The 274,472-nt window shown below is 58.0% G+C and overlaps 32 protein-coding genes and 1 non-coding gene across 33 annotated transcripts in view; 20 read left to right on the forward strand and 13 right to left on the reverse strand.

The window, feature by feature from the left end:
• Positions 1–2,078: 2,078 nt before the first annotated feature.
• On the forward strand, positions 2,079–14,134 carry BESB_045590 (6-phosphofructokinase; the record flags this gene model as incomplete). Its single annotated transcript, XM_029363010.1, has 19 exons — positions 2,079–2,112; positions 2,797–3,260; positions 3,867–4,101; positions 4,477–4,646; positions 5,065–5,175; positions 5,651–5,896; positions 6,426–6,710; positions 7,096–7,203; positions 7,534–7,711; positions 7,948–8,147; positions 8,455–8,607; positions 9,107–9,749; positions 10,135–10,295; positions 10,655–10,915; positions 11,418–11,555; positions 12,018–12,199; positions 12,581–12,853; positions 13,331–13,404; positions 13,764–14,134. The coding sequence occupies 19 exons, from the start codon at positions 2,079–2,081 to the stop codon at positions 14,132–14,134; spliced, it is 4,287 nt and encodes a 1,428-aa protein (XP_029220376.1).
• A 3,223-nt stretch (positions 14,135–17,357) lies between these two features.
• On the reverse strand, positions 17,358–22,910 carry BESB_045600 (uncharacterized protein; the record flags this gene model as incomplete). Its single annotated transcript, XM_029363011.1, has 2 exons — positions 17,358–17,578; positions 17,948–22,910. 2 exons carry the CDS (start codon positions 22,908–22,910, stop codon positions 17,358–17,360), a joined length of 5,184 nt encoding a protein of 1,727 aa, XP_029220377.1.
• A 6,186-nt stretch (positions 22,911–29,096) lies between these two features.
• Positions 29,097–45,526, reverse strand: BESB_045610 (uncharacterized protein; the record flags this gene model as incomplete). Its single annotated transcript, XM_029363012.1, has 25 exons — positions 29,097–29,143; positions 29,754–29,993; positions 30,649–31,710; positions 32,064–32,254; positions 32,892–33,246; positions 33,617–33,683; positions 33,843–34,071; positions 34,460–34,576; positions 35,128–35,339; positions 35,806–35,953; positions 36,467–36,525; positions 36,762–36,813; positions 37,070–37,220; positions 37,807–38,007; positions 38,377–38,509; positions 39,070–39,145; positions 39,512–39,658; positions 40,084–40,454; positions 40,758–41,003; positions 41,346–41,871; positions 42,508–42,772; positions 43,488–43,605; positions 43,845–44,012; positions 44,562–44,776; positions 45,310–45,526. 25 exons carry the CDS (start codon positions 45,524–45,526, stop codon positions 29,097–29,099), a joined length of 5,613 nt encoding a protein of 1,870 aa, XP_029220378.1.
• Positions 45,527–47,884: 2,358 nt separating this feature from the next.
• On the reverse strand, positions 47,885–49,027 carry BESB_045620 (MoaC family protein; the record flags this gene model as incomplete). The annotated part of the gene is made up of 1 exon (XM_029363013.1): positions 47,885–49,027. The coding sequence occupies one exon, from the start codon at positions 49,025–49,027 to the stop codon at positions 47,885–47,887; it is 1,143 nt and encodes a 380-aa protein (XP_029220379.1).
• A 1,905-nt stretch (positions 49,028–50,932) lies between these two features.
• Positions 50,933–52,872, forward strand: BESB_045630 (uncharacterized protein; the record flags this gene model as incomplete). The annotated part of the gene is made up of 2 exons (XM_029363014.1): positions 50,933–52,111; positions 52,258–52,872. The coding sequence occupies 2 exons, from the start codon at positions 50,933–50,935 to the stop codon at positions 52,870–52,872; spliced, it is 1,794 nt and encodes a 597-aa protein (XP_029220380.1).
• Positions 52,873–56,231: 3,359 nt separating this feature from the next.
• On the forward strand, positions 56,232–57,649 carry BESB_045640 (AIG2 family protein; the record flags this gene model as incomplete). The annotated part of the gene is made up of 2 exons (XM_029363015.1): positions 56,232–57,065; positions 57,314–57,649. 2 exons carry the CDS (start codon positions 56,232–56,234, stop codon positions 57,647–57,649), a joined length of 1,170 nt encoding a protein of 389 aa, XP_029220381.1.
• Positions 57,650–61,254: 3,605 nt separating this feature from the next.
• Positions 61,255–67,517, forward strand: BESB_045650 (uncharacterized protein; the record flags this gene model as incomplete). Its single annotated transcript, XM_029363016.1, has 10 exons — positions 61,255–61,537; positions 61,985–62,065; positions 62,533–62,842; positions 63,353–63,720; positions 64,209–64,297; positions 64,858–64,925; positions 65,167–65,392; positions 65,658–65,953; positions 66,780–67,043; positions 67,364–67,517. 10 exons carry the CDS (start codon positions 61,255–61,257, stop codon positions 67,515–67,517), a joined length of 2,139 nt encoding a protein of 712 aa, XP_029220382.1.
• A 3,765-nt stretch (positions 67,518–71,282) lies between these two features.
• Positions 71,283–78,923, forward strand: BESB_045660 (uncharacterized protein; the record flags this gene model as incomplete). Its single annotated transcript, XM_029363017.1, has 11 exons — positions 71,283–71,696; positions 72,285–72,543; positions 72,828–73,465; positions 73,701–74,894; positions 74,966–75,682; positions 75,902–76,394; positions 76,772–76,844; positions 77,294–77,393; positions 77,932–78,025; positions 78,458–78,533; positions 78,764–78,923. The coding sequence occupies 11 exons, from the start codon at positions 71,283–71,285 to the stop codon at positions 78,921–78,923; spliced, it is 4,218 nt and encodes a 1,405-aa protein (XP_029220383.1).
• Positions 78,924–80,960: 2,037 nt separating this feature from the next.
• Positions 80,961–83,627, forward strand: BESB_045670 (uncharacterized protein; the record flags this gene model as incomplete). The annotated part of the gene is made up of 1 exon (XM_029363018.1): positions 80,961–83,627. The coding sequence occupies one exon, from the start codon at positions 80,961–80,963 to the stop codon at positions 83,625–83,627; it is 2,667 nt and encodes an 888-aa protein (XP_029220384.1).
• Positions 83,628–85,389: 1,762 nt separating this feature from the next.
• On the reverse strand, positions 85,390–86,100 carry BESB_045680 (uncharacterized protein; the record flags this gene model as incomplete). The annotated part of the gene is made up of 1 exon (XM_029363019.1): positions 85,390–86,100. One exon carries the CDS (start codon positions 86,098–86,100, stop codon positions 85,390–85,392), a length of 711 nt encoding a protein of 236 aa, XP_029220385.1.
• A 2,555-nt stretch (positions 86,101–88,655) lies between these two features.
• BESB_045690 (K+ channel tetramerization domain-containing protein) lies at positions 88,656–89,885 on the forward strand (the record flags this gene model as incomplete). Its single annotated transcript, XM_029363020.1, has 2 exons — positions 88,656–89,185; positions 89,570–89,885. 2 exons carry the CDS (start codon positions 88,656–88,658, stop codon positions 89,883–89,885), a joined length of 846 nt encoding a protein of 281 aa, XP_029220386.1.
• A 382-nt stretch (positions 89,886–90,267) lies between these two features.
• On the forward strand, positions 90,268–90,546 carry BESB_045700 (K+ channel tetramerization domain-containing protein; the record flags this gene model as incomplete). The annotated part of the gene is made up of 1 exon (XM_029363021.1): positions 90,268–90,546. One exon carries the CDS (start codon positions 90,268–90,270, stop codon positions 90,544–90,546), a length of 279 nt encoding a protein of 92 aa, XP_029220387.1.
• A 2,558-nt stretch (positions 90,547–93,104) lies between these two features.
• On the forward strand, positions 93,105–103,476 carry BESB_045710 (uncharacterized protein; the record flags this gene model as incomplete). Its single annotated transcript, XM_029363022.1, has 8 exons — positions 93,105–94,737; positions 95,006–97,219; positions 97,509–97,638; positions 97,998–98,935; positions 99,131–101,477; positions 101,798–102,126; positions 102,670–102,824; positions 103,285–103,476. The coding sequence occupies 8 exons, from the start codon at positions 93,105–93,107 to the stop codon at positions 103,474–103,476; spliced, it is 7,938 nt and encodes a 2,645-aa protein (XP_029220388.1).
• A 2,134-nt stretch (positions 103,477–105,610) lies between these two features.
• On the forward strand, positions 105,611–113,352 carry BESB_045720 (DEAD/DEAH box helicase domain-containing protein; the record flags this gene model as incomplete). Its single annotated transcript, XM_029363023.1, has 10 exons — positions 105,611–107,550; positions 107,796–107,853; positions 107,973–108,069; positions 108,830–109,466; positions 109,837–109,949; positions 110,407–110,531; positions 110,888–111,304; positions 111,647–111,707; positions 111,984–112,047; positions 112,761–113,352. 10 exons carry the CDS (start codon positions 105,611–105,613, stop codon positions 113,350–113,352), a joined length of 4,104 nt encoding a protein of 1,367 aa, XP_029220389.1.
• On the forward strand, positions 112,224–112,295 carry BESB_050700. The gene has a single exon. It is a non-coding gene; the product is annotated as a tRNA-Ala (tRNA).
• A 1,311-nt stretch (positions 113,353–114,663) lies between the features above and the next one.
• Positions 114,664–119,768, reverse strand: BESB_045730 (uncharacterized protein; the record flags this gene model as incomplete). The annotated part of the gene is made up of 8 exons (XM_029363024.1): positions 114,664–114,747; positions 115,062–115,141; positions 115,870–116,107; positions 116,354–116,462; positions 117,081–117,159; positions 117,587–117,687; positions 118,016–118,149; positions 118,755–119,768. 8 exons carry the CDS (start codon positions 119,766–119,768, stop codon positions 114,664–114,666), a joined length of 1,839 nt encoding a protein of 612 aa, XP_029220390.1.
• Positions 119,769–121,334: 1,566 nt separating this feature from the next.
• On the forward strand, positions 121,335–121,625 carry BESB_045740 (uncharacterized protein; the record flags this gene model as incomplete). The annotated part of the gene is made up of 1 exon (XM_029363025.1): positions 121,335–121,625. The coding sequence occupies one exon, from the start codon at positions 121,335–121,337 to the stop codon at positions 121,623–121,625; it is 291 nt and encodes a 96-aa protein (XP_029220391.1).
• Positions 121,626–122,380: 755 nt separating this feature from the next.
• Positions 122,381–125,618, forward strand: BESB_045750 (hemolysin-III related subfamily protein; the record flags this gene model as incomplete). The annotated part of the gene is made up of 4 exons (XM_029363026.1): positions 122,381–122,721; positions 123,433–123,932; positions 124,391–124,498; positions 125,224–125,618. 4 exons carry the CDS (start codon positions 122,381–122,383, stop codon positions 125,616–125,618), a joined length of 1,344 nt encoding a protein of 447 aa, XP_029220392.1.
• Positions 125,619–126,805: 1,187 nt separating this feature from the next.
• On the reverse strand, positions 126,806–128,676 carry BESB_045760 (uncharacterized protein; the record flags this gene model as incomplete). Its single annotated transcript, XM_029363027.1, has 3 exons — positions 126,806–127,087; positions 127,372–127,611; positions 128,329–128,676. The coding sequence occupies 3 exons, from the start codon at positions 128,674–128,676 to the stop codon at positions 126,806–126,808; spliced, it is 870 nt and encodes a 289-aa protein (XP_029220393.1).
• A 3,426-nt stretch (positions 128,677–132,102) lies between these two features.
• Positions 132,103–137,400, forward strand: BESB_045770 (uncharacterized protein; the record flags this gene model as incomplete). Its single annotated transcript, XM_029363028.1, has 2 exons — positions 132,103–135,636; positions 136,885–137,400. The coding sequence occupies 2 exons, from the start codon at positions 132,103–132,105 to the stop codon at positions 137,398–137,400; spliced, it is 4,050 nt and encodes a 1,349-aa protein (XP_029220394.1).
• A 5,594-nt stretch (positions 137,401–142,994) lies between these two features.
• BESB_045780 (uncharacterized protein) lies at positions 142,995–146,206 on the reverse strand (the record flags this gene model as incomplete). The annotated part of the gene is made up of 4 exons (XM_029363029.1): positions 142,995–143,401; positions 143,649–144,667; positions 145,073–145,271; positions 146,044–146,206. The coding sequence occupies 4 exons, from the start codon at positions 146,204–146,206 to the stop codon at positions 142,995–142,997; spliced, it is 1,788 nt and encodes a 595-aa protein (XP_029220395.1).
• Positions 146,207–152,122: 5,916 nt separating this feature from the next.
• On the forward strand, positions 152,123–157,122 carry BESB_045790 (uncharacterized protein; the record flags this gene model as incomplete). The annotated part of the gene is made up of 5 exons (XM_029363030.1): positions 152,123–152,783; positions 154,017–154,121; positions 154,605–154,757; positions 155,160–155,532; positions 157,059–157,122. The coding sequence occupies 5 exons, from the start codon at positions 152,123–152,125 to the stop codon at positions 157,120–157,122; spliced, it is 1,356 nt and encodes a 451-aa protein (XP_029220396.1).
• Positions 157,123–179,086: 21,964 nt separating this feature from the next.
• Positions 179,087–179,938, forward strand: BESB_045800 (putative membrane protein; the record flags this gene model as incomplete). The annotated part of the gene is made up of 1 exon (XM_029363031.1): positions 179,087–179,938. The coding sequence occupies one exon, from the start codon at positions 179,087–179,089 to the stop codon at positions 179,936–179,938; it is 852 nt and encodes a 283-aa protein (XP_029220397.1).
• Positions 179,939–181,907: 1,969 nt separating this feature from the next.
• BESB_045810 (peptidyl-prolyl cis-trans isomerase) lies at positions 181,908–184,253 on the reverse strand (the record flags this gene model as incomplete). Its single annotated transcript, XM_029363032.1, has 2 exons — positions 181,908–182,321; positions 182,835–184,253. The coding sequence occupies 2 exons, from the start codon at positions 184,251–184,253 to the stop codon at positions 181,908–181,910; spliced, it is 1,833 nt and encodes a 610-aa protein (XP_029220398.1).
• Positions 184,254–188,611: 4,358 nt separating this feature from the next.
• On the forward strand, positions 188,612–192,477 carry BESB_045820 (uncharacterized protein; the record flags this gene model as incomplete). Its single annotated transcript, XM_029363033.1, has 6 exons — positions 188,612–189,665; positions 190,108–190,229; positions 190,607–190,671; positions 191,060–191,196; positions 191,665–191,742; positions 192,413–192,477. The coding sequence occupies 6 exons, from the start codon at positions 188,612–188,614 to the stop codon at positions 192,475–192,477; spliced, it is 1,521 nt and encodes a 506-aa protein (XP_029220399.1).
• A 2,805-nt stretch (positions 192,478–195,282) lies between these two features.
• BESB_045830 (uncharacterized protein) lies at positions 195,283–212,728 on the reverse strand (the record flags this gene model as incomplete). Its single annotated transcript, XM_029363034.1, has 7 exons — positions 195,283–195,480; positions 196,083–196,154; positions 196,722–197,867; positions 198,294–198,890; positions 199,353–200,271; positions 200,701–206,192; positions 206,255–212,728. The coding sequence occupies 7 exons, from the start codon at positions 212,726–212,728 to the stop codon at positions 195,283–195,285; spliced, it is 14,898 nt and encodes a 4,965-aa protein (XP_029220400.1).
• Positions 212,729–216,224: 3,496 nt separating this feature from the next.
• On the reverse strand, positions 216,225–223,155 carry BESB_045840 (N-acetylglucosaminyl-phosphatidylinositol biosynthetic protein PigA, family GT4 protein; the record flags this gene model as incomplete). The annotated part of the gene is made up of 13 exons (XM_029363035.1): positions 216,225–216,351; positions 216,838–217,174; positions 217,895–218,012; positions 218,338–218,379; positions 218,763–218,879; positions 219,391–219,446; positions 219,767–219,862; positions 220,358–220,435; positions 220,906–221,065; positions 221,416–221,601; positions 221,854–221,956; positions 222,422–222,572; positions 223,005–223,155. 13 exons carry the CDS (start codon positions 223,153–223,155, stop codon positions 216,225–216,227), a joined length of 1,722 nt encoding a protein of 573 aa, XP_029220401.1.
• A 1,422-nt stretch (positions 223,156–224,577) lies between these two features.
• Positions 224,578–231,919, forward strand: BESB_045850 (uncharacterized protein; the record flags this gene model as incomplete). Its single annotated transcript, XM_029363036.1, has 9 exons — positions 224,578–225,749; positions 226,119–226,205; positions 226,774–226,858; positions 227,184–227,305; positions 227,754–228,050; positions 228,454–228,970; positions 229,074–229,319; positions 229,637–230,851; positions 231,263–231,919. 9 exons carry the CDS (start codon positions 224,578–224,580, stop codon positions 231,917–231,919), a joined length of 4,398 nt encoding a protein of 1,465 aa, XP_029220402.1.
• A 1,961-nt stretch (positions 231,920–233,880) lies between these two features.
• On the reverse strand, positions 233,881–244,895 carry BESB_045860 (3'5'-cyclic nucleotide phosphodiesterase domain-containing protein; the record flags this gene model as incomplete). Its single annotated transcript, XM_029363037.1, has 20 exons — positions 233,881–234,610; positions 234,944–235,076; positions 235,540–235,670; positions 235,834–235,970; positions 236,291–236,327; positions 236,727–236,797; positions 237,132–237,237; positions 237,452–237,562; positions 238,027–238,133; positions 238,609–238,662; positions 239,107–239,294; positions 239,614–239,791; positions 240,161–240,215; positions 240,743–240,828; positions 241,103–241,195; positions 241,706–241,808; positions 242,179–242,271; positions 242,647–242,858; positions 243,229–243,647; positions 244,037–244,895. 20 exons carry the CDS (start codon positions 244,893–244,895, stop codon positions 233,881–233,883), a joined length of 3,903 nt encoding a protein of 1,300 aa, XP_029220403.1.
• A 5,707-nt stretch (positions 244,896–250,602) lies between these two features.
• BESB_045870 (uncharacterized protein) lies at positions 250,603–253,614 on the forward strand (the record flags this gene model as incomplete). Its single annotated transcript, XM_029363038.1, has 7 exons — positions 250,603–250,639; positions 251,102–251,239; positions 251,694–251,727; positions 252,082–252,111; positions 252,466–252,532; positions 253,045–253,125; positions 253,465–253,614. 7 exons carry the CDS (start codon positions 250,603–250,605, stop codon positions 253,612–253,614), a joined length of 537 nt encoding a protein of 178 aa, XP_029220404.1.
• A 2,143-nt stretch (positions 253,615–255,757) lies between these two features.
• Positions 255,758–259,783, reverse strand: BESB_045880 (DUF51 family protein; the record flags this gene model as incomplete). The annotated part of the gene is made up of 7 exons (XM_029363039.1): positions 255,758–255,922; positions 256,381–256,453; positions 257,092–257,168; positions 257,869–257,975; positions 258,402–258,579; positions 259,043–259,182; positions 259,414–259,783. The coding sequence occupies 7 exons, from the start codon at positions 259,781–259,783 to the stop codon at positions 255,758–255,760; spliced, it is 1,110 nt and encodes a 369-aa protein (XP_029220405.1).
• Positions 259,784–264,254: 4,471 nt separating this feature from the next.
• BESB_045890 (glucose inhibited division protein A subfamily protein) lies at positions 264,255–269,821 on the reverse strand (the record flags this gene model as incomplete). Its single annotated transcript, XM_029363040.1, has 4 exons — positions 264,255–264,417; positions 264,758–265,918; positions 266,296–267,302; positions 267,623–269,821. 4 exons carry the CDS (start codon positions 269,819–269,821, stop codon positions 264,255–264,257), a joined length of 4,530 nt encoding a protein of 1,509 aa, XP_029220406.1.
• A 1,244-nt stretch (positions 269,822–271,065) lies between these two features.
• The window catches only part of BESB_045900 (mannosyl-oligosaccharide glucosidase), a gene marked incomplete at both ends in the record, with an annotated part of 5,034 nt that continues 1,627 nt past the window's right edge, over positions 271,066–274,472 (forward strand). Inside the window, 2 exons of the mRNA XM_029363041.1 lie at positions 271,066–273,049; positions 273,232–274,044. Of these exons, the coding sequence (XP_029220407.1) occupies positions 271,066–273,049; positions 273,232–274,044 (2,797 nt within the window). The remainder of the gene's footprint in view (positions 273,050–273,231; positions 274,045–274,472) is intronic.

Consider the following 274,472-nt stretch of genomic DNA (forward strand, 5'->3'; position numbering starts at 1 on the left):
GCTTTGTTAACTTTGCTGTATCAGTTCGGGCTAGCACTCATGCGTTACACGGCCACGAGCGAGGCCACCCTGTCCTCAGTCGGATGCAACTGCTCTGCCTCAAATCGCCATTTACGACTCCACCGCAAGTCAACCACTGTTGCACACCTCTGCGCAACTGAAAGACGCTCTCGCAAACTTGAGTTACCGTATTGTGTAGGCAGCCAAATCTGTGGCACATCACAACTCTGACAGCCTTCCCTAACCGAACTTCGGCACAATTTGCAAGATGTCAGGTACGCTCCACCCACTTCACAATCAGTTCGTGGGGTGCCGTGGAGGAGCTGTATTACGGGACGTGTGCCGGTCCGAACCTTCCAGAACGAATGTAGTAGAATCGGCAGCGTTGTCACATGTCTTGGAGGACAAGAGGTACTACAGATTCTTCCGGGATGGCTCCCGTTACAGTCACCCCTGCCTCGCCGGTGTGCCGGGAGAGGCTCGGGGATATGGCCTGGTCTGTTGCGAACCTCAAGTCAGAGTTCTGCTTACAGTATGCCTTCTGCGGGTTGCTCGCTTGGGGATGAGATGTCACGCTTCTCTCATCTTCGCGGACGAAGAGCCCCCTGCAGTTACCTAGCTGCCGCCTCCGCCCAGCTGCCGTCGCAGGCGTGCGCGCTGCCTTCCCACATTTTCCACGTACCAGATTTTCGACAACCGATGAGTAGAGTCCCTGTATTCGAGACTTCGTCTGCCTTCAAGTAGGGGACACACTGTGTTTTCCAGTGCGACCTGGCTACGGAGGCGAAGATAGACTTGCACAGCGGCGGGGTTTCATTAATGAACAGAAGTGGAAACTGCGCAAACTCGCCTGCCGTCGAAGAGTTCACCGGCCGGGGCCGGGAGCGGAAGCTTCCGCGCGTCGCCGCGTACGAAACGGTTTCCGACTCAACACACGCTGCTTGAATGGCCTCGACCCCCGGGCCTTTTCTCACAGATTGCTTTTCGCTCAGGTAGTCGCCGAAAACCGTGATTCCACTCGCCGGTGAATGTCCTGTGGGAGCTTGCGAGTGTGTGTCAGCCTCTCGACCTCAATTTCAGTCGTGTGCGTCGTCAATTTTCTTCCAAACTGTGCGCATGCATGCCCATGCCCCCCCCGTGTCGGTTTTCGGTCTTCCAGGGGAAGAGGGAACTCTGCCAGCTTGGACTTTTGCACCTTCGACGTTTCCATTCACGGGAGTCTGTGGAAGTAGTCAATTTGTCAAACACCCTTTAGCAAGCATTTACACTTTTGGCGCCGCCCTCGTGAGTCTTATCAAGCCACGTCTGTCGCGCGCTTCCCGGCGGCGTTTGTTGGCCTGCGTCCGCGGGTGCGTTTTCGAAACCCGTTGACATCGGGAGAGCATTTTCGCTCTCTATCTTGGTATTCTTCGTCCTCCAGATATTTCTCTCTAACTTTCGGCCCAGTGTCTTGACGGATTATCAATGTGCAGGGCACGCGACGAGTCATTGTTTCGTGGCTCGCTCAGGGTGCGACACCAGCTCCCCTTATCCGCTCGTCTGGCTCCTTAGCTCCGTGCCCACTTTCCGTTCTTCGCAGTCCGTCCTCATCCGCATTTCTCCACCTCTCCTCCCACGCTGCTTATTTTTCCCGTTTATCGTGTTGTGAAGCTCTTCGCCAGCGTTTCTTCGTTCCCTGGCACTAGGGGGCTGCTGCATGTGTGCATCAATGCAGGGCTCTAGCTTGACGGAAGAGTCTATCCATCATGGATGAATGCGTGTGGTTTTAACTTCAGTTGAGTGCAGAGCTGTCTTCTTGGTGTCCGATTTTGGCTGCGTGGCACGGCTGCGTGAATCCTGGTCTGGAGTGCTGCGTGGCATATCAGCTATAGGTTCGAACTCGTTTCCGCGCATAAACCAGTTTCTTTTGGTAACTTGTTCCTACCCTCTCTTCGACATCTTCACTGAACCATTGCTGGCGACATTGGACCCTTCTACCGGCTTCTTCGCCGCTGCTGTTCCCACCGATCACCGAAGTCCTCAAAGGACGACCCCGGTGTGATCTGTACTTCGTTCCAGCTCCATCGAGGGATAAAACCATGGCAGACTCTTCTCAGGGTGACGTAGGCAAAGGTGAGCATTTCAAATCACCTTGCCGCGCTCGCGATATCTTCGTTTCCTACCCGGGATGCGCTCGCGCGACTTCCTGGGACGCGATGGCCGCCGCAGGCCTGGTAGCCGCCGAACAATCCGCACTTGCACGTTAGACTGGTTCTACCTCGCTACCGTCACTCGTGGTTGTCTGGATGGCTGCACACTCTTGATACAGGCGGATTGCCAGGCGCGACCTGACATCAGCGTGCGTCTTCCCGCATCTTTCTCGAGTGTGCCGATGCATGTATCGATACGCGGAGCCCTTTACTCCGCCGTTGTACGTGCAGAAAATTGCGCCAGTGCTGAGGTAGCCGTACGCCTTGCTGCGGGCCCCGCGTGGTGAGGAGGTTCAAAGTTCTGCGTCTCGCTCGACACGAGACGCAGAACTTTGAACCTCCTTGCCAACCGGCGCAGCAGCCGTGTGACACCTTGAAGGATCACGCCTCGAGCAGAACTGACGAAGGTTTGTGGTAGCTTACACTGTCCAAAGCCGTACTGTCTGGTTTGGTCTTGCAGTCCCTGGAAACTGAGTACAGTAGACAAGATTCATTATCGGCCCTTTTTCGGTGTGTGTCTCGCGGCGCACACGCGCCTGGGGTCCGCGCCTTCTCTCTGCGTGTGGAGAGTCACATGCGACTCTGGCTTCCTTCTCTCGCGCCTCAGGAAGGAGCTCCCTGCCTCGACGCGGGCGCTCGCTGCTGGTAGTCACGAACGACAACCAGTATACGCTGGCGGGCCCGGGGGCAGACGGACCCGATCGCCAGGTGTCTCCGCCGGTCTCAGAGGCGGGCGGACGCAGCTGGGGGAACGTCCTCGTGACGGCGCCGAGAGAAGGGGCGGGCGCTGCGACCGCCGGCCCGCGGGCGCTGCGGCGGCTGTCGTTTCACACGCCGGCGGCGGGACAGCTCACCAGCTCCTACGGCATCGGGTCGAGTGGCGGTCAGGCGACGCTCCTCCGCGCGGGCTCGTCGATCTTTGGCAACGCTCAAGGCATCGCCCTGACCCCCGCGGCGTCATATGCGCCTGGACACCCGGGGCTTTCCAGAGAAGCGCCCGGCGGCGTGCCGATGCACCAGCGCGAACAGAGAGGCCGCACGCATCTTCACTCCGCAGATCTTTTCGACCGCGTGAGTGAACACCGGAAGAAAACGCGAGGTCAAGTTGGCTGCCGCAGGGATCCTGCAGACAGACTCCTTCCACAACCGTTGCTCATCCATGTCTCGACCTATATATATACATACTATGTATCTATATGTTTCTATCTAGCTCTGCATTTGTATCTATATTTGTGTTCTTTATCTATAGCTGTCTATCTATATACTTATCGATCCACATTTACTTATATGTGGGCGCGTGATGAACAGGTCGCGCGCGGAGGGAAAGCGACAGAGGGAGACTCCACCACGGCTTCACCCATACGTGTTGTTGTGGTTTTTGATCACCCTCGTGGACACTGCGTCTTTGAAAACATTGTTTGGACGCTTCTCAGAGGGAAGGGCGTGCGCGCCCCTCCCTCTGAGCCGCAATCTTCCACAGAGCCCCCCCAGTGAGTCAGAGACAGGGAGACTCGCGGCGGCGAAGAAAGGTTCTCCAGCAGGACCGCAGCGTGCGCAGTCGAGGGCGGCGGAGAGCTGTGCGACTCCTCTCTTCGCGGCTCGCTTCCTTTGTTCGCTTTTGCGCATCTCCTGCACTGTCTCGGGGGGTGCCCGTTTCCTTGCATCGCGTGTTTTTAGACGAGTCCAGTGCAAAAGGCCCGCCAGTCCTGGACGTGCACTCTGCCCGCGGCGCTGGACGCGGACTCGCACACGCTGCTGACCGGTCCCCAACTCGACGCGAGTGTGGGCGATGCCTTCACCGCTGGCCCCCTGGCGCAGACGCCGGACGTGCAGCAGAAACTCAAGGCGCATTTTCCTGCCACCTGGGGCTTGGAGTACACCGAGATCGCCCCAGGCCCCGTGGACGCCGGCGGTACGGCTGCCTGCACGTGGAAGCAGGCGCGCGCCGCTCTGCACCACGCCGAGCTTCCAGGGATATGTATTATGCCTTGCACACGCAGTCAGGCTTGCACGGACCCACACAAATATGCATTTGCATATCTGCATCTATGCGTTCATCTGTATGTGTATGTGCGTCTATGCGAATAGATCTACGTGTAGTAGTATATGTCTGTGAATGTGTGTATGTATATAGGTGTGTGTGAGGGCGTGGGTATGCGTAGCACTCCCGCGTAGGCGGCGTGAGTGCGGACTCGTTCGTGGCTCAGCAGCCGCGCACGCGCGCTGGATTTCGCTCCACGGCTTGCTCTCTCTGATCTCTCGGTTTCTTCAGCGAGCGAAGTTCCAGCTCGCAGCCGCGTTGTGACGCGCCTCGGCATCGTGCTGAGTGGCGGACCGGCGCCTGGAGGCCACAACGTCATCGCGGGTCTCCACGACTTTGTCAAGACGAAGCACCCCGACTCGGTGGTTTTCGGCTTCATGGGCGGCCTCGATGGAGTCACGAACAAGAAATACAAAGTGAGTAGAAACGCTTGCCGGGATTGGGGCCGGGGGGGGGGGGGGGGTGGGGGGGGGGCAGGGGGGGGCGCGCAGGGCAGACGTTCGGTCCTCGTTGCGCTTGGCTGAATGTGGAGGCGATGCGCTTGCCCACAGGCATGACTCGATCGGTCTCTGCACACACCCGAGTGGGTGTGTATCTCTCTGGTTGGGAGGCTCAATGCGAAGCTACGCGCATGCATACACACCGTTAAATGTATGCGCATGCATTTGTGTATATATGTCTATTTACGTATGGGTGTATTCACATGTATATGTACGTATGCATGTGTGTATGGGTACGCGTTTTCGCGTGACTGCCGTTGGACAGCGCGCCCACGAGGGCGTTGTAGCGCACACACGTGCATTGAGCTGTGGTATTTTCGTTTCTGCTTTTTAGGTGACGACAGACGAGCTCATGGCGCAGTACCGCAACCAGGGAGGGTTCGACATGCTCTGGTCAGGGCGCGGGAAAGTGAACGGCGAAGAAGATCTGCAGAAGGCGAAGGAGGTGAGAAATGGGGCTTTCCAAGCGGGCGGCGCCGCGAGGCGGATGTCGATGCGTCAAGCTTGGTGGTCGCGGCCGCGGACAGTCACAGAGATACGCGTTCGCGCGACGAATCACGCGTCTATCGTCCGATGCCGCTCCTGCCCTCCAAAATGTGCAGTGCTCCACTGTGCGACGAGCCGCGGGCAGCGAGGCGGTGTGTGTCTCTGTCTGCTGTTGGGCACTCGTCGTCGCTCGTCTTACCGTGTCGCGTGGTTGCTCGCGATCGTCTTTGGATGGCGTTTCTCGGTGTTTCTTCTCGTCTTCTCTCGCTGGCCTTCAACGGCGCCTGTCCCTCGGAGCGTCTCTTGGCCTCGCCTATCTCGCACCCACGATGTGGTTCTGCACTCTGCGACTACCCCTCCTAGCACTTTTTTTGATTCATGTCTGGTTTTTCGGCTGACGGAGGCGCCTGCATTACGTTCTTTGCTCTGCGCAGGTCTGCGAGAGCCTGGAGCTGCACGGGTTGATCCTCGTGGGCGGCGACGGCTCCAACAGCAACGCGGCGCTGCTGGCTGAGTATTTCCAAGTCCACTTGCCTTCCTGCGCGGTGGTCGGGGTCCCCAAGACCATCGACGGCGACTTGAAGAGTCCGCTCATCGAGGCCTCCTTCGGCTTCGACACGGCGGCGAAAACATACTCGGAGCTCATCGGAAACCTCTGCACTGATGTCAACAGCTCGCAGGTAATCGCAGGCAGCTGAGGAAGCGCGCGGCAGGACTTCGAATGCAGCGTGACCATGTACCCCGCTCTGTGCTTCCTCAGCAGAACTTGCTGAGCTCTGCGCGCCCTTCGGCTGCATCGTCGGCGGCACATGCACGAACAGACAGTCACGCAGGCGCCCTGCGTGCAAATGTAGGCCGGGCACAACCTAAACCCGCATTCACTGATCCATCTATCTATACCTATCTATATCTTTCTATATATCTATATGCATCGTGTATCTTTTTCCTACTTATACGTACATGTCTATATCTGTGTATGTGCATTTATGTGTCAATATCTGTGTATATCTATTTTCGTCTGTCTGTCTTTACCTCTAGCTGTCTATTCTCTATCTGTCTATCTGTATCTATGTATCTATGGATGTATATCTACTCGTATCTATGTGTATCCATCTGTCCATCTATCTATCTATATCCATTTATATGTGTCTGTGTCTGTCTATCTACGCCCGTATCTATCTACTCATATGTATGCGTGCGTCTCTGCAGACAACGTATCACTTTGTTCGCGTCATGGGGCGGAGCGCTTCGCACTTGGTGTTGGAGTGTGCGATGCAAACACGCCCCAACTTGGTTTTCATCGGCGAAGAAGTCGATGAATCCAACATGTGCCTGGCGGACATCGTGAAGCAAACTGCAGACCTCGTCATCAGCCGTCTGGATGCGGGGAAGCGCTACGGTATCATTCTCCTTCCGGAGGGCTTGATTGAGTTCATTCCCGAAATGAAGCTCCTGATAAAGGAACTCAACGAAGTTCTCAGCTCCAACAACGGCGTAAGCACGCTGCGCGGCGGGTAAAAGATTCACCGCATACGCGCCCGCGACACACCTGCACGTTTGTGGTGCCCTGGCCAAACGTCTACAGTCTCAAAAGGGTGACAAGTCAAGTTTTTTCCACGGGAATGGATTCACTGACTCAGAGGCCGCGCGCTACACCCTGACGCAAATGTGCAGCTATGTGTGTATATGTCGGTATCCGACTGTATATATCGAAATATTTATATGTATGGATGAAGATACACGGGCAACTCTAGTAGTCTGCTTCCTGTCTCAGAGACACATATGCCGCTACATATACACACTCGCATGCATGTGCATCTCTTTAATCGCGTACTAGATGGTAGTCAGTCATGTGGAGGCGTTTTGGCTGGTTATTCAGGAATTCTCGCCGGACAAACTGAAGCAGTCTCGCCATGTGTGGGACTACCTCCCTGAGATGATCCAAGACCAGCTGATGATGGATCGAGAAGCCACTGGATACATCCAAGTAAGTCAGCTGCCTACAAATATACATATATACATTCATAAATATGCATATATACGTGTATGTATCTACATACCTTCACGTACAAATATAAGCAACCAAACATGCGTAGGGGTTTGCGTATGTACGAGCGGATACGGGATTCATGAACTCAGATGTAACTGTCAGGTATTTGCTCCCAATGATGAGGGAAGTCGTTGGTGCGCGCAGGGACTTCCGTGGGTGCCTGTATGCAAACATTATATATATGCTCATGTGTGCTTTCCTGTCGAGGCTGTTTTCATTTCTTTCCACTGCTTGCGGGGGCGGCGGCACGCGTTTTTCTGTTTGTAGGTGGCGAAGATTGCGACAGAGCGTCTGTTGATTCTTCTTCTCGAGGCCGAGCTGCAGAAGCGCGGCTACGACCCCGACAGTTGGAGCTTCATGCCGCACTACTTTGGCTACGAAGGCCGCTGCGCCATGCCCTCCAACTTTGACGCAAACTACTGCTACTCTCTAGGATACACCGCTGGTAGGGGCTCGACGCGTTTCTGTGCTTCGGCATGCGTGCATGTGCACCCGCGCCTAACCAGATGCGCGCATGCATCTGTGCAGATTTACGCGCTCAGATATTCAGGCGTCCGTGTGCGTAGAGAGAGGTGGTGTCAAAACGCCGCCTGCTGTCGCGGGCGCAGAGGTTCGGCTCCTAACACACACATGCACGTATAGACATATATATATGTATATATGTATGCATGTATGACGCAGGTGTGCTGGCGGAGAAGGGGAGGAACGGCTACATGTCGATTGTGAGGAACCTGGATCAACATCCTTCGCTGTGGACGCCGGCGGGCGTGCCGTTCACGAAGATGATGTATATGAAGCAGGACGCACAGGGCAAGGACTTCCCCGCGATTGTGCGCTCGCTGGTCGACTTGAACGGCCCTCTCTTCAAGGTGTTTTGCGAGGTAAGTCTTTCTGCCGCCGCCCGCGACAGCCCTTTGCTCCCAACTCGTCTTCCTTGTCGCCTCGCGCATCTTTTCGCTGCACTCGCTCGGCCGTCGCTCTGGAATCTCTGAGCCAGCCTCCGTTTCTGCGCCTCTCGAGGCCGTTCCTCTCTCTCTCGAGTCTAGCGGAGGGGGGGGTGGTGGGGGGGAAGACGCGGACCTCGTCGCGTCATGCGCGCGGTCGGCTCGGTTCAGGGCTTGCTCCGTGGGAGATTCTTTCGCTGCTGCGGCTCGAGTGATCGCGTGGCGAGGCATTTTCTGTTTTCAGGTGCGCGACGAGTGGAAGCTGAGTGACGTCTACAGAGTGCCAGGGCCGATTCAGTTCGCAGGCGTGACAGCCGATGAGCCCTGCTACGCGGTCATGATTCCGTCCGCAGAAGATCTGCTTTCGGGCGCCGACCCGCGAGCCAACATCGTCTCCGTAGGTGTTTTGAACTGCGAGAGGTCGAGGCCCTCGCGAAAACGCTCTCACCAAGCCGCTCCTGTCTAACTCAACTCGGGGATTCAGTGCGGGGGTTCCGTGTTTCCAGCTTGTGCCGCTACTTTCAGGAGCATATACCGCTGAAGTCGATGACCTTGTGTGTTCACTCAAGTTGAGTAAACTCTCTTCTCTGCATGTACTCATGCAACCAACCGCCGCCGCTTCCCCGGTTTTCGTTTTCGTTTTCTGTCGCGGCGTGGCTTTCGGGCTGCGTGGACTCTGCGAGCTTCTTCGCCTTCGCACGTGGTCTGGTGGCGTTCAGCCGTTGCATGCAGTCTCATGTGCGTGGCTGAGACTTCCCGTTTCCCGTCCTCAAATCACCCTGTTTCTTTGGCACTCCATTTAGTCTTGGTTTCGCGGTGTTTTGCGTGGTTTTTGTTTTCCCGCAAATTTTTTCTGTTTGTTCACTGCGCACCTCGCGAGCTTCCTTTTTTTGCAGAACCGGGGCGTGGTGCAGAAGGAGCTGGGGACGTACTCGTCGCTACAGCAGCAGCGTCTGTTGTTTCTGCCCTCGCTGCCGCCGATTTGCCAGGACAAGAAGGCGCGCGCGCGGCCTTCGAAGCAGATGTTCTGCAAGGACCCGTACACGCAGCGGCAGGTCCTGATGCACTATCCGTATCTCTCCAACAGCTCGTTGTTTTTCCTCCACGACGTAGGGCACGACAAATACATTCCGCCGATTGGCTTCGGTCTGCGCATCGGCCTCGTCTTCATCTCGCGACAGTCGCCCGGCGTGGCGAACGTGCTGTGGGGTCTCCACGAGCGCCTCAAGTTGGTCCAGGGGAAGTGCATTGCCTTCTTCGGCTTGAACGGCCTCGCCGATCGCAAGTACCTCGAAATCGAAGACGAGGATCTCGAGCTCTTCAAAAACCAGGGAGGCTGCGAACTCATTGGGCGCTCGACGAGCCACTCGCTCGGCAGCCGCGAGATGCAAGAAAAAGTCAGACAGACCTGCGAGGCCATGAACCTCGACGGCCTCGTCATCCCCGGCAGCGCCTTCGCCATGTCTGAAGCCGCCCTCCTCGCCGAGTACTTCCTCGCCAAACAGTGCAGAACTTCCGTCATCGGCATCCCCGCCACCGGTAAAAAAATGCCCAGAGGGGAGGGGAGGGGAGGGGGGGGGGGGGGGGGGAGAATTAAAATAACCAAGCACGCGTGCCTCTGCACGTCTCATGTCACTTTTGACACGCACACGTGTGCGAAGTCAGTTCCTCATATATGTATATATATATATGTTTGTATACGTGTGGATATATGCATACATATATAGGCATAAATCTCCGCATGTATTTATATGTCCACATATACACACGTGTATGTGTACGCCAGCATCTGTGTTTGTATATATTATACATATTTGCACATGTGCTTGTGTAGGTAAATGCATGTGTAAATAGATGTTTTTGTAAAATTAGGCATGACAGATTTGAAGAGGCATGTCCCGGTTTTTGCCTGATACGGTTTCAGGCAGTAACAACTTGAGCGGCGAGTTGATTGAGACTTGCATCGGGTTCGACAGCAGCACGAAAGTCTACGCGTCGCTCATCGGGAACGTTCTCACAGATGCCGCTTCGATGCCCAAGTACTGGCACTTCGTCCGCCTCATGGGACGCCAGCCTTCACACGAGGTAAGACCCCGAAAACCAGATTTTTTCATTTTCATCAGCTCCACACACAGTTTCATATATATATGTGAATAGATGTTTTCTTCATGGATATGCATGGTGGTATCTTTATATATGCAGATACATACATGCATACATACATCAACAAACATATATATATGTATATGTATTATGTCACTGAAGAGTATGCCTCACACACACACATAAGTATAAGCTCTTTTTTTGTGGATGTGGACATCCAGGTGCACTGAAGCCGCGCACCTGCGCCTACGTGTCGCGCGCTTTCCTATGTGGGTGTACCGTGCCCTCGCAACTTGGAAAAACTTGGTTTTTGCGAGATTTTTGTGCTTTTTCGTTCGCAGGTCCTCGAGTGTGCGCTGCAGACGCATCCTAACTTTGTCATCATCGCAGAGGAATACGGCGCTGCGGACAAGACGCTGCTGCACGTGGTGCAGGACATCGCCGACGTAGTCTGTCAACGCGCAGAGATGGGGCGGAACTTCGGAACTGTTTTGATACCAGACGCGCTGCTCATGCACCTGCCCAACATGAAAATCCTCCTTGCGGAACTCCGCAGCATCTTGAAGGAGGCGAGTGCCAAAGGCGAAATGAAGAAGGCGCAGGTAAGCCGCACACGACAAACACCAACTTGCCAGACGCTCCCGGCATGCAAGCACATATATATGTATATATGTATCTATATATATATGTATATATATTTATAAGTGGTTATCTATTCGCGAAACCGTCTCTGTGTTGTGATGCGGGCTTTCATAAATGCCTACGCGAGTGCACCGTGCCCCCCCCAAATAGATCTGCCTCAAAAAAGCTGGAAATATTGCTCTGCATGTGTTGGCTGCTATATATATTCATATATGATATAATACAGTTGTATTTGTACAGTGTGTGCACAGCGGATTCTGGCTATACGCTGAGGACTGACACGTGTGTCACGAATATTTAAATGCAGTTGCATGCTGTTGATAGGCTTTGTAGTCGGATTCGCTTCTGTAGTTTGGCGCAGGCGCCGCCAAGGCGAGCCCGTTGTGCGAGGCTGCATGCCCCCACGCACTCGATATATGCGCGGACGCTTTTTATTTTACATTTACATTTATTTTTTTTCAGCAAGACTTGAACGACATCTCAGATGAGAATTGCCCCGCGAACTCGTGGCGGAAGCGCCTGACGCCGTGGAGCGCCGCGCTGTTTCGCACTTTCCCCAAGTTCATTCGGCGCGAGCTGCTTCAAGTCGACATGGGCGAGGTAAAAGCGGCTATCGCTTCCGCGCGAGAATCATTTGCGCGGCATGCATGCACAGAACCTCTAGTAGATGGAAGTACTTGTATGTATCCACGTATACATAAATATTATATGTATATATAGGCGTATGCATGGGAGTTTGTGAGTGTGAGGTTGTCGCGGCAGCTGGAGCGCCGCGCGTTGTAAATGAACTTTTCTTCGTCTCTCAGGTTCGCTGAGACTTCTGAAGACAGGGACGTGCTGTCGTAAACAGTGAAGGGCACATATCTCGCTCTCTCTCTCTCTCTATATATATATATATATATATATATATATATATGCGCGTGTGTATGTTTTTTTATCTGTTTGTACACAAGCGCGCACTCGCCGGGTTCGAATAGGTATATGTACATATGTATGCATATTACGTCTGGGTCGTTTTCGTCAGTTGTCTGTGCATGCGTGCTGCATACATGACGCCTTCAGATTCGATTCGAGCGCTTGGAGACAGAAGAGCTTCTAGCGCAGATGGTTAAGGAGGAACTCGAGTACCGAAAATCCGTGGGACGGTACAGCGGCAAATTCCAGGCGGTCACCCATTTCTTCGGCTACCAAGGTCGTTCCTCCATGCCTTCCCAGTTCGATGCAAACCTCGCGTTCGCGTACGGGTGAGCCAGTCAGCCCAGCGGGGCTTTACCAAGAGGCGCACACGCTCGCCTTTCAGGCCGCACGTCCCTGTCCTGTATGCATCTATATCTATCTAAATCTATCTCTTTCTCTAGTTATCAATCGATCTGTCTATGTCTGGCTGTATCCATCTCTCTGTCAATCTGTCTATCTACCTGCAGCGTGCGTCTGCATCTTCTTCTGTCGCTGGGCGGCAACTTGGAAGCGAAGGGGACCAGCCGTGCTTGCGCCTCCGCGTCCGTGTTTCTCAGAGGCCTACGAGGCTGTGCGTCGCGGTGTTCTCTCTTTCCTCTCTCGCTCTCTCTCGCCCTGGGACCGATGACCTCGCGCACGCCCGATTCCTGGACTGTTTTTCTTTTCAGGCACTTGGCATCGATTCTTGTCGAGTCGGGCGTGACAGGCCACTGCTGCAGCATTCGCGGGCTCTGCGGTCCGGTTTCTGATTGGCATTTGGGCAGCATTCCGTTTGTGACGCTGATGAAGCTCGTGCCGACGCCGCAGGACAACCCGACGTTCGCTGCGAGCGACTCCGCGCTGCGCAACACCGCGACAGACATCCGCCAGCAGCGCTCAGTGATGACAGACTTGCCCGTGATTCCCAGCGCCGAAGTGAACCTAGAGGGCAAGGCCTACAGGTGCGCGCTGCGCGGCGAGCCTCAAGCGTGCTCAGAGAGAGGGAGGGGGCGAATGACACAGGCAATGAGCGAGACAGGCACGGACAAAGAGACTGACGGAAACAGACAGAGAGAGACTGACAAACACAGACAAAGAGAGACTGACAAACACAGACAAAGAGAGAAAGACAGACACACAGAGAAAGATACAGAGAGAGATGGAAAGCGCCAGGCAGAGACAGACACAGAGAGAGGCAAAGAGAGAGAGACATATCGACAGAGAGAGACAGAGAGAGGGGGAGAGAGCTTCGTCTGGGTGCAGCCGCAGCCGGCTTGGGGTGTTGAGCCGTGACGACGCAGACGACGACGGAGGGGCGCGCACTCCGCCGCGGGGTCACGTGAACCGACCTGGCGGTAGGCACAGCAGCTGCCGCGTGGATAGGCGTAGAAACGGAGTCAAACACGACGAGGAAAGCTGCGATTCGTTGCCCTTTTCAGGTGGATGAAGACGGCGGCCGAACAGTGGACGCTGGAGGACCGTTTCTGCAATCCAGGCCCCATCCAGTTCACAGGTACCAGTCTCGAGAATGACTTGTGTCTCTGCGCTAGCGTCTGACTCGGTTTCTCTCCTTTTCTCTCGTTACGTTTGCCTGCTCTCGCCGCCCGGGTCCTTCCGGCGCTCTTCAGTCGCGCATCGAATGATTATCTGCGCCTCATTTCTCGTTTGGCTCCGCGGCGTTATCGACTGCGTTTTTTCCTCCCAGACTGGGCTTCCTTCGAGGCTTCGCCTCGCAGGTTGCTTCGCGCGGGTCGTGTCTTTTTTGTGTTTCGCAGTCACACTCCGACGTCCTGCCCTAAAACCTAAACCTTAACACTCCCCCTCCCGCTTGTGCGTGACCGTCCATTTGATTTTCTTTTTTTTTCCTCGCAGGCCCTGCGGCGAATTTCTTCAACCGCGAGCTGTTTGAGGAGCAGGCAGAGTACTTTGACATGGTGTGCCGCGTGGAGTGCTACACGAACATCCTGAAGCAGACTTGCACGTTTGGCGTCTCCGACAGCTTCCTGAAGAACGCCTACGTGTCGCTCACGGGGCTCCTGATGCTGGCGTTCCATCCCGACGAGCTGACCAGCCGCCTGCCGGCGCTCTCCGTAGGGGACGAAGACGCGCAGGCGCGCGAGAACGCAGGCACCGCCCCGTCCTTTGCGCCGCTGAGAAGTGGAGATATGCTCTCCTCGGGCTCCTCGAGATTCTTCAAGCGAGAGCTCACGATGCAGCACGGCGGCGCGAACGACTTCAGCTGAATCACCGGTCTCGGGGGCGTGGCCTTCGTGACCCTCCCTGCGTCCACGTCCACGAAATCCAGGAATCTTTTGGAGCACATGGATGTAATTGGATACATGCACACGCAAAGAAGGACCCGCAGAAAAGGGGAAATGGACGGAGCCACTTTTGGCGCCTGCGGACAGTGCCGTTTTCGCTCCAGATCCGTGCGTGTGTTTCTTGTCTGCGTGAATTTTTCCTGCGAAGGGGCGATTCACTTTGCAAATGACCTTCCTCTTTTAGATTTGCAATGGCGCGGGTGTCTTCGCTCCACGGGCTTCAGCCGGTTGCGGCGACACAAGTCGGAAGTGATTCCTCCGTCCGAGCAGGCTACTCATCTTTTTCAGATTATGAGCGTTTCTTTTTGTGCGCGGGTTTTTCCTCGTTTTTGCGTTTTTTTTTTAAAACGGCCGTGCGTGTGCGTTTTTTTCGTCCTTGCGTTTTCTTCACGCCGTTGCGCTTTTTATTCTCCGTTGCGCCTCTTTTTTTTCGTGCCGTGCGGGGGGTGGCACACGCACATCTTACGCGTCGTCTCGCGTCAGGAGTATCGCCGCCCGCGTGTCTTGAGACTGGCAGGCGCGGCTGTTACGACAATCAATCGAGAAAGGGAGCTTGACTATGGCGCTCTCGCCTGCTAGCGCGAGTCGTGTTTCGGAGTGTGTGACCCCCCTGAAGTGAAGATTTAGCGTAGAAAAACGGCTACTCAGAGAAACACACGCTTCCGCGGCGCCAGAGAGAGAGAGATCGCCCGTAGCAGGGTATCGTACCAGCGCAGCAGGCGGAGGAAAAACGGATTCCGCCGAGTTTCACACGACTCGAGGCAGACACCCCAGCACACAGCCGCTCACGACGAATCGCCGCGTTGTTATGTGTGGGAATGGTCGCGAAGAGAGCGAACATGGGAGGAAATAAGGGGCTACGGGGTAGAAAGCCATACGGGGTAGCATGCGAGAGCGCGTCAGCTGACAGCGGATTTATGTGCGCTGTGTACTGACTGTGTGTGTAGGTGGCGTTTAGCAGTTTGAAATACTGAAACACACACCGGGTTAGGCGCTCGGTAGAAGCTCAATCGGGCTGGGAGGGGGCAGGGAGGGTGGGGGGGGGGGGGGCGGAGGGCGAGTTGGGAGGGCTACCAGGCCCCTCGACAGCCTGTCGCGGGGGCGGAGCTGCTCATGAAGAAGGCTCAGAAGCGGAGACAGACCCACACAACCAGCTGCGTGCTTCCTAACTCCAGACGAACGTTCAATCTCGGGAGAGACGCAAATCCGCGAGGCAGGATCTCTTTATCGAGTTTGTATCTTAACAAGGGCACGGGTGCACCCCGACAACGAGCTGCAAACCAGGGCGCCACAGAAGGAAGGAAGAAACAGCCGCTCTCGCGAGAACACCCGAACGGGCTCTCGCCGAAGAAGTTTCTAGGAATGGCCAACGCACAAAAAGCGCCCTAAGGGGCCTGGATTGACGCACGCCGACCGGCAGTCCGCCGGGTGGAGCAGGTCGCCTACACATGCTGTGCACGTTGCTTCCTACCACCGCGGGATTCACAGTCTTGCCGGGTCTGAACGCAGGCGGAGCTCCCAGATGCGGCTCATCTCAGAGTTCGCCTGCAGCTTCACAAGAAATCGATGTCAGCGACAGGTCTTCTGCTTGCCGCCCGCTACCCTGAAGGCCTCTGCCTGGCCCCTCCAGCGCCCCCCCCCTTCCCTTTCCCCCCCAGCGCGGCAGCCGCCAGTAGGCACGCCGCTTGGAAGCTCCGGGCGCTCCCTCGTGTCCTCCACAGACATTCCAGCTGCTTTATCCAGCCACGCGACTTCGTCGCGAGCTCTGTAAACACGCTCTCCATGTGCATTTCCGCTTTGCACGCCACATAAAAACCCACAGATTGAGGCCTGGAGGCTCCATGCCGCTGCACTGTACAAGTGGGCAATGCGCAGAGTCTGCCACTGGCGCGTTTGCTGTCTCCACGGGCGCCCCACCAGCCGCGCGGATCCAGTTTCCTTCCCGCAAGACCTTCTCCTCTGCATGAAGCCAGCCACGTCTGCTTCGCCCGCGCTGCATTTGTGGCTGTTCGGTGACAAAGCTTGTACCCTGGAATCACCGAGATCTGCGGCACTAGCGTTCGGCGTAGTTGCCTGCCGTGGTACAGAGCCGCCATGGCTCTGTCTCAGTTTTCCAGTCACATCCGCCCACTCCGCGCTCACCCATGAATCCCTCACTAAATTACGACTGCATAATGTACGCAGAAAGACAAAATGCAACACGAGATATCCAATGACTGAGACTTCCCTGCGTTCCGTACTCCGGCGCTGTTTCACACAAGACGAAGACTGTTTGTTCTCGTCGCTTCAAACCCTCTGCATTCATTTTTCTTCCTAAACTCCCTTGTAAGCGGGCTCGTGTGCAGACAAACACACGGCAATAAAAAAAAGAATCAATGTCCCGTGTCTCCTTCAGTACACGCATGTGTTCACGAGGCATCTTTAGACGCAACTATGCAGGCCCTCCTGTGCACACACTCCGATTCTAAACACCACCGAGCTCAATACGCGCTGCGGCTCAGTTTGTGCGGCGCGCACACTCTCATTTCCTTCCTCGCGAACTCCGGGGCGAAAGAGATGACGCACGAGCATGCGTCTGTAACGACATCTGATCTGTACATTGGGATAATCTGCAACAAGGCAAAGTCCCGCGCTCACTTCAGACGGCGCAAACCGAAACCGACACGCACGTTGGTTGCTCTAGAAGCTTTTTTCCGCAGCACACGTCTCTCTGAAGAACTCTGCGCGAGGAGGCACGATCAGGATATAATGGAGAAACATAGAAACAGTTCCAATCATACAAGTCTGTCCACATATGAACCGACGCACAGCTGTGCAGGCCTATATAGTCGGACGCAGCAATATGAGCTCTTGTGAGCATGTAGATTCATCGGGTCCTGGGCATCGCCAAGCCTATGCGCCACACGCAGTCTTCCCGCAGGGACCTCCGCTACGGAACAGCGGCCGAGAGAAAGTCAGTGGACGCAGCACGAGCGAGAGGGAAAACACGGAAACAAAACGGCTCAAGGCAGGAAGCAAAACAGCACAGCATGCGTCCGTCGAGAGCGGTGGAGGCAGACCAGCAAAGAATAACTGCAAGAAAAAGGAAACGCAGCCCGCGAACGAGGCCAGCGGAGGCCGGGAGTGCGTAGAGAGCGACGGCACGTTAGCCTGACCACGAGGAGGCTGAGGACCCAGGGGACGCCGGCAGCCACGGCGAGTCCGACGACGCGTTGGCTTGACCTTTTAGCGCAGCGTGTCGCCCCCAGAGAGAAACCAGATGCTGGAGCGAGTCGCTCTTCCGAAGATCCTCAAGGTTCTTCGCGCTCTGCAGAGCGTGCAGCAAAGCCCCGCGCCAAGTTGGGAAGCTGCGCGAAGTCGTATTCGCTGAACAAGAAAAGGACAACCATGCACATGCAGAGGCAATTCCTCGCCGGATGGGGATAATGAAATGAAAACCGGCACATCCCACCGAAGGGAGGGCCTTGCAAAAGAACAAAGCTACTCCATATATACGCATGCACATGAAGCAAACACGCTTACAAACATGCGCGCTAGACAAATATAAACATATATATACACATGTACATATAAATATATAGATACATATATATATGTATAGCTGCACCGCAGAGTGTTCACCATACGCTTCCCTCAGCACGTTTGGAAGGCAAAACAACGATGTGCGTATCAGAGAGTGAGGACGCATGCGTTGCCTTTGGGCTCGGGACTACGGTCTGCGCTCTCCGTGAGTACCTGCAGTGTCGAGGCGCCGGTCTTCCTGCTCGGCGATCAGGTCCTCGCTCGCGGAGGCCGGGCGCTCTCCGTCGGCGTCCGCGCGCCTTTCCCCGTCTCCCCGTATGGGCGGCCGGGGCCACGTCGCGAGTTTGACCTTCCCGGCGAGAGCTGCGAGGCGTCTCTCGAGGCTCTCGCTGTGCGCCTCGTCTCTGTCGCTCGAGTCCAGGCGCGCGGGGACGCGGGTGGGGTCGGCGCTCTCGAGGTCGTCCTCCCGTGAGCTTGTCGTGTCCCTCTTCGCGGCCGGAAGCGCGTCAGTCTCTGCATCGCCCCCTTCCGCGCGCTCCGCGTCCTGAACGTCTTGCACGCGCTGGAGGAGCTGCGGCGCGGTGGTCGCGAGGAAGCCCTGGAGCGCGCGGCGCAGCGCCATCGCGGTCAGGGGCCTTTCAGGGTCTCCTTCACCCTCGCCGAGGACGACACTCCCCTCTTGGGTCTGGCGCAGCGCAGCGAGGAGCGAGGCGATACCCGCCGTTCGCGCCGCGGCGCCGGTCCTGCTCGCGGAGGGCCTGGCGCCGTCGGTGCCAGCGACCTTCTTGCTCAGCAGCTGCCTCAGCAGGGACTCCACGTCTTTGCGCGCGCGCTTCCGCGTCGAGCAAGGTGGCGCCGCCGATGAGGCGCCGGAGGCGGCCGAGATTGCCGGGAGCCCTGGCGCGCAGCAGCCGACTAGAGCGCGCTCAAGGCTTGTCTCAACCTCACGCTCTTCTGGCTCGCCGCTCTCATCGCGGCGCCTCTCTCCTAGATCGGAGCGTGCGCCTTCTTCCGAGGCGCTGGCGGGCGGCGGCGGGGATTCTCCTCCCACGGCCCGCTTCGCTCTCCGCAGACTGTCTGCCTGCATCGCCGATGCTGTCTCATCCGTCGCTCGGCTGCGCAGCCACGTGCGTTCGTCCACCACTCTCTCTCGGAAGGCGGCCGCGCGAGCCTGCGAGTCGCACACGGCGCTTCGCCAGAGCCTCAGGCGCCTGACCAGCTGCGTGAGATGCGCAAAGACCTCGCGCGGCGCCGAGGCTGAGCGCGGCAGCAGAAGGAGAACCTCGCGAAAGAGCGACGCGAAGGTGAGGAGCGCGGGACCCTTTGTAGACCGAATGCGACAGAGGTAGTTGAGAGCGTCGCGCAGCACGGGTAGGCTATCCTGGCAAAACTGGATCTCGGCCTCGCTCAGCCCCAGCGCCGCCATGCGATCCCGCGACGAACAGATGCGCATGAAATCCGAGAGCACCGCGGCTATCACCTGAAGCGTTGAGACACTCAAACAGGGTATCTGCGCCTCAGCGGGTCCGGCGCGGGTGTCCGCGGCCACGGCGACCAGCAGCCCGTCCCCGCTTTCCTCGCCTTGGCGGCGTTCCGTCTCTCGACTGGCGCTGCCTCTCGAGTTCCCGTCGCCCGTTTCTTCGCAGCTCACGCTTCTTTCCTCTGGGTCCGCGCACACTCTGTTTTGGGCTTCTGCGAGACACGCCGTGCGGCGCAGCGCCCCGTCCTCCGGCGCAGACTCGTGGATCCCCCTCGCGCGGGACGCACGCGGAGAAAGCGGAAATGCGCGCGACGCGCAGGCGTCTCTGTACCGCGCGAGGAGGTCTTTGCTGCCTTGGAGCAGGTAGGCAGAGAGAGGGATCTCGTTTTCGCGCTTCCGCTTTTGGAGGTATCGCAGGCCTTGTTCGAGGCGGAAGAGCTGGTGCTGCTTGCGCAGCTCTTCAAGGCACACACGCAGCCGCTCAATGCGCTCCTGTGTGCTCTCGAACGCATGCGCCTGCAGCAGGTCATCTTCCAAGTCCTCCTCCTCCTCGCGTTTCTCCCGTCGCTTCAGCACCGTCTCTCCGATCGAGCCTGCGTCAGACCCAGAGCCGCGACATCCTCCGCGGCAGACTGACTGCCTCTTCAGTGTGGCGCCTGCAGCAAAAGACGGCGGCGAGCACAGCGGCGACAGCGACGACACGAAGGCACCGGGGCCTGGAGAGGGCGCCGCGGAGGCAGGCGTCGACGCCAGAAGCGACGGGCAGGGCAGCTGCTGGAACGGTGAAGACGCAACTGAGGCTGTCAAGTGCGGTAAGTCACCTGCGAGCGACAGATCCGAGGCGGGCAGCAGCTGCGGAGACGAAGCCGCCGAAAAGGAGCGCGAGGACGACGCCAGCGCCTCGCTCTTCAGGACGCACGAAGGCGGAAGCGACAGAGACGGCGGAGGCGGCGGAATTGAAGCCGACGCCTGGGGCGAGGCCGCCAGCGAACCTCGGTTCTCGGAATCTGCTCGAGCGACCACTTCCTGGCGTTCAGTTTGCTCTCCGCTGTTCATCGCAGGGGCAGGTTGCATGACCTCCGCGTTAGCCGGAGACGATTTAGCCGCACCCGCAGCCCGCCTGGCGCGCCGAGAGCTTCCTGCCCCTTTCGCGAAGCCCTGCTGCCCTCGCCCTTGCTCAGCGTCTCCGTCGACGCACCTTGCGCGTCGCTTTTGGCGCGTCTCGTACACGCTGCCAGCCTCTGCGCGACTCTCGACTTCGTCCTCCCCTTCGCAGCTCTCGCGTTCGCGCTTTCGGCTCTCGCCGTCCTCGCCTCCCGCCGCGCTTCCTTCCGCATTCGTCTCCTCACCATTCTCCTCGTCCCTCGAGTCTTCTTCCTCTTCATGTCGCTTCTCTCTCGCGGCCTTGCCCCGCCTGTCGCGCGGCGCGTCGCCATCCTCCTGCCTCTCGGCGAGAAGGGCAGCGGCCGCACGGCTCTCGACGCGCAGGCTGCGGCGGAGACCCGCGCCTGAACCCTCGGCCGCTTTCCCGCGCGCCGCTGCCTGCTGCGCACAGGCAGTCAGAGAGGGACTGGCGACCTCGCCCGCTACCGCTCGCGCTCCCACCCCGCGCGCCACCCGCGAGGCCATCGGTTTCTTCTTCTTCGGCGGGCGGCCTCGACCGCGCTTCACTGAAACTTGCGCAACGAGGGCCGGACTATGAAGTTCTTCACCGAGGCCGCGCGTCGCCGCCTCGTCTTCGGGCCCCTGGCCGTCCCGCCCTTCCTCGTCTCCGACCGCTAGTTGGGCTCCAGAGACACGCTTGGCAGCGGCGGAGGCCGCGCCCCCCACGCCCGCCGCCGCGTCCGATTCGCGCGCGGGAGAGCCGGAGGCAGGAGACGAGAAGCTTGACGCGGACGACGCAGACGGCTCCTCCGCAGTGCGTCGTGTGGCGGCGCTGTGAGTTGTTTTTTGTGAAGGACAGAGATCCGTGTTCCCGGCAGGGGAAGATGACGCGCGGGCACCAGACGGAGAGAGGGGCGCGGCGGGCGACGAGCAAGGCGACTCTCGTGCAGTCTTTGGCGAAACGCGGTCTTTCGTGTGCATGTGTTTGGCCATGATGGCGAGGCGTCGCGCAGTTGAGAAGCCGTACTTCTCAACGGCGAAGGACTTCTTCGCCGGCTCGCCATCGCGAAGAAAACGAAAAATCCACCTGCGCTGCTCGCCGTCCCACTCAATCCCCTCCTCCGCCGCGCTCGGCAGGCCGGGCGGAGCGGGACTGGCTGCGGCCTCCTCGTTCGGCCGGCGCGGACACGACGCCAGCGACGACGTGGTAGACGGAGGCGACGACGAGGAAGCGGAGGCGGCAGACGCAGGGAAGGAAGACGATGATGCCGCTGAGTCCGGGGGCGTGGCCGCAGAGGGCGAGGGATCCACGTGGCTTTCTGCGGCGGGTTTTCGCTCGCTACGGTTCATTTGCTTCGCCATGATCGCGAGGCGCCGCGCAGTCGAGAATCCGTACTTCTCTGCGGCGAACGACTTTTTCGCGGGCTGGCCGCCGCGGAAAAAATGAAAAACCCATCGCTTCTGCTCGGCGTCCCACTCCACGCCTTCGTCTTCGCCAGCTGCGGCGCCTGGAGACAACTCCGCGCACCCGCGCGCGCCGAGGGCCTCTTCGTCTCTGCGGCTTCCCGACTCGACCGACGCCGGCGAAGAGCCTGCCGAGGAGGGGGAGCAAAACGAAGACGACCGTCTGGCGGTAGACACTGACGACGGGTGCGCAGAAGGGGGAATGGGCGTCGCGGCTGAGGCTTTTCGCCGCGCCGCTCGCAACGGCAAGAGACTTGCCGCTGCCTCGCCGCTCGCGTCCCTTACTTCCTTGCTCTGTTCAGCGGAAACGGGTCCGCGACTCGACTCTCGCGCGGCTCTCGCCTCGTGCTTTGCGGAAGGCGAGCAGCCGCGGGGCAAGGCCAGGCGCGCGTCCCGGCTACCTCCGCGCGGCGGTTGTTTGCTGTTCGCGTCGCCCTCCTCGTCTTCAGGTTTCAGCTCGCTGCGCCTTGATCCTGGGGTCGCCGCCGCGGCTCGCTCTTCACTGTGCTGGTCCTCCGCGGTCGCGCGCGGCACCAAGGAGCCCGGTGAGGCACCGCAGACGCCCTCAGAGGCAGACCACTCCAGGGACTGGGGCAGAGTTTCAGCGTGACCGGCGTCGCCTCTCCGCTTCCCCACAAGCCGCGCCGCCGAGAGAGGTCCCGCCCCTGGAGCTGGCTGAGGGTCGGCGGTTTGCTTCGGTGCACCCCGTGTCTCGGGACTTTTCGCGCTCTCGCCCGCTCGCGAGTCGCCCGCGGGGTCGAGTCCACGCATCGGGGTTCGCTGGTTCTTCCGCAGGTGTGCACAAGACGGCGCGGAGGCCTCCGGCAGCTCGGCGGCGGCGTAGGCCTGGGTGTCTGCCGCTTTGCCGAGTTCTGTGGCGGCCGCTGCGACTGCGAAACTGCGTGCTCGGGTGGTTAGCAAGCACGGGAGTTGACCAGGCAGAGGCGAGGGCGGAGCGAATCCGGCGAGGCTGTCCCTCCGCTCAGCTTCCAACACGCATCGAGTCTCACGCCGCTTCGGCACCAAATCGACGGGGACGAACGCCTCCGCGTCGCACGGCCGCGAGCCTCCTGCTGAGGCCACGCGCGCGCGCACGGTTGGGCCTGCCGGCAGACTTCCCTGCTGCATTTTTGCGTCTCAGGTCTGCGCGAAGGCGCTCCACCACCGAAACAGGATCGCCTCGCGAGTTCTCCCGCGCCCGCAAAACGAAACACACAAGACAGAACGCCCTCAGGAGCCGCCGCGGCGCCCTCGCGCATATAGACTTGCGCGTGGATGTCTGGGGCGACACAGGCGTCCCTGCCCCCCCAAAAGGCCGAGCTGCGTGCGACTCAGTGCCACACGAATGAATACACGTGTGCAGTTAATGCCTAGTGGCGAGCGCCAGGGTAGCAGCCGCGAACTGCAAAAACGAAAAACAAACTCTTCCGGCACACTGGCAGTGTGTGTGCGCAGCTCGACCTGTCGAGCGAACCCTCGTTGGGCTTCCAACCGGCTATTATTGATGTTGGGAAAAACACGGATGAAGGCCGGATAAAAGACGCGGAAGGAAGACTCGGCGTCAGAAGGAGACGCGAAAAAGGTGGAAAACGTGAATTCTTTGTGCTGGGCTCGCGCGACTTGCTCTGAAAACCAAAGGGGCCGTGCCCACGCCGGAGCAGCTGGTGTTCGCAAGGAAGGAAGCCTGTTGCCTCACGGCGGCGGGGGTTTTTCTGCAGCGCGAAAACGACACCCGCACGCGCGAGTCCCTAGGAAGGAGGGACTGGGGACTGCAGGCGCCTCGAAGGCGAAAACGGAAGAACCACTCCTCGCCTCGAAACCAACCCGAGAAAGGGAAAAACAGTTGGAGGGAGACGTCGCGCGGCGCCTGGGGGAGAGAGGCGGGGGCGGTAGACAGTCGAGAGAAAAGAATCAAAACGGGGAGACACAGCGACTGCGCTTGCTCCGAGAAGGGACTCGCTAGGGAGGAGGTGGGGCCGCCTCTGTCCTACGCGCACACGCGGGAGTCCAGCACGAGCGGCTCTTCGCCCCGCCGTTTTTTTCTTCCCGTATTGGGTCTTCAACGTGCCCAACCAAAGACACGTCTGAGCAAATGGAAAAACTCCGGAAAATCTCCTTCCGGACTTGTCCCTAGAAAGAAATCCGCCCCGCCGCCCCGATAGACGCTGCCTCGCGGTCGGGGTCGCACGGAGCAGGGCCGGACACCCGCGAGCTTCACTGCGTGTGCGCCGAGGGAAGAGGCTCTCCCCGTTCTGCCCTGAAGCGTGAACTTGTCGACAGCAGATGCTCGCCAGGGCTTTGCCGCGCTAAAGAAAAGGCCCAACTAAACGCCCACTAGTTTTCGAGCCCAAGTCTCACGAAGCTCCACACGGAAAGGGTCGCCGCGAGCCCCCCAACGCGATACACTGGCAGGCATGTATAGACGTGCTTAGTTATTCTTCTAGAGAAACCAAACTTGTTTGCAGAATACACAGACGAATCGGTAATGTGGCAGCGGCCGCGCAGATTTCGACACAAAAAGGCAAGCACGCAGGGGACGTGAAGGGCGCCTCCCCCGAGGAGGAGCGATGAAAACGCGAGATGTCTTTAAGACGCAGTGAGCGTATCGCTCCTTCTGTAGCGCTCTCTGCCGCCTAATGTGGCACAGCCGGGAAAAAGAAGGGTCGAGAGCGAGAAAATACTCCCCGAAAACTGGAACGGCCGGTCTTCTCGCACTGAGCACCGCCGCCACACTTCCACCCTCGTGGCAATGGTCGTTGGATCGAGGAAAGGCGAACACGGAGAGACGGAGTAGCCGAAAGAGTCGAGCCGGCGCGCAGGAAGGCTGAGACCACGCCTGAAAAATGCAGTGATCAAGAGGAGGGCAATTCGTAAGGCAGTCGCACAGAAAAAGATAAAAAGAACGGGGTCTGTGGCGCACGCCGGAGTGTCTATCCGCGCGATCGAGTACGGACTAGCAGCCTTCATATCCCTCCCTCACCATAGAGGCCCTGAGAAACTCGGCGGGTGTAGCAAGTCTTGCATACTCTCCGCAGCGCGCACAGTTCGACGTGGGGAGCGCGCTTTCGCCTGGGAAGCGCGAGAAGAAAGGGAAAATGCGGCAACCGGCAAACTATTTGGAAGTTTTTTCTTGTCCGCCAGGGGAGAGCCCCGCTCGAACACGCTGAGAACCAAAAGGTGGAAAAGATTGGCGAGCAGCTCTCCGCAGTGCCCGGTACATTCACGCGCTCGCAGCCGCTCTGCCGCTTGGCCTTCCTCGCCCGTTCCTCTTCGGTTTTTTGCATTTGCGTGCGATTTCTGGCCTCCTCCAGCCGCAGGAGAGAGCGAGATCCGCCGAAAGGTTTCGTTCAGAGACGCCCGTTGCTCCAGCTGTGCATCCTCTCTGGGGGATACGCGGCAGTCCCGCCGGCGCCGCAACCGTGAGCAGACAGAAGAGAGACCAAGCCACGCGCGAGAGCGGCGAACGCCCGTGCAGAAGACCAGGCAAGACAGAGCGAGTCGACGACGACTCCCGCGGCGTCGGGAAGCGCCAACTGTAGGAAAAAACACGGCACACCGCCTCTCGGAAGACCTGCCTGCATTCGTTTTCTCTGCGTCCACGCCTCGAGCCCGTTGAAAAAACAAACTGTGCCCTGGCGCGGGAGGCCGAACGTGCAGGCGGAGGAGGCAGGGGGTTGGGGGATTTGCTGGGAATGCGAGGGCAAACCCACAGGGATGGGCGGGACGGAGACAAGAGGTGGAGACGGGTGGAAAACTTTGGGAAAACCAGAAAAAGGAAAAGGCCATCCAGCAGCAAACAGGCTTATGTCCGTGGGGTGTGCCACGCACTGGTGGTGAGAGACAGGCAGGGCGTCTCGCACGCGTCCATCGCCGGGTCGCACGCGTCAAAAGCCCCTGAAGAGCCAATGTGCGCAGGAAAAGAGCCAAAAGACGCGCACTCGCGCGACAGACTCTGTCGACGCTCCGCATAAGAGAACCCTTTCCGCGAATACGCGCACTCGCGTCCCCAGAAAGAATCGAAGAAGCCGTGGCGCCTCACGACAGGAGACGAGGGACCGGCGACCTCGACCGGCGGAGAAGCGGCAATAAGGAACGCGGGGGTAGGGGAGCCCTCGCGCGAAGGAACCCGCGCTCGGAGGTGAGCGACGGGATAGACTCAGTCCCCAGTTGCTCCATGGCAAAACGGCGACAAGGAATAACCGAACTATTTTTCAAACTTGCTTCCCGTGAACCCTGCTGCCAAATCCCACGTGGCGAGGCAGAAAAGAAAACAAGGGCTGAACGCACGCTCGTGCTTCCAGAGAGAGGGACCCGAAACAGAAGAAGACATCTCCAGCCCCAGTGCAGGCGGATCGGCTTAGACACCCGTGGCGCCGAACCATGACTTTCGAGCACTATCCCGGCCGCCGAGACAGAGTCTGAATGGTAACCTGGAAACTAGGGGACCCATCCGTCATTTGAGCAATTCCGAGCCTCGTGCCAGTTCGCAGCGAGCGAGGCAAGCTAGCGACGCGTCGACGTACTGGGTCTTTTAGGTAGGTAAGGAAATGCAGCTGCGACGAAACAGGAGGACAGTGTCTGTCTGAGCCGCTTGCGCCGCGAGTGTAGCTCACGGCTCCCGAAGAGGGGATCGTGTGAATCTGCCTCGAGCGCTTCTGCGTGCGTAGGGACTGGATAGAAAACAGACGCACCGGTCGCCTGTAGGAAGAAGAGCGCCTGCATGTCCCAACCGGCTTCCGTATACAGGTCCGGATAGCCGATGTGAATGCACACGCGAGCGCAGCCTCTCGTAGGAGACGCCTGTGAAGCCACAGTTCAACCGTCTCCTCCGCGATACCTGCCATATATCTTCTTTCACGCAAACACCCAGAGGTATTATCCATGTACACCAGGCGTACAAAGCGGTCATCCAGTTGCTTGACAGGTGTCACGCTAACCGACGTGTCAGGTGTGGTATCTCGTGAGCGAACCGTTCACACCGAGGGTTCCAGCGTGAAACCACAGCGATTTCGTTCTAGGCGGTGAGGTCTTGATCCATGGATGTGCACAAATTGTCGACGTTCAATCGCGGTCTGCCGCGACCCTGCGCCTCTAGAAGGAGTGCGGGTGAGGGCTTGGCACGGACATGCCATTAAAACTCACAGTGGTATTGCTTTGGTCTTCTCTCGTGTGGAAAAGTGATAAACAAACCCCTATTTAACGCACTCGAGCCAGATGAATTTCAGTAGTCATATCGTGCCGCACGTCCCTGTGTTTGCTAGTCTCAGGGATTCGAATAATTACGCTCAGGTCAATCCTTTGTAGATTCGCTAAGGCACCACGATCGACGTACAACAGTTCGCCCCGTCGTCTCCATGCGGTGGGATCCTGGGATCGGAGATCCATAAATCGGCAGCGCCGTGGTGGAAAGATTCCTCAGCCGGTGCAACTGGTCAACAGCCACTGCGACCGATGGCGGTTGATGTTTACTGAACCTCCACCAAACACCGCCCCAAGGGTTGACGAACCTGCGAAATTCCTCGTGGCATGCTCGCTCAAATCGGAGTCGCGATCCCGCATCAATACGAAAAAAATTCGGCAAGAGATTCCACTGGCTTGTCCAAAGACACCAATCTCAGCAGCCACAGACGTCTTTCAATGTCAGCTGGTTGATCTGTGCCTCGAGATCCGTTCCGGCCTACAGAGTAGGGTAGAGTACTCCAAGCAGGCGGCTAAACTGCGGCCCCGATTGCTGAGAATCGTGTTCTCAATGGCACATCCACGCAGGCGGGGCTCCCCGACCCCTCGGCGGAATGAAGCTAAAGCGAGAGGCCTGCTTCCGCCCGCAGCGTCTCTTTTGACGGCGATACCGTCTGGAAAGGCCAGGACGATGGCGAGTCTGTGTGAAGTCCACTGCGGCTTTCGAGTGCTTTGTTTTTCGCGCGGTCGAGTGACAACATAACATCTGTCCGAGCAAGTCTACAAGGGCGATGCAGCAGCCGCAGGCACCCCGAGTCACATTCCAGTAGAAAGCGGTGTTCACGGCTTCACCTACATTAAACAGCTACCCTTTGAATCCAATTAGATGTCATACACTTACACCCGATGCAAGCACCGGTGCAGGTGAACGAATTGGCTCTCATCGAGCGACACGCTTACACACCGGTACGTTCCCGGAAAACGAGTTGCATCTTCGCCGACGTAAAAAAAACACGAAACGCAAGACGGCCCGAAACGGACGCCCGCGTCTTCGATGTCGGGGTATGCATGCTTCTGGCGCTGCAGCCCGGCGAACGGCTTGACAGCGGGAAGCTGAGCTGCACGCGTTTCTGTTTTCAATCGTCTCACGATCGAGTCAAAACTACGCAGCGACCCACAAGGCGGAATACCGCACTCAAAGCCTAGTGGTACGCAGGACGACAGCAACGCGCGCACCAGGGACCCGATGGCAGGCCTGAAAAACCAAATCGCTTAAAAATTCTTGACAACCAAGAGCACCCGCGAAACTCGCGGTTGAAAAGAGAAGGTGCCAAAAGAAACGAAACCTGTGACATTCAAATGCAGGAAAACGATACCGACACGCCGCCTACCGCCCTCACCCGGGAAGGAAACGACGGCAGTGCGGACTGCGGCGAAGCTGTCAAGTTGAACTTTACGCGAAACTGACACTGAAAAACAATTTCCAATCCGGTCAGCGGAGGGCGCCTGACTCTGCGAGCCTCAATCCGAAGTGCAATGTGACAGGTAAGAAAATCTTCCGCAGCTGTTACGAGACCACTCTTATACTTTGGCCTTTCGCGAAGCAACAGAATTCCTGCGCAGGAACCTCGAGACGTCGTCTCTGCCTCTCGTACCCGCGCTGCGTCTCTTGCGATTTCCGGCAGGGACTCGAAGCAAGCGAACCCTGCCTCCCCTAACTGAACTGACAGACGAGGAACCTCGCACTGAGTCGTACTGCGGCCTCCTGGTCTTGTGTGTGCGTGGCATTTCCGCGAAGCTACGTTGCACGGTTCCTCGCCACTCTCACTCCTCAAATGCGACACTCGCCGAATTGCGCTCGAGACTGGCCTCTCCTCTCTTCTCTCACTGTATCACCGTCTCTCCCTCCCCTTCCTAGCGTTCTTCGCTTCGCCCTCCCGTCGCGTTTCCCCGTCTTTCACGTGACAAGTTTTTCTGCCCACTCTCGAATATGTCTCCTGCGAGCTCTTTGGGCCGCCTCCGTCACCCACTCTGCCTCGGCTTCGCCATTTGCCGCTTCGCTGTCGCTTTTCTGCTCAGGCGCTGCTTTCGGGTCGCTGCACAGGACGAGCTGCGACGACTCGGGCAGCGTTTCTCTCAGGGCCGCCCACCCATTTCGAGCTGCTGTTGCCGAAGGTGCGCTCCTGAGCAGGGCACAGCGAAGCAAACAGGCACGTTGAACTGAGAGAAAGAGTCCCCCGAAAGGCAGATTCATTCTCGCGGCTCGCGCTTCCAGAATCGACAGACACCCTGCGGACGGCGCAGCTCTCACACACTCAGAGCGCCGCTGTTTGTGGCGCCCACATACGTCTTTCTGTCGAAGCAGACACAGCTCAGCGGCGCTATCCATTCGCTCACACAGATGCAGAGGCCCGTTTTGATTATTCGTGTGCGCGCACAAGCCTGTGCGTCTCATTTCTGGGGAATGCCCGCAATTCAGCCATAGTCGCATGGTCAGCCCCTCACACATGCACGCATATAATTACTCACACATGCCTAACCCTGATTAAAGAGGCGGCCAGCTCCCACGAAACTCGACGCAAAGATGTAGGCTCAGCTAGACTCGCCTCGTGAAACTCCATGCGCACATACACGAATAATTATTACACGTACAACGCCCTCATCTGCAGCTACATATATATATATATACATATTATACCTTTATACGCTCCACTCCGTCTTGGGCCGCTTTTCGCCAGGTTTCCGCTTCGCTTCAGCTCATGTCCACATATCGTCGCTCCTGTGTGCGCTTACCCGCCGAAGCGACATTTGAGTCGGTGTCTTCCTTCGGATAGTAGTAGCCGTCGGAGGCGAGGTACCAGCCCTCGTATCCATTCTGCACTTCGCTTCCCACGTAGATCTGATTTCCGTCGTTTGCGGGCAGCAGCGAGTAAGCGCCTTGCCCGCCGGCAGGCTGCGGCCGTGATATCGACATCGAGCTTGACCAACCACGCGACAGCGAGGGCTGCGCGAACCCCGCTTGCGCCTCTTTCGCTGAAAAACAGAAACCACACCGACCGTGATACGACGCGTATCTTTAAATTTCTATAGATCAGAATTAGAGCCACAAATAAAAAGCGCGCACGGCACTGCAGCACATTAGAGTTTAGGGTTTCGGCGGGGCAGTTCCGGGGGAAATATTGCCACCGAAGGAAAGCAAATGATGGGGCCCAGGGACAGCAAGAGGCTTGAACGCCCCTGTGTTGACGGAGCAGAGGCTACCGGTAAGAGCGGAGGAGTGAAATCGAAGAAAAACACCCAGGCACATCAACGCATGTAAAAACATGTGGCACACGCTGCAGGCTTCAGAGGATCCCATGCGCCAGAAACACTGCAGCAGCCCTTGAAATCTTGCGGCAGCCCGTGAGTGAGGCCGCGCGTGAAGCGCGGGAAGGTCAAGGAGAAAACTGAAGATTCCATTTCCATCGAACTTCGAAATTGAGATTCGCTCAGAATCTAGAGATCGCTTGCTAGCATTTGGAACCTCTCCCAAAAACGGGAGAGGACACGGCGTATATCTCTCCTCTCTCCGCGACCGGCGAAGGCTTCGCATGTGTGGGCTGCGATATGCGCGCGGCCCTCCCTAGTGCCCTGCGCATCTTTCTTGCTTGGCATAAGCGCTCGCGGTCTCCTGTGGGCTCCCTCTCACTTTTTCTTGACGCCTCCTGAAGTTCTGCGAAGGCGCGTTCGCGCTCTTCTGCGGCCTGTCTCTGTCTCTCCGCGTCGCGCCTTCGCTCTTCTTCCGCGCCTTCTTCCTCCTGCATGCGCCGGTACGAAGCCTTGACGTTGTGTACGAGGGACTCCAGCTTCGCCTGCCTGGCGAGCAGCTCCTGTTTCCGCTGCTTCCACAGCTCCTCTTCGCGCTCCGCTTCCTCCTCGTCGCTAGAGACGAAAGACGCCTCAGAGGACCCCGAAGAGCGCTGCGAGGGCGAAGAAGATCCCGACCTTGGCGAACTTTCCTCCTGCTCACGTGCGTTCTCCAGGCGCGCGCGAGCGAGCTGCAGCTGCGCCCGCAGACGCTCCTCGGTGGCGTCAGCCTCGGGGTCGAGGACCGAAGAGGAGGCTGAGGACGACGGCAACCTCGAGGGAGAAGAAGGCTCCGAGGATGAAGGCGAACTCTCTGACGACGAAGGCGAGCACGCAGGGCGACTCTCCTCAACTCGCTTCTTATGCATACGCGCTGCGGCCGCTGCGGTCAACATCACGCCGACCATAGACAGCCCCTTCTTCTTCTCGGGTGTGGCCTTCTCCTTTTCCTTCTCCTCTTCGTGGACTTCCTTCGCGTCTTCCGGCATGTCCTTCTTCTTCTCTTTCTTCTTTTCCTTTTTCTCCTTCTTTTCTTTCTTCTCCTTCTTTTCTGTCTTCTCCTCTTTCTTCTCGTTCCCCTCGCCGTCGGACACGGGAATCGGGACGGGAACGACGGCAGGGAGTGCTGCCGCCGCCACTGCCGGAGGGGAGGCGGATGTGGCCTCTGTGGGCGCCTCAGACGTCTCCTTTTTCTCCTTTTTCTTCTTTTTCTTCTTCTCCTTCTTCTCCTCCTTCGGCTCCGCGTCCGCCTCGACGACCGTTCCGTCGACCTCGATGCCAGCTGTCGGAATGTGCTCGAAGGCGCGATCGGACTCGTGCGCGGCTTCATCCTGGTCTTTCTCGTTCACAATTCTGTCAAGAATGTTGGATCCCATGCCGTCCCACTCAAGGCTCGCCTCGCCGCCTGCGGAGAAAAAGAGAAAGGGCGCTCGATTCCATGTGCGGGGAGAAGCTATCCACAGAGCCCGCCAAGCACGCCGCTGACCCCACTTGCAGAGTAGCGCAAAACCGCAGAGCGCGCAAAAAAGAAGCGCCGGCGGGGAGGGGGGGAGGAGACTGCGAAGACTGGCTCGGCGCACCAGTGAGACTTCACCGAGAACAACGGGACGCGTCAAGGGAATGAGGCAGAGAGCCAGACACGCGCAGCGAGATTGAGGCAGACGCAGGCAAGGAAGGCGAGACGCGAGGCTCACAGGCGCACGTGACCCTGAGAGTGAGTGTTTTTCATTTCTATGCCCGAGGTGCGCGTGCGGTTACCCGTGATCTCGTGGAAGTCCCCCTCTTCCTGCGCCATGATCGGAATCAAGTCTTCCAGCTTCTCCATCAGACTCGCAGCGGCCTCTGCATCCGGGGAATCGCACTCCGCCTCTCCTGGAGGGGCGATGGCGAAGACAAAGCGCTTCTCCGCATACCGCGCCTGGAAGGCCCGCACGCGTTCCCCTGACAGACTGAAAAGAAAATACCGAAACACACGACACGAAGCAGACAGAGGACGTGCTCAGCGACGATCCTGATGCAGAAACAAGAACCGAAACGAAAATGAAGGGCTTAAGAGGCATACAGACAGACACCGAGCCCAGACAAAGTACGCCGCATTCAACAGAAGTCGCGGACGCGCCCCAAATACACATACGTGCGCCGCCGAAAATACATATATACGCATATATACGGATACACGCATATATATACGTAGTAACTGCATGCATGCTTGCGTGGCTTGCACGACGCAGTGCGGAGCCCATATTCGTAAAGACGGTGACACGCAGAAACCGACTACGCAGGAACTCAAGAGTAGCTGAAGCGGCAATTGAGCGAGATGACTCGAATGAGAGTCACTGCACACGCGGCTATCGCTACATGGGCTCGACGACAAACGCCTGCGTAGAGATGCACTCGCTTTAATCTCTCTCTGGACGGCATGAGCCTGTAGGGCGCGACGAGAATTGCCGGCTCTGCGTGTCGCGCCACGCCCGCCCTTCGTGTAGCCTCCACGCCGAGACCGTAAACCCTAAACCGTAGGCGGCCAGATAAGCGAACGAGGCGGGGTTTTCAGACATACGATGCATGCTTGCCTGAGTGTCTCACCCGAGTTTCGCGTTGATGGCGCGCTCCACCTGCTTCATGAGTTGCTTGAACTCGGGAGCCTCAGGTTCGTGGTAAAAGTCTCTCTGGATCGCAATGGCAGCGACTTCCGTGCCTTCCACGCGGTCGTAGGATCTCTTCTTCACCTTCGGCACGCCACCTTTCTTCACGACTTTCTTTTTCTTCTTTTTCTTTCCCGTCTCCGCTTCATCGCCCTCCGGCACCGCAGCAAGGGCCGCGCCAACCTCCGCGGTCTGTGCCTCGTTCTCCGCCGCGAGCAGCGCATCCTGAAGCGCCTCGTCATTGCCGGGGCCCTCCGTGGTGCAGTTTTCGAGGGCTTCATCGCCGCCGGAATCTTCTGAAGAATGATAACGCGAACTCACACATTTGCCTCTGGGGTTTGGCTTTAGGGCACGCCCATGCACACTGCACACGGGCGCACGCGGCGGCAGAGACGCAGAAGCGGCGAGACAAGTCTGACGACGCCGCGATGCTCGCGTAAGATTGCAGCTCGCGAAAAATCCACAACGCACGGAAAGAAGAAGGAGCTATCCCGACGCGAGAGCGCATGGAGAGACAAAGGCGCCGAAGAAACGGTGTAGAAGCGCTACCGCGGAGGAAAGAAGAGGGCAACCTAGTGGGCTGAGCAAAACAACGGCACAGCCAGGAGGGCGGATGAAGAAAAACAAAGAAAAACCAGAGAGCAGAAGACTGCTGGAGCTCCGTACCTTTCCTTTCCTGACCCGCCTTCATTCGCTTTTTCCGGGCCTTCCTGATCGCGTCCTCTCTGTCTTGCTGAGAAAACAGACATTCGCGACACATGACGCTACACTCAAGAGGGCATCACGCCTCTACCCTTCCAGATATCGTCCTGTATCTCCCTTTCGTATGCGGTTTCCTTCTGATGTGAGGAGCTGCGCCTCCTGCCGTTTGTGCCCTTCAGTGTCGTCTCACTTTCTCCTTCTGCGCGAGGATTCTTCGCCGCTCACGCTCGGTGACTTTCTGCGTGACGGCGATGTAGACGTAAGTCGAGACGAGCTCTCCAGGCAGGTTGTACAGCATCACAGCGAGACAGAAGAAGGCGCTGCGGTCACGGTTTTCGACGAAATCGACGTTTTTGATGATTGAGTCGCTGATCGTCTTCGAGTCCAACGTGTTGAAATGGAGCGGCGCGCCCCGAATTCTGCGAAGTTGAAACGTCACGCGCAAAAAGAGACAGGCATGGTGCAGAAAACAAACGCACACAGGGAAGGGCAAGCACGGTAGACGAAACACACGAAACAAGACCTTGCGGGACGCGCTGGGCGATGCAGAGACAACGCGAAGAGAGGAAAATCACTAAAGACACGCTCAGATCGAATCTAGGCCGCGATAAACGGCGAGAAGGCGAAACGATGCCAGGGCTGAATTCGTACGCGCTATCGAGGAAAGCATCGGAAATGAACCGCTCCACATCAAAAACAGAGAGCCTGCACAGGGCACGTTGGAAGAACCGAAACACCTCTCTGCAGACAAGAGTATGTTATGCTTTGAAATTCATCCTTTCAAACGCTCTGCACTTCTGTTCGCACCTGTGGCTTCCAGGAACCTTCGAGTAAAAGGCTTTTTTCCAGTCTTCGAGCTTCACGCGCGCGAGCTGGAAATCCTCATCCCGCGCGGTCGCGGCTTGATGCAGCAGCTCCAGTCCTCTGAACAAAAACAGATACCTCTGCCGCCTCACCCTGGCCCCTCTCTAATGCATGCACGCGCATACACAAATCTAAACACACATGTCAATACATCCATATATACACACCTATATACATAAATACATACACACATATATATTTATACGCGCCTGTCTCAATTAAATGCGTCTCGACGCGCTTAAGCCCGCATCCACGTGTTTCGTGAGCGGCAAAACGGGTTACGTCTACAGCATGCGCTGCCCACATCCGAACAGGCCTTCGACGATAGCGACATGCGCGCATGGATACAAGCAGATGCGCACCTGCGGGTCGCTTCCGCAGACACGTTATGATTGCCGACGCACGGTCTCGCGAAGAAGGATCCTAGACCTCCTCACGCGATTGCCGTCGCGCATCAACCTCCTCCACACATGCACACACAGGTTCATATATATATGTATGCTTGGCCAAACATACGCGTACCCAAAAATACAATACATATACATGAGTAGAAACGTGTAGATGCCAGTCGACAAAGGGGCACTTATATGTGTGGATATATTGTTGCGTACGTTTGCACGAAGGCATCCAAGACGTCGTCGCAGTTCCACTTTGTCGGTAGGTTTCGCGAGGCGCGGAAGGCGGTGATGTCGTTTATCACTTTGTCTCGAGTATCTTGAGAGGCTCGATCGAACTGCCACTCCGCGACTTTCGCTCCAAAGCCTCGCACGATGAAGCACGGCGGAATCTCGTGCAAACCAGGGCAAAACTGGTACCACTTCTCCTGCAGAAAGAAGCATCTTGTCAAAAACACGTGGAGACGCAGCGCGGGAAGTCCGGACTGCCGGAGGCAGACGCGCGTCTCGGGAGGGGCGCGCACACAAACACACTTTACCGCGTCCTCATACACGGAATACGGCGAGACAAAGATACACAGACATGTTCGTTCATACAAGCTCAGTCACGGATAGATCCAGCTAGACGCGTTTAGGGATAAAGTGCACTCACGCGTCCTTTATTCCCCAGACGTCGAGGCAGGCGGACGAGATCCACAAGTATATACACACATGCATGCATTCAAGCTTGAATACAAGCATGCATATTTGTATTCATGCGTGCATCAAAACACTGGTAGAGAGCTATATCATTATATCTACAAGTATAGCTACGGAGAGAGATCTGGATTCAGATACCGAGTGCCCGTCTGACGAGTGAGATTCGCGTTTCTGCAAGCTGAGGCGCGGACTTACGATATGCCAGATATCGAACCAGGCTTTGGCGGGGTTGGGATCTTGGATGTTTAGCCACACGTTTTTGTTGTTGAACATGATGTCGAGCGATCGATACGGAAGCTTCGGGCCTCCCGTCGGCAACGAGTTGTCTTGCGTACCTCCGGTCCTGGGTACAAAGCGAGGAGGAGGCTCACTGGTTAGATAACGGGATGCTCACGAACCTATTTAGGCAGTAGATGTAAGTGCAGAGAGGCACGTTACGCTCGTACAGAGGGAGACACATGTCCGCAGGCGTGTAAACAAGTGCCTATTTCTACGCACACCGCGGGGCAGACAGGCGCCACAACCACAAAGAGTAGGTAAAAACGCGGCGGGGTCTCGAAACTGCGAGTTTTCCAGACGCCTCGGTCCTGCGCGCGATTCAGAGATCCACGCGCCGACAGAATTCGCTCGGCGCAAGCGAACTGCAGATGCGCGAACGGAGATTAGGGTTTAGGATTTAAACAGCTTTATGGCCTTTAGTGGATGTGCAGCACTCCCAGTGGGCGTCTCAGCTCTCTGCTGTGCGGCGACGCGGCGCGAGACGAGGCGCGACGTGTGAAGCCTCGGTGTGAGTGAGTCAGCCGCTTTCGGCGCTCAAGCCGAGGCCGCACGGAGCGAAGAGCAGAGCGGAACTTACGAAGACTCGTCCGTGGGATCCACTTCCACCGCCTGGCCCAAGATGGTGAGGCGGCGCCTCTGAAGAAAGAGAAAGAACACGGTCCAAAAAGATGAAAAAGCGAAAAACGTGAGAAAAACTGAAAAATAGAAGAGATCAGCAGACACCCCGCCAAGCACGGCCCACCCTGTTTGTGAAGATACAGGCGTGGACTCGGGACAAAAGGGACAAGTCGCCGAGCCACGAGACCGGCAGGCGTGCTTATATGTTAGATGTGCGGTTCATTGACTGTCTGCCGCTGGTTCGGAAGGCGTACCCTTTGCAGGTTCATCATCCTGACGATGCCGAACTCAGGGTCCTCGGAGAGCCTGATGTCCCACAAAAATAGGAATCTTTCATTTCCTGCACACCTGCGGAGCCTAGCTGCCTTTCTGAGAGCCGCTGCCACGGAGCGTCGCGGCTGCGCCTTCGCTCTCCCTCCACCCCCCTCTCCGCCTGCCTGTCTCTCAGTCGCAAGGAACTGAGCTCTCTGCACCTGAGCTGCTTCCCCCCCCCCTTAGTCCCCAAACCCCCCCGAGTCACTGCCTCGAGTGACTCCGCGTCTCCCCTCTTGTTTCTGTTCACTTCTCGAGTGTTTCGGGGTCCTGGAAGCGGTGCTTGAGCGTGTAGACCAGGCCCGTAGTGGTCTCCCAGAACTTGACGACTCCGCAGCCGCGCTCGTCGTCGAAGTGGAAGGTGGCGACCCACGCGTGCATGTGCTTGTCCCACAGCGTCCCTGAAAAAAGGACAGGCGCGCAGAAAGACAGCGACACCTGGAGAGACGCAACGCGCATAAACACGTACACAGGAACTGCAAAAACGCGGACACGCGAGCGTCTTTGCCCATCTTTACGCAAGTGGGGGTTCGCAATCGCAGACTCTCTCGACAGTAGCGGCACGCCAGAGAGCCCCGGGCAACTCCGCAGGGAAGCGAACAGCGAGCCGCGCTACAGAAAAGAAGCAAAAGCACGCAAAAATATTGTGGCACCTGTAGGCCTTAGTCGCATCCTAGCACTATAGGCCGAGAGGGCCTCACAGACGCCAGCGTAGGGTTGGAAGAAGCAAAAACGAGACGGAAGTCGACGCGTGAAGGCCCCGGGCAGCCTAACCCTAAGCCTAACCCTCGGAGCGATCCAGGCAAGAGACAACGAAGCCCGCCTTTGGCGCAGCCTGCTGGGTTACAGAGTGCGATTCAGAGCTTGCCGAGCTGAGGCGTCGTAGCCTGTAGGCATTGGCGCAGCGGATAGAACTCGGCGCCAAGCGCGCCGGCGGCGGCGGCGCGAGGCTCGCCAAGTTTTCAGTTGCGCGGCAGCTGTCTTTACCGATACAAACGAAGGCGAAGGAGGGCAGACCAAGTAGAAGGCTGGTCATGAGAATTGCGTGATCCATCGCGTTCCCCGCCTTGATCTGAACCGTGAACTCCGGCGTGAAAACGAGGTTCTCGCGCTTGATGGCGAACGGCACACAGCGGCAGTAGTGGAAAACAGAGCTCTCCGAGTCGACTCCGAACGGAGGCCGGATTCCTAAAAAACGAGAAAACAAAGAAAAAACAATGGCACGCCCCGCAGATACACAGCAGCGCGCCCGCAAAAAAGCGATCGGCACCGAGCAAACGGATGCCAAACACCCCCAAAAAAAGGAAGACCAACACCTCAGAGCGGCCTCACACAGGTACGCGTCAACGGATGACAGAGGCGAGAACGAATAAAGACCGGCAAGCCTCAAGGTCCGCAGAGAGACGTCTCTCCAAGCGAAGATTAGAGGGACACACACACACGGAAAGAAACTCCTGAGTGCGCACTCTGCATTCAGAGCGAGGTCACAGAGAGCACAGAACCCTGTCGAAGAAAAGACGAAGGCGTCCACAACAGGAAACCCAGAGAAAGGCTTACGCGTGACGAGAGTCGGGGCGTAGTGCCTCTCCTTTCTCTGGTTGAGGAACTCGTACTCGAAAAACCGCGGCGGTCCAATTTCGTTCTCTACGTCAAGCAGACGCTTGGCCTCAATCACCTCCGCATACATGCGCTGAGAAAAAAACCGAAAGTCGACCCCGAGTCCAGTGAATGCGAGGCGCAGGCGCGGCGGGAACCGTTTCAGAGATGCCTCATGCGCCCTCGTATGCACACAGATGCGCGCGGAAACGAAGAACGAACATGCAAAGCAACAGACATCGACACGGAAGGATAGATACAGACACCGCGGGGACAGAGATGCAAACAGACTGTAAAAACACGGACACAACTGGAGCACGGCGCAACAAGGATAGACCAGACTGCCGCTGTCGATCTCCCAGCGCTCCTAGGGTTCATACATAGAGACTGATTTTTACGGGCATGCAAATTCCTGCTAAAAATGCATGTATATCTACATAAACGGATACATACATACATACAGACATACATACATACATATACATACATGCATATAGATATTTATATATATATATATATATATATACATGTACACATAAATATAGATATACATGTCAGTGTGTTACGCAAGCTCATGTGACTCTGAAGGCATGTTCCTAGTCAGCGAGAACCGGGCAGGCGAATCAAAAAATCGCGAAAATCGCAGCGACGCACCTTGAGCGACTCGTATGTGTCTTTCACGGCGCGAGGGAAGTTGCTCGTCGTCGTCGTTCGCTCGGGCTCCGGCAGTCTGCGTCGAGACAAAAAACCTCCAGGCGCAAGTATCTTGAGTCCTGTTCAAGGCCGACCATATTTTTACATCCCGATGTGAATACAGACGTGCACACGCACGCAGACGTATGCGCGTTTGGACATTTAGCGCCAAGCACCGACCCACCCCGTGTGTGGAAATGCAGATGATAAAAAACGCAACTTTGACCACACCTACGCATATCGCCATAACTCAGACGAGCAACGTCTCGTATATTTTGCATCACGCGCCCTGTATTGATATACGTATATATATGCATGTCTGTATGTATGCACGTGTACGTATATATATATATATATATATATTCTACAGGAGCCGGACGTTTTCATGCACTTCACGGCTTACCGATCGATGCCGGAGACTTCGAGAATGTCGGGGCAAGTCCATGCATCGAATTGAATGGTGGAAGGCCTATCGTCTTTGTGGATGAAGGCCAGAGGGCGCGAGCAGGATAGTACTCGCGTTTCATAAGACTGCTTTGTGTTTGCTTCCCTGAAAAATAGATGAAAAACAGAAGACTCCAGATATGACTGTCGGAGAAGGCTCTTACATAAGCGGCGACAGCACAAGATCGAGATCTTCCTGGCGTGCGTGCATCCTATGCGCCTCTACGCAGAGTGAGGACTTAAAATCTCCAGTCTAAGTTTGCATATGCGCCAACGGAACTGTCCCGCCGCGGTTCGCACCTGCACAGCTCGGCCGCGCCTACGCCGCCACGAGTGCGTTCACGCGGGCGGCGCCTGCCTTTGTTAGCCCCAGGCCGCGCCTCGTCTATAAGCCGCCCTCGCGGGACTCCACGCCGGCTTCTACGTCGAGCTGCGTAGCACGTTGGTTGGCGGACATGTGTCTAGGGTTTACAGCGTGCCTCTCCCCCCTCCCCTGTGCGTGGGGTCGCGGCGTGTGCGCCTCAGGCTCACAGGTCGATGCGCTCTTTGATGACGAGGTTGCGTCTGTTGTGTTTTTCGTTGAAGAAGACTTCGTAGAGAGAGAAGGAGCATCCGCCGAGGTGGTCCACGTAGCCCTGACCCGTGCCCCAGACGTCCAGCCAGACTTTTCCCTTCTTGCTCACGTCGGAGACGGTGATGTCACGAAAGTCTGGGAGTCGCAACGGAATCGTGATGACGTCGTTCCACACAGGGTTCAGCGTGTTGCGCACGATGCGCGTGCGGCGCGATGTGCCGTCGAAAGAGACCTCCACGTAGGTGTCTACTGCCGGCCGGTTGTCTGGCGTCACAATCTGGTCGACGTCTTTGACGTGCAAAATCAGAAACACGCGGCTGCTGTCGGACTGCAAACCCGACACACACAACACACATATGCATGTACATATTTATATATATATTTGTATTCAGACACATTTACACGTATACATATATGTATATAGATTTATACACATATATTTATATATATATATATATGCTGTCCCACATATGGGCAGGCGGTCGTGGAGACTCTCCGGGCCCGGCGTTGGTTCCGGCAAACAAAGATCTTCAAAATCTGACGGAAAAGGCCAATAATTAGTCTCTACTCCCCACAAAAAAGTATTTCTATGAACCTAACGTCGCCGCCAGCCAGCCCGCTGCTCTCTCACCTCCGAGACTTCACCGACTTGCCGGTAGCGCGGGACGTGCGCAACCATGACGGTGCCTTCTACGAACCCGAAACACCATTCCTTCAGTTCGTGGCCCCAGCCCTCGACTTTGGCCTGCAGCGCGAGCCACATGGGCATGCCCAGCTCTGTCCGCAGGAACGGGTAGTCGACCACGCCGCGCAGCGGCAGCTGGCAGTACGCGATTTCCCGCATCACTTTCGGCGCGGTCATGTCCTCCACGACAACCTGCGGAAAAAAGCAGCGCTGCCACGCACTGTGCGTCGAAATGCACGCGTTTGCAGATATACATATACAGAGAGATAGGCAAAGACAAACACATGGATACACTTATAGAGGCACTTATAGACACATACGCAGGGATATACGTGTATATACATATAGAAACACATATCTCCAGATATAGGTGCATGTACATGGACATATTTATACGTAGAGAGAGACATTCAAGTACTTCCATATACATACATATCGACGTACATATTTATATGTATACAAAGGCATCTAGCAATATGAATATATATATATATATATATGCCTGTGCATGTCTGCCTTTCCTCAGTAACGGACTTGGATGTAGGTGGAGTCGAGATCGCGGAGTGTGCCGCGGAAGTAGATTTCTCCGAGGTTGTCCCAGCGCGGCATGAGGGAGCCGGGGCGTTCGCTGGAGACGAGGCGGAGGCCCTTATTCATGGCGCTGGCATGCATGAGGGAGAGCGTCATGCGGACGTTGGGGAGGTCGGAGCGCGTGTTGTCCTTTTTGTTGTCTCCCTTTTTCCTGGGTTTCATGGAGGCCATCGGCTGCAGCGCCGCAGGGAGCTCGTCCATCTGGTCGAGAGCCGTAACCGTCGCCTGGTTGAGCAGCACGACTTCCTCCACGGCGTTGCTCCCGCCACGGCCGCCCACGTTGTCTCCGCTGCGATCCGCGAGGTTCGAGAGACTTGGCTCGCGGCGCGACGCCGAGACGCGCGTCACCGCGCCGCGCTGACGAAACGTGTGCAGCGAGTCCCCGAGGCCCTGCTGCGGAGGCCCGCTGTCGACCCCCAGCGCGTCAGGGTCGCGCACAAAACTCTCGTCGAGCCCCGGCTCCTGATCCCTGACAGAAATCGCAGAAACGGTCAACCGGGCCTATGTCCCCTCGAGTGCAGTCCGACAACTAAAACCTTTAATGCCATCTGACCCGGCGCGAGGCACATTCCATTGAGACCAGCCACTGGCTCTGCCGAATCCTGGATGCCACCACACGCAAAGGCTCCTCTGCGGGCGATCTCGCGCCAGGGACCCTCAAAAAAACAGACGCCCGGCTCAGAGCGAGAGAACGCAGAGGCACGCTGTCGCAGACGCAGAACAGAGGGATGCAGCGCACAGGTGCGCATAGCTCTGCGCGCGGATATACCCCCCGCCTCCCCCACAACGCAGGATGACGCAGAGGGCATCCGATCTCGAGCCGACGGTAATAAAGAGGTAGATGCAGAGACCTAGAGAGAGAGCAGACACACGACCCCTTTTAGACGCGGTCGACCTGCTACGCAGGCCACAGGCGCGATGACGCGCAAGAGACAGGAAGACATCCAGGCGCAGGCCGGAGTGATTTACGCCCCCCCATTAGGGCGACGCATGGAGAGCCCAAAACGAGCGAAAGCGGTCATGTGCCTAGGTCGCGGCATTCGGTGGCATGCACGCATGCTGTTATGCGAGCTTCCGAATTCGGATCAGTCTCTTCTGCGCTCACTTGGGGGTTTCTCGCCTCTGCATGCCCCGCTTGACTTGTCTCTGTTGAATGGCGTATTTTGCCTGGTCGGCGAGCTGCCGGCGCCGCGGATTGATCGTCGAGTCGCGCGCAAAGTCTTTCCGCTTGTCGCGCGACGCGATGCGCTCCTGGACGGCTGCGGCTGGCATTAGCTGAACCAAGTTCCACTTCACGAAGGACAACTCGAAGTCGTACAGCTCCTGAAAGTACAAGTGAAAACTGATGCGACACCGCCGCGAACGCCGTCCTACACATCGCACAAAAACAACCAAGAAAACATCACCCACAAATGCATACACACCCATGCGTGCATGTATTTAAAAACGCGTGTACGCGTCCCTACATAAGTACAGATATATACATTTACACACATATATACATACATGCGTACATACATACATGCATACATATATGCATACATATATATGCATATATATTGGATTTCACAGAAGGGTTTGCGCACGCATGAAGTGAGGCAGGGATCGACGTGTATAGGTGTTCATGAGCGCATGTGCGTGAGGTCTTGTGGAAGAACGCGATTTGAAGACAGGCACTCTGTCGATGTGACAAGGGACTCACACACACAACACAAACCCTAAACCCTCTACGTCAGCGGCAACGCATGCCTGCGAGACGGCGTGTAGCGAAAACTGCTCGCGAGGGCGACCGAGTAGAGTCGCACAAAGCAGCTGAGGTACGGCTGAGGACGGGTTTCGCGAGTGCAAGGCAAAAAAAGCGAAACCCAGGAGCAACACAAAACGAGAAGGCAGAGAAGAACTGCCGGAAACAACGCCGCGTCGCTCAACGCACGAGGTAGACGAGAGCCGAACGCGACGCCGTGGAAGCTGCAGGGAAAGCAGAAATGGGCGGCATCCCACGAACGACACTCGACAGAGCCGAGGGCCGAGACACTCGCGGATGAAGCGTTGAGGGCACCACGTCCGAGCAGAAGAGAGACAGACCCTTTATGAATTTGTAGAGATCGCGCTCGACGTGCGTCTCTCCCGTCGCCAGGTTGAGCAGCGCCTCTTCGTAGACTGCCTCCAAGTGGTTTAAAGTCCAGTTCCGGTACTCCCACACCTGGAGAGAAAAGAAGAAGACGAAAAAAGTTTTGAAATCAAGAACAAAACTGCCATCCACTGAGCACGAAAGAGAAGCGAGCACTGGGACTCTCCAGGCGTCTACCGAAACAACGCGCCCGTCATTTTCCGCTTAGGCCGCTAGCGTCGCTCATGCGCTCGAGCCCGACACAGAGCCGCAGGGAGGGGCGCGTCTGCAGAACTTCGCGCGCCGTTCTAGAAGAGGGGTTCCTCGCTGACCTTCACTTTGAGTTTTTCTCTTTCGAGATCCAGGTAGGAACCGCGGTATTCGAAGGCCTTGCGGAAGTGCATGTCCACGGGGTGCCCGTTGGTCACCTCCGGGACGACCGGCGTGCGGAGGTAGTTCTTGTCGCTGCCCGTCGCGTAGATGAGGAGCGCCGTCCCTTTCTGGAAGCGAAAAAAAAGACAGCAAGCGGTGCGCGGCCCTGAGGGGAGCGCGACCGCGCGGAGACGCCAGCGAGAGGCCGGCTGCGCTCGGGCACGCTTGAAGTCAGGCGCGGAGTCGCCAGAGATCAGCACGTGCATGTGCCCAAACGAACAGGGGGCGGCTGCGAGGCAAATACGATCAGCCGCGATGCGTCTCACACAAGGCGCCGAGAGACAGCACGGCAGACACAGAGACAGTTACAGACCAGCGTCTCACATACGCCGCAAGACATCCAGGCCAGCTGAGAAATTCAAAAATATATCAACATCGCGCAGCGAGCCGTACACAGTTCCCAAGCATGAATTCGCGTACAGAGGGAGGAACCCCATTTTAGGAGGTGCAACAGGGAGGCTAGCTTCAGTTGTTATCTGACGGGTAGTGCACGGATCTCCGCGTATCTGGCGACGTCGCCATACACATATGTGCATATATATAGAGATATATACAAATTAAATAAATATATATATATATATATATTTATGTGTAGAGCGAGTTGAGTGGGAGCATACATGGACTTTGCATTCTTCGCGCGAGCCTCCGAACTCGAACTCCATGAAGGCGGAGAACTTGTCGTCCATGCAGTTTTGAATGGTTAGGTTCCACAGGACGACTTTCCATCTGCGCGGGTAGCACCAGTGCTTCTTCTCGTCTTCGGTCTCGCCGCGCTCTTCGGCGGGCTGCTCAATCAGCTCCAAGAACTCCTCGTAAGTATACTCCTGAGCGCCTGCAGACAGCGCGCAGCCACTCGCCAGCCACCCGCCAGCCACACCTTCACCTCGAGCAACTGTGGCAGGCCACAGGAACTCTCGTAGCTAAAATTGCTCTATTTCTAAAGATTTAGACGAAGAACTTGTGACGCGTCGCACCGCCTATCGCATCCGCGCGTGTTCATGCATGTGTGCTGCGAAGAGTGTAGACCGCTTCTCGCCGGCGCAGTCGCGGCGCAGCCTCGTGTGCCGAATCCGCGCAGGCAAGAGTGCAAATGCAGAAAACCCTGCGAGCGACACAGAGATGGCAGCCGTGTCCTGGACGCGCCGCGTTCGCCCCACACTCGACAGGTCTCTGAGAAGCCTGCTGCGGGGCGACGCGCGCGCTACGACGCCCGCGCGCGGTCGACGCCCGTAGCTACCCTCCCCGTCTGCACAAGTGATTCAGCGCCTCGGACATGCACCCAGCTGCGCTTTAGTGGCTAGCGGCCTGTGCGCTGCCTGCGACGTGACGTGCGGCGGCGCTAGGTCTCGCCGTGGGAGTGCGCACCGAGAGACTCGTCGAAAAGCATCTGCTCAACTTCGGCTGGGTCGAGGGGCTCCATGCCCGACGCGGACTCGGCGCCGGGGGCCCGCACGGGGACTGCGGGCTCCTCGCCGCCCGCTGGGCCCTGTTCGGGGCCCGTGTCCTCCGCGGGGGCGGCCGCGGCGGATTTCGCCTCGACCTTGGCCTCCGCGGCCTCAACCATCTCCTTGAGTTTCATCATCTTGCCGACTCCCAGAAGAAAAAAACCGGCTGCGCCTGGAGAGGGGACGCCGAAGTCGCAGTCCCGGCAAAAGGCGAGACGCCCGAGTGCGCCACGAGGCGAAGGAAGGGACGACGAGAGGACGAGGCGCAGAAGCCGCGCAGAAGCCGCGCAAAAGCGGAAGCCGAGAGGCGAGAGAGAGGCGCCCAGCACGAGCTCGGAACAGAGAACGAGGAAACGAAAGGGACCGCTGACACAGAGGCCGGAGGGCCTACCAGTCAGGGCGGCACACTGCGGCTCTTGGCATGCTGCCAAGCTCGAAGAGCTTCGTGCGAGGGTGGAGCTCGATGGAAAAAAGCCGGGCGGGATGCAAGCCGCGCAGCGGGGAACGGAAGTTCACGGGCAAATAAGGGGGGCAGACAGCGCGCCGCATCGCATCTAGCGACGGTTGCTCGCTTTCAGAAACCAAGGAAGCAAAGAGGGCACGCGGACAAGGCGAAAGGAGAAAACGCGGCGGCGAAAGGCCCGGTGGCAACAAAGATCGAGAGAAAGACACGCGCGCGGAAAACGAGCCCCGAGCATGAAAACAGGGCAGCGACCACGAACGCGCTGGAGCGCCGCCCGTGTAGACGCCGACCGCTCAAAGCGCAGACTCAACGTCAGATCGCATCTATATCGAGGAAATTTGAGCCCGAAAAAAGACACATGGAACGAAATCAAGACAAAGGATGCCAGAAAAGTCCTCGAGCTTCGCAGCACGCGCGCAGCACGCCAAGGCGGGCCTGCATGTAGAGGAGATCTTGCGCACCGCTCGCAGACAGGATCGAGAGTCACCTTCGCGGCTCTCTGCGTTTCCGCGCCTCCTTTTTGAGTTTTTTCCGCTCGCCACGCGAGTGATGAAGCAGAAACGCACTGAGAAAGCGTCTCCCTCTTCAGGGGGAATGTTTTTTCAAAGCCGGGCGGCGGCCACGCGACCTCGATCTCTCGCTCTCGACAGGATCCACGCTGGCGGCTACATGCACGCCTCCGCGGGAGATCTCCTTGAGCAGCCCGTACAGGGCGGCACGAGAAGACGCGAAACTTGTTCATATTAAGATCTGCTTCCTAGCTTCTCCAGAGAGAAGGCTAGCAGAGGCAAAAGAAACAAACAGCCGGAGACAGCAGTCGGCTGAAGCGCGTGTGTGGCGGTGCGCGCGAGACAAGCCTGCCGTGGAGAGGGAAACTGAGAAGGAAATTCTACGAAAAGACCCTGCGAGGTGCGTTGCCGTCGTCGCGCTCTGGAGGCTCCGACTCGATCCACGTCTTCCGCACAAAGGCGGTGTCATGCTGGCAACTTCAAAAGTGAAAAATAGATCTTCGATAGTCACTACAGCCCCGTGACCCTCCTGAGTGTAGAGTCTACCCCCGTGCCCCCGCGCAGGCAGCTTACCGTCTGGGCTCGGCAGCTCGCCGCAGAGTCCGGTTCGGCATTCTAAGAACGACAACATCCTTTTTGCACGCCAGCCGACACACATAGAGCCGTGCCGGGGCTGAGAAGTCTGCCTCGCAAGAAAGACGCGTTTCTTGCGGAGGCGGACTTGAGACAGAAAGAGAGACACGAGCTTTTCTGTCTGACTCTGCGTTCAACTGAGTGATGCTATGCAGGGAGAGGGAGAAGTTCTGTCGTGAAGCTCTTCATCCAGCGCAGTGTAGGAATCGGGCCTTGCCAGCGAGGGCATGCACAAAGGCCCTCGGAAGGTTGCGAAGTCTAAAACTTCTGCGCGCCCATCTTTACTCACGCCTGCGGGCGTGCTTCTTTTGTGTCAGGCGAGCGCAGTCGCCGCAGCGCTTTTCCGCGACGTGCGAAGATCTGTGTCTCTACAGGAGGCAAAGCTTCCAGTGGAGTCGCGACAGAGCGGCGCAGCGAGATAGCGAAAAGCAGCGAGTGTCAACATCCGGATTTTGCTCGACGGGCAATGGCAGGTGGCTGCACAGGGAGTCTGATAGATAGATGAGTCGTGTGCGGTTGAAAGCACGTTAAACAACATCCTCAAAACACGCATTCGGGCACGCCTCAGGAGCGGAGCCTTCTCTCGAGCTGAGGGTCGCTCATAGTAGATGCGAGCCCTTGATTCACACGAAGTTTTCCTCGCTCGAGAGCAAGCTTCATACTGGCGCAGGCCGCAGAGGGCCTGCTCCTTCGTGATATCCCCAACCCCCGCACGGAACGCGACACCCACAATCGCGCGGTACAAAAGACTTTCTGTCATTTCGAGACGACGCAAGACTCAGATGGGGACCGCGTCCTCCTGGCATGCTTAGAAATAGCCCTTTGCTCACTAGAGGGCGCCTTCGCAGCGTTTTGGTTTCTTAGCACTCGGCCTTCGCTGGTTCAGCGATTCACTCCTTCAGGTGTGGCTTGTGCGTGACTCCTTGTCGGATTTGCTTTTCCTCGGTGCCGCCTGTCTTCGAGATCAGTCTGACAGCCTCGATGCGGATGGATTTATCAAGCGACTTGCACATGTCGTAGATCGTGAGCGCCGCAACAGACGCGGCGACGATGGCCTCCATTTCGACGCCTGTGCTGCCGACGCACTTCACACGGCTTCGGATCGTCACAACGCAGCCGCTTTGCGCCTCAGTCTCGAAATCGCTATTTCTTGCTTCGTCTCGACAGCGTTTCTCGAGAGAAGGGACCAGCGAGCATGACACGTCGATGGAAGAAAGAGGAATGTTGTGGCACAGCGGTATGAGCGAGCTTGTCTGCTTCGCTGCCGCAATGCCCGCGAGCTCTGCGACGGCGAAGACGTCGCCCTTGTTTGGTGAACAGGGACGAATCAGTGCCTCGGGTTCGAGGTGAGGAGACGTCCGCGAGCTTTCTTGTCCCTTGTCTGCGCGGGAAGCACCTGAGGAGTCTGGCGCGCCACAAGTCGACCGGCGTTCGCCGTCGTCCTGACCCGAGTTTCTGCTCGTTTGCCACGAAACCAGGTCTGTCGCAACTTCCCTGCCTCTCGTCAGCTGTACGTACACCTCATGGGAGAGGAGTACTTGCGCCTCGGCCTCAGCCGTACGTACAGAGGGATGTTTCCATGCCACGTCGACCATGCGCGGTTTTCCTGAAGCCGGATCAAAGTGTGAGAAGCATCTCCCTTTGTCGGCACTGACGTCTCCCGCCCGTATTTCTCCGGAGCCCTCAGTTGTCTCTGCCGCATCCAAGTGGACAGAGAACCCGCGCGCTGCGCCTTTTCCTCTCTTGCTGCCTGTCTCTCTCTCGCCCGCATCCCGAAGGGAGACACGCCGAATCCTCTGTCGCGTCGCGCTACTTCTCGCGCGGGAGCAGAAGGATGCCGGCAGGCCCAGAGACGGTCTCTGGCTCTGCTTCGCTGCTGATTCCAGACTTGGAGCAGGCAGCGCGACGGAGGACTGCGGCTTTGTTAAAGACGAAGCAAGGCGCCTCGATTGTGTGTGTCTGAAGGCATCCCCGGTGTCCCTTCGCAAGGAGAGGCGGGCGACAAAGAGGAGGAAAGCGCCTCCGTGTCCCATGAGGCGCAAGTCTGCGAGAAGGCTGAACAGACAAGCAGCAGAGCGACGCCGGAGGAAGACGAAGCGGACGAAGGCCGCAGAGAAAGCGGCGCTCGTGATGCAAACGGCGAGGTGTAAAAGGATGGGGAAGCAGAGAGAGCGCGTCAAACGGAGACGCAGAAAAGTGTGAGACGAAGATACGCCGACCGCCACCGGAGCAACGCAAAGCGACGACTTCAGAGAGGAGAAAGAGCAGCTCAAAGCTGTGAAGGGGGCACGAAAAGAAGAGCAAGCCTGATGAGACACACAAGAGGAAAGAGCTCATCAGAGCGGCGCTAGCGACGAGGAAGACTGGGAGTTGAGGCTCCACGGACGGCCAGCAGAACTCCCAGACACAGGGACGAAGAAAGGCAGATCAAGTAGAAAACGCAGGTTGGAGAAATGGGAGACGAAGCTGAGCAGGCGAAGCGGCAACCAAAGTTGAAAAGAACAGGAAGGTGGCGTCGATGCACACCCGCACCCGGAGAAGGCTCGCGGTTTTTGAGCAAGGTCACATCGGAATCTGTTGCCGCCGCGTTCAGATTACACTGCCGGAAAAGGAAAAACACCCAGAGAGAAGGAAGAAACGAAACTCTAAAGTCCCTAATTGATAATTTGAAGGGGCTCCGCTCCAAGCCAAAAAACGCTGGCTGTCTCGTACCCCCCTTCAGCTACTCTTCTTTGCACATCTCAGCGAGCTGCCAAGAGCGACGAGTCACAAACACTTGGCAGCAAGAGCGGAAGTGCTCGTGTCCCTTCTGTCCTCGTTCTTCTATTTCCTCGAGCGACATATACTCTCGACAACTTTTAAAGGGTCAGTTGCCCGTTTTTCTGCGAATTTTCTTGTTAAGGAGCGAAGGGAGGCACTGGGGTTGGCAGTGCGGTCCTGAGCTCCCCCCCGTTCAGCAATTCGGTTAAACATGGCAATGTGAAGTCCACTTCAGATTCACACAAGGGACAAACCTCACGTTCTCGCCGGAAACGCGCATCCCTTCTTTTTAACGTCGTCTTCGCTCTCGTCTCCTCTCACGGGAAAAGCACGAAGGAAGAAATGCCGGTATCTGCGTTCCTAGACAGCCGAGCTTGTTTGCATCGGTAACTAAGCAAAGAAGCGGAATAGACACCGAAGCAGTTCTCTCTCTCTTGCAATTTCTTTCGCAGCTGTTCCTCTTCCGCTTCGAGCCTGCGGTGAGCCGCCGTGTCGTGCCACTTTGTTTCAAGGGAAAATCGCGTGCAAAGCCGCTCCGGGAAACGGCAGCATTTACCGGCGTGGATCAACTCTTCAGTGTACGTACAACTGGCGCCGTGGCATTCCTCAGGAAGGTTCTGCAGCGCACAACTTCGTCCTTCCACCCATGAGTCCGCGTTGATCAGCTTTGAAGCTCTTCCTGCTCAGCCCCTTCGGCCGAGTCTCTCCTAAGGTCTGTTGCTGTTTCTGCGCACACAGGCGACTCTCCGTCTTCCTCGTCTCTTGCTTTCTATCCACGTAGTCCGCGGCTTTAGTTCGCGTCCACCTTCACCCACTTGCTGCGGCCCTACTCTGGAGTGCGCGTTGCTCCCTGCCCTAGTATTGCCGTGGACAACGTGAGCTCTTCTCTTGAGCTCTCCTTCTCGGTCTTTGCATTATTTCTGTATCTGTTCAGTCTTCTGAGTACGAGGCTGCGTTGCAGCCGTCTTCGCAGTCTGTTCTGACGTTGGTGTTTTTGCTTTCGCGTCTCTTGCTGTACGCATTCGCCGCTTTTCGCTTGTGGCTCGTCTTCGTCACGCTTTTCTCCGTCCCCTGGTCCTTCTTCGCCTTTTGTCTCCTCACCGGCTGCTGCCGTCCGCACGGTCGCCTCTTCTTTGTTTGCGCGTTGAGCGTTTTGCGGTTTCTTGTCGCGGCTGCCAATGTTCAGCCTCGTCTCGGGTCTGTATCGGTGGATGTTCTCCTACGACGAGCTGCGTCTGCTCCTTCTCGGCGTGGACGGCAGCGGGAAGACGACCTTTCAGGAGCAGCTGAAGACGCTTTACGCCAAACCAAAGGCATCTCTGGCTCGCTCCGCAACGTCGTCCCCTACCCACATAGGATCTTCGCCTCCCGCAGGCGCGCTCTCTGCGTCGCCTACGACTTGCGCGTCTCCCTGCAGAAACGATGTACGCCTCAGCGGCGAAGCGCTCTCTCCTTCCTCTCAGGCGTCCTCCGTCGCGGGGTCGCCTCCTTGCGCCGCTGCTGCCTCCTCTTCTCTTCTCGCTGCCGCTGCCTCGTCGCTCGACGCACCGCTGCCGCGCGTGCACGCCACGATTGGCTTCAGTCCGCTCAATTTTGTCTTTGAGAGCTTCAGAGTCACCGTGTGGGACGTGGGCGGTCAGGAGTCGCTCCGCGCCATCTGGCCCAACTACTACGCGGATTGCCACTGCGTCGTCTTCTTCGTGGATGCGGCCGATGCGGAGCGGAGGGCGGAGGCGCTCGACGCCTTCCAGTGCATGCGCCGCGAGCTCGCAGACGCCTGGGCGGCGTCTCGAGTGAGCCGGGAATCAGAGGCGCGCTCCTGCGGCCGCGAGGCAGAAGACGAGGAAGAGGAGCTTGCTGGTAGGCTCGACCCGGTTGATCTCCGTGGCGACGCAGCGGCGGGCGACGGCCGCGCGTGTGCGCCGGTGCCTCGCGACCTCGAGGCCCTCGGGGTGCCGCCGGTGCTTCTCGTGGCGAACAAGCAAGATCTGCCGCATGCGATTTCCGCGGAGGCGCTGCGGAGTTTGTTTCTGGGCGCGACGACCCAGCCGCGTGCTGCCCGTGGGGCTCGCGAGCCCGCGCGACCTGGGTGTCGTGACGAGGCCGTGGTCGTCGTGGAGCACACGGCGCGAGACGTCGACAGAGTGAAGGCGCTTCTGAGCACCGCGGCTCGCCTCGGCGCAGCCGCGAAAGCTGTGTTAGACGAAGCGAGCGAGGCCGGAGGCAACGCAGAGAGGAGGGGGAGGGCGCTGCGCGGCAAGGGCGCGGAGTCCGCAGCCAAGAGCGGCGCGCGCCGGTGGAGTGACGACCCACACGCGGGCAGCTTCCCTCAGGGCCACGCGGAAAAGGAACGTGTGGTAGACACGGGAGAGCAACAGGAAGCCTGGAAGAAGCGAGACGGGGGAGAAGAGGGAGCGGAGTTGGCTGCGGGATACGCGCGTGACTCGACTCCGCAGTCGGCCTTTCCCTCCTGCGCGTGGTCGTTGGCGTCGTCCCCCCCGAGGACGCCCAGCGGATGTACCGGCTGTCTCCTGATGCAGGCCTGCCTCCCGAGGCGGGGCTGTCCCCTGCGCTGTCTGTGCCGCCCACCGCGTTGCCGCCTGTTTCGCCTTCGTGCGAGGTGCCTGCTGCATTTGCGCGGCGGCTGTCAGCTGAAGAAGGGAGATACGATTGCCACGAGGGCGCCTTGCAGGGCCGCGGGGCGGGCGTGCTCCGTCTCGGCGTAGCCGCAGGGGCGCCGAGTGGAGACTCGGGGCGGGAGAACGGAGACGCTTGGCGGCAAGCGGCGCAAATCAAAGAGGCCTCTCCGCGGCGTCCTTTGTCTCGCGACTCTCACCGCGCACGCGAGCGAGTCTCGGCTGGCGAGGCGCAGCAGCTTCCGGCGGGGCGTGAAACACAGCTGGCCTGTTGCGAGGGAGAGGGGGAGGGAGAGGCGTCTGGCGCTCAGGAGTGTGGCGAAGAAAGCAGTTTGGACGGACCGGGGCTGTACGACATTGAAGCCGCGAAAGCCAGCTTCGATTTATTCCTGTGTTCGCGCCTCGGTCCCCAGTCTCTCACCTGTCCTCTCGCGGCGCAATCCGGCAAAGCGCCTGCGGCAGGGAGACACGGCTCGAGATAAAGACCTCAAACTTGACTGTGGAGAGTAGCCTCGAGGCTCTGGGGAGCTGGCCTAAACTGATTGCCGCTATAGTAGAACGCGACCGCGGTGCGATCGCGATCAAGCAGTCCAGTGGGGTGGTGGTGTACTGCAATCATAAAGAACTTGGTTGTGTGGACACGTGTGCATTTCATGAAAAGTGTTGGTTTCACATGTCCACGAATTGCCGTTCGCGGCCCCCAGAGCAACTGGCGCCCGACTCCACCGAACAAAGGGGCGTGTTTTACGCGCTTCCACGAGCGCTTTAAAATCTACATGCGCTGCACCTTCGCGCTTCTGTTTCACGAGTTGGGTTTGTAAAATCGCACCTCGCGACGACGGGGGGCGCCCTCGACACGACACTAGAGGCAGCGCAGACTCGTGTGAGGGTAGCCGCAGTCAGCAAAGTGTCACGTGAGCGAGATCTACGCGATCGGGGAAGACGAGTTGACTCACTAGAGCCACGCAGTAGAACAGGCCAGCCGCGAAGTGCACGGAGCCCGGCGAGACGCGTATGGCAGAAACTGAGGTCGCTGTGACAGTGAACAAGGCTGCAGGCGGTTCCGAAGACAGCGATGAGGTTTCGAGTGGGCTCTGGGGGCAGGTGGAGCGTGGCGTGGTTTCGCTTAAATCTCTGCGGCGCTGACGCAGTTAATAAACCGTTTTCAAAAGAAGAGGTGGACAACGGGGCACGCACACAGGCGCCAGACTGCAGGTTCAATTGGGGGGCGATGGCCTGTTTCTTGAAGGGATGAGCGTTGATTTTAGTTCGTGGGAGCTCTGGCGCACGCCGGAGTTTTCTGCTGTCAAGGCTGACATCGTGCCATTTTCTCTTGGCTGAAGCGCATTCTCTTCGCCCCGTAGAAAGGCGGCGGTGAAAAATCGCTGTGGTTCTCCGGAAGAGATGAGAGACTACCGGTTACACTTTTAGATGCTAATTTCCGGCTAAACTTCGACTTATTAAACCAGCCTGGTATCGTCGAAGTCCTCTGTATGATACGATTGAGCGTGGACTATCGAATGAAACAATGTGCTTCAACGCTTGTCTAAGTGTCCAACATCCCTTTCACCTACAACTGTAAGGAACGTAACAAAGCTCCAGGCAAGTAACTTGGTATTCTTCTCTAATTCCCCACACAGTCAGTTGAGGCAGTGCCCTTCGAATGAACTCGCACGCTCTTTGCGTGGTCTCGAGGGCAGATTTGCAAAGCCGTACATTGGCTGAATGAGTTGTCTATCGGTTCGCTCCCGGCACACACTTTCTCTGCCTTGCACGTTTCGAAAGTTCAACTAGAGACACACACGTTTGATGGCCCCAGTTTTCGCGCCTGACAAATTTCTAGCCCTTCTGCTGGGGGTCCAGCACACAAACTGCGTCCTCTTCGGGCTGCTGCGGCTGAAGCTTGTGGCAAGTCTTCCGCGGAGAGCTCCATTTGGGCAGTGAATTGTGTGCGTCATGTTAAGCTAGCGCGATGAGACACGTGTGTGACAGTGACGGTATCGCGTAGGCACGGCGGGAACGAAGTCTGTAACCACATCTTTACATCGGGATATAGTGTGCAAAATGGACTCCTCGGGACGGCCTCCCTACGAGGCTTATTGAAAGGCTCGCGTACAAGTCTGTCTGCTCTTCAAGCTTCGTGAGTCGTGGAGCCTCTGCGACAGCATGTCCCTTTTAACTCTAGTTCGCTCGAACACATCATGTGGAGGAAACCGCAAGAGCGGATGGAGGTCACCAGGGCGTCGTCTGGCAGGCTCGTTTTCCCTAGCCTGTTTCTCAGGGTCACAGTGACTTCCACTGAAATCGAGGGCCTTTTTTGTTCGTACACACGTGCAGCTTCCATCGACGCAGAGTGCGTGTCTAGCACCTCGAGCCTCCCTGACTTCGTGTGACCGACCCCGGGTTGTTCAGTGCCCGTGTCTGTCGAAAGGCACTTTATTCAAAAAGCGTGGAAAGCCAACGGCCTACAGGACGTGTGCAAGCGTTTTCCAGTTGTGAAGCCACAGCAGCAGGGGCAGTCTCAAGTCCCCAACGGGCCGCCGGCGAGCTGCGTAAAGCACTGGCAAGGCGTTCCGACGAGCTCTTCAGGTTCGTTTGAGAGCGTTCCTTTCTGTCAGAAAAGTAGACGCAGGGTGCACGGAGGCAAGGCGAGGTCTCGAGGTTTTCCACCGCTAGCCTTTCCGTTCGTTTCGGAGTGACCACGGCCCCTTCGGGCAACACTCCCGAACTCTCAAGAAAGAGCTGCGCATATCGCGCTCTGTTCAAAGTGAAGCGGTGAAGGTGCTTACGCGAGCAGACTCTCCGAGAGCAAAAGGTGGGAGAAAACGTCGCTTGGCCGTTTTTTTTTCCGCCACGGGACGCGCACGCAACCGCCAGCGCGCACATCCACATGGGCGGGTCGCCGGGGTAGCTAGTTCCGCGGTTTTCTGGGAAACCTCGCATCACTTTTACAGTTCTCGTCGTTTTTCTGATCAAGATGGCAGGTTTTCTTGTTCCCCCTGCGCTGTTCCACTGTGACTTTCGATTATTAGATCAGTCGTGAACCTAGCAGCTGGCGGGCAATGTTTGTCTCCGCCGTGCTCCAACCGGAAGAGACGTTTCGGCAGGCGGAGCTTCGGTCAGGAACGAGCCTTTGCCAGCTCTCGGCGCGATCGTTCTCAGGAGAGGTTCGTTGCCTTCCGTAAGGGGCTCCCTCCATTGTTTCGGAGTTCTTTCCTGACATGTGTGGCGTGCCTTCTTCCTCTCTCTGGCGGGGAGCACGCGTCCACAATGGCTTCTGGCCCTGTCTTTCTTTCGTTCTGCGAGCACTGACCTCGAAGGAGGAGCTCAAGCCTGATGCAGGAGCGCCGTGGGCGTCACGCGTGCGAATCTTACGGGTGCGTTGGCCTGTTGGTGCGTGACCGTGAGCCAGAAAAGAGAAACGGGATATTTCATGTTGTCGTATGTGGCGCTTCAGGGGAGCGGGATGTCCGGAGCGACGTGTAGTTCCCAGGACAGACATGTTAGTCAAATTATTACGGAGGGCAGGGGAGACGCCACGATTCTCCATCGTAGGATATGGGGTTCGTCGCGCTAGGGCAGGGGCGTCGAATGTCTTTCCGTCCGCCAGGACCTTCCAAATTTTTTTCAACCCTTCGTCACGTCGGGTCTACGAAAGGCTGTTGCTGTGTCTGGGATTGTCGACCGGCGCACAGGCCAATGACCGATAGGCGCGCCCCTGGCCCTGCCGCGCGTCCTGTGTCCCTGTCCTCTTGCATTGTGTCGCGGCTCTAGCCGGTCAACAGCTGGAGAAGGCGCATGTTTTTTTGTTTTCCGGAGTTGAGAGACTTTTCAATGCACAATGGTAGAGCCTCCCCGTGTGGTCGGCTCCTCGCTCCCATCCCTCGAGTGCCCTGCCTCTCCCGGCGGGGCTCGGGGGGTAAACGATAGGAAGTCGTTTGGGTCGGCGATCCAAGAGTCGTCACCGCTTGCCTTTCTGGCAACCGAGTTTCGCGACGATGCTGCTCTAAAATCGTGTCAGTGCCCGGCAGACTCTCCCGTCACGTGCGATGGGGAAGTCTCGACGCGCTCTGAAGGGGACTCGACTCGGGAGTCGAGTCCTCCATCTTCCCTTCTGAGTCCAGACGGAGATGAAAAGGCTGTCGGAAGCCAGGCCAGCAGGTCCTGGGCTCTTTCGCGAACGACATCCGACCTGGAGGAACCGGGGCTGTCGTCTCAGGTGACTCCCACGCTGGTCACGGTGTCTTCGTCAGTGTCACCTCGGCTGTACAGACACCTCGTGTTTGTGTATGGAACGCTGAAGCGCGGTATGCCGAATCATCACGTGTTTACCAGGATCGCCCGAGAGGTCGCAGAGATGATCCTGCATCAAAAGGCGTGTTGTTCCGCGTCAGGGCAGGACGGCGCCCACGCTGACTCTGTGCACAACTCGACGGCGGACGCACCTGAAGGCGACTCTGGCCCGGTAGTGTATCTTTTCGACGCGGTCACAGTGGACGCGTATCCCCTGTTCGTGGACGCGAATCAGCGCTACCGCCCTTGTCTTTTCGATGCATGTGGCGTGGGTGAGAAAGTTCGCAGGGAAGTCTACGCCGTCACCGACGAGGTGCTCCACGCCTTGGACACTTTCGAAAGAGTGCCGGAGCACTACTATCGACGGAGCATCCGTCTTAAGGTGAGCCCCTGAATGGTGTTTTCCAACTGCCTTCGAACTCTAACTCGCGCAGGGTGCTTTGTCTGAAGACTCTTCGCGTTGTGAGCGGCGTTGCCATCGAGATGCCGACGAGTGGGGCGAGGAGTGTGTGTGAACGGCTTTCCCTCCTGTTCACACAGGTGGCAGTTGTGGACCAAGGCAAAAATTGGGCTGTAAAAAAAAAGCCGTCCCTTTCGTCTCGTCTTTGTCTTTTGTTGTGTTATCCGCAGGTTGTCCAGGACTCGGCGCCGCAGGGCTCCCCCGCCGAGGTCACGGCCCACGTCTACTTCAACATGCATTTGCAGCTGTTGGCACAGGCTTTCGGGAAGAAGCTTGAGGCCGATGATTCGCTTACCTCGTGCGAGAACAACGACGAACGGGGCGGCGGCCACGGTGCGCACCACGGGGAGAGGGTGGCGTACATCCACAATTATGACACATCGCATGCGCGGCTCTATGTGCCGCGGTTCAGGGCGGCGGAGAGCGCGTTGAAAATGAAGTTGCCTTGTGCAACGGCAACAGAGTTTTCGTTTGCGGGGGGACGCGCGGCTGAACAAGGTGCGTGACTCAACACCCAGGAGCGGAGGCCTTCCCCTGCGCAGAAGCGCTCAGCCATGCCGAACGCGGGGCGTCGAGCGCCCCGTTTTTGACAGCTTTTTCCTTCGAAAGCACGTTTGAGTTGCGCGTCAAGGCTGCGCTGTTGCACATAACTTTTTGGCTGGCGGCTGAGAAACGCCAGGCCTCGCGTGCCCAGCGTACCTGTCAGACACAACTTGCGACGTCTCGTTTCGCCTATCTGGCGCCTTCCGCAATCATCTGAAGCGCAGTGAAGATAGCGAAACCGGCAGCGTGGTGTGCATTAACGTAGATGGCAAGTTTTCATCTGCGTGATTTTGGGATTCGCGTGTCGTGCGAGACGGGAGACTGCAACTTGAAGACTCGGGCGCCGGGTGTCTGTAAAAGCACGGGAGGCGCAGCGTGTTCCTTGAAAATGACGACGAATCCCGCGCCAGTAGAAAGGCGCTAAAACCGATTCCTGTTGCGTGAAGGTATCTACCTGCTGCGGCGTCGCGGCGTGCGTGCGGGTCACCGCGATGCGTGGCAAACATTTACTCTTTTTCGTAGCTGCCTCCGGAGTTATGTAAAATATCGAGGCAGATCGGTTTCGGATGACCTAACGGAAGATAAGTGGTACCGAGGGTGATGATGACGAGATCGCCATGCCCGCGCACAGGCGCTACGGCTGAAGAAGCAGGATGTTGCTCGTGGCGCATGCGCCGCGTGCACCGTGATTGTTTCAGCATTGTGCCTGCGTGTCGGGCTTCAGTGTATTCAAAGGTTTGACGTCTTTTATCGGTGCTCAGTGTTTACTCCTTTGAAGTCTGTCACAGAACATTTGGCGGAATTCGCGTGCGTGAAAGATCGATTTCATACGTGAGAAGCTTGTTCCGAGCAGTCTGGGTACTCGGACAACTCGTTGCGTCAAGGTCCTCTCTGCATTGAACCTCAGCTTTTTGTGTCTCGTATGGTCTCCGCGGTGATGCGTTGATGACCGAAGGAACCTTCCTCGTGAGCAAGAAGACGTGAATGTGGCATTCCACGAAGTTGCCCATGAGGCCTGTATACAGTCGTATACGGCGGACTAGGGCTTGCCTGCCTAACTTGCCTAGATGGTCAAGGATGCGGAGGAAGGAACGTTCCGAGCATTCTGGGTACTCGGACAACTCGCTGCTTCAAGGTCCTCCCTACAGTTCGCACTGTTTCGATGCACGAATCGCAAACAATGCTCGAATCGGGTTTCACGTTACCTCTCCACCTAGAGCGGACGCAGTAGTGGAGAACCTACCGATTTATCTTTTCTCGAGGGTGGAGCTCTCGCTGCGCAGTGCGTCGCTAGCAGACCGGTAGATGCAGACACTGAACGAGCTCGGAAGGCTCGCGAACACGCGGCGGCTGTCACTGCTGTCGCTGCTCTTTGCTCATAGGCGGCGGTTCCACTGCGTGGCATTTTGAGGATGGCGAAAGTTATTTTGCTCGCCAGAAGCACACCAATGCACTGCCCAAGTAGATTTGATTGCCGCGCAATCATATCGCGGGAGGCGGCGGTTTGATGAGTAGTAATGTTGCACTCACGAAATCCTACAGACGCGCGACCTTCGAAGGCTTTGATCGCGTTCCTGAACGCCGACACAACTATATCTGTAATGTACGTCGCACGGGGAGTCGCTGCGACATTTTGAGCTCTCTGTCCGCCATGGGAAGCGTCTTTTCCGTGGGGGGTATTTCTTCGGTCGCATGTATGAAGGAACCAAATCAGTGCACACGCAAGCAAGTGAAAAGAGAACTCGTTCGACGCAGTGTCGGAACCTACAGGGAATTCACATCATTGTGCAGCCGGCTGAGCTGCGTCACGCCATATAGTGCTGAAGGGCTTCCAACTAGGCATTCCTGCGTGAAACGGACACCCCCAAAAACAGGCGTATGACAAGATGGGTAGTACAGTGGAGCCCTGATGATACGTGCTTACTATGTGCGGTGCGCGGCGTTCGCCAGGAGCTACCGGCTGCTGGCAGATTCCGCTTGCAGATCCCCCTTCACCATCAGTTCAAGGGTGGGACCGCTCGGAAATCTGCAGGGAACGCATGGGTGCGGTGTGGGACTTCCTTGTGTTCCACCGTCGCCTGAAAATCCACTCGCTTGTTCATGGAGGAAGTGGCACAACCTCTCCTATCGTTACTCCTTCCGACCCCCCGACCCCGCCCCCCCCCAGCCGCCGCGAGCGACACACAAGGCCGACTGGCCTCGTTATGCGGCATTCCCGCGCCCCTCTTGCTCCTGCCTTGCACTTTCGTGAAAGGTGTGACCGCACGTGTGCTGTAGCAAGTTTCACCCATGCCTTGGTCCTTCAGGACAAGCAACCTGTCGGGATCGCGAAGGGAAGGACTGCACTTCCTGCAATGCTCAGTTGCACCCGAAGCGTCCGCTTCGCCTTGAAGCCAGGCGAGCCGTGTTCACGTTCAAGATGATACTCTGAAAATGATGAAATGACCTGCCCTCACTCCTCTGCTGTGCGCCTCTCGCCCGAGCCAGGGATGCGGGCGCCTTGCGCCGTACACCGTTCCGGGCTTGTACGTTAGCCGTTCGTTCCAACTTCACAACAGCCCGCTCTCTCCACGACTGCATGGCGCGATCCTCTTTCCAAATGCACTAGCGTAGGCGCCTCCCTAGTTTGCCCGCCGCGCGCGTTTTGTCTCCCAGCATTCGGTGTTGACGCGTGGAGAAACGGCACGGCTCCGAGTGCAGGTTCCGGGGGTTCCGGGGTCTGCAGACACGCAGAAGTAAAAACTGCAACGAAGCGAGAGGCACAGAGTATCCATTGCATGTCTCTCTCGCTAGCCTCGGAGGCCTCGCAAACCGGGCTCGCATTTCCGCACGCGCGTGTCTCGATGGAGACAGTCGCACCGCGGCGTCTTTTCGTTGAGACATGCGCAGAAGCTCCCGGTATTTGCCCATTTCTCCGCATCCTTCTCTTCTCGGCGCGTAGGTCAGAACAGTGGTTAGGTCTTTTTTAGTGCAGCATCGTAGAAAGTGCGCCCACGGAGAGAAAACACTTTCCGCCGCCATTTCTTTCGACTGCGCGTTGCCTGTTGGCTTCGACGCCCCGGTCCTCCTGGTGGGTTCGTCGTCCGCACGCTCTTCGCTGCTGTCTCGCCTCTTATTCCACATTACCCCCCCAGAGATGGGTTTTCTGTGCAGTTGTGCGCGCATGCTTTGTTCTTTCACCTCTTTTGTCGAAAAGCGAAGGCGGCGGCGGTGGCAGGACATGGCTTGCAGTGCAGAGGATCGCCTGCATAAGCACACGCATACACAACGCAGCCTAAACGCTGGCGAGTTACACATTCCTTCTGAAGGCCCTCTCTCTCCCTGGTCCTTCTCTATCTTCCTTCGCGCGCCTTGTAGACGAAGCATCTCCCGCCCCTTTACGCCGCGTGTCTCCTTTGCCTCCCTGTGAACTTCTGTCGCCTCGCTTTTTGCCGCAAGTTCGTAGTTTTCTGGTTGCCGCTGCATAGTTCCTATGCCGCAAATCGAGATATAGGAGAGCCTACGTAGCGAGAAGACCGCAGTCTTTGTCCTCAGACTCTTTTCGTCTCCGATTGGGGCGGACATCACCATGGCGACTCCGTCCTTGCGGCAACGATTCTGGTTTGTGTTTCCTTCCTTTCGAAAAAAACGCCTTTTCCCTGTCTCTCTCTGGGTGCTTATCAACGCCCTCTCTTTCTTCGTGTGCGCGTCTACGCTTCCGAGGCTGCTGTTTCACCATATTGTGCCCCCTGCGTCAAGTCCGCCGCCTCTCTCTCCCCTTTTTTCTGCTCTTTCGCACCGTTTGTTTTCACTCTCCGCCTTTGCTCGCGCCTCTTCTCTGTTTTCTGAGACCCGCATCGTTGGAATCTCAGGTAGACGACGTGACCGACGCCGGTCGAGACTTTCGCCTCCACTCTCGCCTCACTCTTCTGCCTCTTCTGTCTCTGTTTCGTGCTCGCTGTCTCCTTTCCTGTTTTGCCTGTCTTTCCTGGGGCCTCTCGTGAGCGGGGCGTTCTCCACAGCTCGCGAAAGCCGCTCTTCTACTCGCCGCTTGGCCTTCGCTCGTAGGCGTGTGCCTCAACTCAAATCCAGGGCGCTGCCTCCGTCCCGTTGCACGTCTTCTCACTCTTCTACTTCATCCGGTTTTCCTTCAAACTTTGAATTTTTGCCGTCTGCGCCTGCTTCTCTGCACACTGCTAGTTTTGTCTCTCGTGGACCTCCGGCGTCGACTGATTCTTTTGCTGTCTCTCGGCCCTCTCGTCCTCTCTCTCTCGCCACCTCGCTGTTGGCGTCTCCTCTCTCCTCGCTGCGGAAAGCAGAGAGAGAAGCGTGGAGCGACAGGCGAGGCCGAAACGGGAAACCGACAGACAGCCGCCTCAACAGCAGCTACGACTTCGGAGGTACGCCGGCGGGGACTCTGAACTCTCGACACCTTTCACATCACAGTTGCGTGGCGCCGCTCGGCGGCCGGCTGGCGGTGATGCGGACTGTGCGCGTGCATCTCCGCCTAGTTCGATTCTTTGAAAGATGCCCACCAAGTTCGGCCTGTTTCTAGAGGAACGTGTCGAGCTCCATCCTCGGTTTCCTCGTCGAATGCGTCTGACATCTTTCTGTCAATGTACCTGCCGAGAGCCTCCTTCACAACTCTATCCGCCTTGCTGTGAATTTCTCTCCTCCGCGGCCTGCGGCGTGGCTCTGTCGCTTTGGGCAGGGGCTAGCCGTCATCCGTCGGTCTTCTTTTTCCTCGTTATCTCTCCGCGTTTGTCTCTCTGGAAGCGAGAATGCGTGTGCGGTGTGTTTGGGCTTTTTTATGGATTTTTGCGATTTTAAAGGATTTTTCCCTGCGTGTCGGCGCGCTCTTCCGCAGGCTTTCCGCTCTCGACCGAAGACGACGACCCCGCAGGGGACGCAGGAGCTCCAGAAGATGACGACGAGAAGCTTCTGCAGACGCTCGGCGGCCGCACCAAGTCTTTGGCTGGGGGCGAGCCCTTCGAAGGCGTGCTGAGCAACGAAGAACTTCGCGAGATGGTCAGGCAGGGATACATTTACCCGCCAGATGAGCACCTCGCCGACCCTGTCTCTGCGCCGTTCCTCATCGACGGACCGCAGTTCAACGGCAGCAGCGCCTTCGCCTCGCCGCCCTACGGACCGATGGCAAGAATGGTTCCCTACAACCGGTAAGCCGCCGCTCTGCACCACAACCCGTCTCGTCTTCTAGCCTGTATCGTCAGTCGGCCTGCCGCAGACGGCGGAGGCTTGCCTGCGTGCCGCAGGAAACGTCAGTCGGCGACAGCGGGGGCACACAGGCCAGTACGAGGGGTCTGAAGCCCGTCGAGGCCTGAGGCTTTCAGCTTGGGGGATAAGGGTGAATGTGGCGCGGACTCGTCCTAGCAGTCGCTTCCGGCGTCGCACACAGCTGTGTATGCATGAACATCGAGCGTGTGCGTGCGCGTGCGAGTCTGGGAGTCTTTTCTGGAGGAGCCAAATCAGTAGGTAAGCCACGACGACGGTAGCGACTCCCCGGCCGCGATGCCTGCACTCTTGATCGGTGCCAGCCGTGCATAGGGCTGTGTATGGATATGGACGACTGCCTGTTAATGAACGCATGAGTTATGTGCATGGATGCTTGTGGAAGAACGCGCATCTACATCGAGTTACATGCGCGGCTTTCACGCGTCTGCCGTCAGGTCCTTGAGCGTGATTCCTTCCTTCTCCGACGTCGGGCGGCGGGACTTCGACCCGCCGGTCCCTGAAGTGAACGCCACCGCGCAGATTGAGGACTTTTGGCGGTTGGTGGAAAACAGGACGACTGACTGGGACTTTTTCTCTCCTCCGGGGAGCCGGTTCGAGCGCACCGAGACCGGGGTGGTCATGACCCCCCCAATCTTTCCTAATCGCGTCTATTTCTTCACGCGCGAAGACCTCGAGGACGGCGTCTACGACGACCCCTACGCCGACGGCCTCGTGAAGAGCGCCAACGCGAGCTACTTGAACCCTGCATCGCCCATGCTGAAAACCGGCCGGCGCAGAGACGCGCACCGCCGAACGGACACAGGTGAGGCCGCACGCCGGGAGCGCAGGGGGAAACTTTCGTCGAGGGAGAGAAGGGGGCTGGGGTGAAGGGGGACGAAAAACGACAGCGAGCTGGGGCTGGACGAGAGAGAACTCGCGATAGGTGGAGAGGGGCTAGAAAGAGTGAGACGCGCGACACGCAGCGAGCAAGAGAACGTAGAAAACGGAGAGGGACAGGCAGGGCGTCCCTTGAAACCTGTACGCGCGCGTGCCGAAGAACAGTCTAGTTCGAAAGCACACGCCCCAGGCCATCGAAATGTCTGCTCATGCAGAGATACATGCGCGCGGGTCAGCGTGTGTAGTGAGCGGAGACCTGCGGTGAGAGACAGCGCGATTCCGCGAAGGCAGGGGCGCTGGCTGCGAATGCTGAAGAGAAGGTGCCCGCCGTATGCCGCCGCGAGGCCAGCGCGTGAGGCACTTTCAGAGATATCCAGACCGATAGGCGGTGACGCTCTCTGTTGTTGCCCTCAGGGCAGAAGCAAAAGCGGCGCTGGCGGATGGACGACGTCGAAGACGATATTCCGCGAGGCAACTGGACTATGAAAAACGACATTTACAAGGTAGACAGACGCTTCGCGCTGTTTCGGCTCTCCGTATATCCTCGTATGTCAACGCTGGACAGACACGCCGCCAGCCACCCGCCAGCCTCATAGTCCCCTTTCAGTGCCCTGCATCTCCGTACAAGCCTTAATGTGCTTAGCCGAGCGTGCGCGTCGCCGCGGATGCGCGTGGCTTTTGTCTGCAGTCGGGCGCGGATGCAGGCGCTGCGCTCGCGTTCATGCCTCTCTGCACACCCAGGAACCTGCGGCCTCGCCAGAGGGGCCTCTGTGCGATCTCTCTACATCGTCCGACCGTCCCTCCAAGGCGCATGCCTTCAGCGCGCTCGACGGCCAGCGAGCGACCGTTTCGCTGTGCGGCTGTCTTCTGGCCCCGTTTGGACTCGAGCATGCACGCAAGCGAGCTGGCGTGACGCCACCCTCTCGCGCCTTCTGGCTGCGCCTTGAATTTCGGGGGTCCAGGAACAGCAAGTGGGGTGAGGCGCGCCCTGCGTCAGTGCGTTGCCCCCCTCCGCCTGCGGCCTGTGACAGCCCGCGAGAAGCTCGTGTGTCTGCTTTCTCAGGACATGCTCGACTCGATCGACTGGGAACGGGAATGGCCACATGCGCATGACCAGAACTACTTCAAGCGGTGAGCGACTCTTTGTCGCGTGTGCACTGGTTCAGGGTCGGTGACAGTGCGGCGAGTCTGGAAGCGTTGTCTGTGGGATTCGCAGTTCGTGAGCAAGAGGCGCGCTCAGGGGTCGTCGAGCGCTTCTAGGCACTGCGGTCAACGCGCCCCGCGGGCGCCTCGCTCAGGCTCGTTCAGCGACCCCTCGCTTCTCTTCGAGGGTTGGAAACGGGGTTTGCGCGTGGCGTGTGCTCCCTCGCAGCTCGGACGTGGCGACGCTTCTTGGGGACAACGACCGGAACGACGACAGCTACTGGGATCCGCAGTTCCTCGGCGGCGTTGACACTTACCCGAAGGCGCACGCCGGCGGGTTGAACTTCACCTGGCCGCTGTTCTGGGTGCCCTGGCTCGCCAAGAAGTTCCCGCGCAGAGGCGGGCAGCCGATCAAGTCCGAAATCTTCAACCTCGGCGGCGTCGAGCCTCTACAGGTGAGACGGACCCGAGACACCACGCGGGCTGCAGCTCGGGGAGAGGAGACACGTGAGCGGGGGGGGGGGGGGGGGGGGGGCGGGGGGCGGGGGCGGAGGGTTCGTTGGCGGAGTCTCCTTGCATTTCGACGTCGCGCCTGGGGTCCCAGCGCCGCCTCGTCGTGCGCCGCCGGCCGCGACCGATTCAGGTGCCTCTCGTGCGTCCGTTTGTGATGCTGCCGCGCCTCTGCGCTTCAGAAGCTCCGTTTTTGAGGTCTGCGTGCAGCTCTGGTTCTACCCGGATGGCTGCGAGTCGTCGCACCCGGGCTTCTGCGCCGTCAAGCTCGTCTCGCGGCCGGGATGGAATCTGCCTTTCCCCATCAAACTCTGGATCAAAGGCGGCACGCTGCGGCTTCCGGTCCCCACCTCGACGCCGAATGGGAGCAACGAGGGCGACGCACCGGGCGGCGGAGAGAAGGCGAGAGAAGAGACACGGTGGATCAAGTTTCGCAGCCAGGTCACCGCTGGACCCTTCAGACGCGAGGAAGCAGACTACGTCGCCTACTCTTTCAGCTTCTGCAGGTAACTGGCAGCGCGCGTGTTGGGAACCTGAAGCACCGCAGGGGTTTCGGCCCTTCTCGCTCCTTGCCAATTGCCAGAAGGACTCAACCATGTGCACTAAGGCCTCGTGCCCCGTGTGTGCGCGCCTGCCCTCCCACTACGCGTCTAGCCCTGTCTACATGTACACATGTATATAGGCGGACTTACATATACATGCGGTGAATCCGACGCGAACGCTCATGGAAATAGCTGAGTCGCTGTCAACAGTAAAGCTGGGAGTATAGCTCTCCGTGGCCACGTCCGTGTGAACGTTTTATATTTAGGAGAGACGCGCGTGTCGGCGCTCTTGTTGGCGGGAGACTCCACGTGTTGTTCATGCTGCTTGAGGGTTTCTCGACTTTTTACGTTCAGTGCTGTCTTTTAACGACGACGTTGCTCTCAAACATCCGGCTTTCTTCGTCTCTTCGCTGTGTGGCGTCTGAGAGCCCCCGGGTCCTAGACGTTTCCGTGCTCCCGGTCGGTTTGTCGTCCGTTACCTCTGTTTGTTGCGTTAGATGCATTTTTACCACATTCTCGTTTCGAAATCGCGAAGCAAACACCGACAGGCGCTGGGTGTAAACGCCGACAGGCGCTGGGTGTCAGGCGCTTCGCACAATCGCCGCGTGCCCCGTCTCCTCTGCGTCTCCCCTCAGCCCGTCCAGTTTTCTGTTGCGCAGCTCGCTTGTGATGTTCACTCGAGAAGGACCCGCGTGTGTTTCACTGTCGCCTCCGCTGCTCTTTGAATATCTTCGCTCCCCACCGTCAGCGCCTCTCGGTTTCGCGTGCGTTTTCTCCTCTCTGGTGTTAGGCTGCTTGACAAGCGCAGCTTCAGAACGTCTCCGCGCCCGCCTTTCCCGCCGTTCTGCCCCGACGCCTCTGCCCCGAGTGCGCCGATTGTCTTCAATCCGGAGACAGATGTCGTGCTCGGCGCAGCTGGCGACATCGAGCTCGGCGTCGCGGTCGCCGAAGACTCCTGGGACTGGGACGACGGCCATTGGAGCCTCGAGCAGTGGCTAAAGCTTCAGTCTGCCTACCCTGACGACCTCGAGATCGAGACAATTCTGCCAGCCAGGTAACTGCCTGCGAAGCGCATTCGCCTTGGAGCGTGACCTCGGTCGCTTGGAAGCTGAAAGCGGAATCGTTATCAAGCACTAGGTAGTCACAGACACCGAAAATCCGTGAGAGCGTGAACGTCGGCGAACAGAGCGGGCGCCAAGGCTACACACTGCCATAAGTCGACATGAGTCATGTCGCCCTGGCGCAGGCGACGCTGCGGACACACCCGACAAAGTCGCGCGGCACAGTCCGTTAGGTGGGCGAGTCGACGTGGCGCGCACGAAGCCTCTCTGCTGTTGATTCTTGGCTCTCTCGTGTCTGTTCTGCGCGGCGCAGCTTTACCAACAGCGACATGTTTGAGAACTATAAGTATCGCGATGTCCCAGACAAGCACTTCGCTAAGTACCTGCCGCCAATGCTGCCGCCTCTCAACCTCTCAGACGACCAGCTGGAGCAAGTCTATTCGTTCCCGCGGCGCCACGGCTATTGATGACCGTTAGGTTGACTGTCGCGCGTCCCCCGTCTTTGTTCGACGCCGGCCGCTTGCCTGTCTGCCGCTGCTCGCGTGTGTGGTTCCGTGCTGCGTCCCTGCCTTCCTGGATTTTCTCACTTTTCTCTGTGCGAAAGAACTTTGTGTAGGAGGGGCTCTGGATTGACATTGTTTTCACGTCTTCAACTTTGCCGCCGAGGGGCCCCCTCTGCAGTCCTCTTTCTGGGGTGATACGCCTCGTCTAATGTAGTCTTTCTGAGGTTACTGTCTGAGTGGTGTTGCGCGCACGACACCGAGTAACGGTAGCTTCTTTTGCGGAGTGAAAGGCGGCAGAGGGGCGCTGGTATACGCGAATGAGACGTCGTCGGGCGTCTCTGCTACCCAAGCAATCGGCTCTAAGTTATCTCACGTGAGCCGGAAGGACGAGTGCGCCGTCACGTGAATGCTGCACGCTTGTTGACAAGCTGCTTCGTTTGTTAAGGTGTTCACCTGACTTAGCACGGGACAGAGTTTCTGTAGTTAGACTGGCTTAAACCGGATCAGAGGCCGATCCGGTGTGTCTGTCGTAGCTGATTCGTTGACACTTTAAGGTGGTACCCCACACGAGTGCTGATATATCTGTCTTCTCTGTCTAGGCACATTGATAGAAGTGCCCAAAACGCAAGCTTCACGGCGCTGTCCTGCGGTAGCAGGCAGTTTGGTGGGACCGGGGGTACGCGATTGACACAGAAACAACAAACGCGCTTGAGTTTGCAGCGTGGTAGTGTTCAGCGCAGTCAGTAACAGGAAGTGTTTTACACTGCGGGTCTCGCAGCCTTTACACCGCATATTTTGCTGGGCGTGTTGCTGTGGTACAAAGCCAAGGTGTGGCGATGCGCAGCGTGCGAGGCGGGCGCTGCCTGAAAGCATGGAGGTCTGCACGGGCATTGTTTTCCTTTGGGGTGTTACTGCAGCGCGGTTCTGCCAAGACCGGTTTGTAGGTTTCGTTTCAAAGCACTGTGAGTATTTTTGGAGGCTTTCTAACCGCGGGTCACTGCGCAGTCCCTGACGCGCCCGTTAAGTGCCCCGTTTCACTCAAACCGTATTCCAGCAACAAGGAACGAGAAGACTGACGCCGCTGCCGACTTGCGTTTGCGTGCTCCACGCGGGACTAGGCTAACCTCACAGTGGCTGCTCCAAGCACCGTCTGTGAGCAAAAGCTGCAGTTCAGTCCGTGGCTAGCAGGACACCTATCAACGCCGCCCGCGTACCAACCCCATCTCTCTGCCGGAAGCGACACATGCAGACTTCACACGTCTCGACAAACTCACGCTTCGCATTTGGTAAGGCCTCTTCCCCCTCGAGGCTTTGCGCTACGCTTTCGGATTGGCTCGTGGGCGCATGCCAGGCAGTATCTGACCAGCGTTGTCGCGCGGCGCCAGAATGAGCAGCACTGGAACGCGGCAGCTCGCTTGTCGGCGTGAAGTCAGACACATGAGAACACCGGCATCGGAAAGGACGGGGATGAACGAGCGTCGAAAACCACTGCTTCGTCAAGGCTGCAAAGCAGGCATGCATCTCGCCCGCCCGATGCCGCCAGTAGGTAGTCCTACAGTCCACCCGCGGCGGCAAACACGAAGAAGTCTCCTTTACGCTCATGCACACGGACTCGTCTCTCTTGGCAAACATTCGTGGCCTTCAGGACAAGCCCAGTTTTGAGTCGACCAGTTCTCGCTGGTATTCGGATCTGCGAAGTCTGCCTCCCAAGCACGAGAGGCCCCGGAGACTTTAACAGTTCCAGTTCCGCCGTAAGGAGGTACGCAACACACATGCTTGCTTCGATTCTGCAATGGATGCCCCCCGAGAAACGTATGCAGAGTTAAGGAAAAAACGCGACTACCCGCAGGACGCCCGCGTACGTCGCGTGCGTGAGCAGTTAGTTGTATTGGGACTCTTGTTGATTGTCAGCCTTCGCTTTATGCCTTCGGTTCGACTGGAAGCTCGCTTTGTGCGAACCGTTCATCTCCCTAGGACTTCCGTTGCCAGGAGTCATGAAACCTCCTGCCGCGATCCAGCAACCCCCGCTTTCTCAGGCCCTCCTCTCGCGTCACACTTTGCACTGGGCGGTCTGCCCTCTCGACTCTGCGTATGCAAAACATCGGCCGGCGTCTCGGCTGGTCGCGAGCAAGGCGAGAAGTGACGTGTTTGGGGACCTCCAGAGGACGGAAAGCGCCGTCGATGCCTTCTCAGGGCACTCTGAATAAGGGAGACAGAGGAACGATATTTGGCTGCGTGCTGTCAACCCCATTCGACGCGAAAACGCGCAGCTGAGAGAGCGGTGTCATTCTTGTCTGTTCGACGCTTTGCCGTCGCCGCGTAAAGCATCTTCTTCTGTCGAGCGACTACGGCGTTGTCTGCAAGTCTGCGATCGGGGAAAATTCGTTTCGCTTTTGGTTCCTCCTTCTCTTGTGCGCAATTCCGTTCCACACAGCTGTATTTCCGCTCCTTTCCAGGCACAACACCCGGAGACAATCATGCCCCGTGGTCACTTCCCTGGGAGGTCGGAGGGCGTCGCTACCCTTTCCGGCAGTTCCTTGTGTCCCGTTGTCGGGATGAAATCGCCGAGTGTGTTGGAAATCGCTGCTTGGCGCAGGCCATATTCAGCTTTTCGTCGCACCGCTGGTGCAGCGCGTGCATTTTTCCTTTCTGCCTAATCGCTTGGCTGCAACTACACTACTCAACCACTTCGATCGTTGTAAACTTCACGAATCTCGTCTACTCGCGCGGCCACCCGTTATTGGTGTCTCTTTGTCTCCGCCCTTTGTCTTTTTGTGACTTTCTTTCGCATAAAGCGGGAACACATCGCGACAAGCTGCGGCGCCACACCCCCTGAAAGGAGCACGAAAGATTCACGCCGTTTGCCGCATGCCTGGGCGCCGTCTGCATGACTCTGCCGGAGGGGAGGATTCTCTTACTTCGACACCCTGATGGAGTGCTTAAGTCATTTTTTCGTCGAGGCTTTTTTCGTATTCATCCCTGCAGAGTCCATCTGTCTCTGCGTGGCTCGAGGGCCACAGGCGTTCGCATTCTGTTCAGTTTCCGGCGCCTTGAAGAAAGTCAAACTGCAGGCGTCATTTGTTATGTATTCTCGTTGAAGCTGGGACCCGCCTCTGTGTGTACGTACACCTGGCTCCAGGGATTGCTTTTCCGTTCGCATTCTTCTGTTCTTTCTAATGTGGGTGATCTCCGTCCCTCTCGAAGTCCGCACGACTTGAGTTTCGCCGCTTTGGCGATCCACTCTCGATTGGGCAGCGAGACGCCCGTAAATTTTTCCTCAGGCCCCGCCAGAACTCGAAACGAATGCGGGATCGACTCCGCCCAGCAGTGCGAATGCCCACTGCGTGTATGTCTCATCCGGATTCCGCGTGCGACAGTAGGCTTTCTCTCTATCTTCATCAACACGTCCCGCGCTGTCGCACTTCCATTTGAACGTCTCGGGTTTCGGGTTCCTTTCTTCTCGCGCTTCGCGTCTCACCTGACTCTCGGCCACCGCACTGTCCCAGCCTCGTGCGTTGTTTGAACGTTCCCCCCCTCCCTCCTTCCCATTTACCTCCCCCTCCCCCCGTCACCCGCCCCGCCCGTCCCGCCGCTCCGGTCGTCTGTGGGGCGGTGATTTCCTCTGCAGCCTTCCTCCTCCTCTCGCGTCATTAGTTCATCGTTGCCTGTCTTCCGCGCATGCGCCGCGACCCTCCTCCCCGCGCCTTCGTGCTTACGCCGTAATTCAAGATGATCTTAGCTCTGCATGAGGGGGCGGGGCGTCGCGCGGCCTCTGAAGCCTCCGACGAGGCGTTCGAGGGCGGCGGAAGGGTTCAGCGAGAGCTGCAGGCCTTGGGGCGGCGAAGCGATGCTGCGACCGCGGCGGAGGCGCCGGCCGGCGTGGCTCCTGTTGCGGACGCTGCTGCTGCCGCAGCGCCCTCTTCTTCTTCAGCGGTTGTTTCTGCGGAGCCTCATGCCCGCCATCGAGAAGACGATCGCGGCAAAGTGCCGCTCAGTCAGGCGCCCTCCAAGTCCGGGAAGAAGGCGGGCGGAGGAACTTGGTTCAACTTCCTCTTTGGTAAACTGCGCGGCGTCCACTACAGACATCGAAACGCCATTCAACTCGCGCAGTCCTTCGGAACACCCAACCAGCCTGGGAAACCGGTAAGGCGCCTCTCTCGCCTCCACGGGAACGGATTTTTATCGACCCGTCTGCGCGCCTCTGGCGTGTGTGTGCAGAAAGGAAGTCAAGATGAAACGCTTGTTCATCTGCAGAATCGCCGCGCGGCCTCAGCCGCTTGCCCTTTTGTCGTTAGATACCCCTCCAGAGTGAGGGCCTGAAGCGGTCGCTCTATCGCCCGCTTGGTTCTGGACTTCGTTCCAGTATCCTTTCTGTGCGTGCATGCAGACTATAGGAATTTGCATCAATCCGTGTATTTCTGTGAGCGTGGCGCCTTCGGCGTTGATACGCACGTGGTGCTTGTGTCGAGTTTTCGTCCGTGAAGCCGGCCGTCGCACAATGTGAACCCGTTTGCTCCACATGCCTTGCCTCCGCGTCTCTGGTTCTTCACTCGCTAGAGAGGATGCATCCTTTTCTCGTTCCCCCGTGAAAACTTATGTATCCATCTGCACATCGCTGCCTGCGGCGGCGCACGTCCGTGCCTACACAGACTATGTATACAGTATTTCTATGTACTTGTGGACGTGCGGGTTGAATTTTCAGCTTTTTTGGCGTGGTTTTTGTGCGGCCAGGGCCCAGTGATTGGCGTCGTAGTGTGTAAGGGTCCGCGGAACGAGCTGCAGGGCTTGGTGGTGGCGACGCCGCGCGTTGTGGAGCGCTACCTGCTCGACGGCCGCCTGCAGCAGCGCGTGGCGCTCCCCGAGCCTCTCACGTGCTTCGTGGGCGGCAGAATCGGCGGCGTCGGGCGCGTGTTGCTCTGTGGGACGCAGGGAGGACGCGTCTTCATCCTCAAGGCAGAAACGTTTGAGCAGCTGCTCGAGCTCGACTGCAGTAAGTCGGCGGAACCCGCATCGCCGCGGTGACAGCCACGCGAGAGCCGCACAGATAGCGGGCCCTGCAAATCCGGCGGCCGCCTTCGCGTTCTTCTGGGTCGGTCGCCTCCTCTCTTTGCCTCTCTCCCGCGCTCTCCCTCTCCGTCTCTCTTGCGTTGCTGCGTTCGTCTTTCCTCTCGCCTTCCTCGCGCGTCCTCCTCGTGGCCTCCTGCGTGCGACCCTTCGTCTCTCTGTAGACTCTCCCCCACGTTTCTCTTTCTTTCTGTCGCGTCTTTTCTGCAGGACCCGCGTACGCCGCGGCAGGGATCCCGATCGGCGAGGAGGCGGCGGATGCCTCTCGCGGCGGCTTAACGTTCTGCCGGGACTTGCGGTCGCGTGCAGGGGACGCCGCGGAGACTCGGCCAGATCCAGCCGCGCGGCCGTCAGACGGCGAGAAACCGAGGGAAGGCGGCGAGGACCCTCTGCCGCACGCAGAGGCGCGGGGGGACGCCTCGTACTGGCCCTGTGCGCCGGAGGGCGTGGCCGCCGCGGAGCCTCTGGAGGCCGCGCACTTGGCGGAGGGCGAGGAAGACTTGTTCGCCCCTGCTGCTCGCGCAGCAGTTGAGAGCGGCGCGGCAGAGCAGGCGGAGGCGGCGGCAGGAGGCGAGGCGGCGCCGACGCCGGCGCCCGCCGCGTGCCTGGCGATCTGTTCGCTCACCATCAAGTCGACGTTTGCTGAGTTCGTGCACTTTGTGATCGCGGGGAATGCGCGCGGCCACGTTTTCATCTGGCAGGTTCCTTCCACGAAACTCGTTCACTTCATCACCTATCCCGTCGAGCGCTTCGCCCCCGAGACGCCACTGCTGGCGTCGCACTTCCGCGACGTCGCCTACTCCTCTTCGGCGTCCTCGCTCTCGCCGCGCGACGACCGAGAGATCGACGTCGAGAGCCGCGGGCTGGACGCGGGGGGGGCGCGGCCCCCCCCGCGCCGTCGATGACACTTCACGGCGGACGTCTCTCGACGGACCCGCGTCGGGTGGTTCGAGCCGCGGAAGGAGCCCCAGCCGCGAGGAGGCGTCTCCTTGTGGATGGCGGAGCTCCGCCGGAGGCCTCGGGGCGGCTCGGGACGTGCCGCGCTCGCCCGCCTGTGTGTCCGCCCCGTTTGGGCTCCACGAGCCGGAACGGGCCCCGGCGGGAGACATCGCGCCGAGAGCCCGGCGCGAGCAGCCCCAGAGGGGTGACGGGCGGTGTGGCGGTGCGGAGGACGACGCGACGTCGAGGCGAGGGGCTGAAAGAGCTCTCGCGGGAGAGGAGAGTTGCTTCGAAGGCCCTGCTTTGCGGCCGGCAGGGGGGGACTTGGCAGGAGACGCGCCGTGGGCGGCGGAGAGGGAGCCGTTCCCCGGAGGCCCGCTGATTCAGGCCGTCGGGTCGGTAGCAGAGATAGATGTTTCAGATGACACAGAAGAAGAGGACGCCGTGACGCGCGGCGCGTTCGGCGAAGGCGGCAACCAGAAGGAGAAGCGCGATAAGGACCGGAAGAAGGCGAAGAAGCACTCCAAAATCTCCAAGTTGCTCCCCGCTACAGAAAAGTCTGGAGGCAGGGGCGGCGCCCCCGCCAGCGACTCGAGCCACGCATCTCTTCCGGGGCGCGCCGAAAGGTCACGGCGCTCGGGTGAGGAGGACGCCGTTTCGCCTCCTTTGTCGCCCTCGCGGAAAGGCAAACACACGAAGAAGAGTCGCAGCGCGGCAAAGAGCATCTTCAGCAACCTCGGCGTCGTCAATACAGGCAAGAACACCTTGCACGCTGAAGACCGCGCGCCTCCTCCCTCTCTCTCCGCGTCGCAGTCGCGCCGCGACAGCCGGTGCAGCGAGGCGCCGAGTGTATGTACACTCGGTGGCGCGGCCGCCGTGGACTTCGAAGACGCCCCCTTAGGCGGCGCCGCCCCAGGTGACGGGGACGCGATTTTCATGGTGGAAAGCCGCCCGGAGCCTGTGTTTCAGACCGAAGGCGAGCACGGGGCGCGCCCGCGGCGCGCCCCCGGCGGGGGAAGTTGCGAAGGCCGAGGAGAAAGAGGCGCAGGGGCAGAGGCCGCTGAGAAGGCCGGGGGAGGGGGTGGGGCTGCGTTGGAGAAGTATGACACGCTCAACACAGACACTTCGGCGGCGATGTTTTCTGCGGTGGAAGATGCGGAGTTTCAGAGTTTTCCTCTCGACGCCGCCTCCAACGCCCCGCGCGCGAGACGCGAAGAAGACATCGGCAGCGAGGCTCCGGAGGACGCCACGCCGAAATTTGCTGCGTCGTCGTGGACGGCTGATGCCGCGGCGAGGCGCGACGGCGCTCTGTTTCTGGGGAGCGCTCGTCGTCTTCGCGTGCGTCCTCTGACGGCGAAGGCGAGCGCGCGAAGGAAAGCCGGTGGGCGCCGTCCCCGCGTCCCGTCCAGGCTGGCGTCGCCGGAGGGGAGAGAGAGAACGGCTCGGGAGAGGCGGCGGGCGCAGTCGAGAAGGGCAAGCGAGACGATCGCTCTGCTGGCCGGTCTGCGAAACTCCACGAATTCCACCAGACGGGGCCCTCGCTCGCCGCTTCCAGCGATGAGGAAGCGATGGAGGACGTGTCGCTGGCGGACTCTGTGAGTCTGCGCAGAGGAGAGAGCGACTCGGAGGTCTCTTCGCGGCTTCCCAGCGCACCTGTGCGCTCGCGCGAGATCACCAGCATCGAGCCATGCGGCGCAGCGGAGGGGGGAGAAGGCCTGCCTGCGGCCTCCGAGGAGAACGGCGAGACGGTTTCAGCGCCTCGCGGGAGGAAGGACGGAAACGGGGAAGCAGGAGGAAGCGACGCGGGCGCTGGTCGGCTGGGCGGCTGCGCGCAGGGGGAGGAAAACAAAGAAGAAGAGGCAGCGCCGGCGGAGGCAGCAGAACAGCGAGGAGAGAGAGAGGGCAGCGAAGCGTCGAGCTTTGCGGCGCGCGTGAACGGTGTAGGAGAGGGAGAAGGACCGGGAGATGAAGTCCAAGCAACGAAACTCGCCGAAGACGACACGAACTGGCTGGATGACGAAAGCGACACAGAGAGCTCTGATGAGGCGAGTCGCGGGACCAGGGAGGAAGCAGACGCGCCGCTTCCTCGCACCCGTCGTTCGGGGTCTTCGCTTCTCCACGAGTCGGTCTGTCTGTCTCTAGAGCCGTGTCCTCCCCGTGCCTGGCGGGAGCCGACCCATCGACTCACATTCGTTTGGCGGCTTCTTAGTGTCGCTTCCTGTACAGAGTGAGTTCAGTCCCACGTGCAGAAAGACGGATGTATTATACGTCTCGGCGTGCGCCCTCCGTTGGTAGGGTTGCCGGTGTTCAGCGATCGGCGTCTGCGTGCCCTCTACTGTCTACAGGGTCGCTGGCGGCGCTGCCAGGAGGCCGAGACAGTCGCAGGCGCTCCATCAGCGTCTCGCGCGTCGCAGTCGCCGTCGCGGTCACGCTCCACTTCTCGTGAGCGCCGCCATGAGTGCGCGCATGCGATGGGCGCCTTCGGACAGGAGGAAGAAGCGACCCCCGACGGCGAAGCGCCCTCGAGTCGCCGGCGCTCGCAGGCGGATCCGGCGGCCTTCCCCGACGACGCGTGGCCTCCAGAGTTCGGATATGCGGCGGCGCGGGGCTTGAGCAGAGAGGACGACTCGCCTCGGAGACAAGAGCCGGGCGCCTCGTGCGAGGGAGACGAACAAAAATACGTTGGTGGACTGCTCACAGTTGCGGCGTTTGATCAACTCTGGATCGGCTACGGCGACGGCGCCGTCGCGGTCTTCGCGCTCAACGACTACGAACTCCTCCAGTACTCCAAGCTCGCCTCTCCGAATATTAGCCGAATGGAGTTCTCGAAATACGCAGGTGCGTGCTCCGCGGCGATACTACAGAGAGAAAGGGGGGGGAGTCGCGGGTGGGCAAAGAGGAATAATTCGTCACAAAGCAGGTCTGTAGGAAGGAGCGTAAGGGCGTTTTTTTCTCGCAGCGTTTGACGCGCGTCACGGAAGAGACATGCGGCGGCAAGCGTGGTGGTTTGGAATGCCGTTTTGGGGAAAAAACCGGAGAAGACGAAGAAGACAGCCGCAGGGGGTGGAAGAACTAAGAGAGAGAAAACGAAGATTGTGGCTCGCGTAGCGTGAGAAGAGCAAGTAAGGACATGTTTGGGATGTGGGACGCGCGGAGATACACAAAAAGAAGACTTGATGTGCTTTGTTTTGCTCTTATTTTCTGGCCTTCTGCAGAGGTCGTTCTTATCCTGAGCGGCAATCAGCTCGTTACAGTATGGAGTGCACGTACACTCCAGTGCATCAGCCAGTAAGCTCCCTGCGCCTGTTTTGAGACAGCACGAGGCACCCCTATTCGCTCGCGAACGTGCAATGAAGAAAGTTGTGGGCATTCCCTTTCGTTGTGAAACAAGTGTTGTTTCCTTTACCAAGACTGCATAGTCTCAAAATGACGTGCATGCAGATATATATATATATATATATATGCTACGTTTGGCGTATGCGCTAGTGCATGGTCATGCAGCGCGTTTTGTTTTGGCACTCTAGTTTTAACTCGGCGCCCGTACAGCGAGCCTCGAGCGACGAGTTTTCCAGTATTTTTTCAGAAATCACTCACGTGTTGAACAGCCTCGTGCAGTGTGGGCGGGGCGTCGTGTATCTACACGGCGCGGTGCCTCCGATCTGATGGTGTACTTCTGCTGGGAATCAGCACCTCGTCTCCCAGATGTTTTTCTCCTTTTTTTAATGTCTTTTCTTCAGGATCCCAACATGGAATCTGACGTGCGGCATGCCGCTGGCTTACCTGTATGTGCTCGAGGCTCCTGAGGCCTGGGAGTCGAAGGTGACGATTATTCTCGCGGTAAGATGGCCTGCATATCCTAGCTGACTTGTCTTCTCATATGGCGCCAGCGGTTGGCGAGTGTGGCGGGTATTCTCACCAGGATCGCTCTGTCTTTAGCGTGTAGGTTTTTTTCAGGCGCCCTGTGATCGCTGCGCGTAGCGTCTCGTTGCGTGCCTGCCGTCCCTTTTCTTCAGGGTAAAAGTCGCGCCTCCTTCGATGTTTTTCTTTCACGTTCTCTGCTCACTTGCGTCTTCTTTTTTTTCAACTAAAGTCTCTTGTCACGAGGTGGTTTCTGCTCTTCGTGTCCCGTCCCTCGCGATCTTCAAAGACCTGTTGCTCTCCCTTCGTCTTTTCTTTCAAGCGTGCGCTCGCGGCGGAAGTTCGTTTTCGTCTTTCCTGCGTTGGGGTCGAGCCGCGGCGTCCTCGGCGTTCAGTCAGAAGGCGGCCGGGTGTACCGGCGCGTGGAGGGATGCTGCCTCTCTCTGTGCTTTTGGTCAAAGTAACGTTTCTTGAGGAACTCGACTGGCGGACTACGGGTGTGTGGCGGTCTCCGCAGGGCTGCATGGACGGCTCGATCAGCGTGCGGCGTCTTGAAACGGCGCGTGAGGGCGACGGCATGCAGTTCGTCCTCATTCGAAACTACGTCCGAGGTGAGGGCTTCGGCGGCGGAGTCAAGGCGTCTCGTGGAGAGGTGTTTGTCAAAAAGCGAAAGCCGCGCGCAGCGGCGTACGCGCCCGACGCTCGGGAGGGAGACTCCTCGTTGTGAAGTTCATTTTGAATGCGTTTTTTTTACTCGCATGGCTTCAGCAAGCGTCTCTATCTTGCCTCCGCATACAGCAGTGTCAATTCAGAAAAAAACGGTGTTTCGCGGCGCATGCGCGGGAAACGTTGCTCGGGTTTGTTACGCCGATTTCCAGCGCCATGTGTGGCGCTTCACTCCGCCACGAAAGTAAGCAGGCCGAGCTCGTCGCCGAGGCTTATTGTTAAACGCGCGGGCACCTGGGTGTCTTTCTTTGTTTCTCGGAACTCCTTCTTCTTAGATTCCCGTCGTTTTTCGCTTGCTGGCGTGTCTTTTTCGACAGAGGTGGAGCCTCAGGTGCCGATTAGCGCGATTTGCATCGATTCGTGGCTCAACGCCGCTTTCGTGGGAGACGCGAGGTAAGATTTTTTCCATCTCTCCGTGCGCTTTGTTGCGTTTCTTCGAGTAATGCCTTCCCTATGCGTGTCTGCCGTTTTCATTCTCGATTTGGAGGTCTTTTTTTATTTTTGAGTGTTTCGTTGTCTGCGTTCTGTGGATGTGCGGCTGCGTCTTTGCTCATCACGCTGGCGTGCGTAGACCCGCAACCGTCAACCTTACGATGCTGTGTGATTGCTTTTTATGTTCTCAGCGGCGTCGTGTTCACGTTACCTTACGTATTTCAGTTACTCGATCCGAACTTAGTTCCGTCTGCGGCTCTCTTGCCGCCGGAGGAAGCAAGACCTTCCTCGCAGGGCTCCTCGCGCGCTTCGCATGAGTCCGCCACCGAGCAGCGCGCGTCTTTGTCGTGAAAACAGCGTCGGGCGTCGCGGGCGTCTTTCTGGATCGTCTCTCCGCGCTTCTGGGCTCTCTTGCATGTGCGTAGTTTGCGTATTTGTAGGCGTGTTTCACGTGTGTATATTTATGTGCAAGTATGTATAGGCGTCGATGTCACTTCACGTCTCAGGCTGCGTCTCAGTTCGTGCGCGGCAACGGGCGGTGAAGCCCGGCGCGGCGCGCTGCATTCGTTCGATCTGAGAGGCGAGCGGAGTTTCAAATTGTCGAGCTTAGGTTGCCACAGCCCTTACGCGTGTGCGTCCACGGATGCAGAATAGATGCGCTTCACACGACCGCCGTGTCCGCGCATCTGCTTTTTCCGCCAGCCAACTGTCTCCACTCCAGTAGATATGCATGCACGTCCGCTTCTAGTTTCGTTTCTGCCTTGTATGGACCCCGAATCGCCGCAGCGAGGCCTCCTGTGACAGCGTCATGAGGGACGTGCTGCGCAGGGGGCGACCCCCGCGCCCGCGCCCACGCGCATTCTCAACAACTGGCGCTCGAGCGGATGCATGCGCCGCTCGCGCAGGATGCCTAATCGCTTTGCAGGTTCCCGAGACGCAGACGATTCAGATTTTTCTCTGTGCGCATGCACGTAGCTCGGATGGCGAGCCCCTTCAGCCAGCCCTGTGGATTCAGAAACCTTGGTGCTGTACGCCAACACCCGTAGTTCACCGCGTACATCTATATAGATAGATATAGACAGACATAGATAGATATGGGTAGATAGATGTAGATAGGTAGGCATTGATAGATACAGAAGTAGATAGATAAATCGACTCACACACTTTAGGATGCACATCCTCTGATAGACCTTCCCAGAGTGTTCGACACACACAACGGGCCCATGAAAGGCCCCTTGTGTGTGTCGAAACTTGTCCTCGCCGCTGTTCTTCAGCGGCGAGGACAAGTTTTGTTTTGAGACGCAGTGAGCGAGTTTCGGCTTTTAAGGCAGTTGAGAAGGGAGGCTGTTGATGTGCGAGTCTGCACTCGCGTTACCTCGCTTTGGCTTCCGATTTGGCAAAGCAAGCGCGAAGTCGCAACGGAGAGAAGTGCTTTGGTTTTAGGTTGCTCAGCTGTCAGCTGTCTCAAAGACGCAACTAAACCGTTAAAACGGCTGCACTGGGGGCGAGCCCCTTCTCACGCGCCTTGTATGCTCGCTTTGCAGCACGTGTCTCGACAGAGGTGTGACAGGATGTGGAGACAACTTTTTATGACCGTGTAAAGCGTATTCGTGCGCATGTGCCTGCATCTCTAGATTTGTCATGCACGCACATACTCGCCTTCTGCGCAGAAACCGCTCCCCCCCCCTCCCAAATGCCGTCTTCACTCTGAAGGAGCGTGAGCAGAGTTCGCTTTTTACTCCCTTCAAGGACTTCGAAGCACACATCCCTGCATCCACGGTTCCACTAGATGGCGCAGCCCCGCCGATGCAGTCTGTGAGAGGCAGAGTTGATCCTTCGTGCGCCGTTGCCTTTCACCCGGCTCAACGGGAAGTCTGCGGCGGTGCGCTGCCGCCTTGAGTACGGCGAGCGCGAATGAGGTTTTTTCAAGCTCAGCCGTTCGCAGAGAGTAAAGCCTCAAACTCAGTCGACGTTCGCTGTCTTGTTGTAGTTCTCGGTTTTATGCGCAAACGGGGCACTCCATTTGCCGCTCAATGTACATGAGTTGTTGTGTCTCACGTCAGCAAGGCATTCATTGCATGCACCGCTGCGAAGCATGGGCGGCCGGATTGAAGAAAGGCAAGGTGCTTTCTGCATTCGCCTGACCTTGTCGTGGCGGTTCGCAGGAGTGATAGAAATCCAGCCCTTCGTATTTTTGCGTGTGCATCGGCCGGTGTGCATGCGAAGCGAATCTCGTGTCGAGTCGCACGAGTTAGCCGCATGCGCGCTCGACGCGTTGCACATGAGGCGCTCTCCCTCTCAAACTCGAATTTTCTTGTCTTCCCGCCGCTTCCACAGGGCCTTTCTTGATCCTGCGCCTTCCGCCTCAACGCGCGTCTCGCCGCGAAGATGGAGAGGCCGGCTGCACCTCCCCGTTCTCTCTCGGGTGCCTCGTCTGCGGTGCCGTCGCCTCACCTCCCTTGCGCTCCGTACGCGCCGGATTCGTCGTCCTCTGTGCCTTCTTCCTCAGCCTCGGCGCCCTCTGCGCCCTCTGCGCCTCATGTTTCAGCCTTGCCGCCGTCAAATTCCTCTCCTTCGAGTCTCCTCGAGTTGCTGTGTCCGCGGTGCCCGTTTCCGCTCTCGCAGGTCTCTCAGGTCTCGCAGGCGCGCTCAGCGGCGGCGCGCAGGGGCTCAGCCGCCGCGTGCGCGAAGCGAAGAAAATTCGAGAATGCCTGCGCACAAAGCCCTCCGCAAGGCAGCCCGCCCGCGCCTTCTCGTCTCCCCGTGGCACGCCTCCGCAGACTGCAGACGCTTCTGCGCCTCTCGGTGGTGGCGCGGTGTATGTGCAGCGCGAACGCCGAGGCCGCGCGCGCGGCGGCTGGTGAAGAGGCGCAGAGGACGCGCACCAAGAAGGCAGACAAGCGGCGGAGCGAGGCTTCTCCAGGCAAGCCGGGCCCCAGCGCGGCCAGAGAGCCTGAGCCTAAGGCCTCGCCCCTCGGGTCTGCTTCCGTGCGCTGCTCCTCGCCCGCCTCCACCGCCTTGTCCTCCCGATGGACTTCCTCGCCGGCCTCCTCCGAGCCCGCTGCAGAGGCCTTCAGGGCCTCTGCAGCAGCTGTCAGGCAGCCTGTCGCTCGCCTCAAAGAAGAGGCGCTAGGCCCCGCGCAAGCAGGCAGTAGCAGAGCCTCGCCGCCAGCCAGTAAGAGCGGAAACAGTCGAGGACACGCCGCAGCGGCTGGAGCGAACCCCGTCCGCAGAGACCTCGAGCGAATGCCTCTGTATTTCCTGCATCCCAAGCATCGCCCGCTCGCCCTGCTGTTTCGAGCCCAACGCGATCCGGAGGCGCCGCTGCTGCGTCCGCTGGATTTTCAGGGCGGAAGAAAACAGACGAACGGCGCGACGGCCGGCGTGGAGGAAGGCGAGAGCGAGGAAGGAGGCGCATGCGCGTCAGACGAAGACGGCCTTCTGCGCATGTCTGAGGAGGTCACGTCGTCGTCGCGGGGGACTGCTCAGCGGCCTGAAAGACGGGATCGCGGCGGTGCGAACGCGTTGCCTCTATCTCTCTCTCACTCGCGCGCCTCTCCTGAAGAAGGCACGTCTCTGGATGACGCGGTGCGCGCTGTGCTCACCGAAGAGAATGTCTTTCCTCGCGTCGCGGACTACTTGCGCCGGTATTTTCACGCGTGCGGCGACCGCCGGAGGCTCACGCTTGGGCTTGCTCCTTTGACTTCGCCCTCTGCCTCGGCGTTTTCGGCATCCTCGGCGCCCTCTCCGCAAGCCTCGCCTGCGCGGCCGTTCGCGCCTTCGGGGCCTTCACCTGTCTCTGTGGAGCGCCCCGCCTTCGCGCTGCTCGCTCAGCCTCTGGCGCGCGAGGATTCTCGGCGACAGTCCTGGCGTCGCGCGGGTCTGACGCAGCCGCGCGAGTCCCTCGAGCCGTGCTCAGAGCCTTCCGCCGCTGCAAGTGCTTCTCAGCAGCGCGGCGCGGCGCGACCTCCGCTTGCCTCGGAGACCTCGCCTGCGTCTGCGCGGCACCCCAGCTTCCCATGCGAGGGAGAAGAGCGCCCATATTTCTCGTTTGATCAGGCGGCGCGGATGGCGCCGCTGCCGCAGGCACCGGAGTCGCCGTCTGTGGCGTCTCTGCTTCAGAGCATTCGCGCGCGCGTGAGGCGCGGCGAGCGCAGCGCCTTGACCGCGCAGAGTCTCCTCGCCTTCCTCGAGTCGCACGCCGAAGGCGAGGCCTGGCAGCGTATCGCTGCAGAATATTTGCGCGCCTTCAAGCCACAGAACGAGCCTGGCGCAGGAGGTCTCGGCGGACAGGGCGTCCCTGAGCGCCTCGACACGGAAAGTCAATCCTGTTTGCGCGAGACGCCGCGCGCGGCTGACTTTCAACAGCAGTCTCTCCGCGGCGCCGCGAGGCTTCCTTCTCCTCCCGCCTCCTCGTCTCCGTCTGTGCTCTCCGCGGCGTCGGGCTCCCTGCGTCGTCCTCCCGATCGTGGGGCCTCTGGGAGGCGCGCGTCGGAGCCGCTTTGCTCGCAGCCTCTGCCGGCGGCCTGCGCGGTGCTGGAGAGACTCAGAGAAGAATACCGCGCGGAGCTCGAGAAGGCGGTGTCCGGCGGCCACGACCCGCTGCCTGGCTTGGCAGCAGCACCCTGCGACTCAGCGCGAGTGACTGGAGATAGCGCAGAGAGAACTCACGCCGCGCCGCGGCGTTCGCCATGGGAGCACAAAGACGGCGCCGCGAGACCGAACGGGCGCCATCGAGGAGACGGCAACGACGCGGCGACAGGCGCGGAGTCCGCCTCGCAGCGAGAAGGGGAAGGCGCAGAAGCAAGCGGCAGCGAAACGGGGAGACAAGAAGAAGCGAGGGGACGCGAGGGACGGCCGGCTGCTCGTGGCGGAGGGGCGGAAGGGGTGAGGACGGAGCCGACGAATCCGCAGCGGGATCGCGCAGGTGGAGAGAGGAGACCGGAGTCGCAGGAGGGGGAAGGCGACGAGAAAGCGCGTCTTCTTGATGCCCAAGTCGAGCTTCTTCTCGAGATGTATCTGCACACAGACCAGCTTCTGCGACAGATTGAATAAGCTGCGAGGTTCGTCTCGGCGACCCTGGTGTTTCTGTGGGCGTCGGGGTAAACGCCTCGGAAGGACTAGGATAGACCGTGCCTCTTTCCGCGTCAGACACCTGCGAGGGGCCTCAGATGCTCATCTCTGCGGCAGCCAGCCAAGCAGGTGTAACTGTGCGCGTTTGTCTGTCTTCTGGTGGCAGTCAGGAACCTATTCTCTGCTGACGAGCGATCGGCAAGCGCCGCGACAGGCGCGGCGACAGGCAGCTCAAGAGAAAGGCGAGCAGGCCCGCGCGCGCCTCGCTTGGCTTCACAAGCTCGGTTTCTGCGTCTGTGAGGAGAACAAAGCTCTCTCCGTCACGCGTCACCCCAGGTGGATTCGTGTTGCTGGTTTTAGGCCGCAGGCGGCAGATCTCTCTGTGGCAGAAAGGCTAGTGAAGTCACTTTGCTACCTGCCGGCACCACTCGGTGAATGCGTCGCACAAAGGAACGAGTTCCTCGCCAAAGAGCGCGAGGAATGTGCTGCGCGACATAGGCTGCGAACTCTTTCTTAACTCCTGTCGCAGTCACTTGCATGCCGCCTGCCAGTCTTCCGCTTCACACGCGCCAGGGGGTCGCTTGCACGCTGGCTGGCATCCGGGCCTGTCCGTCAAGTTGGGACTATCGGTTATCTATTGTAAACGCTAACTTCCCGGTTACAATTTGGCTTATAAAACATCAGAAACAGATGCATACATGCGATGTGAGGCAGCTGTTGTCCTGAATCTGGAGACTCCAGAACGAGGGTACCGATGGGAGTGTATGTCGTTTGAGAAGAGGATACTGAAGTTCCTAAATACTGAAGACGAGTCCGATTACGAGGTGCAGACAACCTTGTTCTTGAGGTGGCAGGACACCGCCACCTCCCTGGACTGCGTGGTACACTATCTGAGAAGTAGGGATACCAGAAGTTAGTTCTCGCGAATCCGAAGCGCGTAGCGCACCCGCAGTTTATTAGAAGGCAACTAGCGAGGCGTTTTCTTGAAGGATGAAACTGCATCTTTTTATCAGAACTCATACTGTAACCGGCGGCGCAAGAGAGAATAGTTTCTGCGGCAGTGACCCTAAACCCTAAACCCCCGCAAAGGCTGGCAACAGGAGGATCGCTTTAGGGTTTAGGGCTGCTTCTGCTTAGAAGGTGTCTCACTACCAAGGAAGTGCTGCGCACTTTATTTTTGTTCAAAGCAGACGAAGCGCCTGTCGCACGCGTCACGCAGAGGGGCCTCTGACGAGTTTCATCGCGTAGGAATGATTGACGAAAACCGATTCACAGATTTTGCTCTCGCAGTCAAACCCGTTTCACTGAGCGTGTATTGCTGGGGCGGCCGCAATGCCATACGCGTAGCCGCTTCCACGAGTTAGCAAAGAAAAAACGTCAAAATGGTGTAGAGGAAAGCCTTTTACCATCGCCCACCGCGTCAATGCTGCGCAGTCACACGCCGTTCCTCGCCGGTACGAATCTAAATTTGCGGCGAATGCGCTTAAAGCAGAACGGCTTCTTGAGTCCGAGCACCAGAAGCTGTTCTGTGCCCAGATTGAAGAGATCAAGGTCTTTCATTTGCGTTTGTCAAAAGGATGCTACTCGCGCTTGAGGCTCCAAAACATGATGCAGAGAGCCGAGACTCAGAATGGCCTTCCCTCGTGCTCGCTATCTACACAGAGCTGAGGGATTCTTCTCGCGTGGCTCATACGCGCGGAGACCTCGACTGGAGTGCGAGTCTGCGTTTGCTTCGCGACCTTTTTCACCGTGGCGTCTCCTCTGTGTAGTTTGGGAACTGGGCAGTGAGAGCGTCTTCTTCGATTTCCTCCGCAGTTTTCCGCTCGAACCCAGTCCCGCCAGCTTGCAGCACGCGGTAGAAACTCCACAGCATGCTCAAGACGAAATGAGCAAGCAGGAGTTGCAGACCGTAGAACGCACAGAAAAACGCCTCGTAGGACGCCACAGACACTTCGACTTGGCCGTACGTCAGGATGCGCTTCGCGCCGCTGCCGCGGATCGAAGTGTCGCTCATGACGACGTATTCGCTGAGAGCCACGCGAGGCGAGACGGCGGACTCGGACTCGCCAGGGGACGGGTTCGAAGGCCGGTGGGTGAGCTTCCAAAGCGCAATGGCAGTGAGCGACATTTGCAGAGCCCACAACAGGTACACCATGATTTGAAGGTAGAAGGAAACGAACGCGATGAATGCGTTTTGCTGACCAGCCGCGCAGAGAAGGAGCGTCGCCGTGATGAGCCCGAGGGCGGCTCCTGTTGTGAAGGCAGCACCGCGGATGTTGAATTCAAACATGAGAAAAACAGAGAACGCGATGAGAAAGACCGCCCACAGCGTCACACCTGTGCTCAGCGGACAGCAACAGCACTGACGGTACGTAGCCTGTTTCTTTCGAGTGTGCGGCAAAAGAGGCTGGTCGTCCTTCGCCGCGTTGGGCGCCTCCCCGGCGAACAACGCCATTTTTAGCGCGAAGTACGCAGTCCGAGAAAAGTCACAGACGAAAATGTGCACGAGGATACAGCCAAAACAATCCTCTCCGAAAGAGGCCCGACACACAACGCGAGAAACCGCCACGGACTAGCTGCGACTCAGACCGAGTTATAACCCCATGTTTGAAGAGGCTGCCTGATCGCCAGCGAAATATGGCGCATAAGAAAAAAGAAAGAGTGAACCACACCCCTATACGGTGAGGAAGAAGAAATACAGTGGTCGGCGCGGGAGGAGACGCTGCAGATGAAGAGCTAGACTCGAATTGGATGGCATCAAGCGATTTCAGCCCGTCAGTTGCCTCAGAACTCGCGTCCCCCCGACGAGGTGCCAGGTTTGAAAAACAGACGCCTAGATGGCGTGACGGAATGGCAGGAAGGAAGGCGAATGGTTGTTTTATGTCGTGGAGGCACCTCCGATTTAGACTCGCCTCGAGTCGGTACACGCGATCTATAGAGGACGATATTTTTCGCGACTGCGAGTGACAGTTACTGGACAGTGGCAGACGCTGAGAGGTCACCTTGAGACAAGCGAAACTAAAGAGTTAGGTCTCGAAAAAATCAGGAGACGAACACACATTTCGGCAGAGGGTTGCCACGCGACCGCGCGTGCGGCACTCCGCCAGGCTATGTAAAAGAAGCAGCGCAGACAGTTTGCCAAACATGAAGCGCGAAGTTGTCCTGCTAGAATCAAACAGTGAAGATACCCACAGGTCCCTGCACGAAGTGGAAAGCCAGGGCAAAAAATCAAAAACCGAGCAGAGTCGGAGCTAGAAAGTTCCACTTTGGGATCTGCCCTTTCTCCCGACAAGACATGCCACAAAAAAAGCCACGAATGCCGAACTCAATAAAGAAAGCGACGTAGCTAGCTGTGGCGATCTCATGCAACTGGCGGACGGGAGTCTGGAGTTCTCACCCGCTCGTGACATCGCAAACCATTCTCTATTCGTTTTACTCTGCGTTTGTTGGAAAAAGTGTATACCTGAAGTCGCTGTCGTTCCAAACGAGAAGTGGTGTCCTAGGTAGCTGTCATCATCTAGCTCCAGACACCGCCGTCCGGTCGCATATCCCCCTACGGTTCTGATGCCATTGTAGTGTACCGTGTAATTTCCCTGTAAAAAACGTAGACACTCTCTCAGGAGCGATAAGGCACCCACCCCCTCAAACGTAGTTTCCCGTTGGAAACGTTTTTCTGTGGCGGAGTGCAAGAAATACGAGTTTTTTGGGAGAGACATTGCCTCGCCCTATAGAGTATCCCAGTATCCCCCCCCCTCCTGTTTGGCACGCTGCTTTTGAGTTCATGGTCCAGTTTGATCCCGTTCTTTTGTACTGATCTCGCATTTTTCTGGTGTGTGGGTGTTCGGGGGACGTCTCCTTCCACAATGGCGTTTTCTGACCCGGGTGGCGCTTTTGTCTGGCTTGCCGGTTGCCATTTTTCAGGGTCCTTTCCACGCGTGCCATAAGCCAGCGTTCAGGCCACACGCCAGTGTCATGCACGCAACGGACTCTGTCTGCCATTGAGGGAGAGTGAGCGCTGTGTTGCGCTGTTGTGAGCCAAGGCACAGTGCGTTTTCTGGGGCTGCCTGCACGTTTTGCGCCCGACTACAAACTTGCCATTGTCATCTTCATTGTTTTGTCTGTTCATGGCGTTCATTCGCGGCCTTTTTGCTTCTTTGCAATGTGGGCACCTTGCGTCTGGCTTCCCCCTCTGCGTCCGCGGCAAAGTTTCACTGAACCGCACTCAACAGATGCATTGCGCTCGTAACTGAGCTCTGTGCAGAGAGGTAGCATGCACCGCGGTGCCGGTGAGACATTTCTTTTTCTTCGGCGTGCTTTTGGAGGCCTCCCGGTTTCGCATCACGCTTCGACCCGCTGTGAGTGCGCCGTTCGGTGCGCTTCATTCCTTTCCTCCCCCGAAGTGAGTCGGTCCTTTACGGCGGCGAGCGAATGCGGCACACTTTTGCCGGTCTGCCGGAGACAGTTGCGGAATTTCGACTCAAACATGAACCCTGCAGGGGTGCTTCAGGGACTCTCTGCTGGCTTCGCGTAGCTGGCAGGCCGCGATCGTCGGAGCGCCCCTGATGTCGCTGAGGCCATTCGCCGCCGTGTGCAGCGTGTAATTCTAGCAGTCCACGTTTTGTAAATAGTGATCGTTTTTAGATCTGCGCCGCAGGCGCGGTTTCACTGAGTCTCGACGCCTGTGGCTTTCCCCTGCCTTTTCTCTACCTCCACACCTCGCCAAACTTTTTCCCAACCCGACAAACAGGCGTTCAGCCGCGCGTCAGCCTCCTCTCGCAGCTCAGGCCTCGTGTCGGCGCCTCAGGCAGCACTGGACGCTCTCTGTTCTGTCTAGCTGCTTCGCTGTCAGTCCTCTAAAAAGTTGGTTCGTGCGTCTCCAGACACCTGAGAACCACGTGTCGTGGAGCTCCGCTCTGCTGCCTTCCCCTAGTCCCCCCCGTCCCTGCCCTGCCCGTCTCCGTTCCGTGTGTTTGCCCGCTGGAGGGCGGTCTCTGTTTGTGCCTGTGTACGATGGAGGGTGTCTCTGACTCGTCTTCGCCTCCTTGTTCCTTTTCCCGCTGCTTGGGGGCCTCCTCGCTGTCTGTGGAAGCCTGTGCGCCGCCGACGCAGGCGGCGCGCAGCAAGCCCGTCAATCTGCAGACTTCTGCCTCGTCCTGCCTCCCTGCCCACAAGTCCGTAGACCGCGTGGTGTTGAATGTGGGCGGCAGGATCCACGAAACCACGGCTGAGACGCTGCTGAGCATTCCAGAGAGCTATTTTTCGGGGCTGCTGTCGGAGGGATGGCGCGCGGCGAATAAGGCTTGCGGGCGAGACGACACGATCTTCGTGGATCGGAATGGAGATCGCTTCGCTTACGTCTTGGATTTTCTGCGCGATGGCGTTCTGCTGTGCCCGAGAGACAAACTGCTGCTTCAGGGCCTGCGCCTCGAAGCCAAGTTCTTCGCGCTAGAGCCCCTCCTCTCCGAAGTCGACAGGCTCCTTGAGCAAATCGAACTCGAGCAGGCGGCGCGCGCTCTCCGCAAGATGAGCGTTTCAGAGAGGTGAGATATAAAAGAAACGCACGCGTGTACAGCTGCGAGATAACCGAGTTCGCCACGTCGTAGGAACGCGCAGCAGTTCCCGCTAGCTGTGAAAGTCCACTGGACGCGTAGCCCACTCGCGAGCTTCTGTCAGATCAGACAGGGTATGAGTGTTTGCAGCACCCAATTGTGTAGCGCGTGCAGTGTGTTTGCGTGCTTTCTCCTGTCTCCCTTTCCTCTTCCAGCGCTTCATACGTATCCTCGTCTGCGTGTTTTGCCCGGTTTTCCAGAGCTGGATTTCGCACATTTCGCGTCCTCTGTGTATCTGTGTGGTCAGCGTAGTTGTTGAGTTTGCATTTCACTCTTCTTTGAGCCTGCTGTGTGGTACTTGTGCGTTAAAATCAGATCCTGCGGAGGAGGCCAGGGCTCGAGTGCAGCTGAAGGTTCGACGTCAGGTTTTTCTCGCTTCTCGTCGCCCGCCAAGAGTCGGTGTATTCCAGGAGACGGCGTAAGCGAGCCGGACTCGCCTCCAGTCGTTTCTGTCTTTGTCCCGCCGACGCCAGTCGTTCTTCCCATGCACACAGCATCTGTCTTCCGCGCGCCCAAAGATTTCGTAAGCTCTCGCTGCGATCTTGGCGGCCTCCACAGCGCCATTCACAGTCTCCTGTCTCGCCAGCAGCCCCGGGGGCGTGTCGGCGCAGGGGCTCCCAGAGGACTCTAAAAACCTATAACTTTAGATTGTACTTCCAAGAAGTGTTTGAATGAATGCATCGATCGAGACGAGGCGCGTGGGCTACCGCGTTTGTGTGCACTCTCGGTTGATTGTAATTTGGTCGTAACTCTCCGATCTCGCTGCATTCTAGCGACATCGCATGCGGCAGTTTCGGGTGACATCGCATGCGCTAGGCTCTCCGTAGGACGCTGGAGTTTCAGTGCGGCTGCGAAAGATACGTCTGTGTTTCGCGTGACGCGGCCCTGGCGAGGCGCCACACTCGGATAGCACTGTTCTTTGCACGCGTGCTGCCCATACGGGGGGGATTTGTGTTTTAGGTGTTTGCGGAAGAGGGTCAGTTTTCCTGTTTCCTGGTCCTGACCGAAGCCCCATGTGCCAAGCGCCGCCTCTTTCTGCGCTCTCTTTTCAGCGTATGTTTGAGGCGTCTTTAGGGAGCCCAGCATGCAGTCGAACCAGCAGCCCGAGCGGCAGAGGCAGCCTTCACAACTCAACTGACAGAGACGGTCCAGATCGCAGTGAAGAGGCTCAACGGCGAGCGCTGATTAACGACGACCCTGAGCCGCCTCCGACTTTTGGGCCTGGCGGCGTTGCTGGCGACTCTCGAATCTGCCTGGGGGAAAAGGTTTTCCGCACTGACGCTGACTTTTGAATCGGGGGGCAACGTGAGCGCGAACCGTGAAGGGCGTGGAAGATCAGCGGGGCGCCGAAGCCGCGAAAGAGCGTGTGGCGATGGGCGAACAGATGGTCAGCTTTCGGGGGAAGGGGGGTGGGGGGGTATGTGTCACTGCATGATGAAACCCGCATTCATCGTGTCCTCAGGCAGGACATGTCACCTTGGCGTGGAGATCGCGACGTCGATGAGTCGGGCCGTTGAGTGCAGCTTTTAATCAGGAACGCACAGAGCGATATCACAACCTGAAGGCTTTCTCCAGAACGGGATCTTTCCCTGCCTCGGCCTGCGGATTTTGTCGCCGCCCCGCTGTTGGGGGGCTGCAGATTGCCCTACTCTATGCAGTGTCCGCCAGTTAGAAGTGTAGAATTGAGCGTAACGGTACCAGAAGGGCATAGCAACCACGAGCGGGGTGTGTATACGCGCGGAAGTTCAGCAGGTGTCCCAAACTCATGCAGCGAGGGACGAAAGCACTCCTAAGAAATGCAGAGATCTAGAAATGCTCCTTCCTCTGCGGGGCTTGTCGCGAGGGTCGGCCTTCATGTAACTGAAGTCCAGTGCCTGTACCTCTATGGTACCCGCCGTGTTGAGTTTTGTAGTCCTTCCGACGTCGCTTCACGGATTTCGATGGATCAGACCGCAGTTGTGCTGCCCTGTAATGCGCGCTCTAATCAGTTGTAGGACAGGCCCTGGCTGGCCGCCTTAGAATGTTTGTATCCGTTGTGGATCACATCCATTTTCTTAAGGAACGCGGTGCTACCACGGATATCCGGTGTTCCCGATTCTCCGGAATAGAGGCCAGTGCAGGGCACGTCGTGCTACCCTACCTCTTGCGGCAATGCGCGATCACACACTTCCAGCTTGATAGCTGCCATTTCGTTTAGGGATGCAAGTACTTCCAGAACACAGGAAAAGTAGGCACACCTCTACACTACTGTATCTTTGTGGTCGAGCTTGTGTTGCGTGCTGTCACGAGCTGGAGTGGACGGCCTCTCACGGCGGATGCGCGCAGTATATTGAGAGAAATGCCGGAGATCATAGAGCCATGAAGTGCTGGAGCGTTGCAGCGCCTTTCGCCCGGCTTGCAGTTAAGTCACCTATATCCTTTCTCTCCAAGCCCCCTGCGGCGGTCGACCCTCGCTTGTAGTCAGCGCTCATCCTATGACCCTCCCCCTCTCCACCACCCCTTCCCCGTCCCGTCCCCTACCATTTCTGCGGGGCACCGACAACATAACTCAGCATGCCGCAGCATCGTAGTGGACACGCTGATCTACGGGTGTCCAAGATATGTCGAATAGTGTAACTCGAGGGTCAGTGTCTCGAAAAATGTCTGTGGGTTATGCAAGGGTCACACATCAAAAGGTTTCCACCCGAGGTCAGCGGTGCAACGTAGCGGTGGTGTTACGGCAGCAACAGTACCACGATGCCGGCGATCCATCGCGCCGACTAGTCAGGAGCTACGACACTAGTGGAGTTGTGCCGTAAGAATGGTTGAGCACGAGCAGGGATCAACAAAAGCTTGGTTATGACAGTTGACCAAGCAGATTCAACTTCCCTACGCAAATAGAGGGACGCGACGGACCGGGCAAGTCCGTCGCAAGACTAAGCGTTCAGACCCGTCAAATGAAATCTGAATAGATATTTAAAATGAGGGCAGACTGGGAACACGCAAGGGGAAAAGCGACAAGCCAGGGGAGGGGCCCCTCCAGCTTGGCAACTCGAAGTGTCGAGCGCGTCGCGCCCGTCTCGCGTCCCACAGCACCGATTCTGAAAAGCTGAAAAGTCCTCTTGCTGTGTGTTGCGAGCATCTTCATGGTGCCGAGCTCACACGGCGCCTGCTGCGTCAAGAAGCGATTCCGTATGTACGACGTGCTTTCAAGTTAGGTTTCTCAGAGAGGGTCATCTCTCCAGATTCGAGTACCCGGCAAACCGCTACCCCGGCGCTCCATCCGAACGCTCAAGACGGCTTTTTTGTCTTGCAAAGCCATCTGGCAGTAGAATCAATTTCAACATTATAGGAGGATCTGATCCGTTCTCTTTGGTTGCAGCCAGTCATGCGCCGAAACCTAACATCGCAGCTCATGTGGCACATGGCAACACGGAGGCTTAGTTGTAACGCAGCTCGCTCGCGACACATGACAACTGGAAGACGCAGTAGGAAATGACTCAGATTTGAACAGGGTTCGTCACCTGTATGGCCGCACTCTTCAGTCTGCTCTGGCGCACGCTCCCAGCAGTTACTTTGCGTCGCTGACTAAAGGTGCGCCGCGGCGGCTGTATCCATCTTGAACCAGTGATGATACTAAAGACTCTTGTAAAGAACCGGCGAGAAAACCGAAGCCCTACCAAAAGGTTGGCACGCAAGCAGTGCTGTCTGCGTGTCTTCGCTCCATAAGCGAAAACAATGCAGGTCCGTAAGCAGTTCTCGAATCAGCGACCAGACTCATTCCCCCCCGTGTCTCACTGAACCGCTGCAGTTACCTCGGATCCTTCGAGGAAGGCATTTTCTCCCTCCTGGCCGTACGGCACGCCCTTTTATGGACGCACCGTTGCAGCAGCTTATTGAGTCGATGGACTTCCCTACCGATGGCATCATGTCTGACACAGACGCGGAGAGTGGATCGGAGCGCCTGCTCAATTCTGCACATCTGGCCCCTGCCTGGAAGCCTGGCATACTTCCTGGGCCTTTCTCGAACATAGAGAGAGGACGGGTAATAGGCAGAGGGCTGACCTCCGGACGTCAGGAGCATCCAGCGCTGGGAGCAGATCGTTTTCGCCTCTCCTCACTGCGCCCACCATTCGAGCCCGATGGACGCAGCCCCGTGAAAGATGTTTGTTTCCCTCTGCGTCCCGGATGTCGTGGTCTTGCTCGTGCTCCTGACAGGCAGAGTGACCCGCTCACTTGCAGCAGTCTGGGAGGGGATGACTCGCTTGACGTCTTTCCAGAAGACTCTGTAAGGCCACACTCGGCACTCCAAAACAGCTCAGAATTCTGCACAGAAGCAGTGCGTCCCGGCTTCCTTGGTTCACGCCCGCCCGAAGGGAGCCTCGACGGCGGGTCACCCCTCTTCCGGGCCTCAAGGAACTCAGGCAAGAATATTCCGCTTCCACAGACTGTCGAGGGAACCCTCCCGACGAACAGATCGCCTGGCAGAGGCCGCTTGGAGGAAAATTCTCCCACCTGGTCTCTACTGCAGTCGCCTTCTCCACTAGCAGCTGCCCTCGCAGCAGAAAAGCCGGGAGGCTGTGACACTCCGTCGGTAACGCACAACCGCCCCGACAGCCCCTTGATAAAAAATACGCAGTGTGAGGGGCTCCGCTTTATCGACGGAAGCAAGCATCTCAGCGATTCTTTCCAACCCGCTTGTGAAGGTGCCAGCACAACAGAAGTCGATATTGACAGACTACTCGCCACAACACAGACCATCCTCGACCGCAGCGACATCGGCCGCCGCCCCCATTTCGCGAATAATCATTTGGATGGAGATTCCCAGCGCAATGACAGGTGGTCAGCTCCTGCTTCTGGACTGAACTTCACGGCGCAGAAGCAAGCTGCCGAGGGGAACTTGGTTCATCTGCAGCACGGGATCACGGCGCTAGAGGAGCTGGTAGACGAGACGGAACGGAAGATAGAAGGCCTCGGACGATGTTCTCGCAAAAGCGAGGATGACTCTGGCTTTTCTTTCTCAACAGAACATCCTCATTCTCTGGAACGAGTTCTTCACAGGGACGCCGAAGCGCTGAGCCGAAGTGCAGGGGAAGTCGCTCAGTACCCCCCGACAAACGGGTTACGACTCGATGAGTGCCTTGAAGCCAGGGGCCTCCTACCCGAAAGCCCGTCTTGCCGCACGCGGCATCTTCAGATTTCCTCTCTCCGACCCAGTGCGCGAGAGGCCGGCTTCCAAAGGAGAGTCAAGGCTGATGTTGGACGGGAGTCGGAGGGCAAATTGACACTGGCAAGCTTGGCAGAACATGACGAGCAGGCCCCAGATCGGGATACCAGTCCTGGTCAGCTCCTCTCGCTTCGGGCCGGCGGCGGGCCTGCGAGGCTCTCTCGTCCTGTGTCGGGCCTGAGAACAACGACTTCAGGCTGCGGAGTATTTCAGACTGTCAATTTCGAGCCCGCGAATGCCTATCTCGGCAAAGCGGGCAGCGCATTAGGGCTGCCAGGTAAGTTTCCAGTCCTTCTCAGTCGGCTGCGCCTTCACTGCAGAAGCGTAGAGCCAAGCGATCGCATGTGCAGCAGGCGACTTTGTGGGACGAAAGGCCTTTGAAATATCTTTCTCGACTTCGCCGGGGGCACTGGTGCTCGACGTGTGTCACCGAGACCTGGGTCCGTGTTGCACCAGAGTAGATGCGCAACGCAGCATGCGTAAAGGCTGCTTCTCAGCCCTTCAGTCGTTCTCACGAAATTTTCGCCTGCTTATATGTGTCGCAGGGGCGGCTTACTGCCCGGGTGAGTGGCTTCAAAGAGCTGAAAGACCCTTTTCCATCCGCTTCGGTGCAGGTGGTGACGCGTCGAACTGTTCAACTTCCTCTTCTGTTAGGAGTCCACATTTTTGCGCCAGCGGGGAACACCTCCTCGGTCAGGAGCCAGTTCTGCGAACGCATCCTCAGCGTCTGCGCCCGTCTCGAAAGCAAGTCTCCTCCGCACACTCTTCTTTTTCTTGTCAGCCTCCTCTCTCTCCCGGTCGCGTGCTACGCGACGCTGCGAGGATCGATGCCGCATCTGAGAAAACGAGGCCCTTTCGATCTGCCGTTTCCCAACGCGAGCGTTGGATCCGCAAATCCCAGCACGGACTGCCCCGGTGCGCTGCCGCCCACACTGGCTCTGTTTCCCTCGGTACTGCCGCGTGTTTTGATCCCCCGATTCGTCAGCACACACCCGTGTCTCATGCGGAAGAACGTCCAACTCCCGCCTCGCTCCAGTGCCGTTTACCACCCTCGGAGGCGTCGTCCGCTCGCGGCGGACTGGGTCAAAGGGAGATGAGCGCGATTGTCGCTGGGCGGGGGCGCGACTTCATCCGGCGCTCTTCAGCATCCTCGGATTCCGCCGCGGTGCTGGACTCGACGCAGCAGGCGGAGCCAGAGCTGCAGGCCAGGTCGCCGCACGACAGATGCAGTCAGTCCGCGCGCCTGAATGCGCTCTTCGCTTGCGACCCTGCGAGACCCCTCTCAGAGTCGACCCGCCACGCCCAGCGCCGCCCGGGGCGAAACGGCTCAACTCACTGGGATGCCGACCTCAGACGCGCTAGAGACGCCCCGCTACTCAAAAAAAGTTGCAACAGTATGTACCTGCGGCACAGCGCTGTGGCGGATTGGACAGACACTTTGTCCGCGGCCTCTGCGATTCCTCCCGACGGGCCGTGGCAGCCCCTGGCGACTCCCCTGGAGGGCAAAAGCGAGCCGATCCAGTGCCCCCCTGTCGCCGGCGGCATGCCCGCGCGCTCTGCCGAAGACCTGGATCTGCGCGCCTTCAACAGAAACGCGCATATCGCAGGCTCGCATCCGATGCAGAGCCCCGTCTGGAGCCGCCCTTGTCCCCCGCCAGCCGCAGAAAGAGTCAACACACATTTCGAGCCTTGCTGCAGCAAAGTCTCCGCCGAGCTCCGTACACAGGGCCAACGTGCAGACGCGCTTCCAGCGCTAGGGGGGGAGGTCGTTTTCGCGAGAGGCCCCAGCTGCTGCTGTGGCAGCGCCGAGGAGCCCAGAGAGTGCCTTCTGAAGCGAGATCGAGCTGTGCAAAGTTCCCCTGAGCTACTCAGCGCAGCTGCTCGCTGGCCTCCCGCGACGGCAGTGTCAAGCTGCGCAAGCGACGGCCTCCGCCACGCGGCAGCGAGGAAGCGAGCTGCCGAGTACTGCGAGACGGGTTCCTCACCCGTGGCGAGGCCCTGCACGGAGAGACAGAGGTCGGGAGATATTGACAGCTTCTTGAACTGCGATCAAAGCGAGAAGCCGCAAGGCAATTCAGCCCAAAGATCCACACTCCCATATTTCGCTGCTCCATCTAAAACGGGCGACCTCGGTAGCAGCCAGCGAGGCCCGGTAGTATGTGAGACTGCGTGCTCGCCGCTACATACGGAACAGTCTGCGCCCAGCCAGCCAGGGAGTGAAAAGCGCGTTCGCCTTCTCTCGCGCTCTTCTGGGGAGACCTCTCCTGCGGACCTCGGCAGCGCCACCAGTTCGGGCGAAATCCATTACGGGTCTCAGAAGCCAGGGCACGCCCGACAGCGTTCATCGCGCGCGTCGCACGGAGGCGCGACTGATGTTGCCACAGGTACTTCGCCAGTTCGTCGCAGAGACGTCTCCGCGGGAGGCTCGCCGAGGGATTCGAGCTCTGACACATCCAACAGGGCTGCGGGGCTGGAGGATCGATCCCCAGCGGCTTCAGGGCCGCTGCAGAGAGTCCGTGGAGACGCATTTGCACTGCCATCAGTAGATGCGTCTTCTGAGGAAGACATCGGCCTCGCTCAGGTCTCCCCAGAGGATTCTGGGCGGCCCTGTCCCCTGGCGCAGCCGGGGGGACTAGACCTAGCGGATCTATGTCAACAGGATGTGTTGAGAGACCTCCTGTGCAGTGAAGGTTCGAAACTGGAAACGACAGTACTGCCCACGACGCAAGATGTGCCGCACGGGGCTGCGTCCAGCCAAGGTGAGGTGTGTTGAGGCGGATACGGGCGTCTGTGTGCTGTGAGCTTGTGAGGAGTCTTCACATCAGACGATGAGGGCACGTAAGAACGACACATGACCCCGCAGTTTGCGGCAGGATTCTGAGTGAGAAGGAGGTCGTTTCGGCCATTGCAGCTCAAGCCACGGCATGTCGCTCACTCGAACGATGCCCCCCCAGTTTGAAGACGAGAGCCTCTTTCTCTCCACGAAGCTCACCGCTAACGTGTGCTCACAACGATTTAGATTTGCCTCCTGTTGCGTGCCTTCCGCAGGCGCTGCAGACAGCCGAAACGCTTGCAAGCACATCATTCTCACGCTGAACGAGGCGCTTCAGAAAATCGGCGGTTTGAGGCAAGCGGCGGCGAAGCCTGCGCTTCCTCATGATCCGCAGAGGCTGTCCAGGTACCGCCTCGGGGTAGCCGTCTTCTCACAGCTGTCGGGGCTCCCACACACCCCGTACTCGAAGCGCCACAAAAAAGGGCTTACTGCCACTAAAGCGACGCCTGCAGACTTTGTCGGTGACGGTCTCCATATACTGAAAACCGATCTGTGGTCGATTCTTAACACGCACCGTGACTGCATTCTCACTCCCATTTGAAACCCTAGACGCTGAAACAGGGTTTTGCAGTGCCGCACTGCCGCTGCCACCGAGCACCGGGAAGCGGTGGCTGGAAAACACGGATCACGACCACGCGGGTCGCGGGGTGCCAAGGTCAAGCATTTCGAATTGATAGACCTTGCCTTTCTGCGCTTTACTGCAGAGAGGAGGGCATCGAGAATGCTTTGAGCACCGTGTCCAGCTGGCTGGAGTCCCCCTGTGCCTTGGGCAGCAGAGCGCAGCACCACCGACTTGCAAACCCGAGGGGAAGGCCGCGCCCCGCCGCCCAAGTTACAGAGTCTTCCATCAGCCGCCACCACCTGAGTCTGGAGCTAAAAGAAGTGCAAGAAATGCTTTTAAGACTGATGGAGCCGGATATCGAGACGCCGCCAACCAAGAAAACGCGGGAAAAGCCTGGTTTGCCGTCTGATGACGCGCCCTTCTCTCCGCCCACGCCAGGCTGCGGAGAAAGCGAAGGCCTGGAAAGCACACACCTTTGTCGATGCCGCAGCGCGGGCCCTCCAGCGGAGGCGCTTCCCGCTTCGAGGGCGTGCCTTCAGCGGCGCAGAACTGACGCGATGTCGCGGCCTGCGCTCCCACTCGCTGAAGACAGTCTGGCAACCGGTCGTCACTCATTGTCGATCTTCGAAAGCCGCGTCAGAGGGCGGCGCGCTTCCATTGGCGGAGCATCCCCTTCTTCCATGAGGAGTCAGCCACACCCACACGCCACACGATTCCAGACGCTTCCCCTCGCTCGCGCGTCAACTTCAGCACTGGGAGAGAGACGCGCTGAAGCGCGCGCACACGGCGCGGGCGCCACGGGAAGAAACGAAAGATCGAGTTCGCTGAGGCGAGCGCGTTCGCTGCCGCCAGTTGCAGCATCGCACAAAGCCAGGCGACAAACGTCCCCAGAAGGTCCTCCTCAGGCCGCGCGGCGCCCCTTACCGGCATCAGGGCACGCTTCCGCGCCCGTACAGCTCTCCCAGGCTCAGCAGCGGTCTTTGAAGCCCGCGGATCTGCCGCGCACAGCCCCGCTGCACCCGGGGCGGAGTGGGGTCTGCGGCAGGGTGTGGCGTCGACTCTCTTCGAACGACCCCACGCGTAAGGCGCCGACTCACCTGGAGACTTGGCTGCGGACGCCAGCGTGCATGCAGGGTGCTCAAAACAGAACTGACTGCTGTGCAGTTTGTTTAGGTAGCCACTAGGGCCTGGCGAGCCCTGTGTGAATCAGACCGGGCGGCGCGTGAAGTGCCTCGTGTGGGCGTGTCCGCAAATTCCCTCTTCTCTCGCGTGCAGGACAGCCGCCAGACTGCAGCGTTTCGACGGCGAGCACCGCCTCCGAGCCCGTGGAGGCCGCCCTATGGGCAGCAAAATCCCGGCGAGCCGGCGAGAAGAGAAAAACGGAGCGAGCCTCGCTGCGCACCGACGAGTGCCTTCTCTACTGCTCGCGGGCACCGCCCCAGCGCGCGCCGTCGTCGCTGGAGGTTGAGCGTCAGTCTGACATCCCTTGGCCTTCGCGAAGCGAAGGAAAAGAAGGCTGGGGCGGTGGCGCGGAGGCCTCGGTTGGCGGCGCGCGCGTCGCGAGGCGAGATCAGAGGGGACCTAGTTCGTCTCCGAAACGAGGTCTGCGGCGTCGAGCAAGCGGCCACCGGGGACGAAACGAAGACTGGTGTCTGCCCGGCGAGACAGCGAGCGCGTCAGATCGGCTGAAGCCGCTTCCAGTCACGTCTAGGAGATCCCAGTTGCAGCTGCCTCCTGGTCAGCACGCGAAGAGCGCCCCCACCGGGTCAGTGGCCCCCCCGGCGTCGAGGCCGCACCGACTGCTCGCGGCCGCCGACCTGCATCCGCTGCCTTCCAGCCGACGGGCGTGCCCAGGGGCGAGAAGAGCTCTGAGGCAGAGCCTCTCCTGCAGCGCGCGCCCGGGGCCTCGAGACCCGCTCTGTCCCCACCAGGGACTTGTCGCCCTGCAGACCCCGCTTCCCCGGGGCTCCTCCGCGCAACGCTGGGGCCGACCCGCCAGCTGTGGACTGCCTGACTCCCGCACGTCTCCAGGCCGGCGACACCGCCTAGGCGAAGGCACTCCGCCTTCGCTCGTGCGTTCCGCGGAGAGTCTCCGCGGAGAGCGACAGACCCCCGCGGCGGTTGAGGCGTCGCTGACGAGGCAGACGCCAAACCGCGCCGCTCGAGAGAGGCGAAGCCACAGTCAGCAGCGCACTCGCGCCCCCTGCCCAGGGAGGCAGGACCCGATGGACGCCCTATCCCAGCGAAGGCCTCCGGAGGCGTCAACGAAGTCGCAGAGAGGAGTCATGCCGTCGCAGAGCCGCCAGAGGAGCTTCGCGCGAGTGAGTCAGGAATCAGAACGTGCAGCACTCCGAGCGAGTGAATGCGCGCAACGCGCACCCGGCGTGCAGATTCAGCTATCCACAGAGAGGGCTTGCATGGAAGCCAACGAGAGGACAGCTGCGTCCAGATCGCTCCACACCGCCTGCCAAACGTCTCCACTGCCGCAAAGGGACTCGGGCGGAAAGCACGCACAGGCGAAGCCGAGCGGACTGCCGGCACTCGAAGCGTCTGCCGGCGGGAGAGAGGGAATGGCTCGCGAAGGTGATCCCAGCTCCGTCGAAGAGGGCGCAGCGTTCTGTGGATCTCGCGATGCATATCTCAGCAGCGCCGCAGGCACACATTCCTCACCTTTCTGGCAGGCATGCGAGGACGGGAACCCCACGGGAACCGCCGGCCCCAAGCAGCAGGCCCCGCCCCCCCACAGCCGGCTGCTCCATGTTAGTCCACAATGTAGAAGCTGTGTGAAAACGGCTGAGGCGTCAGCCGACAGGAAGCAGCCGTGCGCGCCTGAGAACCCTGCGCCGGGGACGGATGGGCTAGAAACGCGGCTAGAGAGGTCTGCAAAGGATCGACTTTTAGACCCCAAGCCGTGCGCCTTCCCAGTGCGCAGCATGAGAGCGCGGGTCCACGCAAGCGTGAAGCATCGCAAGAGTGAAGAAGCTGCGGCAAGTCTCTTGCCAAAGGGCGAGCAGGCTGAGATCTGGGACGATTCCTCCTCGCTCCCTGGCAGTGCCTCTGACTCCCCCGCCAGGGTCGCCTGCGAGCTGCTGTCTCAGCAAGAGAAGGAGGCCCGCGAACCCGCGCCGCGCACTCACCGGCAACCGCCCTCTTCACGGAACAGACGTGGCGCGTCCTGGACTTCCAGCGAGTCGCCTGGACGCGCCGACGAGTCCCTCTTCGCCTGGGGCCGCTCAGGAGAGACCCGCAGGGCTGCCTCAGCCTGCGAGAGCGATGACAGGCTCGGGCGCTCTGCAGCATCCGCGTTCGACTCGTGTGCATGCTGCGGCAGCACCTGCTCAAACGCAGCAGCCGATCAGGCTTCCTGCCAGATAGAAAGAGCGGCGGGGAGTCTTTCACACAGCCCACAGTCGGCTGGCGGAGTGCAGCGCATCGCAGAGGACTCAGAGCTCGAGATGCAGGCCAATGAGTGTTGCCTTGCCGACCCGTTCCTGGAAGGCAGTCGCGATCAGAAATTCGCGAAAGACCGTGACGGGGACACAACAACATGGGAAGCGACAACGCATTCTACGGACTCGGTGCTCGAGGTTGACATGCGTGGCGCGCTCACGCCGACAAAGCAGTATGTGGGGTCGCGTGGATTCTTGTGTATCGTGTGTATGCTTGGATGAAGGTGCCTCTGAAGGTCTGAAGGACGCCAGACGCACCGACCCACGCCTCTGATGGGGAATTCAGTTAGATCCCGTCGTTTCTTCAAACTTGCTCGCCAGCCTCACCTTAAGGTGCTAGCCACGCACAGACCCGGGGGACAGAGCGCGCCGCCCCAACGAGACAGCGCCTGAGCACTTCTCGACTCTTTTGTGAGAGCCCAGCAGGCCCGCTGTGTGCGATTGTGTTGGTAGCGGGCCTATGTGGCTGGTTTTCTTCTTTTACGCTTAGAAGGCGGTGCGCGAGGCGGCAACAGGATTTCGCTGACTACTTGGCTCGCCGCTACGGAGAATGCCGCGGGGCTGTAGCTGCAGAGTCCCCTTTTTCGTCATTCGGCGGCAGCGCGACGCCGAGCTGCTTCCAGACTCTGCCGACTTCGCGATGCTGCACTCGAAAGCTCGAGAGGGGTCAGCCGCTCGGAGTTTTTGAGGTTCGGTGCTGCGGGTCGCCTTTTTCTCCCTTGACAGAGAAGAGCCGATCGGCGCAGGCAGTCGCAAAGGCTTTCGGGTGTGCATCGAATCGGGCTGTGATTCTCAATGCCCTTCAACACGCTTGCCTAGCCGGTGAGCGCATGTGACGACGTTGAGCATGCCAGGCTACTTGAGCTGCATTTAGGAGTGATTCTCTCTTGGCGCCGGGGTTGCCTCGCATCTACTCTCGAGCGTATGTCGCAGCAGATTAGCGGAGGGTGCCCAGTTTCTCTCAAAGCCTCGCGATTGACGCGCCTGTCGGAGGCGCGACCTGCGTCCTGTTGCTGAAGCATCTGGCGTTCATTCCCCTTGCCCTTCGCTCATGCCTCACGATTCTGCGTCCGTGTGTAGGCATAAGGGAACCGCCGATGTGGGGTGAGGCAGCGCCGCAGTCGCTCAGACACGAGCTTGTTGTGCCGACGGCGCGGAAATCGCAAGTCCTGTAGTTCGTTTTGCCATGCCTAAGGCCAGCTGCTAGCAATCTGAGGAATTGTGAAGCACATAGAGAATGAAAGCTGTGACGAAAAGAAAACAGAGCCGGCGGAGACTGTCCTGCAGCCGGTTTGTCGGGAGTCGCGCGTTCATCCACTGTAGCCGTTGTGTCTCGGTTTCGCTTTCTCTTCGGGCCTGCTTCAGGGGAAGTCAACCGGCGGAGGCGCGAGCGTCTGATCGCCTGTTTCAACGAAGAGTGGACAGAACGCCGAGTTTTCATCATTCTGCTGAAGGGCCCTGGTGACCGCCACGAGCTCAGGGCGCTGTACGCCCTCGACGCGAGACGGGGTCTAGTAAAGGTAGGCCACGCGCATTTGACTAAAGAGCCATGCAGTTCATTGAGAAAGAACGTATTTTCGCTGTAAAGCTTGTCAACCCTAAGAGGCGAACGAAGAAGTGGGTGCCATTGCGCTCGTAAACTTCGTTAATCACAATCGCCACCTCCGCCGTCCACGGACTCCATCGCTCACGGGCGTCCATCTTCACGCGGCTGCCTAGAATTGCTGTTTGTTGACTCAAGTAGAACTATTGGAGCCCCGGTTGCCAGACATGACGTTGGCGGGGGGGGGCTGGGGGCAGAGAGGGCCTTGCGGAATCGGCGGCCTTCATAAAAAAAATTTTTCTCAGCTGGTGGAAGGCGGCGACAAGACGTAGTCTCTATGCATGCACCCGTAGTCGAGTTCGAGTCCTCACCTCCTCTGCGGTGTTCGGCAGCATGAGTTGCAAGTGCCATTTTCTTTCTCTTTTCTGCAATTGCAGGTGGCTCAAGTCTCCCCTGCTCCATCGTTCCTTGAGGACGGCATGATAGAGCAGGTGTTTCGGTACGACTGCGCCACGAGGCGTTTCCGCCTCGTCGAGGGCGCGAGGACGCTCAGCCCCCTCACCGCAGCAGTGACTCTCAAGCGGAATCTGCAGCCGGCGTCGGTTTCGCAAACAGCGGTGCATGTGTAGACTCGGTGGCCTCACACGCTGACGAAAAACGTCTTCAGGCCGGCACACATCGTCTGCATGTTGCTTATATCGTCTGGAGGACTCCCTACCATACAGGAACCCCGAAACGGAAGCGAGGCTCCAGCCTCAGATCACAGCGCTATGCGTGCGCGAATCCAGCAGACCCCCTGAAAGCCAAAGAGCTTATTGGCACGATGCAGGCGTGGTGTGTCAAGGCGCAGAACGCTTTGCGGGCGTGCAAACTCTTTAACAGGTGTTATACGTGGAGATATTTGGCTTGTATGAGCGTCTCAGGCACGAGAGATAAATATATGGAGCGCCGCGTTGAGTTTACCGGTGATCGCACTCAGGGTTGTCTTGCCAACGGCGTGGATGCTCAAACCAACAGAGACAGCGCGTCACAGTAGTGCAGTACAATGCCAGGGTGCTCCCAAAGAGAGCGTGTGATGAGGAGTTCTCGGATCGTGAAACAGCGAAATAGAAGACACGCATCATGCCTGCTCCAGAGTCCGCGCAGCTGCGCAACCTTGTGTTTACACAAGACCTACAGCATGTTAGTATGCAGCTCGGTGCCTAGCATTAGTATCTCTCCAGTCAGGATGTCTCTCCCCTAAAGTGTTTGCACCACTGCGTCTGGAATATTCCTTTCACAGTAGTGCTACGATTAGTCGAGCGCAGCAGGCATTACGGAGCTGGTTACACGTGTGCAGTTGCATCGGCTTGTACGATTACAAAGACGCTAGATATTTTCGAATAGGAGGAACTCGAAAGCTTCTCTTTGGTTGTATCTTCTGAGTGGGGAAGGTAGCAACACAAGAAGCGAGATAAATCCGCAAAAGCTAGCATTCGTTTCAGAGCAAGGTCGCGGCAAGGCGCATCGGCGGCATCTGCTGGCGACTCTGCATCATTAGTCATTAAGTGGAAGTGTCATGCGGATGGAAGTGCCTCTTTCGCACACGTTCTTTAGACCGCATCCCAGTAACCTCCTGCACAGTGGACAGCTAGGGTGTGTTGACATACCGTAATCTATGAAACTTGGTCTCTGCACTGAACATCGTGAGCACGATCGGTAACTCGATCCTGCGCGTATTCACCCAGCCAGACGCTTCGTTACAGCTGTGTACATTGCAAACGCTGCCCTCCCCCAAGGCGTGAGTTCGGAGGGAGAACCTCTAGTTTGGGAGTCCTTCCGTCAGGGCAAGATCTGTTGAGATTCAGCCGCCACATGGCGGTGAGCCGAGTGCGGTGGTGACGGGCGTCAGCGACGAGCGTAGCGCCGATTTGCGGCGACTTGCGCGTGGACGGCTTTTCCCAGCAGCACACTCGCATCTGAACGACGGTTGACCAGTGGCACGCTTAAGCTTGGATATCCTACGTCCTTGAGACACGCCTTCTAGAGGAAGCCTGGGAAAGTCTTCCTTTCTGCTTGTCTCGTAGCTTGAGACCTGCACATCGGCGGCGGACGGGGCTTCGATTGTCGCGGAAAAAGGCAGCGCAGCATCCTCGTCGTCCGACCTCGGACGGGCGCTTGCATGAAAAGCAAAGACCTTCCGCGTACAGTAGAAATATGAATAAAACTCTTCAGTTTGAATACCCGTTTTTGTTTGAGGAATCGGGTGACGTCCGTCCATGCGAGGGCGGGTTCTGTGACTGCAAAAGGGCGCAGGTGTCGCGCTCGGAGACTTGTCTCCGCTGCAACTGACTGCATGTTTGCCTGCCTTCTCAGCTGTTAGTTCTCACATGTCCGCTCCTCCAAAACCTCATTCGCACTCTGCTCGCTCTTGTCGCCGCCGAAAATCCACATCTCTCCGTCGCCTAGCTGCGAGCCTTCAAGTTGACGCTGGCGCTGGGCTTTTTGCTCGAGGGCCTCACAGGTCGCCTCGAGTCGTATCCATTGACTGACGGCACGAAGGCGTTGCATCGGCGCGCGAGGCGGCATTGTTCTGTGTCTCTTTCCCTGCGTGATTTGGGCATCCCTTTCACGACATGAAGACTGTAGAAGACTCGGCCTTCGGCTGAGGCGGCAGGACGCTGCAGAGCGCGTGTCTCGTCGTTTTTGTTCCGTTGTAGCGCCACGGTGGAGACGCAGCAGGAGGTTTTCACAAAGATGAGCGTCGCCTTGCCCCGTTCAATAATGGGGGCGTGGAGCGGGGCTTTCTTCGCTATCGTCGCTCTTCTTCTGTCTGGGCATGCGGCCGCGGGTTCAGTCGCCGGGCGTGGCGGCAGCCGCTCGCTCGGGCGTTCCTTCTTCTCCTCGTCCGCTTCCTTTTCCGTCCCTGCCCTCAGCTCCCTCGGTGAAAAAGACGGACTTCTTGGTTCCAGCGTGTTTCGGCTGCCGCCGCTACCTCCCTCATCTGTGACCTCCCTCCTCTCTCCTTCCGCTCACGCCTCGCTGTCGTCTTTAAGCGGCTCCCAGCCGCCTTTGTCTTCTCTTCATCGTCAGCGTTTCTCCGCTTCCACGCGGCCGTCCGCACACGCGAGGCGGCGCAGCACCCCGGGGTGCGTCGCGCCTTTTTCCTTCGTCCTCCCTCCCGCGCTCGCATCGCGTGCGTATGGGCTCCACTCTTCTTCGTTGCGCTGCCGTGTGTCTCGCCGCACTTTCCTCTATCTGAGGAGGCCTTTTCCGAAACACGACCTTACGGTGACTTCTCTGCGTTTCTCACGCTTCGGGGAGAAGCCAGGCACGCACCACGGACATCTGCTTGGCGCCGTTGCGTCTGGCGCGCCTTGTCGAGCGACAGGAGGCGTTTTCGCGGCGGTCCCTTCCCTGCGCCCTCACTCGGCGGCCTGGCAGTCCAGTGCGCGGATTTCGTCTTCACCCGCTCCCCCCTCTACTCCTGTCCAGCCGCCAGGCTCGTCCCCGAGGCTAGACAGGTGGTCTCCAGGGCCTTTCGCAGCGGCGCCTCCTGTGCCTGCCACTGCTGAAGAGACTCCTCCGCCCCCGCCGCCATGCCCGCTGACGTTTGCGGGGCTACCGCTGCCGCCGTATCTGTCAGCGGCGCTGGCGAGTCGGGACGTGCAGGTGCCCACAGGCATCCAGCGGGCAGCGCTTCCCGTCGGCGCCTCTGGCGCCGATCTGCTAGTTCACTCAGAGACAGGCAGCGGAAAGACGTTCGCGTATCTGCTTTCTCTGCTTCACTGGCACCACCACGCAAACGCGGAGGGCGCCGCGGCGCCCGCTGCCTCTGAGGCGGTGTCGCTGCTCTACACGCCTCTCGACGCGGAGCCGCGGGGGGAAGGCGCGGAGGGCAGCAGGCACCGCAAGAAACCGAGTGGGCGCGCGCTGACACGGCGGAAAACCGACTTGAGCAGTAAAAAGGCAGCGACAGGAGGGCGCGAAGAAGCAGAAGAGGCGCAGTCGGCTGCAGAGAGCTACCTCTCCCATGCAGCGTGTCTGGACGCTCCCGAGGTCGCCAACGCCGTCGCGCGAGCCTCTGCTTGCTCGCTCATCGTCACACCGACGCGGGAGTTGGCTGTGCAGGTCGCGCACGAAGTCCACAGTCTCCTTCGAACCAACTTCTGTCTGACCAGCAGGGAATCGGAAGCAGGGCGTGCCTCGCCGCTGCAGCGAGCTGCCGACGCGTACGCGGCAGCCAGGCGAGAGCTTGAGGCCGCTGAACACGCGGCCAGCGAGCTGAAGACGGCGGCGGCTGCGACGTCTCAAGAGGGAGGAAAGGGCGCGCCAGCGCTCCTGGCTCGCGCTCATCAGGCGCAAACTGAAGCTGCCCGCGCTCAGGACCGTCTCGTGAAGGCCCGCCTGGCTTTGGCTCACGCCAGAGGCGAGGGGAAGCGCCCGCGCCTCCTCCTCGTTTTGAGCGAGCCTCTGAGGACTGCAGAGGGAACAGCTGGCAACGCCCAGGCACCTCGCGTAGGCGCGGAGGCTGACCCTCGAGACAGCGATAACGCAGGCGACGACGGCGACCGATGCCGTGAAGAGAAGGCCAGAGCGAGAGGCGGAGGCCAGGGCGCGCGCCCTGAGGGCGAGGGAGAGGCGTCGAAAGCAGTCAGCCGCGCGACAGAGCCGCCTCTCTTTGAAACAGAGGTCAAGCAGCTTCCAGCGTGGGCGCGCGACAAGTAAGAGAGCCCGAGGCGAGCAGCAGCGACCAACTGCTGTCGGTGAAGAAGAGACACTCTCTGTCGGGCGTGCAGGAACCGTGTCTACGTACTCCCGCAGCCCATCACAAACAGCGCACAGTGCATGCGGCTCCGTCTGGCTGGGCGCGCTTAGAGAGTCTTTGAGGAAGGCGGCCAACACACACGCAGGCTGCAGGCTGGATGCTGAAGATTCCAAGTGAACTCTTTTTCTGTGTGCGTTGCAGGATCGGCTCGTCTCTCATCGTCGTCGGCGCCGCTCAAACGCTTCGTCACCTTCTGCAGGTCAGTCGGACGCTCCTTGGAGTTTTGTTGGCTTCTGGCTAGCCTTCGGGCCTCCCGCTGTCTGCTTCGCAAGTCTCTGTCTCCTCGTTCCTTGCCCTTCCTTGCTTCCTTCTTCTCAGAGACTGGGGGCCGTCCAGCCGCAGACACTCGAGACGTTTCTGAAGCGCGTCAAGCACGTCGTCTTCGATGAAGCGGATCGTCTTCTCCAGCCTCTCAGTGAGTCTCGGGTATCCGTCGATGGGTTTTCATTTGCTTGTTCAATACAGTCTTCTTGATCATTATTGGTAGAATATACAGGATGATCTTCTCGATTATCATTGGTGGACTGTATGGTCTTCTTGATTATTATTGGTAGAATATGCAGCGTGATGCAGTATGATCTTATTATTATCGGCAGAATACGCACTATGACCTTCTTCATGATGATCGGCAGAGTATGCAGCATTATCTTTTTGATTTTTAGTGGAGGAATACGCAATATGGTCTTCTTGGTTATTATTAGTGGGGTTTAACTTCTTTACACACGGCTTCTGGTTTGATAGAATTATCGCGCCCAGATGCTAGCCATCAAAAGCTGTGCTCTCGCTCCAACGGTCTGATCTTACGAGCCACACAGAACACGCTGTACGGAGCGCAGTTGCGCGGGTGTGCCCGTGGATGGGCTGGTGGTGTCCTGCAATCATAAAGAACTTGTTGGCGCTGCGGGTGTTTTCGCTGACAAGGGTGCCGGGTGGGTGGCCTCTGCGTATCGTGTCGCGGTCATTGCTGTCAGCTTCCGTCTTATTCTATCTCGCTTCTGGAGTGTGTATTCGTCAATCGATCGACGCTTGGGGTTTGACTCAGTCTCGGGATGGAACTGGCCCAATCCGCATACTCTAAGAGTGGATGCCGACTCTGTAAAGTAATTGCATGTCTGCCGCCGCCCCGCCTTGATGTGCAGCGTTTCGTGTGGGCTGCTGCGTGATGCTTGTCTCAGCTCGATATGCGCCGCTGAAGAAGAGGACTTTGCGAGCCTCACGTCCGCGCCCGGCGTCTCTCCTTTTTTCTTCGCTTCTCGTTGCGAAGAAACGGTTCTTCCAGAAGCGGCGGAAAGCTGCGACGAGACCTGGCGCTTCTCTCCTTCTCTCTGCACCAGCCTGCCTCCTTCCGCAAGCGGCTGCACCAGGCGCGAGCAAGCGGAAGAAAAAACGCGAAAGCTCTCCGTCGCCGCTCGAGTTCCTTCACCGCGTCTTCCGCCTGCCGCCAGGCACGCTGTCGCCTTCGCCTCATCCGTCATCAATGGATTTCCAAATCATCGGCGCAAGCGCGACTGTGGGTCGGCCGCTGAGGCGGCAGCTCGCCGATATGCTCAATCTGCGCGAGGCCCTGCGACTGTCTTCTTCTCGCAGTTCCTGCGGGGCTGCAGAAGAGGCGGAGACGAGTGAAGGAGACCAGAAATCCGTATCGCAGGACGAGAGGGAGGAAATGGAACGCGTCATCCAAGACCTGCAGTCTCGGGGACTCCTCACTCTGCAGCGCGACACAAAAGACGAGAGAGGAGAAGGCGAATGGCTCGCAGCGAAATCGGGAGCCCCTGAGAATGGAAAGGGCACACGCCTCATGAGAGTCGTCCGGTAAGGGGATTCACGGCGGAGGGCGTTCAGTGATGTTTCGATTTTTTATGCGGACGGGATTCGGGCTGGAGAGCTGCTTCCCTCCATCAGCGTCCTGCTCAACACAGTTTCAGGCTCCCTCTCTATGTAAAGTAACTTGGGGCGGTGACCGTGCCCGTTGGGGTGGCTTCTCACGAGCTTGAGTTCTCCGGTGTACCGTAGTTACAGATAGAGTCACAGTCGTCCGCAGTGTTTGCTCCACTGGATGTCGACACGCTTCACAGCATCCTGTTTGGTCGGAGGCGTTACCACGGGGTTTTGAGGGGGCCGCGCTCTTTGTGTGTATTAAAGCTCCCTGCGCAACGTTTTCTTCGTCGTTCCCTCGCCGCAGACCTCTCCGAGAATCTGCCGCCGCCGCCTCTCCGCACGAGCAGGGGTGGCCCCTCGTAGGGCTGCCGGCGTCCCTGGAGCACTTTCTTCACCCGTCGCCCAGGGGATTTCTGGGTGAGAACGCGGCGAGGCAGCCGAAAGGGCGGCGACTGCTTTCACGCAGCTGTTTTATGAACCCAACAAGCCCGCAGGACTCTGTGCCTAGACACAAGTTTTCTGTGGACCCGCACGTGCGTTTTGGACTGTCAATCGCGTGAGTGTCAAATATTCGCAAGAAGCCTCGGCGTGTTGTTCCGCGTTGTCTCTCCGCGTCGTGGTCTAGGCGTCGCGTCGCGCGCTTGGCTGGAGAGCCTTTATGCCGAGAAGTTAACGACCAGGAATGTGCAGAAAAGGACATCTGTTGAGGGTAGCGCCGCTTCGCCTGGAAGCACGCGTGAGAACTATGGCCGCAAGCGGGTACAAAACGTCGCGCGTACGTTTTCTGCTCGAGAGCGGCTTTCTGCGTTGACGCAGTGCATCTCTCGCCGCTGTATACGCCTTTTTTTGCGCGACTTGCTTCCTGCGTGTGCAGCCACGCTCGCCTACGAGACTTCCCTGCTGCTGCATGCGCTGCAGCCCCGCCGGGCTCTGATTTTGCTCGCGCACCGGCACTCGGTTGTCTCCTTTCTTCTGCATCTTCGGCGTCTCGGGATAGAAGTAGGCTCAGCTGGCGATCGTCAGTAGACCTGCGGTCGATGACGAGACAATCGTCTCTATCACTCACGTCTGTCGCTGGCGAGGTTCAGTGTCACTGCGTTTCGGTCTACGCGACCCCTTTGTGCCGCTCTTCAAGACCGGGGTGGTCGCGCTGTGCATATATGTATATATATATATATATATATATGTTTAATATATATATATGTGTAGGCACATACATGCAGGCGTGTATCTGACAAAACGTAGCCTTCTGTGTGTCGTCAACTTAGGAAGGGTTCAGGCTCCTTCTCTGGCGACCCGTTCGTTGCCGTCTGAGGCGGAAAGCACTCTTTTCTTGATTTCTCTGATGTGTGCAGCACACGCAGCTTCTGCATGAGGCCTTTGGTTTTCTCTCTCCCCGTCTCACGCATCGCCTGCAGTCAGCGAACGAGAAGATGCCCTCTTTGCCCTCTTCCCCGTCCGCAGTGGCCTCATCTTCTCGTCTTCACTTTCACTTCTCCAGAAGGCAAAGCCTCGCCCAGGCCCCGCGGGAGAGTCCGCTGTCTGCCTCGGGCGCCGCTGCGCATTCGGTTGCGGAGGAGACTGGCTCGCTGCGGTCGCCTGGCGCCTTCTCTATCGCCGAGGAACGGGCCGAAGAGGATGAAAGAGAGTTGGAGAGGGGCGACACGGCTTTGCGTCAAGTGCGGGATGTGGGACACGCTGCCGATGCAACAAGGCCGCGCACGCTGTTACTCACGTCGATGACCACAGCACGCGGACTTCATTTTGACGATGTAAGTGAACGGGTTCGAGTGTGCAGGGATAGACACGGTCTTCGGAGCGAGTTTCTAACGTATCGGCAGGCTGCAGGAACCATGAGTTCCCAATGCCTATACCCGTCTTGATATAGGCGTATATATATATATATATATATATATATATATATATATATATATATATATATATATATATATATATATATATATATTGTTTATATGTGGATATGGGTATGGAGTGACATGAGGGCGACCGCCTGAGAGTATAAGGCGCTGCGTATAGTCGTGAGCGTCTTTTCGAATGTATTCGCATAAGGGAAGCTTAGTGTTGGATTTCACGCCCTGTCTGCATTTTTTCAGCTCGACTACGTCTTTCTCGTAGGAGAGATCGAGAACGCGAGGGAGTACCAGCATCTCGCAGGTGCGTCTGTCTGCCGCCGTCGCTCGTTGCGATTCGACGGCGAGCAGAGGTCTCAGAAGGCCACTGATCTTGTGTAGGGGCACCAGTTGGTGCCAGGGATTCGTGTAGTCGTGCTCGTTTCATCCACCCCCCCTCCCCCCCCTCTTGGCACAACCTCCTGAGCTCAACAAGATGGGTGTCATATTTGTCTGTCCGTGTATGTGGTGCATCGAACTTCCCGTAGGTAACGTGGCGGTGTATAGATGTGGTGTGTGTGCCTTTGGGACTTTTCGGCAGGTCGAGCGGGAAGGCAGGGACGGCGCGGCACTGTTGTTTCAATCAGTGACGCTGCGGCTCAAAAGTAAGAATGCCAAGGGAAGAAATCTCGGCGCAAAATACTCAATGGGGTTGCGCTTTGTGGGTGTATGTCTCGCGGTCCTGGCTGGCATTGTCGAGGGACGCACGCCGCTTTGCCACCGTTTAGTGTCGTATTTCTTCTGAATCGGCGGAAAGCTAGTCCACCGACCAGCGTCCTTCGGGCGGATGGTGTAGTGGTATCACGCCTGATTTGCATTCAGGAGGTCCCGGGATCGATCCCCGGTCCGTCCATCTTCTTCCTGTTAACTCTAGGGAGCTTCTCTGTGGTTGTATTCAGCGCTTTAGCAGTGCGGCGGAACCTCGCAAGCAGAGACGTTATTCGTTCTTACACGCGACGTGGAAAACGAATACTCGTACTGCAGTTAAAACGGGCATTGAGGGAGGCCTACGCGGGCAGCAACTCATGTTGTCCGCTGAGCCCGAGGACGGCCACGTGGCGATCGCTGTTTGATGAGTCTTGTCCAGAGGAAGACGTATGTGTCCTCCTAACGGTGTGTTTTCTATGCGTATGTCGTAGACTAACTCGATCCACTGACTGAGGTTCCAGGGCGCCGGGCGTGTGCGTCCAGCAGGGTGCATTGCCGACGCCGACTGGGCTCTGTCCTCAGCGTAGAACAGCGGAACTCTGCTTTGCAAGACGTGTCTGTCACCTACGTTCTTATCAATTCCATCGGTCTGAAGGTTGTTTCTTCGCAGATCCATTTCCTCCTGGGCCAACATGCTTGGCGTGAAGTTCCAGGACTCACGGCAGCTGCTGGTCCGGCTGCAAGAAGGTATGCCAACCTCTGATTACCTACGGGACTTGCGGAATTTGTCGTCTTCGGAACCAGAAGAAAAAGACTTCGCAACGAGGAAACAGCACGATTCAGAGAACGACGAACAATGCCGCGGAGGCAAAGACTGCGGACAGGTAGCAGCCCGCGGCGAGGCAGGGGGGCTGAACGACGTGCAAGACGAGTCCGCCCACGAGGGAAGCGAGCACGAGGACAGAGCGAAAGGCCAGCTAGCGATGGAGGGCTGCTTAGAAGGAGGGGAAATGAGGCGAACCGCCCCTCGTGAGGAACGGGAAAGAAACGCCACCGGGGTCAGCGAGGCAGACACCAATGAAGGCGGGCGAACAGAAAGCGGCGGCGGCAGTGACGCCGTAGGGCATGTCGAAACCCCCCTGCCTTCCAGTCCCATTAAGACATCGGAGTTCGGGAAACCTCCTGGTTCGCCGGAAACCTTGCTAGAGATGGTTTCTAAATTGTCTTTTCCGTCCTTTTCGTCTCTAGTGTCTCAGTTGTGAAGCTGTGAGGGTTTTGAAAGACGGCCGTTTGCTTTGGAGGCAACATTGCCTCCACGCGGGGGGGGGGGGGGGGGGGTACCAGTTGTGTTCTGTTGGGTACGGAAGCATGAGGCTGCCTCGATAGCGCACTGTATGCTCGACAGGAGCTCTTCTGCGTTGTATGGGTGTTTGAGCCCTTGTGTTGTAACGCAGCTGTCTTTAGTGGCAACAGCAGAGCCCGGGCCAGTTCTGCTTGCAGTGAGCACAGAGTGTCCGCAGAAAGAACTTCTAAGCAACCGAGTCTCCCACATCAGACTGTCTACACGTGAATTTCCCCTTTTAATCGTTTTTCTACGCGTTCTGTGGTACGTACTCGGCTGTGTTCCTTACTGCGTCGACCGGAGCGGCACGCAGCCTCTCTCGCTCCGCGGGGAAAAAACAAAAGTGAAGCAGAAAGAAACTAGGATAACGGACGAGCCAGCGGTGACGCAGGACACGTGTGCAGGGCAAAACTGCATCCAATAAGAACGTTTGGAGGTCAGACGCTTGCGGAAGACCTGCTGGCGGGTTTCCTGAGCTGTGGAGACCACTCTATTTCCATGGCCTGCAGCGAAACGTGAGCACGTGAGCCTCTCTTTAGAATTTGAGTTTTATCATTATTCTGCTCCGAGTCCGGATGCACCAAAAAACGTTGCGGCCCGTCTGCCCGCAGAGATGGAGAGAGGAAGGAATACGCACGAAAGGCAGACAGAGGGCACACAAGACGAGCGCAGTCTCTCTGCGCAGCCACTCCAACTCAGCAAACAAAAACACGCGAACACCCGCTACCCCCACGAAAGACTCGGTCTCTAGAAGGAAGGGAACCGCGGCAGAAGGCGAAACAGTGCACAGAGACACGCCAGACGACAGCTACAAACCTACAGGAAGCAGAACAAGTTGCCTCGTCCCCACTTTCCACTGGAGCCAACACATGAGGTCAACGAGAGTCCCCTTGGCATAGAGGCCCCCGGGAGAAGCGGTCGCAGAAGAACAGCAGAGAGAAGAGATCACACAGCAGGTGGAACAGGAAAAACTGACGGCGTCGACTTCCTTGCTAGTTCTTCATGGCACGGGAACGAAAACTTCGGTTCAGAAGAGGAGAAGACGGCCGTCTGCCTCTCGCGCGAGACTGAACGAGAGACACATCGTAACAACCCGGGTGTTGAACAACTGCATGTATGCATGTATCTTCACGGATGCGCATGCACATCTATTTGAAGTGAGTGTCAGGGCCTACGATACCAGGAAAGAACGAAAAACTCAAGACAGAACGGAACGTATCCGCCGGTGCATCTAGTATGCGTCAGGCAGAGGCGTGACGACGGGGGCGGGCGCGGAGTTTCGAATGGCAACGAAAAAGACGCAGTGGTACTGGACCTGAACACAGACAAGCAGAGAGCGCACGCAAGCGCGTCGGCGCGGAGAAGGACGGCGGAGACCGGCAACGGCGAGAAAGTCGAAAAACACGCGCAGGACGCGACAGCTTTCGCGGCAGGAAGTCGACGAGCAGGCCCCGCACCAACCGCTATGGACACCCACGGCGTGTCTCCTCGACCCCGAGGGAATTCGAGAGTTCAACACACACGAATGGAATACAAAGAGACAGTACAAGAGGAAAAAAGTGACGACAGAGAAGGCGAATCGGCTGCAGTTCAGTACTGTCTTCTCTCTCGTGAATCAGCCCTGCTCACCTGCATCATTGACTTTGGATTCGAGGTGTAGTACGCGTCGCGCCATTCGATCTTCTCGATATCAAACCACAGCCGTATAACTGCGGGAACGAAAAAATCCGCGTCAAAACGCGTCAGGGGCTCGGAACAAGCGAACGCGAGGCATCGCCGACGGCGACGGAGCAAAAAACGCGAGACGCCAATCTTTTTCCCCTCTACGAATTCCGAAAAAAATGCCACCGGAACGTAATTGTCTGCTGGTCAACTCTGGGGGCCCACCTTGTTGACTTTTCCCTTCATCTAGCGGTGTGCGGCGGTGCCCAGGCGAACAGAAATGAAATACGTTAGGTGCTTCGTTCCCTCGTACGCACGACATGCTCGTCTCTCTCCCGCGATGCGCGCGCGCCATAGTTTTGGTCGCTGCGTGGCTAACTCGCAGTGAGCTGCTTCTGAGCAGCGTGCAGTGGTCTGAAGAGACGATACTTTTAAGCTGCATGCGTTTCTAGAAGTGTTCTCCTCTCAGTCAGAACCGAGAAGGCTCCAAAACGCGCGCGTGACGCCTCAGTCAGAGGCAGTACCCGCTCGCCGAGCTGCCGTTCATCGCAGCAGGGGAGAACCAACGTCGAAAATGCCTCAGCCACACCGCGACGACTGACGGCGGGTGTGCATGTCCTTCGCGTCTTGTACTTTGCCTGGATAGATTTCGTCTCACCCTCTGCTTGCCACCCCCTCCTGGCGCAGCCCCGCACGTCCCTCTAATCTACCAGCGCGGTGCCCTGTCCATCGCGTCCTGTGTGTCGCCTTTTTTTGGGTAGGCGCGCTTCCTCACCTTCTTCGAGCTCGTCCCAAGCCAGCTCGATGGACATCTCGTTCGGCATCTCGGCGTAGTGGTAGAGCAGAGGACCGATGTTCGCCCAGAGGCCGCCGGGGGGGAGAATCTTGGCGATGGTACGAATGTAGAGCAGCACGTTTCTCGCGGTGTCGAGGAAATACGAAGTCAGGACTGCGTCGAAGGGCTGAGACGCTCCCGGGATGCCGCTCGGCGTGCCGTCGCATCCGCCGTAGACCTGCGTCATTCGCGCCACATCCAGAGACAGAACAGCGAGGCAAAACAGATGAAAAGGGCTCTTGGGACGCACGAGCAGCCGCTGGACGCCCTCCAACAGCTCCAACAGAACGCGACAAAACTGCGCACTGCATGCTCGTCTCTCTCCCGCGATGCGTGCGCGCCATCGTTTTTGAGAACTTAGTCATCGACGACAGGCTAGAGCGGATTTCGCTGTTTGCCGCTCAGGCCGTCTCCTTCCGCGTACCTCTACGAACTCGCCGGCGCACATGGAGAAATCCGTGTCGGGAGAAATGTGTTCGTTCGGGGATACGTCAGGAATCCACACGGTCTGCAGGTGGTCGTGTCTGCCTCGCCTGCAGCGAATGCCGGGAACAGCCACAAAAAGAAAAAGCAGATGACGAAGGATGTCGGCGCACACGTCCTCCACTCGAGCTTTAGAGGTAAAGCGCACGATGCCCGTCCGGTGCAGTCAAATGAAGACAACGGCTGTACCATGAGAGAGGACGCAGGTGCTAACAAACTATCGGTTTTGAGTGAGATAACTTTAAACAACGGCACATCCGGAGGGCGAGGGTGGGTGGGTCGCAGGCCCGCAACTATCGCGTTGAAATGACGCACAAGAAGAATCCCTACAGTTCAGACATATGTGGATTTAATTCAGGTTGCATACTGACAGCAGGACGCGAAAACACGTCTCGAGGGATCTGAGACAGCCCGGTCGGGTTAGGGCAACAGCGACAAAGTCTCTCTATACTGCCGCAGCAACGCGACACAAATCTCGCCAAATGGTTGGCGGAGTGCCGCTGGGACAAAGCGGCCGTCCCTCCGAGAAGCGAGAAACAAGAGAGGAGAACCGAGAACGTCGCGTAGCTAAAACACCGAACGCCTATGTCGCAGTCGGACTCGAGAGAAAAGGAATGCCAACGGAAACAGTCTGCCGGATTGCCCCCGAAGAAACTCGCAGTCCTCACCGGTTCGACGTTGAGAGGCAATACGGCTGCAGAGGGCAAGACCGGACCTTTAGAGCGTGATTCAGAATGAAATCGGAGCCTGCAGATGCGCAGAGGCAAAATACGGTATATCTACCTCAGCACTGTAAGCGTGCGCTCTCATCCCCGCCGCACTCCGTTGCAAGGCACTGCATACATTTCCGGACACGGAGATGCACCTGCACACGGACAAATGTATGTCGGATACGCGTATGTAGGTAGGTATGCATGTACGTAAATGTACGTAGGTATGTGTGTATATGGTGCAGCACACGCGCGTAGATTTAACCCCAAGAGCCTTCTCCGCTGGGACGTCATGTACTTTAAAAATCCAGGAACGCGTTCCCGCCAGCGAGACGCTGCGGAGTGCTCTGAAGGAGCGGTCTCAGCAGCTTGCATGCCACCTTCGACTCCGTTTGCTGCGGCTTGCCTGCCTCTCGAGTGGCGACGCGCGTTCTCCGGCCCCCTCCTGCAGATTCGAAACTCACCCATTAGCATGAAGTACGAAAACTCGTTGCCCTGGCAGGCGTACCCGCGGCGCGTGACCTCGAAGGGCAGGCGCCCAAGCCCAGATCCGGGGCACAGGACTCTGAGTGAGAAAAAGAAGAGAAAACAACACACCATCGGCTTCAGATGCGTATAGGGTAACGCCTCTCCCCAAGCCGCTCTGTGCGACATTCCACACGCAAGCGGACTGTTTGCCGCGCGTGAAGAGCGTCCTGTGACTCCTGTCTGCGCGACAGCCACTCCTAGCGGCCTGCTCGTAAGAAAGACAGCCACTCGGGTTCATCGTCAATGAGTGTCTACAAACGGCCACGAAATGCCGTCTCAGACCGTTTTTTTACGCAGAGACACGAAACACTGTGCGCTGCACGCCCCGCATTTCGGAAGGCGCGCCTCCGCCGCGGCAGCCTCACCTTGGTGGCTTGGTGCGATCGCGGATGGGCATGCGAGACTCCAGCGCCTCCAGCAGGGGCCCATAGGCGGCCTCCCTCTCCTCTGCGCCTTCCGCCGACCAGTCTCTCACAAACTGCCGCAGAGTGCTTCTCACCTGTGCAGGAATCGAGATTCCACGAATGAGCGTGTGCATGGGCACATGCACCTCGTCGTATGCTTGCATCCCGACACGCATGTCGCGCCATGTTATACACACACCGATATACAGGAAAAGCGTACTTATGCTGCGTGGTGCCTCCTTGTGGACAGGTACATAATGAAAGTCCGAAGAGAAGGGGGCAGTCAGTCTACGGGTTCGTCCACACCCTGGCGTGAAGAGCTATCCTCAGCACTGGGAGCAAAGGCGGCTACGCAGACAGAGAAAATGGACAGCAATAGATAGATACTGATACACAAACAGATATATAACGGTACAGAAGCACAGCAACAGACAGAGAGGTAAAGACATACACATGCAAACGCCTAGGCAAAAGGGACATGGGCAGCCCTCTGTCGTCGCGAGTCGGGGGCCCGGAGAGTTGCTCGCGTAACTCAGGGACAACCCGCAGGCGACTTGTCGCTGAGTTTTTACGTGGAGCTAGCGTCTTGAGGCAGAGCACTCGCGTGCGAAACAGGCTGACCCGTTTCGCTTGCACATGAACAGCAGGCGCGTAGCTGTACGAACCCTTGTCGCCGCAAATGCATGCGGGGTCTACGTACCTTGGACATATTCCGCGCGAGCTTCTCGTGGTCAATCGCCATGCGGTAGGAGTCACTGGGCGCCGAGGACTCTCCGCAGTGCCCCTGCGATGGCGGCGCGGAGCATGGGAGGCCGTCGCCAGCTGCGAATCCCGATCCCCTCGCGTCGGCGGGTCCTCCACTATGCGTCTTCTGATCCTGGTCTGGCTGTCGCGGCTTGGCGCAGCCCGCGGTTGACTTCCCGTTGCTCTTCTTTTTCTTCTTCTTCTTTTTCACTGACTCGCCGGCGGCTGCACGCCCGCCTCCCAGCTCAGGCTCCGGCGGGGGCAAGCCGGCGTAACTGCCGTTCGCAGCTGTCGCCTGATCGCCTCCGCCCGGAGGGTGCCTGGCGCTTGGCTCCCGCAGGCCGCGGGCGCCGACGTCTGCAAGCTTCTGTGCGAGTTGTCCTCTGTGCGCGTCTTCTGTGGGCTCGGTCGTCACGCAGCCGGCGCTGGGGTGATGGCAATCGCAGCCGTAGCAGCCCTCGTCTCTCGCTACTGCGGGGGTGTTGTGGCTGTGGCTCTCTGCGCAGGCCTGGGGCCTGCCTCGGTCGCCGTCGAGACTGTCGGAAGGGAACGTCCCGTGAGGCTGCATGTTGCTGTTATCGCTGGCGATGAGGACGAGGTTGATGAAGGCTTGGTTGCAGGCGATTGCGTCTTTCAGCCTCGCAATCCGCGAGCCGATCGACTCCTTCAGCAGCGCTCTGTCTTCCGGGGCGAGGCGCCGCAGATGGCGCTCTATGCGATGAACCTCCAGCAGCGCGTCGTGTTCGTACAACTCGAAGGCCTGTCTGACACTTGCAAAGTGCTCCAGCTCCGCTTCGTCTGGCTCTTCTTCCTTCCCCGTCGAGACGCCCTCTTCCCCCATGTAGCCCAGTTCGTCGTCGTTCTTGCCGCCCGCAGCGAGCGCCGCCACAACGGCGGCGGGGGAGGCAGACAAGCCCGACGAAGGCGACGGCGCTAACGCCTCCCCCGAGGCTGGGCCTGCGATCGCCATGGTGCACGCAGACAACGCAGACAACGCCGGCTGCGGAGATCAGACCCGAGGGAGGCGACGCGAAGCAGAAACAGCTGGAGGCGCCGCAGCGACTGAAGCAGTGGGACCGGCGACGATCCGGCGGCGCGCGAACGAGAACGGACTCCTCAGGCTCTTTCCGAAGCCGCAGGGTACCGAGCGGAAGACTGCGGAAGGAGCCACTCGAGGGGCAACACCGCCCAGACCCCGGGGCCACACGCACCAGGGAGGGGGACGGCGGGGGCGGGGCGGGGTGGCGGGTAGAGGCAGGGGGCTGGCAGATCGTCGATGTTCAATCGACGGGAAAAACCCAGAAGTCAGTCGCTGGATCTCGCACGAAGAGAGTCACCCGCCTCCGGGCGTCACAGCCGGAGGCGCGGGAAAGCCAGGCACAGAGAGCTGTTGGGCCGCTTTCTGCAGAAAGTGTGTGTTCGTTCGGTCGACTCGGCGGTTTAGAGTGCAGCATGTCTGCACGTTCACTCGATCTTTCGAGATGAATCCGCCGTCGTGGGTTTCGCGTCCTGCCAGGCGCACACGGAGCCCTAGTGGCTTTGCGCGGAAGCGCGCACGAAGGAACGCGGGTCGAGAGCGAAAAGCAAGGTTTCAACGCGCTTCCAGGATGGCGACTGCAGGTGGAGCGTTAGCAGACTTTGCACCAGTAGAGCGTGGAAGCGACGTCCTCGCACGTCTCCGGCGCAGACGGGAGGGTTACAGCAAACGACTCTGGCGCAGTCTCCGGGGCGCGTAGAGCGAACTGAGCAGGAGAAGCAGCGTTACCCACTCGCTCGGTTTGCTTCCTGTTTCGACTTCACCCGAGACGTAAGGAATGTAGAATTTTCTGTGCTCTCCGCAAGAGTGCAAAAGCTTTTTGCGTCAGGCCACCTCGCCGCGTTCGTTTCACCAGCAACCGTGCGCGAAGTCGAACTTGAATTCCCTTTCGACGGCGCAGAAGTGCGCACTGGCTTTGGCGTCGATCGTCCTGTCCGTGGGAGTCAGCATCCCGCGCTCGCCCTTTCCCCTATCGCGGGCCCCCCTTTGGGCTACTTTTTGAGAAGCAAGGATCCGCCTCGAGTGCTAACGCGCACCCCAGGCGGGAAACACGCATGAAGACCCTGAATGCTCGTAGAGTCTGCGTCTGTCTTCACAGGCCACCACGGGGGGTTCCGCCGCGGGCTGCGCGCGACGGCTCTAGTGTGTCTCTCTGCGCAGAGTCTCGCGCCCAGACGGCGCAGTCCCGTCAACGGGGCCTTGCGTGCGCGCCGCCCTCAGTTTCTAAGGCCATCAAGACTGTGCCCTGAACTCTGAGCAAAACCGCCGTTCCCCGTGGATCCCTGCTGTTCGCTGCAGCATGAGCGACTGAGAAGGCTAACGCCGCGCTGCGCGGGAGCCAGACAACTAGGCGGCGCCCCGCGACTCTAGTCACGCCTTCACCAAGTCGCGGGCAGCGAAGGATGCGTTTCGGGCCATGCCAGACGGAGGTGCCAGTGGAGCTAGACAGGACGGACTGCGCTGTCTGACCTCTTCGCGTATGCAGTTTGTCTCCGCACTATGAGGAGTGATCAACGTCGTTTACTTCCGGCGACAACAGAGGCGACGCCCGTGGAGGGCGCGGCGACAGAAAGCCGCTTCGGCGAGCCGTTCGCTGGGCACGCGCGAGCCCCGCCGCCAGTCGCGGCGCGTTGTCGTGTTTCTGTCTCTGTTGGACAGCTCCTGAGGAAGCCTCTGCTTCGCCGCGTTTTCTGTTCACGACTTCAGAGGTGCCTCACTCTAGGAGCTAAACTCGAGGTCGATCCAGCGCGCCGTCTCCTGGGCCTGGACGTTCTCAGCAACCGCTGGTAGAGGACGGCAGAAGCCGTCAGCTGTGCTACACACAGCGAAGCAAGTATGAGCCAACGAACCGCGGGATATCCGGTTAGACGCCGCTCACGGATCTCCTGCAGACCGCATCGAGCACCTCCAGGTTGGGAGGGAAGCTAGTGCCGCGTCGTGCCTGAGCAGACTGCGATGTTTGTATAAGCTCGCTCGCCACGGCTTTTTGTGTGTGTGCCGCGCTGCGGGGGTGGGTGGCGAGGTCTGGCGGGTCACCTTTACAACGGAAGCTGCAAGGCCCCTTTTTGGCTGTCTCCCACGTCGAGGAAGCGTTACTTGGAAACTCTGTTCGCTTTGTGTACCTATCGCGGAAACGGGGCGTGTTTAGGAATGCGGACCTTTTTCCCCGATTGCGAAGCGGTAGGCTTTTCCCTTCCGTCGGCTTCCGGCGTGGCGGCGTCCTGTGGCCTGCCCGTGGTGAACAACCAGTCCGACGACACTGTCGACTTCCAGAAGTACTCCTGGATTTCTTTGGCGTCGTACGTCAGTGTTTGAACGGAAGAAAGGAATATTTTCTCCTGTCTGTGCCAGGGTGAGTCCCTCTGCCGCTGGTGCGGGTGCCCCCTGCGCTGGTTCGGCCGTCTCGGACTGCGTGGCGTTCAGGGTTCTCTTGATGTCAACTTCACTCAGCTTCTTTGGTGCTTTTCATATCCGTCGTCGGTCTGTGGACGAGTTCTGGTGAAGAATCCTGAGGAAGCGACACATTTGCTGGATGGCTTCCCAGAATGAACCCGCAGAACGCAGGCAGGTTGCTCGTCGGCTGCACGGTTGGAGTGTCCGCATACTGTCTCTGTTGGCTGTGCCTTCCGCCCTTTTATAGAGACACACGGGCGATCCAGCTCTTGTTTCCCTCGCCGCTCTATCTGATATACCTTGGAGCGTTCGGCGTCCTCTTTCTCGTTGTGGGCTCGCTTTGCATCGGCAGCGTTTTGATGCTGCGCTACGACGACCCGCGGCTGGGCAAGAGGGAGGAAGATCTGTCTCCCGGAGTTCCTCTCTCTTCTTCCTCGCAACTCGCGGGACGGCGAATCGAATCTGCTCTGTTCGAGGTCAGCGCAAAGACTGAGTGCGGCGGGTTTCGAAATGGGGATTTCATCACGGAGTTTCGGTTGCGCACGTTGTCTGCCTGTCCGCAGTTTAAAGCACGTGTCTCAGTCGTGAACGTTTTTGCGGACGTCCTCACACAATTGTTTTGTAAGGCTTCACTCTTCGGATAATGCAGTAAATCTTTTGTGCTGGGGCCCTTTCCTCGGTCAGCGGTGTTCGTTACTGCCGGATTGGCTGTTGTAGACCGTGCTCCATATCGCTAACTTCCGTGACGTGTTGCGTGTTTTTTGTCTACCGAGTAAGTCGCTCTGCTTGCAGTGGTTTATAACCCTGCAAACGATCTGACGGCTTGAAAGAACTTGCCTGCTTCGAAACACTGAGAAACGCTTTCTCTTTGGCGCCATTTGTGCCGATCGGGAGGGCGTGGCTGCTAACCTGTTGAGGCGACCAGCGGCAATTTCTTGCGCTTCCGCTTGCGCAAAAATCTGAAGTTGCTCTCGAGGCCGCAGCGTTCCCTCAGGGGTACCGAAACGCGGGAGAGGCAAGTGGCAGCAGACTGCTTCATCTGTGTGTCCGCTCCTTCGCTGTTGAAACACAGCAGCGGCGTTTGACTCAAAAGACCTGCTCCTCGTGTTCGCCTGGTCTCTGGCGGCCACAGCAGGCGCCAGGCTGAACCGCGCAGACACGTGCATCCTTTCTTCGGCTGAACTCTGCTCTGGGTCCTTCGCAGGGCTCTCGACAACATGGCGGGGGAAACCAGTGAGTCGCGGTACGGCGTGCTGTCTGAGACGGGCTTCGCTGAGAAGCTCGAGGAAAAGGGAGCGGGTCTGCGAGGGCGCCAGGCCAAAGTCTCGACTTCTGGGAACACCTGCAGACATGGAGAGGACAAAGTTTCATCCCGTGTGTCTGGTAGTGCGCCGCGGGCCGCGAGCAACTCTCCGACGACGAAAGCGCGCATGTGTTCGCTTTCGTCGGATGGGTCTGTCGCCGAGGGCGTCATGACCGTTCGGCCTTTCCTGCGCGGAAAAATCCACCTGGCGCTGTTTCTCCTCTCGCCGCTCTGGATCTTATTCATCCTGAGCGCATGCAGCAGTCCGAGCTCCTTCGTCGCAGCCGCCATCTCCTGCTTCACGTTCGTCTGGAACTTCCTTGCCAGCGCCCTCCTCCACTGCTTCGAGTGGACGAACCGGCCGGGGCTCTATCAGCTGCTGCATAAGCTCGATCACGCGGGTAGGTGAAAAAGAATCCCGCGGCTCGCAGAGAGATTGGGGGAGGCGAAGACGGACGTGAGTTTGCTCGTGGCTGCCTCAGGGGTGGAAGACGGATCTCTGTTGTTTCGGAGCTGGAGCGACAAAGAAGGCTCGCAACGCACCGGCGATGAAGGTGCAGTGTCTGAAGAGGATGGGACTCGTCATCGTGGAGGGAGAGTTTCTGCATCGACTTGACTTTCCCATGCCTCTTTTCGCGATAGTGAATCTGCCTGTATCGGTTGTAGTCCTTCCCCCCGTGTTATGTGGTGTGTTTCTCGATTGGCGGCGCTTTTTAGATGCAAATCCAACTTCCGTGAATAGAGTGGCACGCTGGTGAAGACTGAAATTGTGGAGCTAGTCGCGCGGATGATGCGCGGGGGGCTCTCAGATCATCTGTTTTAACTCCGGGACGGGGCGTTGTGCGTCGTTTCTTTGAAGGGATATTTATGGTCATCAGCGGCAGCACGACCCCCATTCCGATGCTCCTTCTCGACGCCAGCTCTTCTTGTTGGCTGCTGCTCGTCCAGCTGGCAGCGACCATCTACGGTGAGGCGACGCGAGTGAACGCGCTGCATGGATCGCAAATACTCGACCCTGAAAGCGAGAACAAGTCTTCGTAGAGCCTTGCGGGGGGACAGCGAAAAGGATCGAGTTGTACCAGAGAGGTGGCCTGTGCGACTTCCATTAGGAGGTACTCGTCGCGTGCGATCGGACTGCTCGTCTCGCAAGGCCCTCTCTCTGGTGGCGTCGCGGGGCGAGGAGTCGAGTATTTTCCATGCATACCGGGCGTAGGAAGGGTTCATGCACTTTTTAAACAGATGCTGGGCCTGCCTGCTCCTTGATGTTTGTCCGTGCAGAATACTGAGCTCTAAGTTCTGTCCTCAGACATCATGTGAAGAGAGTCGCTGATTCCGTGTTCCTTGTCTCGCGCGAGATTGTCTGGAGTCCGCGCCCTGTTCGACCTGAATGCCATTTTCTTGTTGCCCTTTTTCGTTCATCCCTCCCGTCTCTCGGGCAGCTCCCATGCGATCCCCGCACGAGAGCTTCGTCCGCCAGGGGCGCCGAGCCAGCAGCGCAGAAGCAGTTCAGACAGGCGGAGAAATGGTCACGCTGCTGAGACTGGGGACCGTCTTCCTCTCATGCTCGTCTTCGGTGTCTGTGTTCTTCTCATCTAGGGGCTGTTTCAGCCCCCCCCTGTCCGTGCAGCACCGCATCCGGACATAATTGGTGCGCAGCCTCGTGTGTCTGCGGTGATCCTTCTGTGGTCTCAGGTTTCTGTTCGATCATATTCGGCGAGTTGACATCGACAGGGCGCACCCGAAGAGCTTACACGTATATCTTTGTGGGGCTATTGCACGCGTTATTCCTCTCAGAGTACTACCGCGTTTTGAAGTCGAGCGAACTGGTCGCCGTTTTTGCTCTGGCATCGCTGTATGTTGTGGGAGCGCTTGTATACAGCTGCAAGCGGCCAGACCCCTTCCCAGCGATTTACGGCTTCCACGAGGTCTTCCATTCCTTTTGTTTCCTTAGTTTTCTTCTCACGTTGTGGCTGGACTACGTCGTCATTCGAAGGGTCGAGTGGGGCGCCGCGCGGAGTGCAGGGACCGAGCTAGATGGAGCTGCCGCGGATGCGGAAGCGGCTGGGGTAGCAGCTGGTCCAGGGTAAATCGTCTCATCGTGGAGAGATTTTCTTTGGGATGGAGGCGTAACCTGCCCGCGCGACGCCGCGAGAATAAGATTTAGACGGGGCGAAAAAGAAGAATGGGTGCCCCAGGCGAGCGTAAAAACAAAGTGAGGGCTTTGAGTTACTCCTGCGTTGAGGCCCCCGTAGGTCACTGCCATATTTAGAACGTGGGGTCTTTCAGCATGTGCATTGTGGCTGATCTACAGTTAGAGATGTCACTAAATACTACGCATTTCTTCGACAGCTTGCTTGAGATACGCAGCTGTAACCTGTGTTCTTTCCTGAGCCCCGCGTCTGGACTGTTCGCCACCGCAGTAGGGATCTGTGTGGCGTAGCTGCGTATGCGCATGCGCGTATGTGCGGAGTCACTTCTTCCTCGCTGAAGAAGGAATATCCTGTGCGCGTGCACTTCCGGGCCACGGTCTTATTATAATAGTCGTCGCTTTCAGTCAGCGTCGTTCTAGCCGAGGGGAGGCAGACAGTTAGTCTAGACCAGAGATTACTGGACACAGGAAAGAAAAGACAAAGTCAAACAGAAGCACGCAAAGTAAACTTGAGGGCAGACCACTCTAGTCCGCGTGCCGTAGCGAGAAGTTAGCGCTCATTCGCATTCAGGTTTTTTTTTTACCAGTGCTCTTGGGTCACGTGGCACGAAATCGGTGTAAAGGAGCCGGGCAACACCTTTACAGATCAGAAATATGGGAACTCACCTGAATTCTACTGCCTGTATAAGAGGTCAGACTCGCAAACGCGGGTATTGATCGTCTGCTGATACTGTTAGTTGCGTCGCTCTGGTACGAATCTACGGGATGCTACGGTTAGGTCAGAAGTTGAGACCTGTCTGTGTATCGCTCTCGCGTGAGGGGGCACGCACTCGGCTCAATAAAGGGCAGTTGCTGTGGGATATTTGCTGTCAGAGTAGAGTGAAGAAGCAAGTGCCAAAGTCCTCAATCCGGGCTGGCGTGTGCTGAGCGAGCTAGGGCAGCGAAGGTTTTGCTCCGGCGGTGTTCTATCCGTGGTTGAGTATAAAGACGCACTGCATGAGCCGTTTTACCCAACGCACGAAGTAAGTCACAGCGGCAAAAAGGAACGCTTCTTCAATCCCATATGAAGGCGCGGACCGCATTCATATTGGACTAGCCCTCACATACGAACGCTATGCGTCATCGTCATCCCTTATTTGTGCACAGCAGACGATGAGCCGTCATATCGCTCTCTTTGAACGGGTGCGGCTTCCTGCCCATCACAGCGCTGGTCGGGTAGACGGTGTAGTCTTCCCAGCGGAAACGATTTTTGACATTGTGGTCTGCGCGGCCTTCTTCCGCGAGAAAGCTGTTGCTTCTCAGGTTTGGAACGCTTTTCGACACCGGCAGCCTCGTACCGGCATCCCGAAGGGGTGTCACTGTTTCAGCTTGGTGCAAAGGCCTGGGATTTTGTGAAGACCTGAGGACCTGTTCACCAACAGAATAATCGATAACGGTTACGCTCAAACGTAGACATCCGCCGAACTGCAAGTTACAACCCTTTCGGAGGGGGAAGGGTTCTCATAAAAAAAGCACGTTCGACAAGTAGTTTCAGCGTTCCGCCTGCTGCCGATAGGCACCTTCCGGTCATTAGCGTTGTGAACCTGGGTAGATGTCCGTTAGAACGTCCGGCCTGAAGTAATGAAGGAATTTAGCTGCGACAAAACAGAAGTTCTGTGTGTAGAATGGGCAAGGACGACTGCAGAACTCACCGTCCGGCTTGCCAGAGGAGATCTTTTCTGTGAGCTATTGCGCGTGGTAGCTGTATTTGCTTTGCAAGGAGAGGGCGACGAGGAAGGCCGTGGATGCAGAACAGGAGACTTTTGAGCCCGCTGGCGCAGCCGCCGCGTGGAGTAACTGCAGTTCGCCAGTAACCGCTCGTGCTCAAGCAGATCTCGGTTTGTCCGATTCACAGCCACCGGTCGCGTTGCTTCCAATCGCTGAAGAAGGATCTGCAAAACAACAGGGAAGCCAAATGTCACTTGTTTCAGCATCAGATCCACCATGCCTCACTGCGGGGTTGGTACGTTGTAAGGGTCGTAGGGCACTAACTGTGACCATTGGTCTCTCCTATGATACAGTCCCACCGGTGGCGTGGAACAGCGCTCTCCTATTCCCACCACGGGGTGTCGGTTTTGAGCTTGGCACATCGCTGTTATTGTTGCAGCAGCGTTGCTATTCAGCTGAAAATGAATGCAGCGGAAGCCGTGGTCCTGCCTCAGACTAGTCTACCGTGTGCCTCAACCGCCCCCCCCCGATCGGGTGACAGATGGGCATAATCCCTGCTCGAAAGTAGAGTCGTGAGCGCAAATCAGGTGCCACCTAGCAGATATTTGTCTTCTGGGGGTAGGCATCTGTGCTCTGTAAGACCGGTACGAAACGGGGCTGCTCTCGGGAAGCTCGCTTGTCGTCACGTATCGCGTGAGGCTATCGCGCCGAGTCGGTAGAAGTACACAACTCTCTGGTGCGGACGATGCCTGCCCCCTCCCCCCCCCCCCCCAGGGTGGTGAGACGGAAAAGAGGATCAGCAATCGCTGAATTAACCTGGCCGTCCAGTTATCCCACGATGGCACCACGGGATGGTACGTCTGCCCCGCTCTTCTCAACCGCCGCCTCTCCGATTTCCACGTTCTTTCGGAGTGCAGAGTCAGGAAGAAGCATGTGTGTACCTGATTCTGCTTGTAGATGCGGAGAAGCTCTCTCCGACGCGCCACTTGGTTGAGGATGTGGTATTGCGGCTCCTGCGTTCTGGTGAGAGGCGAGGGTCTGTTCATGGTCGTTGCGATGGCACGAAGCATCTTGAAGTTCTCGAATGCATCATTCATTTTTTTTCTCTGGTCAGCATAATAATCTTTGCGGACTGCCCGATGGTAAGCGTTGCTGAGAGGCACCCGCGTGTCTACTTGAGGCTTCATCTTCCTCAGTCGCTCTTGATGCATCCCGAACGCCTCCTCCCATGCTCGCTGTCCGATGACGGGGTTGCCATGCGTACAGTCGGTCCTCCGGTTGAAGGCCATGATACTTCCTGTATGGGAGACACGTTCGTAGTGACGTTATCAACGGCGGAAATGGCTCTCAACGATGAGAGCGGCTGATGTCTCATTGGAAATACGAAAAAAAAGACGGATATAACACTCCGCGCCAGGTTCAGTAGCGCAGCAGGAAATTACCTCGTTCGCCTCGTTCGGAACGATGGCGTTATGTGTGGCCTCATGAGGCCACACGCTAAGGAAAGGAAGGAAGAAACGTCCGGGGTGACCCCCCCGCATCTTCCATCCCTAGGCGGAGTACACAGGCGAAGGTTGGTCTACGAAGACTGCAACTATATTTCTTAACGCAGGGTTGCTTGAGTCACCACAGCATGACGGGGGGAGCAAACTCTCCACCACATTGTTAGATATTCAGTCAAGTTGTTGTGGTTGAGGTCCTAAAACGCCTCGGGCAGAATTTTGTAAGTGCTCGACGATACTGGCGAAGGGAGCCTCTGGGACGGGATTGGCTGGCCTCTAATCTCAGCGCCACAGTCGAAGGTTACCGCTGGCCGCAAGACGCTGCACTCGTTTGCCGTTTTTCCTGTTGTACGACAATGCATTCGTCCTGGAGTGCTTCTGGAAGCTAGCAAAAAACAGACGCTTTAGTCGTTTTCTTCACCGTATGCCTGTTCTACAGGCAGATGCTCGGGGCTTGATTTTCCAAAACTCGCTGTGGGGCACCGCTTGCACACGGAAGGCGGCACCCGAACCCTAAACAGTTCGAGTGGACTCCTCTAGGTTTTCCTGTTGCCTCTCTCCGTGTGCGTCGTGTCCACTCGCAAGCGCTAGACCGCTTCGGGTCCTTCGCGTCTGGAGGTTTAGAGAGGAATTCCCGCGAAACCAGGGAGTCCCTCAGCTGGAGTCTACATGTGAGAGACAGGCCGTGTCCACAGGCAAGCACCTCGGAAGCCAGCAACTTGACAATCTGAGCTTAGCACCCCGTGAGGAAAATTCAAGTGTGTGAGGAAAAGAATGCACGAGTCTCACGGCGCCCCTCGAATCCACAGTGTGAACGGCCGCTTTGCCCCTGAATCACACTGAGAGCGTGCAACCGCAGACTGGATACTGGACGATCAGCTGCCAATGTTCGTACAACCGGCGAAATACCACCCTGTGCGCCAGATCGGCCATGCCATCTGTTCGTTTATGTAGACACCGCTGCAGCACGAGTCAGCCGGAGCTTAATTTTTGAGGCCCCTTCACGCGGGCCGTTAGATGGCGATGATGCCGTTGAACTGCAGCCTCAATCGTGGCACGATTGGGACAAAGAGTACGAAGTTTCTCACCCATGCATTTGGTGGAGTAAGCCTCTGAGAAGTGCTTGGATACGGGTGCTACTGTTCACATCAAGGCGGTGGAAAGGAGCCTCCGTCGCAAGGTCTGAAGTGAGAACAGAACTCATGTTTGGTTGATGACGGCCTACAGATGAATAAGCTCTCAGCACAAAATGTGGTGGCAATCGAGCCCAAGACGTCACAAGATTTGCTTGCTGACCGGACAGCAAAAGTCTACGTGGGTTGGGGTTCAAGTTGCATTAGCGGACAGTTTTGCCGGACGGTCTACGCGAAACGCCACCAAGAAAATAGAATACTTACGCTCAAGCGAAAACTGTTCGTAGCTACCGGTACGGTAGACGCGAACGAGGGGGAGTGAAAATGCACCTCCTGGGCATCGCAAGTCGTGGACGAAGAACGGTTAGGGCCGTAGAGACCGTCGTTTTCTCCGTTCTATCGTGGTGAACACTACCGTTGCTTGCGTGCACCATACTATATTGAAATCTTGTTCGGACGTCGTTCGTTCGCTAGTGTACTACTTTGCGGCCGCAGGGAGGGCCCTGCCTCTTCAGTGTTTATCCAGTTACTAGCCAGATGCCCCGCCAACAAGAATCCGATCCGTGTATTCCGTGCATACTAGCATCAAAGAGGCGACTGCCACAGTGGCTGCCACGATACTCCTACAGCTAGCTCCCTGGCCGTTCGCCTGCTGCCTCTGGGCTGGCGCTGGTGGCTGTCTTCACTCCAAATATTTGACGTGTTCAAGGTATAGGGTAGGGTATCTTTGTCCCATGAAGGTGGAAGAGAAGAGAATGGTTATATTTCCTCTCCACGACAGGCTGTTGATGAAAATGATGGTAGTTGTAGCGGGCGCCGGAGGAACGACGACACCCCCCAAGCCGCGTACTCGGCGAGATACACGGACGCTCAGTGTGACCCTGTGCGATTCATCCCCAGTTCTACGTTGTTCCCCTGCCTTTCGCTGATCCGTCACTAGCGTATCAGGGTACTCGCCAGTTTTTCGGGCAGAATCGACAAGCCGCTCTGGCTGGCGGCCCTGACGAGAGACCCTGGGGCCCGATCCCGCGCCAAGTGCAGCATAAGGCAAACTTCTCTCACCCTGTTGATGGCCGCAGTCTCGAGAGAAACCAACGCCACAACAACTGCCTGGAAATCTACAGAACACTCAAACAGAAAAGTTGTCAGTAGTTTGTCTCACAGTTGGCAGTCTCCGTCTCGTACAGTAGTTTGCGCGATGTTGCTGACAGCGTCAACACACACTTTCGTGGGAATCGCACAGGTCGAAGTAAACATTGTCCCGGCGCTCTCTGCAGTAGTGAACGAAAAAAATGTACACGCAGAATTCGGATGGCAGAGCGAACCGTTGTTTAACATCAGATCACAGGGCTTACAACAATCCCCACTTCGATGCGTCGCCTCGGCACCCTGTCTGATTCGGGAAACACAGTCCCAGCTGCGCATGCTCCCCCGGAGAACTCAAGCGGCCCCAGAAAGCCAAAGCGGGTTTGAGACCTGTTTCAAATCGCCATTAACGTCATCAGTCCTGCTTTGAACCGTTTCAACTCTGTCAATATCGTCTGTTTAGACTCCTGCGCGTGGATTATTGCCGCCTGTGTTCAACAACACAGCCGCTTTCACTTGTTCACTCTCCACGTGAAACGCCAATTTCCATGGAGCCAAGCGCCCTTGCTTTTTTTCTCTGTTTTACTGCGGTTGACTGGATATGTTTACAAGTTGTCCGAAAATTCTCGACTCGTTCTCATCCCTGTTCTGGTGACACATTGCTGTCGACAGCGTGGGAGACGTTCTCGCCCAGGGCCCTTTCCATGCTGAGCTGCAACGGCGCGTGTATGTGTCTAGTTCACATTTGTATCACGGAGGTATTATCTCAGTCTTCAAAGTTTGGGTGGCGTCCTTTCGCTAGTGTCACCACGGTCTGCTAGATCTCGATATTCCAGTCTTCAGCCGGTGCTTCGTTCTTCTCCAGTTCTTGTGCGCGAAGCCGCGTCTCGCCGTCGTGGGTCTTCAAGCGAAGGGGCTGTGTGCCTTCCACCTCCATTCGCCTGTGTCAGTTCTCCCGTCTTTCTCTGACGCATGTTGAGTTGCATGCTTCACCATGGCGACGGCTGACATGCTTCTCCCTTCTAGACCCTGTGGCGACGCGATCCGCCTGTCGCAGGTCAATCTCCCTCGCAGTGTTTTTCCTCACTCCAGAGCGCGGCAGTACCGCCGTTTTGATTGTCTCTTGTCTTCGCAGTATTCCTCCTCATCTGTCTCCGCCCCCCGCCTTTCACTCCTTTCGCTATCGCCGGAGACTACCGTCTCTGCTCAATCCTTTCTCGGTCTGCGGAACGGAGCCAGCCCCCGCGCGGAGACCGCCGCGGAAGCTGCCTCGTGTTGCCCTAAAGTCACGCCCTCTTCGGGCTCGCATGTGCGGAGGGAAGAGAGAGTCCACCAGAGAATCTGTGTCCGGCGCGCCTTTTCTCCGCTTTCTTGCAAGCCCGCAGACGATTCACTTGCTTGCAGCAGCCCCGCCGTTGGCTCGTGCTCGCTCTCCCCCTCTTCGTGCCCTGCGTGCTCGCCCTGTCCGCATTCCTCTCCTTTGGCCTCTGCTCCGAGGCCTTGGCCTGTCTACGCATCGCCCGACGTCGCAGGCCGTTCCTGCGCCTCTCGAGGGTCTTCCAGCGAGCCTCAGCACGCCGTCGTGCCTGTGGCTGCGGGCGTCGACGCAGCGCTCGACGCGGAGAGGAGTGCATGCTCATTGTCTTCACTCTTGGCTGGATCCGCGGCGGTCCTGCGGCAGTCCGCCCTGTCGGCGGCTGTGGAGTGCAAAACGGCGGACAGCAGCAAAGTGCCGGAGTCCAAGGGGTCACGAGAGAGCAAGGAGCGGAAAGGCGACAAGAAGAGAGAGCGGGAAGACGGAGACGAAAAGAAAGGAGAGCGGAACGGAGACAGGGGCGACCACTGGAGCCGCGGCAAAGGAAGTGGCGACGGCGGTGACCGTCGTGGCGGAAACGGCGGCCGAGACGGCAGCCGCGAGAGGGACGACGAGAAGGAGCGCAGCGACGACAAGAAGAAGCGCAAGAAGGAGAGCAAGCGGAGCCGCTCTCGCGACGAGAGCGACAACGACAGCGATGACGATACCTCGAGGAGTCGTTCGCGAACTCGGGGTCAGTCCTCTCGTCGTCGCCACCACCGGAAAGATAAGAGAAAGCCCGTGGAGGAGGGCAAGAGAAAAGGAGAGCATCCGCGTAGCAAGGGAAGGGCGGATCGGTCGACGGCCGAAAGCAAGGAGTCGTCGGATCGCCGCCACTCCGCGTCGAACGCCTCGGTGGCAACTCACCGTTCAGAGGGGTCAGAGAAGTCCGCGGAAAGGTCTGACAAGAAGTCGAGTGGGCGTCGCCACAGGCACTCAAGCCGGCACAAGAGAGACCGCAAACACCGGCACCACAGCAAGAAGCACCGCCGTTCTCGCTCGCCTTCGTCCGACGATGGAAGCTCGAGAAGCCGGAGCCGGCCTTCGTCGCCCTCTCCCCTGCGGCGACCGAAGAATACCTCCGACCCGACCAGAAACACCGAGAACGATCCCTTTCCAGCTGACCTCCAGGGGCCCTGCTTCCTGAAGGTGCTTCCGCGACGGCGAGACCCGCCCGTCGTGCTGGGCATCGACAACCGCGGAGTGTTGAATCTCGCCAAGGCACACGGCTGCAAACTGAAGCTCTCGTCTGTCGCTGACCTCTACCCGCAGACGGAGAGACGGTTTCTCCTCATCTATGGGGCTGAAGTCGGCCCCTGCGTCGCTGCGCTCCAGGGCTGGATTGACAAGACTGCAGAACTCTGCGAGCAGAAGCGCGTCGCGGAGCTGACCTTTCTCGTGCCGCACGCGGCCGTGTCGACTGTGCGCATCGTTGACGCTGCGAAGAACAAGAAGGTCGCCATCGAGGACCTGAAGAAGCTGGGAAAGGCAAAAGTGAAGATTTCCTCCCGCAAAAACATGAAGAAGGCCAACGGCCGCGAACGGCTAGTGACCCTCAACGGACCCGTCCAGGATGTGCAGGCGGCGGCCAAGTGCCTGGCGGAGGCTCTCCAGGGTTTCCGTGACTTGCGAGACTACATGAACATTCAGTACGTCGAGTACTCGCAGGAAAGGAAGCGGAAGCGGCGCCCGCCTTCGCCACTTCCGACAATCCCGCGCGTCGTCATTCCCGAGCCTTCTATGCCAACTGGCATGGTTCCGGGCCTCCAGTTTCAGCGGGCGCTTCAGGGTGTCGATGTGCAGGACGAGCTCGTGAAGATCACAAATTTGCGCGGCATTCTGGACACGCACTGCCCTCAGATGCACGGACCAGCGTACACAAAAATCGTGATTTCGGATCTCGTCACAACGCTGCTCCTGGGGACGACGACGCAGGAGCCCAATCACTCGTGTCCCCTGCGTCTCATTGAGGCGACGTTCAAGGTGGCTGCCAGGATCATGGATCCCGAGAGCCCGGGCATCCTCGAGCGCATCCTCATTTTGTCCGGCGAGCCGCAAGACGTGGACAAAGCGACGATGGCTGTCCTCGAGAAGGTGTACGCCGCATGCATCATGGCTGGTCAGGCCTCCCAAGTCGCGTGGCGCATGTGTGCGTCAAACAGCGCGGCGTCGCTCATCATTGGAACCGGCGGTCACAGGGTGAAGCAGCTGCGGACGGTGAGCAATACGCGCATTCAGATCAACACGCGCGATAACGTCCCTGTCGTGGATCGACTGGAGCGCGTCATCACGGTGACAGGCAGCTTCGAGTCGGTCGTGAAGGCGACCAAAGCCATGTTGCCCTTCATGCATGCGGACTCCAACCACTCGCAGCACATTCACCAGTGCTACGGGACCGGGCGCAAGGCGGAAATGCCCGACTGGGTCGAAGCCGTCATTCAACGCGATGGCATGGACGAAGACGCGTGCAGCAAGCCGCCGCTAGTCGACGCGCGGGAGGTCTCCTTCGGCGCCGGGCCGTGCTTCCTGAAGCTCCTGATCGACAACGGGCTCGCGAACGCGCTGATTGGCGAAAACAGCCAAGCGATTCAGAAGCTCTCCGACGAAACAAAGTGTGTCATGAAGTTCGCCGACCCAGACAACATCTTCCCTGGGTGCCCAGGCGAGCGCATCCTCATGATGTCCGGCGCGGGCGACGCGTTGAACCTCGCGACCATCGCCGTCATTGAAAAGTGCAAGGAAGTCCACCCCAACTTGTCCTACGACCAAATGTACGGAAAAATAATTGTCCCGCAGGCCTGCTGCGCCGCGATTGTGGGACACGGCGGGCAGAGAATTCGAGAAATTCGAGACGCGACGATGACGCGCGTCGAGATTTCAAAGAAAGGCCTCTTCACCACCGAGAGATTGGTGACGATCTTCGGGATGCCGCAAGGAGTCCACACCGCCCTCATCACCATTTGTGGCATCATCCAGTGCGACTCTGCGGTCGGCGCGCTCCTCGAAATGGTCTATCCTCCGGAGGCGATGGAGCAACAGAGGAAACTCGAGGAAGAAAGACTCTCCGCTCACGTGATTGGCGCCGTGATGGAGGGCGTCAACGCAGTGGTCAGCAAGGTCGGCGGAGACGAAAGCGCGCAGATTGCCCTTCGGAAGCTTCAGGAAATGCAACGGGTAAGAGAGGCCATCGCCCCCGGCCGAAACGCAGTAGCGGGAGACCTGAGACGTCAGCTGCTCTCCCCACCATACTTGTGGCAGGTTTCTGAAGCAGTGCGTGAGCTTCGGGTATCTATGGCTCAGCATGTGTCGGTCCCCTTCTATTTAGATCGTCGCGTGCCTATATAAAACCACGTGATTGCTTCTTGGACATGGTGCGGAACGGCTCCAGTGCGATGGAAACACGCGCGTGTAGACGTGGCTTGAGTTGGAGTTTGTGAAGAGGAGGTTCGAAGCCGATATGGTGGACGAGGTCAAAGTTATAAGATGAATTTAGATTGAGAGCACACCGATAAAAGACGAGGTGTGCCCCGTGCTCGAGTTCAGGACTTGCATCTGTGTATCCTGTTTTCCGTCTCCTAGTCACTCTGCATCTTTGGAGAGATTCGTGTAGTGCCTCTTTTTCTACGTTTTCCCTTGATTTCCCCGGGGGAGCAGCGAGAGGTGTGTCGCTTGTCGGTTTCCTGTAGTGAAACAGAATGAACAGGGCAGCGATGGTAGCCGTGAGGGTTCGTGGTGTGGACTTATTCCTATTTGTCCCGTGTTTCACACTGTGTTACGGTCGCCACCCCGGGCGGCTGCGTCCCTCCTACCTGCAAAGGGTGGAAGGCGGTGAAAATCATGGGCACCACGTGTTGAGATCCCAGGAGGAACCGGGGCTCCAGATCACTGATGCATGTAGAGATGGAAAACGGCGAGCTGTCAAGCAGCTCTGTGACAACATTTTGGGGAGCAGAGGAAGGGGCGGGATCTTCTCCAGCTCATTGTCAACAACACTGCCGCAGACTAAATTTTTGCGAGGCCTTTCGTCGCGATGAGGTCTGGTTCACGTGGCTGCGTCTTTTTCTGTGCAAAGGGGGGGTTCAAGGCAGATAAGAAACCGTAGGTACCAGGAGAGGCGACAGACAGGGGACGAAGGAGAACGGCCGGCTCCGAATAGATAGGTCTTGCTTTAGTCAAGTTTCGCCTTCAGCGTGTGCGCAGAGAACAAACCTTGACTGCCGGTTTCTTGTACTTGCCTGGTTGTCACCTCTCGGTTCTGAAGAGTTTGGGAATCTGCGGCGAAATGCGAGCCCCCGTTCACTTCGCTTGCTGTGTACCGGTGCCTGGTCCTGCCATCTTCGGTCTCGTAGCGTGCCTCTTTCTTTTCACCGCTGCTCCAGATCTTGTCACTGCTTCCGGATTGCGGTTGTGCGTGTTCTCCAGACCGCGGCCATGGCGGCAGGCGACCGGGCTCCAGAGGCGTACGATTTCCGCGGGCCTCTCGGTCCAGTGGACCAGACGAGACGGGACACGCACCCAGGGGGGTCTGCGCCCGACTATTCGGCTTCGATTTCGTTCATCCCTGCTTCGTCCGGTTGTTCGCGGGGGTCCGCGTCAACTGTCCCTGGGCACGCGCCTTTCCCCTTTCCGCAGCAGTCAGTTCCGCCGCCTCCTATGGGGGGTGGTGGACAGCTGTCGGTCCCGGGCGGCGGCCCTCCGCCCTCGCTCGCCGACCTCACACACGAGGCGCACCTTCCTCCGCCGCCCTCTGCGTCCTCATCTGGTTTGTCGCGGCAAGCCTTGAGGCAGAGGATCCTCGACGCGTCTCTGAATCGAGCGAAAACGGCCGCCGAGGCGCTCCGCGTCGGCGCGCTGGACTGGGGAACAAATGGACTGCTGGACGATGGCGACTTGGAGGAGGATCCCGCTCTCGCTGGGCTTATGGATGAGAAATTCTGAGCGCAGGCCGCGATGCGGAACGGGCGTCTGGCACGGAGCGAGGTAGGCCCGCAGCGATGGTCGGGCGGCGGAGGCAGCAGGCACAACAGGTACGCTGGGGAAGGAAGAAGAGTTCTCCCTTCTGCATTGGCGCCCGCTTCAGCCTACACGAGGCAAGAGGCAGCCAGACAGGGTAGGACAGACATACTGCAGGGACGTGGAGCAAGAGACGAGCACGCGGTTGGAGATGGAGAGAGATGTTCCCTCGCCCAGTTCGACTGGCACGGGGAGTGCGCACCGGAGGGAAAACAAGAAGGAGAATTACGTGGAAAGAAGGAGGAGGGTTGGAAACGGCGACACTGAGAACTTAGAGCGTTGGAAGGCCTCAGACGCATATCTATTCGGCTAGTTGAACGTGGCTACATGTTGGGAAGGCGAGAAGGGAACTGTGTGTCATCCCCTCCTTTTTGGGACCCTCTGCTTTTATTGGTAGATGTGCACCAAGAAGCGTCATGTGCATTTGTCTCTGGCGCTGTGTGCTATGCCACATCGAGGGTTTAGAACGAAAGTGAGGGCAGGAGTTCCCACTCGAGCTTCTGATCAGTGTTTCCTTTCCAGAATGATTGGGGAAGTTGTTTTCTTTTTCTCCTACGCAGCTTTTGCGTAATGTTTGTCTTTGTTTGGCCGTGGACAGTGGAGTTCTCTTGTTCTTTCTCCTTACGTCTGCGGCGCCTCTGTCATTTCCGACGTACGCCTTGTTTTCCGTGACTTCGAGGCGTAGTGTTTCATTAGGATCTCGCATTTATCCACAGCGCTTGTGTTGTTTCGAGGAAAAGGTCTGCGGTAGGGAGTAGTGACGGAAGACCTTTGCAGCAGTGGAGGACGAGTCAAACGGAGGTCGACAAACTGAGCGCCGGCGGAGGAGTGTTTCTCTGCTGTGCCAGCAGTAGCAGTGGTATTCTGCAGCGTAGCAAGATTGTTTGTCTCTTTTTATTTTCTGTGTTTTCTACCAAATGAGGTGCCTGTGCTTTCGAACACACACCTGTGTATCTGAGTGGATTGAGTCGTGCATGTTAAATTTTTAAGTGCACTCCTCGTTTACCTAGGTAAGCGTATGCGCTGGTCGCCGTCTTCGGTGCCTCTCTTATGTATACACTGGTGTTTACTTCACATCACGCTCGGATATCCGTGCTGGTGCAATCATGCGTATGTGTGTAGCCCCTGTCCGTGCTGCTCTGTTATCTTCGATCTGGACTTCGTCTCTGTCTCCTTTCTTCAAAGGGCAGAAGAGTGAGTGTGACCGGAGTAGCTTTGCGCGCTGTTCCATTTCTTCATCAGGGACTGCAGACTTTTCCTTGTCTTTTTCGATCGAATACCATGCTAGCTCGCTTGCGTATCAGGTGCGCGCTGGCGTGTCGTTGGTATCCCTGCAGTTGCAGAGAACGGATACCTCGCCTTGTCCTTGGCGAGAGTTCCGCCCAGGATATGTATCTCACTTCTTTCCAAGCCAGTAGGAGCGACAACCGCGGTCACCTTCTCTCCTCACCTCACTTCCACTGTGTGGAGAGCGACGGAGAGAAAGCGGGGAAACAAGAGACCAGACGAAAGGTCTTTGCGATGTATGCGCAGGCATCACTCTATGCGTTTCCCTTCTCCGTGTTTTGTCTCACCAGCAGCTTCACAGATACGCAGCAGTCCCCAGTCAAAGCAGCCCCGCCGCGCGGCGGATTGCAGGCAGACCGCCGTTTCTGTGCGCGTTTTCTATTGTACGAATGTGTCTCGGCCGCAGCCGTCGCCTGAGCGAGCAACGGAGGACGGAGGAGTAAAGAGACGGCTGTAGTGCGTTCGTCGAAGCGCGAGGGAGCCTGCAACAGATCAGGCGAGCTGGCGCAGCGCGCTGTCGATCCCTTGTCGCTGCGGGCGTGTGAGTGTCGGGGAGCTCGGGCCTACTTGCTCGTCGTGCCCAGGCATTCAGGAAGAAGACTGATATTATATACGCATAGTGAAAAGACCGTATGCGACACGCTGCTGTCACCCGTGCCGCGCGCGATGAGCTCAGACTCTACCAGCGCCCCTCGTCAGCGGTTTTATCGCGGAAGTGCTGATTGCCCTCGCGGATTTCGCAAACACTGAGGAGCGGAGGAGAGGGACGGGAGAGTCCCGCACGTGTCACCGGGCTGATGGGCACCTTCGAGGTGGCGGGGAAGCATCCGCAGGGGACCCCCGGGGCCAAGGCGCATGGTCGCAAACACGACCGTGCTCTTTCCACGGCCTCGCAGGATGATTTGCGTCCTACTCCCTTGCCGTCCTCCGTCGTCTGGGTGGCAGCCCCCCTGGGCGTGCGTTCGTGGATGCGTCTGGGATTCCTTTTCTCTCGTCTGAGTCGCCGCTGTTGTCTCTCTCTGTATGCGGTGCGCCTCCTCTGTCACGCTGGATTCCGACCCCCTCTGTTCGCCGCGGTGTACTGCGAAGGCAAGCAGTCTTGGCAAGTATCGAGGGTTTGAACTGCCGCACGGCCTTAAGGTGGTGTGCGTCCTCTCCGCCGAGAAAGAAATCTGCTTTTCGTTGGCAAGTATGCGTGCTTTGTCCCGGTATTTTGTACGCTGTCGTCATGCGCGCTGGTTTTGTTTCTTCTAGTGGCCTCTCACTTGGTGTAGCCTTCCCTGACTGGGCTGCCAGAATCTGCAGTATCACTTTTCGTGGTGACCGTCCTGCACAATATCGAGGTCCTCGACGGATACCGAGGAGAGAGAGGCGTGTGACGAAGCAAAGCAATGCTTATTTTGTGCCGACGTAAGTGCGAGTTGTGTAGTGGGTCATAGGCGTTGAGGCCGTCGCTGTGAGGCGGAGTGAGAACGAGTCGGCGTTTTGTTCGCCGGAGGCCATGTGTCGTTAGTCCGCAGAACACGATGAAGCGGTACGTGCAAGAGTTAAAGTTACGATAGGGATTGGCAACGAGTAGCGTGGAGGGACGCAGCTGAAGAGGGGTCTTTGAAAAGACGCGGTAGCGAGGAAATCAGGTGCTCCAGACGTTCGCCTCTCTCCAGCCGAATCCCCGAGCGAAGGTCTCAGTCGTTGTTGATTACTCGTTCTTCGCTTCTTGTCTTCCCTGCCAGGCCCGTCTGGCCGTGGTGTCCGTTTTCCTTCTCATCTTTTCTTCTTTAGCTTGAAGAGATCGCCAGTGCCGTCTGACGACATCTTCCGTTCGCCGCGCTGCGGTTCACACTCGAGGTGCCGATCTGACCTGGAATTTCCGTGTAGCAGACCGGCACGTATACGCGGTGTTGCTCTTCAGAGCTGAGGGGGTAGAGAGCATGTGCAGGGCTGAGTCTAGGCTCTGTCTTCCGTAACCATCCGCACAGCTTTTCCTGCCTCATCTCCATGGATATGGCCAGGAGCTCTCACTGCGGTCAACCACAGTATTGTTTTAAGGGTTATGCGGTATTTTGAAAGCTGAGTGACCCGTCTTTGGAGATTCACGGGAAAACGTGTGGCGTTTAGAAAAGGGGTCCGCTTCCGATAGGCTGTTGCGTTCATGGCTAGGTTCAAACCACTTCACGAATCAGGCAAGGTAAAGTGTTGTATTTCTCAGATCACGTGGCTGCCTTGCGGATGCTCATGCAGACGGAGGTGCACCACTTCCGTATCTCAAGATTGTCTATCAGTACCGAATAATGCAGCTCATCGTGCCTCGCAGAGGATGGCAACGAGGCAACTCGGTAAGGGGAGGAGGAAAGGAAGTCTTTCAGTTACACCGTGCAGAATAGAGATACCAAACCCTCCCAGTGAAGGTCTTAGAAATCTAGACTCCCAAACGCAGGCGTCTTCATATTCCGACGCTGCATCCTTGTTGTCATTCGCGCAGAGTAGAACTGCATCATTTCCGAGACCAGTATTGCTAGATGATCCTGAGGACAGCTACCTTGTTTACTACCACCGCGGCACGCCGAAAAACGATCTCCCATGTCTCACCTTGATAGGAGCGATGTGTCTCCTTCTTGCGATCAGGGGCTTTCGTGTATGTAGCATGCGATGCGGATTATCCATGTAGCCTAGGACATTGAAGATTGCAAATGAAAGACGAGCGCAGGCTTGTTTACCTTCAGTGGGCGGTTTTGATATCTGTATTCCGGAAGAGGAATTGGACGCTCTATCGTCGACATACAACCGTGTGTATGTGTCTACCAGGAGATAATAACGCGTATTCGCACTTTACTTTACAGTTGTTGGAAAGTCGCCCACAAAGTTGCGAGGACGCTTGAGCATGTCGTTTGGGCAACACCCGCGGCTGTGTCTTGTGTATCGGCAGTTTCTTCTGAGTTTTTGGAGGTTCGCAGGATCTGGCGTTTATCGTGTCTTAGCGCAACAACGGCTGCCGCCTTGGGTGTGATCTCCCTTTGGTTCGTGTGCTCCCAACTGCATGATAGCAACCTGTTCCCGTCTTGACACATTTTGTCTTCCGCTTGCGTCGAATACAAAATACGTGGTGTGATGGCAGGTTAGTGGCAAGAGACGTTGGGTGCAGCTGAAGACGAACTGCACATCCCCATGCGTTGTCTTGATGAGTGAATCGGAAGTGAGGGAACTGCAAGCACCAGAAAGCGTCTTTTACGCCTCTTTCTAGCAATCATTGAAATACGGAGAGAAGCGGTACGAGTGATGGCCGCACGTCACATCTATGCAACATCTGCGTTGTGCGGAAACCATCTTTTCCTCTTTTCGCGCCCGGAGCACCTGCATAAATCCGTAACAATCGTGGATTGCAGCTGCACGATAGGAGCCACTAGAACGACACTCATTGTCGTTTATATGAATTTATTGATGCCTGTGGAGCACCCTGCATCCACTGAAGTTGCAGCGTACTCCAGATTTTAGCAGTCGTTCGCACGCAGAATCACCATCGCCGTTTTCGATGCGCTCTCCCCCTAGGTCGCTTGCTGGCGCAGCTGCAGATGAAGTGAAGTAGTGTTTTGCTTCCTGTCGCGCTCCAAGAAACGATTTATCTGTTTCTGGCTGACCAAAGAGAGTCTTTGTCGACAGCGACTCAGTACTCAGGCGAAGCTGCGTGGACAAGTAAAAACACCGTCTACAGGCCATGCAAACTGAAACAAGACTTCGCAGGAAATACCTGAAAAGCTAGTGAGAAGCCAGATGAGATTCCACGCACAACTTTTGTGCAAGAGACGGATGAGAAAGTACAAGACAACCCGCGTTCTCGCTCTGCATGTACCTTTAGTACCGGGAAACGGAGTACGAATCAATGCAGGAATCCTCTGCTCAAACTTAGATCTACGGTCCCCCCGACCGCTTCTTCCTCACGTGCCGTTGCCCTTTACATTTTACTGCACTAGGCAGGGATCTGCCTCTGGTTCAGTCCGCTCTCTGGGTGGGGAACTCCGTTCCAGTGCTAGCGGACGTGCCAAAGCGTCTGCAGTCGCTTCTCCTTCCTCGCACCCGTCTGTGTCGTCTCTGCATCTTGTCCGTATCGGCCGCTCTGGCGATATCAGCGTACGAGGTTGGATGGACGCCAGGAGGGCGGTCACCCTCCGTTTTCTGGCGTTATTTGATGGTTCCTCTTCCTCAGTGAGTTCTCAGGCCCCTCGGGCATCAATCCCTTACTCTGTGGCCGGGTGATCACCGCCGGAAGCGTCTTGTGCAGGGTGGTGGACGCTTATTGCCAACTCGTCACTATCGTCTCTATTGCTCCTCCTGCCACAAGCTAGGGAGTCGAAGGGCTGGCCTCTCGTAGGGTAATTGCCACACTCGCTCTTCTTGTTCGTTAGCTGCCTCTTCACCTCGTCACGTCCATGATCTCCTCGATGATCTCCTCTGGCCTCAGACACCAAGATCTCACATGTTTTTTTGGGAACTGAGCAAGGCGACAATAAGCGAGCAACTCGCAGATCTGCAGCGGGATTGTGTGAGGTCTCCTCTTGCGATCGCTGTCTCTCCCTAACGTCTCCCTCGCCTTCTCGTTCCGCCTCCAAGACCTCTCTCTGCATGTAGACGCTCCTCTTGTCGTCTGAAAATGCAGAAAAACGCGGCATCCATCCAGCATAATATCATCCACTGCATCAGGTGGGTCCCGCTCTCGTGAAAAGTTCTCTAACCCGAGCCGTCCCCTCCTTTGTTTTGGCCCGACAGCACAAGGCAGGAGGCACGTAGGGAGCTGAGCCAAAAGGAGGCTGCTACCTTCCTTCAGTATGCACGTTGGCATTCTAACGGACTGCCAAAACTCTTGGAAATAGCTGGATGCGCAGCACGCTTACCATTTTCAGAACAAGCCGGTCTGCAGAGAACTCCGCACTCGGCGCCATCTTTCACTTGACCATGCCGCGCATGCGCGCCCTGGCGGAGGGGGACGGAGGACGGACACGAAGGCGACGACGATGGAGAGAAAGACGCAGATGCAGGGAAAGCAGACTGGTTTGCCGCAGCTGGAGTTTCAGCTGCATCGTCTGACGAAGGGGAGAAGAGGCTCAGCAGAGCGCTGGCTGCACGGTGAAGCATGAGGCTCTCGTTGAGGAAGATGGACGACGGCTGGCGTGGAGACTCGGTCTCGACAGGAGGCACAGGAGTAGGTGTGTTTCCACCAGCTGAAGCCCGCCCCGTTTCTGCTCGTCCTGCACCCGCCTGCGCAGCCCCTGAGCCGCAGTGCGGAGGCCGAGGAGAAGGCCATCGCCCTCGCGACTCTCCAGTGGCGGGCGGCGGCCGTTCACCCGCCGCCTGGTCACGTCCAGGTCTGTTGGCGCCGCTGCCCGCGAAAAATCCAACGCCAAATGGTCCAGCAGTTCCCCTCTCTGGCGCCCCCATGCCGCGGCCACCCACGGAGGCGGGGTGACGCGGCGGTGCACCTTGAAAGGGAGATGCCAGACTGCTCCAATGCAGGCCCTCTGTCGCCTCGGCTTCCCAATCATATCTCTGCTCGCGGTCAACGGAAAGCAGGACAGTTTGCGGAGGGTAGTACGCAACTCCTGTTTCTACGTCACAGAGGTGGATATAGGGCGACGCGGATGGCGGAGGCCCAAAGCTAGCGTCCGCGGCTCTGTGGCTCTCCTCTTTGTCTCCGGGGAGGCGAGAAGCGAAGGAAAACGGGTCACCTTGGATGGCCGCAGATGTCACATACTTTGGCGACAAGTTGTCCACGACTTGCCACCCTGCGCGGCAGATAAGCAAGCCACCTATCGAAATGATGGTAATCGAGACGAAGCACGACAGAGTTGGTTGAAGCAGGCTCATTGACAGGATAGACGAAAACAGGTAGCTGGCCAGTCCAACGCTAAATATCCTGAGGGCAATGCAGACAACCAGAAATACGGAGGCTGAAGTAACGTGAAGGCGGCCACGGCTAATGAGTTCCAGCTGCGCAGACGCCGGCAGACGAGGCAAGCGTCAATAAGTAGAGGGTTGTCGAGCATTCGAAGATGAGTAGGGCTACCGCCCCTGCCTGGCCACTCGACGGTCGCCTGTAGTTTTTGATCTTCTTCCACCACCAAACGTATGTACTTTGACCTGTTGTCCGAAGTTCTCGTACCAATCGATGCCACAGAATACCCACTCAGTTGTACCTCGAGCCATGCAGAAGAGCGGTGCATAGATGAGCCCTTCCTATTAGCTACTCAGGGCTGGATCAGCCGGGCGCGAACATCTACACACAAGTACTACAGGCGAGAAACAAAAGCTGTTTCCTTACCGGAACGTAGATCGAACTGAAGAGTTCATGATATCCACCGCCTTGGTCAGAGACGAATCCTCAGGTCCTCGTAGGGCGAGGCCGGGGCCCCACATGGTGCAGAGTGTGCAGATCAGCAGAACAAGCAGCATGAATCCCAGAGCGCTGGACGTGCAAAGCACGTAGACAACTTTGAGCCAAGACCCTTCATGTTGAAGACCTACAAAAGGAAACAGTTGAGGCGGACAGCTATACCACATATATCTCTGAACATAAGCGCGGCACACGCCCCCGAAACAGCGAGGGAGATGGTGAAAAATCCAGAGTAGGCCAACCAAGAAGGCGGAACTGGTAAGCGCAAAATTATTCGAAGTAGGAAGGAAACGACATGGGAAGACCGAGGCAGACTGACAAAGTAGCTAGAGACGGGGTACTCAAGGACACCCAGTAAAGTGGCGTACGCAAAGGACGATCCGTATGAACGAAAATGCAACCGGAGATGGACAAGCCAAATCTGGAAATCGGAGAGCGCGCAGACCCTGGATTTGAGATACGCAGCGCTAAAACAGATGTCCGCATGCACCCACAAACAGACGACTAGGGACGAGATGCGACCGGACTTCTACTTCGGCAAAACGATACAGACAACGGGGGTGAGGTTCAACGAGTGCCGGGTATGTGGACGGAAGCCTGGTTACTGAGAAAGCTAACAAAGCGAGGTGAACACAACTCGACAGACAAACAGGTCCCTTGCTCGGCCTAGCGCCTATCAACAGATGGATACCAACGCATGCTTGTATATGAATCATTCAGCATTCATATGCAGAATGTTGTTTCAACCCTTCGCCACCATTCGCCTGGCTCTGCCTTCGGCGTGGAACTAAGCGGAATACTCTCAGCAAAGCCCATTAGACACAACACAGACTGTGTGTGCTCCTATTTTCTTGTTGGCTGTGCTCCTAAGTGTGAGACGATGTATCGTCCGCACGTACCTGTCGATTGCAAGAATGCGGAAGCAGCAAACCCAGAGAGAAGCGACGCGAGAGAGGTGATTTTATTCAAAACCATAATCAGGTATTCCACCTCCATATACTGCACCTTCATACTTCCCACATGGAAGCCCGTCAGGACTGAAGCCTTGTTGGCTTGCAACATTTTGACCTTTACAACCGGAAGATAAGCGCAGAGACGGCTTTCACATTCAGGCTCAGCGATGGCATCCCGAGCAGCACTCAAGCTGACACTGCGGAGAGCGATATTGCTAGCGAAAGGCAAAGGAGCAAGCGCGGTAAAAAGGTCTTTAGAGACTAAAAGTGTGAGGCAAGAGAGGGAAGCAGGAAAAAGGGTTGAAAAGAAGTTGAATGTAGTGGTGGAAAGGGGGCATTGAAAAGCAGAAAAAAAGATTCCTACGTGAGATTGAAAAGACACGTTCCGAATAATGAACTTGGGACAGATGGGCACGGATACGCTGGGCCTAAAAGAGTAAGCGGGTAACCAGATTTGTGCCGAAAATATGGATGAAAATGGCCGCAGACAAAAAAGGCGGGTCTCGAGTCGACGCCTGGCATGGCAAGAAGCAGAATACTTTCCATCGACCATCAGCAGGCGGCTCGAGGAGAGCGACGTTCCTCTGTGACCCTTCCAAAGATGGCAGGGCCGAGCGGATTACGCCACTGCACAGACAGAAAGGAAGACGGGCGTTCGGGGGTAGCGAGGAAGAGTGATGAAATCTAAGTTGAAGTACGAATGACGCCGGAAAGAGAGCGAAGAAAAGCACCTTGTGGCGCTCTGTCGCGGGAACGTCCGCTCGTTTGCCTTGGTAATATCTGTCTGTCTCGCCTGCCCCGCTCCACTATCGTTTCTTCTCGAACAACGCACTCTCCATTCTTTGGAGGCTGCCTGTGGCAAAAGCATAGCAAATAAGATGGACATGCACAAATCAAGGTCAGATAGGCTAACAGACAGGGTTGCGGGAAGCACATGGCGTCAGTATCTTGTGGGCGAGGTCGGAAGTTGGCGCGCAGAAAAACCCCAGCATGCTGCTGCAGCGAATTTTGCCCATTGTGAAAAAAAATCGCTCACAGGCAAAACTATGCCCTCCTCCTCTCCACTGAGGCATGGGAAACGACTGCTTCCGCTCGCACTGAGGAGGAGGGCGCACAGCGGTAGTTGGAACCGGCGCGCGTGTCTTCTTGCACAAAAGCTGTCTTGCAAATTTGCAGGCACGAGCGAGTATTTCCATGCACGGGAGTTGGTCTCAGCTGCGTGATGCATCACCTCGAATTTCCAAGCAAAGGCACACCACTCCATTTCTCGGAAACACAATTTTCGTGGCTCTCTTGGCTGACCCCGTATTCAGAATAACTAACCAGCGTCCGCGGCGGCTCGGGGACGTTGTGTGGTCGGCTAGCGCGTACCGAAAACCGCTTGTCCTGTCGGCCCCCCTCCTCCTTCCCACATGCAGGACAACCGCAACGTTCTACGAGCAGCCAAGGTTACATGCTGTTGCCGCGGGCGTGATAGTATTTTTCGAGGATATCTCAGCACGAATCCTGCGCACGAAAGGTGCGTTAAGTCAAGAAATACTAAAAGGTATGATAGTCCGAGTCGGCGTCTTTTCAAGAGGGCCTTCATTGTTCGTCTGCGGTGTACGACATCTGTTCCGTTGCGCAGATATGTTCCCAGAATGTGAGCCGCCACAGAATCTCGCGGAGGGGGCCGCACAGGGGGTCGACGACGATGCCTGCTTTGGTGCGCTCGTTGAGGTAGTCGGCAGGTGGCCATTACGGATACTTCATTCCTGAGCTCCAGGTGGGTTTTTGAGTTTTTTTGACAGGTGCTTTCCGCTTCAATACCCCATCTGTGGACACAGCTTGCACGAGCGGAAGTTATTCCGCAGGTGATACATCCTCATACGTCGAGCGGTAGTGTGAGAGAGAGTGCTGGTGGTCACATATGCTTGCGAAACAGCACGGTGAGGCTTACGAAGGGCTGATCGCGGTGGACCCGACGATGTGGGCACATCGGACTGTGGCCGCCGCGTAATAGCGAGAAGGTATAGAAAGTGAATTGATTTTATGCCGCGCAGACATGGACGCACCAGAAAACTCAACTGCTTGTGCAACAGAACTCGCCAGAGTCTCCTGAGTACTGCTTAAAATGCAACAGCTCGATATACCTCTGACCACATGCATGCATACGTTAATGCGTGTTGCCATACAGTTATGCAGTCTGCATAGGGAATCTCTATAGACAAAAAAAAGGAGCACACCTGTCCATACCAAAGTGATGCCAGAACAACTGTACAGACTGCAGGAACACTCTCTTCTGTTTTTGCGGTGTACTGAAGTTGCCATCGCAATACCAATTATGCAGAATTCGTTACGCACCGCATCCTATGCGCTACTTACTAGAGTCTAACTCGCGCATGATCACGACGAACTACATCGTGCAATCGGCGCCAGGGATACTAGGTCACACGAATGACCTATGCGGTCGAATGAGATCGGCATACCTGTCGTTGCAGACCTGAGGCTGGCATGTGTGCTTGTAACAAGCGACCGTGCGCAAGGAGAGGCAAGGCAACGGCGTCGTGCCGCGCACCGTGGAGATTCCCAGCCTCCTTCCCCCGGTCCGGCCGAGGCTTGCCATGATTCCGCACGAGTTTCAGCCGCTTGCCGCTTCGTGCCCGATCATCTTTTCTTCTTTGCAGTACGACCGTGAAACGTACGTATTATCCAAGGAATATTATACAAGGTAGGAGACGGAAATTACAATAAACAAAAACGATGAGTCCTCACGAGCCCCGAGTCGGTAACGACTCTAGATGTTCACACATCGCGGCACAGGCCGTGTAGAAAACGGACTCCAGGCTCTCACAGGAGATGCTCGATGCGCGGATAGAGGGCTACGTCAACCTGATCAAAGCTAGCTTGTGGCGCTGTTCTGCTGAGAAACGTCCTCCCAGTGCCGGTGCTCCTAGCAGCGCGAAAAGCAAGGCGAACCGGGGCTAGGTTGTGTCCTTCCACGGCATGCCACCGAAGTTTTTTGTCTGGGTACGAACGTCCTCAAGTCGTTTCACGACCTGGATGGAGCATGCTTATCTGCATTCTTATTTCTCGGGCTTCTTCCCTGATTGCTCGTGATCATCGTCGAACTTCACGTTGTACAAGTCCCCGCCTATACTCTAACTAAGCTTTCTCACTACGGTCCTCTAAACCATGTTACTGCGCAACGCCCGCGTATACGCCTTCCGCTGGTGTCTTCCTGGTGCTCCTCAGCTAAATCAACTCAGTGCCCCGTATTCTCTACTTGCTTGCAGGGCAGGGCCAAATCCGATTCACAGCGTCTTCGTTGGTGGCATTCGTACCATGCTACACGCAAGTCTGACACATCCAGCGGGATGGTCACTCATCGCCTTGCCAACAAGCGAAGGCGCAAGAACGACTGAAGCGCGAACTGATAAAATTGGCGCTTCTTTAGTCAAGTTGGCACCCTTGCGCAGCTAAGTGCTTCGTGGTGCTACAGCGACATAGGCGGCACCCGTGCGGCTGAGAGTAGGTGGCACGATCGAACCTGGGGCCGCGGTGAGAGCTTAAGGGTCCACCATACTGCACGCTGGCTCCAGTCCTAATGCGTCACAGTTCTAATGCGTCACAGTCCTAATGTGTCACAGCAGTTCCGCTCACCCGTGTACTGCTGGTTTGAGGCGCAGCAATGGTGAACTGTCAACCGCCACTGATGAAATCTGATCCATATTTCAGATACAGTCTGCGCCCTGGATCCGTGGCTCTGCCGACTGGCACCTGTTGGCTATTGTGTTGACAACATGGAGCAACAAGTCGTCGTGCTTTTCTGTCTCACGGCGCTGCTTCATAGTACATGCGTAGAGATTCGTGATGCGCACTTTCTGCGCCACGGTGGCCGTTTGCTATGTGTCTACGCGCACAATGCTTGGGCCTCTACAGCCGAGGATATCCGCTGGTCATCAAAGGCAGCAAGTTGTCACTCGCCGCGACCACCGGCCCTCTCGACCCCTCGAATAAATCGAAGGTGCTGCTACATAATTGTACGAGCATTTGCATTAGTCGCATTAACGCATAAATGGCGCCGACGTTTTGTGCTGTACTTTCTACAGAAGGCCCGCCTCTCAGGGAGAGGAACAAGCCCACCGCTGTTGGGAAGAGTTAGCTGGGCAAACGTTCGTACAGTCTAGAAAAGGCTCCTTAGTGTCATGCGGGGGAGACGTTGGCTGAGGACTATCTACGTCCGTCTCTCTTCGTCTTACCCATCGATGAACCGCTAGGGTTTCGCTTTAGTTGCTCCAACGAAGCTGTGGGCTCACACACACCACAGAGGATTGCTATGGGTGTGCTCTGCTGATATCGATTGCTCAATAGAAACGTTGTCAGCACGCCACGCGCTGGTTTCCCAGCAACACAGAACATGCATCTCCATAGCTTCCAAAGACTGTCGTGCACCCCTTCTACAGGTGTTGAGTGCGACGTCGCTACTGACGTATGGCGCTGGTATGGTTGTTCGCCATCGCGCCGCTGTGACCCGAGGGCCCACCTCTCATCGTGAATACCTGTCTGCAAGCAGTTGTTCAAATCCGCCATGGAGAATATCCACATATACACGCACGAGGCGCAAGAACAATTTAACGGCTCTGACTGGACAAACAATGCGTCTGTTGACCATTGTGTGGGCGAGCAGACGGCTGACTGTTCACCCGGGTCACTGCATGCACCATCTGTCGTCCACCCGCTCCTGCGTTCACGACAGATCCGTCGCACCTGAATCCACGGAAAGCCATGTGCCGCTAGCAGACCTGCTCGCGGGCTCGGCAAATGGCGGCGGAGCCCACGAGTGGGTCTGTTTCTGTCTTGTTTAGAAATGTGTCATACTTACTTTTTTTGTTACCGACGCGCCCGATAGTGTAGTCGCTACCCTCCTGTGTCGGCGCGACCCCACATGCGCTGCACCCGAGTGCCTTCCATGTGTAACTCCTTCGAAGAAAACTCGCATGCTCAGTTGAAGCGGGAGCTACATTGCGTCCAGCAAGCTTTTACCCCGGCTTGCCAACCTGATACACGCTCAAACATATGTCGCAATGTGGTGATACGGCTCGTCGTCGCCTTGCAACTGTATGGAACGCGACCTCGGAGCTTTACCGGCGGGGGGGGGTATCGAAGGTAGTACCGCGGTCCGTCAGACGCTGGCGCACCTGATGGCTTACATGCCATTTGCAATTATTGTTACCCTTCCATTTCTTTGTGTCATCAGCATATGTTATCCAACCATCGTAGTGGCAAAAATAACCGAGTACGGGGCAGGCCACTTCACACAAGCGTGTCGGCCGGGAAGCTGTGTTTCGAACCCTGCGCATCTGACAGCCTCTGTTGGAGCGCCGCCCTTCCGTAGGCTCGCCGCCCAAGATGTTAAGTGCAGCTTCGAGGACAGAATAGAAGAGCTCGAACGGACCATCAGGTACCTTGAAGGGGCGCAGCACGTGCAACGATACAGGTTCGTGCATTACGTCAAACGCTGGGGTTCGTTTAATGCTTACAAGGCGGAGACAGCACGCGGTCGGGTGCAGGTGAGGAACATTATCGGAGGGAGCAGTCGTCTGCACATGACGGCAGATGAGTCCTCTGTCTTCACAGGCTGCCAACAGAGACCCAGAGACACAGATATGACACAGTACACTAGGTATACAGCGAGATCGACTGGTGACGCTGCCTCGGGCGGCGATTAGGCTTCCCAAACAGCGCGGCGCTAAATGTACGGGAATAAATGTACGTGGCAGATAACCGCGCGATGGTATTTGGGGCCGGCTGACGTAGCTTTCTACTAGGAGCTACTTCTGGTTTGCTGTCCTGTCAGGGTCCTCCACGGGAAGAGGTTTTGAAGTGCCATTACAAAAGGGAGTTGACGAAAAGGCGACACCACATGAATGCCTGGGCTGCGGCTCTGGTGATGCTTAATCAAAAAATCGTGGATCTGACGGCACAGAAAGCTTCCCTGCGGAGAACACAATGTGCTTCGACTAGACGTGAAAAGAGCGGCCCTATGGACGGCGGACATGATGGCAGCCAGCCTAGCACAAGCAGTTCTGAGATCATGGCGAACGATCCCGGAGAAGGGACCAGCACCAGCTTGCCGTTAAGTCATGCCAGTAGGCGTACAGAGCTGGAGGTGCTGGAGCTGGAGCTAGGAAAGGCAAGACGAGAGCAAGCACTAGAAGGGAGGAAACTGCGTAAGCGGCGGAAGAAGTTGAAAATGGCGTACACGCAAGGGCAGTCATCTGCGGCCTTGAAAGAAGCTGAAGCTGGACTGGCGAAGGCTGTGGAATGCTGGAATGACGCTAAGGTTCACACACAAGACATCTGCGACGAACTATTGAAACAACGCTCGATAACGCAGACCGAGAGGAGTGCTGGCAGCGTTCATCCAGATTTGGCGGGGCAGACACTTGCACAGTTTGAGAAACTCGGAATACGCGTCCCCCCTGAGGAAGCAAAGCTTCCGTGGTATAGGCGTCCTGCATTTTGGAAGCTACGGAAGTACGCGGATTCTAGTTCAGATAATGAGGACCCTGTGTCGCCCTCCGGGACACCGCAAGAATCTACGATGCTGATGAACCGGTGTCCGGCGGACGACACAGAAGCAAGCCCAGCACCCGATGGGCTTACTACTGCCAGCATGGTGGTCAGCGGGACTTCTCAGAGAGGTCAGGAGGGTGTGACACCCACTGGCAGCCCTGAACGAGTCGACGCTGGACCAGTGATACATTCAGGAATCGAACTCGAACAAGCGGGAGCACGTTTGCCAGGTAGAAAGTCGTTGATCTAAGCAATGATCAAGTTTTCAGGTGCTCGGTGTATAACCACACGCCGCTCTCTCACGAGGAATCGCTTGACGTGCCAATGGGCATACACGCTTATCTCGTCTCCTTGTGCGCGCCAGATTAGTTAACACTACAGCATCGGACACCATCGTGTTAGCAACACGCAAAACAGTGATCTAGGGACCGCACATTATTTCCTTGATCCTACTGCTTGGGATTCACTGAGTTCGCTACTCCTTGGATATCCCTGAGTGCGTGCATCCGTATTCTGATGTTAGCTTTGCTTGCACGGGGACGATTACGGGGGCTGCTCCACTGTAGTAAGGTCTGGCTCGCAGTCTATAGGTAGCGTAGTGTCGCGGGTGAATTGCGCGGAAAACTATTCAGAGGATGGACGGAAGACGCCGAGACTCTAGTTTCTGGGAAATCTGCGAGTGTGTCGGTGCGTTTGGGCCACGGACTCATTTTGACACAATGATGCGTCCGATGGATGGATCTCTCTCCCTCTCCTATTCGGCTGAGGTAGCGACAGTAAACTCGCAGGTACTTGATTCTTGACATATACCAACAAAAGGAGCGTCGCATACATGCAAGCGTTGTCATATGGCACCTATGTGCCTCATCTGCAACTATTTGTCTGGATGCGCCTCAGCTCGCATTTCGACCAGCACCGGCGTAGCTCCTTCAAACGACGAATCAGGAGGTGGTCCACTGCAGGAGCAGATACGTGCCGGGCACAACGGGGGGCTGCATCTTTCTCTGTCTCCCTGGCCGATTCAGCTTCTCGCCGGCAGCGCTCACGGTTATGATCTGATAGTTGGCGCGATAAAGCAGAGGCAGATGCATTCACCTGTCCAAGAGTGGGGTAGATTCTGGAGCCAACTTGATTCCGTCATGGGACGTCCCGTACATCATTATTTGTCTCTGTATGCAGCGACATTGGGAACGGAGCGATGCTACTTCCAAGAGAACTGCATTTACGATAAACAAGCGAGGGAGGCATGAACTGCTGCCCCATCTCATGCGGGGTCGAAAGGAGGGGCTCATGAGGCCAAACTTCTCGCGTGCTATGCAGGTGTCGCGCTCGTCGATGTTTTTTTGGTTCTCCAAATGCAGATACCCATGCAGCAGAATCAGGGCTAGCCTCGATACACATGGGTCCCCCACTCTCGAGCTCCCCCGACGCGCCCTGGCTCGCCTACCTTCCGATTGCTTTGTTGGGTAACGCAAATTCCCCTGGTGATCCCGTCTTCACACGACCAGTCGTGAACGCGCCACTGTCGGTTTCATCTGGAGAGGGTGTAAGAGGAGTATTAGGAACACCACCGCCAAGTCCTGCGGCCTCAGGTCAGCTGCTGAGCGCAGTGGCATGACGTGGCTAATCGCTATTCTGGTCCGGATTGCGCAAATTTAGGACGGGGGATGGGGCACGAGGGAGCATTGCAAATAAGAGCCTGACGAATCAGGCGCTCTCGAATCGTTCACAGCAGCACCTCCTCTTCCGTGAACACTGCACATATCTTTCGTGCAGGCGTGCTCCAGCGGCCTCTGCTTCAGTTAGAAAGAAGGTGCTAGATGCTGACGAGGAGACGACAGGATAGGACTGCTTCTCTTCACGGCGCGGACAGGGGCGTGAGTGGGCGGTCTAACTGCGCGTACTATGTGTTTTCGGCCGCTTCCTTGGCATATTATTATGTACAGCAGGTTCAGTGTCGCCGCCCCTGTCAGACCCCGTTGCCAATATGCTCGTGGACCTCCTGCAAGCAGATTCACCCACCGTTGACCCGCCATATGGGGAAGGCGATGCCCAGTCTGACGGAAGCCCAGCGATGGAGCTCCAAGGCTCGCCTGCTCCAGGTGATGAGCTTGCATTTATGTCGCCGTGAAGCGACGCTTAGGGCGCTGTGCAGATGGAGGCGTCTACAAAAGTATAACGGAAGATTTATCCGCTACAGTGCCGTTCTTTCGACGCAGTGATTAACGGATATTATTGTGGGTGCCGGTACCTGCACACGGTCTTGGTCGAGCGCGTGCCACAACCCCGAATCCAGAGTCTCCCTAATCATACCCCGAGACGGTTTCTAATCTGTTCTACTGCGAGGCCAGCTTCAATAAACACAGCCAGGCTCTATCAAGCCTCACACTCTGGACAGGGCTGGAAAAGCTTTTATTGATCAAAGCAAGAGGCGATTGAGATGCTCAGCACGGGTAATCCTTTTGAGGCTATGTTGACTTGTGCGGGCTAATGGCGCTTCTCAGTAGCATCCGCTTTACCGGAGCCTCCGCCGATCCCAGAACACCTTGCAGATATACTTGAGAGCCTCTTGCAGCGGAGTTCGAATTCGGAGAATTCTCTCGCCGACGCCACCGTCGGGCACGCAGGCGACATCGCCGCTGAGAGCCCAGAGCCCATGTGGCCCCCATACAGTGACACACAAGTTGATGCCCAGGGAGAACAGGAGTTCACATCGACGGTGGAATCAACGTCTTTCGTCGCCCCTCCTCACGTTGACCCCTCAGCCGACGTCTCCATGGCTTTTGTGAGACGCCGACGCACACACACGCTGCAGGAGCCGCAAGGCGCTATGACGGTGCACCGAGCGCAAGCATCGATTTTTCATGATGCTGGTCCGTAAGCGCGTTCAATGCCTGCGTGGTATGGGTTCCTACAATGTTCTGCCATTAGAAAGGTTTCGACTGCGACCCAGAGCGTGGCGACAGCACAGACTATCAGTGCTTCCTCAGCCGGCGTCCCCACCGCCCTGGACCACGCGGCCTGAAAAGTGGGCACGACGTTCGTCATTGGGCGCTTCGTATGACACCCCACGTAGTGCCGCAACCTGAATGCTTTTGAGAGACGCTGGGCACAGGTAGCTGGCACCGCATGTATAAACTCTTCGGTGCTCTCGGAAGGTGCTCCGCGAAAGTATGTGGCTCGTGAGCTTCATGCTCGCGTAAGATTGGAGACGTGATTGTCTTATAAATGTCCGAGCCAATTAACACTGCAGCGGAAGGTATGCGCTGGGTAGGTCATGCGCAAGACTAGGAAGCTGTCGAGACCGTGACACTGTGAATGACTCGTCGTAGAAACGGAGACGGCACAGTTGGTAGGCCTGCGAACTCTTTTCAGAGTGTAGGGTCGTACACAGCAGGCGAATTCGGGCGTTGCGTTCCTATCTCACATTTGAAGAACACTATGGAAATTAATGCTCTCCAATGGCCGAAGACCTGTTTGAGGAACACTGCCTTTTCAGGGACTGCGGACGGCAAGCAAGAGGGGGGGGAAGACAGCAGACGAAAGCGAATGCGGATGGCCTGCATGCAAGTGCACAGTCCGCCGCATCCGGGCTCCGGAGGCATCAGCATTCAGCATTCAGCACATCACCGGGGACCTCGGCACCCGGCAGAAACCAAGGAACAAGACGCGCGTAAGCCATCGGGGTCTGGCGTATCCGCCGAGGTCTCGGTGTTGACATCAGCCGAAGCGAATCGTCTGGAGACGAAAAATCCACATTTGCCTGCCGTGGCTGGCCTGCCGCAGAAGGTGCATCGACAGCTGAAGCCAAAAGAAACCCGTCGCTCGCCGCGAGGTGAGCAACTGCATGACAGACGAGTTCTCGCGCAAGTCTGGCAGTCTACACTGTTGATGAAGTCTGCGCAACGCTGATACCTCACCAGTCTAACAAACACAGCAATTCAACAAAATGGTTGTCCAGTATCGATAAGACGCTTGTTGCCTTGTGTTGACATTCCAACGCTAGCGAGCACCATATGAATAGATTCGCTGCCGGGTCTGACCCGATCGTGAAACATTATGTACTAGTCCCTACAGCGCACTGCTCCACGTGCCATCAACCCGCTCTTTTTCGAGAACCACATGAAACTGGTTCGGCCCGAGCGGGAAGAGGTATCATGACCACACAGGGGCGCTGACGAGCGAGATGTGAGGTGTGAAGCGTTGGTGGGATATGTTTGTACCTTGGAGGCGTAACACTCGCTGAAGCACTACGCCCGTGGCGCGGGTAGTCCGTGACGGTGCCGTCGGGGATCTTGCCCATGTTTTGCCTTCCTTGTCAGTCCCACAAAACAATCAAGCGAGCGGCACACCACCATTAGCTTGCGTTTCGCTCGTGCGCCGTGTAACCCATTTTGCGCCAGGGCCGAAGGCATTGGCAGGGCGACAGTTGGCACAGGCCGCAATGACGAGGACACCCACTACTAGGGCGCGGCGACAGGCGACGCCGTTCACCAGGCAACAAGAAATACAGGAGCAGCTCAAGAAAGGGCGGCAAGGGAAGCCTGGTGGGAGCGGCAATTAATCCAGATGCGGAAGATATTTTGCTGGGTCCTTGAGCGTGTTGGTCCCATTTTGTCAAAGAACGGGAGTAAACGACAGCGTCCCACGTGAACAAGAGGAGTAGCTACCGCGGTAACTCTCTCTTTTCCCCCATATCTGTCCTTCTCTATTCCGCTTGCGATGTAGTTTGGGACCCTGAATCCGTCGGCATATCTGCGAAAACTTGGTGCACCCAACTATCGTGCTGCCGCCGCAAGGAGATGGGGATGCAGACAAATATCTTTTCTACAAGACCCCTTCACGGGTTGCTATTCGATCCCCGAGGCGAGGAAGGATGACGTCTTGCTGCGGCTTGCACGAAATCTGAAGCCAGCTGCGCAGAGAAGAGGAGAGGCGTCTGAAAGTCTCTGACGGCAGCCCGAGACGGCCGCTCACCTTCATGTGGTATATGCGAATGTTGTGCTTAATGGGGAGCGCTTCATTCGTGATGTAGCCGCAGTGAAACGGGCTTCTGCAGTTGCATGTTGTGACATCACAGCTGTGAACGTCTTCAGCTGTCAGACATATAAGCAACGAACTGTTATTGGGTGGACCCTTTTGCGTGACTGCGCAAGCCAGTGAGCCGTACGGCAGATGGCGTCTGTCAATAGCATGCGGGCATCCGCTGAATCATCCGGTACCAAACAGAGGCTCATATGGCTTTGAAGCTTTGCCTTCTCATGATCACTGGCCGCTGACCGAGGCAACACCATTCACATGTGACTTTCCAGTGGGCTGAGGCACCATGACAGTTCAACTACTACTGTCGATTCGCTTCTTCTGGCTAACAACCAAGCAGATCAGTGTGCATGCAGAGCAAATCATTTGATGAGCTTTGCAAATCCCCTGCGCGTGACGTTCGCGGCCCTCCCGTGAAATGAGACAATCATGCCTAATTACCGCTAGTATCCAATTTAGTCAACGCGACAAGGTAGGCGGAGCGTTGGTAGTGAGTGCCACACTCTTCTCAGAACGTAGGCCGCCCTCCGCCCTTGGAGGGGCAGAGCCTCCGCAGAAATCCCTGTTGGCGTTGGCAGCCAACGTCGCAGCCTTGTCTGTATATATGTCTTGGGAGGAGTCCGTATGCTTCTGGAGTCATGTGCACAAGCTGCACCCAACTTATCTTAAGGCCAATCATGCACGATGTTGCCTGCTCATAAAGTTACAGCTTCTGTTCAGTGCATACACGATAAACAGCTCTCAGCGCTGTCATTCTGGCCTGGTGCCTCCGCATTTACCAGAGAAGCTCATTCTTTTCGAATGACTCTGCAAGGAGCTCCGCGCCTGCCCCTGTCCCTCCTGTGGTAAACTTGAAGCTTCTCAATTTTATCAGAACCCGACTTCTCATCGTATCGTGTTAGATGCATGAATTTTATGCATTTCCGCTGAGAGGTAGCTGCCTGTACATGCGCTGTCTTGTACAGTGGGTCACCGTCAGACAGCAGATATGTCGGCCACCTGAATTTCTCACTGACGACTCTTGCGCTAAAGTCTATTCCGTCTGATCATGCGAGCACTCAGTACAGCGCGCCACGACTATGACTTTTGTTCACTGAGGCTGATTAATATCATGCTGCGCCAACGCAGAGCGAGGCGTGACACACAGCTGGCCCTGGCTTCTAAAATGAAGCCGAGCAGAGAATCGCGAGTAAATAACGTGAGAGAGGTGAAGCCGATCCGAAATAGAATTTGACAGACGATGACGATAATGAGTTTCTCACGCCATCGCACAGCTGACAGATGTTCAAGGTTTTTGGAAGTCTACTGCAGGCAGACAGCTTCGCGTGCGCTGCTTAAAACATGCGGTCGCCGCTCACGCCAATGGCGGCGATGATGCCTACAGTTTGCAGCCGTAACGGAGATAGTGAGGCTACGCGGTGCAGGGGTCAGCTCTGCTCGTACAGCTTATACGGCGCAATATGCGCGTGTCCGACTAGACATTCAACGCGAGTGACGCATGCCCATGAGCTCCTGGTGCGCCGTTGTTGATAACTCTGTATGCGGTTCGGTGGTTCGTAGCGTAGGAACTGCAGATGCAGCACGGAACAGCACCGCCGCAACCCGTGCTGCACGCAGGCGAGCTTCGTTATTCGTTCTATAGTCGCCACGACAGACATGACAAGCGCGGCGAGAAACTCAATGAGATTTTCCATAAGCTCGAGACAGCGGCGCCGAGGAACTGTATTCGACCTCCTAGCCACCCTCTGAATGAAGCTTGTTCTGAGCCAGCAGATCGCGCCAGTCGCTGGGTACACATACATTGACAATCGCGCACTGTGGTACTCGTCATAACCGCCTCTCTGTATCGTGCCGGTCGGGCTTATTATGTCACGACTGAGTTCCATCTGCGCGTAAATCTTCCCAAGAATAAAGGCGGACGCTCAATCGAGCCTTGCGACTAGGGCTCGCGCCGCTTCGCGGGCTTCTGTGTTGCCGCGCTCGCCGCTAGTATTCACCATTATCGGAATCCGAACGGCCCTTGGCCTGTGTCATCCTTATTGGTTGGAACATCTAGTGTCTCAATCGTGCATGCGATACGCGAGGTTACTCTTCTTGGTTTCGCCGCCGATCGGCTCCTCTAGGTTATAGGCCCCAAGCTGGCTTTGTGGGCACCTTGGTCAATTCCCGCACCTTCAGCCAGTCGTCGGTCTCTACATCTGAGACGACCGCCTAGCAGTGCATTTCAGGCATCGCTGGCAGCACAACATTCAGATTTTTCTCTTAGTCCTGCACTCCTGATCCCCGCTGACAAGCGACATTCGGGACTGTTCCCCGCGTAGAGTGAACGTGGAAGGCTGGCCGCTGAGTAGCCTAGGACCTATGCCGGCTGGTCTGGGGGACAGCAGAGGATCTCTAGCCCAATTCCGCAGTGGTGCCGTTCCACGCACTGAGAGTTCCACCAGGCAGATGTTACCTGATGGTCGTCTCGGTTGCCGTCAAAATATAATATGGGGGGAAGGCCGCGTACAAAGGTATAGTTACTTACTGGATGCGGTATCGCGCGTCAGGATGCAAGGATTGTATGCGCAGACGAGGGCTACGAAAGAAGGCAAACGTGGCGTCGCCATGTGAGTAGTCCTACTTGGACGGGCACAGCGGCCCCCATTGGTCCGCTGTGCGCGTGTACGGTGGGCGATATGGGTGGCACTGCATGCGTCCACTACCGTCAAGGGACGCTCCGGACAATGGCCGTTGACCTGTGAACGCGGTCAATCGAAGAGGCGCTTCTCCACCGAAAACCACGAATGTTGAACCCGCTGCGACGTCGGCGTTGACCTCACCATTAGCACGGAACCTTTTTGTCAGACCCGGCAGGCGCGGTGGTCTTCCAATTGAAAGCCTCACGACAACAGTAACAGGGTCTGTTCTGGTCATCCAGACAAACAGTGCTACCAGCAAATTGATCTGCGGGACGGCTCTCCAGCACTTGTCAAAAAGGTCAGAACAGCTGCCGTCCGCCTTTCAGCCATCCCCATAGAGCGCGCCGCTGGTGCCCTAACGGGAGCGGCGGTGTGTGTTCCGGCATACCACCGGTCACCAGGCCGTATTGTGCATATGCCACCTGTAGCGCTCGTTCCATTTCTTTTCCAGTGCCTCACTGTTACTTAAAGTGTGACACTTGAGGCTGGGCGACCTGCTCCCCCCAACGCTGGCGGAAGCATGAGGGGTCGCTGGCCCGGAACTCTCTACTCGCCTTGGGCGAGCCGGCCGGAGAGGTGTACGGTTTTGCCTTCTCGCAGACTTTCCGGGACCGACCCTGCAACCGAGACCATCAACTGGGAAGTGAGCGAGATTGAGGCTCGACTAAAGCTTTTGTGTGCTGTTCAGCGCAAGGGTGGAGTTAGGTTTGCACCGTTCGTAAGGCGGTGGGCTACGTTTGAAGCGTATAAGGCCGCGGTTAATGGAGCCTACGCTACGGTAAGCAGTATGCTCGGCGAGCAGTCTCATGGGTGGACGCGCAGCGCCAAGCCTCACCTAAGCGCTTTGTCAATGGGTTGGAGTACCTACGAAAATGGCAAGACAACTACTTCATATACCCTTGTGGAGGGGCTGCAGCCAGCCGCCGTACTGTACAGTCGGCTTCCGGCCGGGATGTAGATGACAGACTGACAACTACATGTGGAAGGAGAATAGGTCGGTCTGCCGAGTCTAACCTGGCCCTCCAGAGAGGCACGCCTGATGCTGGTGTGCCGTCGCAGGGGTTCTGTTGGTTTGCTATTTTATCAGACAGTGCTATCCGAGGACGTGCTAACAGTGCGTTACAATCAGAGTTGTGGGAAGAAGGTCGCTATTATGAATGCATGGGCAGCGTGCTTGGCCGTGCTCAAAAAGGAGATCACGCTCTTGCAAGGGAAGCGAAAGGTCTATGAGATGCGATCATGCACTGCTGGTGAAGGCCAACGAAGCGGCGTCCCGAACCCACGGAGAGGTGGTTTCGGCGGAGGCTGCTGCAGGAACTGGCGGGACGATGACCCAAGTGAGGGGACCAGCACATGCATATCCGAAGGAGGCCCAAATTGAGGACTCTCTCCTGTTGATCAGCTGAAGCGAGTATATCTGCTGTTCACATTGGCAGAGCAAGACCTTAAGTTGTCCGAAAAGCGGTCGTACCAGTGCCTGAGGAGGTTGAAAAAGGCATAGCAGCAACCGCACTCAGCGAGACATCTGGTGAAAGCTCAAGCAGAGTTTGAGGACGCTAACGCGCGGAGCCAAGAGCTTACGAGGCGCGTGCAGAAACTTCGCAGAGCAATGGTGGAAATACGCGGGTGGAGCAACAGGGGGAGACCGGCATGGGCGCCGGACTGTTGCACCGGAGCACCCGAGGTGGGAGGGGCTGAGAGTGCACTGCACCGCTTTCAGGTGCTAGGCATACCTGTGACGCCCAAGGAAAAAGTGATCCCGTGGCAATCACGTCCTGGCTTCAGAAAATTAAGTAGGCACGCGGGCCAGCAGCCGCCTGTGCGCGGAGGGAGGCCTCGTACACGCGGCCCCGTGTCACGCACCGAGCGGGGCCTGGGCGGCCCTTTCTGCCTGGCAGAGCCAGTCTTGAGGTGCTGCCGCGATAAAAGTGGGAAGCATGAAGCTCAGGTAACCGGTCCCACAGCAGAAGATGTTGTCACTTGTAGGACAGCGTGCAAATCACTAGGCGCCTCTGCATCACCGGACCGTCTGAGTGCTCCGTCTGAGCACAACAACTGCCTCTTCCCAGGCAAAGTGACAGTCCCGTCAAGAGAAAGTATGCCGAGCACGTGGAAAATCACGCACAATATGCGCTCGTCATCTAGTGTCTCTGTATCGTCCCGGCCGGCTTTACACCGTCACGACTAAGTTTCGGCTGAGCGTAAATCTTTCCAGGTAAAACGGCGGACGCTCAATCGAGCCTTGCGACTGGGGCTCGCCCCGGTGCGCGAGCTTTTATGTTGCCGCACCGCTACCGGTTTTCCATTATTGGAATCGGAGCAGCCTCCTTCATTGTCATCCTTAACGGTTGGAGCACCTGGTGTGCCACCTGTGGAGGATGGAAGCAATGATGATGCCTCCACTTCGTCAGGGAATACGGAGTATCTACGAAGAGGAACATATGTAACTTTGTATTCTTTGGTTCAAGATTCCTGGTTGGCGTTTCCGCCAAAAGAGGGGGGGCGCGACACTCGGCATTGCATCGCATGGTATTTATATTGAGCCACTCGCTGGTGGCTCTGCACTGGATGCCGTTTGCCAAGTCTATCTCTTTGAACACGGCCATTGTTGGTGAGCACCTCCGTCTCCTCCACCAGCGTGTTGACTTCTGCAGGTGCACTGTTCCTTTATTCGATGTGGAAATCGCTTTGGCATGCGGGCGGACGCTGGACCGGGCGACAGGCATTTGCTACTTCGCACCGCAGTGCGTTGCAGCTCTTTCTGGCTCGCGCAGGAGCGTAGCATACGAGGTATTATCAAGGTCAAGCGCTATCGCCTGCCACGCCGTGTACTGTCCCGCGTGATGCATGCGCACCAAGTCAAAGGTGGAGGTAGCAGCGGTGCACAACTGTATACCGGTAGTGCCGGGAGGTATGTGACTGTAGAGAAGGGTACAACTATCGTACTCACCTCTCGCGAGTTTATGCAGGGCGCGGCTGGTTGGTGTCTCGGGTGCACCAGTAGCGATCCACAAGCGCCACCGTGATGGACAACTGGATGCTGTAGCTACGTCAGCAATGGTAATCCCATCCTCTTAGCATCCAGTGTGGACTTTTTCGGTTATGTCGCATGTGTGAAGGGACACGACTCACCATCCAGCACAATAGCCCAGGCACGTTACGTGGCATAGCTGCGCGTGTGCGAATGTGCGTCTATTAGGCACGCTACCGGACCCGGCACAACTTCAAGAGCCGCTTACTGTCCTGTGTCAAGAGGTCTCTACGTTCCTGCGCCCTGACGACGAGCCTAGCTGTCTGCTTTTCCCTCCCGCTCCATCTAACGGAGACATCCGTGGTCCACTGTTGCTTCGGGCCGTAGAGATCGCTCCTCACGCGCGGAGCTACTTCCGGATTCACCATAAGCCCCCTTGTCGCCGGCATCTGACGCACCGTTGCCTCTTTCAGATCCGCCCACGATATGCAGCGGCACAGAGTGAGTTGTCGCAACCCGAGAAGGGCTGCACTCAGGGGAGAGGGGGGGCAACGCATTGGGACATGAAGGAGGCTAACGTAATCTTGAACGACGCGCCTGAGTGGCCTCTGCTTGCCTACCCGGAGGGCGCGCCCATCGTGCATCCAACAGAGTTGGGTTGAACTGATGTAGTAATCCCTCAAGAGTAAGAGGGCGCTGGAGGCGTTGCCATCTCTGTGTGCACCCCCAAACAGGACGAAGAATCGCACTGGATGCTTGAAGATTGCCCCAGTGTTTCTTGCGTTGTGGGTTCGTATCAGGTTCATTGTCCCCACCTCTTTCAGAAGACCTTGCAGGTATGCTCATCGACCTCTGCCGAATATCCTGGTACGGCGTCACCAGACGGGACCAGCTGTGCAACCCCATCAGAGGCCAGAGCTCTTCAGCCTGGCAACTCACCGCCCTGTGGTGACGGCCCAGGAACTCCGCAGTCACTCGCATAGTTGCGTAGACCACCACAAGGCAGCAGCGGAGAGGCACCTCGCATGACGCTGCCGCAGGCTCGTATTTTTGGACTGTCGTTTGTGTTACCTTAGTGATCACCGCCCACAAGCGGCAACGTGTGCCCCAGCCCCGATGGGTTGTGACCTGTGGCGTCTCAGTGCCGTGGATGATCGGTATGGTTGACTTGCTTTGTCGCGCGTGCATCAGAGACGGTCCGTCAGCAGCGCGCAGACAGTGCGCGACCACAGTGTTTCCACCGATTCACTAACATGGATCTGGGTGTGCATTAGTCAGGCGTCTTGTTCGATACACATTCTGTGTGTACACGGTCCCGCGATGCGGAATTTCTATTGTCCGGCTTGTGGGCATGTTCAGACGAGGAACAAAGCTCACCTTCATAGTATACTAGGCCGAGGCGGCTTAGTAGTAAGAGATGGTCACTATTAGCGCCACCGTAGTTGCAGACACGGGGTTATCTTGCGTTGTCGATTTTGTGTGCAAAATGTTACTTCGTAGCAGAATTGGCGCCGCCTACGCGGATCCCAGAACACCTTGCAGATATACTTGAGAGCCTCTTGCAGCGGAGTTCGAATTCGGAGAATTCTCTCGCCGACGCCACCGTCGGGCACGCAGGCGACATCGCCGCTGAGAGCCCAGAGCCCATGTGGCCCCCATACAGTGACACACAAGTTGATGCCCAGGGAGAACAGGAGTTCACATCGACGGTGGAATCAACGTCTTTCGTCGCCCCTCCTCACGTTGACCCCTCAGCCGACGTCTCCATGGCTTTTGTGAGACGCCGACGCACACACACGCTGCAGGAGCCGCAAGGCGCTATGACGGTGCACCGAGCGCAAGCATCGATTTTTCATGATGCTGGTCCGTAAGCGCGTTCAATGCCTGCGTGGTATGGGTTCCTACAATGTTCTGCCATTAGAAAGGTTTCGACTGCGACCCAGAGCGTGGCGACAGCACAGACTATCAGTGCTTCCTCAGCCGGCGTCCCCGCCGTCTGTTGCCTCGCAGCCTGAGACGCAGAAAGGCCTCCTGGCACACCGGTTTGTCTTTTGAGATCAAGCGTGGGTTCTCCGGCTGGTCGCGGATTGCATACGCAGCTCACATGTAATGCCCCGTACGGGCATGCTGTGCTGCACGGCTGAGCACTTTCATGCCAGAGTCGCACACGACCAGTTTTTGGCGGGTGCGGCAGCTGCTGCCGGCGTCCACAAACTTAGCCACTGAACGCCCGCGGAGATGCGCGCTTGCCTGAAAGGGCTCCCGCTCGCCCTACGGCTTGGGAGGCTCCCGCTCAGCGCCACGGCATGCAAAGAGAGACGGCTCAGTATGCCAGCTTGCTGCACAGAAGAGTTCTTGGTGATGTACTCCTCTCATGTTCATTTTTCGCTTGCGTCGCAACACTTCAGATCGAAGGTGTTACCTGAAAGAATGATGTGCATCACCTGTGCATTACGCTGTTGCCCAGGACTTGGGAGATATAAACAATGTGTGGGGCTATCCCGTCAGAGCACGCGACGGTTGCGGCACTATCCTGCGGCTAAAGGCCCAACAGAAGCGATACCCCAGGGGCCCGGAAGCGAGCGGCCACACCTGCTCAACGTTGTCGACCACTTGGAGGGAGGGCCTGGAAGAGCCAAAACGCCTCGGCATCACTTTCTGGCGGTGCATCCGCGCATTCCTTTGCCGGATCCACTGCGCCTTCCTTTGCCGGATCCACTGCGCCTTCCTTTGCCGGATCCACTGCGCCTTCCTTTGTCGGTTCCACAGCGCCTTCCTTTCTCGGGTGGTGTGTGCAACCCGCCGCCGGGGCCTATGCGCCCCGGCGCCGGCGCGAGAGTCAACATGCTGCTCCCCCATTCCTGGAAGCATATGCCTTCCCGCGTGGCCGCTCGCCTGGCCTGAGAGGCCGCAACACTCGAAACAAAATAACACTTTGGTTTGATGGAAGGTGCGGCGCAGCATTTACGGCTACAGGCCACGTATGGAACCGCAAAGGGGCCGATCATAGCCTCCACCACCATGTGGTCAGATTGGACAGGCTGTGCAAGGGGGAGGCACGATCCCTTTAGGTCTGCGACAGCGCTGGTGCCTCGGGATAGTTGAACACACGCACGCAGAGAGAGCCACTGTTCGGCAAGCAGTTCGTGCGATTCGCCGTCTGCCGGTTCCCTCGAGAGCGTGAAACAGGCTGAGATGTCTCCTGTGTTGAATGAATTAGCGCGCCTGTCAGCAGCTCATCGGTACGCGCCGCGGACGGCAGGCTTGGAATGGACAATCCTTGGCTCGACTACGGGAAGGCCTGTTGACGGAGCAGAGAAGCATTAGTCAAAGGACTCTGAGCCGTGCACGTGGGGGACTACGCTCGTAGAGGCCTGGGTTGAGCTTAAGGCAGAGCGTGGCGCGCCACGGTCCCTGAAAGTGCCGCTGGCATTTCTCAGAGCGCCTTACATGATGTAGATAGTAAGAGGTCTTGTGCTTTTGCGAGTAATTTGCACGCGCCGCTCTCCCCGCGATGGCCGAGTTGCAGACAACCAGCAACAGCGCCATCAACACCGGTCCTTGTTTTGTCCTACTGCAGTCCTTCGCTTCTACATCAGCGCACGAGGGAGCACAAAACCGCCAATTAGCAGGTCTTGCACCAACACAGTCGCCTGCGCCGGTTTGCAGAGGCAGGCTACGCTTCAGCGGCAACACCACAGGTGCGGCAGCAAAAGGTAACCGACGCGAAACGGGGGCGGGCGTTGCTCTCTCTAAACAAACATCCCTCGTTTCGCTAACAGCGACTGCTGTGCCATGCGGGAATCTGAACTGGAAAACACATAGTTCTGTACTGTTACAGTATATGCATGTCTCGGTCACTTTTGCGGAGCGTTCCGGCGTTCCAGATGTCTTTTCTCGTTGTGATACGGCACGGTCCATGGCACTGCATTATAGCCGGTGATGTTACCTCAGTGCATCTGTAGCGGGTCGCGCTGGCGTTTGCACACGCAGAGGAATCTGCACCTACGACGCAGCTCCTCTTGCTACGCGCGCGCAGCAGAGCTAGTGATTTGCGAAAAAAGGGCCGTGCGACCCTGTCGCATGCCGGACAAGCGGCCGGTGGCACAATCGACAGAAAGGGTGGGGGGGAAGAATGGGCAAGGACGGGAGCTTGGGGACCGCCTGCAGCAGACGCTCGCAGAGGCAATGTGCGTGGTCAGCCCGCGTGCCAACTCTACGGTGAGAGCAGTGGAACGGAACCTCAGGCGGGGCAGAGGAGCCGTGAATTAATTAATTATCCGACTGAGCCGTGGATAACATTCTCGTAGTTCCTTAAACGGAGGCCATCTGCTTCAGCTAGTCAGCGCAGGCACTTGCGTCCTTTTTCGAGGCACCTTCGAGGTGATGCGGGGTCGCGGCATGGCGGTAATTGCTCCGTCTCTGTGCTGATAGCGTTGCTCTAGTCGCAATGCGACAAACTCAAGCCCGGAGGGTATGGAGATGTGCAAGGAAAACGTGTATGCGACAGCGTGGAAGACGGCCGCATGCAGTCCGGTGGTCAGTAGCTGCACAAGGCTTCTACCGGGTCGAGTAGAGCGTGTACCGCCACAGTAACGACAGACAAAAGAAGCCAATCGCACCAATGCCGCGAACGGGGATGGCCACGACTGTGCAGGAAGCTGAACTCCACCGCATGTCTTTGTTGAGATGTCACTGTCCCCCCGCCTACCGCAGTTGCGTCCCTTACCAAAAATAGATATTCCTCCTCAGAACGCCTCTCGGTTTCCGCAGCACCGGCACGAGACGAGAAAACGTTCGCTGAAAACTAGTTGACCATGTGGTGGTCGGGGAGCGCCTCAACCTCTCTTCCTTGCAGATTCCAATAGGACTCTCTGTTCTGTTGAGTAAACTTTTGGTAAGGCTCTTCTTCGCTCTGTGGTTCCCACATGTTCCCCGTCGTCGTGAACACACCGCAGGCCCTGTGTTGCATGAGGCTAGAGCCCTTGACACGCGTGCGGGCGTGGACGTCAAAAGAACTTTCGGATTTCCGCGGATGCTCGAACATGGACACCGAAACACGGTAGAGGTACCGTCGTAGTGCTGAGGCCTCTGATGGCAAGGAGATCCGACCGGTCGGTGAATCTTGGAGAAACTGGTTGCGGCGGCTGCCTCCAACAGAGTAGGTCCAATTCTCTACGGGAGGATAGGCGGGGCCCTCCCCCTTCACCTCGGTACGCCAGATGCACGCTCCGCGATTGTCACATAATTAGTGTACTACCACGAAACGCATGAAATGACGGCCTCACTTGGTCGCTCATCTGTAATCTCTTCAACCAACTGCGCATCCATCCGCCATGTTGTTAAACATTACTGAAGGGAGTCACTTTTCTAGCCACACGGGGCCACACACCCTCCGTGAGTTCCCCGCAGTCACATCACACAGTCCTTGACACCGGCCACGACGACGCGATGCACGGAGTGGCTCTTGTTGGCTTCGCGGAAGATACACTACATCGTAGGCTCCAAGCTTGACGGTAACGGCACCTTGGTCGATCCCCGAAAGTTGAGCCAGCTTGTCGGCGTCTGTCTCTAGCGCGGCCGAATAGCACTACACTTCATGAGGCGTAGGTGGCACAATACTCATATTTTTATCTCATTCCCGCACTTCGTCAAGCGCTGCTAACAGGCGGCATTTAGGGCTGTCCACTGAGTGGCATTCCACAGCAGGAACAAGTGTAGAACGCCACTCAATGGACATGGGAGAGCAACCGTGCGGTGTCGATACGTTTTTCTTCAATAAAGGAAGGATTTGTGCTGTGTTCCTCGTCGGCAGCAACAGGAACTTTACTAGTCACTTTAATGTGCGCTATCGATACCAATATCGATACCACTATCTTTCGGTTTGAATTCGTCTGGCCCAGTCGCCCGCAAGGGGACACAAGGCGGCCACCGTATGACGGGTAGTTCGTATATCCTGCAGTGGCACCAGTGGACACTTGCGAGCCGGCGCAGCAAGCATTCTTTGCGCACTCATTGATGACTGCCGCCTGCAAAGCCTAGTTCCGCGGCAACCGCTCCTCGGACGGTGGCGAGCAGGACTAACGCGGAACCGCTCGCTCAGTAGCACGTCAACGTCGCTCTATGACCATGTAGTTCTCGTGCGCCCCTCCATGTTTTCACTGGCTGCGCTGAGAATAAGCGCAGAGCACAAAATATATGGAGACACTATGTTTGGTGGAGAAAGCCAACAGACTAAGAACGGGTACAAACGTTCGAGGGCCAGCCCCATTCATTGATGTGCCGTGTTCTGTCGCTTGGGTGGGGAACTGAAAGGCTCCATTAATGTCAACGGCGCACACCTCTACAGGCTGCTGTGAAGTTGACTCCCTTCGACGGCAGAGTTCAAATAGAAGAAACGGAGACTTCCAGTCTCACGGCTGGTTTCAACAACGAGAGAAAATGTTCCGAGGTCCGCAGATTCCCGGTTTTCTTCCATTGCTGCTGGCGACTCGAACAGCCAGTGCGGTCCTGTCTTCCTTTGATAACCGAAATGAAAGGCATTGGTGGAATCTTGTTGACGGGGTTGGTGTCAATCGCCCTGGCCGCTCCTCATGAAACGTCATCGCAGGGTTTCGTCCGGTGGCCTCATGCAGTGCTCTCCCTTCTGTCGCTCCAGTGCGTCATTTTAACGTACTGCCCGGCACTCGGGGCACGGGGAAGAGCTTCGCTTAACGTTAATAATAATAATACGAGAAACAACCGGTGTAGGCGCCGTACTCCATTTCGGGAGCGCCGGGCACCACGTGTTAGGGGTAAATCCCGGTTCCTTAGATTGTTCGATAGGGCGACAGCAGATGGAGAAGTTGTACATAAGTTAGTAACGATCAAAACCAGGTTACAGCTTCTTTCCGTGCAACCCAAGGAACGGGTTGTATTTGCAGGTTACGTGAGGCGATGGGGTAGGTTTGCAAGTTCCAAGTCGATGGTTACGAGGCAGCCTCTGCAGGTACGCGCTGTGCTTGGCGACTGCCCTCAAGGCGCACCCGCAGAGGGCTTGGTAACTAGTAGACAAACCATGAATACGCAGCGATGATTTTCAGGAGATCCTTCGAAAGTGCTCCGCGGCTCCTCAGCCGCACCGCTCATGTGGTGAACCTCAGACGTGGAGGCTGAGGAAGCCTGTCGACGGGTTTCTCCTAAGATGCTAGTGTGGTTATCCCAGTAGTTTCTCTGCGACGATATGATTTCAGAGTCCGCGCGCCGACGAATCGGTAATGACGAGATATGGTCGCGAGTACACACCGAAAGTCGCATACGAGAGCCCGCCGGCAGCGTCGTCTGGTGAATTCAACAGAGAGACCGGCAGACTGAATGAAGAGACAGAAAGGTCCCATGCGGCGGCGCCGGCCGCAGATCGTCCTGTATCGCAGCAGATTGATCCTGATGGCAGCAATTCAGAACAGGACGACTCAGAGCGGGGGACGAGTGAACCAGAAGGCTACAGCACAAGCACAAATCGATGGCATCGGGGAAGCGTGTCGAGTATCCCACACGAACGTGGCCAGTGGAATGGGCGTCCGGCGGGAGAACACCAACTGCACCAGGTAGAGCAGCAAATACTTCGCTCTCAGAGAGAGCTAAGACGGCTTCAGAAAGCAGTAGAACCGCGACGCGGCTTTGCCAATCGCCACCGGGGATACAACGCACAGGTCCCGCATGCGCACGCTTCTCTCTTCCAGCAGTACGCGTTGCAGTTCCATCAGCAATCAATAACAGTACCAACACCGGCATGCAGTGCGGAAAGGCAACACGATCATACTGACGGAGGAACATGCAGTGTGACGCCAGGAGATGGGCTACGATGCGTCCAGAGTGGGAAGAAACACACTGGCTCCAAGGGGCCATTGCATAGACATTGGGGAGGCCACCAAGCGTGTGCACACTCCGAAAAAGGGGATAAAAAACGGATTGAAGGGCGAATGTCTCAAACGGGTCAACTTACTATGGTCTGAGACAGGCTGGAATCCAGAAATCGGTGTGCTGCCGTATGGTCTTGGTACGGTCCGCGATAACATGCAGGTCTCCCCTCCGACTTGTCACAAAGGTGTGACACGTACAGACACCATTGATTCACGAGTGGATTCTGCATCGTCGATGCACAGAAGCCCTGCCCAAGAAGTAATTGAGCTTCTGCCACCACGTACAGCGCCACATTCAGAAGGATCAGGTGAGAACAGACGCCGCAGCCCCGTTACGAGACTGCAAACACATGCACCGGCGAAACCGAGGTGGTGTCAGACAGCCCGGCTTCGGGACGCTCACCCTGATTATCTGCTTGTACCTCAAGAACCTCAGCAGCCCAGCACCGAAGCGCCAGAGGCAGAGGCAACACAATCATGTGGGATCGCGACGTTGAAGGTTCGCATTTACCTCGTATCGAGGCCAGTTCTCCAACAACGCTTTTAGAGTACTAAATATGCACGTCATTTTTTCGGTGCGGGCGTATCCCACAACCATAGCTGGCCACGGGCGATGCCTCCTAGGCAGTCTGTGTAGTACCACGGAGTGGGTATAGTACACGGAGGCACGCGGAGCGTCGGTTCGGTTGATTAGCTTGCAACGAACTGACCACTTCTCTTGGATTCAGCTCTAGTGTGAAGTGAGGCGTAGAGTTTTCGCAGCTTATGGTGGGACCCACAGAGGTAGTTTATTCTAATTGCCGTTGCTCTCACTTGTGCCGTCAGTAGAACTGACGTAATGCCATGCGGACGGAACGGACCGATGCAGAGCACTTACCGGTAAAGCAGCGAAGTGCCACATCGCGATTCACGAGCCCTTGAAAAAGCGTGGTTTATGAACACAGGGTCCACCTTGCCGCCGGTCGTTCAAACATCATGTGAATGCGTCGCAGCCCCCAATTCATCAGACGCGATCGCCGAAACCCCTGTTACGAAATACGCTAGCAACAGCTCTAAGCAAACAATCGCGAAGTCTTGCGAGCAGCCGCCTGTGTGGAGTTCTGTTATTCCAGGTTGGTTTCCGGGAATGAAGGATCAAAGTGGACTCCAGTATCCCGTCTAGAGCAGGTTGGCTCGCGTTGTATGGTAACCAGCGTAGAAGTACTACACACCGCCCTGCGTCCACAGCTCATGAGCGGAGAGGATTTGATAGCAGCCTTGGCCTGGTTTGTGATCTCGTGTGAGCGGCTGCCGAGGCACGGCCGGGAGCAAGAGCGTGCAATAACCCGCTCATGGTTGTCGGACGTTTTCTAGCTTCGTTGCGTCCTACTGAAATTGTGAGAATAAGCAACGCCGATTTCGCGTTACCTGTTCTCCAGAGATTGCTGCACAACGGGCACAGAAAACTCATGAGAGCTGGTGCAGAAGGCGGCATCATCAAACGACGGGAGTCTTTGGCAGCGGAACGTCACCAGCCCCCGACGACGGTGGCAGTGGCTCGTCGCGATGTTATTGTGGGATGCAGGCCGCGATACATTATACAACGCATAACGGTGTGTCACCTCCTCCCCTGTGCGGGGGCAGTGCTCCGTTTTCTGTATCGCTTTCTTCGCCTCACATTTGCACACACCGGGGCCCCCGTTTTCCGTCGCAGCTCTCGCGGTTCCTGCAGGGCCGGCGTATACAGTTCAAACTCACACATTCACCAGGTGAGGTGCATCGCTCCTGAAAACATTGACGAGGTGACGAAGAGAGCACCGTAAGAAGCAGAATACACTGTAGTCGATCGACGGCTTTAACTGCGTGAGCAGCACGAACGACTGGCACCCCAGTTGGACGTTTCAGCGTCGGTGGTGCCAGTATCGACAGGCTCTATACTAGTACGCTATTCTCATGCATCTCGTGAAGGAGCTCGACCTAACGTCAAAATGAGCCCAGTTGCGTTTGTAGACGTTTAAGTGATTTTGTCTGGTTACGCACTATGCCAGGCCTCACGAAAAATGTGTCGCAAGAGAAAACTCGTAGCCCTGGACTCTCGTCGTTGACAGCAGCATCTGACCCGCCTTTGCCAGTGACACAGTCTGTGCCAGGTCAGCTCACTAGAAATGCAAATGGACGGAGAAAGGAAGGCATCCCGTGGGATCGGCTCGAACAGAAGGGAAGCTTGTTGCCTCACCTAAAAAGCCGATAACACCCAGCAGCTGCGGACACTAAATATCAGTGCTGGTATGCTTTCATTAAGCACATGTACATCGCTTAGCTTAGGATATTATTAGTCTAGTCCACATGCGTGCTATCCGCACAGTACTAGGACGCTTGAAGTACTGCGTGAGAGATAATCTGTGGACGGTGGATGCTCTAATATGGCGTCTGTTAGCCAGAAACGCTTCGCTCTTCTGGAGGCTCTACGACACCCTCCTGTGTGTCAGATTTAGGCGATCCGGCAGTGCCAATGCCAACGCCACATTCTGTTTTAGAGGAATCGGGAGCTTCCAGCACGAGGCTCTGGAAGGTGGATTCGGGCTACGGCAATTCGTCCAAAGAAGGATGTCAGGCCTCTCCAGCCGCATGTCTCTCACACCACACCAACCGCGCTGGCCTCTCACCGCGGGAGTCACCACCGCCCTGTTCGCAGGAAAATCTATTTGCATACCTTCCACTGCTTGCTGCTGCTACGGGCCCGGAGCTCTCACCGGAGTGGGCGCCTTCGAGGTCCAGCTCGCCGGCCCCGAAACTAGCCAAGACAGGCCAAGAGTGCACCCGAGCATACACGGATATACGTCTCCCGTTTTCGTCCCAGCTCTCCCATTTTCTGCAAGGCAGAAAAATACGCTTCAAGCAGCCAACTGCCGCCACGTCTTCGCACAGTAAGGAACTTCCCCAGGCTGAGTAGGCCTTGGGACGTATATAAGGCATGGCAAGGTCAACACAGTCATCTCTCAGAAGAGCAGCGGCCTCCCGCCGGAGCCCCACCGGAGTTGCTATATCGTGCGCGTACGAGCAGAAAATGCCCAGGTTGCTGCCAGAGCATGGTCGAATACTTCAGAGACATACGCACGGGGAATGTGCGTGCATGAAAGCGTTGTGGGGGGTCAGGGCACTCCTGTAGCCTTCGAGGTGGATCCAACCGTCTGCGGTCTCCTGTGCAGACCGCAAACTGTATGGTGAAGCAAGTGTTTCGGTGAACGAGATGTGTGAGAGGGCACCGTGTATGTAGAGTGTCGCAGCGGTGGGCATGTCTCCGGGCTGGAGCGCGTCGCATGGTATATCAGAACGGCGTTGGTCACACATTCAAGAACCGCTCATGCATCGGATTGTTGTAGTGGTACTATGTTGATACGCGACGCGCACGGCAAGTTTTCAGATAGTCAATAAAGAGCTTAGCACTCCTTGTGTCGGCGCGGTTCCGAAAAGCTGTAGGCAGACAGGTGTGTGCGGCGGTATAGGCCAGATAGATTATTCTCGTATGTGTGCTGTGAAACTCAGAGTTTGATTTGGAGCGATCTGTCTGCTCTGCGCCCCAGGCGGGCCTGCCAAAGAGCGAACCACTGCTAGCACTTTTCCTCCTGAGAGTTCCGCACACGTTCGTATGTTCAGGTTGCACCTCCCCGGAAAGCATCACAACGCGATCTTCGAAGAGATCGTGTGACTACCGTCATAAGCCGGGCGCCGGGGCGACTGGTACAGCACTACCGCTGCAGACATCCGTTTTATCATGCCATCTTACCGGCGAAGGTCAGTGCGATGGTGAGTTATTGTCGCGGACGTACCACCCACAAGAAAAGGTTGTATTATTCATATGCTAATCTTGGGTCGAGTGAACGTCACGTGCTCCGTAGTCGCATTGATATGGAGCAGAAAATGAGTCAGTTGCACGGAGTAGTGTCTCTTTCCCGGATGGGATCGAGGCATCGTGGATCGTCTTCCTCGCAGGTGAAGTGTACGCGCCGAAATTGTTATGTAGGCCCTGGCTGCATTATGCCACTGGTGCATCGAACATTCTGTTTTGAGTCTACCTTTCCATACCGTCAGCTGAGTTTTCGTCCCTTCACCGACATGCCACAACACAGCAGCTATCGGCCGGACCACAGCGATCACACAGCACATCTCGACACCCATATCAAGTAAGGCGTGTCCTAGCTGATGGTTTTCGAGCAGAGCCCCGGCACCGCAGTTCACCACCACATTGGCCACACGGAAATCCGATACTATGTCCTACACTGCCCCCCCGCAACTGCAGGCCGCGAGTACGCAGCAGAGTCTGCGCCTTCGGGGTCCAGCTCGCCGGCCCCGAAACTAGCCAAGACAGGCCAAGAGTGCACCCAAGCATACACGGATATACGTCTCCCGTTTTCGTCCCAGCTCTCCCATTTTCTGCAAGGCAGAAAAATACGCTTCAAGCAGCCAACTGCCGCCACGTTTTCGCACAGTAAGGAACTTCCCCAGGCTGAGTAGGCCTTGGGACGTATATAAGGCATGGCAAGGTCAACACAGTCACCTCTCAGAAGAGCAGCGGCCTCCCGCCCGAACCCCGCTGGGGTTCTTCCGCTCGCCTATACACACGTTGCTGGGACCAACCCACATTCCTGCATCCTGCCGCCGGTGAGTCCTTTGAGAACCTTGACGCTGCGCAAACCCTGGGAGAGAAGCAGTCATTGAAAACGGTTTCCTGAACGCGAGTGCGTGCACATGCCAGCGATGGAGACGCTCATTGCAGAGCACCACCGACAGGCGACATGCGGAGGTTCACTCAGGACCCCACACAGTCGCGCTCCGCTAATCTGCAGCGGGGTAGCCGTGTATGGCGGACTTGTCCAACCTTCAGTGCAGTCGCAAATGCGGCATTCGCAGGGGGCAGCAGAGTCACAGACGGTCACCTGGCAGCGGCCATAGACACCGAGTGGCTATGGTACGCAGCAAAAGAAATCTTTCTTTGGGAGACGCCGAATCAAGGATTCCGTCTTCGCCCTTCCGTCAGCACGAGCCTGCCTTTAGTGTTGTGCTGGTGTGGTCTCTAGAATCACACCTCCACGAGTTGCCTGCCATCTCTTGGTTTTATCACTTCCCAAAGTCTTTTTTCAGGAGGTATGATAGGGCACTTGGCAACGGTGAAGGATAATTGATTTTGTTCGTTTTCAGATGGCAGCAGAAACACACCTTCATCCATATATATCAAAAACAAGGAACGTCTCTAGCAGGGAAGGGTACAAAAAGCATGGACACGTGAGCATTGCTAACGAGCACCTTCAACCATGAGAAAGCAAGGTATCCTGGCGGAACAAGGAGAAACAGAAGCCGCACGCCACAACGCGCAAGAGAGGCGGCCGAATTCCTCAGTGAGGATGGAGGTGGGGTGGAGTCCGTGTTACATTCTTCATGCGTTCTTGCATACAATAGTAGTTCTACAAAGTGAGCGGATAAAGACTGCTTAACAAGGACGCGGGCGCGCTGTCCGCCCTCTGGGACGGGGTTCCTAGAGCTTGCCAATCTTCACACCAGAATCACTGTTAGATTTTGTCCTGCCCCGCGTGGATTGAACCCTTTTCTGAACAAGAAGCGGAATTTTTTGGCTGGAGTGCTGTCACGATGAGCGTTTTGTTTACAGAATTCCGATAGCATAGGGCCAGGTAGCTGTTGATTACCCTCCTACACACCGTGAGAGCGACACTAGCTCATCTGACGCTCCACGAAGCAAACTGCAAGGCCGTTCGGTGATCACACCGAACGTCGATACGTGATCAGTTCACTGTAGACACCAACGTCCTGGGAAATGGTGCGCATGCTTGACACGTCCACGAAAATACGGAAATACAAGCTGGTCCATGACAACCAGGTTTCGCGATGCCCAATGGTGTCGGGTTCCCTGCTTTCTCCCTGTGGTGGCGGTGACGGCTTCCAGGGCTGTGACTGCGGACCCACGCCTCTGTAGCACGTCGGCTGATACGCTTCGCTGTCATGATTTACCCCTCGCCGATGTGCAGTTGTTCACTTTTCTTCGCCGCATCACCAGGTCGGCGGACCTCTTGATAAGCGCAATGACGAAGCTTTTCCGGCCGCGTGCTGGCGAGCCACAACAGACACCGTGTACCGTGAGTACACTGAGGAGATACTACGGAAAGCTTCACTAGTATCAATGAACGTGCAAGATCTAGCCATGCTCCTGGTGAGCCATTGAATTATAACAGCCGACAACTCCGACTGACAGCCCCAGTTACGTGCGGTACCCGTTGGTTCTGAAGCCCACCGACGTCCCATTCGTGTCTTGAACCCCCGGTGGCGACCGCAGCGCACTTCGACGGCCAACGGCGGACGCTTTCAGCAGCCTCAACGAGACTCGTCGAGCAGTAACGTGTCTTGAGGATATAAACAAAAAAGCCTACCGCCGAAACGGCTCTCAGAGACGCTCAACTCTTACGGTTACGTACTGGCGTGGCACGGCCTCCACTACTCCGCTCCGTTCTCGCTTTTATGTCGTGGGTCCTACCACGCGCATCTGCATGAAGACGGATGATAAGTACGCGAGTTCAACGTGTATGATTTTAGGTTCAAGAGACCCACTCTCCTGGTATGAGACTCCCAGCTGGTCCGCACGTGTTCATCTTTCCCTGCGTGCGCTAGTGGAGCGTGAAACGCTCGAAAACGATACCGTTTCCGCATCTCCCCCTGAATGTTTTTGCTTGCCTCTTCGCCGCTCTTTTCCACCTGGAAGAATGGTAGTCCAACAAAGCAATGAGAACATTCTGCGAAGGAAAGCGTCACACAGCTTCCTCCCGACCGGGATAGCCGTAATACCGCCAGTGGCCGCTTGTACTCGGTGACTAACAGCAGACAGGATCGCGGTACTTACTGTACAAGGTAACAACGGTGAGCAAGTCGACAGCCACCATCTCCGTTACTGCGCTTCGCCGACACAGCATACCGGAAGAAAGTGGCACGCCGCATTCTTCGCATGTTTCTCTTTATACCGACCGCGAATTGGGGTACCGCTGATTTCTTTTTCCGCCCGCCACCCGCCCCACCCCTTCCCTCGCGCTCACGCGCCTCTTGGCGGTGCGAGGTTCCAGCGACAATGTATTGCGTCTTGTGTATGTTGTGAGCACGAGCGCGCGCGCCGCTCTACGGGTATGTTTTCCAGCTGCAGTCGCAGCGATCGCCGCAGCAAGCGAGTCCTTTTCGAGCTCGAGCGTACCGGCAACAAGACTTGGGAAACGGCTCAAGCACCGAGCTGACTGGTTTGTTGGCTTTGTCTCCTGGGTTTTTGAGAGGCTTTTTTTCCATCTTAATACCTCAGTATCTTCAGCGCCCCGTCATCGCGGTGTCTCTGGACCTCCTCCTTGCAAGGAAGCTTGCATAGCCTCGCGGCCGCCTGGGTTTTTTCTTCGCTTTGAACGTCGTTCTTTTTGCCAACGTGTGTTTTCCCTGGCTTTTTACCGTGCCGTCGTCTCTGTCTTCATCCTTTTGCGACTGCGACACGTGGCTTGTTCTGTCCATCGCTCGCCCTTCACGAATCCAAACACTCGTCACGTCGTCTGCTTCCTCCCGCCGGCTGGCCTTTCCTCGTTTCAACGTGATTTCTCGGCCCTGCTGTGTTTGTACTCGTCCCTGCTACGGCTCTGGCCGCCACCTAAGGAGAATAAAGGTCATTTCGTTTGCACGTTCGTCTTCGCTTTCTTGTGCAAGTGACCGGTTTCGTGTGTCCTGCAGCCTGTACCCCTCTGCCTTTTGATTGCGCAAACGCGCTGCCCGTTCTGTTGCTCCAGTGGCTTTTTGTTCCTGGCTTTTCATTCTTTTCTCTCATAATGAAAGGTTTGGGCGCTGGCGGCCCGCCCGGGGGCTACGGAAGCAATGGCGGGGCTTTTGGGTCTTCCGCTGCTTTCGGTTCTTCCATTTCTGGCGGCGGTGTCTTGGGCGGCGTCCTGAGCTCCGTTAGGAAAGTGGAGGTGACCCGCGAACTCGTTTGCAAAGGCACGATTTCCGCTAGCGTCGGAATTGCTATGGGTATCATTGCGTCCCTGATAGTGAACTGCACGCTGGTGGAGATTTCTATGTCTTCGTTCTTTTCGTTTTACTTTGGGCTTCTGTTTGTGACGGTGGGAAGCGTCATCCTGTGGCGCATCCAGGTGACAAGCAAAATGGCTTCTGATATCTCTGCGGGGGAGAGCGACCAGCCTCGTAAGATGCAGCTCCAGTTTTTTGCAGCTTTGATCATTGTGTCGGGAATTCTCTGCTTCGTTCTGAAAAAGAATTGGTTCGTCGGTCTGCATCCGCTCATCAAAGTTCCCCTCTACACGCTGCTTGGCATTTCCGTCGCGTTTGCACTCACCTTTTCGCTCGTAGACATGGTCAACTACCTTCTTGGCTTCTTTCAGTCCGCCGTCGCGAAACCGCTGGTCGAGTCGAAGGACCAAGTGAACCTGGTTCTGTTTATTGCTCTCTTGATGGGGGGCTTGTTCGGATTCATTTTCGGGATTCTCGACGTCGAAGACGAGGTTCAGTACCACGTGCGACTCGCCCTGCTCCGAGAACAACACCTCTGCTACCCCATTGGCGCGGTTCTTGGAGGCCTCGCCGGTCTGGGCAATGAGATTCTGCGCCAAGCCGATGAAGCAAAAATCAGGAAACTCGCGACAGAGTTCGACGAGGAAATCTAGGCGCTCGGGTCCGTGCGGGGGCCGTCCACGGCCATGCCGGGCGACGTAACCCTGGAACAGTGTGGAAGGATGGAGGTGAAGACTGAAACGACGGCGGGAGAGCGACAACAGAGGGAATCCCCAAGCGTTCCCACGGAAGCGCGAGACAGTTGCCAGACGATGGCAAGGCGCGAGGTGCGTTGAAGTGCTGAGAACGCGCAGACGAAGTGCCAGCAAACGAACCCACCTCGAGGCGAAGACGGTGTCGAAGAATTTGCGCGAGCCTCCAAGCCTCACTTGCTCACCTTGACAGAGACAAGAGGCCACCAGCCGTTGCGTGTGGCGAGAAGGGGAAGTTCCTTTCTTGACAGAAGTGGAGGACAAGTTTCTGCCGCTTTAAATGAGCGGAACTCGGTGTACGGGTCCAGCTCTAACACGTATCAAAGTCGCGCAACGCGTGGACGCACTCATGCGCGTCAAACGGTTCGTGCACCGTATGTGTATGCTCTTGACCGCGCGTAGGTGAGCGCCTTGCTTTTTTCTGTGATTCTCGTTCCACCATAAACATTTCTGTGAACATATGTATACGTGCATATGAGTACTGCCAAAAACCTCTACTAGGTCTCTAACTTTCCTTGGAAAGTTTCTTCACCTCTTCGCGACAGCGGGCAGGAGTCCCGAGCCAAACAGCGCTCGACCCTGAAACCTGCGTCTGCGCATGTGCACATACGTGCGACGGCTCACCCGCATGTCTTTGCACGCCAGACCCTAAAGACAGCACCGCCCCTCGACACTCCGAGAAGGGAAGGCCCCCGGGTTCGGCCCCACAACCCCTTTGCGAAGCGGCGACCCATCGTCTCCTCAGCCGCAAGATTCACTCGCGGAGCGTAGACTCTATATGGAGCCAGTCGCTGCAAAAGCCGTGTGTGGCGGACATATCGTGCCTCTCCGTGCCTCACATCCACTCACCAAATTTCCTAGTCGCTCCTGATCTCTCTGTGCATCGAATTCTGGCTCGTCTATCAACATCGTGGCACAGACAAGGGGCGTGCAGCTCAGAGAGGGTGGTGTTCCTTAGATCCATGACCGCGTCTTATATCATAAGCAGGATCAAATATTCCCTGATGCTTTTGTCCTTCTACTCACTTTAGGAGGTACTGCAAGTGTAGTTACCGGTAACGCTGGTATGGATATTGCCCTACATGATACATATATATTGTAGCCCATTTCCATTTCTGCTTCGTTTCTGCCTTTCTATAGGGGATAGGCGGTCGCCGTCGCGGAGGCAGCTCTGCTCTTGGTTGTCTTCATGCTACGACACTTTGGGTGTCTAAACTTTTGTGAAAACGCCGCAGCGCGCGTGGCACGGTCAGCCGTGGGTTACGAGCTACAGAATTCGTATGTCCTCTGTAGCCAGATAGAGCGATCGAAAAGAAATCCAAAAGCTTCCGCAGAGAGGCTCTGCCTGACCGACTTCAGGATCGCGGAGTCCCTCACGGTAGGGGTTCGGCGTGGGGTCACGCCCCGCGCACCGACACCAACGAGGCTCGCGCTTCAGGATTCAGAATTCGAACTTGACGCTTGTGAACTTGGCGTCCGTACCGCTAAAGCAAAAAACAGTGGGCACTTGTGTCACTCTTTAGCACGCAGTATCTCCGTGCCGGAGTCAAACTGACAAAAACAGCCACATAAACGTCACATCGTCCTATAGGCGACGCCGCTACAAGTCGACCACCAGGAAAGGCCCATTTCTCCCAGACACCTCCGCTCGAGTTCCCTTGCGACTTTCCGCGTCGCCTGCGTCCTCCACATGTTAAGAAACTTGACGCCGCCCTGGCGCCCGCCGCGCCCCTGCCTCTCGCGTCAGCGTGGGTCTCTGCCTGCCTCGGCGTTCGCGGCGAGGACTGCGGCGCCGCATTTTCGGAGGCTCAGGCGGTTCCACGCGGTGAGGTGGTGCCTGAGCCTGCGCGGAGTGCGCGGAGACCCCAGATCACCACTTGGGGACGTTTCGCACGCCGTCTGGGTTGGCGCGGCCCTGCTGTTTCCTGCGCTCCTCCGCGCGTCGTCTTTTCTGTTCGTCGCTGAGGCCCTTGAGGGGATCCATGACCACGACGGAGCCCGCCGCGCGAACTTGGTCGAGTTCGTACGCCCGCGCGCTGTCGACTGCGAACCGCAGGCCCCCACTCTGTAGCCAGGACCCATCGCTTTCTTCGATTTCTTCGTCGAGATCCGGAAGCAGCGCGTTCAAGGTCCCAGCCTCCGCCTTCGCGGCCTTCCCCGCCAACGTGCGCGATCCTCCGCGACCGCCGCCCTTAGCCCCCGGAAAGGTCGACTCCACGGAGGCCTCCCTGTCGAACGCAGACGACGCAGAGCCAGACGACCCCCGAGCCCGCAAACGCCGCAGCTGACGCGCAGAAAAAGCAGACACACGCAGAAAGCAAGATGCGGCAAACGCAGTAGACAGGCACACGCGACTGAGAGGCAGACACGGCGAAAGACAGGCCACGAAGGCTCGAAATGATTTACTATCCGGAGTTTCACACGCCAAAGCACCAGGGACTGTGGAGACCCCACACACCAACCAAGACTACACCGGACACACGACCGACCTCACAAAGTTCGTATCTACCACTCCACTCGACTCGCCTTTCGCCGGGTCGCCTCTCTGCCCTCTCTTCTGCCCCCGCGCTTTCGTTTTTCTGTGCGGTTCAACACCTGGCCATGTCGCAGGCTTCCACCCTTCGTTTGCGTATTTCGTGAACCTGTGTCGATCGCTCGCCTGCACGCCGACTAACCCTTCTGCGGTGCATCTCTCCTTTTCTTCCGCTTTGCTTCTCTTCTCGTGCAAGAGAGGCCTCCAGCCCCCTGCTGTACTCGCGTTTCGTTGTCCGCTTTCTTCTGCTTTCGGCTGGCTCACCTGCTCTGTGAAACGATCGAGCTTCTGAAGCGTCGTTTCCTGCCGCTGCTTGCTACCTTGATCTCTCTTCTTGATCAGGAACATCTGCCGCCGTTTTTCGGCCTCCGTCATGAGATCGCTGTTCGCCACTTCCTCCCGCGCCGCACGAGATCCTCTGCCGTCGGCGCCTCCGCCCCTGAGCCGCCGCAACCCTTCCACGATGCGGCGTGTCTCGCCGACCGCTGCGCCTTGGCTTCTTTCTCCCCTCTCTTCGTCCTTTCCACCTTCGCGCTCGTCGTCTGAGGACGACGGAGAAGCGGATCGGCTCTCGCGGGCATTTTCGCTCGCGTCCTCCTCGCTTCCGCGCGCGCGTCGGTCACTCGATTCGCTGCCGCCCAGCTGGTCGCGAGGACCGGAAGAAGCGGACAGCGCCGCCAGACGGGCTCGGACGCTGGAAAGCGCCGCGCCGCCGCCTTCACGCAACTTCTCTGTCAACCGCCAGTCCGCGTCTCCCTCCTCCTCCTCTTCCTCTCCGGTGTGGCTCTCTCTGAGAAGCTGGAGGTCGCTGAGCAGGTCATGCGCGCTCAGAGTTTTCCGCTTCTTTTGCGCTGCTTCGCCTGCGCTCTCGCCCTCACTGTTTTCGTCAAAGGAGAGCAGCTTCTTGTCTGCCTTCTTCAGTTTTTCCCGCGCCTCTTTCTCCTCGTCTTCCCTGTCGCTCTTCTTCCGCTGGCTGCCCGCGGCGCGACGGCTCCCTACCACCTCTGCGCCTCGCGTCCTCTTCCGCGTCTCGCGCTCCTCGCCCGGCGCAGCCTGGGGGTCGCAGGGGAGTGCAGGCAGTCTTCTGGGGACGATGTCCTCGAAGGGGTTCCACAGCACCTCGACGCCTTTGATGACCGGCGGACTCTCGGGTCTGTCCTCTTTGCCCACTTGGAGTTCGTTGAATTTCATCAAGTTGTACAGCGTGTGTCCAGTGACCTTTCCAAAGAGAGTGTACGCATTGTTGAGGACGTCTGCGCGGCCGAGCGTGATGAAGAACTGGTTGCCGTTTGTCCCCAGGGCCTTGCCGCCTTTCGTCTTCTCGCTCGAGAAGGAAGACGCGGAGGACGAAGAGGCGCCCCGCCCCAAGTTGGCGACGCCGACGAGACCGCGGTAGCGAAACTTGAGGCGCGGATGCAGCTCGACCTCGAAGGGCTGTTCGTCGAACGTGGTGTCGCCGCCGCCGCGTCCCGTGCCCGTGGGGTCGCCGCCTTGGATGATAAAGTCCTTCACGACGCGGTGGAAAATCGTGTTGGTGTAGTAGCCCTCCAGGCACAGCTGCAGGAAATTCCGACACGCCTTCGGGCACTCGCGCGTCCACAGCTCCACGTCCAAGTCTCCCAGCGAGGTGTGCAGCACCACCTTGCCGCGCGTGGAGGGCTCATTGACATACACTTCAGACATCTTGGCTGCGGACAGCGCGACGGGAAGCGCAGGCAGGAAAGACTCACAACAGAGAGACAAACAATACCTCAAGCAGCCATCAGCGGGGGGGCGGCAGGGAGTGAAGGAGACAGCCGGAGCGCGAGAGACAGCGAGGAGAAGTCACAAGCTGAAGAATACAAGAGGAACCTCGTGCACAGAGACAGCGGAACCGCAGTATCGAGATTACAGCCGAGGAAAAACGGCACATCGACGACCTCATCTGCGGCTAACCGGCAAGTAAGGCTGAAAAACAAAGACATCAAAGAAGGATGAAGCAGGTCCCAGCGCAAGACTCGCGCTAAACGTATGGAAAACGCCGCGGCATTGCAGGTCCCCGAGCAAAGCGGGCTCGCCAACTGAGCAGGCTACAGCTGGCGCAGAAAGGCGCTTTAGAGTTTTGGGGTAACGAGACAGGGCGACGCCACAAGCTCAAACAACCGGCTGCCGCAGGACAGCCCTTTATTTGTTTATTCCATTTCACCCTTTCTCTCGCTTTTCCCTTCTAGTATGAAGGCTGCCGCCAGCGGTTGTGCGTTTCTACGAGCCTTCGCTGCGCGCCTCCGACTTTTCTCCCTCCGGGGCTCCACTATTCACGCGGCACCCTGTTTTTCTGTATCCCGCCCCAGTTCCAAGATTTTCGAGGTTTTGATCCTTTCCCGCCCTGTCGTTTTCCCCTCGGAGTGAACGGAGGTATTCGAGAGGTGGAACGCGCCTAAGACCTCATGTGGCGCCCTCTTCGCGGCTTTGCCCGCAGTAGTAGTTTACCCTCCGCGGACCGTTGCCCGTGTTCTACGCTACCATCGAACGCGCGGATTACGTCAAGTCTAGCTATATAAACAGCAGAGTATGAATTCACATTGCCGCGGGCTGCCCAGCAGCGGCTGCCTCCAGCACGCAAGCAAAACGACGGCATGCGGTCACACACACATTACGCCTCTCATGCATACTCACTCCTGTACGATTCCCTACGTTGTAAACGAGCGTCGTCTGTTGCTCAGAATTCAGTGATACAGGATCGTTATCAAGATTCGCGATCAACATCGCGGCGCACGATGCACTAGCGCTATTGATCGCCGCTGTCTGGCGTTCTCCTCTCTTGCGGGAAGCACCAATCACAGACGCTCGCCTACTACCTGCGCAGCCTTCTTCGTTAGCTTGAAAACGAGCCTCCTGAAGGGCATGAAGGAGATACACTATACAGACGGCGACCTCCATTTTGTCAGTAGCGTACAGGGGTAGGTACGAGTAAGCCCCTCTGACGATCATTAATATCGCGGCTGCTAAAATGCCGTGGCAACCGTAAAGCCCGCCCAAACGTAGGCATAGGCAACGAGTGCTGCACTACACCGTGCTGTATATCGTATGACCGCCAGAATAACTTGGGAGAAGTCATATTTGATGATTGGAACCCCTGAGAATGTACAGAAGTAGTCGAACTCGTGATACAGTTAAGATAATCGAGGAACCTCAGAAAACTAGGCAGACGGTGACTTTTGATTTGAGCATGATCCATTTGGTATTGCGCCCTCTCAGCCGCGCAACGAGAAAAAGAGGCTGGCGCGTGTTTTATCACACTTGGCAGTGTAGCCGAAACGCATTGTGCATATAAGGGCAATACCCGTTAGGAGGCTTGCTGGGACACAACCATGCCAACACGAAGAGCTCCTCATACAAGCACGAGCCTGAAGTAGAGTGAGCTGATTCTCCGCTGTGTCTTTAGACAGCACAGCGGAAAATGCCTCAAACGCCGGCGCAAGAGCCAAGAGATAGACGACTGGTTGCGCTCCGGCGCACACTCCGCCTCCTATCTCCTGCAGAGATCTTAGTAACTTGTAAATGAAGACGGAATCGGCTGCGCGACGCATCCGGAAAAGAGGCCTCAGGTGTACTGAGGAAAAGCTTGATAGACTCCGTATATGATGCACTGTCGTATCCGAACACATGGACGTTTATCTGTACATACTGCATGAACTAGATATTCATACCTGCACTACATGCGCATACAAGAACGCTAATGCAACTGACCTTCGACATTTTGGCCATTGACTCACAGAAACCTGCATTTTCACTTCTTTATCCCATAACTGCGGATGCGTCCAGATTTCACATCACTGCTCCATTCGTATACGGGTGTCCACCAGTAACGTACAATGGTGCTGATGCATCAAGCCTGACAAGTACCTTGAACACAGATGTTTCACGTGAGTGCGCAAGCGTGCATATTTGTGAAGCTGTGATCTTCATTATGTATATGTGCATCTACAGTTCCAAGATAAAGTGGTTTTCTACGGGTGAAGGTAGGTGGTTTCGGGAGTCCAGTTTCTGATGACCGAGATCACCTGCGCTTCACTGTCACAACAGGACACTTTCCATCAAGGCAGCGCAGAGCAAAAACGTTCATGCTTCGTACGAATGGTTGTCCTGCTCTTGCTGCTCCTCGCTGCGCTCCGTTTTTAGGGAAGCCTGCGTTCACTGCTTGACGCGTGCCTCCCCTTTCGTCTCTAGTCAACCAAACGAATACACAGTGGATCTCTGCTTCGAACACTTTATTTCTCGTTTTCGATACTAAACCTGTTCTCTGTTAGTCCCCCTGGGAAGTGCGTCTAACCATTCGACTCTTCGCGATTTTTCCCCACTATTCGTCTCCATTGTTCTTTCTCACGAGCCGCGCCCGGTTTTGTAGCGGCCAGAAGACTGACTTCAAGGCCTTGGAATGTCGCATTTCTTCCACCAGATACATGCCCGCTCCCCTTCGTGCGCCAAGTTCCTAGATCTCTGAGTGCAGACTACGAGTTGCTTTATAACTAAAGTCGTGGTTTCTTTTCCCGCGGCGGGTCATGTGTAACTGCTTGTGCATGCGACGACTGCCTGAAGGAGATCGTCAGGACGTTTTTCCTACAAGCGCTTGACGCGAAGAGGCGATCGAACACCTGGTTTTATCCTCGTCTGCTCTATTCGTGTTCCTGTTTCTGCTCCTCCGTCACGTCTCCTCGGCAGCTGGCTTCCCCAGGTGCCTCTCCGCCTGTGTCTTTGTCCGCGATTCCTTCCCTGCTCGCAACGCCCACGGCTGATGCAGCGAAGATAGACGATCCGACGAAGATAAAACAGATAGCCGCCGTTTTTCTCCGTGATTCCTCAATGAGCGGATAAAAGGGGACACTTAGCCCTTCCTTCAACTCTGGGCTAGCGTGCGCGGGGGCTACGGCGCGGCAGCCTGCATGCGGCGACGGCAGACGCGTACCAGAGTTCTCCGTAGGGATCAGCAGCTTTTCCAGTGGAGGTCTGCGCACATGCGCGTGGCTTGGTCGGCGTACCGGCGCTTCATTTTTCGTTTTAGCTGTCCTTATCCACACCCCTTTCCGGGCCTTCACCTTTTTGCACGAGAACGGAGATAATCACCGTTCTGCTCTGCATCGCTTCTCTTTTGCCGCTCTCGCAAAAAGAGGTGCCCGCCAAAGACGCAGAAACGGGGGTCGCAGCAGGGCGCCGGGAATGGCGTTTTGCTTTTCTCCATCACAGAGGAAGATCTTTCGGTGATTCCTACGAATTTTTTTTCTGACCGTCGTTCCTTTTCTTGTCGCCGCGCCAGCAGGCTTCTTCTGCTTTTTGATCGCTGGATTGGAGGCCACGTGCGTTGGTTTCTCGCGCGTCCGGGCTGCAGAGAGACCGCCCGAGGACGGCGCTCATTCCACCAGGCGGAAAGACGCGTTTCGGCTGATATCCGAAATTGCGCCTGCAGCTTCGAGCTCAGATACTTTGTGTCTGATGCCTTGGAAGCCGTGTGCGTTCTTGCGCGGGCCTTCGGCTGTCTAGGGCTTAACAGTGGCTCCAGACACCGCGCCGCTGTTAAGCCCTAGGCAGACGAGGGAAACCCCCGATGGAGGCGCTGGTCGGTTTCTGCAAACCACAATACTCGGATGAACAGACGGGAGGCACGGAGAGACTGCGGGAGTGGAATCAGTGAGAAAGACCCCGCTTCTTCGTGCCGCTGTTGTCCAAGGCGACCTGCCTCTCCTGGCTTCACTGACTCGCTTCGGCACACCGCTGGTACCTCGTGCACCGCTCCAGCCTGCACCTTGTCAATTGCCCCCCCCCCCCCCCCCACCCCCCCCCCCGCCCGTCGCTGCCACTGTTTTCTCTCGTGTCCGACTCCGCACAGCTGGCTGCCTGCGTTTACTGGACTTTTCTCGTCGCTCCGCTCTCCGCGCTTCCCGTCCTGTCCCTACTTGTCCCCCCTCCCGCGCCCGGGTGCGCATTCGCTTCCGGGGCTTTATCGTTCTGGTTTTCTTGGCCTCTTCCTGAGTTCTCTCTGTCTGTTCCTACGCCTTGTCTCCACAATGTCTGCGGACGTGAGCGGCAAGCCTGCCGCACCGGCGTCGTTCATTTGTGCGGCCGTGGAGGCGCGCGAGGAAGACGCGTCGCCAGTCTCTTCGGTGACCTACTCGGCGCACCTGGACACAGCCGGGTCGCTCGTCGGGGTCGCCTCCCCCGACCGGCTCGCGGGGCCCGCCGCGGGCGCGGCGAGCCCCAAAGGTGGAGACGGCGCGGCGGCGCGCATGGATCTGCACACAAAGTCGGCGGGCGTGGAGACCCCGGGGCGTGACCCCAGCGGCGGCTCGAGCTGCAGCGGCGTCCTCGGGTCCAACAGCCCTACGGCGGCAGGCGGCACGCACGGCGGCTTTTCGTCGCCGGGTCTGCGTGCGACGTCGCCCCCCCGCGCAGACCCGACCAAGTTCGCGGCGGTCGCGCGGCCGCACGCGCTTGCCGCAGCCGGCGGCCTGGAGTCGGGCGGCGGCGGGAGCTCTTCGCGGGGGGACGCGGTTCTCCCCGACGTGGTCATGATTAAGTTGGTGATTTACGCCGGGATGAACATGGAGGGCCGGAAGCTGTACTGCAAATTCTACCACGGCAACTGCAAACACAAGACCTCCGCGGCGGCGGCGCGGCGGAATCCGGAGTGGAAGGAATGGTTTTCGATTGCACACTTCCCGCTCAAACAGACGCCGATTCTCCGCATCGAGGTCTGGGGTGGAGGCTTCCTGGGCAAAGAAGTCAAAGGCTTCTGCGACGTCGACCTCTCGCCCGTGCTCTACGACTCCATCCTCATCGACGGCCTCTACGACGTGCGCGGATGCGGCGGTCAAATCAGGGTGAAGCTGATCAACATGGATCTGCTCCCGCGCTGGGAACGGACGATCGCGGCGGAGGCGGCGCTGCGCGCCATCGGCGAAGACGACCCCGAAGGCGTCCTCGCGCTCATGGTCGATGACCTCAAACGGCGATTCCCCGCCGTCCCGTACGAGGAAATCGCAGTTACTCTCCGCGCGCACGACTGGAAAAAGGCTCTCGCCGCCACCGAGCTCGCAAACCGCGGTCCACAAAGAGTCAAAGGTACGCACACAACCGCCCACGGAGCGCTCACACTCCACAGCTCCGCACCTCTACACGTCGCGCTTTATTTTCCTATTCAGAGGTGTCCCGCCGCAGACGCCGCCTCCCTCCACGAAACACCCGCACCCCGAAGGGGATCTGGGCGTCGCCGCGCTGCCCTCTCTCTGGAGAGCGCTGCGGATCCGCGCGCGCATCGACCTACGTGTGCCGTGCGCCGGTTTCGCCCCCCCCCCCCCCCCCCTCCCCCCGCTCGTCTTCCGCTGTCTGTCTCCCGCCTATTGGCATACGCATGCATATGCGGTGTTTGCGCGCTGCCGTCGCCCTGGTCTTCGTTATTCTTTCCTTACGACGTCGCCTCGGTGACAAATCACGCCTTGCCGTCCGCCCGGGATGCGTCTTCCCATGCCGTGTATTTACGCCCTCTTTGATGGGTCTTGCGCAGCCACGCTCGCCATCAGGAAGCACCGCACCATGGCGGTCGACGGCCCTGGGCAGGGCTGTTTGTCGCTCAATCTTAGCGGCGCCGCGGACTCTGCGAAGCACGAGAGCTTCATGGAACGCAAGGTGAGTTTGGTGCGAGTTACGCGTTGGAATCGGCTGCATCCGCTCGTGTGTCCGCACGAGCATGCACTGACGAGCTCGGGGCTGCGGCAGCGGATGGCGGGACGAACTCTCGCGCGGGGGGCGTGCCTCTCAGGGCGGGTTCTTACGCCCGGCCTCTGTTTGTCGCGGCAGTCCGCGGACTGTGTGCGGCTCTGTCGCCCACAACGGCACCTTCGCGTGTCCTGGCTGTCGGGTTCCGGCGCTGTACACATGCTCGTGCGTAGTCTGGCAGATAGACTTGCGTATCGGTTGAGACGGCGCGAGCCGACGCGCAAGGGACGAGAGCTGGCGCAAACACACTCCGGGGGTCGCGCCTTGTTTGCTTCGTGTCTTCTCAGAAACGCCAACAGATTCGCGAGGTTGCCAGGATGTTGCCGGATGTTGATGTCGAAGAAGTCGAATTGTAAGTCTCAGTGCTATCGCGATGCGACGCTCGGGTCGACGTATTCATCTCGTTGATAGCTGTGATGTGTGCAGACCCCCGGGGGAGACAGCTGTTAACACACGCGCGTTCTCACGTCCCGAGGTGAAAGGGCTGTTTATGTGGGCATCGAGATACCTATATGTAGGCTTATGTATCTATATTCCTGCCCGTACCTACCGGTGTGCATTGTGAACAGATACCGGCGCCCAGCGCGCAGGCAGCCATGGCCTTAGTACCGCTCTATACTTATACGCGTGCAGATCTGCCACGCAAGTCGCAGGCAAGCAGCTGGCGCTGGTGGGTGGCATGTTCAAGCGACCCTTTCGCTCCACTCTCTGTTTCGTTGCTCTGTGTTTTGCGTTTTTAGCACGCTGCGAGCAAACAATTGGAATCTGTGTGCGGCTGTGGACGAGCTGATCCTTGCGCACCGCGATACTGAGGCGCAGCCCGAGTCGAAAACCGAAGACATCAGAATCACAAAACTTGAAACGCTTGCTCAAGCCGGTAAGCCACATATACATCTATATATGCACATTGTGTCTGTGTACATGCACGCCGATGATTAGATGTCATATATATATATATATATATATGAGATCTCGTCCCATGGTGAGGTTTGCGGATATGGGGTAACGAAGTGCACTAACTCGGACTGAGGCTGTACGACGGTATGCTCAACTTTGCATCGGCATATCAGCTCGTGGTGCCTGCACACAGACATAGGCGTGAGGTGAAGAGATTCTGATGAAGCAGTATGCTCCCGTTCACGTAGTCCATCTGTACGCAAGGTGTTTTCTTCGCGGATAAAAAAATATGTATATTATAATACACATGTATCTTCATGTATTTTATGTACGCACGCCTTTGCGTAAGTGTTTGGGAGGTGCAGACAGCACCCGACGGGCAGTCTTTTGGTGTTTTCTCATCTTCATACAATTCATGGTGTTGCTTTCCTTTTCTGGTCATCTCCAGGTGGATTTGTGGCGGTTGAGCAGCACAAGGGCAGCCTGGAAGTGCGACATTCGTCTGCGCTTCGTCCTGTGCGCGAAGGTACGTCGAGGGTTTATCTTTTTGTCTTTTTTTATGCCGATGGCTGCTTTCTGTTTGACTGATTTGTTTCTTCGTTCCTAGTCGCCAGTGTGTTCTGTGTTCGCTTACGGATATTGTGCGTGTTTCGTCCGCGCGCTCCTTACGCCCACTCCTGGCTTGTTTTGCCATCTATCCCACACACCGGTAAAAGACGAGGTGTGCCCGGAATAGATTCATGGAAATTTGGTCTGTTCTACAAACCGTGCTAGCACAGTAGAACTTCGTTTGATAACGTCTTAGAGTGCCGCGCTTCGCTCGGTTCGAAGAGCTGCTTTCTGTGCGTGCGCTCTGATGCCGCTGACCGTGCACCTGCCTCTTTGCCTCCGTGAAGTGGCGGCGCTAACCAGCGCATATTTTTAGACTGATCTGCACGAACACCTCTCAAAAGGGTCGTTTGGGGGGAGTGACGTTTTCGTTTTCAGTTTTTCTGTTCGCCTCCTTATGCTAGCGCTGCAACCCATTCGGCGTCAGACACAGCGCGGGGCCTACCTCGTAGCCCGTTTCTTCCCCGTCTGAAGGTCCACGATTTTCCATCAGTCAAACTTTCACTTAGCATATGAAACGCTGCGAGAGCGTTTCTTCCCAGTTCGAGTGGCAAAGACGCACGTTTGTGTTGTTTGCTCTGTTCCAGGCGTAGGAGACAAGAAGTTCCAGCAGCGCCGCATGGTGTTTGAGAGAGAGAAGCCGAACGCGTAAAATCCGCATGCGTTTTTTTTTCTGCCCTTCCTGAACCTCGCCTGGCGCTGCGAGCCCGTTGCAGCGCTTTCCACAGGCTCCTGACGAAGGCGACCGGGAGGACGGGCGTTGTGTCATGCCGCGCTACGGAACGTTCGGGGGAAGAATCAATATGTGCAGTGCGCGCGGTCAGTAGTTGCCAGTTGTTTCAGGTGCAGGCCGGCGAGTCTCTCCCGGCGTTGCATGCGGCGAGACGACTGCCGATGACTCCGGTGATGAGTTGTGGCATCCGGCTGCGGAGACGCCCGCATACGTGTACGCGAGGCGCTTCGTGGGTTCACTTTCTGTCGTCTCGCTGTCTGTCTGCTTCCATCTGGTTTCGTTTCGTCTCCGAACAAGGGAGACGCGGTAGAAGTCTCAAGCAAGAAAAGATCTTTGTTCGTGGGCCGCCCAGGTGAGGAGAAAAAGCGCGGCAGACGCAGCGTGGAAGCAAACCGCCGCAATGAAGGGGAGCCGCGCGCGGCGAGACGAAATGGGCGGAGGGAAGAAAGACGAACGGCGTGGTGGTGTGTGTGGGGGGGGGCGGGGGGAAAAGGAAAGGGCAGGGCTGAGGTTGAGAAAGACCCCGGCGCATGAAAAAGTCCGTTGAGGAGGGCAGGAGCTCCGACCGTGAGGAGCGTCGTGAACTACGCGTGCGATGGCAGGGCGGCAAGCAGGGGAACGCAATAGCCGCGTTGGAAAGGCGACCCCCAAGGTAGGGGGAGGCCTCATCGCGTGAACGCATTCAGGGGGATTCCGATAGAAGAGATAGAAGTAATACCTTTTTTTAGACGCTCGAGCGACGCGTTCCTTTCTGTAAAGATAGAAAAGGCAGGTGGCTTACCGGGTCAAGCGAAGGCCATACGGAGAATACAGGAGACGCAGAGAGGAGGCGGAGGAGGAAACAAAAGAGAACGAGTGGCGGCAGCAGTGAAATAAATCAAAACAAGCACAGAAGAAGTATGTGCTCGAGCTTGTGGCGGGGAGTCTGCACATGGCAGCCCTGCGAGGTGCAAGAATTCCTGAAGGAAGAGTTCTGTGTTGCGATCCTTCAGCGTGCCGTCATGGTTTTTGTTCGGTTTTCCCTCGCTTCTCGCCTCCGTACCGTCGTCCGTTCCGTTTTTGTCGTTTTATTTTTCGTGACTTTCTGCTTTCCCGTTATGCGTGCTTTCCGCGGATGCGTGCGTCACCACTGCCGGCGTTTGGCTTCCTCACCTGGGACGCTAAACCGCCAACTCGCTGGGTCGGAGCGGTTCACGCCGCCGCTGTTGGCCTCGCGATGCTGCTGGGAGTTCGGAGCTGTCTGCAGGCTAGTCTGATTGATGCGGTTGTCACCTCGCACTCTCCTCGTCCCGCACCTCCGTCGTCCTGCATGATTTTCCATTTTCAGGTGGTATTTTCTGTTCGATCATCGCCTGCGCGCGCCATTTTTCAGCACCACCCTTGCCTGTCTATGACTTATCGCCTTGCGACCAAAGCGTCTGTCTGCGCGGCCATCACAGCGAGCCGAAGTACGCGATCAAAAACTTTTCGTTCGGGGGCAGGGAGGCCCGCCGCCCTTGAGCATTGTCCCATTACGCGGTCATCGCCGAGTCAACCTCACACCAGGAAGGCTTTTCTACGCAACGCAGAGAACTGCAGAGCTAGAAAAGCTTGCACACTTCGAGGCAACACCAGGCGTGCACAAAATATCCGAGCACAATTGGCTGCACACCGAAGCCGAAAGAGACAGAGCAGACAGCAGTGGACTACAGCCTCTTCAGCTACCTTCAGACGCCAAACTGTAGCCTGGCTTTGCACGTGATACGTACGCATCTACCTCCAGTCTAAACCGTATAAAAATACATCGATGTGTAGATAAACACGTTCGGGGGGCATCAATAGGTGCGTCTGAGACCGACCAGGTCTCCAGCACATAGCTGCTGCTGTGGTAGGCGGGAGAAGTGTCTCCGTTCACTTCGGTGTGGGACATCAGCTTGCAAGGAAGAAATATGCGTCCTTCCGCACACCGCTTCTACTATGCCACTCTCGTGTGCCTGGCTTTGTGTAGATACGCACATGTGGCTTTACGTGCGTAACCGCTGCACCTATAGACTGTGGCAGACCTGCAGGAGATCCGTAGACCCGCGGTGAAGGAATGCCTCCTACCTCGACAGAGGCTTCGATACCCGCGTGGGACTGTGCGTGTGAGTGGACGGACTGAAGCACGTGCGCTGGCGCTCCCCAGATGTCCCAAAGAGGTCACCCGCTCGACCGATGGCGGCCGAGCGGGTGACCCTAGACGCTTTCCTCGCCCAGGCGTTTCAGCGAAACCGACAACCGCGCCATCGCCAGAGGGGCTGGAAAAGAAGAAAGTGTTCAGCCTCCTGAAGGACGCTTCGGCTGCCTCCAAAATGCGGAGAATTTAAACGCGCTTGCCACGAATCGCACAGAAAAAAATCGACACCGGCCCCACAGGCGGAACTCGCCCTTCTAGTTCAACACACTACACTTCATTCTGATTCACATGCATGCCTGCAGACAGAATATGCATGCATATATAACATACACATATTTCATAGATGCATATATCCTTAGATGTACTATATCTCCTCATGATACAGGGACGCTTACAACACGGAACCGCGGAGGATGCATTGTCACCCTCGACGCGAGGCGAGCGCGGACTGACTTCAAGTCTGCTAAAAAGCAGATGCGCGCTCTTGCTCGTCCCGGTTTTCTCTCATTCTTCCTCTATTCCTTGCTCCACCTGAGAGCTTACGAGTGCACCGTGATGTCGCCTCTTTTTTAGTTCGAGGAAGGTTTCTTCTTTGAAGGCTTCTGCTTCGTCCGCTGAATGAGAATATGCTTCTGATTTTCCTGCTGCCGGAGCAAATTCGCGAGCTGGTCCTGGAGCGCCTCCTGCTGCTTCAATTCCTCCTCCACATGCAAAAGATGAGTTCTCTCCTCTTCCACACGGACGAGATCGTTGAGAAGCGCGCGATGCTGAAGACGAACACATGAACAAAACGAAGAGGAGTAAAAAGGAAACTGGAAAAACTGAGCACCAAAACCTAACGGAAGACATATGTATACGCAGCCCAGCCCTCCACAAGATGAAAAGACAGGTCAAGCATCGTGTGCAAGAGAAAAAACACGACGGGAACGACGCGGCGAATACGAGAGAGCCGAGCACGACAGGAACGACACGAAACGACGCCTGAAAAGCAGGACCGCATGAAAACAAGGAAGTTGCGGAAAGAGAGATGCAAAAAAAAAAGAGGAGAGGAATGGAGGGAAATAAAAACGGCTGAGGGGCAACACGAACGAAATATAGGCGAAATTCTGGCAGGGAATACACGCAGGCGCAACGACGGCGAACCAACCGAATGCGTCAGACACCCCGAAAAGCGAAGAGACAATGGGCGAAGTGGATAGCTCAAAAGACGGTGAAGAGAATGAAAAAAACGAGACTAGGAGGGGCGGCCCGGCGTGGAAGCAGAGAGCGGCTAGGCAGAAACAGAAGGCAGAAACAGAACGCTGACCCCACACTCAAGCGAACAAGCATGCCGAACTTCCGAAATTCGGGTTTTTGGCGTCTCTCTCACCTGGAGAAGGAGTCGGTAGACGCCAAGCAGACGAGCGACCTGAGGGGGCAGGCTGTGGAGTTGTTGCGAATGCTGAAGACGAAGAAAAGTAGAATAATTCAGATATGCATGAGCACAGAGCCGTTGACATCCGGATCCTTATCCGCAGGCAAACGTGCCGACGCCGGAATGAATCGCCAGACACACATGCGTAGATACTGAAATTTGCCTTAAAAACTACTGAGGAGCGGCCACGCGAGAGGTCCTCAGCACACGCAGAAGAAACGACTGGCTTTTGTTTACATGGTGTACCCCACGCAAGCGATACAAACACACTGCACACACGAAGAGCATGCGCACAGATGCTGCTGCATTGTATTGCCTGGCGGACACTCTGCAACGCTGAAAAAAAAACACTGAAAAAAAAAATATATATATATAAACATAGTCAGCCGCAGAATCGGAGACGGGGGAGCGAACACCACCTCGCAGGGGCAGACACACACAAACACATGCGCCAAGAAACCTACAAAGAGGCAGTGAAGCAACGGTCCGGAAGGCGAAGCTGCTCACACGAAATGTTGCACGGCTTCCCAGAAGTGACACACGCACTCGGCTTTTTCGCAGTTCTCTCCCAGCCTTGTGCGGCCTTTCTCTCACCTCGAGACAGAAGATAACGGCGCGACAGTCCTCAGCTGTGCCCCACGAGACATGCGCGGCCCTTTGATAGGCACAGAGCGGGTGAAATACTTTTTCGCAGAAGTGTGGGCGCTTTCTGCGTCCCTCGCTGTTTTTCCCCTCGAGGAGCTCCCTCAGAGACGCGAGATGCGCGCTGTCCAACGCGCCCTCTGGGTCTCCGTCGGCGGCGGTCGTCGACTGTCGCTCGGCGTGGGGTCCCGTGAACGACGGAAGGAGCGCCGCCGGTCTCACCTCGCCGTTGCGAGCCAAGGAGGCACACAGTGGAGCGAGCTCGGTGAGGGTCGTCGCAGAAAACGCCTCGTCGTCCCTCTCGCGCTTGCGCTGTGTCTCGGGGTAGCAGAAGCCGCAGCGCAGAAGCAGACCTCCGAGGCGGCCGCAGAAGGAGCAGGACTGGCCCAACTCGTGCATGAGCGTGACAACTGCGTCTCTTTCTCTCTGCGACAGAACGCTGGCTTTGGCGTTCTCTGCGTCCTGCGGCTCGCCGCTCCGCTGCTTCAGACCGTCCGCCGCGCGCTCGGGCTTCACAGCGCTGCTCGCTACGCCTGCGGCGTGCAGAGACCTCGAGGCAGGAAGTCTGCTGCCCGCTGCTTCCCGCTTCACCGGCAGCGAAGCAGCGCCTGCTTCGCGCTTCACTGAAGTCCAGGCCGCCTGCCTCAGGGCAGCTCCGCCGCTCAGCGCGAGCCTGCGAATAGCTCGCCGCTTCTCCTCGCCCTCGCCCTCTCCCGCTCCCTCCTGCTTCGGGCAACCCTCGCGTACCGCGCGCCGAGTCGCAGCAGCGACTAGAAAGGAGAGGAGGACCTCTGTCCTCGCCTTCAAGGCGGCCGCGAGGAGATCGACGCCCCACACTGGAGACAGCTCCCGCGTGCGCGAGATCTTCACAGGCGGGAAAGGCGCCAGCAGCGCGCAGAACATGTGTACGTAGAGCGGCCGCTTCCAGCGACCCAGTAGAGGCTTCGACCCTAGAGACTCGGATGCCCCCGAGAGCGTGGAAAAGACATCTGCAGACGCGCTCGAAGAGGCAACCGCGCGCCGCCAGGCAGCTGCAGAGTCCAGAGGCTGGATCGCCTTCAAGGCGCCCCCTCGCCGCGGACACAGCAGACATGCGACCTGCATCCAAGCGACGCAAAGCCACGCGCCAACAGCAAAGGAAATGTGGGGAGGACTCTCCGAATACGCAGCTATATGTGACTCCGCTGGGAATAACCTCGAATCTCCACAAGCGTGGACGAACGCAGACACACACGCACTCCGGTATCCTGTAGAAACCGAGCGTCGAGGGAGCTGGTGACCCTCAAGGTGAACTGTAACTAGATATCATCGGCGAGTCTCGCGTACGCTTTTAAGCCGGTCTCTACGCCTCGCGTGAGCCATATTCATGCATATACCTCCACATGCATGCAGGCCAGTATATGTTACAAAATAGGACAAGCACGCAGGCACTTCTCTCAGGCGGGAGAAAGAGGGCAAGTGAAAGACTACAGCCTAGTTCGACGCAGCATGCATACTGCGCCTTGCGTGTTGCGTTCTTCTTACCTTGTGAGGGTTCGAGCCCCACGCGCAAACATCGCAGAGGAAGGTGCCGACAACGGCCGCCTGGTCAGATTTCCTGCCTTGCTTTTCCACCTCGTTTTTGCACTTGTCAGGCTGTTCGCTGCCCCGGTCTTCGGCTTTTTCACCCGCTTCTTGCTCGGCTTGTAGGTGCTTCTCGCCCTCGTTCCCCACGCCCGCGGGGCCCGAGAGGCAGCCTTGAGATCTCCCCTCGCTGGCGTCGTCTTCCACGGAACCCTGGGGGGCGGATGAGCTTGCAGCAGCTTGCAGAGCGGAAGAGTGAGGAGGAGAAGAAAGCGACGCGCGAGCCTCTTTCTTCGCAAAAGCCGAAAGCCGAAAGCCTCGTCCGCCATAGCAGCCGCGATGCACGCAGACGCCGCAGCCGCGGCAGAGAAACAAAGCCTTGGATACGCTGCCTTTCCCGCTTTTCGCAGTCCGAGGAAGGACAACAGTCTGCTCGTCTGCATCTCCTCGCCAGGCCAGACGCCGGAGGAAACCTTCGCTCGCTCTATTTTCTGTCGCACCGGGCTCTCTTTCGGCTTCGCCCTCTTCACTGAGCACGCTGTGGGACGTCTCCTCGGTCTGAAAAGACGGCGGAAAACGACAGACACAGGAATAGACGACGACGCGCACAGGAAGGAAAGTGAGTCCGAAGACGGCGAAGATCACACGAACTTAAATGAGAAGCGCCTGAGACCACCGCGAAAGAGAGCTCACAAAACCTCACAGAAACAGCGCCACTGGCACGCGATTCCAGAGAAAACACGAGAAACGCATCTGAGAACAGTGGCAAGGAAACGTGCGGAGAGGACTGCAGCCGTTTCAAGCGCCTTTGCGGGCTCCCATTCACAGTCAGACTCCGATAGAGAAGCCAAACCCGCGAGCGCGTTACAGGATCACACGGATCGCAGACGTTAACTGCGAGCGCAGACGAGACGGTGGACGGTCGCACGTCGAAAGGGGATCGCCACGTTAACAATGGCGTCTGCGAAAAAGCGAGAGAAAAGACTGAGACCGCCCGAGGTCCCTCCACCCGGATCTTACCTCGAGGCAGACTACACAGACGCCCGGCGGATAGCGGTCGAGAGGCAGTGGCTCAACTTGGTCCTCTTCTTCGCATTGGTCTCCGTCTGCCGACCCTTCGGACCCCCTGACACTCTTTCCTCCTTGCTCGCCTGCCGGATACAGGACGCCAGTTGACCCGTCTGCGGCGCGCGCGTCGGGCGCTTCGCCCACAAGTCCCCCGCTGCTGCGCTCGGCCTTCACGTGCCCACTGTGGCAGGCGACGTCGGTCTCCTCGCCGCGCACGCCGAGCAGTTGGTGCTCTTCGGCGCTCGCGGGCGCGAAGCCGACACCGTCGCCCTGGGCGGGGAGGGAGCCTACAGCGCCGGAAGCGGCCTCTTCGAAGGGGGGTGCGGCGCCCCCGAACGCAGGCAGGAACTCGCCGTTGGGGCCGCAGCCGCCGGCGCCGGGTCTGGGACTCGCAGCCGCGTGCGGGAGGAACTGCATGCCGGCGGTCCCCGCGGCGCGGAAGACCGAAGCAAAGGGCGACGCGCCCAGTGCGCCAGCCCCCGCCCCGCCTTTGCGGCGCTTCTTGCTGACGCTCCCGGATTTCCGCCCCTTAACTCCGCCTGTCTTCTTCCCGCCCTCCAGCAGCGGGAAGTCGTCCTCGCACAAGGCGCCTCCGGAGAGACTCAGGGCCTGTACCCCCGCCGCGGGCGCGCCACTCTGCAGGAACGGAAGCGCAGGCGACGCGAGGCGCTCGCTCGCGGAGAGCGCAGCGAAGGAGAGAGCGGGCGACGCAGAGGAGAGGTACGGGGAGGGCGAGGAGGCCCCGGCGGCTGGCGAGAGAGAGAGCGGCGCTTCGGGCTTCGCGAGAAGCATCGGGCGGTACGGAAACGCCTCGGTCGCCTGCGAGAGCGAGAGACGCAGGAGGCGGTAGTGCATCTGTTCAGCTTGGTCCCTGAAAAAAGAAAACAGACAAGAAGGCAGAACTGGATGCAGGCCTTCGGACGAGAAAAAAGCTGCCACTTTCCGGCGCACGACAGGTGTGATACGTTGTGCGCCGGGGATGAGATGGAACCCGACAAAAATAGAAAAGCAGTACACGCCACGCAGGCGCACGAGAGCACCAGTTCGCTTCACATCCGCATGCACTGAGCCGAGTGTGTGGAACGAGCAACTGCGTGTGCTGGCGCCGCGCAGCACAAAAGAACCGCGGCCGGATCTGTCAGCCGGGCTACTCTTCTCTTGGCTGGTTCGCTGCTCGCACACACTGTCGGCTACTCTGTCAGCTACAGTATACACGCGCGAGGCTTCCTAAACTCGACTCGAGTTCTTATGTGTTTCCTGGCTGGTGCAGCAAGCACAGAAAGCCTCCGCGTCGACGCACCGTCCACGCGCGTGAGGCGCAAGGAAGGCATGCCCCGGACACCAGACATGCACGACGAGGCGCTTCATGAGGAAGTCATCCCAGAGAGGGCCCCAGCGGCTTATGCGCCTTTCCCGTCTTCTCGTGTGCTTCGCGTCTTCTCCGCATCGACTTCGCCGACGACCGCCCTTCCCGCCGAAAGCCTCCCCCTCAGTCCGCCGCCTTTCGTCGAGGTCGGAGCCGCTCTTCCCGTGCGCTTCAGACAGCGACGACGGCACGCAGAGGTTATGCTCGAGAAGAGGAAGGGAGCTCGCGCAGCCTGGCGCTCCATCGAATGCTCCCTCCGCCTCGGCCGCGCCTTCGCGGGCGTTCCTCCGGCCCCTCCGAGCAAGCGAGGCGAGCGCGAGCGTCGCAGAGGGGAGAGACGAGGAAAGCCACGCAACCTCTTCTTCCTCCTCCTCAGAAGAATCTGGATCTGACACGTCGTCGAACAGGTCCGCAGAGGACAGCCCCGACCCGCCACCGGACAACAGGAGAGCCTCAGCACCCCGCAGGTGCCCCAGGTTCCTCAGCCACTCCCTCTCTGTCTTTGCGCCTTCCTCGCCGCGTTGCCCGTCCTTCGCTGCTCCGGGCGCTACCGCCGCGGAAAAGGCCGAGGCTTCTTCCGCTTGCGCGTTCGCCTTCTCGACACTTCGTCGGCGTCTGCGATCCTCAGGGCTGTTGCCGGCGCTGTCTCGCCTCTTTGCCTTCCCGGGCGCGCTTCGCCCTCTTTTCCCTCTTTCGCAGGCGTCTCCTGAGGCCCCCGCCCCGCCAGCCCCGTGGCAACCTCTCTGACGACCCGCTGCGAAGTCCCGCAGGGCGCGAGTCCGCGGCGAAGGCGCCAGGGCTGTCTGGACCGGAAAGGCGTTCAGCCACGCACAGAGCGGGTGGAAGTAGCCGTCCACGCACGCCCTGCATGCGCAGCGCTTCAAAAATCCCTCACTCATGCCGCACACCAGACAGCTTGGCCTCTGCAGAACTGGGACCCTGCCTCGCGGCGGCGACAGCGGAGGACGGTGCTTAGTAGGCGAGAGGGCGAAAAGCGGAGAAAACGTCGACAGACTCGACCTGTTGGGGGAGTGTCTCGGCGACAAAGCGGCCTCGCCGAGCGCTGTCCCCGAAGGCGTCCTCGGGAGCGCGTCGGGATCGGTGCCACCCAGCAGCGAAAAAGGCGCCGCGGGGGCGGGAGGAGGAACAACAGGCCCCCCCCCACCGCTGCGTGCAAGCCCCGCCAGATCCTTGAGAGAGGATATCACTCTTCTTTCGCCTTCCTCTCTTCCGTCGTCACTGCTGTTGCGCCGTCTTCCCGGCGAGCCGCCGACATTCGTTCGCGATCTCTTGTGTCCGCCTGTCTCTCCCACCGCGCCTTCGTCCGCTCGAGACTCCAATGCTGACCGCGACCCGTCGCAGGGCTCCCTAACCGCAAGGCGCTCGGCCTCTTCGCGCCTTCGCTTGCGATCTTCACCCTCGTCGCTCCGCAGCACTTCGACGAGCTCTGCGCCGGAGGCGTGCACCCAGCAGCGCCGCAGAAACCGGCCTTCCTCGCGCTTCTTGAGGCGACGAAGCCCCGACAAGTCCCACGGCTCCAGGCACTCTGTGTCTAGGCAGCGCGTGTAGGGCATCATCCACAGTGCGCACATCACGTGCACCATGTCTCCGCGATCTACCCGTCTCCACTCGTCGCGCGCGAACGAGGACTCCGCAGACTGGAGCGGCGCCGCGCAGGAGGCCACCGAAGACGCGAGCGCATCAACGGGAGCTTCGCAGTCGTCGCGCGAACTCCGCGGGGACCGGTCGCTCTCGTCGCCTCGTGGTCGGGCGACGAGAGGCCCTTCACCCGGGTCCTGGGGCGCCACCGCAGCGCCCGAGGTCCCAGAAGCCTTTTTCTCCTTCTCCTCGCGCTTCTCTCGCGCAGCTCGCGATCCCCTCGCAGCGGAAGCTCCAGCTCCTGCGCTCGCCCGCCTTTTCTTCTCCGTCGTCTTCTTTCCTTCATCGCCGCGCTCTTCCTGCTGCTCATCGGCTTCCTCCGCAGCCAGGTCTCGTCGCCCGAGTCCACCGGCGGAGACGCTCCGAGCTGTCCCTGGCTCTGCGGTAGCTCTCCCCCCCGGCTCCTCCTCCTCCACGCCGCCTGTCTCGCTTTTCGGCAGCGGCCGGCGCGCGGTCTGCGCTCGCGAAGCCCGAGGGCGAGTGCGTTCGAAGAAGACAGCTGACTTCAGGGCGCCGCCGGCGCGGCCGCAGATGCAGCAAACCGCGGAGGCACATGAGAAATTCTGTCTCTGCTGCTGCAGGCCAAAGAGTCGCTTCTCCTTTTCGCAGCGCGAGCAGAGCCAGTCGTCGCCGCCACCCGCGGCGATCGACGCCGCCACCACGTTCGGCGACGGGGCGCTGGCGCGCTGCTGAAGAGGGACTCCGGAGACACCCGGCGCCGCGCTGGTCTGAGGCGCCGCGGTGGCTCCCGCACCGTCTCGTCTGTTCTGCTGAGACCCGCCCTCCGCAAGTTGAACGAGGCCAGACGAAGAGGCGGCGGAGGACGCCAGCGCGCCGGCGCGCGGAGAGGCGTTTGAGAGCGGCGAGCAACACACGGCGTAGCAGTACCGGTGGACGGTCACCTTGCAGCAGGTGCAGTGAAGCAGCCGATTGATGTGGTCTTGCGCGGCAGTCCAGCAGACGGAGCAGTACGCGGAGGGCGGCGCAGAGAGGTCGGACGCGGGGCTCGATCGGGAGTGCGAGTCTCCAGCGCGTCCCCCCGGCGACCCCGTGGCTGCAGCATCCTCCCCTCGCGCGCTGGGCGAGGAGCCCAGCATGCGCCGCGCTAGCGGCGAGGGCGAGGAAGACCGATCGTCTTCTTCACCGCCGCTAGAGGCCACGCGGCGGTCCGAAGCGTTCGCCGAGCGACTACTGCCCTCGCGCCCGCCGTGCCTGTCGGTTTTTTCCGTCGGCGGCAACGAAGACAGCGAGGCCGCTCCGCCGCCGCAGACCACGGAGCAGCCGCGTCGACCGCAAGGCGCGACACAGCGCCCGTCAGCCAACGCCCCAGGCAACAGTGAGACGCGGGAGACTCTGTCCCCTGCCGCTGGCGCGTGGGCAGCCGTCGGAACTCGCCTTCCCCGAGACGAAGGCGACGCCTGCGACGCGGAAACGTCACGTCCGCACGCTGAGTACGCGTTCGTCTCCCCCGCCGGGTCGCTCTCGGGCCGCCCGAGCCGCAGGGACGACGCGCAGGCCAAACAGCAGGAGCCCTGACAGCCGGTGCCGCAGTAGTCCCGGTAGCCTCGCCGCACGGCGTCGATGAGAGCCGCCCACCGTAGACGCGTGAAGTAGAGGCGGAGAACAAGCTGCTGGTCTTCCACGCGGTCGGCGACCCGCGCGGGACAGTACAGTACTTCCTTCTCGACTCTGTCCAGGAGTGCTGCTTTGTGGACCGCCAGCTGTCTCTGCAGCAGCGCCGCCGCGATGAAGGTCGAGACGTAGTTGCTCTCGACCAGCAGCTCGTCGGCGTCGTCGTCTCCGTCGCTCCGCTCCTCTGCCGCCCACGCGTCCCTTTTGCGCTTGCGGGCAGCATCAGACAGAGAAGACGCGGCGAGGGCGTAGGCCCGCAGGCCCCGGCTCATGTCGCACACCACGCGAGACACGTGCCGCTCAAAGAGATCGGAGTCGAACAAAAGGCGCGCGCCCTCTTCCTCCAGCCGCTGCGCGCCTCCGAGCACAAGGGAAGATGAGGCCAGCGCCGGGGCGAGAGCGGAGAAACGAATTGGAGACGACGCGCTGTCCATACACTGAAGTGCAGCAGCACCCGCGAGAGCTGCGGCAACCGCAGAGGAGGGAAGGAGAAGCGACATGGTGCCAGCGGGAGTGAGGAGAGGAACCAAACTGCCTCGCTGACGCGCCGGAAGCGCGGACGAAGTCGCGGCCGAGACAGAGGACCTTCGCAGCGAAACAAGAAGCTGCTTAGAATCAGCTTTCTCTCCCGAGGCGATGAGAGCCTCACCTGAACCCGAACCTGCTGCAGACGATGTAACTGGGCGAGGCGCGGACGCGCAGGGCGAATGAGCAACAGCGAGCGTGCCAAAGTTCCCTTCGGCCGCGGCGAAGGAGCACGACAGGCCAGAGAGCGACAATGCCTCCGATGTCGAAGAAAGGACCGATGATTGCGCATCATTTCCTGCGCCTTGCTCTGCTGCACAGAAACCCAACCGAGAAGACTCTTCGCTTGACGCCGTTTTCTGCGAACCGCGCAGATTTCTCTGAGCTTCGGCGCCCGCCGCGGTCGCGGCTTCGCGTTTTTCCTTGCCCGCGTCCTCTTTCGCCTCGACTCGGGCTTGCTCTTGCTCACGCATCATTCCCACTGTTGCGTACATGCATCCGAAATCGACGTTCAAGGCCGTAGGCGAGAGTCGAGATGACGCCGAACCCGTGGGCTCCGCTCGGCTGGCGCGGTCGAGGGACGCGAGGGGAGAAAGCGCAGAGAAGCTTTCCTCGATGGATGACGCGCGCGAGGGAAGGGTAGAGGGGGAGTAAGATACGAGAGAGACGGAGAGCGGACGCAATTTGAGGAAAGCAGCTTGGTAAGGCGCAAGAGGCAGAACTTCGTCGAGGACGACTGTTTCCGGCCTCTGCGCTACTTTCGCGCCCTCTCTCGTTTCCTTGCCCTCCGCACATTCCGTCAGCGGCTGAACTCCGTGCGCTTCACCATCACAGCTGGCGTTTCGCTGCGCGACTTCCACGGGGAGTTGGCTCTCGCCTTTTTCTGTCACATCGACGATCCTGTCCTCTTCTGGCTTCATTCCGTCGATTTCGCCTCCGGTCTCTTCTTCCTCTTCGGTTTTCAGCAGGTGTTCGTAGAAACCCAGCAGCTTTTCCACCTGCATCGAGAGAGCCGACGACGACAGCGACGCGAGCGGCGGCGCGTTTTTGCCCTTGTCTCCCGCAGCCGCCGCGGCCGCAGCGGTTGCCGAGGAAGGAAGGAGAGCGGGCAGCGAGGAGGACGCAAGGACAGACAGGTAGCCTCTATATTGCTGGATGAGTTCTCGCTCTTGCTCCCTTCTCCGCGCTGCCTCCTCCCGCGAGACGGGTGCTACCTTCAAGGACGCGTACGCCTGCACGCCACCGAAGTCTAGAAGCGTCAAAACGAACTCCTTCCTTTTCTCCCTCTCCTCGCTTCGCTTCCCGTCTTCCCCCTCTTCAGCCGCCTCAGACGCGGTCGACAAGAGGGCAGCCGAAGAATCCCCCTCCGCTTCACCCTCTGCCGCCGCGCCTGTCTCCTCGTCCCGCCGCCGCTTCGCCTCCAGGCCCCTGTGCGCAGGGGGGGGGGTGAAATCCCGCGCGCGGGGCCGCCTTGTGGCGACTTGGGAGGCGCGCTCGCCGTGTTGCCGCCGGCGGACGCTTGAAACTTCCAGCTCTCGCTTTTGCGGCATTTTGAACCGCCTTCTTCGCCGCCACCTTCGCTCCTCCCCCCGCGCCCGGCGCCGTCGCCTCTGCAGGAAGACCGCCCTCGCCTCAATTCGAAAGAAGACGCGGGAGAGGACGAGCGACGCACGCGCAAGTCCTCGCGGTCGCGTCCGCCGTCTTCGCCGGCAGGCCACGCGCCCGCCCCAGCCGCCCCAGCCGCTCGCCGCCCGCGCCGCCCTCTGCCTGCAGAGCCTCCAGCTTTCCCGGCTAAAGTCGCGGAGGCAGCTGAAGACGCAAACGACATAGGAGGCGACGCAGGCGGGCTCGGTCTTCCGCTGCGCGGCTCGGAGGAGTCTTGTTCGGTGCCTGCGGACGCTGCAGCGGAGTCGTCTTCGTCTGCAGTCAGATTCGAAGACGCACACCCTTCCTTCGCCAAGCTAGCGCTGCTGTTGCGCCGACTCAGCGGCCGCGCAGCCGCCTTCTCTCGCCGTTCCTGCGTCTCGTCCCTTCGGCCGTCGGAGCCCCGACGGCCGCGACCCCTCTCGGGCTCCGCGGCGTCGGCTGCCGACTCTGCCGCGGCCGCAAACGAAACTGTGGGTCTCGCCGCGCCGCCCGGCTGGGCAGGCGACCCTGAAGAAGCGGGCAAGGCCGCCGCCGCGGCGAATCGGCAGTTCGCCGCAACGGGAGCATCTCCTCCGCCTGCGAGCGCGAGGGTCCGCGCGCGCCGCGGAGGCAGCAGAGGGAATCTCGGCGCCGCCTCGGCGTCTCTGTCGTTCTCCGACCACGCGTTGGCGCGCACACAGACGCGGAAGTAAAGGGGCACGAGGAACCGCTCGAAAAAACCGAAGTCCTCCGTCGGCGGAAAACTCCCCGGCCACTGCAGCTGCACACTCAGCGGCGGCGGAGGCCCTCCACTGGCTCCAGCGACCTGCGCGCGAAAGAGAGCCGCAAATGAGGGAAGGGTGAGCGCATGCGGAGCCGGGGAAGACACGGACGGCGACGCTGCAGGAGCGCGGGGGCCCGGAAAGCTCGAGGACGCAAACGAAGGCGAGGAGACCTGCGAGGTACTCGAGACACTCGACGCGCGCATCTGCGCAGCAGGCGAGACGAAACATGGACGCAAAGCAGCGCTAGAGGAGGACGAGGAGGCGAGCGGGAAGGAGTCTGCGTCAGCCCAACTCGCGCGTCCCGCAGTCTCCGCTGCGGTCAGTTGGGGGGACAAGAGCGACACGGCAGGGCTGTAGCCGCCTTCGGCGTAGAGCCCACACGCCCGCCCGCGCGCGCGGCCTCCACCGACCGCGTCGAGAGACGACACCGAAGAGAGGACGGGGGCAGCAGGGCCTGCGAAGGACGACGCGTGAGACGCAGACGTGTGCGGCGAGAGAGCGTTGGATGACGGGGTGAGGAGAGACGAAGAGCAGGACCCGAGAGACAGAGAGTGTGGGGTGGCGGCTGGCGCCGGGGAGACAGGCGCTGGGGGAGCGACGAAGGAGGGCAATCCGTCGACGTCTGTGTCGAGGAGAGCGTGGCAGAGATGCTCGCTCGCGAGGACAGTTTTGCTGCGGTCTGCGGGAGGCACGAGTCGCAAGAGTTGGGAAGAGAAGGCGCCAAAGACAACGCGCTTGAACCGCACATCGAAGCGCTGCCACTGGAGCGTCGTCCCCCGAGTCGCTGCAGCGTGCACGTTTGTGTTGCCCGCTGCGCCCACGTCTGGAAGCGCCCCGCCGCCCTCGCTCGCCGCCCGCGACGCGGACGCGGACCCGCGCGAGGCCGGAAGCTCGCCAGAAGAGCCCGAACGCGACTGAGACCAGACTGGGAGAGACGGAGAGTATCCGAGTGCAGAGGCGGCAGAAAAGGGCGAGGACGGCACGAAAGGCGAAGGTGGAAGAGACGGCGAGCTCCCCGGCGGGTGAAAGAGAGTCCCGGAAGGCGTGCCGCCGCCGGACACCCAGGGCTCTGTCGGAGGGAAAGCCGCCTCTTTGTGGCCTTCTCGTTTCGGCCCCCCCTGGATCCATGGACTGTCACGGGCACTGTCTGGGGCCCCTTCTGGCGCCTCACGGCTGCTGGCCGCATCGCCGCTTCCTTCTCCCTTCGCGTCGCGCTCGCCGAGCTGTCCTTCCGGCGCCTTTTCGTGCTGGGAAGCCTCTCTCTCCTCGCGCTGGGCTTCGTTCCGAGGCGTCACGGTCCCGTCCAAGTCGGCGTCGCCTGCGCCGCCCGCTGCTGGCTTTCTCCAGTCAGCCAACTGCAGTTCTGCATGCGTCGGCTGTGGCCCCGTGCGCTCTACCGACGAGGCAAGTCGCAGGCGTCTCGTCTGTTCATCGAAGGCGCTCTGCTCCACCTGGGAAAAGAGACGCTTGCGCTTCAGCGAAGCCACGAGGCGCCGGCAGAGTGTGGGAAGCACCGCAGCCCGCGCGCGCGCGAAAGAGACGGGGTCGGCGTGGGAATCGCAAAACACTGCTCGCCAAATATGGGCGCCCCACAGCCGCCGCCCTGACGCGCTCCACCCTGGAGAGGACGACGTGAGGCCGGAAAGCCCAGATTTCGCCTTGCCAGTCAGAGCCGACCGAGCGGCACGGGGCGAAGCTGAGCGGCAGCGTCTGCACAGCGCTTCGCCGCCGCCCGTGCCCGCCGCAACGTGCGTCTTCCTTCCGGATTCCCTCCACCTTCTCGTTCCCCTTGCTTCGTTTTTGCTGTCTCCATCCGATCCACTCGCGCGCTCGTCTGCCTCTGACGCGTTTCCTCCGGACCGCTCTGTCTCAGACGGCGCGTAGCCTCCTGCCCGTGCCTCGCTCTCGACCCCGTCGCTCGCCTCCCCTGTCTCGCCACGCAGACTCCTCTTTCTCCTGATGCGCTGTCTCTCGAGGGAGAAAACCTGCCGCCTTCGAAGCGCGGCCGCCCGGCGGCGGCCTTTCTCGCGCGAGTAGAGCATCACGACTTCCTGCACCAGCGCGCCTCTCTCCTGCGCACAAGTCGCGTGAACTCTCGCTCGGCAGCCTGGAGACGCGCAAGGCAGAGGGAATCCACGGACAAGCGGATGCGGTGCAGACGACCCCCGCGAGGAGTCGCCTGCGCGCCAAGCAAGATTCCGGTCGACATCCTCCTTGCTCTCGCTCGCGGCTCTATCCCTGCCCGCCCGCTCTCTCCCTTCGGTCTTCAGCTCGTCGCTGTCGTCGACGGGCGGCGAACCGGCAGGCGCATTCAGCCCTGCTGAGCGACTCGAGGCTTCGCCAGGTGCCTCGCGGGGTACCTGCCGACCCTGCGAGGGAGACGCGTGGCGAATCAGAGCAGGGGAGAGCGCGCGGGGGCAGTTGTCGGCGCGAGCGTCTGCGCGTGGCTCGCCGCGCGAAGGACAGCACGTGGCGAAAGTGACGCCAGCGGCGCACAGAGAACATGACCAGTTGTTCAGCCCTGAGAGCAGCAACAGCTCCGAGATGCGCCCCTGCGAAGGCCACTGAGAAAACGCGGAGGAGGCGTGCGAGCCTGCGAGCGCGGACTGCAAACTCGCCGACTTCTCTTCGCGCTTTGCCTCTGACTCTTCTGCTCGACCTCTGAGCGGCGACGCAGGCCTGAGAGACGCTTCGTCGCGCGAGTCCTTCTCCGCCTCTCGCGGCCGCGACGGGTCTCCCTGCGCCCCGTTCTCTGCGTGCTTGGCGCCTTCGCCGCGCGGCGGCTTCTCCGTCGCCTCAGCGGCCGCAGGCGAACCAGACGCGTTCGCAGAGGCAAGGCCAGCGGAAGCGCGAGACGAGGAGGAGGCAGATGCAGCCGCGGAAGGCGACGGAGCTGAGGAGGAGGCAGAAGACGACGAAGCAAGAGACAGTGAGGAAGACGACCGAGAGGACAAACAAGGAGGACGGGCAGTGGCGGCACCCCCCGGACCGTGCAGGATCCTCCGGATGCGACCTTTCTTCTCGAGAAAGTCTGCGAGAGGGTCGAAGGAAATCTGTGCCTTCGTGTAGATGGCGCACGCGCTGTGGACGGGCATGCCCAGCGCGGCGCTCCTTTCGTCTCTCTGAAGATCTTCGAAGAATCCTCCGCCGCGTCCGCACAGGACACACCGCAGATCTCGCTCCGGCGCGGTTTTGCAGCCACCGCCACCCAGTCTCGTAGGCGAACTCCATGGCAGAGTCGAAGACCAAGCAGGCGACGACGGCGCCGGCGGCGACATCGCCGCGCCTGCCGAGGGAGGCGCGCCGTTTTCGGCCTCCACATTTGCATTCGCATCGGACCGCGACCCGCTTGCGCCGCAGACCACGGAAGACGAGGCAGGCGCAGATCCGCAGGGGCGCCGCAACGCGCTTTCGACGCCTCCTCCGAGCTCGCCGAGCGTCTCCGGGGGGGGGCGGCTGTCGCGACGCTGGGAACCGGCCTCTGTCTCGTCTCCTCGCTCTCCCTTTAAACCGTTTCCGGCTCTCTCCTCTTCTTGGAACGCGTGGAACGCGCATCCGCTACACTCTACGAAGCTCAACAGTCTACGCCGTCGCCGCGACGCGATCTCCATCGCTCCGTTCGATCGCCCTGCAGGCTCACGTGGGCTGCAAAAGAGTTCCATGACAAACTGAGAGAACGACAAGCGCCCGCCTGAGAGGTCGCTTTCCATTCCTCTCTCTTCATTCAGAGGCGCTGCCAAATCGCGCGCAACGTCTCTACCGGTTTGTGGTTCCTGCCCTCGTTTGCCTTCCGCGCCGCCGATGTCGTTCGCAAGGCACCCGGCGCCGCCCCTCTGCCCTTGCCCTTCGAGGTTCGTCCTTTTCGCCCGATGGCCTTCTTCCACCGCGTCTTTCTCCGGTTCTTCGTCTCCTCGAGCTGCCTCCGGTTTTGCCGGCCGTCCGGCTTCCTCTCCACCCTCGCAGTCGCCGCCCGTCACTTCCGCTTCTCGTTGATAAGCCGCGTACGCGAGGCGGAGGAGGTGCGAAGGTAGGCAACAGAGATGCGCCGCCATATAGCAAATCCGACAGAATACGACGGGGTTGTCGTTCGTTTGCTTCGCAGTCCTGCCCTGCTGACCGCAAATCGTGCACAACGCGGAAAGCGCCTTCGTCCGCAGGACGCCGTTAGGCTGCTGGACGCGCCGCTCCCGTTTCGTCGGCGCGTCTCTCCGGAACTGCTGGGCTCCTCCGGCATTTGGGAGTTTTCTCGAACCCGCGATTCCGCCGTCCCGCGGTGCTCCTTCGGAGACCTCGCCGTGCACCTGCATACCGTTTGCCCTAGGCTTTGCCGCAGCCGCGGCTTCCACGATTCCTCGGTCTTCGGCGCGAAGAGCCGCGCGAGAGGTTGGAGACGCAGCTGCGGGTGCTGCGGGAGAGCCCGAACGAGACTCCGAAGAAGCATGCGGAGCCGAGGCACGCGCCGCGGCGTCGCGCGAGGAGCCCGACGCCGAAGACAGCGAAACGCCGCATGAAGAGGGAGAAAAGACTCGACTGACATCAGCTCCCGCGGCACGCGAGGAGGACGATGGAGAAGGCCTACAGGGCGACGGCGTACGCATGGGCGAAGGAGACGGAGGAGATGACTTAGGACACGCGGGAAGGTGGCGCGCCGCCCCAGTGTCCCCTGAGGCGAGAAGCCACCGCTCGTCCTGCGAGAGAGCGGCGCCGCCAGGAGAAGGCGCCGCGGAAGGAGACGGCGAAGCGAGCGAAGACGATGAGCATGGAGCGCCAGCAGCTAGACGGCACGCGGACGACGCAGCCGCCCGAGGAGAAGCAGGACGCGGAGAAGACGAAGGCTGCGGAGAAGATGAAGGCTGCGGAGAAGATGAAGGCTGAGGGGAGCATCCGCAGGGAGAGCTCGCCGAAGGCGACGCTGTCAGTGGAGAGAACGGCATCGAGGGAGGACCGATCCCCAACGACTGTGGAAGGCCCGGAGGCGTGGGCGGTCGCGGACAGGCGGGCGAGAGGGTCTCCGCCCCGAGGTCGGAAGCGCCGGCAGGCGAGCCCGCCGCCGCGCCGTTCGCGATGCGCTGGGAAACATGGGCAAGCAGAGCAGGAGTGAGAGAAGAAGGAGTCGCGGACGGCGGCGCGAGCGAAGAGACCGCCCCATGGAGAGACGACTCAGGGAAGCTGGCGAGCGGATGCACGGCGCTCGGAGCCGATGCAGACGCGACAGGAGATCCACCAGGGGTCGTAGAGGTTACCCCGGGGTAGGGGTGTCGCTGAAGCACGGGGAGTCTCTGCGGATCGCGTGACTGCTGCTGCAGAAGGCGCAGCATCTGCTGAGAATGCAGGGAGCCGAGAGACGCGGACGACGTGTTAGAAGAGGAGGAGACAGAGGCGCTCCGAGACGCGGACGGTCCGCCCGCATCGCCGCCCGCAGGCGGGTGCGGCGGAGGCGAAGCCATCTTTTCAGGCTCCTTCGCCTCCGCCAGCAGATCGAAAAAGACGACAAGAAAGAAAAAAGGCACCCAGCCGCGGATACTGACAGAGGACGAGGCGCCGCAGGCAAACAAGAAGAGCAAAAGATACACAGAAAGCACAGGAGGCATGCGGACACACGCCGCCTCAGAAGAGGGTGGAAACTCTCGCCTCACTTGGGGCAACCCGCGGCGGAGAGGTGGCGGCAGGACTTGAAGACAAACATGAAGGAGAGCAAAGGGGATGGGGACGGAGGGAGAGCAAGGAGACGACATGCGTGTGCAGCTGGTTGCGTTTACACGCTGATGCATGTGATGCCTCCTGTGACCCCGTCAGGCGCGGAGACGCAGACGTGTGAAAAAAGCGTCGACGACTTGCGGTTCTTGAGTCCCTCTCAGTCTGTTCGACGACCTACGAGAGTAGATTTGTTAATCATCTTCGTCCTGGCGCTTCTCTCTCTCATGTCGCGGATCTCCACGGAGAAAGCAAGCAGCACTGGCTAGCCGTCGCCTGTAAGGCATCCCCACACTTCCCTCTCTCACGATCTCCGAAGAATCCGAGGTGAAGAGAGAGATGCATGTATTTGAAGAAAAACGAGTTAGCACACGTCCTTGTTTGAGCGACGGCAAAGCTCCTCGCTGTGCTTCTCGCCGATTTTACTCCACAGGATGCCGACGAAATCTTCCCTCTCCGTCTCTCTTCGCCTCCGACGGCAGGTGCGTCTCGAGAAGGAAAACCATGAAAACGGAAAACTACGAAAGCAGAGACTGCACGCCGGGAAGCGTCCTCTACAGGTCGGAAGACGGGATGTTTTCGAAAGGAGAAACCCACCTCGGCGAGCTTGTCGGGTCAGTTTCTTTGGGGTGTGTGTACCCTTCAGAGACAAAAAAAAGATGGAGGCCGACCTCAGTGGAAATGTCGGTTCGTCGTGTGAGGCTTCCAATTTTTTCTTTCTCACGCAGCGGCTTCCAGGGCTCCTCGGCACTCGCGCATGCAACGTTGCAAATGGGGCTGCGTTGCAACGGCATCTCATTCCACGGGTTTCTTTTCACCCGAGGGAGACACGGAGAACGGCGAGGGGAGCGTGAAAAGGGAAGCTAAGCACATCAACACATTCCTCGCTTGAGATGGAAAAAGCGAAATCGAAACACGAAAAACGCTGAGTCGCGAGGCGACGAGGAGGAGAGACGGAGGAACGGCGCCAAGCGAGACAGCGCTGCGTGCCCGCGAAGCGCTACCCAGGGAGAAGGCGAAAAGGCGTCGCCTAGCTGAAAAACAACTGCGGGACCGAGCCCCCGCGGTTTTCCCCTGGAGACCGCAATTCACCAAAACGCCTCGCCAGTCGGTTCAGCTCGGGGCTGGGAAGATCGCGTAGCCATGTGTGCGTTCTCGCCTCTCCGCTCTGTCCGCGAGGGAAGTTGATCGTATCTTCTGAGAGCTATATGGGCTCTTCAAGCTTGCCACAGCTAGGAGACGAGGCTGCATCGCGGCGATGCTTATTTTTTTTCACATTTGCTTCCTCTCGCAGAAGCAGCTTGGGCGTCGCGCTCAGCATCTTATCTACGATTGAGTGAAGCGGCGCGATGCATCTCAGAAAAGCCGCACACATGTCGTCGTGGCGTTGAGTGAAATCTGCGCTGCTTGGGCATGAAAGCACTCAGCGATCCCGAACATCTTTGCAAGTAGAGCGATGCATTTCACATCGTGGCGAGAGAGAATCACTCCACGGGCGATCGGAAGCGAGGCCCTGAGCAAGCGCGACTTCCGCTTGTTTGTCTCGGAGACTTGAGTGCATGGCAGATAGCTCTCTCAGCTCGTGGAGTGATGCCCTCAATGAGGATCTTAGCTGATCTTGGGCCTTGTGTCTGTCCTCGGTCACGACAGGCTGACCTGCATCGAAATTGACTACGCGCGCAGGTTGCGAGGCCTCTGAGGTCCCAGACGGCGTTTCGTAGTGTCTGAGGCACCTCGATTTGTGCTTAGCTCGTGCTAGTTGCGCGAATGTTGATGGATCATGTCGACTTACGCATGCGTCAAACCGCCTATGGCGATGGCGATAACGCCTTTTCAAGCCCCTGGAGCCCTCTCGGGCTTGCGATTGCGTCCTGATTCTCCCACGTCACAAAGACGCGCCTGTCGCCAGGTTCGAACGTGCCAAAACAACCTGTTCGAGTACGAGTATATCTATTTACCTACGTAGATAGATAGCACATACCACAGTCCAGAGGTCTATCAGTTGTCGCGGTGCGCAGGCGTAAACACGTGTGTATGTAAGCACTACAATATATCGCTGAAGTGCAAGGGGAAAACAACTCACTCCTCTGCCTCTCCAACGGTTGCCCTGGCGTGACGAACGCACCCAAAAAAGATTGCTGGCAGCTGCGGGGGCGCCGACGACCACAGCAAAGAAAGCGTCAGCCCTCCTCCGTCACCCAATTTTACGACTAAACGCTTGTGTTCCTTGTAGCAGCACCAGCATGCTTCCATGCTTCTCCTGGAACGCGACCTAGACGCAGATGCGGGAGGATGAGAGGCCACGCCATGGTCACTCAACCCCCCTACGACAGCAGGCGGACGCAGTCGCCCAACAGGCAAATGCCAGGAGGGAATGACACGTGCGGAGCTGCCTCTGTCCATGTGTGTGCGCAACTGGTAGCATGCCTACAGCTTCCATTACCAACTGAGACTACCTACCCAGAAACTGCGGCGCTGAAGCTGTTGAAGCATCTTATGACTGACCCACAGTGGGCGGCAGAACTTAAGTCGCAGTATCCGAGAGGCTAGAGATTGCATTAGTCGCTCTGGACAGATGCATGGAGCTGATGGGAACGAGACAGCTTGCAACGGAGGTTCCCCGGCGTCGTGCTCGCACGCCCATACATGCAACTCTACATGAAGCCGAGTTCTTTACACATGCGGAAATCGAGCCAAAAAGACGAGATGAGAAAATTCCTCCAAGAAGTACCGACTGGGAAACATCAGGCATGGTCTGTGCTGTCAATGCAAGAATTGACATATAGATACACACACATCCACACACAAAGTCTTCGTTAACGCCCTCACGCAACTCGGACGACCGGACGGATACTCAAAACTCCTTTTACCTGCTGAGGAAAATTGACAGGAACCAGAAGATGGACGATAAGTCCGGCAGTGAAACCACACAGCCTGGAACGGCTCCCGGCAGCGTGAGCGTACCTCACACTCTCTCACTACACGGGGCCGCTTAGGGCATAGAGCTATGCTCCTACCCTTCGGGTGTGAGTACAAATGCAGAAACACACGTGAGATTCCTGCGGTCTAGATTGGGAAGGCGTTTTTCTCCTGTTTGACGTCGTTCGGCTCTATTTCTGCGGAGCGTATGGTTTTCCCTGGTTTTTGGGAGCATGTGCATGTCGTCTCCATGCTTTCACCCTCGCATCGCCTGCCTCCACCCCTAGATGTGCGAATGCCGCAGTCCCGCGACCCAGTTTGTAGTACACGATCCCTTGGCGCTCACTGCTCTCCTACGAACTCATTGTCGAGTTCGTAAAACTGCGTGACATCGTAGTTTTGTAGGTATGTCTCTTGATCTACTTGAAGGCTACACATATACGTATGCATATATGCAAGATTGTAGATCACTATCCCTCGAACGAGGATTGTGCTCTTCATGCGACTTCCTCGAAGTCATTCAGTTACAGCCCTTTAGAACCGACGCTCTATGCATGCGAACGGTGCCAAACGCAGGTACGGTTTTCGCGCTGTCTATGCGCATTCGGAGGCCCAGAATTAGTGCAGCTGATCCTGGCTAGCACTCTCGCTGTTCGCGAGATTCTCGCTTTCCTCAGGTCCGCTCTCCTCAGCGAGGCAAAGAAGGATGTCGCAGGGGAAGGCTGGAACCTCTTCGATCTCGGCGCTGAAAGAGAAAAAGAGAAAAACTGTGTGGCAGCTAGGGAAAGCGGTGAGTGTCTTGTCCCCGTCGCCCAGAAGCCGCCAACAGCCCGGCGGGAGAGCCGCAGATTAGGCTTCCGCAGATCGACGCGTCACTCACGCTTGCGCGTGCAACATTTATGCACTAAAAAAATAGGTGGCGCCTCCACACAGAAGCAGAGAGACTCTACAGTTATGCGGAAGCACCACGGCCATATATATATTGATGAATTTGAGTGCGCTCGCGTTCCTCTGCACAGCCCTTGTGTCAAATGGGCGCACGTCCAGTGTAGGCTGGCGGCGACCCGATAAGCAGCGCTCGGGGGACGCAGAGGAAGACCAAGGAAATTACGTCCATAGACTGGGAGATTGCCACACGCAACTCTCTGCTTGGGCCCTCACGCAGCCGCACGCAAACGGATATGGGCACGCAGTGGTAGACGCATGCGACTCGTGAGGCTGTGTTGCTCACCTCGGGTAGAAGAACTCGAGCACGCGGATGTAAACCCACGTGATGATGGCGACGATGCAGAATATTTTTCCGCTGACTGGGCCCAACGCGTAGAGCTTACGCAGTCGCTGCACGACGAGGAACGGCGACGGGAGCGGCGGAGGCGAGGGCGGAAGCTCGAGACAGCCGCAGCAGAGAGGCGGCTTGTCACAACACGCACAAAGACTATCCTCATAGAAACTGCGCGTGTCAACCCGCGGAGACGAAGTAACGTCCTCCTCCCCCTCTAGCGAGATGCTTCTCGCGTCGTCCCGCCAGAAGGTGCGTCTCGCACAGACACAGAAGTGAGCGGCTTCGCCTTCGAACTCCGGACCCGGCTGCGAAGCCGATTCGCTGGAGAGAGACCCGGGGCAGGGAGAAGAGCGAAGAGAGAAGTCGTCGCCTTCTAGGCCTCCTCGACACTCTCCCGCCTCTGCGCACTCGCCACGTGCGAGACACACACAGCTACCGGAGCTCGGCCTGCTCTCTGGAATCGCCGCGTGCACTCGAAAACCGCTACACGGAAGAGACGAGACGCAATTTACGGCGCTTTGCGCGCCGACTGCTGAGGCCTCGACGTGCTTGATAAAATTCCCTGCGCGTCGCAAGGATGAACAGGCGGACTGGCAAGCCGAATCGGGTTCATGGGGCGCACCGCCGTCTGCGGGGAGAGGCTGAGCAGTATCGGGGGGCGCCGAAGCGGCTCGCGCGTGCAGCGAAGATGCCCAACAGCAGGCAGGGTCGCCACAGCAAGGCGCCCGCCACGAAGGCCCTGAACAACTTGAAATCTGCGAGAGAGAGGCGCCTGAAGGCGCATGCAATGCGGAGGACGACCAGCAACAACAGCTACAGGACACGCAGGTCGAGCCCGGCGGAGGGCGTCTCCGAATCGTCGGCTGCCTCTCGTCCACGTTGCCCGCCGAGTTTCCTTCTTCACCCCACGTCCTTGACTCCGTGGTCTCCTTCGCTTCGTCTCCTGTCACCGCCCCTGTCTCCGCCTGGCATACCTCGCCTTCCGCGGTTTCGGCGTATGCGTTACGCGGGTCGTCCTCGCTGGGCCCCAAAGGCGAGTGCCCGCACAGGCAGGGCGTCGCCGAAGCTGAGCACGGAGGATAGACTTTCGTCTCGGGAAAAAGCAGCGAGAAGTAGACGCGCTCCTAGAGAGACGCCAGAAACAGAAGGAACGAATTGACCCGCGCACTACGGACGAATCGACGTCTACACCGCGCTGCCGCTCTCCACGGAATTATACATACGTGAATATATATATATACAAATATCTAGGGGCGTAGATGCGGGTGCATGCCCGACGGACTGACCCAGCACGGCGTAAGTTCTCGGTTCTGCCCCAAGGCGCTCGTAATCTCGTCTACTTATAGACATATATATACATACATATATATACATATATATATATATATATACATATATGGATTTAGGGCCTCTCACAGCTCGGTGGAGGAAACGCAGGAGCAGTCTTACCACGCGGGCAGCGACGTCATGCCAGGAGTAGCGCTGAAGGATCTGCGGAGGAGACGCCATGAGAAACAGTCTCAGATCCCAGGTGCGAAGAAAAGACGCGAGTCCCCAGGCAGGTAGCACATATATATATATATATATATATATATATATATATATATATGTCTGTGCTGAGATGAATATCGTCCACATGCATTTATACGGTTGGTTCAGCCTCGCGCTACACGCATACCAAGATAGACACCCACATTCACGTCTCAGTAAATCCTCGCATCTGAGTGCACGTCTGGCTGTGCGACTGGGCGACTGAGTCGCTCCGAACACGCATAGACTTGTGCGTTCCCGCCGTGTCAATAAGTGCACGGGGAATCGCACGCGAACGTCGTGTGCGCCGAGAAGAGATGCTCTACAGCAACCGGCGGATTTACCTCGCGGTGGAAGCGAAAAGGATCCACGGTGTGAACCATAGCCACAGCCTCCGCGAGCCGCCGTTGGACTTGCAGGTCGTCGGGGTCGCAGAGCAGCACCATATGCGGCGGCAACACCTGGCACACAAACCAGATATAAACGAAGTTTTCAAATATTTTATACCACAGTTACACGTTTCCTGCTTTGCTGTAGCGACTCCATCAATTTCCCCAAATACTGAAATGTTGATTCCCTTGATATATGTTATTTTAATGCTTGTGAGACTAAGCCCGCCCGGAAGGCAGTCTTTAGGCGCTTGCGGCGCAGAATATTCTCCATCTCACGGCGGGGGGATCTACTCATCTGCCCTGTCCTCCACGTACCACCCCTGCGCCTCGACGCACACGAATGCGCTTAGCTACCAGGGCACAGGGCAAGGCGACGCGTTAGTTTCGATGCAGTTGTGAACTGACATGCAAGCACCGAGAACGAGTGTCGAGTCTACAGCACCTCCAAATCTTCGCGCAAATTCAACGGTCGGTCATCCCAGAGCGAAGCATAGCGAGAACTCGAATCTCACAGCCCGAATGTGGGATGCTGGTATCCCAGCAGGCGTGTGCAGATGCAGAAATCCACTCCCAGCCCTACCTCAGGAATGCCTCCGACGTTCGTAGACACGACGAGCATGCCACAGGCGGCTGCCTCTGTGGGCAAAGGCAAGACTCAAACGACTCGTATCAGAAAAACACTCATGCTGTAGTGTATGTGATCGGGCCTGTGCCAGCGGGGGAATCACTCAGACGACACATATGCGCAGAGAACCTTTTATGTGTGTGTAAGCATGCGCGCGCCTAAGCGATACGCCAGCAGCGCCGGCATACATTCACATATAAGGGCGCATATATCCAGACAGCTTCACCCCCCGTAGCGCCTTCACGGGAGTGGCACGACGCAAGACACACCGCAGCATGCATGCCCTATATATATATGAGTGTGTATGCCTGCGGACTTCGCAAGGTCTTACCGACGATCGCGATGCAGAAGGACTCGGTGAGCGAGGTATTGAGGAAGATGTGACCTGACTGCAGGAGAGCGCCCACTTTGTCGTGCGACACGGCGCCTGCGCGAACGCATGCGAAGAAAGCAGTTGCACGCGACTTTACTTATTGCAAAGCTTCAGAGAGGCACGCACAGATACGCAACGCAGGAAGTGCGACGGCAACACAGCAGTGGAGTACGCGAGATCGATGCGGAAAGTAAAACACCGTGCAAGCGACGGGGACCCTACGAGAGGCAGGCGACCGCCTTGGGCAGTCTGTATTTGCTTGACTATGCATCTACATACATTCCGTTCTCATGCAACTATCCACCGGCATACACACTCATGTCTGAAATACGCAACTGCGGAACGAAACGACAACTCTCCACTTTCCTCTTCGCGGGGCTCAGCATCTGACCCAGGTTGTCAGCACGAAAGCTTGTCTCGCTCCGCACAGCTAGGCAACTCTAGACTGGGGAAGAGGCATGAACTCCGCACGGTGCATCGCATGCAAACTACTTGCCCGTTTCCCTTGCTCCCTGAAACCCTTTCTGCAAGTCCGTTTTTTGGACGAACCAATTAGCTCGACGCGGTCCTGCAGGCGGTGCTTCTCTCGCATCTCTTCGAGAATGATGCGCTTGGGGCCGTCTCCGCCTGCAAAGATCCGCGACGGAAAAGAGAAACGGGGAGGAAGCGACGCGTGCGCCTACTGTCAGCTGCTTCTTTTTCTCGTTTTTCCGCGATTGCGCAGAGGCAAGGAATCGGCAGTGCGCGTCGCGTGAACGGGAGACGGCAACCCTCCGTCCGCCCTGCTCTTCTCCGCCGGCAGTTCACACGATGCAGCGGGATGCCTCAGATGCCGCTGCATCGAGGGCGAGACCGCGCGCCTCGCGGCGTCTTCCCTTCCTCCATCCCCCGCCGCCAAGGCCAACGCGGCTGAACGCAGCGCCGCATTCAACTCCAGCTGCGCCACGAGGCACCCACACGCGCAGGCGAGTCTGGCACAGAGTCGACGCAGAGCGAACGCGGCGAGGAAGAGAAAGGCACCGAAAACCTTGAGGACGTTTGGAGTCTAGGGTTGAGGGCTTTAGTTAGGGAAGCGGTGCCCAAGACGGGTTTCTCACCAATCACAAAGTTGACGTGGGGGAGCTTCTTGCAGATCGGCGGAATGACCGTCACCAGCAGGTCGATTCCTTTGCGGTATGCGAGACGCGACAGCACGACGACGCGAACCTGCGGCGGCTGCGGCCGCTTCGCAGGATCAGGAACCAAGGTGCTTGCGTCCTGAAGACACAGCGACAGGCGCGCGGCGGAAAGAAACAGACATACACACCGACCCGCGAAAGACGCGGCACACAGCCGGACGCTCAGGGCGCCCACTTTAATATGTAGTTGTTTAACGAAGGTCTACTGTGCTAGCATGGTTTCGAGAACGGTGTGAGCCCCCGAAGAGGGGCGTAAGGACTCCGCGCGAGCCCGCGCTTGATAACCACCCCGTCTGCCAGCTTCCAAGCAGAGATGATTACCGCGATGTTGAAGTCCAACCCATGTAGCTGTCCTAAGCAGCCCAGTGGGGTGCTTGTGCAGTGCAGTCAAAACGACCTGGCGCCTCGGCCTCTGAATGCTGCTCTTACGACTGCGTTGCTGATGACAGAGACGCGCGACGGGTGGATTCCCGCGCGCAGCACGAAGTTCTCGCGATGCGTGTGCGAGACACAGATGCACGCGTCGAGGTCGTGGAGAGAAAAGCGAACGATTTTGTTCAGGTGGATGCAGGCCATATCATCGAAGCCGAACAAGCTGTGGTCAGTGTACGCCACCTGCAGAAAGAGGCGAGTTTTCCGCACACAAAAATACCAAGCCTTCCGCTCATCGCGACGACCCGCCCAGGGATTGCCGATTCGCGGCCGCCACGTGAAAAGACTTCGCGCGTTGCTGAGCGAGCACCTTTCTGCAGAGAGGGGTCTGCTGCACACAGTGCATCCTGCGCCCAAGGCGGCAGGCGACGCGGTGGAAGCGTGTCCGTTCTTTGTCTCTCGCACGCATGCCGGGGTGATTCGGATTTCGCTCACTTGCATGCCAAGCGCCCGCGCAATCATCAGCGTCTCGTGAGCAAGCGTGCTGGTCGACTGATGTCCGTGCACGATGTCTACTCGCTCCCGCAGCAGAATGTTCCTAAAGGAAAACCGCCGTGGACGCCGTCAGCACATACACTCATACTAACACATATATATATATATATATATATATATATATATATATAGTTATAAACGTGCCTGTGTGCGCGTGAGCCGGTCTGCCGCGTACATATATATATATATATATAGGTTTGCATATATAAGGGTGCACCTGTGAGAGAGTGGAAAGTCTGTGCGTCTCCATATGTCGCGACGCGATGAATATCAACTCCGCGGGGCTACAGAGGACGCGAGAATCCAGAGAGAACGAGGGAGGCCATGGCGTCGAGACGCCTGCATGCGCGAAAAGTCGACGGCCGCGACGCACCCGCTCAACGCGGCAACGGCACGAAAAAAGAAGAAAATGAAAAATGCATCCCTCACAACTGCCAGAGGCGGCTTGCGACGGCGGCGAGGGGCGGCGGCGCGGGAACGGCGAGCGTGGGCGCACGCGGAAGCTCACCGAATGAGAGGGAAGAAGGCGAAAAACGTCGGGAGCGTGGCGTTGTTCGCAACCGGAAGAAATGGGAGGTAGTAAACTTTCAGTCCGTTGGACAGATACCGCACGCCATATCGCTTCTTCGCGTAGTGCGTGATGACGACAACTTTGAAACCTGCGAGGATACACACAGAAACACGAGAGCGAAAAGCAGCGTCTCGATGAAGAGGAATGCCGCCCAGTACACGTGAACGGCTTTCGGAGGGTGACACACAGCTACACAGGAAGTCCAGCAAGCAAATGCGGACTCGACGGCAGAGAAGCACCTCGCAAGACGCGAAAGCACGAAGTGAGACAGGTACGCCTCAAGAAAAAGAAAGAAGGAAACAGAGGGAAATCGTCGGTCACGAAGATGACTGGAACAGGTGCGGGACGAAAAGAACACATGTACCCATGTAAATAGAATATATATATATATATACATATATTCTACACATATATCCATATCCATATATATGTATATACATATGTGGAGTTGTATGTGTGGAGGAGAGGCGAAGGCGAAAGAGCGAAGGTCAGGAGGCTTCAGCATAACTATTGCACGTACCTCGCTGAATGAGACATTGCGAGAGATTGTAAATGTGCGTCTCAATCCCTCCCAAGCTAGGGAAAAAGAAATCGCTCGCCATGCAAATGCAGAGCTGTCTGCGGCGCCTCGGGGGGGGCTGCGCAAGCCCCGCCCCCTTGAAACCCTCCATCGCACGCGAAGCGCTCAGAAAAAGCCATAAAACGCAGATTCGCAGGCAAGAAGTGGAGACTAGAAACCGCGCCTCCACGCCGGAAAGAGCAGCGAGACTCTTCGCCGCATGCGCAGGCCGCCTCTACACCGACAGAAACGTCTGAACAGACAAGGCACATGAACATTCACATATACATATGTGCAGAGTCAAACGTGCAAACAAATATCTATACACATACATATACACACATACGTAGATGTATACATACGCATTTGTGTATGCATGCGCACATGGGCGCATTCCAGAAGGCATTCCGGCAGGAGTGAACGCAGGAGGACATAATCTCTCCATATAGATGCACCATGGACATGCGTGGAAAAAAAGCGGAGGGCGAGGCTGGTTAAACAGCTTCTCCGCTTGACGAGAAATTGGGAAGCGCCAGCGCCTTTGGCAGCGGAGGCGATCGCTGCAACCGAAAGAGTATAGGCTCTAAGGTTTAGAAAGACTACGGATTAGGCAGGCGCTCAGAGAGGAAACTGAAGGAAGAGAAAGAAGGAAATCCAAGGAAAAAGTAAGGGAAAAGGAAACACGGACGGAGCGAGGCAAGTTAAAGGGCGCCGAAACTGAACCGCAGATACGTTTTGTCTCGGAGTTGCGAGGCGAGACAGAGATGCGCGAGGGTCATGCAGCTGAGAAAAACGAGCAGGGAGAGAAACCGAGACGAAGAAGAGACAAGCCTCTTTGCTTTGATAAACAGAAATGCAGAACGACGCCTCAGGCGAAGGAAACATTATGTCTTGGCGCCTGAGCCTCTCGGCGATGCGCTTCTTGCATGCATGCAGCCACGACGAAAAGGCCGATAGGTTTGTTTCGCAGGAAGAGATCACTCAAATGGGATAAGTTTGACTTGCAAGCGCGTCATCCATCTCTCGTTTGCCCGCTTGTTCTGCTGTGATAGCTGCCTTTTCGTGTGCGACTCCCTCCCACTTTCTCTCTCTCGCGAGCCAGTCGAGTCGCTCGGCGACCCTCGGCACACTTCGAGACACACGCACTTGCCCCGCCGTGGGAGAGACGGCGGCGAGCAGAGACAGGACGCGGAAGATTCTAAAAAGGCGCAGCTGTCTCTGAGAGGAGACTCTTCGTATGTAGGCTCCAGCGGGCGCTTTTGAATCTCCGCGGCCTCCAATGCCTTTCGAGAAAGCTGGAGTTCTGCGAGCAGGGCGAAGGAAGGATGGAGCGACGAAGACGCGACTGGGAGGCGAAGGAGGAAGGGGCGAGGAGGCAGAAGCGCTGAGGAGACCTCCGTCCGCGTTGAGCTGAGTCGTTATTCAGCCGGCAAAAAAGAAAAACTCGCTGTGTGATGTCTGGCCGCGCGCGGCAGCCAAGACGGCGGCGGCGGAGCTTCGTTTGCAGTCCCACGCGGAAAAAAAACCAGCGAAGATGGAGGCGTCCGCGCTCCTCTGTTTTCTCCTTCCCGTCTCCCGCTCCCGGTTTCTTCGGTCGGCAGCCCCGAAGCAAGGCAGCGAAGGCTGGATTCTCCATTTTCTCACTGTGTTTTGCGCGCTCTTTCTCTCGCTCGTGTCTCCGTCGTCGTGGCAATCACCGCCGCCTGCTAGGCCGGCGCTGCGCACGGGCCTCGCTGTCCGAGCCGATCGGAGACCTTCCCTCGTCGTCCGCCGCTCACGTTTCGAGTCGCCCTCGTCCCCGCTGCTCGCAAACGCCGCGGCATTCTGTTTGCTCCTCGCCGACCTGCGATCCACTTCTCTCTCACCTGGTATCTCTTGTTCCCCTTCCTGCGTCGCCTTCGCCTCTCCAGCGCCTCGCAGACCTGTGATCTCTTCGAAATCTGTCGCGTTTCTGTCTCCACTGTCCTACAGCCTTGCACCCACCTTGTCTCATTTCTCGGCTGCGCGTCTCCGCGCCCACGGACTGCACGTGCCGCGGCGCGACGGCGCTCGCGCACTGCGTCGCTCTTCGTCTTTTCTTTCTCGGTCTTTCTCTCTTTCTTCCAGAGGGCATTTTCCGTCTTTTCTGTCTTGCTGCGCGTCGAGCGCGACGCTTGATCAACCAAACCTTTCCTCCGTACCCGCGAACTCTCCTCGCTCATCCCTTTCCCTGAGCGACTTTCCCGAGCCGCCGCCGCCTGAGAGCAGTGAGCCGCTGCGGCGAGACGCAGAGGGACGGGGAGACGCGGTGCGGAGGCCTGACAACGTTGCGACAGATAGGGTCGACGGCGAAAATCCCCTCCCACGCTCCAACGTCGTCGTCGCGCGCTTCGCGCCGAGCCCGACTGGCGCGCTGCATGTCGGCGGCGCCCGCGTCGCGGTGTTCAACTATCTTTTCGTGGAGAAGCAACGCCGCGCAGAAGAGATGCGAAAGCGAGACGAGAGAAGCTCGTCATGCGCAGAGCCCTGTGGCCTCTCGCCCCTCCGTGCGTCCGCTGGCGCGGAGGCCTCTGAGTCGCCTGCGTCGTCCTCCGTCCCTTCGCGACTCGCCTCTCGCCTGTCTCCTCGCCGCACACGGCCAACCTTCCTCCTGCGGATAGACGACACAGACGAGAAGCGCAGCGCCGCGCACGCGGGTGTCACCGCCGCTATCCTCCGCGATCTTCGGTGAGTGAAAGTTGAGGGAGAGAGCTACGCTTCGCTCCCGCTCTTGGACTCCTCGCTCTGTTGTCTGAAGGGCGGGTGTCGAAGGCTGACATGTCGGTTTAGGTCTCAACGTGTAGGCTGCAAATGAAGTGGCGCTGAGAGCGATGCTTTCCCGTGAAGAAGACGTCCTCCAGAGCAGAGTGTAGGGAAATCGCAAACGCCGTGGAAGCCGCAGGCGCGCCCGTCTGCATCGTTCTTTCGTCGGTGCCTCGGGCTGTCTCTGACAGGATAACGGGCGAGGCTCGCCGGCGCATGAACGCGTCTTTTAGTTCCCTGCTTCACAGCTGCTCGCGACGGTTCCCGCTCCTTTTCTCTTTTGGCTCTCCGCAGGTGGCTGGGCATCGCCTGGGACGAAGGCCCCGAAGTGGGCGGCGCTGTCGGGCCCTACTTCCAGTCGCAGCGCGCGCCGTTCTACGCGTGAGTGAAGAGTCTGGATAGCCTCACCGTGGCGCCACAGACTCAAAGCGTCGGCTGCGAAGGGGAGACAGGCGAACCCCACAGCAGGAGTCGGCAGTGAAGAAGGGGACACGGGGATCCTGAGGTCGCGAGAGTGGCGTTCACCCTCTAGACGCGCAGTCCAAACGCGGAGAATGGGTTTAGAAGGCGGGCGTGCGCGCCCGCGGTCGACTGAGGATCGTTTAGTAAAGGAACAAAGGGGGTGGACCTCAGAGCAAGTCAATGAACAAGAAGTGCGGGAGGATGTGACGAGACGGGAGGTAGTCACTGGCATTCCCCTAACGTTCTCGTTGTGCGCCTTGCCCCGGTCATGCGCCGTCTGTTCACGAGCCTGTATCTGTATGTCGATTTAACCATATACATATATTGATACTTTGTATACATGCATGAATTATCCGCAGACACGCGTGGCATGCGTTTCGCTGCAGCACACACACACACGGTACACGAGCCTTGCTCTTTTCACCTCGTTCGCCTCTGCTCCGACGTCATTTCGGTGCTGGCCTGGATTGTTTTGTTTTCCGCGTAGCGACGTCGGACGGCATCTGGTTGCCGAAGGGCACCTGTATCCGTGTTTCTGCACCAAGGAAGACTTGCTCCGGCTTCGTCACGAGGTGAGGCGGGTGTGCGGGTTGGCGGCTCCAGCGACATTGTCGATGCTGAAAGCGTCCGATTCCTTGCAGCCAGTCGCCGCACCCAGAGTCCACGCTTCCGGTGTCACACTGGGGCTCTGGATTCCCTCGTAGACATTCGCGGTGTCACACGCGTTAGTGCCCAGACTGAGCGTCTGCGACTCTCAGCGACTATACGGCGGGCGGGTACGACGCTGGTGCGAGCCTCCGTTCTCCTCTGTCTCTTCAGTGAGCGCGCGCTTTCTCTCTAGCTCCATACCGCCGCCTCTCGTCGTGCGACTCTCCCTGGTGTGTCTTCGGTCTTCAGGCTGTTGAAGCGGGTCGGCCGCCGCGGTACGACGGACGCTGTCTCGCGCTCTCTACGGCCGAGCGAACGAGCAGGCTGCGCGCCGCGCAAGAGCGAAATGCGTCCTTCACGCTGCGCTTCAAGTAGGAAAGCTATTCGGCGCACGCACACGTTTCTCTGAGATCACTCTCTGCGCGGGTCACACTGCGTGGCCTTCTACCGCAGGCGGCGCGCGCTTCAACACGACAGCGACAGGCGCTCGCTTGCTGGCTTTGTGCACCTCCGCTGGACTGTGTCTGAACGGTCATTATGAACTGTGGGCTCGGCGCCTGGAGCGCGTTAGTCTCGGCTTCTGGATCTGCAACAGGTTCGCAAAGAACCGATCGTTGATCACGCAGCTGGCGCACACGCAGTGCGCCGGGTGGCGAGATCCCTTGATCTGCGGAAGTGTATTGAGTCGATGTAGACTTCTTCTTCGAGGGATAATATGACCGCTTGGGGGGCGCTCGCTCCGCGAGACGCAGCGTGCGGCTTTCCGATACGTCAATATGGCCTAACTGTTTCGCTTTTTACATTGGGCTGCCGCTTCAGAGTCCCCGAGGGCCTCGGCTCCCTGTGCATCACCGACGCGCTCCGAGGCCCGGTTGAGTTCGACCCAGCGACTACAGTTTCGGACTTTGTCTGCTTCCGTCGCGTCTTTTGCGACAAAGGGGACGCGAAAGAGAGGCCAGGAGGTCCTGCTGCAGCGAAATCCGAGGCGCACTCTCTCGAGGAGTGGCGACTCGATCTGCGCGACCCTGTTTACAACTTCTGCACGGCTGTCGACGACTGCGCGATGGGCGTCACGCACGTCATCAGGGGCGTGGATCACCTCATCAACACGGCGAGGTATGAACACGGAAAACGACGAGACATGAGTCTCCAGCTCTGCATATCGCATCTTGCAATTCCTCAAACTCTGCGGCGCACGGGTGCGAGGTCATGCCCGCCTGCTGCCCCTCTCGAGCTTGTCTACCATACCTAACTGCCTCGACGACCACTCCCGCAGCAGTACTCGGCTGGCCTACAACTATATATATACATATATATATGTGTATGTATTTATGTTTGTATGTATGTATTCGTGAATGTGTTTCTCTATGCTTACGTAGGCGTATGTCTAGTATGTGCTGGTGTACATTTACACACACACACCCGAGCGCCTCCACATCTATATTTGTATATATCTGGAGACGTGTGAGCTCGTGGGGTGAAAGCCTGCTGGAGTTTCGCGTGTGTGTTGTTTCTCCAGTCAGGTGCTTGTGCTTCGCGCCCTCGGTGCGCCTGTCCCCACGTACTGCCACGGCGGTCTGTTGGTGTCGGCCGACGGGCGCTCAAAGATAAGCAAACGCAGCCTTGCAGAGACAGCCCGGGAGCCTTCGCGGTGTGCTGCCCAGAGCGGCAGACCTACTGGCGAAGCTGAGCGCGACAGCGCGCGGCAACGCGGAGGGGTACGGCGCGACAAGGCAGCGTCGCACCCGGTTCGCGCGTTGTTCATTGCGCGGCTGGAAAGAAGAGAGACAGCGGAAACGGCGGCGACGAAGGACGCCAGCAGGGAGCTCCCGCTCGCTCATCCAGACGCTGCTGAAGAAGAGACGAGTTGGCCTGACGAGGACGCCGCGGGAGAGAAGCGGCGCTCAGCCTGCGAGGGGCTAGGCCATAACGAGGGCGACGCCTCAGAACCCTCGCCGTACCTGGTGGAAGGCCTGCGCGCGCGAGGCTTCCTGCCGGAGGCTGTGGTGCTGTGTCTGGCTGGCGCACATGACAAAGTGACCAGGCAAGCAGACACACCCGCACCAAAAGCCCAACTGCCAGCCCGCAACGCGTCACGCGGGCGCTTTGAGGCACGTGTTCTGCGTGTGCTGTTCGCAGTTAGAAGTGTCTTCCAGCCACGCCTTGGCCTGCACGCCATGTTTCCGTCGCACTGTCGACGCGGTGTTCGCTGTTTTCCCGCCCTCGCCGGTGCCTCGCGCATCTTTCCTCTATTTTCTCTCTTTTTCTTCTTTCCACAGGCTCTCGGATTTGGCAGGCGCGATTTCGCTGACAAGCATCGGCGCCTCAAACCTCGTCTTTGACCGAAATCTTCTTCTGCACGTCCACTTCAGGTGCATTCGACAGGTACGCGAGGCCTGCGTCTGTCGCCTCGTGGTGCGTTGCAATTTTCGCTGGCTGCTTCCTCTTATTCTTCTCTTCTGCCCTCGTCCATGCGCGTGTCGGCGTCAGCTGCTTGTGGGCCCGCTCGCCGCTCCTCTTTGCGGGGTATGTTGGTTTTTTTTGCTACACGATCGAGCGGTCCGTTCATCTGATTGCGCGCATGCAGCGCATTCTAGCCTCTCGCCTCTATTCCTCCTGGTTCCCTTCCTGTGGCGCGCTCTCCTTGAGGGGTCGGCTTATATCCGGGAGTGCCTATCGGGTCTTCTCTGCGTTCGGTGCAGGCCGTTGAACAAGACGATCACTCTCTCCTCTTGAGGCACTTTGCAGCTGTGCTTACCTTGGCGCTGGAGCGAAGACGAACGCGGCAGAACGGACTATCCGATGAGACGACGGAGTCTTTGTCCAGCAAGGAAAGAGATGAAGAAGACGAAGCGCCTCCTCCCGAGGGTGTGCGGCCGAAGGGATTCGCAGAGGACGAGGCGGGAAAGCCGCCGAGCGACTGGAGACGAGCGTTTGGGGCTGAGCTGCTCGCGGAGCTCTTTGGCCTTGGCGAGCGCAGTTCGTTCTCGAGGGCCTTCGATGCGAAAGGGGCGTCCGAAGCGCGCGAAGAAAGGGAGATGGCGTTGAGAGACCTGCTGCTTTTAGCGTCGTCGCTGCTTCTTCCTCAGCACGTCCATCCGGCTGCTGTTCTGGAGAGCCTGGCGCAGGCGCTCCACTCAGGGTTGGAGGAATCCCCGCGCAGGTCGCCGGCGCAGGACCGGAAAGAGGAGCAAACAGAAATCCTCCGGCACGAAAGAGAAGGCGAAGAAAGATCGAGACGTGGCGGCTTGGGCGAGGAGGCACCGGGGAGCGCAGCCGCCAGGGGGACAGAAGCACACAGCCGAGAGGCCAGAAAGGGACTCGACAACTGCAACGAAACCGATGGCAGCTGCGAGCCTGCAAAAAGGAGGGAAAAAGGGGAGGACGAGCTCGAGGGCGCGGAGCGAGATGCGTACGGAGGGACGCCAACACAGCCCGAGCGAGAGCGCCTACGGGCGCGCACACTTCCAAAGACGCTTGTCGAAAACTTCGAGGCCTTCCAACGCCTGGCGCGGTATCTGATTCGGCCGGCGGATCCTGGGGCCTTGCCAGAGATCCTGCGAGTCCTCGGCGAAATGCGAGCAGCGCACGATCGCGCCGAATCCGTGCCTTTACCCCGCACAGCGGACTCTCCACGGCCTCCTACGGCGTCACACTCGGCTCACGCGCCTTCGCCCGAGGCGCGCACACCTGTTGCCACTTGTATGATCTCTTCGCCGCCCCGTTCTACTGACGCAATGTCTCTGCCTGCGCCGCTTCCGCAGCTGCGAGACCGGCGCGAGGCGGCGCACCGGGTCTTCGCGAACTGGGCGGCCAGAACGTCCGCGGCGTGCGGCATTCCGCAGAAAAAGCTCTTCTTCTACCTGCTTCGGTTCGCGCTCACCGGCAGAGAAGAAGGACCCCCGCTTTGGCAGCTCGTGAGTTCAGGCAGTCTTTGACGGCGATAGGGCCTTGACGATTTGCCTGCTTGTAGGATCGCGTCTACACGCCACATGCGTGAATCTCAGTAAATGGATTCACCTGTACATGTATATCCAGGTATGGCCGTGCATCTGTTTTAGCATTGGCTGTGCCTGTTTCCGTGTCCATGCGGCTGCATCTGATGGCAGGCGTTCAGCCGCGCCTCTTGCTCAGCTGCGATGTGTTTTATGCGGGAGCGTGTCGAAAATGGTGAGCGGCCGTCTATATCGTGCGTTGCCTTTGTCAGTATCCCCAGTGCCCACTGGCAGAAGTGTGTGCTCACGACGTAGCGTCTCAGGTCTTCTCATCCAGATCTCGGGAGAGGAGGGCAGACCGAACCGGCGACCGATGTGCGTGTTTCTTTATAGCTCCTTCTGCTGGACTTCGCCGAGCGCGCGGGTGTTGTGCGGAGAGCTGCGCATTCCGCCGTCAGCGCGTCAGGTGAGGAGGCGAAAATCCTCGACTCTGCACACGCCTGTTTGAAGGCAGACGTGCAGACAGGAAGCCAGTCTGGAGCGACTGGAAAGGCGTGTGGAAAGCCCGGCATGCCTGAAGCGGGAAACGTGGTGACAGCTCCCGCGGCCGAGCAGGAGAGCACCGAAGAGATCGCCCGCCAAATTCCAGTAAACCCCCCCAGTGGGACCCGGTTCGTCGGTATAACGCGGAAACCAGAGGAGATGGAGGAAGCAAAGTCCACGCCAGCCAAACAAAACGAGAGGTATTCAACGGAGAAGACAAGAGGTCGGGATGGTGAAGGTAATCCAGAACAAAGAAACGCTCTAGAACGCCAACCTCTCTCCGCAGAGATGGCGAAGGGGGTGGCGAGCTGCGGAGCTAGAGAAGCGAGGAACGAGCCTGATGCAGCGAAATGCAGTTTCGAGGAGACGGACGGAGACCGGAACAGTGTTTCCGCGGTCTCGGCGTCTCTCCCCCTAGCGTTCGACTCTTTAGCCGACAGGCTCGGCATCCTGAGTGAATTTGTGCAAAATCTACAAAGGCGGAAAACTCCGCTCACCGAACTGTGACTGCAGCAAGCAGAACGAGCGATCTACGGATGGTCCCCCCCTGAACGGTCTCTGCCTGTTATGTTTGTTTTCTGGTAACAGTCGGATTCAGGCTTTTATTCTACATATAAATATATCTATATATAAAGTCCGATATGGGCGCGGATGCCCTATACGTTGATGTGTGAGGCAATGTCTGTCGCCAGAAGCGTTTCGGTGTGGCTCGGGATGGTGCCCGCCCTGAACCGTTCGTGTCCATGGGTCATTGTCGGAAGTCAGGAAAATCCTCAGCGCGTTTCGTTTCAGCGGGCATCCTGTGTATGCAAGTGTTGAAGGCGTTGACAGCGGGAGACGCGGCTGACGCTCGCGGACATCCAGGCGCAGTCGCCGGCGATGGATTTGCGGGCGATCGTTTCTGAGGGAGGATGTGTGAGGAAACGTGGTGAACCCCCGAGGCGACTTCCTTGTCAAGCTAATTCCTATTTTGAACGTATCCCCAACTAAACCCTCGTGTTCCTTGACGGAAAACGTTTGCATGTCGAAACTATTACTGCCGGATCACGGACAAGCAGAGGTACGGTCCTTCGTATGGGCACTATATGGTGGCGGGGGAGACCCGCCGCCGCCGAGGCCACCCCTCGTTGAGCAGGGCGAGAGCAGAGAGGCCTGGCAGAGATGCAACGACGGGTGCAACAGAGCGAGGCAGAGCGACGCGAGAAAAACGCTCCAAGCACACGCACTCCCCCCCGTCTGCTGCTGCGGGTGTCTCTGACGGCGCACCGACGCGTGTTCGCGAGACACAACACACGCCACGCAAAGCAGCAAATGCCAGGTGAATCGGCCTACGCCATACAAAAACCTGTGTTCATCGCTCACCCTGCTCCACTCGTCGCTTTCGGTTTCTTCCCTTTTGTTCCTTGTCCTCGCGGATTCCGTGGGAGTCACGCACGGCGGACTCTCCATGCTGCTGCCTGAACTTCCTGAAACACTCGCACGATCACCTTCACTACTCTTTCTGAACATTTGCTCGACCTGCTGTTGCCAGCCGGGTGGTCGCTTCGCTCCGCCTGCTCCCCACGGTCCGTCACTAGCGTTCGCCACCGCCGCGTCGGTGCTTTGCACAGACGAGGACAAAGAGGGTGCGAGCACCCAAGCAAGAACGCGGGAAGAAAAGAAGCTCGGAACTCCCAAGAAACGCGAACGGGCCGCCGAAAACGGAAAAATGTAACTGCCCACGACTCGCATTGTCACTGGATAGCTGCACACAAAAAAATCTCTCCTCGTTCCCTCCGCCTGTCCGCATCTCTAAAACACAAAACAGACGCCGCGAACCCATAGACAAAGCGAAAGCGGAAAAGACAGATGCATCCCCCAATCGCGCCAAGAACACAAGTAGCATTCGCACCAGAGCGGAGACCCATACGGAGACACCCTACGCGTGCGCACACCGCTTCGCCTGTCACGCTGGGAACGAGACGCACTGGGACAGGCAGAAGAAAACGAAAGAAAAAGCTAGCCGCCCTACTGACCGCGCGAAACACAAAACAGCAACAGACGGAAACCGCGTCAAAGTGCACGCATGCGCGAAGGTCTTCAAACAGACAGACACAGAATTAACACAACGACTGAGAGAGTGAGATCGTGTCGCGAGTCCAAGGGATCCTGACGGCACATGCTACCAGCCGGAAAAACTATACATACACATGCCGAAGACGCGTGCCTTGTACGCCCTACGTATACACATGTAAAACTCCGCCATGCGCTTCCGCATGCGCGCGAGCTACAGAGGTTTGTGTCCGACAAGCGCGCAGGCTGCTCCCCCTGCGCTGAGTCCGCGGCATCCCTCCCTCGTCTCGCGGCGCACGCTCGCCACCGACCTTGCATGCATTCGCATATGGAAAACTTTTTCCTTTCCTTTACGTCTCCTGGTTTATATATATATATATATATATGTATCGTTTATATGCGGTTTTACACGAGCGTTACGATACTCTGGACTCGAAGTCCAGCGTTTTGGAGCCACTGTCGTGCGACACGCCACTTGGTCCTTGCTCGGGGTTCGTCTCTTGACCGGCTGGCGCCGTCTCTTGCGGCGCTGCCGCCGCGAACCTGCCTTCTGCCGGCGCGGGCACCATCACAGGCACGTCTTCCGCGCGGGGGGTAGGCGCCGCCGCCGCCAGCTCCTTTTCAGCGCGTTTCTGCGCGCTCCCGGAGCCCGGCGTGACCACGTCTACCGCCTTGTTCGCGACTGCATGCACAGTGCCTTTCACCGCAGAGACCGCGACGCTGAAGACGCTGCCGTCGCGTTTGTGTTGAGCGACGGGCGAGGCGTCGCCGTCGTCGCCCTCGCCCGCTGCCTTTCCGGCTGCCGGCACGTCGCTGCTCGCCGCCGGCGCAGCTGTCCCTGCCCCGGGGGCCGCGTTCGATCCGCGCTGGTGGTGACTGTGTTTGCCGTCGCCGCCAGCTCCGTCCGCCCCGACTGGCAAGAAGTGGAGACCGTTTCCGCTCGAGCCCGGTCTGCTCAAGTGCGAGGCCGCGCGCAAGATGCTCTGTGTCGGTGCAAAATTCTTCTGCAGTCTCCACTCCAGCCGGTCTTTCAGGACCGACAGCACCGCCTGCTGCTTCGCATCGATCTCCTCAAACTCCTCCGGCGAAGTCTGCAGCTGGCGCCACCGCTCCGTGTTCGCAAATGCATTCTGTAGAACCCGGCCTCTGAGTCACGCACACAAACCGCACGCGCGAGCCCATGGATGAGCCGAACTCAAGTCGCCGAAGGCGCTGGACGACTCGCTCTGAGGCGAGCTTTTATGCACGAAACCAGACACGGCAGTGGCACCGCGGCGCATCATCCGATAAAAGTGAACAGGCTCTCAGGCTAGACGCGCTGCGAGACGCAGGGAGCCGCTAACGATCTGCGGACCAGGCAGGGACGCGCGTATGATGCGTCCGCTGGACCAGGCAAAAGACGCAAAGAGGAATGAAAGCGAGCCTCGAAACTCGCGTCTGCCACGCACACCGGAGGATGGAAGTGCAGCCGAGACTTACTGCAGCTCATTAGACGCGTCAACTGCTGCGATCTCTTCGTAAAGCGGAATCACAATGAACTTCAAGAAGCCCTCTTGACCCTTGGGAAAATCTGCATGCTTCTTCCGATCGAACATCGGCGTAATGGTCCGGCCTGGCGAAGAAACAAAAGAGAACATTCGGCAAATCTGACAAGCGATGCTGCGGCGACTCCGTATCCCGAGTTTTCTGAGCCCCGTATACGCATCTCTCGCCTCCACACGTGTGCGGGAAAAAGATGAGGAGGTTGACCCCACTGGACAAATATATATACATATATATGCAAATGTAAATAAGTATGTGGGGTTCCGGGTTTCCGAGAACACGTACGTACATAGCTATTGAACTATGTCGATGCTGGAGACCCGAAACACACACACGTCAGCGCATGCGATCAAAGATTTTGGGTTTGATTTTCCGATCAAACCCGCATACCTGCATACGGAAGTGCAGATTCCGCTGTATGATCTGTCAATAAATATTATGTATAAATGGCTACCGCCGGGAGCGTGGAGTGCCGGGGATACTGCTTTCCATGCTGGAGGGGAGATAGTCTTGAGGACAGAATCAGTCTGTACCTTGACGGAGCTCGAGGTCGCCCTGCTCGTAGAACTCTGAGGCCGCTCGGTACGACCAACTCACGTGACTCTCCCACGGAAGCACTCCGTGACTCACGTCGCCACCCTTGATGCACATCCTCAGCATCATCCTGAAGACAAAGAAAGCGCTCACGAACCGCGATTCAAGTCTAAGGATACGCGCGGCGCCCGGTGACAAAGAGCGAAAAGAATTGGACGCCTGCCATCTGTTCCCTGGACTGAACTGCAGGGAATCTGCGTGCAGCCCGACTCCTTCCCTTTCTCCTGGCGTACCAGACATCCTCTTCGTTTCTCCTGCAGAACTCCGGCGAGTTGCGTCGAAGGCGGAACTTGGAAATTGTCTCAAAGTGCATCTTCATGTCGGTCGCGAGAATCAAGTCAATCATCCGATTGCGGACAGCTTGATACTCCTGAAAACACGCGGAACCCCGCGGCACTTCTTGCGAGACGCGCCACTCAAGCACACAGGGGCCGTGCGCAGACCCGTAGACCCGAACCTACCTGGGCGCGCCACAGCACTACAACACGGCTGTCTCCACGCACAAGAATAGATACACATGTATATATATATATATATTTATGGAAACTCGTGCTTGAGGGAAAGCGTAGTTAACGATGCAGATACGCAGGTACCAAGTAGATCGATAGGGACAGCGAGACTGCGCCCGTATGTATTTGATAGCAAGCGCGACGGCAAAAGAAGAGAAACACTCTGCGCTAGCGAACTCACCTCGGGCGGCAGATTCCCAAACAGATTGCACTCCTGCCTAAGGGAAACATCAGAGAGGAAAGTGCGCATAAGTGCGGGATTATACGTAGATATTAATATTTTCTCACACTCACTGAAAGACTGGAAGCAGTACCATTGGGCGTCCACGAATCATGACTAACGAACAAGCTGCCTACATTTATACATGCAGGCAACGAGCAATAACCAAACAACATCAACCTGATCATAGCATTAGTGTGTAGACAAATCTGAAATACATGAGTAACCGTAGACAGAAAGCCATACGAGGATCTGAATACAACCGAGACCGGGGAAGCGACAGACACACGCCAGTGCTTCCTCAAATGCAGGACGAGCAGAGACATGGAAAGAAGAAAAAAACTCGTCCTGCGAGTCTGTTGGCACTGGGCTGCGGCAACGCGCTGCTGCTGCTCACCTTCCAAGAATCTTGAACGTCAAACACGCGTGGAAGTTCTCTAGAACAGCTTGGTCGTTGTAGATGATACTCTGAACAATAGAAGAAATTGAAATCTTCCACAAACACGTTTTGCAGCCGCAAATGCAGGACACGGGAGCTGCCTTACGCCCGTTTCGGAAATGTGCTCATGCCGAAGTCGCCTACATGGCCTAAATAAATGTGCTGCAAAGAGTATATGCTGGCACCTATGAGACATAAGCAGGACAGCCCTACACGGGAAACCCGGCAGATTCGTATACAAATATAAACACAAACTTCCGTAGTGCGACTTACTGTATCTGAGCGTACACAAGCGACCTAGGAAGGCGCTGAACCGCGCCAGGCAGTGCTTCTGTAAATGTGTAAATATATATATCCTCTTACCAAGGGAGACCGGGCTCCAACGTAGTAGGCGTTGTTTCTGCCCTGGTGACCGATGTCGTGACACAGCGCCGCGACGATCAGCGCGACTAGGTCGGGGGCTGTGAGGCTGCGAAGAAACGCAGAATCCAAGAACGAGGCGTTGCGCAGGCATGCACCCACGCAGACAGACAGGGAGGGGACGCGTGAAGATGAACGTCCTTTGCACGCGCCTCTGCGCATGCACGGTGACCTTGGTGTCTCGAAACGAAGAAGGCGACAACGTCCTTGCCAACAGGTTCGCGAGCAAAATTCAGACGTTTTCCTGTGACTTCGGGCCCCACCTGTACGCGAGGTCGAGCTTTCTCGCCAGCCAGACAGTGTTGTGCGCGACCTGGGCGCCGTGAAGGTGATTGTGGTAAATCGTCGGTTGGTAGCACATCTGCGCGACTTGCCTGCACGGCGAGGAGAAACGCACAAAGAACGAGATGAGCCAAACGATCCCCGAACACCGCCACAGAGCGGACAGCGGGGCGTACGCACCTAACGAAATGGCAGCGTGACCCGGACGCAAGCGCGAGAGAAAAACCCTGCATAAGACAGCTAAAACTGCTGGATTTCAACATCACGGTAATCGTGTTTGTTTGGAAGCTGGAAGACGGAATCATTATTACACGAAAAGCTCCAAAAAGAGAGCCGTAGAGTATCCACACCCGGCGTGACGGACCGAGGGCAAAAAAGAGGAGACCGTACGCAGAAGCCAACACACACAATACAGCTTGCGGATACGGAGAATGTACGAAGTCACACGTTTTCTGGGAAGCATGCCGCAAGCATTCTAGACGCAAGGACTTACATATATAGACATACAGATTCCACAGAACGAAAAACAAAACCTCGACTGCAGTCCCCCGCTTACATAAAGTTTTGAATTGTGCGTCTGTCACACTCAAATCCTTGAACCTTGCAGAACAGCAGGTCACTCCCAACGCAGTAGAGACACCAGCCCTTGCATTGTTGATCAACCTGCGTCGAAAAACAAAATTCACACAGAAAGCAATTGTGCCCCTCCTGATATAAACGACGATGAGCTTGTCAGGCGTTTCCGCTAAAGCAACACTGCATACAAAGAGTGATGGCGGGCAAACGTGGTACAGGCTCGACACCCCTTCAAACGAAAGAAAGAACGAAGTTCTTTGCTTTCTAATGCCGACTTGGCGCGAAGGCCACGGAACTTCTCCACCAGACACGAGCCTAGATACAGGAATACTAAATGTATAAATCTACATTCAAATATCCAAACCTAGCCTATCCTTCTGTATCTACATGTCTGTATATCTATATAAATATATGAATATTGCGTAGAAGAGAGAAATCAGTAACTCGTGGTTTGACTCAGGCGGAATTTGTTCTGCCGGCATCCCGTCAGGGTCTGCACTGCGCATCTGACAGAAGTCTCCGTGGCTGACTGGTTTTCATTCTCTGAACCGATCAAGCGTACCTCAATCATGCTGAGATTCCAGTCGATGCTGACTTTACTCGAAAGCATGACGTGCTGCAGGAGGCGAAGAAAGAACGGAGGAAAAGAGAGAAGACAATAAATCCTACGACAGATGCAGAGAAGCCATGCCCCTTCACCAGCTCAGAGAGATACCCTAAACCCTACACCCTAACGCAACACGTGGCCACCGCCTCGGCAGTCTTGCCGACTTCGCACGCGCAGAGAAACCAGCCCTCTGCACGCCAAATGGCAACTTGAAAGAGCCCACGCGCCTTTTGATATCTCGGCATCGGGCTGCACGCAAGGCCTCCAGGAGAGGCCTCATCGGCCTCCCGACGCACAGCTACATTGCCATGGAGCAGAGTCGTCACCAGCAGACGCGAAAAAGTGTGCCTCGCATGTTGAGCGCTAAACCCTAGACCCTACAGCCTGTCCGTCCGTGGAGAGCTACCCACCCTAGACCCTAAACCCTATACGGAGCCTCGCTTCCGTTCTCACCAGGCGCGCCGTCGGAAACTTGGGGAAGTGCGAGAAAAGGATGTTAGCTTCTCTAGAATGGGACTTTTTCTTGGAGGCCGTGTCGCGGCCCTCGCCCGCTGGAGGCGTTTCGGTCGAGTCGCGCAGGTCGACAATCCCCCACAAGTCTTCAGGACACTCGGCGTAGAAACTCGTCATTTCCTGTGCGTCTGCAGCACCGCAGAAAACACACGAAGACCTCCACTGGCAGCGGAAACGGCACGCCACGGACGCAAGAAACTACCCGGCGTTCGGTCGGTGGGGCTTCGCGCGCCCACACCATGGCCTCACGCAGCCGCCTGCGGACGCCGCCGCAGCAGAGCAGGCGAGAGAGAAGAGAAGCGCTGGTCACGAGGACTGAACAGGTGCTTTCGGAGTCCAAAGTGTGGCTCTGAACCGCGCACGCCACGGCTGAGCTGCGTTATCCGGCGGCACAGCACCGACAGCAAATCGCGCGACAGACGCGCGCCCGTCCGCACGCACACTCACCTGACGGCTTGCCGGCAAGTTCGCCCAAGAGGTCGTCATCGTCTTCGGAGACTGCGGAGACGGAGAGCGTTAGCTGGCCAGTGCTGACGAGGCCCCGCGAGGCAGGAACGTCGCCCACGCAGCGGGCGCCGATGAAATCCATTAGGTTCTCGCGCAGCTCTTCATCCTCGTTCCCCTCCTGACGAAACACAACGCACGAAAGGGAAACGAACGGGTGAACTCTAAACCCTAGACTCTTGCCTGGACGCGTATGCACGCACGCACGCGCGGACAGGGACAAGCCAGCGACAGAGGAGCGACCCGCGAACCGGTGAAACGACCTCGAAACAACCAGGCAGACGATGGAGAAGGCCGAGATTAGATTCTGCTGCAAACAAGATACAGATGGATACATTCGGACAGCCTTATGAGCCGACTCAGCGTGAAAAGGGATGGCAACGCGCAGCGAAAATAGCCTGGAACGCGAGTCCCACGAACAGCGTCCCCTGATTGAGGCGGCCGAACAAAGCTTGGTACAGCACACTGAGCTCTAGGAAAGAACGCTTACTCGATCCAGGCGGAGCGCAAACAAATCGTCGCCAGCCGTCAGAATCATCAGACACCTGCGCGCATGACAGGAAAATCGAAAAAATCGGCCAAAATAACCCCCAAGTCGGTTGTGCCTACAAGTCCCCATCAAAGCCTCACAGCAACCTGTCATGCATACAAGCATATATATATATATATATATATATATATATGAAGTGCACGCAGCTGCAATATCTCGTACATGAAGGCGTCTTGCTCCCACGCGTGCAGCGACAGACCAGGAGGCCCGGGACCGACACATGGAGAACATAAGTCATGAGCCGCCTTTTACGCAGGATAATGTAGCTTCTCTTTCAAATAAATTGTTGGTTCAGAAGTGCGAAAAGTGAGCGACAGGGACGCAAGCAGACTCCGTGAAAACAGCGCCAAATGTATACAACGCGCATCAAACGTGGAAGAAATGTGTAGCGACTTGCGTGATACGAAAGCCTTGCTTTTCGAAAAGCCAACACGAACAGCACAAACCACATGCACACGTTTCTCACCCAACCCCGGGCGGGTGGAAAATCGTCGAGAAAACTCAAGTAAAAACGCGACTCACCTGATGAGCATCCCTTCAGACTCCACCAGGTCCGTGCACTTTTTGTATTTCATTTTCTTGCGAGCGCAACGAATTTTTAAACCTGCCTGAACAGGAACACACACACGCAACTCCATCTCTAGGGTTTAGGGTTAGGGATACCCTAAACTGAGCTTCTCAGCGACTTGCTCGCAGTCCAGTTCATGCCACGGTCGAGTGCAGGAGAAAGACTCTCGCGGGCCAAGCAAAGTCGCGCTACAAACATCTGCCGCAGACGAGGCCTGACGCTTCACCTTCCCTGTAAGGCTTCACCGACGCGCCTCGGTCACGCGAGTTGCCGCCCCCCGGAAAGGGAGCCTCCGATAAAGAAAAAGGACTCACCTCGTTGATCAACAGAATCAGCTCCTCAACGAGCGTCGCCGAGCCCGATGCGCCCGTGGCCTCTGCGCCGACGTCTTGCCCGAACCTCGCGCGCTGGTGCACCAAGACACATGCGGCAGCACACGGAAACAGCGGTAGATATGGAACAAACAGAAAACCACAGCCCACAGAAAGACTCGCATGTCTATGCCGAAGCAAGACACGGCCTCAGACTGCTTCGCGAAGCAGCTGATCAAGCAAATAAGCTCGAACGAAGAGATAGGGCAGCGGGGATGGAAAACGCGAGGCTGCTGAGACGTGGCGGCGGCCGAATTCTAGGTGAGATGCGACAAAGGGAGGGAACTCCAGCATGAATAAACGCGCTGATACGTGTGAATTAGAGTCCACTACGGGGATCAGCTCTTTACGCATTCACCGACTCGCTTAAGACTACACAGGGAGTCATGACACGCGCCGCCGACAAAACTCTGCTCGATTATGAACGCATGTCGCCTTGCGCGACTTGATATGCACAGAACCCATTCGTGGCCTCACACGCCACACCGGCGAACAGACAGAAAGACGCATCAAATGAAACGCCTGGCGCATTACCGGGGACCCTACCTCGCGCTGGAAGAAGAGGAAACGGCGGAGGCGCTCCAGCCTCATGGTACAGTAGAGGCACGCGGGAATCACGAAGTACGTGACAAAGATAGGTGGAACGATTCTGAAGCATGCGCAGCGCAGGCACATGTCCACATGTCGGGCGCTTGCAGAATCACCGCCGCGAGAAGTGCGACAAGCGGGGCGTGATCCCACTGCACAGGCACCTGTGGCAAGCGAAGATAATACACAACGTGGATTAGACGAGCCGATAACGGGAGCGACGACAGACGGAACGACAAGCACGCCAGCGAACGATGCTCAAGCTGGTGTGATATCTGTTTAAGAGAGGCCTGCACTACGCATCGCATTCGCAAGTTTTTCCCCAGCTGAAGACAAACAGGGATTTCGCCCGCAACTAGCATGCGGCGGCCGAAGCGGTTGCAGCGCAGACGACACTCAGGATGAAGCTCCTCAGCGTCACGCAAACTTACAGCGCGCGGTCTTCATACGCACAGACGAGGCAGATGAGGAAGACCATGATGCACACCATGATGGCCGCGGCTACGTACAAAATCTTCCGGAGTCTGAAAGGAGGGCGAGACAGCGCAAACGAACCACAGTAACAATGCATCCCCGTCAGATGCGGCAAAATTTGGAGCGGCGTACACGTAGGCATAGGAATTGCGCCTCCAAGTTGGGAACGCATATGAAAATATACACACACAAATGTGGTACGCATGTTTGCAGCCTATCGAGAAGTCTGCATACACTCGGAGCGTGCGTCTCTGCCAATGCGTCGACATATCGAGCGCACACGGCAGATCCTCGCTAAACCCTAAACCCAAACGACAGAGAGGTGTCCGCAAAACAGGCACTAAATCACCAGTGAGATAGACAGCCGGGTGTACAGTTAGAGTGGATCGCGCGTTCGTTGTTCTTCAGTGACGCGCGAATCGTACCTGATTCCCGACGACGTGATTGCGACGGCGGTGAAGAGAACGATGGTCGCTAGCGAAGCCTGAGACGCGAGGAAACCTGCGAGACCATACTGCGTGTCCAGCAGCACAGGCACGAGGCGCGCTTGTGCGTCTGGATAGTCGAGAATGATGGAGGGATTCGCGCCGATGCAGGCTGCCACAGTCGACGAGAGAATCATCGGTATGATCAGGGTCTGAAGGCGCACAAAAAAGCCAGCACACACACATGCACAAGTATCGCCATCCGTCGTATGCCTGCGCCGACTCGTCTCTAGTGCGCCCTGCATTTTTTGCGTTAGCTGTCGGCACTTCGGACCTCACCGAGCCCGGCTTCCCCACCGCCAAACACTGTCCGCACAGCGCAGCACCGCTATCCTCCATACCGAGCCACTGCTGAGTCAAAATCACTCGTAGGGAAGCTTAACATCGTTGTTCCTTGCCAGACGTGATGGCGCGCCCTCTCGCGCACAGCCGCGCAGGCGTCAACTGGGAAGCGAGGCTGTAATCCCCCTTCAAAAACCCTTGGCGCGCGAAGGCGCCCGCACCCGGCTCTTCTCGACTCACCAGGGCGATGGAGGCGGCACCAAAATCCTCGGTGAAGCAGGGGCGCCAGTGGAAGGCTTCGTACATGGGGACGGCGCCCACTTCGTCGGCTTTGATGAGAGCCTTTTCCCTGCGGTTGAAGCGTTCCGCCGCCGCGCCTCCGGTCTGCTTCCAGAGAAACACCACGAAGACGCTGAAGGACGAAATGACCCAGGCGACGACAAAGGGGAGAGCCATGCGCCGGCTACTCGCCGCTTGGGAGCGCGTCGCCACACACACGATGTAGATCAGCAGCATGGTCAGCATCCAGCCGATGTGGAAGAGGATCAGGTAGTTCGAGGGCGCTGGACAACTGTAGAAAGTGTATGCGCGCTCCAGGTTCTTCGACGAGAAGTAGCACGGAATCCCAGTCACCGCCATGTCGAAGTAGCGGCGGTCCTCTGAAGCGACACACACCCAGGCGCACGCGAGCCGGCATGCAGAGAAGGGGGCGGACACCCACGACGCGTTCGCGTCGAGGCAGCGGACAGAGACATACTGAGGAGACTTCCGGCGCGGAAGCGAAGGGCCGCGCACGAAAAACAGCGGAGACACGGGCGAGAGAGACAGCGACGCACACGCAACGACAAAAAAGGGCGCAGCACAGCGGGCGCGACGGCTGCAACCCACAACAGAAAACGAAGAGAGACAGAGAGACCGCACGCAACCTGCCAACGCATACACACCCGCATACACACCACATGCAGAGACATACACATGCACACACGTCCGTGGATACATTACAGAAATGACGCACGCGCACACACACGCTGTAGGTTGAGAGACGTACCTTCCGAGAAGAACTTGTAAACAGGGTGTTTGCAGAGCTTGATGTAGAGCGCCTCGAGTTTGCCGACGCCGCGGTGGAAGCCCGGCGAGGCGCCCTCGTCGGTGCAGGCTTCGTCCCTTCCCTCGCCGCCCGCTGGGCAGCCTTTTCTGGCGCCGGGCGCGTCCAGACTGGCGGCACGGCCTGCGTCGGGGCTGGGGGGGGCAGGCGCAGCGGGGCCTGGAGCCGCGGGCGCGTCGCCGAGCAGTTCGGCCTCGTCGACTCCGCGGATCTTTATGGACAGCGTGCGGTCGGGCTCCTCGTCGAGCGAAAAAGACCGCACGCGGAGCGCCGCGTCTCCGTTCTGCGCGCCCGGCGGCCTGGAGGCCAGGCGTCCCACGGGCTCGCCGGCTGTGTCGCGGCGCGCGACGGGGTTCTCCAGAGTGGAGAACTTGGTGCTCAAGTTGGCGCGCTTCTCGCCGGCCTGCGAGGGCGAGACAGCCAGCAGCGAAAGGCCCGACTCGAGGCCGCGCATCGCGCGCGAGGGGTAGACCCGTGGGATCTCCTCTTCCGCCCGCGTCGCGTCCGCCGCGACGATCCGACGCCTGGGACAGTTCTCCTCGCCCATCACGACCCCTGTGGCGAGAGAGATGAAGGCCGAGCGCCCCCCGAACTCGTTCGGCGGTCGGACCGTCAGCCCCCCAGGCCCGTCCGCCTCGGGCTCGAGGCCCGCGGCGGCGAGCGAGTCCCGCTGACTCCCCCTATTCGCGTAGGGCGCGCCCGAGCCCGCGCCCACGCTCCGATCGTCCTGCAAGCCCTGCGTCTCGACGCCTGTCTTCATCCGTCCTCCCACCCGCGTGAACGCGGTTCTCAGGCGCCCCATAGTGTGCATGGAGGAGCGGCGAGGAGAGGCGAGGAGAGGCGCGGGGAGCCGCGGACTGGACACGGCCCTGTGGGCTGGAGAGTGTGGGGGTGAGGCCTTCGGGAGCGCAGCGGCGGCGCGGCACGGAGGCAGCTGTGCGGGCGAGAGGCGTCAACGAAAAGCACCTGCAGTCAAAGTGCCACCGGCGCAAGCCGGTTGCCGACCGGCGAAACGAAGCAGGGAACAGCCACAGATCAGAAGGACAGTGGCATCCGGCTGCGGGGCGATTCCAGGCCGCTGGCAGCCGCGGCAGCGTCCCAGAGCAGGGAGAGGGAGTAGACGCTCAGAATGCGCGCTTACCAAAGCGTACACCGCAGGAGACCGCGACTCGCCTCAGGCCCCATGATTAGAAGTTTTCTGCAGAGTCAGAATATACTCAGAGCGGCAAGCAGGTTTCCACGACCGCATGCGGCAACCGTCTCCCGAGCCGAAAGCCTGCAGATGCGGCCCCAGAGAGGGGTGGAGAGGTGCAGACAGCGCAAGCATCCACCCTTCCGGAACCCCAGCCAGGGACGAACCTAGCCTGCAGGGAGAAAACACGGCGCCTCCGCCGTCGGCGTACAAGGCGCGACGCAGGCCTGTCCACGGGGAACGAATCCCTCGGAATATGAAGAGACGAACTAGGATGAATGCGGCCTCGGGATGAAGATACACAGACAAGCAAACAACGCCTGCCCGCAGAAAAATACGAAGACTGTTCACATGCTCGCCGACGTGAAAATTTCACCGGAGGAGCCGCAGAATCCTGTAGGCGCTCAAGACTGAGAAACACCTCCTTCACTCGCGTTTCGTGCCCTGACTCCAATGCAGACGGCAATACACCCACGACAGCAGACGACTCGAGACGTATCTGGCTGCTCAACTCCGCGACTGGAAGAAAACACGCCACTTCACCGCGGCGACAGATGCGAGACGGAGGGAAGACGCACGCTCCACTGGAACCGGAATCCTGAACCCGGAGTAGCAGTGAACGAAGAGTCTAGAAACTTCTTCGAATGCAAAGAGGACGGGAAAGGGGAGGTAAAAAAAGGGACTTTGGCGTAATCAGGCGCCGCAACGCCTGTCGACGAGGACCTCGGGTGGATAATCCATGCGATATCTGGACATGACAGGGACAGCAGATTAGCACTGCACACAGTCTCCACAGCGACGAGGTCGGCGGAAAGGGACCCGAGTAGATTTGGTAAGCAACGCTTCACGCACAGGAGAAACGATACCCAACCCGCGAAGATCCGGTGTTCGCACTCCGTGCATACAAAGCCCCATGTCTCCGCGAAGGATGCTCTCTGTCCTCTGAGAACAAGGTACAGCCGAAAACCGAGCTTCTGCGTGGACGCAGTTCCGAAAAACCGAAGGAGGCGAGTTTTTCAAGACGCACACAAACTGGTGCGTACAGAAAGTAGCCACGAAGCCCGCGCACCCAGAGAAAAGGGGCAGATATACAGGGGCGTTAATAAAATTGACTAGAGCACGGAATTCGCCGTTAAGCAATGGAGCGCGAATTTTCGAAGGGCACCGGAAAATCGTACCAAAAAAAGTTAAAAAACAATGGCAGCCCAGCAACAGCTGAAGCTGTTTGACGGGAACCGGCAGGTCCGCCGGGACGGTAAAAAGACGTAATTTGACGCGGAAAAAACATCAACGATGAATCTAGATTGGAAGCTCAAGAGGACAAGAAGTCCGGCGGGGCTTCGAGTTTGTGGACTTACTTATGCACGTGTCCCCCAGTGCATCTTTTCTTCCCGCGATTGAATTGAACAGAAAGGGGGCAGCGAAACGGGCGCGTGCCAGGGCAACACCGCAAGCTTCAAAAACAACGTCTTCCGCGATTCCTCCAAACTGAGGAAAACTTTCTCCCCGGAAAAACACAAAGGAGGAAGTTCTCCACAAGGCAGCGTCGCCGAAACGCTGACCTCGACTCGCCTCGCAACTTGAGCCGCCTGTTTAGCTGCACTCCCTGCATACAGGCAAATCTGCGCAGGGGACGTGTGACGCTCAAAGCATGCTCATGCGCTCTGCGTTCCCCGTTGAGCCAGCGCCGGTGTTAGATTCATGTTCTTTGCTGAAGCGCTGACACGTATCGGTGTCTATCAGATCTTGTTTTGGAACCGAACTCAGCTCCAAGTCTCCGGACACACAGGGCCGCGCCCCCCGCCTCCCCCCCCTCCCCCGTGACTCCGGCGTCCCCGGGGCCGCAGAAATCGGAGCGTCGATAGCGAACCAGCGACCCTGCAGTTGCTAGCGCTCCCTTGTGTTTCAGGGACGAAGGCTGTATCTCTCATGCTTGATTTACACCAAATATTGCTCCTGCGTGTCGAGGCGTCTTGCTCCTCTTGAGAGCCAAGTCTTTGGACAGCAGGGGCGCACCTTCAGGCGCCACGCAGCTTCTCGGAACTACAGTTAGTCTTCAATAAAGCAGGGCTGCAGAGGCCCGTACGATGGGATCTCCAAACTCGAGGGATTTGCACTCTTCTCTAATGCCAGCGGCAGCCCAACCACAACCTGGTTCCGACGTACGCTTCGTCGCCGTGAGGCGCCGCCACCTGCTTCGCCCGTCCTGCTAACAGTGTGGTAAAACGCTTCTCTTATCAAGGTCTGCTAGAGCTTAGACCCTGAGGATGCGATCCCCGAGACAATTTGTGGGATATAGATGCAGAAATGTTCCTCTGAATAAAGCACGCCACCGCCGCACTGGATCTGCGGCGACACGCACTCGGTCGAACAGTGGCTGTGAGTCGGCTTGTGAGATGCACGCCACGTGACTCCCATGGCGGGCACCAGGCAACCCTGCTCTGGTGAGGATTTGTGCTTACCCGTTCCGAGTGCTCGTGTGACTTTTATGGCTGTCACGCTATCTGCATTGAGTCCCGCGACATCTAGTCAGCATTCTGGAACACGGCAGGCAGTGTGTTGCGGTGCCTGCTGACAACGCGGAAATCGTCTGCCTTCTCACGCTCGCACAGCCCGGGTCACATATTGGAGACTTGCGGTTGCCAAGTCCCCACAGCCTCCAGGACTGCGGCAGGCTGACTGAGCGCGCCTGTGCCGATTGAAACAGGATAAAAAGAGGAGCTCGATGACTATCAACGATTGTGCAGTGTATTTGTGTCCAGACTCGCTCAAGTCGATACATGTACCTCGGTTGATTGTATATTATCAAGTGCGTGTCAATCAAGAAGGCGTTAATCTACGACATACGATGTAAGCCCCTTGTGGAATAGCAGTAGCAGTAACAGTCGAGAAATGTGCTCCGACGCTAGTCCAAGTCTCTAACGTGCCTTTTACCCTCAACTGTACGGAGCGTAACAAACCTATGGGATAACACTAATACAGTAAAAGGCGCCACTTAGGTGCGATTAGAACCGCGGATACTCAACAGGACACGGCGTTATCCGTCATTTGAGAGTGATCTGGCGCGTGAGGGGTTGCTGCCGAGTCTAGGGGTACTCGTGACGCAGGCCAGAGGAAGTGTAAGTCTGAGCGTTGGGTTTCTGTCGGAGCTGCTTGATGCATGTAACTTCACGTTCCGAGGTCACAGCCAGCCCAAACACTCATCCCGCACGCGTGTGCGGCCAGCACTACGGTGACCCGATAACGATGCATGTCACTGTTCAGTCTCAGAGTTTTTTATGACACGTAGCCTTCTGACCTTTAAGCAGCTGACTCGAAAGCGACATCTTCAATCATACACACAGACCTACGGCGACGAACTGCTGCTCCAAGGAGGTGTCTCATTCGCCCCTATCGAACCACTCATGCTTCGCTTTCTGCACCCCTGACTACATCCTCAGAATTCACTGCCGGACGGGTCGGATCTAAACCAGTCAGCGAGAGAGGAGTACGCGTCGCGACGCGTTCGCGCAAGCAGCTCTGGCCTTGCTTCCCGATCAGGATCTCCCGAACCAGCGTCTTCCACAGAGGTCTTCTGACGAGACTTCTGGCAAAAGAATTGAACGCCCTGGCGACGAATGACTCGTGTGTGCCTGCTTCCGGATTCAACCGCCCGCCGCCGCCATACACGTAATGGCTGCGAGGAGTTCAGATTCCTCGATTCGGGTTCTGCTCGTATTCACACTCGCCACCCAACGGACTTCCATCCCACTATATCAAGCGGCCAGCGCCTGGCAGCTCAGTTTTGACTCTCGGCCTTTCTTTTCGGCTCCCCCCCATTTCTTATTATACAGCCCCTCAACCTGTTGCCGGTTGTAGCAGCAGGATCGCTCATCTTAAACCTCGAGTCATCAGGAAACTTGCAGCTTCGCACGAAACTTTCTCCGCGTCGCCGTGTCGCTTCCTATCAGGAGCCGACCGTCCTGCAGCGCTCCAGCAGGACTTTGTGCAGGTTCCTTCGAGCGCTGGTCACAGCACCGCGATTTTTCAGCGGAAGAAGATCGAATGTACTATTCGCTGAACGGGAGAAAATCCCAAGTCAGACCCCTCCGACTTCTCACCCAGCTCCGCACATCTGCTAGAGTCGGCATGCATGCACTCTCAGCACAGTTGCGGCATGATGCGGTGCGTCATAAACAGAGGGCCTTTGAAGGAAACGCGGCAGTTCTCTTGCAGTAGAATTGGCATCCTGTGAAAGTTGGGTGCCCTTGAGACTTTGTCAGTAGGTCTCTTTTCCGTCTTTTGGTCAGCGTCCCGGGTTTGAAGCACCGAAGCGCCCGAGCGATGTCTCTGTCTCGCTTGCACTTCTTCGCCTAATCTTTCCCTGTTTCTCTCCTTTTGAAAGACCATTCTTCATTCGTGCCTCTCGTCAGTATTCCTACTGCCAGCATCTGGCGAGCTGACCAAGCCTGCTTGCTAATTTCCCCGATTCTCTCCGCTGTTGTCTGAGCCTGGGTTTGATCGAGAAGAGCGACATCAAACGATCGATCTCACTACAGTTCCTCGCTTCGAGAGCTCCCAAGGCGCAAAGTACAATTGAATTGAATCGTGGAAAATACACAGAATACGAATCGTATTCAGCGGAAACCGAGAGCAAGCGAAATCGCCCCGCTGTCTGGTCGTGTGTGCGCTCTCGCCTCGGAGGTTGGAGAACGGGGCTTGTCTTATCCTTCTCTGATCTTCCTTTTTCACTAATCTCCCGGAGCTGACGACGGATCTTGCGGAGCCTTCCAGCAGACTTGATGCATGCTTTCCTGGACTCTATCCTTGCTGTCTTCGCACGAGAAGGGTTTCTTTTCAGTCTCCGGCGTGGTTGTCACATCGCGCGACTTGCTGCCCGCTGGCGGGGTGACAGGAGACGTCCGCAGCCCCTTTTGCCGTTTTGCTAGACACGTTTTTTCTCCCTCTTGATCTGCCTAGGAGGTGGTATCATAAGCTGCACGCACAGTCGCCTATGACATGTTCTTTTTTTCCCTTCTTGTTTTCTGCCTCTCGTTCTCTTCCGCCTTGGCGTCCTCTCATGACTTGCGCGTGAGCCTTCCTCCGCATAATCCCCGTGGCAGTCAAAAAAGCCTTCTCTCTGTTCGTCCGCTCTCTCTCTTTCCATCGTGCCTCCGGTGCGCCGAAGTCGAGTCGTGCGCTGCACGGTTTCTTGTCTCCTTCCCGTGGAGCCGCCAGTTCCTTTGCCCTGGAGCCAGAAGGCCCGTATTTTTTTTGGCGTCTTGTGCCTTGAACGCTGCCTTCCCTTCCGTCTCCCCTCCCCCTCATTTTCCTCATCATGGCGCGTCGGATGCCGGAGTCTGCCTCAGCAGGAGGTGAGTTTGCGAGGCGCCGCGCCAGCTTCGTAGCCTTGCAGCGCGGCGCCTGAGACCTCGGGTACCTTCGAGGGAAAACGCCGCGTCGAGGCTCGTTCGCGCTGAGAACTCTGAGATGCAGTGGTAAATGCAGTCAGCGAATGGCGGAGGGAGCGTCCGTAGCTTCTTCTGTGTCTCAGGAGAGAGACTCTATATTCAACTAGGCACGCCCCCCGCTGCGCACGCCGTTCGGCTGGTTGGCGGCGTCCATCGCCGCGACCGGGGGGGGAGGGGGGGGGGGGGGGGAGAGGGGGTCGAGGTGGCCTCCAGCGCGGGTGTTTGGCGGCGCGGTTCTGAGCTCTCGATAGCGGTATCCTCTCTCCGAGGCTGCTTTGACTGCGTGATGCCAGGCTTCGCTTGTCATAGGTGCGCGCGCCTCTGAATCCTTTTCTTTCTCATCCTTTGACTTTCCCGTGTGTTCAGCGAGCGAAGCGCCCGCGTCTAATGGCCGCATGCGATGCATTCAGGGCTACTGGGTGACGGTGTCTCCCGTCCCGCCTCCGAGCGTGCAGGCGACCAAAGCGGACATCGAGAGAGAAGTCGCCCCCTGCTGCGATTGCGGTTAGCGTACATAGAGAGGCGCCTGTGGGATGCAGCCTTGTATGCGAATAGGCGGGTTCGTATCGGCTCTGCACGGCTGTATATCCCCTCACTCGCCTCGATTCGCCGCTATAGGCACCTCCCCATACGTGCACGTATACCAGTATATATAGATATATATGCATATATATATGTACACATTTACACGTTTATGTGCATACATATGTGAAGAATATGGCAATTTCAGTGTCTCAGCTTCCACGACGCCTCACAGTCAGGAGGTCGCGCGCCTACTCTGTATGTTTACACTATTGCACTGGCCGACTGTATATACATACATACATAGATATGCATATACTTTATAGATGCGTGATTTCGACTGAGGAAGATCCAGAAAGACTCTCCGCGGTTTGTGTATGCCGCGCAAAGTTCTCCGCTATGAGCATGCAGGCCGTTTTGCTGTTCTGCTCTGCAGTTTACGACAAGCCTAGCCGTCAGCTGCATTTGGGGTAAGTGACGGAATTCACACTGAGAATTTCAAACCCCCATGCATGCACGCGCATTCCTCCGTTTGGACTCGATTATTTCTTGCAGAAGACGTCGCAGATCCTCAGCCTTTCTTCGGTCGCCTCGGTTGAGTATCGCCCCTTGTGGAGCGGGCATTCATGTGCCTCCGCCTTATATATATACTATACGCATACTCATATGTATGTGTTTATAGTGTGACTCGGCGAGACGTATAATTCCACCTGTACACAAAACTATACGTGCGTTTATTCGTACTACGACGAAGTGATACACGCTACAGCCAAGTCCTACTGGATTATACCATCTTCATTTATGTGCTTGCCGTGTGTCTGCAGCTTCCAGTCCGAGGATCTTGCGAATGGCGCGTAAGCTTCTGTTCCTGTTTGGTGAAAAAGCTCCTTTGCGAAGACTTGCTGAAGCTCTCTCGCCACGCAAATTCCAATTCCTCGATTCTCCATCGACAGCCGTCCACCCGCGCGCTGACATTCTTGCTGCCGTAGCCAGATGCCCACACGTAAATCGAAGAATGTCTGTGCACTGGTCACTGGTTGTATGACTCGGGGCAAGCGCCACATTTGGCCGTTCGCGCGGGGGTTTTCGCTTTTCTGCCGGTTGTGCCTGCGGGGTCCTTTCAAGTTCAGAGAGCCGCGCATACCACGCTTCGTTGGTAGTTCCTTGAACTCGTCCATCCGGTTGTGCACAATCCGCACTTTCCGCAGGACCCTGCTCAACTCGTACGCGCTGGGATTCGCGCCTCAGCTTACTATCCGCTTGGCCACCGACCCTGTGAGTCTCCGCTGAAGTCGGATTGCCCAGAGGCCTTCCCGCAGTGAAGCACTGAAATCGAGTAGATAGTCGCGGTGGCTACCTCTTAGACGAGAGCGGGCATTTCGCTGTATGAGTCTTTGCACCAGTGGAGTCTGCTCGAAGATGAGCATTTCTCGGTGTGGCCCTCTACACTTGTGATGCAGCACCGCTAATCCGTGGTCTGTATCTTCGCGCGTATTTACAGTCATGTCTGTACGCATGTAGAGACTTTACGTTTCGTACTCCTTCACAGCTCTGTGCCAGGCAGGCGACCGGATTACCTAGGTGACACCTTTGTTGCATCAGTATATCTTTTTTGTCTACCAACTTCAGTGCCGCGCATCGCTCAGTCCATCTGGTTGAGAGCAGTGCACGCATCGAGCCTCGCGCTCGACGCGAGAGAGAAAGGCTGTCTTTCTCGCAGCGCGTCGAGCGCGCCGCCCGCGCATAAATGCACTGCGCACTCGCTGCGGGTGGTTTCGTGTTGACAGGCCATTCTCCGGCGGAAAGTGCTCACAGACTTCACGGACGACTGGCCGGTGCGCTGGGAGCACAAGACGCTTCTCTTCAAGGTGCGTCGCGGCCCGTGGAAGCCGCGTTTCTCGAGGCGCGCTACTGGCGGCGAGGGAATCGAGTTTTGAGCACTGTTGTGTGTGTCGCGTGTGAATTAGGTTTGATTCTAAGTGAGGCAGTCTCGGCCGGCGGCGGCAACGCTCCCTGCGCGTACTGAAGCACCCTCGCTCGATATCCTTCCGCGCTGCTCGCGCCTCCCCTCCTATGCACCCGCTTAGGCGCGTGTATAGACATATGCATGAGGCACAGGTGTAGTGGATGGATGCGTCGAGCCGGTTTTTTACAGTCCGCTGGCTACATGTAGAGGCTGTTGGTTTATTTTTGCGTGCCTCGTTCAGACGCCGAATATTCTTTTGGAGTTCCTGGAGGGCTTCTGGGAGACGCTCTCGCGTTGGCTGTTTGGCGCGCGGAGCAGGCGGTCGGCGCGCGCGCCCTCGCAGCAGAATGCAGAGCCAGGCTCTCCGTCCAGCACAGAAAAAACAAAGTAGGAGGCTGGAGACGCTTGCACTCTCGCTTTTCGCCACGGTCTCTTGACGGTAGCGTGTGGGAGAGCTGCCTTGGCCTGCCCTCAAGACGCCTCTCTCGTTGGAGAGAGTCGATGCGCCGGTGATCGCTCCTTTTCTGCCTTCTGCCTCCCTCTATCTGCCAGTCTCTATCTGCGTGCACGGCTATCCGCACATACGTACACGCAAATGAGTGTAATTAGGAAAGCGAAACTAACAGTAATTTATTTACTCGAGCAACTCGTTCCAGCTACGAGGAGGAAGGAGGCGGAAGGCCGTGCAGCGCTGGGCGAGTTCGCGACGTTTGTTTCTTCAGTGTAAAGAGTAACAAAGTTCTTTAGCTCCGCTCTTTGTGCGAATGTAGAGTTCGAGGCGCAGCGGCGCGCCATTATCTCTGTCGATGAGAAGGGTGGCCTCCCGCATGCGGGTTTTTTCTTAGCGGGTGACTGCAGCGACTAGCGTATTTCTCTCTGTGTGCATGCACGCATGCGCGTGCGTATGTGTGCATATTATATATGTGTGTGCACTCGGACGCGCCTGGGCCTTAGAGCTTGGAAGTGAGGCCTACAGAAAGAAGGGATCTCTCGCAGGCGAAGTTGCCGTCTGCGCGCATCGGCACGGGGCACGTGCTGCTGTGCTTGCTTTTCGGTGCCAGGATCTCTCGTCTGAATTTTGTTTTTTCTGATTCCAGTGTGCGCATTGCCGAGTGTGCGGCGACGCTTTCCGTTCTTTGTGGAAGAATGTGCATCCATGTTAGGCATGGGAATGATCGTCTTTTTAAGCTTTGTCTGTCTCAACGCTGACGATGAACTTCAGCCTTACACGGTTTACGCCGGTCCCTCCTCAAAAGGCCGCTACAGGACTCCCATCTACGACGCATATTTCCACATATATTTAAATTATGCTACGACTTCAGTATGAAACTCAGATGGTGCAGTCCAGCCCGCAAAAGTATATGTCCTTGTATGCGTGCTTCGTACACAAACACTTGAGGCACGGCCAGGCAGCCCGTCTGCTTCACGATACACTCATGCACGGAGACAGCGGGTAGACACGTGTTTCGTCGATTTTCTCTCATCAACCTGTTTCACTGTATACGTATTTCCGTGTCGATCTGCATCGCCTTGTCTATTTACTTTTCTGCGTAACTGCTGGCTGCCTAGGCATCCGAGTCTCTGCAGCTGGTGCGCGGCGCATCGGTATTAACCGGGGAAATGAGGAAAAGCTGCGGCGGTGTCGCTGTACGTCAAGGAGGACGCGCGAGCCGAACTGAATGAAATTAAGAAAAGAAATGACTGGATGAAATTAAGAAAAGAAATGACGGTTTTTCGGCATTTGAATCGAGGCGCGGGACACGACCCTCATATTGAGCGGGCAAAAAAAGCCTGCTGCTCGCGGCAGCGGCGCTCAAGCTCCGCGTTTACCCTTACTTGGTAAAACATATTGTCGACTCGAGAGGAGACGCCTGAAAAAAAGCATCTTCACTGGCTGCTCAACTCACTGTCACACAAACACGTCCCCCATTTCAAGAGACCTCATGTTCGTGGGGACACGCCCCACCGGCGACAAATCCACAGGTAACCACGGTCTCGCCCTGTGCTTCCCACGCCTTCAAAAAGCCATACATATATACAAATATATATTTGTCTAGGGTGAGCAGGCAGCAGCAGATGGAGCTCTTCGCGGAGAAGCATTTATATATATATATATATATATATATGGTTATCACGGTGTGAGATTGTGTAGAGGGCCCTGTCTGAGCGCGACAGCACGCGGCTCCGTGGCCGCAGGACGTCTTTTCTCATTTTCTCGAATGTCGCTTCCGCGCGGCGACGGACACGGCCTCCAGTCACATACCGGACTTTCTGGGAAGCGCTGAGGCGCGCGTGCGCCACCGTGAAATCCGCGGCAGCTGCCTCAAAGCGGAGATGTGCGATAGGCACGTACACGCACGCAAGCATGCATGGCCAAGTCAAAATACATATCCATATATATATATATATATATATGTATAAATTTGTATGTGTATATGGAGATGTTACTATATATGCAGATATAGGGCTGTGCGTGAGAGTGGCTTTCCGCGTAGTCCGCGGTCTCCCAGATGGGGTGTAGGCGCCTGCGTGTCTCAGTGCGCAGCCTCGTCTCGCGCGCTGCGCCGGCGGCTGTTGGAGTTGTATTTCTCCATGTATGTGTCGTAGTCGAGGCGCGCTTGACTCGACTGGTACCGTGTCAGCGAGATTCGCTCTAGCAGGTCGTCAGTCAAAGCGCCCGGATAGCCCGCCTTCTTCACCTGAGAATCCGAGAGAAACAGAAGTGCGAAAGCAACAAGAAGCGAATCTGATACTCTAGCGCTACTACCAACATCTATTCGCTACACACACATACATATACATACACACGCATGCATGTACACATCCACGTATGCATACAACGATACATACATATACGTACGCATACAAATATATACACGTTAATATACATATATAATTAAGGGGAACTCGTTCTAGCGAGGCCGTGCAGCGCGCAATTCTTTCAAGCAGGCCATGACGCGCGTTTCTGCACACGCGCTGCAGCTGGAGGCGGTCCGCATGCGTCACGAGTCGCCGTCGCACATCGACTTCTTCACTTTGGCGTGATATCGAGGTACGAAAGAAGTTCCCTCTGCTCTTTTTGCGTAACTGGAGCGTCTCAGGCGCGGCGGCGACGCATCATCGAGTTTCGCTCTTCGTTGTTTTCTTGAAAGCTTACTAGAGACGCGATCGCCTCGCGCTGCGTCATTCCCATCTCCTTTGCGATTTCTGGCAGGTACGTCGCCGAGTATCTGGGAAACACGAAAAACCCGTGCTTGCAAGCAGAGTTAGCGAGACGAACACCGAACGCACAGACGGCGCTCAGGCGCACGAAGCAACCAGGCGAGTGCATGCGAATGCATCAGCGATTCTGCACGCACAGGCGGCCTACTTTACATACAGAAACACATATTACGTGATACTTTTTTGCGAAAAATGTCTCGTGTGCGCAACTCGTTACAGTCGTGTAACAGACGCACAGCAACCTGTATCTTTTCTCAAAACATGGTTATATATATATATATATATATATATATATATATATATATATATATATATACGCAGACAACAAAGTGCTGCGCAGTGCACCGCCGGATCCTGCAAAGTCGGCGAGGCATGTATCTACTTAGTGTTAGTATTTTTTTGCACGATAACAATATAATGATGAGATATGTTATAGACGAAACGCGTGTACATCCCCCTATTTCACAGACACGGAGAACAATACACATGAGATACCGATGCATGGAGCTGTACTAGTGTGCTGAAAAGCCGCGAACGCTGCATGCGCCGCGAAGACAAAGAGGGGACGAAGAAACGCTTGGGGCTCTCTGGTACGGAAACCAGCAAAGCACGGAAGCGTGTGAGGGCAGACAAGGCGCTGCCTCACTTTTCTCCGCGCTCGCCGCAGAACGAGATCGTCGTGCCGTGGACGCCGACATCCCAGTCGAGCGCGGTGGCTGCCGTCTGCGCGTAAAAGAAGAGGGAAAATACGGTTAATAAGTGAACGAAAAAGAAGGGAAAAAGAAAAAAGCGAAATCTGCGTCGCCAGACTCGAGCCACACGGAGGACCGCCCGACCGCGAACAAAATCGTAGGAGGAAAGGCCCTCAGGCGAGCAAGCGCAGGCGAGTCTCCCCCAAGGGACCGAAGATAAACACACGTAATTCTGTCCACGTGGACAGAAGAGTGCTCGCAGAAAGTTCTTGTGAACTGTTGTGTTTGCCTAGCCAATGCCCGCCGCCCAACGAAACAAAAAAAACGGCGCGAAACCGTGGAGAGACGAAACGACACGAAGCCCGGAAGAAAACAACGGAAATCTCAAGACGGAGGGGTACGTGAAAACACGTAACGGTGCACGAGACACGTTGCATCAGCCACAAACAGACTAAAGCAAGGCAACGTAAAAAAGAACGCCGAAAGCACTAGCGCCGCGGCCGCCTCCCACAGGACGTACACGTATATATATATATATATATATATATACATATATATACATGCTGAAGTTCACATGAGAAATTGTGTGGAGATTGTTATAGATCTTCAGAGAGAGCACGACCTCCATACGCTCATGCACGGACGACAGGGCCATGCGGACACGTCCGGACAGCGGCAAACAAGCCCTTTTTCTCCCCTCTGAAATCTGCCTCAGACCTCCGTCTGCTCACCTCGTAGGAATGAAGAAGAGAGACATGGCACTTGAGCTGCGGAACCTCCTTCAGCGAGATCGGCTTGAACCGCCGGTCTCGCAGCGCGCTCGTCAGCACGTAGTCGCCTGAGACCCGCGAGAAACGACTCGAAAAACAGCACATGCACGAATGCCTCCCGCCAGAGAGTGCATGGAAGGCTATCAGCCCGCGCCGGAAGTGCCGGGGTCCTGAGCATGTGTATGCCCCAGCGCCGCCGCCAGCTCCGCCTCGACTAACACATTTGTACGATATGTTCGGCCTTAGTAGGCTTTTTACCCAAGAGTCGCTAATTCTAGAGACGCACAGCGCGACATACGCCTCTGACGAAGCTCATCAAAGACGCATCCACGAAACGAATCGAGGCGAACCATGCCACCAACCGAACCTAGCAGCGTACGCTAAGCCTTCGTGGTGACCGAAGGCTATATCCCTGCGAGCCCCAGCCCCGCCCGCGCCTTCCGCATGCGGCAGAGCGACAGCTCCGACTCGTGTCCTCAGAATTTTCTGCTCACCGACGTCCAGAATCGGGATCGGCGAGAGCGAGCCGATGCAGCCGCGCAAGTCCGCTTCCCTGCGAGAGAAGCAGGAGCCTTTTCGGCGCTTCATCCACGTGACGAAGGCGGGACAGGAAACGCCCCTCGCGCTCAGACTCTGAACCGACGCAGGCGGCTCTGGCCGCGGCTCGCGGCCCTAAAACAAACAGGAAAAAACAGACAAACCTCCACACCTGAGTGCGTCAGTGACCGCCACTTGACGCTTCCCAGCCAATCCCTATGCACACACGGGTAGTCAAGTCTGTGCGGGACGTCCCGCCCTGGTGCGTGCACCTAGAGGTCTTCATCGGTAAATGCAGGCAGGCGTTTAGGGTTTACGGTTTTGAATCTAGTCGTGAGTTCACGAGGCAAACGCAAGCAGGCGTCACTCTAAGGCACACCATCCACGCCGACACCAGCTCAGCTACATGACGGAGAAGCGCCCGATTTCCGACAGTGCGCCTACGTGAATCCGGTCTCGTCGCGAGCATGCACGCCAGTGGATGCGCCCGCAGTCCCTCCTCAATAAACCACACGTTCACGAGCATCCATCGTTAAAAAAAATATACAGACAAATCTTTGATTCCGAGCAGCTGAGAGATGCACACAGAGCTGCATACCTCGAGGTGTGCAATAAGGATGTCGAAGGCCCAGGCGCACATGGCTTCGTCCGCATGCAGTCCTCCCGCGCCGTCTGCCACAGAGGAAATGAAAACGTCCGCACGGAGCCGGAAGAATCGCCACGCAGCCGCGCATGTGCCTACATCCGCGTGCGCGATGGAGAGAGGGAGCTCGACACCGAATCCTGCATCTCAGGGCGAATGAGCGCTCTCCGCCGTTACGCACACGCGTATTCATCGACAGACAGGCATTCATGAATGAGCTCAAGAATTCGCCTCCACAGACGCGCACACATGTCTCCTGGTCGCCCCTGCACCACGACGACGGCGCTGCGTGTGAGAGAGACCCCGGCGGATCTTCGAGGTCTTACCAGGCGCCCCACTGGCTTGTTTGCTGTCATTCCCTCGCTCAGGCTCCGCCGCATCCGCGTCGTCTCGCGCTCCCGCCTCTGAGTCGCCGTCTGCGCTTTTGGGCTCGCAGCCGTTTCGCCGAGAGCTGCTGCGGCTCTCGCTGCGACTCCGCAGCGCCGCGAGGCCGCCCCGCGCGTCTTTCTCTCGCGGCATTCGCGCGCGGTCTACAGGATCCACCGCCGCAGTCCGCCCTGCCCCCTCCACTTTGCTTCCCACGCTGCTGGCCGTGCTGAGTGCGCCTGGACTGCCTTGCGACGCGGAGCCGCCTGGCGACGAGCACGCCGGCGAGGGGGACAGCGAGCCCGATGGACAGGACGCGGAGACATCCATGCCGGGGGCAAGAAAAAGCTAGCTTCGGACACGGCTTAGCGAGAGAAAGAGGAGAGAGAGGGAGAGACGGCAGTCACGCGGCGCAAGCGCGCGCAGGGAGCTGAGCTCGAACCGCGCGAAAACGGAAGAGAGACACTTCCAGGAAGAGGAGAGGAGGAGCAAGAGAAGAGTGAGGAGAAACCGGCGACACAAGAGTGCGTAAAGAGGAGAGAGAGAAGTGACGAGGAGCAGAAAGTGTGAAGAGTCCACAGAAGGCAGGCGAACAAACGCCCCGCACTCAGAAAAAGGCTGCGCCGAGCGCAGCCGCCGCCGCATGCGTGGAGAGGCTTTTTACACGCGTGGAGAACACAAAAAGCACAGAGAAGGACTCAGGCAGCCGCGCAACCGCGCAGCCAGCCAACACACTTTAGCGGCTCAGCGGAGGGACTCCGAAAGGCCGGCGCGCAGAAAGGGTCTCCCTGCGAAGCACCGGCGCCCCCGGGAGCCAAGCGCGGAAAGAGCGAGGAGAACAGACGGAAAGTGGAGCTCGTGAGCGAGAAGGAAGCCGAGACAGCAAACTCGCGCAGGAGACCTCGAGCAACGGAGGCCCCCAGCGGAGGCCCGAGAGCGCTGAGAAAAAGCAGAGTCGTCGGAGGCTAACCCCGGGGCGAAAATCCGCCGGAAAGCTGGGACAAATGTGGAGAAAGCAGTTCGCGAAAGAGCGCCGAGAGAAGGCGACGACGAAGAGGTGGATGGATGGCCTGGGTCGCGGCGCCGTTGAGAGGCACACACGAGAGACGTGCGACAAGCCTGTCCAGCGGAAAGAGAGGGATGTTTCGAAAGGATATCTTCTTTCTACTGGAGCGCCGCTTCCTTCTGCCGTGCGCGTCGGCGTTCTCCTCTTCTGGCCTCTGTTGGAGAACTCCTCCTTTCTGACGCTCGCCGACAAAGACACACACCGCGCAGAGGGCTCGGGGACGCGAGGAAGTCAAAAAAAAGAGCGAATAGGGAAACGGAGCCGGAGAAAAAGGGAAACAGCGAGAGAAGAGAGGAAACAAGTGTGTGCAGGGGAAAAAAGCCGACATGCATGTACGCCTTTGCGAAGAAAAAGGCATCCGCGTGCGAGGCACTTCGCCGCGGAGACACCGGGGGCCGGGTGACCCTCGCAGAGAGGAAGCGAAAACGGGAGAGAAGCGAAAGGATATGACGGCTGCTCAAAGAGAATACTGTGAAGAACGAAAGACAGAGACGACACAGCAAGTGGATAGAGGAAAAATACAGTGGAAGCTCGAGCGAAAAACTCAAGGAGCGCTAGCCCGACGCGCGGAGCTCGATGAGGAGTCGGCTTTCCGCTTTTTGCGCAGCTCGTTTCTTCCCTTCGGTCGTGAAGAACGCTTTCCTTCCTCGATTCGCCTTTCACGGCCGACAAAATTGAAGTTGCCTCGCTTTGTTGGTTTGTTTATAGAAGGGGTAGTCTTCATCTTCCACGTTTCCACTCGGAAAACGGGGTGTCTTTACACCTGCGAGACGGCTCAACAACGAGCCTGTCAATGATGGGCGGAAAGAGAAAACAGGGCATTCGTTTGATTTGCACTGCGTCTTTGAGACGTTCGCGTCCCCGTTGCGCACGGGAGAGTCTTCCTCGGTCTCTACGTTACAGAGTTGGAGAAAAGAACCCAAGAGAAAATGTCTGCGTCACCACACGCGTGCCGCGCGCGACCGGATGGTGTGCGATGCGAGTGTATGCCTTGGTCGTTGTGGCGTGCGGCGAGCCGCGAGACTCTCGGTGCGTTCGCAAAGAAGCTTCAGCGGGGCTTCGACTGCAGGGCGAAAAGAGAGGGATCCGATTGTGCGCATCCCCGGCGGCTGAAAAGCGACGCGCACGAACACACTTTCGCATCTCTGTCGTCGCTGAAATGTTCTGGCGAGGGAACTCGCACGCTAAACCAGCGAGCGTCTTGTGCCTGAGTCGACGCGAACGTCTCTGCAGGGGCCGGTGAACAGGCAGGGCCAGCCTCTCACGAGTCTGTCGGGCGATTCTTGCAAGGCAAGCTTGCCTCGTCTTCCTCGCTGTCGCATGTCGTATCTCTCTGCGCTGAGCGTAACGTTACCGAGTAACGTTGCCGAGGTGCGTTGTCTTTCGCACTAATGCAAGGAGAAGGAGAGAGAAGGCTCCCGCCTCCTGCGAGAGGGACTCACGCGACAAAGAAAGAGGCGTTTGTCGCACCGCACGCTTGTTCTACGGAACCCCTTCACTGCATACCGCGAAAACAGCGCACTCGCAAGACACGCGAAATCCCGTACCACCTTGTGCGACCTCGGCACAAGCCCTGCTTGCATTCGTTCTTGGTTCCGTTCACTCCTCTTGACTCGCCGCGCCCCTGTGTATGAAAGTGTGGACGCCTTGCCACCTGTTGCAGTCGTCTTGTGTGGATTGCTGTCCCCATTCTTCGTAACAGGTGGTGGAAAACGACTGCTGAGATGCGACTGCGGAACTGTTGGACGGCAGCCGACGCCCACAAGAGCGTTTCGCTTCTCTCTTATCTGCGCCGACGGGCTGAGGACAGGCACTACACGCCGGTAGCACATCTGGCGCTTGCGAGGCGCCGTAGCGCGAAGCTACGAGTTACTCAGGAAGCTCTCTTGCTTTCGATGAACGGATTGGCATCTTAGAAAAACAACACGGCAGCCCCCGACTACTGCGTCGGAGAAGTTTGGGGTGGTGCTAGCCGTGCACAGCATGGCTTCACGCGATAGGAAGTGGGGTTAAGCATGTCGGCAGATCTCCCTCTTCCTCATCCGGTGCTTCGCGGATGAGGGCAAGACTCTGGCTCGGATGTGAGGCTCAACCACCTCGGCTCTGAATTCCTACGCACCGGCCGCATCCCTTCTTACATGCATGCAAAAGAGATGCCCTTCAAAAATAAATCATCAGCTCCTGTGGAGATCCGTGGATCTCATTAGCGCACTCAGATTCAGGGTCTAGCAGGATGGCTACAGGGGGCATGCGCCACGCCACTGTTGGTTTCCGCTTGAGCAAGACTAGGGAAGCCGGCGATAAAAGTACAGCACAGAAAATGAGTGCTCACATGAGCTAAAGGCTGAGCCGACGTGGCTCCACAGCCAGGGAGCTTTCGCCGCTCGTCTAGAGCCTGGCAGGCCGCCTAAGCCTCAACCCTGTGTTTGGCTGTACCTCAGCGGCTTCGACCTCGCTCATTCCAAGGCGCCGAGGCTACGAGAGTAAAGCGAATCGGGGTAGCGACACCGCAAAGTCCACGCCCGCGACGCGTGCCTCAGGACTGGCCCTGTTCAGCTACGCACAGAAGCTTCTCGCCACCATACACCTAGACGCGTGAAGCTATGCCACTGCAGGCGCTCTGTCTGGCGGGAGACGTTCCCTGTCTCTTGCACTTCCCCCGCCACTGGGCTGAGAGCCGCAGAGGAACGCGTTTGCCTCGCGGGCGGCGCCTCGCCCAGGCCCCCCCGAATTCACACTCTCCTCGACAAGAAGAAAAGTGAGCGAAACGGCTTGGCGAGCGTCTGTCCCGCCATGTGCCTCGTGTGACAGGCTCGAGTCCTTCTCTGTAGCTACGTTGAAGAGCTCCTGCCTAGGTTGCTTCTCGCAGAGAAAGGCGCTCATCGCAGCACGCCAGTCTCACAACAGGCCTCCGTGTGAGGAGATGCAGAGCAGATCCTTTCTTAGGGTTTAGGGCACCTCGCGAGGTAGCGACGCCAGTGTGTGGATCGCAGCAGGCGCTTTACTCGAGAGAAGAATCCCGATTATTGTGCTTCCTTGTGCGATTGTGGAAAACACCTTGCGACGTTTCCAGGGCTAGGGTAGCCTCGTTCGGCCCCGAGACCGCTGCTGTTGGCGCGGAAAAGGCGCGAGCGACGACGCGGGACGCACAGAGTCTCTGAAATTCACATTTCTCTTGCCCCATGCGAACGAAACAGATCGTGCCCCGGATGTTGACTGCATGCACCGTGCTAGATAGACAAGGGGTCCGAGCATGCAAACGAAGAAGTACCCGAGCATTCAGGCAGAGTCGAGAAGGATTCCATCGAGGCAGAAACATTCCTAGAGTTGCACATGTTTGCAAGCCTCCGCCGCACGTTTGTGCACATTTAAAGATATATAGACACGAATGCATGCAGACGAGTTTGCACGCAGATGGCTCTGTCTCTGGAAGGAGTTTAAGGTTTAACTGTCTCCTGCGCAAGGAGCTAGAGGTCTGCCGCCAATTCATCCGCACCGCCGGCCGCATAGTCTCTCCTTCATCGTCTCCCTTTCGCCACGGCTCGCAGCCAGCGCATGCGCGCCAGAAACTGGATTCGCCTGGGAGTGTGCAGCCTGTATAGGAGGGCGTCTCTTCGCACGCGCCCGTAAAGAAAAAGCCTGGGATAGTAGCTGTACAGAAAAGCGGAGAGTCGATCCTGCGTTCCAGAGAATGGAAATCCTCTGCAAGGCTTGCTGGCAGGCGAACCAGGGACGCTACCTCGCGCGCTGCTTGCGACGCGAAAGCGAAAGGAAACGATAGAGGTAAAGCAGAGACGCAGGGTTGACGCCTGGAACGCGCGCGGCCTCGCGGAGACTCTGCGGGCGGTGCGCTTCCAGCTGCTCGAGCTCCTCCGTCGAGAAAGAGGGGAAATTCGATCTAAAAACGCAGCGCAGACACCCCCACGACAGACAAAACCACATGAGGATGCCTGTTCACCGTTACGACGATACAGATGCATATGTATGTATGTAGGTAAGGATACATATAGGTATGTCTGTACATATATATATATTTCGTATATGCGTGTACGTAGGTATGTATGTATATATATGTATGTGACTCTACGTGTACATGTAGGTATATGTATGTATCTATGTATACATGTAGGTATGTATGCACGTATGTATGTAGGTATGTATGTGTGTGTGCATGTATGTATGCATATTGGTATATGTACGTGGGGCGTCTGCGCACCTTGGCTCTTTGCGAGGCGTACCGTGTGTACTGAATGTCGGGCGGAATCCTCGCGTCTGCGCGTCCCGCGGCGATTTCTGCCTCCTTCTCTTGCTCCTGGAGATACGCGCTGTACGTACACTCGGCTGTCACCGTGACTGCAATCGTTTCGAGTTCATCTTCCCAGTTCAGCAGGAGGCGCTCGAGCTTGCGAGTTATATCCGTCTCATCCATCCCTTTTTCGGCGTTCTCTCGGCTCGACGCGGAAGGCGGCATGCTTTCTCGTTTTCTCATCCGCGCGCTCTCGAGCTGCGCCTCGTCTGTACACGCCGGGGGCTCCGCAGAGTCGCCGCCCGCGAGCCAAGGCGGAGAGGACGACTCCGGAGGCTGCCTGGAGCACTCGCGTAACAGACAGAGGAGAAGAACGAGCTGAAGCGGAATCTGCAAAAGAGGCACGAATCGCTTCGCCTGGGTCTCTTCAAGGCCATGCGAGGGGGCACCGTCGCCGCAGTCTCCCTCCCCACGCTCTTCCCCCGCTGTACGGGCGCCTGCCGAGTTTGCGGCCTCGGCGCCACGCACGCCAGCCGTCTCCGCCTCCGCCGCCGGCTCCGCCTCCCCCCTGTCTCCGCCTGTAGGCGCCTCCTCGCCCGCGGCCGGCCCGAAAGAAGGCGCAGGCGAGGCGGAAGCCGACGCGCCAGCAGACAGCGGCGACAGAGACAGATCCGGAGTAGCCGGCGCACGCGCCCCCGGGGCGAGAGAGAGCGAGGCAGGATTCGTGGAGGGCGGAAAGAAAGAAAACGGGAGTGCCGATACGAGGTCGGCGGCCGTCCAGCACCTGTCTGAGAGGCCCAGACGCGACAGCAGGTGGGCGAGCGCGTCCTCCACAAACCGCCACGGCGTCAGCGAGGAGATCCTACAGGGCGCAGCCGAGCCTGGAGAGGCTGCAGACGCGAAGCCGGAGAACGCGACAGACGAGCCGTCGAGAGCGGAGGCATCCGCGCACGCAGAAGCAGCGGCGTTGCGCGGGGAGTCCTCTGACAAAGAAGACGGCGCCGACACCGGAGAGGACGCGGGAGACGCAGAGTGCGCCACGGAAAACGACGCCGGAGACGCGTCAAAGCAGTCTGGAGAAAAGAGGTCGCAGCCCAGCGCGAGCAGCCGCCGCACCCCGGCTCGCCATTGAGGCGCGGGCAGACGGTAGCCCCTGAAGAGAAAAGAGAGACAGACAGCGGCAGAATGTCAAGGAGCAGCAGCCGAAGAAAGGAATTTGAAGGGGACGGGATGACCCCTGAAGAAAAAAAAGGCGCATGGATAGGAGGCTCGCGACAACCAAACGAGAAAAAAACGGAGATCTACAACACGACAGCGAACGATGCACACGGCGCTTTTGGTTCCGCAAACTCTATTTGCGCCTCGGGTTTCAGCGCGCGAGATCTCCGCGCTCTCTCCCTTTCGCGTGCGCGTCGCTAGAAGCGTTTTTTTCACTTCGTGTGCTGCCAGGCTGCTGCCTGGCGCCCGTCCCTCACGTCGCCCGCGTCGTCGTCTCGAACCTGTCGGGTTCTTTGTTTTTCTCCTTCGTACCTGAGCAGAGCCAGGAGACTTTGCACTTTCGCGTGCCGCGCGCGCGTGAGCTCGACTCGCCTTGCGTCGCGCACGATTCCGCCGCGGAGCGCAGTTTCTATACACCGGAAGTCCGCGTTGTCTGGCCGCGCAGTCAAGCGGCACTCCGAGCGACTCGCAAACATGCGGTAGGGTTCCTCGACGCCCGTCTGCGTCAAGTCGTGTGCGCAAACGCCGATGAGGAACTTTTCTCGATTCAGCGAGATCGCAGGCGGCAGGGACGCGCATGGCGCCCCTGCAGATAGGCCAGAGTCCGCGGCCTCGCTCGCGTGTTCAGATCGCGACGCGAAAAGCGGCGGCTGCGCGGCGACTTCTCCCTCCGCCTGCCCGCGTTGGCGCCCCTGCGCTGCAGTCTGTGCGTGGGCGCCCGGCCGGCTGTCGGCTGGCCTCCGTGGCGCAGTCTTTTCATCCCGCCTGGCGGGCGGCGTCTCTGCTGCGTCGCGCGTCGCCTCCCTCCGCGCCTCTTCGGCGGTCTTTCTGTCTGCTTCGCGGAGCTTTGTCGCCTTCTGGCTTTCGTCTTCCGCGCCTCCGTCGCGCTCAGCCGGCGCCGCCTCACGCGCCCAGGAGGCCTCTGCGGGGCGTTTCGCGGCGTCGCGGGAGGCGCTCGGTCGCGCGTTCGTCGCGTCTCTGCGCGCGAGGAGGGCGGCATTCCAGCCCGCGAGAAGGCCCATAGCGGCGGCCTCTTCGTAGCCCGTGGTGCCGATGACCTGACCCGCGAGGAACAGCCCGCTCACGGCTTCCGTCTGGAGCGACACGCTCAGCGCGGAAGGCAGTACAAAGTCGTATTCGACTTCGTAGGCGGGCGCATGCATCTCCACGGCTTCGAGGCCCTGGATAGACCGCAGCAGCGCGAGCTGCGTCGCGGGCGCGAAGGCCCCCGAGAGGCCGTTGGGGTAGATCAGCGGACTTCGCAGGCCCTCGGGTTCGAGCCAGACTGCGTGGCGGCCGCGATCCGGGAAGCGCAGCACCTGAGACGCAGACGCGAACAGAGACAAACGCCGCGGGGCTGGCGGACAGGATCTCGAGCGGGAGGAGGCGCAGCGGCGAGGCATGCGTGAGGGAGAGAAAACGAGGAGGAGAAACGCGTGAGCTAGCGACGAAGAGGCCGCGCGGACACCCGAGGTGAACGCGCGCATGCAAAAAAGAGTCACGACACAGAGAGAGCACTTGAAGCGCAGAGAGAACAAGAGGAAAGAGAAAAACAGATCGCGCACGTTGTCACAAAACCCTTTTTCGAGCATCGATTGAGTTATCTTAAGCCCTTTCCCGGCCTCGATTCTTCTTTCACCTTTGTGGCGATGGAAGGGCAGTACCGGGGCCCTAAGCCTCTGCCGTCCTCTCCGCTGAGGTGTTTGGGCAGCTCGTGGAGGCGGTCGCGGACAATGGCGTGCGTCGCGGCGTTCGTGTAGGTCAGGTAACAGGCGACTTGGAGGGGGCGGAGCCTGCGGAGCTGCGAGGGCGAGTGGAGAAAAGAGAAGGGCGAGGGCGCAGGATCTGAAAACTGGATCTGAAGTCGCTCGAAGTCGATCGACCGTCGCAGCAGCCGCGCGGGCGTGCCCGTCTTGAACCGCGCCATGGGCAGGAACCGCCGCAAACTCTCCGACAACTCCGAGGCCGCCACCTCCCTCAGAGGCGCCGGCTGTCCGCCCGAAGCCGCGCGAGAAGAAGCAGGGCACGACGGGCTCCACAGTCGCCCTGCGTCGAGGGCAAGCGACGGCCCCGTGGAGCACTTCCCCCCCAGAAACGTGCCGGCAGTCACGACGACTGCGCGCGCCAGAATGTCGACTTCCTGCGTCTGCGAGTCGCGCGCGTCGGCGTGCTTGGCCTCGCTGCTCTCATCCTCTTCCGCCTCCGTCGCGAGGATCTGCGCCAAGTCCCTGCTCTGCGGCCGCAGCTTCACTCGCAGGCCAACTACGCGCCTTCGTTTCCGCCGCTCGCAGCCGCCCTCTGCTCCCCCATCCCCGTCCGCGCCCGGTGCGGCCCTGTCTCCGGGGGGCGGGCTCCAGGGGCGGCTGGCTCGCGCGGCGTCTGCGTCGCCGTCTCCCTCGACGAGGAGGCGAGTGGCGAGGCCCTCGAGGAGGGCGAGTTCTCCCCGCTTCAGGCGCGCGCGGAGCTCCGTTTGCACGACGCGCTTGTAGATCGACCGGTCGATCTGCGCGCGAACGCCCCATGTGGCGGGACCACGACTCGCGTTCAGCAGGCGCCAGTGAATCGCCGCGAGATCCGCCCAGCGACCCATCGCGCCGCCGAGTGCGTCGATCTCGCGCACCAGGTTGCCCTTTCCAACTCCGCCAATCGACGGATTGCAAGACAACTCCCCGAGCGCCCGCACGCTCTGCGTGAGCAGCAGCACGGAGGCGCCGAGGCGCGCCGCAGCCAACGCCGCCTCCAGCCCCGCGTGCCCGCCGCCAACCACCACGACGTCGTAGACCGGCGACGCGACCCCGTCGCGTCGCGAAGCGTTGACTGCAGAGGAGGACCCCAGCGCTGTGCTGCGGCGAGGAGCCTCCAGGCCAAGAGCGGAAGGGTGCGGCGAACAGGCACACGCGGACGCGAAAGAAGGCCAAGACGTTGAAGGCGCCAAGGAGGAGAATCGAGAGTGCGGCGACGCCGCACGACTAACAGAAGTGTCTCCTGAACCGGACGCAGGCGAAGCTCGCGCGCGCGCGTTCTGGTGAGGACGTTGCACGGACGAGGAGGGAAGAAAAGAGGCGGACGGAGCGGGAACCGTGGGAGGAAACACAGACGAGACGGGCGAAATGAAGGATGGAGGCACGCGCTGCCACACTCTCGGCGAGCCGCCGGCGTCGCGCACATCGAACCAGGCGCGGGACGCTCGCTGCCTAACACGCCCTCGCTCCTCGAAGTCGCCGCGTCTATTGGTGTCTCCTCGCGCGCCAGTTTCAGCTGGCCGTGCATATGGCGCCAGCCACGCACTCTGTGCTTCATTATCTTCTGCGCGGAACTGCGCGAGCAGGTCGGCTCCTCCGCCGGCGCTTGGCAACCGCACGAAGCTCGCGCGAGCCTGTTCAGCCTTGCCGCGCCGCTCCAAGCTTCCCAGGTTCCAGGGAACGACGTACTCGAGAGCGCAGGACGAGAGACGCCAACGAGACCGCGAGGGAAGCGAAAGACACGCGAAAAGCGCGCCGTCGCGCCGAGGCAGCTGGCGCGTCGGAAGTCCGCGAGGTGTAGGTAAACCCGACGGAGCTGAAGAGGAGGCGGCCGCGGCGAGAAGCGGCCTCGCTGCTGCGTGTGCAAAAAAGAGGAGGCAAAACAGGCAGAGCACGAAAACCAGATGCAGAGACCCCGCCTGTGAAGAGGCTTCAGGTTTTAGCGAGTTCCTCAACTTGTTTTCCTGTTCTGTATGCACCGCGCAGGGCATAGGAACAGTTGCATTTCCGCTCGCACGGGTCAGCTGGTCTCGTCCGCCGGCAGATACACGATTGAGGACGAAAAGAACACACGAACAGGGAAGCAAGCGTGCCATGTCGCAGACAACATCATTTCAGCTCAAAGTGGCGTCCTTCTGGGACGGTATTCCATCTGTGCTTGCTGAATTCTGCGAGCCTTGCGGAGCCTTGTTCGGTGTGCAGCTCGGCGCGCGGACATGCGCGACTCTCCGCAGCGCCACACACTCGCCAGTTTGAGGACAAATCGATCTCTTTGGCACATAAAGACTTCCAGTGTGGCATGCAAAAAGGAAGGAGCAGATATTTAAGCTTCAGTGTCTTGTGAACTACTCCTTCTGCGCCGAAAGGCCCGTCCGACGATTAGATGCATCAAGCCCCGCCGGAGGGACTGCATAAAAAGCACATGGAAAACTGCGGGTGTCCTTCTTCTCCTGCAAGGAAAAGAGATAGAGGGAGATGGCGGCTGGGCCTGAAAGGGCTTCTGTTTTTCCCTCTCCTCAGCTTGCCACGGTGTCGGCTCGAAGGGGCGCATGCATCGAAAACATCTCGCACGCCGGAGTGTGTTGACGTGAAACAGCACACTCGATAGCTCGCTTTTTCTCCTTTCCCTGAACTGCTTTTCCTTTTCACATTCTGAGAAGAGGCTCTCCTTTCACATCCGAGAGCAAAGCGGTGCTGGGAGGGAACGCGTTTTCCTGGTGTATTCGCTGCTTGTCTCAGGGGGTCTGTGCGTGTCTTGTTACGCTTTTCACCGAGGCCGCTTGTGCGCGGTTTCTTCCCCTCTCGTCTGTGTTTCTGGCTCGTTTTTCTCCCCAGTATACTTGATCAACCTTCTCTCCCACCGCCCGCTAGCTCGCCTGCGCGGAGGGCCTGTGTGCAGTGTATCTCTCCCCGAAAAGCCAGTTCGGTCGATCAGCAAATGTGCGCGCCCCTTCCTCACAGTCGGACATCCTCGTTGTTCTCCTCTCCGGTAAACTTCCTGTCTCCTTATTGGCGCAGCCCCTAGGCAGACTTCAGAGCGCCTGTGTTGCGCCTGTTCCGCAGAGTGTTGGCAATTTCGTCGTTCAGCACAGAACTGGATGTCTCGCGTCGAGCGCGATATCGCTTGAATGAGGCAGTCTTCTCCGTCGTGTCTGACGGTTTCCCGCTCGCAGGCGTCTGCGAAACCAAGTAGATGGCCGCGGACCGTCAAGGCTTCTCCGCAGAGGGCGCCACGGTCCTCCACTCAGCCGGCGCCTCGTAAAACCGCCGGAGGGAGGGAGCTCTCGAGTCTTGTCTCTTTCTCCACGTCTTCTTCTGTTCCTCTTCCTCCGCGTCCACAATGGGGCTGCAAGCCGTATGCGGGTTTCTTCGCTCTCGCGTGAGTCGCCCCCCTTCCTTCTCAGTAGCTCTGGCTTTCCTGCTGGCTGTGTGCGTCTCGTCGCGGCTTTGCAGGCCTCAGCGCCAGGACGCACTCTCGCCGTGTCTGCAGGCTCGCGCGGCCCCGTCTCCTTCCCCATCTACGCGCTCGTCCGCCTCTTCTTCTGTGCTGCCCTCAGCCTTCGAAAGGGGAACCGTCTGGGGGACTTACCGCCCCTCCGCGTTTTTCTCTCTCCGCGCGTCGTCGCGCGCCCGCGGCTTCCTCACCGGCCTCGCGTGGAGCGGCGACGGCGCGGAGGGCGATGGCGCGCGGCAGCCGAGAGCCTTCGCTGACGAGGAGGACGACACCGACGACGCGGAACTCTGGGGGGCGAGCGCGCCGTCCGGTCCCCCGACTGCGGCGCGGCGCGAGGAGATCTTCCACCTGATCAACGAAACCAATTTGCAGGACGTGCGAAAGTGCGAGGCGCAGAAGGCTGCGCCGGCGGATGCGCGCGCATGCCGGGAAGGCGTTCGCGCGACTTGGCTGGAGCACGATGGCGTGTTTTACGGCAAACAAGAAATCGTTCACCTCCGCCGCGGGCGTGCGAGCGGCGACGCCGCAACGGGCGACCTGGAGCGCCTGCGAATCGTCTCCACCTTCGTCAAGCATCCGCAGTTCCCCGATCGAGTCTTCTCCTTCCGCCTTGCCGCCTCCAGGGCGCCAGAAGGCAGCCAGCGGGAAGGAGGCCAGGGGGGCGGAGGCGAGGGAGACAGTCGCGGCGGCCTGTCGCCGGGGTCGCTGTTTGTATACTTCACGTCGGAAGACGAGGACTTTGGCGTGGCGCTTCATCCGGCCTCGAAGAGACGCGGCGAGAAGACGCGCGCGACCGGCAGCAACCGAATGTTTGTCCTCGGGCGCGGTGACGGCGCCGCTGGCGACCTCCTCGCGGTAGTGGAGACCTTCTGGAGCAAAACGGGGAAGGCCCGTAGCGTCGACTGGACGGGCGAGGGCGGCTCGGGGACGGGAGCGACCCTACCGGAGGCCCCCGCGAGGGAGACAGAAGTGTATTACGGCGGCGCGCTGCTGCAGGGCGCCGCGACTGAGGCTTGGGACTCTGGAAGACACATCGAGAGGCTGCTGGAGAGGCAGGAGTCGGGCGGGGGGAGGACTCGCCAAGGTAGCGGGAAGAGCGCCGCCGCGGGGCGTCGCACGCTGCCGAACGAAGAAGAGGCGGAGGCGAACTTCCTCGTGCTGCAGGTCATGGACCGCCAGTCCGCGGAAGCGGGAGACGACGACGGAGAGCTGATCGTGGATGTTCATGTCTTCACGCAAGGCATCCTCGGCGCGGCACCCGACGCAGGCAACCACGAGCCGCCCCTGGCATGCAACCATGCCTGCCTGGCGTCGCTCTCCGCTGACGAGTTGGACGCGAGAATCAGCCCGTTCCTCTTTGGGTCTCCGTCGAAGTCGTCATCGCGACTCCGCGCGCACTTTGACTTCCTCGAGCGCCTCCACTCGCGCCTCTTCAGCCTGCAGCTCTCCGAAGCGTTCCCAGTCGCGCCCGCCTCCGCCTCGACGCCTCCGCTGGCGCTGCGGCGCGCGATGGTCGCGAATCTCCTCGGCTCGCGCGGCTTCTTCTCAGGCGCGCTCCCCGTGGCGGCGCCCGCCTCCGCCTTCTCGGCGCGCGCAGCAGACGAGCTTGAGGAAGACGAGCTGGAGGCGTCGCGTGCAGACCAGGCGGGCGAAAACGGAGGCGAGAAGAGGGGCGGAGACTCGCGCGAGTGGCGACTCGATGCACTCTCGCTTTTCTCCTTCGTGCCCTGTAGAATGAAGTTCCCCAGGCCCTTTCTCTGGGACGAGGGCATGCACGCCCTCGTCGCCATCGAGTGGTTTCCACTCCTCGTCGCCCAGAACCTCGTCTCCTGGATGAGCATCATGGACAGAACGAAAGACATCTCCCCAGGTCAGTCCCGCGCCGCCTAGATCTAGGGTTTAGGGTTTGGGATTTGCGTTCTGCCGCGCGCGTCCGTCTCCTGCGAGCCTGTATGTCGCGACGTCGTCGTCGTTGCAGGGTTTAGGGTTTCTCAGCGTCGCGCTGGACGCAGCGGGGCTGAGGCGCAGTTTCGCGTGTTGCGTGTTTCGCAGGCTGGCTGCCGCGCGAGCTCGCGCTGCGTGAGGAAATGACTGTCGGCTTGCCTGAGGTCTTCCGCAGGCAGTACCCGGAGGCGGGGAATCCCCCCACGCTGATTTTTGCAGTCGAGAGACTCATGGAGCTGGCAGCCGGCCCCGCGGGCGCCCGCGGGGCCTCTGCGCATCCCTTCTTCAACCTCCTCTGGCAAGATCGGCTGCCGTCGCGCGGGCAGGTGGAGGCGGTCGCCGCTGCAGTCTTCGGGGCGCGCGCGGCGGAGGGAGCGACGAAGGAGACGCCGGCTCGCGCGGCAGGCTCCCGGCGCCTCGCGCCTCAGCTCCACGCGCTCGCAGGCGGCACAGACGCGGCGGCCGCGGCCGTGTCGCAGCTCGCTGCGCGCGTCGTCGCCCGCATCTATCCGCGCCTCGAGCAGTGGCTAGAGTACTTCGTCCGCGAGCACACGACGCGCGTCGCCGAAGCCCCGAACGCCGCCGCACTCGCCCTCTCTGCGGCCGCCGCGCCCTCGGCGCACGCTGGGTCTTCGTTTGCGGCGGCGCTGGCGGCGCTGTTGGAGCCGACGCGCTACCCGCGGTGGCAGCAGCTCCCGGCCTCCGCGCCCGCGGCCGCCTTCAGCAGCGGCCTCGACGACTTCCCGCGGCCGCTGCAGGTCTACAGCAAGCAGCGCGGCGAGGCGGGGCTGCCGCCGGCGGCGCATCTCGACCTCCACGTCTGGCTCATGAGCCTCGTTCGGGGGACTTACGCCGCCTGCGCTTTCCTTGCAGAGGCCCGCGTGGCGGAGGCGGCGACCAGCGCAGCCGAATGCCAAAAAAGTAGGGAACACGGGGAGACGCGGAGCCGAAAGCAAGCAGCGAACGAAGTGACGAGTGACGGCGGCGGCGATCCGCAGGGAAGCGTGTGTCTAGGCGGGTTTAGGCGGGTACAAATGTGGAACAAAGCTCCGCTTCCGTACTGATTTAGAGGTTGAAGAGGCCGCTCTGCGGGAGGAGCTGCTAGGGCGACGGAAGCACTGAATCTGGGACCCTGGAACAGCCTCAAACCCTAAAGTGCCGGAAGCATACGTGTCTCCTACCCCATGCACACGTGCGTGGCTATTTGGCAGCACGGGAAGATCTCAAAACTGTGGGAGCGGTGTTCACTCCCACTGCATGGGGGGAGGCGTATATATATGTATATGCTTGTATACAGTTTAGGGTTGCATGCATGTATATATATGTATATATCTACTTATATATAATGT

Source organism: Besnoitia besnoiti, chromosome III (genome assembly GCF_002563875.1).
Source record: "Besnoitia besnoiti strain Bb-Ger1 chromosome III, whole genome shotgun sequence".
In the NCBI taxonomy this organism is placed as follows: domain Eukaryota; phylum Apicomplexa; class Conoidasida; order Eucoccidiorida; family Sarcocystidae; genus Besnoitia; species Besnoitia besnoiti.